This window comes from Elgaria multicarinata, chromosome 5 (assembly GCF_023053635.1).
Source record: "Elgaria multicarinata webbii isolate HBS135686 ecotype San Diego chromosome 5, rElgMul1.1.pri, whole genome shotgun sequence".
NCBI lineage: Eukaryota > Metazoa > Chordata > Lepidosauria > Squamata > Anguidae > Elgaria > Elgaria multicarinata.
In genome coordinates, this window is record NC_086175.1 from 55791717 (window position 1) to 56080074 (window position 288358).

A 288358-nucleotide genomic window follows, 5' to 3' on the forward strand; every position below is an offset into this window, starting at 1 on the left:
AAGGCATCTAATGAGCAATGTGTACAAAGATGTCAAGCAGTCAGAATACATATCATCCAATGACTTCATTACAGAGATTTTAAGCCTAATGCACATATTGGCAGGGTGCCAACATGGTGCAAATCAAGGAAGCGGATCTTTTTGCGTTTTACGTGCACAATTGTATTTGCCGAGGATTTTTAGTTTAAATCCGCCCCCCCCCCCAAAAAAAAACCAGTAAGTTAATTAGGAAAGGTAAAAGAAAACTGGTGGATCTTAAGTGACCATCTGTTTAAAGGATGAGGTAAGGAGTCTGTCTGAATGTCAGGATAGGGAGTTAGTCTCAATAGAATAGAATGGCCAGTGAGAGTCAGTGGAGCCGAGAGACAGGAATATATATTCTATGTTTAGTAATGGTATTGCAAGTGAATGAATCAAGAGAGAATATAAAAATAAGGGAATAAATGTAGAAAGGACTGAGATAATCAAGACTGCAATCTTATACATACTTACCTGGATGTAAGCCTCAATTTAACCAATTGGAGTAAACCCCATTGAAATCAACTGAGACCTTTGCTAGATCTACCTGATAATCCGGTGGTGAGGAGGGGAGAGCCCGTGATGCAACTATCGCAGGCTCTCAACGTAGTCTACACCTCAGGCACAATGAGGTCAAGAAAGGACCGTTGCGTCCGCCATTTTTTTTTTTGTAATAAAGGGGCCATGGGCACGAATGTTCGTGCACTCAGGTAAGTGGGTTTTTAAAAAATTAATGGCTTTCCCTGCTCCCCTCACCCTAGCCCTGATGGCTGCAGTGCTCCTGAGGAGTGCTGCTCCCCATCCGCTGCTTTCCCCGGCTACTTGCGAGTAATTGTAGCCGGGAAAAGCTGTGGAACGGTTTACACGCTTTCAGTCTCGGGCTCAGCCCAAGGCCACGAGAAATACCGGGCCAAATGGTGCCCATTACCCCGGGGCAAGGGAGGGTTGACCCCTGCCTGAGCCCGGGATCCCCTGTGTGTCATCCGGGCTAACCCATCATCTAGCTAAGGCCTGAGATTATATCTGAATAGATATGCATAGGATTGCACTGCAAGAGACCTAAATGTAGATCACAGCATTTGCAAAATATAAAATTACACTTGTAACACCATATGATAAGATTACCCCTGTATATTTATAATATGCAGATCAGCTTTTAATAAAGCAGTATGTCACGTCCCCATGCTGTAATTAAAACATGAACATAATTTATAAAATCTGGTGCATATTACTGATTGCAGTGTTTTGCATGTGTTTTCTTGTTGGTAACTATAATGCAGTAATATTGGTTAGCCAGGGCATCTTGATTGTAGAGTAGCAGCAGATATTCTAGGAATACTATCTCTATGACCAATGGACAAGCTGGCAGGGATGCTGGGAATTGTGGTCCAACATATTTAGATGGCATAACATTGAGGAAGGCTGTCTATAGTATCCTGTTCTGTACAGTCTTGGGGGAAAATAATGAAGTGTTATGAAATTTACATCTAGTATAAATTGCATTCAGTATAACTTCAGTTTCTGAACATGTTAGCATGTTTTCTGTGGTATTTGGATTAGTGCTGTCTCAGTGTTTTTAAAGGTTCAATTGTCACCAAGAAAGTTGCTGTGTCAAGATGCATAAACGTCTCTGACACCCCCATCACAACCATCTTCCCTTCTTCTGTACTTTTTTCATGTCCGTTAGCATTTGCTCACTAGATCTGACACTGCTTTGGCACAATAATGTTAACATACCAAGGGTTCTTCCCTGCATGGCCACAGACAATCAGGGATTACATGCTGACATCATGATTCCACACCGACACTCAGATCTGGATTCCTGAAAGCGTCACTGAGTTCAAATGAGACCATTCCATTGCCTTCATGCTGAACATGGGGAAGGAGACGGAATGCATTTCTGTTCTCCATGCAACCAAGCCAATAATTGTCCCCTACCTTGCTATGCTGCATTGTGTCCATTCCATTGCCTGTCAGCACTGTGGGGCAATTCTAGTCATGTGTGGTTGTCATGCAGGGTGAACTGGCGGAAAAAGTAGGACATCCCTTTAAAAAACAAAATAAATAGTTAAATAAGATAAACATAACAAATATGTGGAAAAGTAACACAACCATTGCCTCTAAAAAGAGGGAACAGATTCTGTTCACCAGCAGTCAATAGAGGTGAGGAAGCAACTGGCTTGTTCTCTTCTCATCTTGTTCATTATGTACTGTGGAAGCTTCCTTTGACTCACACCCACCTTCATCAGGAGCACAATGTGTGAATCAGACCTTAAATATCCAATGATTTTAGGGCTCTAGCAAATACTGCCTCTACATTTTCAATCTGCATTAGCCAAGAACTTGAGCGAAAGGCTGTATTAACAAGCACACTAAGGCCATGGCTAGACCAGGCCTATATCCTGGGATCGTCCTGGGATCATCCCTGTGCATCCAAATGTGCATCCTGGGAGCAGGCAGGGACGACCCCTCCATTTGCCTGGGATAATCCTTAGGTCTAGCTAAGGCCTAAGTATTGCTGCAGAGCTGGTCCCCCACTTGAACAATACAAATACCTCTGCGTGCAGATATATCTACCCTCAAATAGGGCTCAGCACCTTGGATAGCTCCTTTGGCCTCTGGCTGGTTCTGTCTGAAATCCAGAATGGACTCACAGTGCCACCAAAATCAGAGCCACCACTGCTCCTAGTAAAGAATCTGGCAGTCTGTGAGAAAGTTGCCATTTTAATACCACAAAGCAGCATATTATGGTGTGTAGGAGGCTTGTCAGGTCAGCACAAATTAGGTATAACACCTTGAGAATTGCTATGCAAACTTGCATCATCATCATGATTATTATTATTATTATTATTATTATTATTATTATTATTATTTATAAAAAAAACCCCACATACACCAAGAATTCCTGTTTGCAGAAGGATCTGCAAAAGAAAAGGCTAATGGGAATTCATCTACCTTAATTCACAAAGCTTTCCTCCCACCCCTACTATCTTGAATGATTTGGTAATATAAAAGTGGACAGATAATCATATTTGAGTTTCTTTCAGATGTAAAAAGCTTGTTTTCTTTTTAATCTTCCAGCAACATATTTCCTCTGGGTAATTCAGCTCCTTTATCTCATGTTGTCTTTTGAGCGTTTGCTGAATCCCCAATCTGATCCTTCAGAATTTACCTCTATTTATGACTCCTGTGCACATTTTAATTATAATAGATGAGACAATTTAGCTTGAACAAGCAAGAAAGTTCAGTGCACATGATAAAGAGTAAACAAGTAGATCAGAGAGATTGATTAGTTGACTTAAAGGGGGAAAGGAGCATCTGTGACTGGACTGAAATGTCTATAATGTAGTTGGTAAGAGATTGCTCTTGCCTCACCTTTTGAAGTGGTGGGCGGTGTTACTACTGCAATCTTCTTCGTTTGTGGCATCGCCGTTTCAAACATGCTCAGCATCAGTGCTAGCTCCAGGTTTTGGAGGGCCCTTGGGCAAAGTACCCTCAGTGGGCCCCCTCCCTCAACGACTCTACCTTCCCACCACTAGAGGATGAAGGGGTGCTATTCCTCCTCCTCCTCCTCCACCTCCTCCTCCTCCTCCTCCTCCACATTGCTAGCCTACTCCTTGCTTGCTTGACAGGCAGAGAGCCAGTAAGCAAGCAGGCAGCGGTACCTATTGCTCCTGCCTTTCACCATCTAACATGGTCCAAGCCAAAGAGGCAAGTAAATAAGCAGATTGCAATGGTAAAGAGGAAGAGCAAGTCCAGGGGTGAAATTGCTTTTGAAAAGAAATTCAAAGGGGAAGAAATTTCAGAGGACTTCTCATGGGTTTGTTTCAGGGTAGGTATGTCACTGGTGCCCGACTAAGTCTAGGATTCTGATGGACTCCCCTGCGTCTGCACCCTAGACCCAGTCAGGCACCCACCACGCATTCGGAGGCCCATTGGTCAAGCACCTGCATGGCCCAACAAGCATCCAGCTGCTGTCCACCGTTGTCCAGAGCCTCCACTGTGCATGATAGTGAAGGCTCTGGAAATTATGTAATTTCTCCCATTGTATAAATGGGGCCTTTATGGCCACCATTTATACAAAAGAGGGGAAATATGTAATTTCTGGAGCCTCCATTGTTGTGCACAATGGAGGCTCCAGATGAGGGTGGATGGGCTCACAATATTGTCTGATGCTCACTGGGCCACAAAAGAAGCTCACCCAGCACTGTGAGTGGGGGTGAACGAATTGGACTCAGCTGAGTTCGCCCATCCCTAGAACTTCAGGGTCTTGTGCTTATTGTATTTATGAGATGGCTGAGAAGTGTGTGTGTGTGTCCTGTCTTTCATTGTACAATCATCTCTCTAGCAGTCTGTAGCCTCCTTGGCTTCCTGTGCTTTCCTCTCAGGGGAGGACATCATGAATTTATTCCTCACATAGGACTTTTTCAGATCAGGAAGTGCAGGCAGCCTGGGAGACTGGAGAGCAATGGTGAGGCGTGAAATAGAAAGAAAAATACAGACAGGACTCACAGCCACCTCACAGTGATTAGGTAAGGTCAAAAACACCACCAACACATTCAAAATAAATTATAAAATGCCCTGAGAAGTAAGGCTCCATCACACCAGCATTTTATCACACTCTCGTCATTCCTGGTTTGCCGTTTTGCAGTGCGGTATTCACATGACGTTGTGCCTGTCCTGCAGTCACCCCACCTCTTCCCTGTCATTTTGTGTGTTTTCCTAGAGTGGAGAACATCTGGTTTAGTTCATCTATGCTGATTAAAGTGCCCTTCCACTCCCGTGTATTGCTGTCATCATGCTATATCCTTTGTTGGGGGCGTGTGCTTTGAAGGGAAGTCTTGCTGATGAAAGAGGAGGGTTGGGCGGTTCTCCTCCTCCAGCACACCCTGTTGAACCGTGCTTGTCCTGACTCAGTTGAATGACAAGAACAAATGAACTAGAGGGGGAAGGAGAAGGGGCGGGGTGGAGTCGGAGAGCAAACAAGTGAAAGGAGATTTCACCAGTACAGTGGAGATACCATAAACCCATGTGAAAGGGACCATTAGTTTGACCCACTAATGAAATGGAGGTGGAAATCGTAGGGGCCAACCAGGAAAAAAAAAGGAGATGTGATGGAGTTCTGAGGCAGAAAAATGGAAGCCTCTTTTATGGGGAAGAAAACTTTCAGGAAATTGGAGGACAGATTTCGGCACAGCATTAGCTCCAGCTTCATTGCTGGAGCTCGATGAAACATTGCCCCTCTCCAACTCACACCTTTCAGGGATGGAGCAGTGTTGCCAGTACTGCATTAGAGACAAGCTGTATCCACCATCACCCCTCAGAAATGCAACATTTGGAACACCCTAGGGAAGGTGCTGAACCCTGAAGAATTACAACTAGAGCTCAGCCAAAATTTCTCCAAATACTTGTTTCTCGGAAAATTCATGAGATTTTTCTTTTCTTACCCCCTAGAAATAAAAGGACATTTTCCAGAACTTTATCCAAATTTTCTTCACCAGTGTGTGTGTGTGTGTGTGTGTGTGTGTGTGTGTGTTGGCTGCATTCCCTTCCCCATCCCCTGCCATGCCCTGGAGTGATGCTAGGTATATGGTGTATTGTGGAGGTTGCAAAATGGAGGCCAGGCTGCCCACACAGTTGATGCTGTGCTCACTTGCAGTGACTGTGCAGAAAAAAACAGAACCCCATAGGAAAAATAGAAAGAAGCTGTTCTACAACACTTGCCAAAGGTGGAGAGTTTTTCTTCCTCATGAAGAAATTTGATGAAATAGCTCCCCCTCCCCAATTTCTCTGCCCACAAACAGGGTGGAGAATTTTGAGAGGCCGTTTGCACACAGCTCTAATCTTGATTGTTTTATCTTTAATCAGGCTTGCTAGCAATTTAGTTATAACCAATGTAAGGCTTGCATTTTCTTGGCTCCCTAGATTAACACTATTTGAAAATTCTGCCCGTTTCGCAAGGAGAACAGGCATACTAAATTTAGATTAGCTAAGAATTAGATAATTTAGAACTGCACAGCAAAGGAGCTTGGTGCTGAGGGAGTTGTGTAAGTTTTATCTTCTGGGTTGGGGGCTGGGATAGCTGTGATAAAATACCTTTGGGGACCTCTGTGAAACTTCTGTCCCTCACGGCCTTTTCTGCTTCTCACCTAACCCAGGAGCAAACTGATGCAGTAACGTCTAATACATAACCCAGCCAGCTCTGATCCTAACCCTACTAGGAAAGTAAATGATGCTCTTCAGGTCCAAATTCAATGGCCTTTCTGAGGGCTGGTGTACAGTCAGTAAGATGATAATAAAGGAAGAACATCTATCTCTATTAAAATACTTTTTTTTATTATTGTGACCCATTTCCAGCAAGGCCATTTATTATATTTCTTATTGACAAAATTAATAAAACCATTCAGCTTAGCGGAAACATTTTTGAGATGTAATTAGTATTCCATAATAGTGAGAATAAAAGCTGTCTAAACAGTATAAAAGCTGCCAGAATGTTAAAGACTAATTTTGATTGCCTCCTCATTGATTAATTCGCAGGCGCATAACCAAGCATTCATATACCCAGCAGAGTAAGTTATAAATAAACATTAGCTAAGAACCTGTGAGGAATATTTATTGACCTCGCTGCACAGAATGCATTTTGAATTGTTGGGAGGACGACACAGCAGCCTAGAAAGAATTGGACCTTGATAAAATTGATAAAATTGATATTTTGTGCTGTGTGAAAACATTACGTGAAAAATGGACTGAGAGGCCATAAGCTACAATCTTCAGGATCCTTGTTCTGGAACCATCTTACAGACTTTAGTGGCGCTATTCAAGAGCAAATGTGCATGAAAGGCAGCCATTATCTATAGTTACCAGAAGGTCCATTTTGCTCAATGAGCCACATTCTCCTTGATCACCTTCAAAGACACATAGAATTATAAAATTGGGAGGATCCTTTGAGATCATCTAGACCAACCCCCTGCTCCAGGCAATGTTCACAACCTACTTGTGAGCTCCCAGGGGCATCTTGTTGGTTACAGCATTAGATGGATCATGTGGTCTAACCCAGGAAGGCAGTTCTCATATTCTTCTAGTCCTCTGATGGATTACAGTGATGCCATTACAATGTTTTCAGAAAATGATAAGGGAACCAACCTTTTTCAGAAAACTATGGCCTAATCTACCCCAAGCAGGACATTGCACTACGAAAGCAGTATGAAAGAGGTATATAAAAGGCAGGAGCCACACCAAGCAGGAAAGTGGTATGAAAGCGGTATATGGTATGTGCCAATGAGCCCCAACAGTTGTCAGTGCACTTCAAGGTCCTTCTTCTCGATCATGGTTGGAGACCATTTCTCCTGATCAAGAGAGCCAGGTTGAGGGCTCAAGTAATGAAGCTGGGGGAATTTTGGCCATTATGTGTAGGCCTCTTTCCCTTCCAAGCAGCTGGTCATTATGGAAACCCCCCCCCCCCACAAAGCTCAGTAAATGAGTGGTACAACGTATGACAGTATTAGTTTGATGTGTGGCTGCATGTGTGGGAAGCAACACCAGTGTATTCTGGCTGCCATGAAGATGTATTTTCAGGACCTTTTAAAGACTGAGATCACAGTCCTATCCATGTTTACTCAGAAGTAAGTCTCATTGAGTTCAATGAAGCATACTCCCAAGTAAGTGGGTATAGGATTGCACTCTGAGAATCCCAGGGACTGAATGTTTATTTGAGGAGCCCCGTCCTTCTTTTCTTAGCAGATACTGTTGGAAGTGGCCCCTCCATGTGTGAGATCTGGAACAATTGCTCCAATTGCCCACCTCCACTCCACCACCACAAAGGATCTGGCTGTTTGCAATCCAAACCCCAATAAAATGCTCAATTTACTGTAAACATGTAACACCCAAACCTACCACAATAACCACAATACAACCTGATGCACTGATTATATATGTGACAGATATTTTTAAAACTGCGGAGTAGGAACTATTAATGTATCATAACGTCCTTAACTGCCATAGCCTATATTTTACCACGCAGGCTCCGTTAAAAGCAAACCACAGCCAAGTATTTCAATCTGAGCTGCCGGAGATGCACATTAGTCTTCAAGATACATCCGAGTGTTTTACTGAAGACTGGAATCATTTGATTAGGAGCATCATGCTCCAAAGTCTTCTGAGCAGTGCTTTCAATTGTGCTGCCAAGCAGAGAATCGAAATGTGGCTTGCATATGGCGCATTAACATTTGTATGAGCCTAGTTTCACTTTTGCATCCTATTAGAGTGGCTGCAGCAAGCTGTCAAATACAAGGGATTCCAAAATTGGTTGAAAACCTCCCCCCCCCCGCCATCAGTGAGCTTCAGTAGCCTTTTGTTTTTCCAAGACTTTCAATTTGGAGACAGAGTGGCTCTAATAGCCCTTGAGAACATAGTGGGCATTGATGGGATCTCAGCCAGAAGGCAGGGAGCCACACAATGATTTCAGCATAGCTTATTATTGGGTCTGTCTATGTTAGATAAATGTTCTTCGCCCTAGGAACGAGATCCAATATGTGCCCAAAGCCCCATTATGGCTACGAATCTGATGCAGATCCGCAGCCACCACTGGGCTTTCCTGCAAAGCTGAACCGAAAAAGGGTTGGGGACTTACCCTGACTTTTTTCGTGGGAGTGAGGTTACCCCAGCTCTTCCGCTGTCTGCTCCATGGCCGATCTGGGGGGTGGTCCTGGCTGAAGGCTACTGACGATTGGTCACCAAAAACCAGGGTGGGGGTGGTGGCTCCAGTACCCGGATGACCACCAGGAACCTTGTTCTCCTTCCTTGGCATGGGGATTACCCGACATCAACCCAGGTTAGTGAAACTGCAGGGTTTTGGGGAAGGCGGTGCCAACTCCGTGCCATGAAGATAGCTCCATTATCTGTGCTCTTAAACTCCCTTAAATCATACCACCACTGTGACTACAACGCTAAAATGGAGTTTGCTTCTGCTACCATGACGCTAAACACATTTACTTGGGAATAAGTACCATTTTGTTGTAGAAAAGGAGACTATATTTTAAAACTAGCACCTGTAAACATACAAGCACGTTTGGCCATGCTTTTCTTAAAAGCAGAAGAATAGTGATGGACGAATGTGTCCTAAGTGAATTCGTTACTTATTGGGGAAGTAACTACTTCATCTACTGGACGTTGGTGGCTCCAATGTCAGAGGGGCAGTGAATCGGGTCCATGTTTCGATCAGAACCAGTCAGAACTCTAAAGGAGCTATCTAAGGTGCGGAAGATGTACCGAAAGGTCTAGCTCAGATCCATGAGTCAAGAGCGCTCTTGATACGATGACATCCTTATGACAAATGAAGCCCCCTATCCGAAACAGTGCCCGTGCTCTTAATGGGAAAACATTTTGGCTCCTTTGATTGCAATGCAAAAACAAACTGACCGAAAAGGGGGTGCTTTTTAATGCTGCCAAAAGTGTTTGCAAAAATGCTCCCCTCATGTCTCGGTTTTACTTCCATCTTGATGTTTTCTGCTGTTAATATTAACAATATTCATAGCCAGAACACATAACAGCAGTTGCCAACTTACAGCCATCTTCACGTTTTTTAGATTAACCAAGTTATCTTTCTGCTCCCCAAGAAAAGAGCAACGTTGCTAAACATGAGATTCAGCGGCACATCTCATGTTGATGGGCTTGTCAAGGGTTGTGGGGAGGAGAAGTCTTGATCAATTGTGCCCATCACATAAACCAACATGGCTGGATTTTACAAGCTTTAACTGACTGTAACTAATTGGTACCTCCACAGGATAGAATTACTTAATTTACAAGCAACAGTAAAACACTTTGGTATGATAATGCTCTATGGATGTTTGCATACACAATTTGGATTCGCTTATGGTTTCTACTATGGGCAATCATTTTTAACAGACCTGCAGAGTGTCAGTGGGTTGGGAAAGAATCACTCATTGTATCATTGCAGGAGGGAAAAGACCAGCTATTATAGACTGAAAAAGTATTAGTGCTGTTACTTTGAAAACCTAAAGGGCTGAGTTTAAAGCATAACATCCAGATAAATGCTGTTTACTGTACTTATTGTCTTTAAATATGGTTAAATACCCCACAGTTACCTTGCTATTCTATTTCTACAATTCATTTTCTCCTGTCTTTTCTTCACCCTCTTTTCGTTTTCAGGCTGAATCCTATGCACATTTACCTCAGAGTAAGTTCTATTGATCTCAGTGGGGCTTACTTCTGAGTAGACATACTTAGGATTGTGCTGCAGCTCTGTTTTAAAGTGACACAAGATACATACATTCTTGTTTACCAATAGACCGCGTGAAAAAATGGGGTTGGACACCCTGAAATAAGCAAGGGCAGATAGGAATTGTTTCAGCAAGCATTCTGGAAAAAGGTGCTGCTGAATCTTCTTTAGCCAGGAAGGACCTGGGGAATTGCAATTCTCTCCCCCTCCCACTTTTCTTTTCTCTCCCAATCCTGTTGTAGTCCAGATTTTTGAGGGGGTGGGAGCGCACACACAGACACACAGCATCTCTCTCTCTCTCTCTCTCTCTCCAACCCCCATCCCAACAAGCCTCACAATAGCTGCCGGGCTGATTACGACAGGAGGGCAGCAGCTCAGCGGGGAGATGGCCCCAATCTGCAACTCCTGATGGAGGAAGGGAGCCTGGTGATACTTTGCAGCAGCTCAAGCAGTAGTGCTCCCCACTTAGCCTCCCAGCTGACTGCTGTTTTTGGCAGGTCCTCCACATGCTCCTTCCTCCCTGCCACACGGCTGCTGCTCCCGCCTTGTGCAGCAACTATCGTGAGAGGTCTGCCGGGGCAGCTTATAGGAAGGAGCAGCTCTGGCCGAGGGAGGGAGGGTGGGAGTGAGCGGGCGGCAGTGTCTCCAGCAGGAAAGAAGCCCCGGGCCCTCCTAGGCAGGAGACGAGTGGGCAGAGCAGCTGAATTCGCCGCTGTTTCCTGCTCTGCTGCCTCCTGTGGGCGCTTCCCCCACCCCCTACTTCTGGTGTGGACGCTGTGGGCTTGAGATAGGAGGAGAGAGCGGCTGCGTGAGTGAGAAAGTCCTTCCTGAGCAGGAGTGGTGTGGGGAGAGCAGCTGAATTTGCCGCTCTTTCCTGCTCGGTCCCTGGGTTTTAGGACCTTCTGGAGAGACCACCTCGTGCGCCCCCCTGCCGCCCCTTTGCCTGTTAGCACCCCCTGCCAGCTCCCCTTGCCATCCCTTTGCCTCTTAATGCCCCCCTATGCAAACCCACTGCCCCCAAGGGGGCAATACCACCCACTTTGGGAACCACTGGTTTACATGGTGCTCCTCCTTTTGATTTTATTCCCTCAACAACCCTGTGAAGTAGGTTAGCCCCTGGGTGACTCCCTCTTAAGTCAGTGACTGCCCAAAACTCACCCAGAGAGCTGCATGGCCAAGTGGGGACTAGAACCTGGACCTCCTGAGTCCCAGTTCACCACTACACCACACTGGTTTACAAGTGGCATCTGCAACAAAATGTTGCAGTGGCAATGCTGCCTGCCTTCTTCCTGCCTGCCTTCTTCCAGGATACACGTGAGTGTTGTCATTTTGCCTAGAAAAGTGCAGGGACTCACCCATGAACTTCAGAAATAGAAAGAACAAGTACTTCCAAATAACAATAAGCATCCCTGGTGTGAATGTGCTACCTGAGCCTGCCCAATGGCTTTGAAAAGCCAGAAGTTAGCGTAAGTGACAGGTTATAAGCTCTAGCTTGTATCTTACTTCATATGCACTAAAAAAACTTTTTGAAGATACAAAATTGCAGGCATGTCAATGGAGCATGATGACTCTTCAGCATGCAATTAAGTGCTTGGGGGGAATCCGCACGTCGTTCTCAGGGCGCTTCCATCCGCCCCCAGTGCACCCCGAAAACGATCATGTAACTTGCCTGTAAAAGAGACGAGGAAGAAGCGTCCTTGCCGCCGCCGCCACCACCCACAGACCTCCTCGCCGGCCGGCTCAGAGAGCTCGGCTGAAGAAGGCGGAGTGGAGAGCGGAAGAAGCCCCAACCTCCAACTTGCCAGAGCGGCCTAATACCTCTGGACAACACTTCAGAGTTGTTTTAAACTATTCAGAGCCTGACCTGGGGCCTGTCTACACAGAGTCTTCGGGGCGCCTGGAGTGCGTCTGCAGTGCGCCCCAAAATCGATGATGTAGACAGTACCTTAAGCATTCCAAGAAGAGGCGGCGGCGGAGGAGGAGGAGGAGGAGGCCCCGCATCGCCCCTCGCGGGGACGGGGTGAAGAGTTGCCGGGCCCGGCGGCTTTGCCGGGGAATCGGCTGCGTCCTTGGCACCGCTCACCTGCCTGCCGGCCTCCTGTTGCCAGCGAAAGAGCCACTCGGGTCATAGAGCTCGGTGGAAGAAGCCGGCGGCGGCTTCTTCTGCAGAGCTCTCCAACCCAGATGGGCCCAGGTGGCTCTTTCGCTGGCAACAGGAGGCCGGCAGGCAGGTGGGCGGTGCCAAGGACGCAGCCGATTCCCCGGCAAAGCTGCCGGGCCCGGCAACTCTTCACCCCGTCTCCGCGAGGGGCGATGCGGGGCTTCCTCCTCCTCCTCCTCTTCTTGGAACGCTTAAGGTACTGTCTACATCATCAATTTCGGGGCGCACTGCAGACGCACTCCAGGCGCCCCGAAGACTCTGTGTAGACAGGCCCCTGCAGGATTCAGTGTGAACACAACTCACTCTCACCCAACAACAGCCCCTTCTGACCTGTAATATGGGGACAATAAACTACATTTTCTTTGGAATTTACATTAGGGCACTTCGGCTATTGGGCGGTATAAAAGTGCAATAAATAAAATAAATAAAAAATAGCAACAAAACAGTGTGAACCAGGAAATGACATAGCCAAACAACATATTCCTTTCTACCGTTTTGATACCTGCATCTCTCCTGTATTCCAGAGAATCCATTTCTATACCTTCTCCCACATATTTTTGCCTCCCCTCTAAAAGTCAGTCCCCATTTCATGTCTATCGAGTATGCTCAGTCCTCATTAGAGTTGTTGTCTTTTTTTGGTGCAAACATCAGAGTCCCCATGTCTCTTTTGATATCCCCTTCTTGTGTGTAAGCATTGCCATTTTGGTTACATAAATGCAGGCACGCTCCCCTGAAAATCAGCAATAAGAGGATATAGGCTCATAGCCATGAGACCCTAACTAAGCATGCTTCCAAATGGAACGTCCACCTCACTATTCCTACCAGATTAACCTAGCACTGGAAAAATGTAAGATGCAGAAGGCAGTCCCATATTGGAAAGGTATATGTAAAGCCCACCTATACTTTTCTTGGAATTTCCCTAGAAAATCCATTGGAAATAGAGTCACTGAGCTACCAAGGCAAGATTTTAAATGCACCCAGATAGCTAGACCAGCCTTGCTCAACTTCATGCCCTTCAGATGTTTTGGACTACAACTGCCATCATCCCTGGGTTCTGGCTGGTCTGCTGGGAGTTGAAGTCCAAAACATCTGAAGAACACGAGGTTGGGAAAGGCTGAGCTAGAGCATGGTTAGATTCACACATGTTAACCCACATCCAGTGGTGGAATGTGGGTTGTTGTTGAACTGTGGATTAGCATGTTGTCTGAACCCAGGACATTTTCTGCAAGGTGGCTTGTTAACCATATGATATGGCTTATTTTTCTTGCACAAACCACCTTGAGATCCCATGGTTTGTGGTGGTGGTGTTTGGGGTTTTTAACAAGCCAAACTGCATGGTTAGCAAACTACCATGTGGGAAACAGGCTGTGTTCAGATGAATAATAATAATAATAATAATAATAATAATAATAATAATAATAATAATAATAATTTATATACCTCCCCAAAGCCAAAGCTCTCTGGGAGGTTTACAAAAGTTAAAAACAGTGAACATTAAAAAGAAATATACATTTTTTAAAACCATAAAATACATACAAAAACAGACAATATCCATTTAAAAACAATTATTCTGGGGTCAGTTAAAAAACTCAGTATATACTGTTAAATACTGGTCTGGGAGAAGAGAAAAGTCTTGACCTGGCACCGCAAAGATAACAATATTGGTGCCAGGTGAGCCTCATCGGGGAGATCATTCCATAATTGAGGGGCCACCACTGAAAAAGCCCTCTCCCTTGTTTCCATCCTCTGAGCTTCCCTCGGGGTAGGCACCCGGAGGAGGACGTTAGATGTTGAGCGCAGTGTACGGGTAGGTTCAGGCGGGAGAGGTGTTCCATCAGGTATTGTGGTCCCAAGCCATGTAAGGCTTTATAGTTTAAAACCAGCACCTTGAATTGGGCTTAGAAACATACAGGTAGCCAATGCGAGCGCGCCAGAGTTGGTCTTATATGATCAAACCTTCTGGTTCCGGTTATCAATCTGGCCGCTGCATTTTGCACAAGCTGCAGCTTGCAAACCATCTTCAAAGGCAGCCCCATGTAGAGGGTATTGCAGTAATCTAATTTGGAGGCTACCAGAGCATGGACAACTGAAGCTAGGTTATCCCTGTCCAGATAGGGGTGTAGCTAGGTCACCAACCAAAGCTGGTAGAAGGCACACGATAACCCACCATTCAACAAAAAACCATGGCCCAAGAACAACCCATACTCTACTACTGGGTATGGAGGTTAGCATGTTGTATGAACAGCTCCCCATAGCAGTAACCCAGAATGCACCCTGGAAATATGTGCTTAAAGCTGCTTCCCAAGGGAATATTCTTTGCCTTCAAACTAAGTTCCCTTCAGCCAGTCATCCAGCAGAGCAAAGGTGTGTGTGTGTGTGGGGGGGGGGAATCAGTCTCCTGTTGTGTGTATGAGTGAGTCCTACAGGCTATTCTAATCCTAAATTAGAATTAGTTAGCCTAAATTACCTTAAAGGCTAAACCAGGTCAATGACCCAGCACAGGAAAGAGAGAGAGAGAGAAAGAGAGAGATGTGTTTAATAGATTTCACTCCAGGAACAGATTTTGCTAATAACATTGTAGCAGAGCTGTCTAATGCATTGATTTATTTTACTAAAGTTTTGTATGGCAAGCTGTTCTATTTGAATTAAAAATCCGTGAAACAGCAGCAGGAGTAGGTGGGGATTGAAGGGATAATGTCCTCCTCCCATTTGAACTGTAGGTAAAACAGATGGTGGTGTACCAATTTATGGGGATTATAAAGCAGCAACTAATCCTTTCTTAGCCAATGGATCAATACGCTCTTCGTGAAGCAACAGGGTTTTTTGTTTTTTTGCTTGGTTTTTTTTAAAATATTGACAAGGAGAAAGAGCTTACTCAGATCTGAAAGGGATTTACCAGCAGGTGGCGCCATATAGCAAATATCATGGGCCTAGAATGAATTATTGCATGACTTTAGTTTTAAATGGTTGTTCCACCTACCAAGTGCCTTGTAACGTGGCTGGCACAGAACATCTCTTTCAATGGATTATGGAGCAAGTATGATAGCAGGGCGTTATCTGCATGAAAAGGCAAGTTAGCGGTTTAAAAGGGCAAGCCTTGAAAGCAGCACAAACTGAACTGAGAACCATCCACTGAAATTTGAAGGCATACAGTATTTATTTTCCCCTCCCTGCAAAACAGTAATCTATTCCACCAAAGGTGCATTGAAAGGGCTCAAGTCAAAGCAGAAAGGGCATAGATTATTCAGCAGCACAGGTATTAACCTGAGCAGTTCCACACACCTGCCATTATATATTTGGCCTTGAGGCACTGTGATGGGCCCAAAGGCAGGCTATAGCTGTAAATTGAAATACAAATGCTATAGGAGAAAACACACACAACCAATTGTATTTCATGCTGGTCTTCTACAGCGGCTTGCAAGAGCCAATTGTTACTGAAAGCTACTATACTGAGGCTAAAACAAACTTGATGGGATTAATCCACGGAGAGAATAATTGCTTTTTTGGGCTTAAATACAAATCCATAGTTCAGATCTTATTAGGCAACAGAAAAATACCATTTCTCTAGTACTGAAATTTATATCCTGCCCAGTTCTCAAGCGCCCCGCATTGGCAGCAGCCTTTAGAAAAGAGATTTTTAAAAGATCAATAAGCCAGACAGGGATGTAAATACTAAAATATACTGTTAAAAACAACAACAACACACCTTATTTATTTATTACATAAAATGCAATATAAAATGCAAATGCTTAAAACTATAATTTAAAAGTACAAACCACTATAAAACCTAGCAGCAATGCAGATATTTAAAATACAATAACAAATGTAAAACAACAGAGCTATAAATAAAACACATCCAGATTACTAAAGATAGAGGTTTTTTTATTATTATTATTAAAAAAAAAGGTTTTACGTTGTTTCTGAAAGAAAGATTCAAAGCTGGACTGGGCTAAGCCTCAAAGGAATGGAGTTCTGGATTTCGGTCAGCTGGCACCAGGATGTTTTCCTGCAAGGTCCATTGAAATAAATGGGTACTTTGTAACAACTTGGTAATGCTGTTGTGAAACTGATTCATTTAAACAAGGTTTACAAAGGAAAACTTCCCAGTGATTGTACCCTTGAGGGGGAGGGAGAGCAGGCTACTCAAAATGCTTCTTTGCATGCTCATGTGGTTCAATCCAGATTTAGCCATATTTAGAGTAGCCTTGGACTGCAAGAAGATCAAACCAGTCCATACTCCAGGAAATAAAGCCAGACTGCTCACTTGAGGGAATGGTATTAAAGGCAAAACTGAAGTACTTTGGCCACATAATGAGAAGACAGGATACCCTGGAGAAGAGGCTGATGCTAGGGAAAGTGGAAGGCAAAAGGAAGAGGGGCCGACCAAGGGCAAGATGGATGGATGATATTCTGGAGGTGACAGACTTGACCTTGGGGGAGCTGGGGGTGGCGACAGCCGACAGAAAGCTCTGGCGTGGGCTGGTCCATGAAGTCACGAAGAGTCGGAAACGACTGAACGAATAAACAACAAAGAGTAGACTCATTGAAATCAATGGGACCCAAGTTAGTTAACTTAAGTCCCATTTCAATGGGTCTACTCTAAGTATGGCTAAATCTGAGTCGAACCCCATGTTGTTTAAATCTGGCTTGTGGTGATAAATTTGAGCGTTGACCTTAGAGATCATGATGGGATGTAGGGGGAAAAACGTATGTAGGGCCCCAAATCGTCAGGGCTTCACAGGTTCAAAGCAACACATTGGCTTGTACATTGAAGCACTCCTGGCCCATGTAGGGCTTTTCAATGCACAACCAGGCCATTGCTTCCAAGCTGCAGCTAAGGTGAGTGGGGGGGGGGGGAATTCCACTTACTGTTGAGCGACAGCCAGAAGCCTGGGTTTGTGTCATGCAGACGCCATGACACTGTGCCTCCAAAAGTGGCTTCAGCGCTCCAACAACCTCATCAGCGAGCATCTACTGGCTGCAGGAGGGTTGAACATCTTTCAGTTTGGGAGCCACATTTCATTTTGGAGTAGCCCTCGGAGGCTGCATTCCAGAGCTGCGTAGGGCCAAAGGTGAAAGGGTGGGGCCAAAAATGGCAGCATATTTTAGCATAAAGTTCTTACTGCCAGGCTTTAGGAGTGGCATGAGAACATAGCATAGCCACTGGATTGCCCTGTAAGGCTGCTTTCACACAGAGATGCTTGCGACGTAACGGACCCTTTCACTAGGCCCATCACATAAACTAGGGTGACCATATGAAAAGGAGGACAGGGCTCCTGTCTCTTTAACAGTTGCATAGAAAAGGGAATTTCAGCAGGTGTCATTTGTATGCATGCAGCACCTGGTGAAATTCCCTCTTCATCACAACAGTTAAAGCTGCAGGTGCCCTGCCCTCTTTTAAATCTGGTCACTCTAGTATAGCTCCTGCAGCTTTAACTGTTGTGAGGAAGAGGGAATTTCACCAGGTTCTCCATATATACAAATGACACCTGCTGAAATTCCCTTTTCTATGCAACTCTTAAAGAGACAGGAGGCCTGTCTTCCTTTTCATATGGTCACCCTGCATAAACCCTTCTCAGGCCAAGCACCACCACTTGAAAACCTGAGGGATGGTTAAATAAAACCTTTCTCTAAGCTATGAGGGAAACAGGTTTATTACAGGATCTCTCAAAAGGATGAATGAAATCTTTATTGCTAAAAGCAATAAGCCATCACAATTCGACATAATAAAAACAAGTAAAAAGATAAGCTAAAATGAATAAGTTAAGTAGGTTAAAAATGGATAATATGAAGTAAAATTAAAATAATGAACACAAATGGAATATAAAGATAAAAATCACATTAACATACATTAATGTAATGCACCAAGAATCCCAACAAGTTTCATAATGGAGATTTCGTTCTGGAATATGTATTGATCTAGTTCCCCACTCGCAAGTTCTCTCAAAATATACTGTGGGAATACTCTGGTGTGCGTGTTTAATAACTGTAAGTCAGGTAAATAATGCGAAGCTGACACGTGGTGTTTGGTAGCTAACAAAATAATAATAAGTTTATTATTGTTTAAAAGTTTTAAATAAAAATATAATACTTTCAATCCTGCCTGATCTAAACTCTCCACCCACCCACCACCTCACTCTCTTCCCACCAATCCTAAGTCCCTAGAATCCAAACTCTCCTCACACTCAAACTCACACACCTTACAAACTCCCAACCCTCTCCTTACGTACTCCTTTCCCCCCCACCTATTACATCATAAACCACACCCACTCAGTTCTAACATCCCATACTTACCAGACATACTAACTAGACATATACAAGATACTCAATTGTGGGGTAACACCACAATGCCCTTAGACTTCCATGGCAACCTGAGTCAAGCTGGTCAGAGAAGTAACCATACAGGAAGGAGAAGGTATTGATGTCTGATTCCTCCACAGTTCATCAACTTTCCCAGCACAGCTTCAGCCTGTACAGAGGGAGCAATGCATTTAATATCCCCTCCCCCACTCCATATTAGCTCGTGGATTCAGTGCTTTTAAGGACTTTGGACAGCACTCAGAGAGAATACCCTGGTGGAGTTCAATAAGCCCAGTTGTTGACAGTACGCAGTTTTGTTCAAAGATAATTTCTACTTCACCTTTTGTGGTGTAATTTTCAGTTTTGGAAGATGAGCAAGGAATGTTATCTCTCATGTTCAATCATCCACAAGGTGTTTATTTGCTTTCAGAGCATGCTTGTTGTTAAACATAGGAGACGATTGCCCTTCAAATTCCTCATCAGCTAAAGATAGTTAAAGTTTACTGTTACTATTTTGTTTTTTGGTGGGTTTTTTTGGTAGATTCTGTTTTCTCCATGGAGCTTCAGCTAATTTATTATTTGGCTAATTTAGTTTAAAGCAGTCCATTTATTTTACAGATAATGCCAGCTAGTGGTAAAATTAACACCCTTAATAATCCTCGTTGATTTTCTCTATGTCATTTTGCCTATAGAGACACTATAAATAAACATTAACTGCAAACAAATTTTATGCAACTCTCAGCCTCAGTTGCCAGTTCTGCTAATTGGCTAGATGTAAGCAGACTAAGCAAGGCTTCTTCTTAAAGCAATTTTATTTCTTGAGGGTCTCCCAAACCCCAGACACTCTAATTTCATTATTGATCTTTTTTTAAAATACAAGAGACTACAAAGGTGAAAAACCATGAAATTTATTATTTTGTTGAAATTTATCATCTTTCTTTCGAATACATTATCAGGGTGACTTAGAATAAAATAATTAAAACACCATGTAATATCTAAAGCTACAAACCTATACCCACTTTCCTGGGCATAAGTTCCAGTGAACTCAATGGAGCAACCTTTCAAAAGACATGTATAGGATTGCATTGTACAGCTGCAATTGTATTCCCACTTAAGAACTCAATAGCTCTAAGTGGACATGTCTGGGATTGTGTTGTAATATATTAAATGACTCTAAAAACTGAAGCTCTATAAAAATAGCATCCAGATAGCACAGATCAACTGGTTGATATGTCTACTGGCCATTTCTATCAATGTTGTCAATGCCAGACAAATTTTGTAAATGTCCAAAAATTTACATCAGTGAATGCAATCGTGCACCTAAATATGATCATTGCTGGTGTATGTCCCAAAAGTGGGGATGGATACATACATACATATCTATATACAGAGAAAGAGGGAGAGGGAGAGAGATATGAAAATGATTTTTGGATGTTTTAACAATGTATATTATGTTTTAATTCAGTTTTATGTATTTTATATTTGCTGTTGTTCCCCACCTTGATCAGAATGGAGAGGCTGGTAAGAAATAAAATTATTATTATTATTATTATTATTATTATTATTATTATTATTATTATTCCTCTTTTCATTCCTTGAATGCAGGTGAACAGGCATCAACATCAAGGAGGAAGAGTAGCAGGGTCAGGAGGCTTTGGGGGGTTAACTCTGTCCCCTCTGCAGGGGTGTGGGCCTCAGCCACTGCCTGATGATGCCACACCATTATGCCGGCCCTAGTTTTTAATGCATGTCTCTTTTCCTTGAGGTTTGCCACATACCCTCGCCATGGTGTGGTTTGGATCAGCTTTAGTAGTCGTTCCCCTATACTATAGTGCCTGCAGTGTGGTGGAAAGTTTACAAGATCTGGGTGGGGTCCTCAAACCCTGAAGCTCACTACCTATCAATGCTTTAGAGACAGATCCTTGCAAATGAGATATTCAGGAAGACTTATCTGCTTACATGGAGCTTTGATTGTCTTGTGAGCTGGAGTGACATTAAGTACTACAAAATTAGACTGAGGAACTTTCCAAGAGACAAAGGTGACCAAATAAGGAAAACTGACTGTAGCACAGCCAATTAGAAAAGTTCAGCAAATGCTCACCTTTCTAGATTTGATAATGATAAATCACTTATATCCTCGTAATTGCTTAGGTGCACATTATCATGAAATATGTGATCTTGCCTAGCAGGAAAAACAACAACAAATGACACTTAATAGGAGAGCAATAACACGGTTGTCATGGTGGTGGTAGTTTTCAATTGATGCAAGTACTGACTGTTTGGTAATTTGTTATATGGAAGAACAGCAGGCTGGCAATGAATATATTAACCAATGCAAATGATTCACCTCAAAAGGTACAGAGCTCACATTCACTTGCAATATTTCCTGGCGTTGTCCTTCCTCAGTTAGCCAAATGCAGTCTTTAGGGAGCAGAGGGAAAGTTTGCAAGGGATCTCTCAAATAAGCAATGAGGTGCAAACCAAGCAACTGCATCTGGAATCCTCAGGCATCTGTCAGAGAACCAGCACCCCACAAAGGCCTACTGGTGCTGACATCTGCTCTGGGGCTCCTCCCCCTGCCCCCCAGCCTTGACTTACCAAGCAAGACAGACAGTTGGACGGCTGGGAAACTAGTATTTTAAATTGCTCCCCATGCCCCAGAGTGTCATTTAGCCAGTGTGGTGTAGTGGCTAAAGTGTTAGACTGGGAGTCAGGAGATCCAGGTTCTAGTCCCACTTGGCAATGGAAACCCACTGGGTGACTTTGGGCCAGTCACAGACTCTCAACCCAGCCTACCTCACAGGGTTGTTGTTATGAGGATAAAATGGAGAGGAGGAGGATTATGTATGCTGCCTTGGGTTCCTTGAAGGAAAGAAGGTGGGATATAAATGCAATAAATAAATAAATAAATTTCTGCTAGGGATGGACAAATCTGTCCATTTTAATTTCTCTCAGTTTATCCATTTTCCAATCTTAAATTTGGTTCATCTGGAATATTAAAAATTTGCTCAGTCCTAAGTTCAGTTTGTCCCAAATGTAAATTGGTATTGTTTTTTACAAGTTTGCATAAAAAATTGTCAGCATTTTTGTGCACATTTCTTCCAACAGATATCATGTCTCTTAACATTATATATGTTATATATATATATATATAAATTCTGAAGCATAACTGAGGATTGGTCTGCATGGTGGTTCGAACTGAGCATGGTGCTGCCACCCAATAGTAAGCCTGCTGGAGTAGATTTATTTATTTTTTAAGATTTTCTGAAATAAAGATTCGTAGCTGGACTGGGCTAAGACTCAAAGGAATGGAGTTCTGATTTGGGTCAACTGGCAGCAGGAAGTTTTCCTGGGAGGCCCATTGAAATGAATGGGTGCTTTGTAACAGCTCAGTAACACCCTTGTGCAACTCTGATTCATTTAAACAAGGTTTACAAAGGAGAACTTCCCAGTGGGTTGTGCCCTTGAGGGGCAGGGAAAGCAGCTACTCAGAACGCTTCTTTGCCACCCAATAGTAAGCCTGCTGGAGTAGGAGCACTATTGTCAGAGGGGACCCATTAGAGGACACCTTGCTAGGGTTCCCTCTCTCACCTGGAGTTGGCCTGATGACATGGGTTGGGATGTTTCTTGAAAATGTAATTATATTGGTGATTATATTGAACTGCCCCTGATTGAAAAGCAAACAATGGCACCCTGGAAGACATATGTGTCTTCTGAAGCAAGGAGACTTCAGAAGACATGGGGACATTCCTCACCATACCTTCTGTGCCCAGTTCCTGGGAGGGGTGTCGATGTAGCATTAACCACAACATAGGTTTCTCCCATGTGGCCTGGGGTTCAACTGAGGCTATATTTGTGGCACCAGAAGGAGCCACATTTCATCATTTCTGTGCTGCAAAGGGAATGCAGGAAGGGTCACCCAAGTGATCATTTCCCTTCATGATAGGTCAAGGCATGAAATCATTTTGCTGATTAGTTGAATAGCATTTGCAGAGCCAAAAACCACTTCCGGCAGTGGCAGAAACAATATAATGGAAGGCTTTAAAACATGCACCTCCAACCCTGGAAGTGGGCAGAACCTCTGTAACTTCAGGATGTAACTTTATATTTTCGATTGGAAGAAAGCCATGACGCCTGAAATCCCGTCTGCCCCTTTACATCAGATCACAGTGAAGTTTACAAGCTCCTTGACTCTTCTATTGATAGCAGAGAGCAGGTCCCTGCAGTGACAGCATTTCAATGTGTTTTGCTTTGGTGATCAGCTTGGCCCTTGCTGGAGCTGTAAATCTAGATTACAACCTTCCCCAACCTGGGCCAGATCTACACGTCATTGCGAAGGCGCCTTTTTTAAAGACGTACCTAAAAGAAGTGCCTCTTTCTTTACTGTGTGTACTGTGAGCTAGGCAGCGCCGCCTGCGGAAGAATCTCTACCCCATTCAAAGACGCTGCTCTGGCCGCTTCCCCCTCGCGTGTTCTTCCATTCGAATAATCCCCACTCCCGGCTCTTCTAGCACGTCCCACCGGCGGCGGCTCCTCCTGCAAAACACTTTTCTCCCTCGGTGTGTTTGTATTTGTGTGTGCATGCGCGTGGCGGACGAGTTCAGCTCCTGGCTCTCGCTCTCCCCCGCAGTGTCATCTCCCCGGGACTCTCTTCGGTGTGTGCTCGCACATGTGCACGCAAACACAAATACAAACACACCGAGGGACAAAAGTGTTTTGCAGGAGGAGCTGCCGCCACCGGGACGCGCCAGAAGAGCCGCCAGGTGGGAGGGGGGATTATTCAAATGGAAGAACACACGAGGGGGAAGCGGCCAGAGCAGAGCAGCATCTTTGAATGGGGTAGAGATTCTTCTGCAGGCGGCGCTGCTCACAGTACACACAGTAAAGAAAGAGGCGCTTCTTTTAGGTACGTCTTTAAAAAAGGTGCCTTCGCAACGACTTGTAGATCTGGCCCTAGTGTTTTCCAGGTGGAGTTGGACCTTGGAGCTAGACACACCTAGGGGAAGGCTAACATTTTATGATGCTGGGAATGGAGATGCTGACTATGGCAAGCACTGGGTTGTTGGTGGTTTTTTTGGGGGCAGGATGTACATAAAGGACAAAAGTTTAATGTTGGAGTTAAACTTTAAGGAGCCTTGTTTTACGGCAGGGCTGAATATATGAGTTATCCCTTTTAGAGTGCAATCCTATGCATGTTTAGACAGAAAAAGTCCTACAACTCCCAGCATTCCCCAGCCAGCCATGTGTAGGACTGTGTTCTTGATGGCTGTCCTTTATTCCTTTCATTGTATCTGTTTTGTTGTCTTCTTGTATACAAGAATTATTGCATAACCGTATTATAGACAGCTGTGTAATATTTCCAATGTCTTATCACTACATCAGGGTAATGTTTTAGCCATGTACTGTATGAAAGGCAAATTAGCGTGATCATTCCCCCAATTACAATAAAGCATAGCATTTATACAGTATTTAGGAATGCTCAAAAGACACGATATTGCAGAAATCATGAACAATCAACCTATATTGCGGGGGTGCAGACTCTCAGGCCAAAACCAGCCTAACTGGGATTCCAATCTGGCCTTATGGGTTCCCCAGATGACTACACCCCCCTACCCCTGGCCCCACTCCCTTTCTCCAACCACTGATCATTTGGTAATTTGTTACCTCCCCCAATTTTAAAAAGGCCGAAATGCCTTTCCTAAACCTTACTTCTTGGCAATAACAAATTTAAGCAAAAATACGCTTGCGTTTTTTGTGATTTGGGCCCCATCCCTTTTGACTTAGGCCTTTGCTTAGGCCAGTGCGAGGCCCGGGCTCATCCCTGTGCGTCCAGATGATGCACAGGGGATCCCGGGCTCAGTTAGGGGTGAAACCTCCCTGGCCCTGGGGTAACCGGCACCGCTTGTGACCCGGTATTTCCCGCGGTCTCGGGCTGAGCCTGAGACTGTGGCTGTGTAGACTGGTCCGCCGCTTTTCCTGGCTACCGCATTTACTCGTGAGTAGCTGGGAAAAGGTGCGGATGGCGCGCAGTACTCCCCAGAAGCGCTGTGGCCATCAGGGCAGGGTGGGGAGATGGGGAGGAATCAGAGCCGGGGTGGGGATGGGGGAAATCGGAGATCGCAGTTGGGGGGGAATCGGAGATCACAGGGGGGGGAATTGCAGCTAGGGTGGTGAAATTGGGGGCAGTGGGGGAGTGGGGAACCCTTTCTAAAAAACACACACACACAAAAACACACCACCTACCTTAGTCACTGGTGCGCTCCTGCGCACCCAGCCCCTTTAAGACATTAAACAAAATGGCCGACGCGACGGAGCTTTCCTATACCCCGTCGCGTCTGATGTGTGGAAAGGCGCGACAGCCCATGCTACTTCTAGCATGGGTTGGCACCTCCTCACCACCGGATTTTAAGGTAGGTCTAGCAAAGGCCTTAGGCCCTGCTTACCTTTGGACTGTGGGCCCCGAGAGCTTCTCCGAAAGCGAATTTGGCCCTTGAGCTGAAAGAGGTTCAACACCTCTTTCAGCCCAAATTATTATCCCCATATTGTTGCTGGGGGGAGAGGGTGTTGCGAGGAAGAGAGAGAGAGAGAGATAGAGAGAGAGGAAGAGAGACTTGTCTAAGACCCAGCAGAGATGAAATCTGACCAGGGATTTCCCTCATAGAAGCCCAGAATTCTAGAGTTGGATGGGACCTTGGAGATTGTCCTACCCCTCCCATTGGGATCTCTTCCCTGAGGTTATGGGTACGTTTGATCTGTGTAAAAGATGGGGAGTGTGTCTCTCCTTACACCTTCACCCTTCCCTTTATAGATACTCACACCTAGTTCATGGAAGACTGTTTTCCCCACTAGGCTTGACCGCTCCCTTAATACCTCTGCCACCATATAACCTTTATTTAATTCATTTGGTCTCACTGAGAGCCTACCTATAATGAAAGATGCCACACTGTATGTTGTGAACGAAAGGACTTATAATTTATTAATGACACATAAGACGGTAAAGAGGATTTATTTGTGTGTTCAATAAAAGCTCTGAAATTAACATTTCATTTATTCCTAGCCTAATCTAACTTCTCGCGCCATATTGATCCCAAAACAACAGACTGACTCACCCCTATTTAAATCCCACTCACTTAACACTCTCCACCAATCATACGCCAGCACACCAAGATTCCATTCATTCTCTCCCACCTCCCGCCTTAACTAACTTACCATATTTACTCTACACAAATCACTTAAACAACATTATCATAAATAAACATACCAACCTGCACAATAACTCACATTACATAGCCGGACATGACAGAGATAATCTAGTCCAATCCTTGCTCAGTGCGAGATCCAGCTATGCCCTTATCCGGACAGGATAAGCTTGCTTCAATTGTCTATGCTCTGGTAACCTCCAAGTTTGATTATTGCAATGAATCTATGTGGGGCTGCCCTTGAAGACAGTTCAGAAACTGCAGCTTGTGCAAAATGCAGCAGTCAGATTGATTACAGGGACTAGAAGGTCTGATCACATAAGATCGACTCTGGCCTATTTGCACTGGTTGCATATATGATGCTGAGTTTGATTCAAGGTGCTGGTTTTAACCTATAAAGCCCAACACAGCTTGGGACCATACCTGATGTAGCACCTCTCCTGACATGAATCTACCTGTACTCCATGCTCAGCATCTAAGGTCCTCCTCTGGGTGCCTCCTCCAAGGGAGGATTGGAAGGTGGCAACGAAGGAGAGGGCTTTTTCAGTGGTGGCCCTCATCTGTGGAATGATCTACCCAGCAATGCCTGCGTGGTGCAACACTGACAGTTTTCCAGTTTCAGGTTAAGACCTATCTCTTTTCTATGGGGTGGTACAAAAATGCAAATAATAATAATAATAATAATAATAATAATAATAATAATAATAATAATAATGGGATGCAAATATAGCATCCTTGCCAGATGACCACCCAGCCTCTGCTTCATCTCTTAAGAGCTACACTTGGTTCTACACTTGCTCCCAGGACTGGAAAAGATGCCTGCAGCCTGTACAGCACACATATGTATCAGAGTCACCTTATTGTATATAGTAGTTGACCTCTTTCCCTTAAAGTTATAGTACTATATTTCAACCAAATGTTATACTTTTTGGAGTAGATCTGCTAGGTTCAAAGTGGTCTGGCTTGCATGATCACAGATTAGTTTATCTCCATATTTGGGTCTGGAAATATTTCTCCAAGGCTTTGATTGGTGGGTGTCCAAGGGTAAGGTATAGCCAGGTATACCCTATAGCAGATTTGCATGACTTATAACTCATGGATCACAGGCCACCAGCCATGCACAGCAGTCTGACCGCGAAGATCGAGATCAATTGGACCAGATGACTTTCAACCTATTTCCATCCCTATTGTTTTAAGACTGTTCAATTCTACACAAGGTTTCAAGTGATGAATGCTAAAACCATCTGGATCAAAGTGATCACTGAAAATGAAAGCGAGAACTCTGACAAGGTTTTGCTGCCAATGCATGGAATCTAGTATTCATTTGGTAAATTTACGCTAATATCCTGACGACAAAGGAACTCTTTGTTAGCTGCATAATCAGCCCTACATTAAGAGTTTTTTTGTGCAGTTCCTTCCTGCTATGATTTCCCGTCATTAACTCCTTCTGATTTCCTTTTTAAATTGCAGCCCTCAGACCACCTCATAACTGTATGTTTCAAAGGAACCACTGAACAAAACTTTCTCTTTCCCCACCCAAATGTCCCCAAGTTTTCACCCCCACCATGGTCAGGAAGTAGGGTCCAATGAAGGTGGGGGAAATACTCTGGGCTGATCTAGCAAGATCCGTAACTGGCAGCGCTGCTCTCAAGGCAAGTACTGGGAGCACAAGCCCAGGTCCCCCATTCAGCAGAATGAGAAGAGCGCCCCAAGAGAACAGAGTGGGCTTACCCAATTTTGAAGGAGGTGGAATAATATACATTGGGCTGAAGCCAATGTTAGTTAGTATATCCATCGAAATGAATGGGACTTAAGTTAGTGGAAGTGGGTGGCTTTGATTTTGGTGGGGCTGAGTTGCAGTCAGAACCAGCCAGAACTCTAAAGGAGCTATCCAAGATGTGAACCTATTTTGAGGGAAGGGTTCAGCACATTGGAAGGTTCTTTAGAGTTCTGGATGGTTCTGTCTGAAACCCAGAATGGATTCAGAGCCCCACTGAAATCAGAGCCACCAGCCTCCACTGTGACTAACCTATGCCCCATTCATTTCAATGGGTCTACTCTAAATAGGACTAACTTTGGATTCAACCCATCACCACCTAAAGAGATTGGGGGTATGTAGGACCATGAGGTCCAGAGTCTAAAATTACCTAATGACACTACTGATGACTGGATGCTAAGAACTCCAGATAGAGTAAAAAAATAAAAAATAAAAAAACCTATGTTATTGTACTGTGCTAATGTTAAAAAAAAAAAAAAAAGTTTCGGTTTCCCCCAAATTTGTTCTCATTTCCAGGACCACCAAATTTTGACTCACTCATGACTATAACGTTTCCTAGACTCAAAATGGATTCCACAGCTGATGACCCTGGTTTTCCTCAAACCTCAACTTCAATTCTTCTTTGACCACTGACTCCTGCTGAGGCCAGGGCTTTTGCCCATGCCTGTGGAGTTCTCTCTCTCCCCATAACACACACAATGGGATGAGAGCTTCTGCTGTGTAAAGAGTCTGGGCAGAGGTCACTGTTCTTGTTCTCATGGCTGCCGTCATCTCCTCACTTTCAGCCAACAGATGCCCTGGCTCTCCAGCGGTGCCCCTTTCTCTAGGGCTAAGGTGGTGTGCAGAAGTGCCAGGAAATAACTTGAAAGTTTTCCAATTGCCTGCAGGTTCTGATGTTCCTCCCCCAGTTCCTCTGTTCTCCTGATATGTAGGGCTTGTTCTCTCTGCCCTACACAGATCTAGGGTCAGATGCTGCTGGAGGGATTCTGGATTGGCAGTGGTGAGGAGGAAGAGGAGCTGCAGGAGCATCGTCATCAGCTGCTCCTTCTACCACTCCCTCTGGGTCCAGTACCCACCACCCTCTTTGCTACTCACCTGCATGCTTTTGCAACAGCATCAGGCACAGGATCCCTCTGTGTGCTTGTAAGTGAGCGTATGTGTCAGGAACTGGAAGAAGCCAGAGGTAGAGGCTGCAGGCAAGGGAACTGAGGGGAAAGCTGTCAGATTACTTCATGCCTGTGCACAGCAGAGATGAAGCAGCCTGTTTAGCATGAATGGCTCCTGCCCTGCTGCTTTTGGGCCTTTGGCCCAGGCCTGGCTTTTGTAGCCTGGCTGATTGACAGTGGGTCCCCTGACACTATATGAGTCCTGGCACAGGCCCAAGAATGCCAACAACTGATGTAGATCTGCTGGGATTCACTAAAATGGCACCTTGTTTCCACTCTCAGAACTCAGTACTGATCTACAACTACAAATAACTATAGGGCGGGATTAATTTAGCCGCATGTACAAGTTTGTACTTTTTTGGTTTTGAAACGTGGTGATGGTGGTGGGGGAAAAGAAGGGTCCTGAGACACACCCCAATTTCCTAACATCCTACCTGGATTTTCTGTTGATCAAAGTTGTTTCTTTTCTATTTGCTGAGAATTGTGAACCATAGGATTATTTTAAAAAAATTAAGTGGAAATATTTAAACGATTAGCTATTTAAATAATTAGCCATTTAAATGATTAGCCATTGCCTTATTCTGAATAACAATCCAGGATTTATTACAGGATGACCTTACAAATTTAATTGTAGTTAATACTTTTGTGGAGTTTTGGGTTTTTTTCTTCTTCTAAAAGCTAGGAAGATGAATTGATAAGAATTTTAGATTCTTTTGCTCAATTACCCTGTTTATCATACAGTTCAAGAAGCAGGGAAGACTCAACGTTTTTTTATCCCTAGCTCAACTCACCATCACATTGAATTACCTTCAGTTCCACTACACTTTTTTAAAAAACTACATTTACTATTGGCTCTTTGTCTAAACGGAATATATATATATATATATATATATATATATATATATATATATATATCTTTGTCTAAGTGCTGCAATTTGTGCCACTATTATATTAAGCATTTCGTTTGGTAGTTAAAACAGGAAGAAGCATCCATTTGACATTTTGTAGTTAGATTTCATATAGGAGAAATACTTATTTAAAAAATAAATAAATCCAAAAAAACATTGTACTGAAGTCTGCCTGGAGCCTCTGCACTGAGGGAAAAAGCCAGGTCTGGGCCAAAGGGCAGAATCTAAAGGGCTCCCACATTTATGAAGCTAGTTCCCTTCAGTAAGTGTACTTCACTTAGGTTTTAGCTGGCAGGGAACTGCTAGAAGGAAAACCATTGCAAAAAATGGAGGAATATAGCTTTGCCATGCTGCTAATGCTAATTATATATAGTGTATTCCTCTGACCCCATGAAATTTATGGGAAATAATTTTGACTGGTTTAAAAGGTGGGTTATATAAACAGTAGCCCAGATCATTAAAACCTATGATAAATGCTTGCAAGGTTTCATCTAATGCAAACAACTGCCATAAATACATTGAATCTATTCCAATTAGGGGTAGATCTACACTACTGCTTTAGAGTGGCATTGAAGTACACTGATAGCTGTTGGGGTACAATCCGCATTCAATATACCGCTTTCAGAGTGTTATTTCCTGCTTTTTATTCCACATATGTAATGATTTAACACAAGTAATAGATCTGGCCTGGGTTTCAGGCCTTCAGGAGACAGAAACAGCCTTGGTTGCTCTGGCAGATGAATGGGTAGGGTGAGTACAATCCTCTCCCGAGCATCTCAGTGTCTTTCAGGACCTTCAACAATGGCTTCCTGTTCTGGAGAACAGACAACAATAAAACATCACAAACTATATGTCATGTGGCGAAATACTACCAAACGCACACTTAAAAATGGTAAGACACGTTCTAACGACGAGTGTAGATCCCCTCCAGGAGTGCTTTTCACTGGCTTAGGCTGGTATGCCAATGGTGGCCCTGTTGCCTTGGTTATCCATGCACTAGTGACATCCAGGTTGGACCAATATAATGCCATCTACATGGGGCTTCTTTTAAAGATGGTTCTGTTACTTCAGCAGGTATAGAATGGAGTACCCGAGTACTGTTAGGGGACTAGGCAGTCAGTTCATGTGACCAGCTGTACTGGTTGCCAGTGTGTTTCTGGGCCCAATTTAAAGTGCTGGTTTTAACTTTTAAAGCCTTAAATAGTTTTGTGCTGATTTACTCTAAGAACACGCTTCACTTGTACCAGCCTACCCACACTTTAAGATCAGCAATGCCCAGCTCTGAGAAAAGTCAGCTTGGTAAGTATGAGTCAGAGGGCCTTTCCTGCAATGCCCCTCCCCTGCCCATGTCTCTGGAATACATTACCAACTGGGGTCCATCAGACCCCATCATTACAAGCTTTCAGGAAAGCCCGGAAGACTCCTATATTCATGTTGGCTCAGCTAAAACTGTTTATTAGATCTTAGCATTTCTTTGATGGAAGAAACCAATATCCTATGGTTTTGGTTTTATGATACACATTTATGTTAACAAATTTATTTTATTCTAACAACCATCACTGTCTTTTCTTAAATTATTTTGTTCTTATTGTCCCACATTTTATGTTGGATGCTGCCTTGAAAACGCCTTTACCCTTAAAGCTGGTCTAAAAATATTTTAAATAAATATAGAAATGAAAAAAAAATGACACCTGGAAGTAACTTGATATTGAAGGTGCAGTCCTGATTGCCATTTGCAGAGGCCAAAACCACTTCTCACAGGTTCTAGGCTTGTCAACTTTTCTGGTTTCCCTACTCATCCCCAGGACATGGTTGAGCTTATAAACGTCACTCCAACAGCATGATGGAATCCATTTACAAGAGTAGTTCCCATGTGTCTGGAAGAACTTTCAAAGGAAACACTGGGGACAAAAGCCATCAGGAGGGATACCTGAGCAGCAGGGGACAGGTAAGACCCATGGAAATTCCAAGAACACAGGGCCAGCACTACCACTAGGCAGGGTGAGGCAGTTGCCCCAGGCAGCAGATGCTGAAAGGCAACAGCAAGGTGTTTAAGAAGAAAACTGCATGCCTTCCTTGCAGCCTACTTTGCACCTTGTAAATTAGTCTGCTACCTTCAAGTTGGGAAACATTGTCACATCATTAGTATAGAAGATTCATCTGCCAGTCCAGAATGGGAGGGGGCACCATCTTGTCCTTTCCTCAGGCAGCAAAATGTATTGGGCTGTCCATGCAAGAACAGCACACATCACTTTCAGTATTTGTGGAAGCCTGAGTGTTCATAAGTCCCATCATCTGATCTAGCATAGTTTAGTTATGTAGACCACTTATGGGACTGACCTGCTGGAAAGGATCAAGATAATGAAAGGTAATATATAAATGCTGAGAGGGGCGTGCACGCTAATAAGACACAGCTTTGAGTTTGGCAGAAGATTGCGATTTCACATAAAAGCAATAGTGCCATTGTGACAGGAAGGAAATTCTTCCCTGAGCTGAAGCCAGCCAGTAACCAGCTCAGCTTTAGTAGAAATGAAAACCTTGCATGGGCAACTCCAAGCTGGGACAACATATAATGATTTTCTAATGGGAAATATATATAGTGTCCATATCTGATCAACTGAAGGAAATAGCTAGTGCAGAAGTAATAGGAAAAAATGTCTGTGATATTTTTTCCTGAATCTAATATTGCCCATGACACAAACAGGATTTTGGAAATTCAAAATATTGGTCTTCAAATACCCAGTTTCTTTATTAATATTTTATTGGGGCAGGTGAATGTAAACTTGGGGTGGGGGGAACCGCTACAAACACCTCACTTTTGGTTTTAGCATCCTCCTATATTTTCCCCCACCCTGTGAATATGCAAGTATGATCAGTTACAATGAAGGAGTTCCTCTTTTATTTATGGAATATCGCACACTCAATAGAAAAGAAAACATTAACGAACCTGGCTGACATCTTCATCAGCCACAGGAGGGATTGGCTTGTCCAACATTACAATGCCATTTCTAAAGCAAAGCCAAAATGAAAACCTAAATCTTCCAAGTACAAATGCTCAGGCGCTCTGCCCAGTTTCAGATGTATCCAGGAAATCTAAAGTGCTGTTGTAGTAGATACAAAGAAACAAGCCATTCCACTAGCAGAGTTTCACTTTAGTATTAAAATGCCAGCCCATCCAGTTATTCCAAGGAAGCGACATCGCATGGTCATGGGTGTACAGATTTCCAGACTTCAAATAGGATTTTTATGAGGTGTTACACAATGCCTTTGGGTTGGAACCCTCCATCTAGAAGTAGTTACTGTCATTCGATTTCCAGCTGGGGGTAAAAAAGAACCATTTTATTTGTCATTGGAATGGATTTGGATGACTTCTAGTAACATTTCAAAAGTGAGAAGGTGGCCACTTTCACCATGCAAACAGGGGGCTATTCCTTCCTACTTTCTCCTTCCCCCCAGGTTTATTTTTCCTCCCCCCCCCCCCAAAGCAGGTGCTTCGAAACAAGGCTTTTATCCTGACATTGACCTGGCTCTTTCACAGAATTTTGCAGAGATCCAGATGACATTCAGTGCTAAATGTCCTATGTTTTCCCACCACTTCTTCCATCTTTTTTTCTTAGGTGGGGAGTGGGGGGTGAGGAGAGAGAATTGGGAGAGCTGCACAATGCCTTCTGAGTAGCAGTGCAAAGATCCCTCTGTCTGGAAGCACCCATGGTTCTTTCAGTTCTTGGTTTATAGGAAGTAGGAAAATCTGATTTCTCTCTGCTATCCTGCTAGTCTCTCTCTCTCTCTCTCTCTCCTCCCCCACCCACACTTTCTCTCCCCTCCTTTCTCAAGTAAACAAGGTGTGATCCAGATGCCTTGTTCCCACAAAAGGTGAGGGGAGAATGGGTGGCTTCCCTGGTCGGTGTATCTCAGTTAAGCTATGCTGTCCTCAGGGGCATCATTCGCATCCCAGGGACCCGTGCAGCATTGAAGAAAGCCAGGCAAGCCGGCAGATGGTTCCCATAGCTTTTGTCACCCCTGGGGAGCAAGGGCTTGCCTTGTGCGATGCTACTGGCATTTTAAGAGCCTTCACCCTTATGGAAGCCCTGTGAAGTGTGAATAATTGAGAGCCTGAATCAGGATCTCAAATGGGTGACTTCGCCATTGCGATCCTGGTGGGTTTTTTCACCCCCACCCCCACTTCCCCGAATGCCTTGACTCTCTCTTTCTCCCGCTCTCCAGCATCTAGTTCAGCCCACCCCATCCGGCTGTATAATGGCAGATCTGACCGTGCATATATCCTCAGCATCATCAAAACCCATTCGCGCACATGCGCCTGCTGCTGTATGGCAAGAAGACGGGTTTAAAAACAGGGAATGGGACAGGAGAGCGAAGTCCGGGTTTCTGGAGCAGGAAACGTCTCTGAACTCCAGTCACGTTTGATGGAACCGGAAGCATGCGCACAAGCTGAGCACGGAGCTCTCCAAGTGCTGAAATTTATAGTCTGTGTGTAAGATCGCGGCTCTCTCTCTTCTCATTCCGGCACAGGGAGCGTAGCTTTCCTTTCTTTTCTTTTTTCTTTCCCTCCCAAGCCCGACACCAATCATACTCTTTCGATATTTACAACTTGCTGATAAGGAAAAAGGTGGAAGGCAAACAGCCTCTTCCCCATTTTAACGACGCTACAGAAAAATACCGATTTGTAAGCCCAAGGGAAATAAAATCAGCTCCAGAAGACAGACCAGCGTGGCAGCGTTATTCCAATTTGCATGATGTTAAGGTAGAGAAGGATTTGGGTTTCCTTGCAAGGTGTGTGTGTGTGTGGGGGGGCATTCCGTATTTGGGTAGAAGCAGCCCAGAGAATTGCCAGTTCCAGATGCTTTGCATCTCTTGTAGTTGCTGCTTGGGATGAGCCTGGGTTTAACCTAACCATGATTCCAAGGACTGGCTCTTTTGATTTCTTACCATCTCCAATGCATACAAATGCAGGTCTTTTCTTTCTGATTTTAAAGAAATTTAAATTATTGCTGGATTTGGGAATTTAGACAAGACATTGTACTTTCTAACACCCCCTCCCCTTTCATTGACACTGGAATCGTTTCTGGGATATTTTTTCCACATTCAACGCAGAAAACAGGAGGAATGAACCGACAGCTAGTGAACATTTTGACAGCCTTGTTTGCCTTTTTCTTAGAAACACACCACTTCAGGTAGGTAAAATCATTAATGTTCTGTAAGCTTCTCTTAAGAGTGCAGGCTTTTAGAACTATACAGAGAGACTATCTCCATAAACCTGACATATTTTGCTGAGTCTGTAAACATTTCATTTTAAATTCGAATAGAGTAGGGACAGCTTTTCCATTTGGGAAAAAAAACTGTTGCTTGGTAACACACTTTAAAAAAAAATCCACACAAGTTTGGGCAATAGTGAAGTTATATAGTTAACATTTCCTTTAGAATAAAATGTTTATAGGCTATCAAACTGAAAATATTTCCCTGGTCAATGGAATTATCCTTTGAAATATACCAAACAGCCCCTCTCTTGCCTGTGCAGGATCATGAAATCAGTTGGCATCTCAGGACATGCACTTGAGATCACTTACGGTGTATTAGTTACCCTCTAATACATTCTAACCACCTTGTTGTACTCACAGTCAGGGAGACTAAAGGGTGGGTTTCCCTGCCCATTAATGCATGCTAACCTGTGAAATAGCAGTTCTGTTCTATGGAAGTGTCTGTGCATAAGGGATTTTAGGTTTGCCACTACTCTGGAATAATTAACATGTGGTAAAACTGATATGTATGTAGTACAAGAGAGATGGATCTTTGCTTGGGTGAGAAATCTAAAAAGAACCCATCATTCCACTTCTTATCACTTCGGGGAACATCTCTAGGTCAATTTAACATGCACAGATCAGTTGTTTCAACTAAATGTCCAGTAGAATGAAAAAAGAGGTGTGAAACTGACAAATCAGTGCTTTACCTGAGTTTTATTATATGGTTCTTTCTTTGAAAGGCCATGAGAAAATACAGAACAAGCTTGAAATAGTAAATGTACACTTGAGTGAAACTATTGGTGCTTTTGAGAGGTTATTTCAAATAACTAAAGTGTAGATGATGTATTATTATGTATTCTATCCATTCACTTGGGTGAGCCAACCCCTCCCACTATGTTTTTTTAGAAAGTGCTGCCATGTCTGTTTAGTAATATTTAACATGGAAACCAGGCATGTAATGTTAAAAAAGTTGATGAGGTTGTAAGTAACATGTTGCTGTTCCATAGTGCACAAATCAGACATACTTCTTGACTTTCAGGGTCAGATCACATATAATGCATGTGTGTGTGGTCCTATGTGCTGCAGATTCATTATATGAATACAGTATTTCTTTTTGTTTGTTTCTGCAATCTCTCCTTGCATTTAATTAATGTGTATTACTTATTCTTAAAAAAGCACAAGAACACAAACTATTGTAAAGACCCTTAACAATAAGATTGATTCTCATCCCTATTGGATGGTTTATTAAAACAGACATCAAGTAAAGGACACAGTTTCACACAGCAGGATATATTAAACTCTGTGTGACAGTGTGGTTTATGAAAGAATTCATATCCTTGTGGATCAAATTTATTCATTTCAAGTGCTTCTTTTTCTTTGTCTGTAGGGGGGAAAGCCTGACATTTTTTACACAGAAAGCTATGAAAGCATGAGACCACAATTAATACCTAATAGGATATAAATTGATATGGCTGTTGCAGGAAGGGACCATTATCCATGCTTGGTGAGAGCTGATAGAAAATTAAAATCCTCACATCTTTCTGTTTCCCAGAGGAAACAGACAGAATTAGTGAACAATCAAATCATTTAATTAATGCCTATTAAGGTTTTTACCTTTTATATTTGTTCTGGACATGAACACAGCCAATGTTTCCAACTGTTGTGTGATGGGTTTTGCCAGTCAGTCTTTCAAACTTGTTATTAACCCAGTATGTAAGGCAGACATACATTCAATGTACATTTGACACATTCCATGGGCTACTGTGATAAAAACTCTTAGGAAGTAATACAATGAAACGTCTCTTGATTTAAATTTTTTAAAAGATTTAAAAAAGATTTTAAAAGATTTTTAAAGATTTAAAAGATTTTAAAATCTTTAAAAGATTTTTTAAAATCTTTGACATTTTTCATTGATTCCTGAAGAGTTTTGATCCACTTGACGTTTATATACTTGAGAATTATATTGGTATATCTAGAATGTATTCCTCCATATGAGCAACATGTTGCTGTTTTTTTAAAAAACAAATTTACGTTAGTTTTGTCTGTAAAAATGATGTAAATAAAATGAAATAATTATTGCTAATGACGGCTAATAATTTGTTTAGGATGACTTTCTGTAAAGAACATGATTCCAGATCTGGAAAATCCCCTTCACAGTCAATGTCTCCTTCAGATTTCTTGGATAAACTGATGGGACGGACATCAGGTTATGATGCACGAATAAGACCAAATTTTAAAGGTAAGATCTTTTTAAGTTTTGTATAAATTCATTGGGAATAAGTAAAATACAAATTGTGATAACTATACAATACATTAAAATTCTCAGATGCTTTATTCTTCATGAGCCTTTCCCAACCTGATGCCCACCAGATGTTTTGGATGACAACTCCTATCATACCTAGTGATTAGCCATGTTGACTGGAGCAGGTAGAAGTAGTAGTATGGAACATCTGCGGGGGGGGGGCACCAGGCTGGGAAAGTCTGCTCTAGATTTAGGCCATTACATGGCCCTGTTCTCACAGGCATGTCCACCACTCAATAATTAAAAGGATGCCTTGCATGTCTGAAGGATCCATCACAGATTGACACCACCAACCAAACTGTCATAATACTTTGCTTCCTTTCAATAACTGTATTTTGTTGAGTCAGTTCACACATGTAGTTGTCAATCATCAAGATCTGGTTCATACATATGCTTGATTTCATATAGCTTATCCCTGTGGATTTCATGACTAGTGTGTCAACGACTCTACTTAAAATAATTGTTTTTGAGTTGGTATCAGGTGAAATGTCAGTCCTGTCTGTGGTGTTAGATCTGTGATGACCCATTCATCACCAGCTGCTGCAGTCCTCAAGTAATGATTGTGCATGTGTGAATCAGTTCCAAGTGTTCAATAATCAAGGGATGCACATGCAGCTGTAAACTAGCCCTTAGTTATGCCAAAATTTTATTACTCTGATTTTAGAGTTGTGGAGCTTTGCTGGTTTGAACAGGTGAATAATGGCACAAATCTAAAGGATTGTAGTTGAGTGACCCTATGAAAATACAGTAGAGAATTAGTACTTTGTTTTTGCTCAACTGATGCTCTAACCATAGTCATGCTAAGAGAGATTGTGTAAAATCAAACAGTTTTCCTGCTTCTGTAACTCATGACTCCATCTTAATTTCTAACCAGAAGTAGACCTAAAAGAAACATATGTGGATATACAAGTTCTTGATGTTTAACCACAACTTGTGATATTTAAATTGGTTATTTCAGATTGGTCTGCTGAAGTATCTCGGACCCTATTTAGTCCACTCTGAAGTAAGTGGGGTGGTGATTAAAGCATAGAAGGTTAATTCTGAACCAGTGCTAAAGATATATCCATAAAACACTTGAAGAGACAATGCCCTCAACTTGATACAAAGAAGTGTTTTCCTGTCAAATCCTAAAATTAGATCTTTGCTATACTTGGGCATTCTAGCTATGATGCATTGAAAATTATTCCATTCTAGCACCTGGTGCACAGGAGAGGATTCAAAATCGGAGATTTCCAGAGCAGTATGTAGACATCAGCATCTGATATTTCCCCTTCTTCTTTATGCCCAGAACAGCAGCTCAAGGACTTAGACCACATAGCAGACAGGAGGTGGTACATTTGATCATAGGAGCTACAGGAGACTGCACTTGCAGATCTATCAAACTACCAACTTCTATTAGGAACTGTGAGCTGAAAGGGTTGCTAAGCTTTGAAAAGTGGCTATAAAATATATCTTTCTGCTTCTCAAGTCTGCTCCCTTGGTGAACTCTGGATCCTTTCTTTTGGTATTCAGTGTCTTCTGTTTCCTTAGCCTTCTAGTTGCTCCCTTTTAAGCCTCTGCAGGAATCTGTTGAGAAGTTACAAAGTATGGGAACATGCATTGGTATACCAAGCTGCTGCCTCTCTGACTGAGCTACCAGAAGCTTTCTCAGATGTGATGTTGAGGACTACAAGGCTGATAAGCAATGTTAGGTGGATAGGTACTAGGACACAGTTTGGTGGTGGCTCCTCTGGAATTCACTTCCCTAGGAAATAAGTGTCCTTTTTGTCAATTTTTAAAGAAAAACCACAAAACATTTTTATTTTAATCTGCATTGTATTAATTGTTGTGATAAATTAACTGCTACTGCTCAGTTAAGGGGATGTAAAGGCATTTTAATGGATGGTTATTTAATTATCTAAGAGGTTTATAAGCCTCTTTTGATTTTGTATACTATTATAGTTTTATCAAGTATGGTACACTGCCTTGGGAGGGTGGTTATGTCCTGAAAGGCAGTGTATAAATCATGTACAGAGGAAACCTATGGCGGATGAAGGCCCTTTTTCATAGAATCATAGAATAGCAGAGTCGGAAGGGGCCTACAAGGCCATCGAGTCCAACCACCGTGAAAAGGTAAAATGGTGCCTCCCATTGGCACCAAAGGATTGAAAATTAACTACACTAGCTCCAGGACTGGTGTAGTTTCTGGGCTGTTTCAGGGGCATATTGGGGGAATGGGATTGCTTTGCATCCTGCATATTCAAGGTGTCCCTTGATTTGCCCCTGACATGGCTCCTGTTTTTCCTACCATCATGGGATACTGAAGTAGTGATGGTGGCAGGTGTTTCTGTTGCTGAAATGCAGAGGCCTCCAACAAGGGACAGCCCCACCGCCCGCTCTGTCCACAATATCTTGCAGCCCTTTGAACACTCTCCCATAAAATGGCTTCCTTAATAAATAAAATAAAAAGTCCATGGAAAATGCAATGATGTTTTAAAGGAAGAGTCACATTCTTCATGCTGCACATTGGGAATAGGGTTAAAACTAAAAGTTGATATGGAGATGACTGCTCATGCTGCTCATAATGGTTTATAGGCTCCAGTCCAGACTTATAAAACCTAGCAGGAAAGTAGAATACCCATTCTTGAGAATACTCAAGCAAAGGCTTAAATTTGTACGTGCTCCTTCAAGTAGTCACTGTGTATGTGCCTAACTTTAACTTTGTGTATTCCAACCACATTGATTTAATTGGATAAAGCATATTTGGTAAGCGTTGATGAAGATGGCGACATTTAGGAAAACCTATGGTAAAACATGGATTTTTGAATAAGTTTTCATTCTGAATCAGGGCTGGGGCCTGTATTTGTTAACTGTAAACTGTTACATTTTGTTCAGACATAGGTAATTGTTTAGGCATCAGTGAGTTTTCACAGAATGTTTTCAGAAGGTGTAAAGGAAGAAAGAAATTCTTTGATTTGTTTAGTACTGCCGTAAGTTTGAAGTAAGAATACATTAATTAATTAATTAATTAATTAATTTCTATATCACCCAATAGCCAAAACTCTCTGGGCTGCTTTTGGGGCAGATTGGGGAATAGAAGAGCTTTGGATCCTGCATATTCAAGGTCTCCCTTGTTGACCCTGATATGCCCGCTTTTTCCTCTTTAAGTTGCATTGAGTTGTTTTGCTGGTGTCAGAGTATTCAAGCTCTTGAGTTACATATAACTCTTCAAAGAACAAAATGTGGCTCTTTGTAACACCAAAGCTTGCCTGCTCCTATATCAATGGAACTTGATCGAATAAAAGTTATTGCCTTATTTCTGTTTTTATTAACTGCAGTCAATATGGCAACAGCTGCCCACACTTAAGGCTTGGAAGGCAAGTAATTGTAGAAGTGGTATTTAGAGAGTTTGGTATCATGACCATGATGCAGAGTATAATTCAACATTTCAGCTTGTGGGGCTTCTTAAAGCTTTCATGTGCCAAGGACTTTAAGTGCAATCTACACACAGACTAACAGGTGTACATTAGCATTTAAAATGTTTAATTACCAGTTAATGAGGGAATGTTACATTAAGATAAAATTGCATATTTGAATTAAATATATATTCTCAAGCATTTTAAGTGTGAATAGTGGTATTTAAAAAAGACAGGAAAATAACTCATTAGGATTTGGTTGCAGGCAGATCAATAACAACGAAAAAAGAAGAATCACCTTTGCCTAATGTTAAAATATATCCCACTGACTTTATATAACTAAAAATTAAATGGTATCCTCACTTCTCTAGAGTAAATGCACACATGAGTGGCTCTTCTATTTGGGAAACTTTACTTATGGTAGAAAGAAAGAACAATTGTGTTTTGAAGGATTTTATCTACAACCATAAAGGCCAGGAACTTCTTGCTTTAAAAATGAAATTGTAGATATTTCTAACAAATTTCCAATAATTATCTCCATCACCCACACTAGTACTTTCTCTCTGTCTTTAACCCAGCCACTCCAGCCCAATCTGGTTATAAAAGAAGTCAGCATGATGCTCTAGGAACAGGCTCTATGGTTCCTACCAAGAATCCTTATTCCTAGAGTAACCCCAGAGCATCCAAGGAACATTGCAAGAATCTTCAAGAACTGCTTCCTAGGATGTTCTAGGGAAAAACCTTCTATGGCAAGGACAATAGAGCCTGTTCCTAGAGCATCTTTTCCTTTCCTCCCCTTTTTTCAGCAGTGGCAGATGCTAGCGACCATGACATGGGGTGGGGGGCTGCCTGCAGCCTAAGGGCCATACTTTTTGCACCCCTTCTATAGATGGTGTCATCATGACATGACTGTCTTGCCACTCACTGATGTGACACATTCTCAGGCCTCTGTAGATTTTATGCCATTGGTGTAGCAGTTTCTGGTGCTTTATGGAGCTCATTACATTAGTCCTACATTATGCTGCTTAATGCCTCTTCATTGGGGTTAGTGGCCATTTTGGAATTTGCCTTAGAGCACTCAGTAGCTGTTTAAGAATACACCGAATTCTGGAAACAGAATCACATTGGTTTCCATTGAAATATCTCAAGAGCAGAAACTTAGCAGTTCTTCCCATTGCTACTGAAAGCAAAGGATTCCATTCTGACTGGTGCTGTGTGCTTGTGTATGTGGGGCCAATATTAAAGTCCCACTTGCTGCAGCAGACAGAGGTAGTGGATAAGCAGAAGAACTGCAGAAGGAACAGAATTTCATTAGGCCTTTCCTACTTACAGCTATGTACTACAGCTAAAACAAATATTAACAAAAGTTTTAAATTCACATTATAAATGAGGCAAAATATACTCACAAATCTGAATGTGTGATTTTACTCTCAACAATCAAATCTGAATGATTTTCACTGGCTGACATCTCTCAATTGTTTGGCAATCTTCAAACACACATTCTTATATGCTGTCAGCTGTGAGATATTAATGATTACTAAAAGGTCATCTATCAAATACTGTCAGTTTTTTTAAGGACATTACTACAATATGCAACTAAAGGGGAATGGCTACATTCAGGTAAATGAATGATGAGGTGATGAAGCTCAACACCCTGAACACACTCCAGAATTCTTTGCAATCCACAGGGGTTCCATGGCACCCACACTGGAGTTCCTTGGCAGACATGTCTACCTGAAGATCTCCAAACTACGGTGAGATACCATTGTGTAGCAGCTATCACACTGCCAAATATTAAGAACCATTACATATCAACTATCAATACTGCAAAATGTCAACTACTGAAATCAAATATCACAATGTGCCAAATAAAGACATTAAATATTTTTTATAATATTTAGCAAGCATTAAAAGACCATCTTGAGCAGGGCTGGGGCACATGTGACCCTCCAGATGTTGTTGCACTCCAACTCCCATCTTTCTCAGCCAACATGCTCAGTGGTCAGGGGTGATGGAATCTGGAGTCCAACAGCATCTAGAGGGTCACAAGTTCCTTACTCCTGATTTGGAGAATATTCAACAACAACATCCACAAAGGAACATTTTTGTGAGCATTCTTTATATTTATTTATTTAAAGCATTTTTATAGCGCCACCTCACCATTTCTGGTATTGTGGCGCTTTACAATCACATATAAAACAATTCCATTAAAAACCCTCAATCCACATTAAGACAATTCCATTAAAAACCCTCATCCTCGATCCATTAAAAGACCTCAACCCAATTTAAACCACCCCTCCCCAAACTCTTGTGAAAGTAAAAACGCCTTACGAAGGTGTTTGAAAGAATTGAGAGTGGGAGCCTGTCTAATCTCCAGTGGCACATTGTTCCATAACTGGGGGCCAGCCACTGAAAAAGCCCTGGCCCCCACACATTCCAATTTGTAGCGGGGGCCCATCAGGGCGCCCTGCTCCTGAGAGCGAGTCTGCCAATAGTGAGACACAGGAGAAAGGTGAGTACTCGTATCCAGGACCCAAGCAATGCAGGGCCTTATACATGATTAACAAGACCTTGTAGTGAACCCTAACAGCCACCGGCAGCCAATGGAGCTCCCGAAGCACCAAAGTGATAGAAGACCACATTCTTTAGAGCAGAGAAAGGTGCTTTTTTTTAATGTTAAAAACAATCCCTCACAATGCAACAGCCAGTCTTTCCACAGAAAAGGTCCCTTCTAGCATGGCAATCTCTTCCATTTCTTTAATTTTTAGCAACATTACTAATAGTACTCTTAATTTTCATTTTACAACACAGAACTAACCTATACTTCTGTATGAGGACACACAATCTACAAATGGGCTGAATATCTCATCTTCAGTTGTGGACATCAGAAAAAAAAATAACTTCAAGGAGTCCTGGGGTCAAAACAACAGCACACTACTTTAATGAGACATCAGATCAAAATTAGACAATGTTCCTACTGTATAAAGCTTTATCATTCCATTTTAAATCTAATGAGGGTCTCTGCTGAGCAAGTGCTCTAGGGTGAAAATTCCAGGTTTTGCCTACACAGTTCACCAGGACTGCATAATAAACAAAGCTATATAAAGATAGATCATGTTGCTCAAATGATAGAAACAGAATTTTTAGAGGATTTTCACATTTACCTTAGCTTACCTCATTTTTCTTAGGAGAAACATGATAATGGTGCAACTGTTTGACAAAGCTAGATTCAAGACCAATGGATTTCCTTTTAAGATTAAGAGATAACAAGTGGGACTTACAACAAAATATTACAGCTTATCCCCACCTCCTTATTGGAATGTACCTCTTTAGGGTTCCTGCCAGCCAGCCACGCCCTCCTTCATATAAGGTGAAAGGAGCTCAGGCAGGGTGTTCCACACAGCAGCCCAATTTTCCATTTTTGGTTTCCAATTAACAGTCAACACTCTATGGTTACTGAGCATGGTCAGTTCTCAGTAGGCTGGGATTGTTTTGGTTTTGCCTCCCTCTTTTTAAACAACATTTTTTGTACTTCTGTAAACCATGGGGTTCCCCAAGCATGCTGATATCTCCCTGTTGTTTCACAGGTGTTGTGTTTTTACGACAATCCTGTTGGAACTCACTACCTGGGTGGGAATCTACACTGATGTTATTCTAACGTTTTGAATGGGTTACTGTGACGCACAGCGTCACGTGACCCTGGGTCTCCAACGTTGCAAATGAGTTGTACTTACAGGTTCTATTTCTTAGTTCCAGCGTGGCTACAGATTCATGTGCCTCGTTCTACCGGTAATTTTCCTCTCGCAACCCAGAGCTGCTGGGTTTGCTCCGCCCACTTCCTGTTCGCCTTCCTTCGCCCGGTTTGCTATCTTATCTGCTACAGCAGATAAATCACACCAGCGTTATACTGTGCAATCACTGACAATTGCATGCAAAGGACTCAGAAGTTTTCCATCTTAGAATCTGCTTTGATTGTGAAGTAGTCCCATGAATCCAGCGTTAATTGTGCTCCTTTTGCAAAAGATTCGCCCCAGCCGCTGCTGTGGGTGCAGGAGCAGGATTTTAAACAAATGCTTACATCTGCGTAAGCTTTATAGATAAAGACACCAAAATTGGCACAGTAATTCAAATACCAAATTTGAATCAAATTGGGTCATCGGTTGATTTTTTATGACTTTTTTTTTAACATTTCCCCCCTCTTTGCAAAGGAGCTGAGGAGCACTCTAAGGATTGCTGTAGCTCCCTGCAGGAAAATTAACAAGGGTCCAAAGTCCAAAACTCATGACCAGCAGGGCTTTAATGGGGCTGTTGCTAAAACTTTTCAATTTGGTCTCCCATCCAAACTCTGACCAAACCTGGCTCTGCTAAGCTTCAGCAAAGTGGGTGGCTCCTATGCATTCAGGCAATTCCCTGGGACTTGCTTTAAGATGTTTTGGGAGGTTTGTGTGTGCTTATGACTATTGCCCTGCCCTGCTCTGCTCTGCTCTGCTGGCTAGGAATGAGGCAGGCAGTGGGCTGAGCAAACCCAGCAGCTCTCACAGAAGAGGGAGAACAACGGAAGGATTGAACCATGTGCCCTGAAGTTCCGTTGCAGCGAAACGTAAGTCACGCTAGTGTGTCCCGTGATACAGAGAAACAATACAGAGAACCACATTAGAAAGGGACACTAGCAACGATATAAGACTAGTGTAGATCCGGCTTGGGTTCACTAGTAGAAGGAGGGATGAAGCAGCCTAGATGTGATCTTGCACAAGATTCCTGTCTGTTCTTATTTGCACAAAGCTTATGCTTGCTTTATACTGAGCCAGACGATTGGCAAATCCAGGTTGATGCAACCTACTATTCTGGATAGCTGGGAAGCATATGCCTTTCTCACTGCTGGCACCTGAAATCTTTTCACTAGGGTAACAGAGAGTCCAGACAGCACCTTATACCTGTGCAACAGATGAATGCCATGTCACTGAGCTATGGATCTTAAGCTTCTTGATGTGCTGAATTTTTTCTTATTTCTACTACCTTTTCAGGGGGAGGAACATGGCTCCTAAGGCAAAACTAAATGTCATCACAAAACAATAACAATCTTCAAAACAATCTTTATTCTTCAAACCATTTCCCACCCCCCGAAATCAAGTACTGTAGGAATTCATCCACCTGAAAGTGATTTAGAGGAAGTTTGCTTGAAGTGCCCATGGATGCTAGATTCTATAGGCTGATGTCTCCTGTGGAAAGGAATGCAAAGATCTGAAGTAATTGTGCAGTAAGATCCAAAGTAAAATCTAAAACTAAGATTTTGTGCAGTAAGATCTACCGTAATTGTGCAGTGAGATACAACTGTGAAGCAAGCATCCAAAACAATTTTGCAGCAAGTATTTCCTAGTATATACATAGAAAGGCTTGGCATATGAAAGGGGGAAGAGTGTGTAATCCTCTCTTTTAACATGAGGAAAAGTATTAATGTGCAAGAGAGGACAGGACAGGAGTTCAAGATTATGACAGGAGGGCAAATCCTGTCTTAAATTTAGATGTAAATTTAGCAAATTGCCAATTTATTTCTACACAAATCGGTTGATATGCATCTATTAAAAATAGAGAAAATGGCTTATATAAAATGTATCTATAATGTGCTTAGGTTGTTGCTCAGGTTCACCTATTGCTAGCAATTGGTGGTGGGCCTCTTGCCAGTGTGTTATTATTTACTGGGGCTGGATCAACACCAAGCAGGATATAACACTTTGAGAGCAGTTTGAAACAGTATAAGGAATGTGTCCGGGGCCCCATCAGTTGTCAATGCCATTATAAACCATTATAAAGCAGTAGTGTAGATCCTGCTTCTGTCTTTGCAATAGTACTGATTAGGCTTCAGTTTCTACACACACATTCAGCAATAAAAAGTCAGTTTGTGCTCTTCAGTAGGGATGTGTGGAAATTTCATTTATTTATTTATTTATTTTATTTTATTTATTTATTACATTTTTATACCGCCCAATAGCCGAAGTTCACAACTCAAATCAAAAATGTCATGTTCACAATCCTGAATGCAAATGTGAGCAGAAGATTTTTTTATTTTTGAGAAATGTTCACAAATTTATGAAAACTGCAATCACATTTGAAAAATGTGCATTTTTACACTTTAGTCAATGGGGAGGGGGGATTGCATACTTTTTTTAAAAAAATATATGCACAGAAATACACTTTTCCTGTTCGAATGAGCCAAGAGGGGATCTACACTAGTACATGAAACATTGTTTTTACAGTCATTGAACGTTTTGTTTTTGAATGATTTAAAACGTAGCAGTTTTTAAAACATTTACTTACTTTTCTATTTCCGTGGGAATTCATTCCTTTTGGCCACACTAAGAAAACAAATCCGTTTGTTCTTTTTCCCCACCTGCCAATTTCCCCTCCCACTTCCTCTTCTCTCCACTGGCAAACAAACCAGGAAGCAGCCTCTCAAAACTGAAACTAAAAAAAGGCTGCAAAAAAGAGGCTTGGAAAAAAAAGCGGCTCCAACTTTGGGCACGGAAATTGCATAAACATGCCCCCCCCCCCCAGGAATGCGATTGGCTAATTAAGAATTACAGGAAACCCATTTAATACGATGAAATTGGCCACATCATACCAAATAGAATGACTTATTTCAGAGAACTTCAAAATAAAAAATGGAGAACAGACAACAATAAAACATCTCAAACTGAACGTCATGTGGCGAAATACTACCAAATCCACACTTTAAAATGGTAAAACACGTTCTAACTTGACTAGTGTAGATCCCTTCCAAAACAGGAGCAAGGTAAAACAAGCTTGAAACTTTATTTTGGAGAATTTTGGTGAGCTTAAAAATCCCTCTTCTTCAGTATTACTTGAATTCAAAAAATTCTCCCCATCACTACATTGGGAAAAGTCCAAAGTTCACCATACCTGTTGTGAATACAGAAGCTCCCAGCTTCAATCCCAGTCTTCACATGGGGTGTGGGAAGATACCTGTCTGAAACTCTGGAGGGCCACTGCCAGTCAGCATAAACAACACTGAACTAAATGGACCAATAATCTAACTCAGTATAAGGCAGCTTCCCCATATTCCTGTATTCTATATGCTGCTGCTGCACATGATGAATTTCTGCCACCCCTGCAGCGCTTTAATGCACAGAGCCTTAGTCCAGAATTAAGATGCCAAGAGGAATTACAGTGGTGCAATTAGCAGGAGAGGCAGCAATTACTACAGTTGTGTGCTCATTGATCAGCAATTAGATTGAGTAGGTAACATGGGCAGGAGTCTATTATGTCATTGTATTCATAGCTGGGTGATGTGAAAACACACTGATAAACATATGGACAGGCAGACTACAGCAAAGCTCATAGTACAATATGTGTGTTTCTCAAAGTGTCCTCTTACTACTGAGGTCGACCATGAAGAGCTTAGAAAGTTACACAACTTTTATCCTCTTGGATGTATTTGTGGGCCATACTTGGCCTATAGGCTGTGAGCTGCTTCTCAGTGTACTATGGTCTCATGTATATAAGAAGGACCATAGTTCAGAAGAGCATGTGCTTTACGTTCAGAAGGTCCCAGGTTCAATTCCATACTTCTCTATTTAAAAAGGATCAAGTAATGGGGAAATACCACTGACAAAGAGTAGAGAACTACAAGAGTAGTTAGAGTAGACAATCTCTACTCTAGATGGATAAATGGTCAGTCAGGCCTGGTATAAGGCAACTGCTTATGTTCTATGTTCATGCTTTAATCAAGATTGTTATGATGCCGCTAAGCTTAGATGGTTTGAGTTGCCTGAGAACTGTCTAAGCACACAACGCTATGTATATTTAAACAGAAACAAGGCCTACAGCTCTCAGCATGCCCCAGTGAGCTCTGTTGGCGTTGGGTTCTAATATTTTTGAGAGAGGGAGAAAAATGTCTCCCTATCCACGTTCACCATGCATAATTTTATACATTTTTGTTATGTTTTTAATTGTGGATTATTTTATATTGTTTTTATATTGTATTATGTACGCATTTCTGTGTGAACTCCCTATAGATTTTATTGTTATATTTAGTTGTATAGAACTATTATAAATAAATAACCAAATAAATAGCAGAACTTGGCAAAGCCACAATTTTGCCATTTTAGTATGCATGGCTTGTATCTTACAAGTAGCTTTTCTTCTTCTTCTCATATTCAGTTTGTATCTCATTCAGGATAATATCAGCAACAAGAAAGGATACAGGGATAGGTGATAAAGTGTATAGAATCCCTTCTCCTCCTTGCTTTGGCTCTCTGCTGAGAAAGAGAAGATGCTGGAGGCACCAGAGAGAGCAAGAGAGAGTATTTGACACGCCACCCACTCAGCATAATCCCTCTTACCCCGCCCCCCACAAGTATTAGTTAGCAGTAGAGAGTTTTGGAGCCCTTGTCTAACCCCATAACAGAGCACTCATGGACTGTGTAGCAGGAGTGGGAGAATCTGCCCTTCCTTCAGGGAAACCTTTTTCTTCTCCATTTCCACTATGTGGACTAAAGGGCTGCATTTTGAGCTCTCTTTTGAATGCCTTGAATCAAAGCTCCATCACACCGGGGGTCCACATGCTCTCTACCTTGCTTCTCCACCCATTTTTTCCTTCCTCAATTACTTCCTCTTTTCAAAAGAGGAAGTACCCAACGAGCGTGAGACCCAATGGCGCTGCTTTTCCTGCACACAGCAGGAGAGAGCAGCAATTCCGAGTTTAAAAAAACATTGGCCTTAATGAGGTTTTTTGTGTGTCATGCAAGGAAGGCCAGAAGGGGCAGAAGGCACGCGGAAGGCAGACGATGGCATGTGAGGGACCTGAGCAAACTCTGTGAGTGCTCAGTAACGAGCGTGCAATAAAACACTCGTCGGATGGAGCTTTCAGTTCCAAGGGGCCTGAGCAACAGCTTTCCTTGGCAGATACAAGATTCAACCATTTGACAATGATGCTGATGACAGGGATGGAGAGCTCCGGATGATTTGCACGAAGCACGTTTAATCTATTAAGACTGGTGTTTGCAAGCCTACTGTAGATAGCTAATGCTCATCTGGAAACTAGTATAGTCCCCATTATGCAAGATAACTTACTTTTTATGACTTCCCCCCCTACAGCAAAGGGCCCCAGAGGGGATTATTCAACATTCCTATCTGACTTTATTCTCACAGCAACCGTGTCAGGTAGTTATAGCTGATAGGCCCTGCCCATGCCCCCACTAGTGAACTCTAGGGCTGGGGAAAGATGTCAACCAGGGTCTTCCACTGCTACACTCAATATTATGTATTGGGGGGGGGGGGAGAAAGGCAGGACATAAATAAAATAAAATAAAATAAATAAATAAAATTCTGCCACTGACCTAAATCGAGACATAGTTGGAAACTGGCATATTAAGATGAAATTAAGCTGGGATAGTTTAGCTTGGAAAAAAGGAGGCTAAGGGAAGACATGATTGAGGTGTACAAAATCATGCATGGTGTGGAGTATGTGGATAGGGTAGGGTGACCATATGACCAGATTTGTCCGGGTTTTTGATGGCAAATCTGGGAGGGGGAGGGGAAATCCAGATTTTTTCAAAGAGCAGCTCTAATGGGAATTAACAAAAATGCTTATAACTCCGTCATTTTTTAAGACATGAAACTTGGCACAATGGTAGCTCTTAGGAAGGGCTTTAGTTATACCAAATTTGAAACAGATCCGTTCATCCATTTTTTTTTAGGAATTTTTTAAAAATTGAGGTATTAAAATTATTATTTTTAAAATCGTCATTTTTAAAGATAAAGAGCTGAAAGTTGGCACCATGATAGCTTTTAGGTAGAGCTTTAGCCATACCAAATTTGAAACAGATCTGGGGCCAGTAACAAACCCTGTTAACAACAAAAGCAGCTTGCAATGAGTGAAGATACAGTCAGAAAAGTTATTTGAGGGAAGGGGAGAATGTAACACACAGAGTATAGCAAAAGCTTCAAAGTACAGCAAAACCTACAAAAGTAGGAGTGAGTGAAATTAATTTCAAATACATTGAATCTCTCACTTGTTCTTTATTTCAGTGATTTTAACATTAAGATGTTATGTAGAACAGATTTGTCTTAAATGTGTGCTGTAAAATCAGACATGTGACCAAGGCTATGTTCGGGTGGGCACGCTCCCTTGGTACTGGACACGCCCCCTTGGAGGGCGACCATGTTGTCCTTCTTTTTGGTTTCCAAAATATGATCACCCTAGGATAGGGAGACATTTTTCTCCCTCTCTCATAATACTAGAACCCTATGGGGTCATCCCATGAAGCTGATTGGTGGGAGATTCAGGACAGATTAAAGGAAGTACTTCTTCACACAGTGCATAGTTAAACTATCATTATCACTTTATTACGATCCATAGATCCATCAAGGACAAAACTCTGACATAAAACATAAGACAAATTAAAACTGTTATTAGCTTTCACCTAATACACAAAGAGCTCTAATCCTGGCTGCCTCTATAAGAAATTTAGCAACAGCCAAAGTCACTTTTGGGGACTTGTCTTCCAGCAGGAACTTAATATAGAATTTATCTGAACTTCTGGGCAGTTTACACAGCAATGGGATAATTATAGAACAACGAGCCTGATTATAAAAGCTACAAGACAGAAAAGTATGCTCCATCATCTCCACTTCCATATTCCTACAGGGGCACCGTCTTTCCTGATATGGGGCACCAGCAAATCTGCCCCGAAGTAATTCAGTAGAGTAAATATTACATCTGGCCTTAGAGAAAACACTGCGGTATTTAGCCACCAACAGGTTCTTTAGGTAATCAGCCTGATGAAAAGGCCGGACATAATGGACATACATTGCACTAGGAGAGCAGGAAACGTATGAACGGGTGTGCAAATCGCAAAAAGCTATGTCCCACAATCTTTGTTTGACAGATTTAAGAGCAATATTCAAACCCAGATTGAGGAGGAAAGAGGAAGAGAGACCAATTGAAGCTGCCTTCCTGGCAAGAAGCTTGGACCAGCTGCTCTCATAGTTATCCTGGGACAAATATGGAAGCAAACCTGAGCCCCTCCCAAAGAGACTAACTTCCATCCAAAATTTTAAAGCATTTCAAACAGAAGTACAGAATTGGGAACACAATTTGGGAGTTGAAGAAGGGTCCTTAGGAACTTTGTCTGTTGCCTATCTCAGATGTTAACCTCCCTATCCAGATATTAGAGGCATATAAGAGCTGGGCAGCAGGCTTGGCACTGAACACTTTGATGGCAGACGGTATGTACATGCCCCCTTTAGTAAAAAAAAGAAACATGTTATTGCAGATGAGCTAACTAATGCTTTGTGAAGGGTGGCTGATCTATGGGCATTCCAAGACAGGGTATGATGGAATGACAGCCCCAGGTATGAGAAGTTTTTAATCTGTTCCAGGGTATGCCCGTCAAGCGGCCACCGGCATTGGGAAAATCTATTTTCAAAAACCATAACTTTGGATTTCCCAAAGTTAATTTTCAAATTGTTAATCGAGCAGTAGTTAGAAAATTTCATTAAAAGATGTTTCAAGCCAGGTCTAGAGCGGGAGAGAATAACGGCATCATCTGCATAGAGTAGAATGGAATTTGTTAACACAAGATGTGGTGATGGCAACCAGTTTGGATGGCTTTGAAAGGAGACTGGACAAATTTCTGGAGGAGAAGTCTATCAATGGCTACTAGTCCTGATGGCTGTGTTACCTGATGGCTATGTGCTATATACAGTAAGCCTATATATACCAGTTGCTGGGGAACATGGGTGGGAGGGTGCTGTTGCATGATGTCCTGCCTTGTTGGTCCTTGGCCAATGGCTGGTTGGCCACTGTGTGAACAGAGTGCTGGATTAGATGGATCCTTGGTCTGATCCAGCAGGGCCCTTCTTATGTTCTTATTCTCTGACAGTCCTCTGACATACTAGCTGTCTATGGGTGTCTGAGGGTTTGGATGTGGACATGTATTCAAGCATGCAGCCCTCTACCTGCAGTGTAAAGGGGTTTGGTCCCAGGAGAATTGTACCACTGGAGTTTTCAGAATGCATAAACCAGCCCTTGTGTTGCAATTATGCAGGAGTACATTCCTGTGTAAACATAGCCACCCTCTTTCCTCTCTTCAGCCATGACACCCTGCCCCCAGCCCTCAGGCCTTTTGGATAAATGAGGCTGTACTATATATAGTGTCTTCCCTGCCAGACAACTGTGTGACAGGGCTATTATTTCATGTGCCAGCATGACAATGTACCCCAAGTTGCTCCTTTTGATGCAGAAGGACATGTGAAACTTTCTGGTATCGCAGTGGCAGCGAGCTGCAATTTAGTCACATAAAGACTGCAGATATGAAAAAAGATCATTTCTGATTATACTTCAGCTCTTGGTGTAATGTCATTTTCATGCTTAGTCAATGGGTTTAAACTAAAGCTGGATAATAAACACACTGGACTAGGTCATTTATTTATAATTTACCCTGACAACAGTTACAGATAATGACTTTTGTACTTTATCTTTCTGGCACCGGGCATCAGAAAAAAATTTTTTTTGACACGTTCAAGCCTATTACTTAGTAATTTGGCAACTGCACAGAGAAAAAAATGATTACATAAAATACTCTGTGAGAGGAAGAGAAAAGAAAGCACTAAATAGCAAGTAAGCAACAAATGAAAGGCAAAGTGGTTGTTGCATGGAAACAGCATCTTAATGCGCTAAGAGAGGTGGTATGTAAAGTGCTTAGTTGGGAAACTAAGATACCCATTGCATTCGTTTTCTAAAAATACCAATATTTGTATTGAACGTGTAATATGGAAGTGGAGAGTCGGAGTTCTGATTAGGACATTCACTGGGTTGGCACACCAGTTCTAGGGGTGGGTGGATCATGGCTCTGTCTATTTCATTCCCTCCTGTGTTAGTATTTTTTTAAATCCCAAGTTTTTTCCATCCTGAATATGAAGAAATTTGTGAATTTTGGTAAATTCATGTTTTAAAAAATGAACTGCAAGAAAATTCTCATCTATCTTCCCTAGCCGAATTATTCCCAGCTATTGCCAGCCTGGAGAGGATCGTGCTGTAGTTGCCTGCCATATCGCTGTGAAAGATAAGGCCCTGTCAGAAATAAGAGGCGACAACCCCAATTTAGCACTAACATGGTTGAGTACACAGGAATTCAAGCCCAGACTTTTGAAAGCTATGCATCCAAACCTCTGGGCCTGGATGGACGAAACTCTCAGTTTCTCCCATATTCTTTAACAACAAACAAACAAGCAAGCAAGCAAGCAAACAAACAACTCCAGTTCTTTCCATTCCAAATATGAAGAAATTTACAACTTCTGGTAAATTCTTATTAAAAATAGATTGAAATAATTCTTGTACCCATTCCTAACCAATTCATATGATCTATGAACAGCATGGCTCACATTCTCCTGCTGGCACATGTAAGTGATAGGTTGATTTGAGCAAACCTTCACCCAGCCTTTTGAAAGGGGAAAGAATCACTGCAATAGACCATCACACATAGGCCACAGCTAGACCTAAGGTTTATCCTGGGATCATCCAGGGTTCACCCCTGCCTGAGCACTGGATCCCCTGTGTGTCACCTAGATGAACAGGTTTGACCCCTGGACAATCCAGGGATAAACCTTAGGTCTAGCTGTGGCCATAGACAACTACCCATTAGACCATCACTCATAGACCATCACGCATAGAACATAATGCAATGGCAGATGGGGAGGGGATGCACTGGTATCCATGCAAACATCCAGTGTTCCCATCCTTTGTTGGTCTGATGTCATGTTGCCTCAGTACCATATGGAAGATTTGATCACATGGGGAGGGTCACGCTAATAATGTTGTTCCTTCCCATACCAGCATCATTGCCCCATATCTGTCCATTAATCTGATGTGAGATGTAACCACACGATCACAGTGACGAGATCCAACCTTTCATATTCTACCAAGGCAGTCTAGTCACAGGACAGAGTTTGGGAGAAGAAAAACGTCCTAATACCCAGGTGGAAATTGAGTGTGCTTTGTCATGCTGCTTGCCACCCACCTGTCTACCTATAGTTTTTTTCCAGAGACGCTGGGTGCCTAGAGAGTTGAGCACTCTAGAGGTGACCTAGGCCTTACTGAGCAGTTTCTAGTAAATTTCTACTAGTTTCCATCAGGGTGCATCAACTTCCTGGTGCTGGGGCTTAAAGGAAATGCTGCCTTACATGGCAGGGTCACCACCAAAGGGATGATACCAAAGTCGGTCTCACCTTTGTGATCCTGGAGGATGTTATTCTGTTTGGCTCACTGCTATTTTAATTGTGTGCCTGAGTGATTTAGTTGATCTGTGGAGAGATGGAGGCGACCACATGAGAGTGGTCATGGGTAGAAGGAGATATAATAATGTGTTCTGGATAAGCCAGGAGAAGGATTATTTGACATGTTGCAACTGTTCCCTCTTCCAACCATGCTTTCAATCAAAAGGTTCCTGAGCAGGATCTACACTACTGCTTTATAACAGTTTATACTGGTTTTGACAACTGTTTGGGCCAGAACACATTACATATACCATTTTCAAAGTGTTATATCCTGCTTAGTGTAGATTTGGTTATTTTATATCAGCCTGTCCTCCAGCTTGCTGCTGTTAAAAGCCAGATCAGTCCAAAATAAAGTAATGTTACTTAATCATGGGCCAACCTGGTTTGTATCACTGAGACATGGTAGGGAACTAAGAGGAGTTAGTTTCTCCCAGCTATGCCGACCTAGATATTTAGTGTAGTATCAGCATAGGTGAGAAGATCAGGAAGGCCACATCTATAGTAGTGCCGTCTCTCTCTCCAGTTTCTGGTCCAGGGGAGTACCATTTTGGAATGTCTGTACCTTGTGCTGTGCACTTGGGACAAGTGCTGCTGGTGTGTCGGCCACCTCGCTACCCAGCAGGCTCCCTGCCTGAGATAATGGAAGTGGTTTGAGGGCTCTCAAGATGACTGGCCTGTGAGGTGTCAACATCCATGCCAGGACTGCCTTGACTTGGGTGACTCAGAGCTTAATGGCTGTCATGACAGCCATGCGGCTGTGCCAAAACATCATTAGTCCAACACATGGATCAAGGCACCTTCTAGATTTAAATAGTTATCTGAAGTTTAGGGATTTGACACCTATTCTTTTCTCATGGTTGGACCAGTTCCTGTTGAGGTTTAAGCTGTAAGTGGCTTTATCCCTCTGCAAGGACAGGGGACCTGTTGAAATGTAGTGAATGGCTTTTGATGGATTTTCTGGCTGGTATGGTTGGCACTCTTTCTGAACCTTAGATGCCCTTTGGACTGGAGAATTAACCTTAGATGCCCTCTTCCATTGAGCAGAGCCCATGTGGTGCCTTAATATACAACTGAGCTGAGGGCAATGAAGCAAGTAGGAAAATGGCTGAAACACAGGTGGAGAAAAACTCATGATGCATCCCATCAAACATGAGTGAGAGCCCATTATTTGTTGTACTCGGTGGTGGTGGTGATGGAGGTGAAAAAACATTTCCCCTACACCATTGTATCCTCTCAGTGTTGTCAGTGGAACTGTACTAGTGATATGGAGCTTTTAAAATCTGGCCTAGACAAAAATGCAGTAGAACCCTTAATTGCACACTGTGACACATTTGCAACACTCTTTAAAGGTAAATTCACTCATATCCATCATGACTTGTGAACTGCCCAGAGAGCTTCAGCTATTGGGCAGTATAAAAATGCAATCAATCAATCAATCAATCAATTGGACTTGATAATTAATGCAGTGTCCTTGGTTGCAGAACAGGCATAGCCCAGAAGATAAAACCTAGATCTTGTTGATCTGGAAAATCACTGACTTTTGTAAAACTGTTCTGTTGCAGATGATTTGTTTTTATCTTGTACAACTACAGAAAACTGTCTAATGGTTAGAATGCGTACTTTATATTTTCAGTGCTTGAAACTAGAACTCAAATTTTGGTTGTCACTGAAGACATAGCAGGAGATCTCAAGACTGGTAGGTCTCAGATATATGCATCACAGTATCATGCAGTGATGTTTGTTAGTATGAAGAGAATGTCAAACTGACACAATAAGAGCAGACTGTCTAGAAAGCAGGAGGAATGGTAAAACTGTGCAAAACAAAAAGATGATAGTGATCTATCTTATTTGAGTGTGTCAAAACTATTCAGTGTCATAAACCTTACATACACTTGAGGGGGAAAAATTGATCCAATAATCTGTATAACTATATCTGTTCTGTCTCTCTTGTGCTCTAGAGACCACTCAGCAACAAAACTAACTACTTAAAAGTACTGAATTTGAGCAATACTCAACGTGGATACATTTCCTACCTTCATGTATCCATCATGCTTTCCTTTGGCTGGATTGTGCCCCAAATCCATAGCAATTTTAAAAACATTATTATATTTCTATACCACTCAACAGCTGGAGCTCTCTGGGCAGTTCATACCCATTAAAGCCATAAAATGAAACATGATAAATACAATATAAATGTTTAATGGTTTAAAACTACAGTATAAAATAAAAACAAAAATAACAAATATGCAAAAAATTGTAAATGAAATTAACAGCTTTAAATTTATGGAAACTGAAATACTAAAATGCCTGGGAAAATGAGGAAAAGAGCACAGTGTACACACCCATGTCCGTATCAAAATAACAAAATCCAATCAAAGTTTTTAAGTCCTATTTATTTCAGTGAGAGAGATTTAAGCATGTGCTTGGCCCTCCCTTCAAATTCATGGGATCTAACTTTGGGTCCCTAACTTTGACCAGGGCCAGATCTATACCAAGCAGGATATGACACTTTGAAAACAGTTTGAAAACTGCCTATGGAGTGTGTCCTGGGCCCCGACAGTTGTCACTACTGTTAGAAACCATTTAAAACATTAGTGTAGATCCTGCCTCGGCTTCGCAGGAGCATTTATGCAAATCACCTGTTCACAGGCTTTGGAAGATGGCCTTGTGTGTTCTTCTGGTAATGGTGGTACAGCAACAGTAGTAGGTAAATGATCCATCCGTTCTATTCTGCTAAGCTCCAGTTCAGGTTTCACACTGAAAGTGTATCATGCAGTTTGCTATTTATCTAGTTATTTCATTCAAATCATTTACATCCCATGTTTCCACATACCAGAGTCACACTCAAGGTGGCTAACAATGTTCTAAGAACAATAGAAGAATTATCAATAATTAGACATTTAAAACAATTTAAAACTAACAACAAAAACCAGAAACAACAAAAACCAGCAGGTCATTAAAATATCAGGGTCAACTTAAAATACCAAGGTTAATAAAACAACAACAACACCCACCTAATGATCAAAAGTGTAGGTATTACAAGACTGTAACTGTTTTTTGTGAATATTTTCCAGATGCTACAAAACTGTGTCAAATCTGAAATTTTGTGCAGAACACATCTGGCAAGACACTATTATTATTTATTTATTTTATTTATATTCCGCTTCCCCCCTCCTTATGTCCTGATGATCGTTCTATGAGCTCAACACATACGAAATTGTACACTCCGTATAGCCCAAGCCATTTATTTTATTTTTTTCTGTGTTACATTAAGGGTTCACAAAATCAGAATTAGGATTATCAACACTACAAGAAAAAGAATTACAAAAAACCCCCCACAAATTAAATGTTGGATGGATATATATATATATATATATATATATATATATATATATATATATAAACCCATCAGTGAGGGGGACAACATAAATTCTTGGGGAAGGGAGTTCCAGAGCTGTGGAGCTGCCATTGTCATTGGTATTTACTAATCTGATCTTTTCTATGTGGTGGGCCAAAGTACAGGGCATCTGATGCCGAAGAGTTGGAAGTGACTGAACGAATAAACAACAGGTTCCTATGGGTTTAAGCAATCCCTCAAATAACCTGGTCCCAAACTATTAAAAGTATCTAAAGGGACACCTCCTTTTAGATGTACCTGCCTGGACCCTTAGGTCATCTTCAGAGACCCTTCTCTGGGTTATCCTATATGGAATGAAATTAGGCAGGTGGCTACGAGACAGAGGGCCATTTTAGTAAGCTCAGCTGGTGCCCATGGAGCTGTCTTTTCAGCACCGGGCAAAGACATTCTCTGTTTCCCAGGCCTTTTAGACAGTGCAAATATTTTAGATTTTTATTATTGTATCTGTTTTAACCTGTTTCATCATGTGAGCCACCCTCGGGACCTTCTGCATGCAAACCATGTGCTCTACCACTGAGACACACTTGTTTTGAGGCATTTAAAAAAACCTCTCTGCTCGTTCCTTCTCTTCATCCATCTCCATCTGTGGGCTTTCCCACTCTGCAGCAGATATATTATGGTTTTGTTTGCACGAGTACTGAAAATAAGGCTGTCCAGAAAGAATTTGTTATCCTCTGTAATGGGGAACAGATTTCCTGGCTGACAGGTAATTCCTTCTTTTATTTGGGTATATTAAGGAACCTCCTGTGCCTCAGCACTGATAACACACTGGATGTGCGGCAAAGAAGCCTTTCCATGTTAATACAAAATGAGTCGATGCATGCATCACAACACTTGTCTCTGTGCAGTGCTCCCACCCATTGCGCCTTCGCTGTCAGTTGTTGGAGTCTATGTGCTACTGGCTTCCCATGCCAATGAACACTCTCAATGGAAAAGAGAAAGAGAGACACACTTCTGGGCATTCACCCCCAGAGACATTCCATTTGGAGACACCCCCAAATGGAAGCAATGAGCATTTCCAATTGCTGCATCATAATTGAGTAATGAAGATAAATTTACATCGCTTAAGTTCCTGGCAGTGATGTGATGGAGGTAGACTAGAAAGAAAGGTCATGAAAGAAAATTTCACTGGGCCCATGTTAGACTTGAAACATGTATTCATCCACTCATCATAGTTCTTGAGGCATAATATGATGTCATTAAGTGATTTAGGGCACAATCGGATGCATGTTTAGACAGGAAAAGGTCATATAACTCCTAGCACTCTCCAGTCAGCCATGATGGCTGCAAAATGCTGGGGGCTGTGCCCTTAGGCTCACTTACTTGGGAGTTAGTCCTATTGACCTAAATGGGGCTTACTACTGAGTAGGCATGTATAAGATTGCACTATCGGAGTGGCTAAAGGAAACCTTCTTTCACAGTAAGATTTGGAGCAAGAGCTGGGTTTTGAGTTCAGTGACTCTGGGTCCAGATAACCTTTTCAAATAGGGAAGTGTTTGTTGGCCCATGTCCTCATCAGCTGCCTCTCTACACACACCTCATCCCAGTGCAGCTCCCACACAAACTGTTGTGCGTGTTCTTATTTCTTTATCATATTTCTAGGCCTCCTTTCAGGAGAGGAGCCCTCACAAGGTGGTTTACAATACATATAATAAAATACATATAATAAAAGCTGATATGGCAATAAAACACCCACCCAAATATTCACAAGAACAGTTGTGCAGTGGAGCCACAGCTCACAGGGACACGGCACCAGCACTTTTTGATTAACAGGGGAAGCTGATGTCAGCTGCCACCCCAGCTCTGCATTCCCTGCTCCCTCTGAGCTTAGCTGCAAACCTCACAGTAGCTGCAGGGTGGGGGTGGGGGTGGGGGTGGGGAGGAGAATGGGTTTTCCCAGCAGCAATGTAACATTCCTTGTTGTAATGCAAAGTATTTGGGGGTGGCTTGGCCTCGAATAGCATTAGTGTTACAAAACACTACAGGATGTAGTGATGGCCACCAATTTAGATGATTTTAAAAGGGGGGTTGGATAAATTACTGGAGGAGAAGGCTATCAGTGGCTACTAGCCCTGATGGTTGTGTGCTATCTCCAGTATCCAAGGCAGTAAGCCTGTGTGCACCAGTTGCTGGGGAACATGGTTTGGAGGGTGCTGTTGCGCCATGTCCTGCTTTGTGGGTCCCTGGTCAACAGCTGGTTGGCCACTGTGTGAACAGAGTGCTGGACTAGATGGACCCTGAGTCTGATCCAGCATGGGTCTTCTAATGTCAAAGACCAGCTCCTAGCAGATGAAAACTGCTAGAGTTGGTTTGCTGATATGGATCCACACAGGAACCTGCAAATCTGGACTCCCCTTGGGGAGTCATTATGATGAATGGCTGCACTTCAAAAGTTACAACTACACCAGTGCATAAGGACAACAAACACCAGCATAAGATAAAACCAATGATGCAATTGCAGTTTCAAACCAGAACAGTCATGAGCAGGACCCTGCCGCTTCCAGCAACCACTCCATTATCCCTTGGGCTGGAACATTGTCACTGCTTTCATTGCCTTCTCTGGAATGACCGAGTAAGTGGTAGTGGCTTGGAGAAGATGGTACTAAACATGGCATAGCATAAGATCTTGCAGTCGTGGTGGTGGAGGAGAATGAAAAAGAAAAACATGGCTACACGTGCCTTTCAAGCATGGGTTAGCATGATTAGGTACCTGCTTACGGCCCACAGCCCAGCAAGGTTCCACTAACAAGAGCCCCCTGGTCTGGACCTGTTTCTCTTCTCCATTGCAACCTGCTTCTGTCCAGACAACAATGATTGTGTGATGGGCAGAGCTGTAGCTTCACATCCTGCTTGATCATTGGCTCTCTGCTTGGCAAGCAAGCATGATGAGGAAGAGCAGGAGCAGAAACTGGTGACAATGCTGGTGAAAAGATAGATGCACTGAGGGAGGGGCCCATTGAAGGTGTCTTGTCTAAAGGCCCTCCAAAACCCACAGTTGGCACTGATTAGAAGATACAGCACCAAAAGCCAAATAAGCCTGAAGTTTGTATTATCAGGAGCTGATGGCAGTTGGAGACAGGCAAGAGTTGAAAGAGATCTGACAGAGCTGTCATATCCTGTGAAGTACAGTATTTTCTGCCACTGTTATCTTTGGTCATAGAGCCTTCTCAGGCTTTTGAAGCATTCAGAACCACTGCAAAACCTCTGCCCTCTTTTGTATCTGGCCACTCTAGTATAGCTCCTGCAGCTTTAACTGTTGTAGTGAAGAGGGAATTTCACCAGGTGCTGCATGCATACAAATGGCACCTGCTGAAATTCCCTTTTCTATACAACCATTAAGAGACAGGACCCCTAGCCTCCTTTCCTTATGATCACCCTATGATTGACTACTTGGTGCTATGGCAACATCCCATTCACTATGTGCTAACTAATTGGCAGGCATCACAAGGAAAACTAAATGAGAAAACATCTGGCAGGTGTCTAAGAATAATACAAAAACATGGACAGTGAATGGGGGAGGGGGAGTTGGTTGCCCAGCAATGGTACAACAGTAGCAATGTATTTTCTCTATCATCTGAAAGTAGCTCTTTCTTTAAACACTTAAAGAAAGTGGCTCTCAACTAATATCCATGTTAATGTCTTATAATTTTGTTGTGTATTTTTTAATTGTTTATGGTTTTGTTTCCCTCCCCCCACCCATGTATATTTTAAACTTTGCAAGACTGCCTTGAGGCCCAGCATTGGGCAAAAGGTGGGATACAAATAATAATAATAATAATAATAATAATAATAATAATAATAATAATAATAATAATAATAATAATAATAATAATCTCCTAGACTGCACAAGCAAAACTCTTCTGATCAGAGCCAGTTTGCTACAGCTAGAAGCACCATAGAGTAGTAATCCCATTACCTGACCACAGATGATGTCAGATGCTTTCATGGGGAATCAATACACCCAAACTAGAGAAGTGCTCCCGTGTCAGTACAAGTCTAAGTGGATCTGACTGCTGGCAATCTTAGGAGATAAAACTAGGAAAGAACTAGAGATTGAACAATATACTAAAGAACAAACTATCTGCTAACAGATAAGACATGTTGCATGGGGCATTTTGCTAGACTTTGTCCATATTTTATAGGCTTCCACTCACCTTCCTTCCCATGCATTCACCTAACACATGACAGGGGAGCACAGTCTGTACGCTGCCCTGAGATCTTAATGATATAGGGCAGGATCCAAATGTTTAAAATCAATAAATAAAATATGGGGCAATAGACACATACAACTTTGTGCACATAGGCTCTTCTAGCTGATCAGAAATGTGGTGCAATCGGAACTTATCTTTTGTTGAATGTGCAGAGGTCAGAGATGGGGGTGGGGTAATGGGAACAGAATGGGAAACAACCGTTGACCAGTGTGTCATCTGAATTCAGTCACTATGTATACAAACCTTCCAAAGCCTCAGACAGTTACAATTGTTTCTATAAAATCCATTGTTCATTAGAAGCAATCCTGCCCCCTGAAGTAAATGCAACGTGTCTGAACTAAGCCATCTTTTTGCACAGCTGTCATTAACCTAAATAAGGAACATGCAAGAACCATTCTCAGTGGATTGTGTTCAAAATAAGAGCCAAGATAAGCATTTATTGCCATTATCACGCCCCACTGGATATATTATTCTATTTATATGCCAGATAATAGAAAATCAAAAATAAATGTTTGAGCTTGATAAAGCAGAATAATAATTTTAAGAGTTATTTGGTTTTTCCAACGAATTGGGCACTCACAGAACAATAACATACATTTTGAGGCCTAGGAGGCTTGTGTGCATGTGTGTTTCTAATGTAGGGTGACCATATGACTGGATTTGTCTGGGTTTTTGGTGACAAATCTGGGAGGGGGAGGGGAAACACGGATTTTTCCAATCTTCCCTAGCCAAAGAGCAGCTCTAATGGGAATTAACAAAAATGCTTATAACTCTGCCATTTTTAAAGATAAAGTCATGAAACTTGGCACGATAGTAGCGCTTAGGTAGGGCTTTAGTCATACCAAATTTGAAACAGATCCGTTCATCCATTGATTTTTTAGGAATTTTTTAAAATTGAAGTTTTAAAATTATTATTTTTAAAATTGTCATTTTTAAAGATAAAGAGAAGAAACTTTGCACCATGATAGGTTTTAGGTAGAGCTTTATCCACACCAAATTTGAAACAGATCTGTTCATCCATTGATTTTTATTTTTTTTAAAAAAATATGAGGATTTAAAATTATTATTTTTAAAATGTTATTTTTAAAGATAAAGAGATGAAACTTGGCACCATGGTTGCTCTTAACAAGGATTTTAGCTATGCCAAGTTTGAAACAGATCTGTTTATCAATTGAGTTTTAGGATTTTTTTTAAAGTTTGAGGTTTTAAAATTATTATTTTTTAAAAATGACATTTTTAAAGATAAAGGGCTGAAAGTTGGCACCATGATAGCTCTTAAGGAGAGATTTAGCCATGCCAAGTTTGAATCAGATCTGTTCATCCATTTTTTTTAGGATTTTTTTAAAAGTTCAAAGTTTTAAAATTATTGTTTTTAAAAACTGCTGGAGCGATATCCTTCAAACTCAGGTTGTCAAACCTCCTCTTTGGGGTGTTGCACATTGAGCAGTTTCAGCCCTTGGCATTAAGGGGATCTCCAGTCTTTAGGTAAGAAGTCCTGGGCAAGCAGGGCACCTTTCCTGTTGCAGATTTGGTGTGCAGTCGGGTACCTGGAGCTCAGCAGAGGCAAGGCATCCACAAATCAAAATGTGGGAAAGGAGAGGTCAGTCAAAGCAGCCCACAGGGCAAAACAGAATGGGCCAGAGACCCTTTTCTCAAATTTCCACATTATGGGCGATGAAGGGTCATCTTTAGATAAAAACTCTCACGACCAACAGTAAGGTGCCAGTCGAGAGAGAGGCTCTCTTTTTTGCGGATGCCCTGTTGCTGTGAACGTTGGAACCTGGCATGTCATTGCTTTGCTTCGCTACCACTTCCCTTCCACTTCACTTTGTACACTTGTGAGCTAGGCTCTGACTGCACTGCTGGGATGCAATGCAGAACATTTGAAGGGCATACAAGAGAAAAATAGATAGATTTGTGGCTTTGGCTGGCTCGCATATCTCTTAGAGACAGAGTTAGACTGAAGGCACAACTCAGAGATGGCTGTAGCTGAGCCCTGAGATGCTGATGTACCACACAGAGTCTTTTTAAGAGTGTCTCAGAGTCCAGTTTTGGTGCAGGCAGAGGCGGCTGGCAGTGGAGTTTTTTAAAAAAACAAGAGTCACCGGATGCAACCAAGCTATAAGCTGTTGCCCTACCCCCAGCCACAGGGTACAAGTGCATAGCCTGGCTGGACCGTTGGGAGACTTTGACAGAGAGAGGGGGTGGGTGGGGGATTATTTGAGGCTGGAAATGTTGGCAGGCTGGCATAAGGCAGAGAGAGGCTGAAGGCAACCCAGATGCACATGTAGCTTGGCCTTGAGGCTGGCTTGCCACTCAGAGTGTTTTAAGAGTGCATCAAAGTTGTGCAGGAGGAGAGGAGGTGGAGGCGGCTGGTGGTAGAAGTTTTTAAAGTATTGGGCAAAAGGCGGGTTATAATGATGATGATGATGATGATGATGATGATGATGATGATGATATAAGAGTCACCAGACGTGACCAAGCAATAACCTGCAATAAGCAATATCCCAAGCCACAAGTGTGCAGCCTAGTTGGACCATTGGGAGACTTTGGGGGGTCAGGAGAGAGAGAGAGAGAGAGAGAGAGAGAGAGAGAGAGAGAGAGAGAGAGAGAGAGAGAGAGAGAGAAATTGAGGCTGGAGGCTTTGGTTTGTCTTATTTAAAAGATAAGTCAGATTTTCAGGGTCTTTTTTTGCGACACAAAAAAGAGTGGAAGGAATGGGAGGCATCGTTTAAAGGATGCATGAAAAACCGTGAGTGGACAGTAATGAATGTGCGATAAAACGCTCGTCTGGTAATCCCCTTTATGTCAAATCATTATGATTGTGGAATAAAAAGCAGGATATAACACTACGAAAGTGGTATATGGAATGTGGATTGTGCCCCAACAGTTATCAGTGCACTTCAATACTGCTATAAAGCAGTAATGTAGATCTAGCTACACATAGAACAAAACTGTTATCTTTTATGCTTTCAGTTATGCTTTTGGCTGTGATAGGGTATGAGAAAGGGCCACATTGCGTGTCTGTACTCCTATATGTTATAGGTTGTTATCTAGTAGGCTTTTTCTGCTTGCAGAGCACTGATTCTATGTACTTAAGGAAAAAACACTTTTTAGAGGTAAAATGAAAGATTGCAAGATTTTTATCCCAAACTACCTTTAAAGGGTCTTAGGATATCTTAGTTTTTGCTCAATCTTTTGGTGTGACTTTGGTTCTAATATGGGCTTGTCAAGTAAACAAAAATGATTTGGGTAGGGTTTTTCTTTCTTTTTATTAATTTATTATTAGAAATATTCCTGTCCCGCCTTTCACCTTTCTCATATTTTATTTATTTATTTATTTTATTACATTTCTATACTGCCCAATAGCCGGGGCTCTCTGGGCAGTTCACAAAAATTAAAACCATTCAAAGTATAAAACAACAGTATAAAACCATAATATAAAATACAATATAAAAGCTCAACCAGATAAAAACAGCAGCAATGCAAAATTACAAATTTAAAACACCAAGTTAAAATTTATTTATAAACTGTTAAAATGTTGGGAGAATAAAAAGGTCTTCACCTGGCGTCTAAAGGCATATAATGTAGGTGCCAAGCGAACCTCCTTAGGGAGTTCATTCCACAGCCGGGGTGCCACAGCAGAGAAGGGCCTCCTCCTGGTAGCCACCTGCCTCATTTCCTTTGGCAGGGGCTCGCGGAGAAGGACCCTTGAGGATGATCTTAGAGCCTGGGCAGGTACATACGGGAGGAGGTTTCCTTCAGATAGCCTGGCCCCAAGCCGTTTAGGGCTTTAAATGTTAATACCAACACTCTGAATCAGGCCCGGACCTGGACTGGCAGCCAATGAAGCTGGAAAAGGACTGGCGTGATGTGGTCTCGTTGGCCAATCCCTGTTAATAACTGTGCTGCCTTGTTTTGTACCAGTTGAAGTTTCCAGACCATTTTCAAAGGCAGCCCCACGTATAACACATTGCAGTAATCCAAACAAGAGGTTATCAGAGCATGGATAACTGTAGCTAGGCTATCTCTGTCCAGATAAGGGTGCAGTTGGTATATCAGCCTAAGCTGATAAAAGGTGCTCTTTGCCACTGAGTTCACCTGTGCCTTAAGTGACAGTTCTGGATCCAAGAGCACCCCCAAACTACGGACCCGATCCTTTAGGGAGAGTGCAACCCCATCCAGGACAGGGCAAACATCATCTCGCCGGGCAGATGAACCACCCGCTAACAGTACCCCCGGCTTGTCTGGACTGAGACTCAGTTTGTTAGCCCTCATCCAGTCCATTACTGTGCCCAGGCACTGGTTCAGAACAGCCACTGCCTCACCTGGGTTTGATGAAAATGAAAGATAGAGCTGGGTACCATCCGCATATTGATGACACCTCAGTCCACATCTCCGGATAACCTCCCCCAGCAGCTTCATGTATATGTTAAACAGCATAGGGGATAAAATAGAGCCCTGTGGAACCCCATGGCTTAGGAGCCCTGGCACAGAGCAATAATCCCCCAGAACCACCTTCTAGAATCGACCATCTAAGTAGGAGCGGAACCATTGCAACGCAGTACTTCCAACTCCCAGCTCAGACAACCTATCCAGAAGGATACCATGGTCGATGGTATCGAAAGCCGCTGAGAGGTCCAGGAGAACCAACAGGGTCGCACTCCCCCTGTCTCTCTCCCGACAGAGGTCATCCCACAGGGCGACCAAGGCAGTTTCCTTTCCAAAACCAGGCCTGAAACCCGATTGAAATGGATCTAGATAATCCGTTTCATTCAAGAGTGCCTGGAGTTGTCCTGCAACCACCCGCTCAAGCACCTTGCCCAGGAAGGGGATATTAACCACCGGCCTGTAGTTGTTAACGTCCTCCGGGTCCAGGTTAGGCTTCTTCAGGAGTGGTCTAATTACCGCCTCTTTTAAAGAGGCCGGCACCACTCCCTCTCTCAAGGAGGCATTTACAACCTCCTGGACCCAGCCGGCGATCCCCTCCTTATTTGATGTACTGAGCCATGAGGGGCAGCGGTCAAGCACACAGGTGGTCGACCGGACTTGGCCAAGGACCTTGTCCACATCCTCTGGCCTCAATAACTGAAACTCATCCAATAAAGCTGAACCGGACGGCGCTCTGAACACCTCTACTAGTGGAGCTGCATTAAGTGTGGTGTCCAATTCATGATTAATCTGAGCGACTTTATCTTCAAAGTGCCGTGCAAATTTGTCACAGCGTGCTACCGAGGGTTCCACCATCTCTCGCCCTGGCCCAGAATGTAACAGGCCATGAATCACACAGAAAAACTCTGCCAGATGACACTGAGAAGACACAATGCTGGTGGAAAAGAACTGCCTCTTTGCCCCCCTCACCGCCACAGAATAGGCTCGATAGTGAGCTCTAACCTGTGTTCGATCAGACTCAGCATGAGTTTTCCTCCACCTACGTTCTAGCTGTCTCCCCTCTTGCTTCAGTGCCCTCAGTTCAGGTGTATACCAAGGAGCTGGCCGGGCTCTGCTCAGAGGGAGAGGGCGCTTGGGCATGATCGTGTCAACTGCCCAAGCCATCTCTACATTCCACAGAGCAACCTGGGCTTCAACAGGAGCACCAGCCATACCAGCGGGAAAATCCCCCAGAGCCCTCTGGAATCCATTGGAGTCCATTAGCCTCCGGGGCGGACCATTTTAATAGGCCCCCCACCCTTGCAGAGGGGAAAGGCTGCTGAAAGTCTAAACCTCAATAGAAAGTGATCTGACCATGACAAGGGGGTAGATGTTAATTCCCCCACTTTCAGATCACCCTCCTCCTGCCCAGTCGAGAAAACCAAGTCAAGTGTGTGTCACTTTGCATGCATTGCGCTGATGACATGTTGAGACAGTCCCATGGTTGTCATGGCGGCCATGAAGTCCTGAGCTGCCCTGGATACAGGAGCCTCAGCATGGAAGTTGAAATCCCCCAGAACCACCATCCTGGGGGTCCTCAACACCAGATCCGAGACAACCTCCGTCAGCTCAGGCAGGGAGACTGTTGGGCAGCAGGGTGGACGGTACATCAGCAGAATTCCTAATCTGTCTCGAGTACCCAACGCAAAGTACAAACACGCCAGACCAGCACTCAACTGAACAGGAAGCCTATCCAACTGTGTCCCAGTGCTGGTGCAAATGACATCTCGCTAGCATAAACTCAAGCTTCTGCAGTGTAACTAGTGCTTGCTAGGGCAATGGAGGCAGGATCTACACTACAGATTTAAAATGGTTTGTAACAGTTTTGACAACTGTTGGGGCCCAGGGCACACTCCATACAGTTTTCAAAATGTTTTCAAAGTGTTTTATCCTGCTTGATGTAGATCTGGCTGGAGAAAAGAGGTGATTTGCTGCTGAATTTCAGCCCAATGGCATTAGCACCAGAACTGGGCACAATTGAATACTACCCTCTGTGTTAACCTGAAGCACTGTGCATTACCATGGTTTCTGATCACACAGAAGCCCTAAGCAGGTGCTCACCTGCTCATGCATAGGGCTAAAGCATGGAGGGTAATGTGAGCACACACATAAGCCCTATTTCCAATGTCCCCCATGTGTTCAGAGGGACCCTTCATGCTTTGAGAGTGTCAGCTTCTCCACCCTCACTCGTGTCCCACAATACTTCCTATTTGTGCCTGGAGAAGAAAGAGGAAGTAAACAAAGACAACGTGGCTCATTCAGGGGCCATTTTTATCACACTGCTTTTCCTGCACACAGCAGGAAATGGTGGCACATTCTGATTCATCAAAAAAAGTCAGATTAAAAGGAGTCCATTTTATGACGGAAAAAAGGCAAGAAGGAGTGGGAGGTAGACAGTATCATCTAAAGGACACGTAAATATGTGTAAGTGAACAGTAGCGAGCATGTAATAAAATGCTCATCTGATGAACCCATGAGTGTGAAGGTCTGAAGAGGGCTCAGTATGCATGTTCACCTGAACACATTTACAGAATTCCTCTGATTGCAAACCGTGCCTTGTCATTACTGGCAAGATTTGAAGTGGCGGGGGGCAGGGGAGTGTGCCCAGAGATGTAGAGGGTGAAGCCAGAATGCATGGCCCCATTCCAGTGCCCACTTAGAAGCTTCAGATACAATACTAAGGCAGCAATCCATTGATTAGGCAAAATAGGACACTCCAATTCTGTTTTCCAATCCTGTCTTAAACTATGGGTGTTATATCTAATCCAGGTCTTTACCACATCTGGAATTAATGGATCAGTTGAATTGATCCATTGAATTTGCCAGTGGCTTCTGCCTGGAGATACATGCTTTGAGAAAACTGTACACTTGGCAGCTGTACTTGCATTTGTGAATATTGTAAAATATTAAAAATAGTAATAATGGGCATGACAAAATGGTGAGCATGTGACTTATATAAGGTAGGCCAACTATCCCAGAAACCAGTTGTATTCTGATAGCCTACTGCTGCTGTGGCAGTAAATGATTAAAGATTTAATCGGTTATTTGGTTATTATTGCATACTGCTAGTGTAAGATAGTGGCTAAGAAACTGCTGTGAATCAGAAAATCCCCCCTTCAAATGGCATCTTGGCCTTGAATTTCCTAGGTATCCTTACTAAAATCATTCCGTTTCTTCTCTCCTCTGCCTTCCATATGGGCATAATTGATTCACACAAGATTAGATTTTGCCCAGTATCGTGCAATACTTGAGTCTGAAAGAGCTTATTAGCTAGAAGATTAAAATACCTTGATTAACATTGTATATTTGTGTGGGAAAAGGCCACATTCATACCTTAATTTGGAATAGCCTTATTACAGTCAACTTAGGATCTGTACTTAACAGAATATCATGCAGTCTGCAGTGTACAGGATAGTCACATTGACACCACCAAATTGGCAATAAAAGAGGACACATCTGCATCAATGGGTCCATGGGCATTTATAGGTATAGATGCAACTTTAGAAACAATGACTATAATTTAAGCAAAAATGCAATGCATCTTGCCGTGATGGCGGCCAAGTGACCTGGATGCCTGCTTGGCCTGCTGTGCAAGTGCTAACTGCTGATGGGTAACCTGCTGCTCTCCCTTCTTATTGTTCTTCTCTTTAAACCGGACCTGGGCTGACCAGCCCTCCAGACAGAGGATACTTTCAAACAGAGGACTGTCCTCTGTAAAGTAAGACTCATGGCCATCTTATAGGAAACAGTCCTGTTTTAATTTTGTTTTAAACAACAGGATGCCAGAACCTAATGTGTCATCTTTAAATATAATGAATCTGAGGTTTTAGGGAAAATGACCAATGGACAATGGTGAGTGGGTGTCCATGTTCACACAAGCAAGATTAGAAGTCAGCTTACCACCACCAGCACCATCTCACCCTGTGTGGTTTCCTCTAGGAGCCCAAGTCTTTTGCTGTCGTTGTTGATCTAGGGCAGACACTTGGGAGTGTGTGAGAAAAGCAGCCAAAGAATCTATTCTATGTGCCTTCTGTACCTAGATATGAGTCACAATGGGAACTTTAGACTGCAGTTCTTGGGCAGGAAGTCCTCATAAACACAGGCACATTTTAGACTGCAAATATTAGTTTTGTCTTACAGGAGCTCAGCAGGATCAAATGTTCTTCATCAACCCATAAACTGAAAAGCTATAGATCATTTAGGTCTGGAAATTAAAGCTCTCGTTGTTATTATTTGTTCAATGTAAATATTGTTCGTTGTTGAGTCTCACCTTTTGCTTAGTTGCAGCAACAACTGTTCCAGTTGGTGGAGAAGAACATTGCTATGATATATATTGCAACATTTTTATTGCATTCCACAGGTCCGCCAGTAAACGTTACTTGCAATATTTTTATCAACAGTTTTGGATCAGTCACAGAAACCACAATGGTAAGTGTGCCAATGCCATCGGCACAGAAACAATGATCCTTAATATATGTCATAAACACAACCTGTCAATTTGTTTTTTCTATTTATTGTTCAACTTGCAGGTCCTCCTGTAAATGTTACCTGCAACATATTTATCAACAGCTTTGGTTCAATAGCAGAAACTACAATGGTGAGTGGGAATGACCATTGAAGCCATCTTGTGAAGGAGGGTGATGTCCTATGCTCTGAGACATTCTAGATGCAGCAGAGACTTGAAATGTACACTGTCAGCTGTAAGACAGCAATAGGAATAACCTATGTAGCAATCTAGCTTTTTAAGCAAGGCTAGACTCAGGCCTTAGCTAGACCTAAGGTTTATCCAAGGATCATCCCGGGGTCATCCCTGCCTGCTCCCGGGATATCCTGTATGTCATTTACATGAACAGGGATGACCCTGGGATGATCCTGGGATAAACCTTAGGTCTAGCTAAGGCCTAAGACATGTTGCTGCCTAGGGTAAAGCAGCAACCACCCCACCCCACCCCAGCCTCCAAGTCAAGGTGCATAGTACCCAAGGCCAGCCAAGTTATTTTGGCAGCTGAGGTAGAAAATCCCATGAGCACCTGTTCGTCTTCCTGGTATTAAACATGCAACATGAATAAATTAACTAACTATCTAACTAGTCTGCTGCCATATCATGATGCCGTGAATCAGCTGCCACCGGTAGCTGCCTCCTTCTGTTAATGGTAGGGCCAGTCCCATGGCTTTAACTCTAAACATGAAGAAATAACAGCTATTACTTTGATCAGCAATGGCCAAACGTTTTTTGGCAAATGTGCTACTAGTCAAGTCCAGAGCATAAAAAAGCACTGTGTTATCATACACTAGTACACATGCTTCCCCGTAAGTCTTTTTTTTTTTACTTCTCATCTCATGAGATGGACAGTAAGCGCATGGGAGAAACCGCTGAGAACGCAGGGCTGACTCTGCTCTATGCCCAGGCATAAGGGCCCTCCTGCTCTTGCCCAGGTGTGCCACAAACTCCCACTGCTGTTGCCACTTGTGGCACCCATTCTTCAGGTGAGCCACCTGAAGGTATGACTTGAACATATTTTTACAGAAATCAGGTTTATTTTTTGGGGAGGGAAAGTCATCTCAAAATCTAGACCCTGAAGCAAAATGCACCATACATTAAAGCGCCTCTGTAGAATGAGTGCTGACAACGAATGGCCCCACCCTGAATTTGCCACTCAATTAACAGGATGATATGGAGGCATTATTATTATTATTATTTGGTGGGTGAGATTTTATGGTGCAATCCTATGCATGTTTAGACAGAAAAAAGGCTTACAACTCCTAGCATGCCCCAGCCAGTTATGGGCCTTTTTTTGTCTAAACATGCATAGGATTGCGCCCTAAGGTTTTTAAACCTAAACAGATGTGACAATCTGAGTTAAAGAATTTGTGGCAAAGGAGGGGGGCTTAACATTGCTGGTTTGTGGGGGTAGGGAAGGCTTGCCTTTGCTGTGCCTGGCAGTTAGCATTCAACCCACCCTGAAGGCTTCCAAATGACACTGTATGATGCATTTTGGAGAGGGAATTGCAGCCTCCACCCACTAGGCACTGAAAGGAGACCTTCCTCATTGCTGTTAACATTTTTAAAAATCAGGGGGAACAAACGCTGCTACCCCACCACCATGCCACTGGCAAAAGCAATCCTGCCCCCCAAAACCTTTAGTACTCCCCCAGCCATCCCCAGTTTCAGGGACCCGTTTTCACCCTGCTCCCCTCCATATGTTGAATGTTTTCTGGTGAACCTTTAGCTCAGCACTAGTTCAAAATACATGTAGGGGAAAAAACCCATTGCATTTATGTTAGTTTAATCCTCATTGGAATGAATCAGACTAGAGCTACTTAAATCCCAACACTTCAGCCCTTTCTACACCTAAGGACTATCCCAGGCAAATGGAGGGATCATCCCTGCCTGCTCCTGGGATCCCCTGTGTGTCATTTGGATGCACAGGGATGATCCCGGGGGGAAAGGCAGGTGTAGAAATGGCCTTTGTCTTAAACTGGACTGGGGATTGATTTTGTATTCATTGATTCATGTAGGTAAGACAGTCATTGCACATCAGGATGTCCTTTGAATAGGGGGTGGGTTTGCATATTACCATGAAAAGGCAAGACAGCTTGTCTGATTTAAATGCCAGATTAATTTATGCTTAGTTGCCAGCTTTATGTAAGATCAACAGAACTGTTAATAGGCAAGCTCCTTTATTACATCAATATTGAAATTCAGAGGTCCCAGATGTAAGAGATAAAGAAATAGAGCAGTGTCAGGTAAGCGTTGATCAAAGGTGCATTTGTAATTTTGCTGTGCCTGCAGTCTGATGCCACAGAGTAAGCAAAGATAGTCCCTGAAGCCATTAGAAGGCGACTGAAAGCCTATAACCAGTGGTCACTAGAGATGTGAAAGCCCGGAAAAACCCCAGAAAAATTGAGGGGAAAAATGTTTTTTTCCAAAGCCTTTTTTGGGTTTCCCAAGAAGAAGGGGCAACTGCCAGAACAGCCCTCCCGACTCGAGCAAAATTGCAGGCAGTTAAAAGGGTGGCACTTTGGGTTGAGCCTACAGAGGGTTGTTCTTGGAGGGCTTCAGATTGGGTCCTCTGCCCTTTATTGATTTATTGATTTATTTATTTATTTATTACATTTTTATACCGACTTTCCACTTAGGACCCCTCCGCAACGCTGAGGTGGTAGGTGTCCCTACTGAGAAGTCTGAGTTGTCCCTTCTGGATTCAGGGTGGCTTAATTCACCTTCTTCTTCGGAGAGGTCATTGGGGAGTTCCACAGAATTGAAGTCCACTGGATATGGCAGCTGTGGGGCCCTCTGGGGAGTGGTGAAGTTTGGTAGTTTTAGATTCTGGACTTAGTGGTCTTTCGATGGTGATAGGTATTATTTTAGTTACTTCAAAATGTGGTAAGCCAGCCCTACTGTATTTGGGGACCCTCCTTCTCTTTCTCCTGAGTGGGTCTGTCAACATCTTCTCCAAAGTGCTGCCCAGGTGGCACCACTGCTCCTGGACAGACAGCCTTCCACAGCCTTGCATTTGAGGATCTGCTCATAGGGTGTGCCTGTGTCACATACCTGACAGTCACTTATGGACAGTTTAACATAAGACACTGCAGGACATGTTTTCAAAATGCTGACAGCAATTGTGAAATAGTAAGTTGAAATCTTTGCCCCACCCCTAGAATGGCCACTTGTGCAGTGTCAAAAAAGAGGAAACCCATCACCAAAACCATACAAAGTTTGCATAAAATTTGCATATGGTGACTGATAAGTACAGCTTCAAATTTAGAGTTAAGCACTATAATTTAAATAGAAATGCAATACGTCTCACCATAGAGTGGAAGACTATGACTTGTGTGCCTTGCTCAGTCTGTTGATGGGCAAATTCAAGGCCCAACACTTCCTTCTGATGGTCATTTATCTTTAAACCAGACTTGGACTGGATAGTCTTTCAAATAGAGAACTGCCCTGTGTAAAATGGGACATGGCCACACTCTCTCCTCCTGTGAAGGTATGAGGAAGTTCATACTTATCCAGAAGTATACATAACTGGAATTATGTTGGCACCCATAAAATTTTTGCCACATATCCTTCTAAGAGAGCTAAGACTGTGAAGCAGGCTCTGTAAACATAGCCATAGGGTGTATTTGGTTTTGTTTGGTTTTGTTTGGTTTTTGGTAGCTTTATTCTAAAACCTTTTGATGACCTTACTGCAAAGAGAGAATGACAAGATATAAAGTACTGAAAATCCTGCATGTCACTGACTTTACAAGATGGCATTCAATGACAATATTTGCACGACCTAGTGCTGATTGCATTAATCAGACTCCTCCATTGCTTTGATTAAATCCCCTCATTGCATTTTACTGTCTACAAGATATGTTAATGTGCGTCTTTTCAGTGTCCATTACCGCATTACTGCTAAAAACAAAAAAAGGCTAAATATTGAAGTAGATTCAAGCAAAGACTGTTGCCTGCCTTGTTTGCTTTAATCATAATACCCGAAGACAGCATCGAAGGAATAGTGTTTGGTTCAGTGCTGTTCAGGTGTCAGATATTGACTTTTTCTAACGCTGTCACCTCCTTAATGAGCAGCTTCGAAATGTGTTTATAAAATGCTTCTAAAGGCAGACATCAACCTACCGCTCATCTGCTTTTGCTTTATAAAGTAAACGTTAATGATGTGATGAACAGTATTGCATTCTTGTGGCAATAGAAAACATAAATTTCATGGGGCTTCCAGAAGTTATGTGTCCTCACAAAATGCTGTGGTTGGCAGGTTGGACATAAAATGGGAAGATTCAGTTTCACAATGGTCTGGAGATATCACACACACACACACATGCACACACACCTGTAGAAAAGTGCCCATGGCTCAGAGGAGCAAAATCACTAGTATTTTAAAATAAACTCAGCCATTTCTTGAATATTAGCAGGAGGAAGTGTCCTCAGATCTCTCAGAACAAACTTTGACTCAGTGATGATTTCATAGGCTTCAAGTCCACCTAAAGACAGGACTGTGAGTCCAGCCTGTGACGCTTAGACAAAATTTTAATTGGGAATTTTTAGTCTCTCATAACTTGATCTAACAGACAAAGAAAGGAGACTGACAAACCTACAGGAGGAGTACTGCATAGTCTGAGTAATAGCTCTTTAGCCATCTTAGGCTGGTTGGCTGCAAAAGGCTGAGAGACTCTGGATAGACAAAGGTCTCAGATCAGAATCTGATACTACTACCAGTTCTGAGTGTTATAGGAAGAAGCTGTGAGTTCACATCAACGTTTTGCAATCATTTTCAATGTTTGTGATAACATGGATGTACTGATAATGGAAAATGTGTGGAAAACTAAACGTTGCTGATTTTATTTTGGGCGTTTTAGAGGTATAAATCCCAACCTCTTAATATGACATTCTGTTTCTGGCAAGAAAAAGGTCCTTTCCAGAATTTCCCTTTTCTGATGTCATTTTTATTTGAAATGGGCTTTGTAAGTAGACAGACAGTGTGGATTTTTAAAACAAAAAATCTCCCTGCCATCAAATCTACTGCAATGAAGTTTCTGAAATTTGGGCTTGATAGACACTGTATCACATTTTCAATTAATGTTTGTTTTTTTAATGTTTGCATTGTTGTTACATTTGCATCCTTGCCTTGTTTCCATCCACTCCCGCAGCAAGGCAAGAGGCCAATGTGTTCTCAAAATTTTGTGTTACCATTTTTAAGGACTTTTTTCCAAGTAAAGAAGCCAAAACAAATTAGATCAACAGCCCTTAAAATGACATGACAAAATGGCATCCTAATACATACAGTGCCAAGAGAGAGCATTTCCAAAGGTATCAAAATGATTAATATGTATTTTATACTTATTGAAAAGGGTTGTGTTTACATCCAATTTGAGCATAATATATATCATTACATATATCCTTGTTTTCCCACTGCTAAAGAGTTCAGTTTATCCTCTTTAAATTAAACTCATTCTTTAGGAGGTGTGATCATTTGTCAGACAGCTATTCCAGGAGAATTAAGCAATTCTGCCATATTTTGGCAATGCGCCCGTAAAATGTCCTTGCGATGTGGTTAATGCTGCATAGGTATATATTATGATAGAGAAATTACATGGTTTGCTTGCAGACAAATATACTAGCATTGTTTTCTTAGGCACTCTTGGAAGCTAAATCTTCCATTACATTCTCAGCATGGCGGGATACCTCTTCCAGTTTTAAAGCTGAAACTGTCCCAAAATTTAACTGTAAGCCAGCATCCTCAAGCCATTTTTGGCAGGTGGTCCTTTTGATTTCAGGAGGATTACAGTCTGGTTCAGATGTTCCCCTTCTCGTGTTGCCCATGGTTTGAGTGGGAGAATGGAGACACACTTGCTGGCCTGCCCTCTCTGTCACATTCCTGCCCCCTACACCTTGGGACTAGGTGTCTGCAGTGGGGAGCCAGATTTACTCATGGAGGATCCAACCCTGTTTTAGAACTTTGATTATGCAGGGTTCTAAATCATGTGATGCACCTCCATGAGTAGAGCTGTCTCTCTGAGTGCCAGTGGGCTGACCATCAGGAATGTGAGAAGGGCGGGGGGGGGGGCAGTGAGCACATCCTCACTCTCTCCTTTTATGTGATGGGGAATACCTGAATGGTGCTAATTCCAAAATAGACTCTTGGAGAAAAGGGCAATGAGGTACTATGGAAGTTGATGTTCTTGTACATGGAAGAGGGTGCCTTTTCTGGTATAGATTCCCCTCTCCTTAAAGCTCTATGACATCATAAACTGTCCCTGCAGAAAATCCTTCTACCACACATCTATGCCATGTTCCATCAGCTCTGACCTTTCAGCAAGGGGGTGTGGCTCAGTGGTAGAGCATATGCTTTGTATGCAGAAGATCACAAATTCAATCCCCGGCTTCCCCAGACAGGGAAAGCATCCTGCCATAAACCTTATTTATTTATTTATTTATTTATTTATTTCATTTCATTTCTATACCGCCCAATAGCCAGAGCTCTCTTGTTAGAGTTTCTGCCAGTCAGTACTGGGATAGATGGAACAATGGTCTGACTCAATAGAATTCAGTAGAATTCAACTTCCTATGTTCTTATCAAGCTGCCTTCTCTATATTTAGGAAAAGGGAAGAGATTCCTTTGTAAGGTAACTTTTCATTCGTACACTGCACACTTTTTTCTTTGTTTTAAATGCTTTTAAATGGCTTTAAATGGAGGTTTAGGCTGCAATCCCATATCCACTTTCAATGGAGCCTATGCCCCATTGAAATCAATGAGACTTTTTTTTTATGAGACATGTATAGGATTGTGCTGTTAGATTTTATGCCTGTGCTTTTTCACTGGTTTCAGTGGATTGTTATTTTAATTGGAGGCCTTTATGATTGTGTATTTATGATAGTATTTCAGGAGCCATGTTTTTTTCTGAGAAAACAAAATAGAAATAAATAATTAAGGGCTCAGGATTGCATCTGGTCACCCTGTTTGAAAGCTGTTGCCATGTCGACGACCAAATATAAATGTCAGACAACAACAAAAATGAGAAATCGAGAGCATAATCCAGAGACAGTTCATTGGGCTGGAGAAGTTCTAATGAAACCAGTCACCTTAGGGGCAAGCTACATGTCGCACACACGTGCATTTGATGGAGCTCCAAGTTATGAACCACCCAGAGAACTTTGGCTATTGGGCAGTACAGAAATGAAATAAATGGAAAGTGTTGGTTGTTGTTTCTCTGAGGATGGTTTCCATTTTTAAAAAGCAGTCAGAGCTTCATGACATGCATTTGAGTCTAATGTGTAGTTTACCCTGAATCATTATGCCATGACCTAAAGTTCCACCAGTTTCAAAAGGGCTAACAAGTATTTAACATTCTCTGGGTTATGTCCTTGTACATACCGAATTACATTTTAGTTGTGCTTTCAAGTTTAAAAAGAGTTACATAATCACAAGTAGTAACAGCATAGTCTGTATTTTTTTTCAAAAAATAAATAAAAAAAATGGCACTGCCTTTAAGAACTCCCATACCTCAGAGAATGCACATTTTGCTTTGTTCCTCATTGTTACTTCAGTTAACCTTCAAAGTGAATTTGACTCCAAGCAGGCAATTAAAAACAGCAACAACCAATAACAATGCAGTGTCCCAACTTGAACTTGAACAAATGAAGCCGCCTGATGTTGAGTCAGGTCACTGATCCATCGACCAGTGGTGGCTCTGATTTCGATGGAGCTGTGAATCCATTCTGGGTTTCAGTCAGAACCAGCCAGAATTCCAGAGGAGCTATCTAAGGTGCTAGACCTAGTTTGGATATAAGTTTCAACACCTTGGATAGCTCTGTAGAGTTCTGGCTAGTTGTGATCCACCATCTTCAACTGGCCAGTATAAGCCAGTCTGACTGGCAGCAGCTCTTCTCAGTCAGGGACCGAGGAGGAGGAGGAGGAGGAGGAGGAGCTTACTGAGCAGAGTTTGCATGTTTTGCAACTAGCTCACTGTTCCTTGCAATGTAGAATACCCTCCTCCAGTCAGGCGGGGTGACCACTACTCTTTACATAGCAGAATTGACACAGAATTAGTCCTCCCACAGTATAGTCCTCCCACGACATTTTTGGGTGCTGTCACCTGCACCACGTCTCCAAATTTTAGGCTCTTACTACTTACAGTTTTCTTTCTGGAAACAAATACAAATCTGGGGCATAAAATATCGCAGAGATCTATTGAAGTTATTGGGGTCTCTTTATGCCCCAAACACAAGCAACATACTGGGATGTTAAAATGTGCCCAGGCTTTTTCCGAAGAAAACTGGTCTAGGGAAGTGAGCTTTACTCTGTGTGTAAATTGGCATAAAACCATGGGATTAAATTGGGAGAACATTTACCTTATCAGAGACAATTTTCTTCTGTGGTTATAAAAACATGTCAGTAACCAAAAATGTTAGTTTTTGATGCTATCTTTTGCCTGAAGTTTTACCATGCCAGTTTGTGGTAGTTTTGTAATATTTCCAATATTTCAGGTTTAGAACACACTTCTTATGACACCACAGACACATTTGACATTTAAGGCATTTTACCACACCAGAATACATTGGAAAATGGCTTGGAGTAGTAAAATGATCCCAAAACACATTTGTGAATATTTTTAGGATTGTTGAATGAGGCTTTAAACTTACATTTAGCACTGGTAAATTCTCCCAGCTAACTAGCTCTTGTACATTTTCCATATCAAATGACTATTGCTGCCATTTGCATTTACATTCTACCCACTATGAGCAAAATTTGTCAGAAACATAGGCCATTTCTACACCTGCCTTTCCCCCCAGGATCATCCCTGTGCATCCAAATGACACACAGGGGATCCCTGGAGCAGGCAGGGACGAGCCCTCCATTTCCCTGGGATAATCCTTAGGTGTAGAAAGGGCCATAGGCTAGTTCAAAGCAGGAGCAATGGTTTTGTTCATTAACAAAAAAATTTCTTCCACTACTCCTATGTTGAGATGAATACAATGCACAATTAAAGAGGGTTTGACTAACTGGCCAGGATTTTTAAGCCTTGTTTACCTCCATGAGGTTGTAGTTTGTATGTCTAAACTATCTCATAAATTAATAGTACCATTCTATACATGTCTACCCAGAAGTAAGTCACTCTGAGTTCAACAAGATACCCTCCCAGTAAATGTATAGGATTACAGCCTAAATTACATATTCAGTTTTGGGGTATTAACTATTTGTCCCTCTTTTGCTCAGAAAGGGAGCAATCTTATTTAGAATTCAGCTGAATGTAACAATAGTCAAATTTCTACTATTAATATTACCACCTTTGTGGAAAATTGTGTGTGGTCATTCCTCACTATTGGTTATGCTGGCTAAGACTGAAGGGAGTTGTAGTCCAAAACATCAAGGATTATGCATTGAACATCAAAATGTCAAGATGCCATATAGACAAATTGCTTTGGCTGCATGGCAACTTCATTGAGCCCTCTCATTGTCCTCTCTGTATTGGGGGAGGGGAGAGGGGAGGGGAGGGAATATGTCCCTGTTGCCCAGGCGACCATGCTGATTATATCTATCTTGTTACATCACATGGTGGTTTTGTCGCCCGTCTGTGCTGCACTGCAATTTTTTTCCTCAACCCATCTCCAGTCACACGTAGTTGCAGCTATCTGGATGGGGCAATGGCTAGTAGATGAGGTCGCACATCCGTTGAAAGAATGTGGTATCATCTATCCACATACTGCTTTACATTCATTGGAATGTGCCTTTAATTGTGCATTCCCGTCCACATAATGGTCAGCTAGTCAGTTTTTTGTGACTGGATCAGAATGAGGGAATACTGGCTTTGTTGCCTTGGTAATATGTACTTGTTCCCCTACCCTTATGAACAGTTCCAAAGCCTTTTGCTAAAAAGGAGAGGAACATTTGGGGGGGTGGGGTGGCAGGGAATGTTCATGAAATGAGAATCCCTGTTTCAGCACAGGACTAGTAACCCCCTCCTTCCACTCACACATACTGCTTTACAAAGTATAATATGAGAGTATTGGCTAATTAAATGTTTTCTAAGCTCCTTTATATGCTTTGGGGTTGAGGAAAGCTGCCATTTGGCATTCACCTCTGTGGGAAGGCTCCAGTGACCCAACTTACACTCTAGAAGGCAAGCCAAAAAACCAGGAAACCTAGCCAAACCAAGGTTTAAACAAGCAGTGACCCCATAGTAGCAAAATATATAAACTGCCATCAATAAGAACTTCTTTCTTGTCACCGATAAGGCCATATTACAGTCTAATTAATCAATTACGCTGTGCGCAATGAGCAAAAACTGGGAATGACTACCTCAGCTGTCTAGTTTTAGGCAAACAAAAGCTTAGCACACTAAATGAGAGAAGTTAGCCAGAACTGGTCAAAACATAGATTCTTATAAAGGTTAATGCTGTGGTTGCAGTTAATATATATAAAAAAGAGTCTATCATTTTGGTTTGGGAATTGTAGCTCCTGCCTCTTGGTGCTGTGTTGTTTTGAAAGGAAGAGCCAATTTCAGAGATTATTTCATGGATTTGATTGCCTCAGTTTCATCAGAGAAGCCTTTGGGATATAACAGAAACCACATGAAGAAACAACAACAACACTTTAACTATGGTTCGAACCCAACAAATAATCCTGATCTATGCTCATCAGGGCACAAATAAATAAATACTGACACGACTCCAACCCAGCATGGCTGGAGCTGATGGTGCCCAGAAAGTACAATTTTCTCTGAGTGTCATTGTCTTGTAGGCTGACTATAAGTGGCCTAGCAACCCTTGGTGGGGCAGAGGACCGGCCAAGGCAGTATTCACAAGGAGAGAATGAGGCAGGGTGAGAAGGAAACATGGCAGACAGCATGTTGGAAGAAGCTGCTGGCTTATTCCTGACTCCAAAAGGGGTGGCTGGAAGGTAGGGCTCCCAACCCAGCTGGCAAGGAGAGACTAAGGCCTCATCTACACCAAGCAGGATATTCCACTATGAAAGCGGAATACAAAGCAGGAGCCACACCAAGCAGGATATAGCAGTATGAAAGTAGTATATGGTATGCGTCAATGGGCCTCAACAGTTGTCAGTGCACTTCAATACCGCTATAAAGCAATAGTGTGGCTCTTGCCTTTTATATACTGCTTTCATAGTGGACTATCCTGCTTGGTGTAGATGTGCCCCCAGAAAGATTCCTACATAAGGTGGAAATGCCCTGTTTTAAACACAGTTGTGCTAGTTCTTGTCCTTCCTTCACTCATTCCCAGCTTGATCCATGCTGCAGGCACAACTAGTCTTTGTTCTGACATGAAATTGATGCACGTGTTAACTCTAAGTCACATTGGGCTAAAAGATGACTCATACATTTATAAATAAAAGTAATAATTAATACAAAACTTTTCATCACCCCCCACCACATATGCACACACATGACAGCACAAATGGCTCCCCAGAGGAAACTAAGGTAAAATCACCATGCCAGGGCTTTACTACCTCAGAAATTTTTAAAACAATGTCTGAATCAGCTCCATGCTTTTCCATGGTCAAAGCAAAACATAATGCTTCTACCACTAATTGTATCATAGATATTCATGTCAGAGTCTGAAAGCACCATGACATCTAATGTGGGCAGGAGATATAATAACCTGTGTGCCTGACATTTCTGTAGGACTACAGAGTGAACATTTTTTTGAGGCAGCAGTGGAACGACTCCCGTCTTGCCTACAGCGAATATCCTGATGATTCCTTGGATTTGGATCCATCTATGTTGGACTCTATATGGAAACCTGATTTATTCTTTGCCAACGAGAAGGGGGCAAATTTCCATGATGTTACCACAGACAACAAACTTCTGAGGATTTCCAAAAATGGGAAAGTGTTATATAGTATCAGGTAAACTTGTGTGTGTGTGTGTGTGTGTGTGTGTGTGTGTGTGTGTGTGCGTTGGGCATATGCTTGATTTTTTTAAAAAATGTCTTTTAGATAATAGAACATAATTCACATATTCTATTTTTGTCATTTCTCTTTTATACTTTAATGAGGCTTAAACACAGCAGGGGGGAGAGTAGAGCTCTCTGCTTCATCTTGCTGAGTTTGTTCTCTTCTCAAATTAGAAAATCAAGTAATACAACAGAACCAAGTCATCTTGATGAAAACATAAAAGATTCCAGTAACTCCACACTGATCGGCAAAAGTAATTCCTATCAATATCAATTGGAACAACTCTTTTAATAGTACAAACACACTAACTAACTAACACAGAGAGAGAGAGAGACAGAGAGAGAGAGAGAGAGAGAGAGAGAGGGAGAAGTGCCCAGATAGATCTACTCTGTGAAGGTTTCCTTGCTTGCACAACCTATTTCTTTATGCATTTTAGAATGCAACGCATAGTGGCATGTTCTGCACCAGGGTGGTTCTGGTTAAGTTTGTATGTTCTATCACAAGCACACTTTGAGGAGATCTGATTAAGCAGGACACATGGAGAGAATCAGAATGATAAAGAGCCTTAAAATAGCATTGGCAGCAGCAGATGTATAAATGATTGTGGCAACATCCATTTCATATGCTACTTAGCATGCTTCATTGGGTTATTAATAGCTTAATATTTGCAATGAGCCTTGAAGATGGAAAGTCCACTTACTGTTAACAGAGAAAATTAATCATTGTTTCTAAATTCCTCCCTGACTTGCTACAGTTGGCTCTATCCTTTCCACAAGCTGCTTAATTGTTTGGGAAACTGTTAGCAGCTATTATCTGAGATTGCACAACATTCTTTTTAGGCTCAATATGGGTTTGAGGGCTTTTAACTGCCCCTGGTTCAGCAGTGGCCCTTACATCACCAACAAAAAACAATGTGTGAAGTGCCTTTTCCAGCGTTCCTCCCCTGTAATTGTAGAACTGCTTTTGAGCAAATGTTCACCAGAATGGTACTGCTCAGGGCCTGCCTGAGATATTTTGCTGCCTGAAGCAGAGGTGAAAATGGCACCCTATTATGGGCCATTAAAACCAAGGCCGATCAAGTGTTTTTGCACCTGAGGAAAAAAATCCCATTAGCACCTCTCTCTTCCTGGCAGTAAAAATACAACTAACTGCTCCTAATAATTAGGATTGCACTGTGTTTTTAATGTCTTTAACATTTTAATATTTTATTGGGCTGACATTTTCATTTGTTGTACTTATTTTCTCTGTATTATTTTGTTGTGTTTTTTCTTTCTTTCTTATTGTAAACCACCCTGGGGACATTTGCCAGTTGGGCAGTATATAAATTCAATAAATAAAGCTTTTAAGTAAATACCATTGAACTCAGTATCACTTCTATCCAAGCAAGCCTGCATAAGATCAGGCTGTATGAAAGCTATGTACAGTATTACTAATATTTATTCCTGTGGATGGGTTTTAAAAGCATATGTTGCCTTCACTTATAGTGTTGGGCCTTCTTTCTATATAATGTTTTTAGGATTTGGAATCATGGCATTTTATTACATTATTGCCATCTGGCTAATGAGCAATTACTTTTACACAAAAAATAAATATAATCATACTGTTAGGCTTACTTTCTGAATGGGCAAAGCAATAAAAAATATAATCGTATTTACTGGGTGTAATGTTCTTTAACTGGCACACCTCAACAGCACAAGAGAACTAAGAGTGTAGAAAGAGGAAACCTGAATGATCAAAATACCACTGAACACAACAAATGTTACTTAACCAGCAGTGTTATCACCTGTTTAACCGCAAGAAAAACAGAATGCTTCTGTTTGCTTGAGTGACATCAGACATATCTTACTGGAGGCAACAATGCAGCTGAATGCTATTTGGATCACAGATGGGTAATTTTCCTGACATTTGTCCATGCTGCAAAAACACTATTTCAGGCTGTCATATCAGATTTGTAAAATGCAGAAGCTTGAATGAAAGTTAATCTGAAATAGAGTAAGCATAAATCATATTTTGGTGTTGAATCAAAAGCATATCATCTCCCAGTTGTGTTCTGTTGAGCATCAATGCTTCTTTCATGGATAATCAGCATGAAGCATGAGCACTGGCACCTAATGGCGATCAAATGTGTACTTTAAGAGTTCTTCAGCTCAATCCAGGGCTTGGAGTGGGACGGGATGCTGCCCCACGTCTTTTCATGCTGACCTAAAACCATCCCATTTCTTGTCAGTGGATGTAAAACCATCCTGGGATACATCATAGAGCAGGGTTACACCAGTATGGCAAAAGGTCATTTTGTCCCGGTCAGAGCTCCTGCCTCTTCTTCTGTTACTCTTTCCCTCTCTGTCCCCACCCCCACATCCCTGGGACTTGCAACTTTGGAAAAATATATTTTTCTCCCACAAGGACCCTGGGTGAAAAAAGTAATTAACATGCTATAGAGTGGGTGGGAAAATCTTTTTGTTGGTTTTGCCCTGAGGGCCACAATGGCACCCCAGAAGCATGTTAGGGGCTGCATACCAGCAGGGGCTGCGGCCACAGGCCCAAATGGATGGGGTCACTCAGTCACACCCACTCGTTCTGATGCACACTCCCCACTCATATGCACACAAACACACATGTTTGACATTGATTGTCAATAGATTCAAGGCATGCAAAATAAAATACTTCTTCACACAGTAGCTTCACTCGAAGCATTCTTAAAAGACACTCTTTTTTTCTGGAATATGGAAGACAATTTTAACTGGCTGTAAGTTTCCTCTGTTTATTACAGTTTGGGACAGAAGCTTTTTTACAACTTTGTTGCTCCTGAAATATCATGGAATTATGTGAAAACGTGCATGCTGTTAGTCAGCAGTTGATAGTACTACCTGAAGCTTTTTGTTTGCTTATTTTTAACTGAAAAAAAGGATCAGACAAATTCATAATTATTTCATCATCCTCTATTAATTTGTAAGCCACTTTCCCAAAAGGTTTTGTCCAACGTCTCTCACAATATATCAAATGAACAGAAATAAATATAAATTCATAAAACATAATAGGAGTGATTACAAATAAAGAGAGTGTCAATAATAAATGCATAATCAAATTTAACTTTGTGTATATAAACTGACCTAACAATTTAAAACTAAACAGGTGAAAGAATACAGTAAGGTAGCATTTCTCAACCAGGTTCCTTCCAGATATTTTAGATTACAGCTCACAGCATTCCTGACTATTGGCCATGTTGGCTGGGGCTGATGGGAATTGAAATCCAAAACATCTGGAAGACACAGGTTGGGGGAGCTGGACTAGACAGACATTTGATTTGATTCAGCAGAACTCTTCTTATATTCTTATTTAAAAACCTAGTTGGAAGTAACGATTATCGATCCAAGTAAATAATGGAGGAAAGAGAGTTTGTGTTCTTGGTGGTATATAAATGTAATAAATAAATAAATAAATAAATAAATAAATAAATAAATAAATAAATAAATCTGCATTTATAGCAGGGGTAGGAAAGTTGTCAACTTCCAGATGCTGTTGGACTGAAACTCCCATTATCCCTGACTATTTACCATGCTGGTTGGTAATGCTGGGAATTGGGATCTAAGAACATCTGGAGGGCCATAGGTTCTCCATCCTTCAACTGGAAGAAACTAGACGTTAGGATCTCATGTGAAACCAGCATCGGTTTATTTCTGAAAAAACATGGTGTGAAATCTTTAGTTAGTGCAAACTGAGATTGTTGCAATGAGCACAATCCACCAGGTTCTTCCCCTCTGTAAATCCCATTGAAATTAGTGTGCTTGTACAGTTCCTTTTCATGCCAGTGGGTTTGCCTAGGAAAGTCTTTGTCAAAACTCAGCGATTTTGGCCCTTTGCCTTAATCATTGATGCCTACAAGACATGCAGTGTTCAGAACTCCAGAGAATAGTCCTCAGATCTGCATACAGTACGTGGATCTGTTCTTTTGTGTGTGTGTGTGTTTCACGTTGATGACTTTAATATTATTCTATAATCTAATGTTAGGATTTAAGAGGATTTTGACTTCCTTAGTAACATTGCCTTATCATGGGAGAGATTAGAAAAGTGAGAGGGCAGAGGTCATTGTCATGACTAAAAGTCATTCTTTGCTTTGCAAACAGCCAAGTATTTTGCAGGAATTTCTCCCTCCCATCATACAGCAATATTGGCTATGTCCTGACATTGACAGGTTGCCTTCTGTTTTAAAAGCCGGCCACAGATCTTGCCTTCCTAGGGGAACTTCTTTCCTTCTTTTTTTTTAAGCCCTGCACAAGAAAAATGATTCAATTATCCTCAGGCAAAATTGTATGAAATACCTTGTTCTTTGAAATGACTTTTTAAAAATGTAAAGCTTTCTACTGAGGCTTGAAATAGCCTCCTAGAATAATGAAAGCTGTATCAAAAAAATAAGAAAATATAGAAAATGCTCATTGTTGGGCAATGCCTCAACGGTGTTAAATAGGGGTGTGCAGAGCAGCTCCCTGAAATTCAGATCAGTGCTCCAATGAGGCAATTCTCTGCCCTGATTTTCAGGGTGGCGCTGTCTCCCTCCATTGTCGGGGTACCCAGCGGAAAACTGCTCCATTTTTTGAGATCCACTCTATTAGCGTCAATGGGAATTAACAAAAATGCATGCATCTCTGTCATTTTTAAAGATAAAGAGATGAAACTTGGCACCCCGGTAGCTATTAAGTTGGGCTTTAGTCATGCCAAGTTTAAAGCAGATCCCTTCATCCCTTGATTTTTTTAAAAAATCCCCCTCAAACCCCCCCTTCACGAAACTGTGCAGGACCTTTTATCCTTTACTTTGCTGATGCACACTTGTGCATCTTCAGTTTATAAAAATAAAGATCTGCTTCAATTTATAAAAATAGAGATCTGTTCCCTCACCATTTGCTCTAATGGGGTGAAATGGGGGGTGCTCTCCCTATGAGAGGTCATACAAGAACAACCTTCTTTTTCAAAGCATATAAACTTGAGTCCTGTCTTCAAAACAGCAGAAATACTTATACTAGCAATAGCAAACCTTTCTCTCACCTCCTTCTCTTGACTTTACGCCCGGCTGAGTTGCGTCCATACTTGCAGTACACAGATCAGCCTTCGGCACAAGATTCTTTTCCGTATCCTAATATTGGCTTGTGAGACTGTATGGATCTACACTGCCTGCCAGTCATCATGGCTTCCTGGGACAACTCATTTACATAGAATGGTTTTCATTGTTTTCATAATGTGAGCCATTTTTCCTAATTCCTTCCTTTCAGCCAACAGCAATAGTGCATATGGGGACTGGAACTTGGACTCTTTCTTGCTCTGCGAACTAGCAAATGAAAGAGTTCCAGGGCGGGGGGAAATGGGTTATATCATTTGCGATCCCTCTCCACAAGCATTGTGTTTGGAGGGGAGAACAGGGAGGAGACTGTAGCTATTGGTTAGCCACAGATATCAATCTCAAAACTTTCCCCCTTCCCCCCTTAGCATCTTCCTAATATGGAAGTGTGTTCAGTTAGCCATCCATCAACATGAAATGACGAGCCCTCACATCACCTAAAAAATGTTTGGATAACTATGGATCCATTCAGGGCTCTGAATGATCTTCTAACTGCACTGCAGGTTTCTGACAGTTTTAAAACCACCCCCTAACTGCACCACAATTTTGGAGGTTTGTCGGAGGTCTAGTGGACCCCTGAATTTTTGATGTGAAGTGCACACCCCTAGTGTTAAAGCACTTTTGCTAGATATCATCAAAAGGGTTCACACGTGCACATACGTTGCTTCCTTTCCATACACTTGATTACTGTATACTTGGGGCTGATTCACACATACTTGTTTATCACTTGATAAACAACTCCTTGTGGTAATTTGCATGTGTGAATGGGCCATCACAGATCAAACATCATAGCTAAAAGTTTCACCACCTTCCAGATACGTTGCTTTTCAGTGGAAGCAGTTTACACATTCATCAAGGCTGGGTTCACACATGTATTATGAGAGAGGAACCCAAATGTCTCCCTATCCATTTTCTCCACACCATGCATAGTTTTGTACACCTCTATCACGTCTGAATTGTTGTAAGATGCTTTAGATTTATTATTATAAAGAAAAGTAGGTTAGTATTTAGCTTAGAAAAAAGGAGGATAAGGAGAGATATGACAGAGGTGTGCAAAATTCAGAATACCTCTGCTTTAAATCCATCCTAGTTCTGTGGCATCATTTCGTCTATCAAAAATGAGCATGCCACATTTAATTAAAAATGGGAGAAATGTTGGCACATCCTGCTTATAATTTTGAATGTGGGAAGCACTATTCTTGGCTGGAAGGATTTTTAAAAAATTGGCAGACAGTTTCTTATGGAAATAAGTGCTAATAGGATTTTTGAGAATGCTTACTGGATATAGTCCAAAGTGCACATCTGTGTACATAAGAGTCTGTCAGGCAATGGCTACATCTGGCATGAACTGGTAGTGCATTATGGTGATCCATGAACTATGCGAAGCATTCCTTTTGGCAGTACAACATACCACGTTTGGCATAGCTAAAAATAAATGTTCCCATGAGTCCGATTTGTAAATGGGTGCTGTTACTCTAAACAAAAAGAATCAATTTATTTCCAGCGGGGATGTGGGGAGAGTAATAATATCTATCCTGCACTTGAAAGATTTCAACTGTTTTGAATGGGGGGGGGAACTGTGGAAAACTAGGAAACCAACAAATGATTGGTGGTTGGAGAAAAGTGGGTGGGGCCAAAGGAAGGGGAATGGAGTGTGGCCTTCTGCGGAAGCCCAGAGGATGAAATATGGGCCCTAAACAGGCTTGATTTGGCCCATGGGCCTGAGGTTCAACACCCCTGCAATACAGAGAGGGGAAAAAAAGATTAATGTAGCACCCTGTGTCAAATCATTACAGTCCCATCATGGTAATGTTATATCCCTCTTGTGCATTTATACCCTGTAGGGTACACCATAACATTTGTTACTGTATTTTGGATAATGTGGAATAAAAAGCAGGACATAAGATGACAAAAGAGGTATATGGAATGTGTAATGTACCCCAACAGTTATCAATGCACTTCAATACCACTATAAACCAGCCATGTAGATCTAGAGCATCATCATGAGACAAGCATTTTATCACAGCTCATTACTGGCCACTCATTTTTTGTGTGGCTCCTTTTGATAATGATGACGACTGCCTCCTGTACGTCACCTGCTCCTTCTGGTCTTTTTCATTGTCATAAAATAAAACAGGAAAAATCTGATTTTGGGGGGCTATAGTGAAACTTGCCTCTATTTCCTACTGTATGCAGGAGAAGCAGCGTGGTAAAAACACCCACTGAATGGGCCATGCTTGCTTCCTCTTTCTTCCCCTTGTGCAATAGCAGCAGGAGGCAAAGCAACAGTAGGGGAACATGATTTCCCCCCTCCATCCAGATACATTCACCAGTTAAAGGCAGGGCGAAGACAAAATGTGCCCAATTCACTTTGCATTCTCGTTCTCAGGCTGCAAAGTTGAACACACACACACACACACCATTTTGTCAATGGTTTAGTAGAAGGGGTTGATAAAAAGAAAGCTTTGCGCTGGATTCTCTGATTTATAACTGAATTTCCCAGATATTTATAGAGTTTAGATCTCCCAATATGCTACTATGAAAAGATGATGATTCGTTACCGTCTCAAAACATTTGCTACCTGAGGCAAAGGACAAAATGGCACCCCTGCCCTCGTTGCACCTACAGAGGCAAATTAGACTGGCAGCTGAATTTTGCTTCAGCACTGGGACAACGTGTTCCACCACTTCACTTAAGTGCAGCAGGCTAGTGTAGAGTGTGCCGGACGGGAAGTGTGGCACATACTTCTCTGTCCTCCAACAGGAGAGGATGGCAGGGGTGGCTCAGAAGAATGGCCAGAAGGTTGCCCCTGCCATGTAGAATCTACCTAACTCTGCCATGTAGAATCTACCTAACTCTGTCTAACAGTGGGACTAACCCTGTTCATCACAAAGCTGTGGTTGCCAATATTTGGCTTGAAGGATGCTGCTATGGCCTTATATTTTATATAGGGGTTCTCATCACTATATTGTTATATACAGTAAGCTATTTGCTGCTGGCATAACACCAGGTAGGAACTGCATGGAACTGGTGGGAGAAGTCAAAGGGTAAAGTCTTGCCCCAGTCCATAATAATAAGAGGCTCTAAATTTAACTCTGGACTCCTCTCAATACTTTTGGGGAGATCATGTAGAGACATGCTGCACGATTCAATGTTCTGTGGAGCCGTCTTTCCACTCACATACATAGTCATTCCATCATTATGTCTATGATAGTTATTTTATAGTTATAAGGTTTGTCTGGGAGAAATTAAAGCTCGTTGTATGTAGCAATACTTGGGGCTGAAAGGAACCATGTGGCTAAGCTTAGAGTTCTTGAAGTGATGGTGGGATTAGTGGGGTGGAGTTTTGACCACTGGTAGTTTTGAAAGACTTTGGCCAACTTCTGTTGTGCACTCTTAATGGATGGGGCTTGGGGGGATGGTGAATGTCAACATTACACCATTACAGTGGACTTCCTGGAGTTCTAATGCACACATGGATCTCCAGGAATGGCAAAGAACTTCCCAGGCATTTCTGTCCTGGAAAAGGCTCCATGCATACAGTACAAAGAGCAGGTGGAATTTCAGTGAATGTGGATGCATTGCTTGCACAGTGTAAAAAATAGGGGTGTGCACGGACCGCCTGCTCTGCTCTGCGCCGCTCCGCCCATAGTCCGCTCCTCTTCGCCGCGGAGCTCCGGCTCCGAATCGGAGCTCCGCAGTGGAGGGGAGTGGCGCCAGGTAAGGCCCCCCTACCTCCTCTCCCTTACCTGCAGAGCCCGGTAAGGGACCAAGGGGGAGGGGGGCCTTACCTGCGTCCGTTCACGGTCCCTCGGCTTCTTCAATTGAGCCGTGGGCTCAATTGAAGAAGCCGAGGTACCATGGACGGACGCAGGTAAGGGAGAGGAGGGAGGGGGGTTTACCAGGCCCTGCCGCTGTCGCCGCATGGGCGACAGCGGCAGGGCCCGGTAAACCCCACTTACCTTTCTTGCAGAGCTCCGGATCGAGGCGAAGGATCCGCCTTCACCTTGATCCTCTTCGCAACCCTCCGCCAGCCCCCCAATCCTCTTCGCCTCCGCTTTAAGGGGAGGCGAAGCACCCCGCTCCGCTTCTAATTCCCCGGTCCGATTAGAAGCGGAGCACATCCCTAGTAAAAAAGGTTACAATGTGGCTAGCATAAAAGAGAAGACAAATGTCCATTAGAACGGGTATGTCCTGAGGCAAGCCAAGGCAATAAATCATCATCAGCAACAACAAGGATGTGAATGGCTTACATTTCAGTTACAAGAAACAGGTAGTTAATTTTTGAATTTAATGGCTTGGATTTTCTGGATAACCGAAATAAGCATTACATTCCTTGGCATAACACATCAACATGCAGTGACTCATTACAGGATATCACATGACACTTTTCGAAAGAGTACCACCAGATTTCTGTTTTTGTCACTGTTCTGTGATGTGCTATGCAAAATGAAGTGAAGCTGTGTGAGCATTGTGCTGTATGCGAGGGAACATCCTGAGAAACATTATTTATTAGGCATGAAACACCATTTCATTTAAATTAGTTTCAGTGTAATAGCAGGGTAATTGTTGAATATATTTAAGTATTTTGTATTCCATTACAGTGGGGATAAAAGATATCTGACCAATATAAGTTAAATAAAAAAAAAGAAGAATTCTCTATACGTTAAGAAATTAAATGTGTGAACTAAAAGATATTGTGATAAGCTATTAAAGATAATGCCTACCAGAATTGCTTTAGTCTCTCTAGGCTTGTTGAGAAAGCTGAACATTTTCCAGCTTGGCCCTAAACAAGAGAGAGCTAGCTCATTGTAGAGGCTGAGGTTTTTCTCCTTGATAGTCCCAGGAACAATTAGTCTGATTTGAATTCTTAACTGCTCCTGCAGTCTTTCAAAACAAAAAATAAATGAAAAATAAATTATGAAACACCCTGAGAATTTGGTGGGGAATTGGAAGCCTTTTTCACGGGGAAAGGAAACTTCCAGGAAATTGGAAGAAAGTTTTTAATATAACACGAGCTCTACCTCTTCCCTGCAGCTGGACACAACATTCCTTGGAGCTGGACACAAGAGCTTCTCCAAAATTCAATTTGACCCTCGAGCTTAAAGAGGTTCCCCATCCCTGCTGTAACAGATGCAAAACTGAGAACAGTTCCAAGGGGATAGAGAGAAAACCTAGAGACATGTGGAGGGGGAGGGAGTTGGCGGTGCTCTCCCAGCAGCCCACTAGCTTGGCCTCTGTCTCTACTAACTTGCTAAGAAAATATCTGAATTCTCAAGGTGCCACCGTTTCTCTTTTAATAGTTGGCTGTTTAGCGCTTGACAACGTGTTAATTTCCTTTGGGCCACCATAAACAAGTTTTGAGACGATTTATTAATTTGTTTAATTTCATTTAGACTTTGTAGATTTATTTTTATTTTTTTATTTTTTTGCTTCTTCTTGATGAGAGGCATGGTTATCAACCTTCTGTCTATACTATGAAATACTTGCAAATCGAATGCTTCTGTTTTTCACATAGAAGAGACTTTACTTGTCCAAATGCATGTGATATATATCCTTAGAAAAGAAAGCCCTTCTCCTGTGCCCTGTGCACATGGCCACAGGGAGGCAGTTGCGGGTGGGCGGGGGAACAAGAGACATGCCCTGTCCCATTGGTGGGTTACATGGTGGCATCACTTGTGAAGGGTGGGGTGGAAAAGCCTTTATTAGGCAGCTGCACCCACCCCAACACACCTTCCCATTTGTGGCTCCTTCTCTCCCTCCCTGTATGCAGTGTGGGTTTATCTGGTCGCCCTTTTGGGGGGCAAATTTTGGACCCATAGTCTGATTGGCCGGGGCTATGGGTTTTTCGCCTAATTCACACTGTAAGTTGGGAGAGAGTGTCCTAAGGAGATTTTTATTTGGCAATAGGATAATTCGGTCACAACTATTTAGGCTGTTAGGAGTGGGCACAATTAGAGGGAAAGGTATGGTGAGCATTCTGTGGCACCATTCTAGTGACAGGTGATGCCTGAGGCCTTCCACTAAGGGCTGTGCAGCTCCAGTGGGGGGATAGGGCTTACCTGTGAGGCCAACTCAACTCACTCCACCCCGTGTTGTACAACCGGGGGGAGGGAGTGATGTGGGAAGGCCTACCATCCCCAAAAGGGGTATGGCCTGGGGGTGGCAATTGTCTGATGCCACCCATCAGACATAGAATGTTTTCGCCCGATATAACACCCAGCATAGATGATGGGGTAGTATAAGGCCCGCCCAGTCTCCCTTTGCAGATTTCAATAAATTGTGGCCCATAATTTGAACCATATACATGTTGATGGTCTCTTTATTTCCCCCTTTCCCCCCGCAACTCAGCTGCTCAGTTCCGTGATGCCCCTTCAACCTTGTGTCTAGAAAATCAATGGCTTAAGGCATCTAAGGACACAATGCTATGGTTTGCCCACTTGGTACTCACTCGGGGACTTATGAGTATCCTATGTAGAGATGGAGGTGCCTCCTGGCTCCTTTTTTCCATTTTACCTAGACAAGTGATTTTGCCTGTCTAGCAGAGTCTTTGGGGAGGGGGGAGGAAGGAGGCTGGGGCAGTGCTAGGAAAAGGTGTAAGCCAGCCATTCCAGCCTCCACCCCACCCTGCCCAGGAATGCCCCCTTGCCCCCATCTCCATGCTCCATTTTGTGAGGGGGAGTGCTTCCTGGAGCTGTTTCTTCAACCTCGCATCCAGGAAACCTAAAAATCCTATGATCTCCAGATGCTGTCTAGGGTACATAGGATTGCTCCCTAACTGAACTCATAGGCTGATTTCACTTTATTGTACTCTGTTCTTTATAGCTTCCCCTACTCATGGTGGCATTTGTTTGGATGGGGGACTATTAAATAGGGGTTGGGAGAGGTTATTGAATTACAAAGTGTGCAAAAGCAGCCTCTTTGACCATAGTGGGCTTTTTTAATGTTAGGATTCTGCAAATGTTAGGATTCTATGAACTGCTCAGAGAGCTATTTTGTGAACCACCCAGAGAGCTTCGGCTATTGGGCAGTATAGAAATGCAACAAATAAATAAAGCTGTTGAAGGAGGAAAATCTACAAGTGATTTGAAAATGATTCTGAATTCATTGTTTATTCATTTAATTAATGCTGGAAGGCTTTCATTCAAAGGGATTAGTGTGTTGTCGGAATTTCCCCCAGACATAAAGAAGTCTCACAACCGGTACCCAGTCTGCACACATTTTAAATGCCTAGAATGTACAACAAATGTATTGCCTACAAAGAATGTGTTTTATTAAGAAAAATGGTAAATTCACTGGATGCAAGTAGCTAGAAATATTTTAATCCCATCACTTAGCATTAGGAAAACCTAAACGGTTCACGGTTTTTGTGAACCGCCCAGAGAGCTCCGGCTATTGGGCGGTATAAAAATGTAATAAATAAATAAATAAATAAACAAACAAAACTAATTTGTCCTTTTCCATGGACAAAGTAGATCATAGTCATGCAAACAGAGAAACTTGGCATGCAGTTTTTGCCACCAGTGAGGTGAAATATGATTGCCTTACAAGAAACTATAAATCCCCCAGCATTCACTGAAGGTGCAGTGTGCATATGTACTCAGAACTTAAGTCCCTGTGGGGATGGATCCAGACTTAAGTTAGTGAAGCTTCATTGCCATTGAAATCAAAGAGTCAAGTCATGACTATCCAACCCACTGTGTTCAGCAGGGCTTATTCTCAGGCCGTTGCTAGATGAGGCTCCCTGCTGTGCATGCAGATGACACACAGGGGATCCTGGGGTCAGGCCGGGCTAAACCCTCCCTTGACCTGGGATAATCGGATCCACTTTTGGCCCAGTGTAGCTGGTGTAACTGGTGTAGCTGGTTCCAGCTACCAAGGTGTATGCAGCTGGTTCCGCAGTTTTTCCCAGCTGCTCGCTTACTCGTGAGTAGCTGGGAGAAGCTGCGCTGTGCCCATTGGGCCCGTGTGTGTGTGTAAAATCACAGGGGGGGGGCAGATGGGGGCTGGGGGGGAAAGAGCGGACCCATCTGGAGAGATGGGGGGAAGAGCAGAGCCAGGGTGGGGAGATCACGGATGAGGGACAAAGGGTGCATCGGACATGGCGAGCGGGTGATCAGATGGGCGGGTGATCAGGCGGGCATGGCGATTGGGCGGGCGTTCGGGCAGGGGGGCATCAGACATGGCAGATGGGGGGGAGAAGAACGGGGCTAGGGCAAGCAGATCAGGGACAGGGGGAGAAGAATGGGGCCAGGGTGGGGAAATCATGGCTGGGGTGGGTGGGTGGAGGGGGCATTGGACATGGTGAGTGGGGAGTGGACAGGCAAGCGAGCGGGGGGCGGACGGGCGAGCGAGCGGGGGGGACAAGTGTACAAGCGAGCGAGTGGGGAGGGGCGAGCGGGGAGGGGTGAGCAGGGAGGGGCAAGCGTGGGGGGCGAGAGGGCGAGCGAGTGAGGGGGTGAGCAAGCGGGCAAGCGGGGGGTGAGCAGATGGGCAATCGAGCGGGGGGAGCGGACTGGTGAGCGGGAGGCATCAGACATTGAGGGAAATCAGGGGCAGGGAGAAGTGGGGAACCCTTTATTTTTTTTAAAAAAAGTGCCTTACCTGCTTGTTGGTGCGCTCCTGCACACATGGCCCTTTAATAATAAAAAATGGCTGACGCAATGGGGCTTTCCCTTACCCTGTCGCGTGTTACGTCTAGCTAGGGGCGACGGCGCCCCTACTCCCCACCAGATTACCAGGTAGGTCTAGCAAAGCCCTCAGTCTCAGGTAAGTGTGAATCCTATGCACACTTACCTGGGAATAATCCTTATTTATTTATTTATTACACTTATATACTGCTCCCATAGCCAGGGCTCTCATTGAAAAGAGTGAGATTTAGGTCCAAGTTAACAATGACCAGATTAGTCAGGTTTGATTTGCTTTATTTTAAAAACTGGCACGTTCTGATTTGGAGGGCTTTCCTTTTCTAATCACTAATCAACACATTTATTTTTCAAGTGAAATACTATTCCAGTTTGTTACTGTGAATGGTTTGAAGGTCCCATTCTGGTTTGGGGTGGAAATAAATAAAGACACGGTCCAGATTTTGAATCAAATTCAGATTTGGTTTGGCTCCCCCATCCACTCAATTTAATATTAAAAATTCAGCATGTATTGGGTATGATCTATATATGTATGCCTAGCAAGAGATGCATCTTAACTATTTTAGTGTGTGTGTGTGTGTGTGTGTGTCCGTGTCCAGATCTACACCAAGCAGGATATAGCAGTATGAAAGCAGTATATAAGAGCAGGAGCCACACTACTGCTTTATAGCGGTATCGAAGTACACTGACAATTGTTGGGGCCCACGACACATACTCTTTTCATACCGCTTTCCTAGTGCAATATCCTGCTTGGTGCAGATCTGGCCATACTGTGGTAAGAAAGGGCGGGCAGGGTGTTTGTTCAACACACTGAAGCCAGTCAGGGAGTGGAATGTCATATAAATGTACAGTAGCATAACCACTTGCAAAACACACACATCATTTTGCAGTAGAAAAAGCAGCCTTTCATTTAAGTTGCCAGATTAATTGAATTAAATGAATGAAACAAATAAGTGGTACTTTGGGAGTGGGCAACTGGAATTGGAATCTGAATTGTCAATAAAAGACTGAGAGGGATGGGCAACTTTGGGGGATTTTGATGCTACTTTCAACCCTCCCCCCTACAAGTTCACACCAGTCATCACTACACCACTAAACACGGCAGTGGTGGTGTGTGTGTGTGTGTGTGTGTGTGTGTGTAATGGCAGTTAGCCAACAAATATCAATGACAAACCAACTATAGCAGGGTAAAATTTTACCCTTTTTACTGCTCCATAGAAGTTTGATGCTAGAATTCAGCAGCAAGCTGCCAATCGATTTGCTGCTGAGAATTGCAGCAACACAATGCATTGAGCGGTGGTGGTGGTGGTGGTGGTGGTGGTGGGGACACATGCTTCCAGTGGCCCGTAAGATGCCCACTCCTGCCTTGAGATAAGCCATTTCATTAGGCATCCTGCCCTTGTTTCACTCTCAGAACTAATAGATGCATACAGGCTTTGATCTTTTTCATTTAACAATAGCTTTGGGGGGGAAATCAACATTGCCTATAATTCCATGCTTACTAAACACTGTTAAATCTCTTTGCACTCCTTTAGGCTAACATTAACCTTATCCTGTCCCATGGACCTGAAGAATTTTCCCATGGATGTACAAACATGTACAATGCAACTAGAGAGCTGTAAGTAATCTCATCTTCTTTCCTTTCTTTTTAAATAAACCAACCCTGAACGTTTTTACTGCTTGAGATGCCAGCGTTTAATATCACTTTTATGCTGCTGTAACCTTGTGTTTTGCCACAATGTGCTGCTGGCAGGAGGTATCTGTGTCTTCTTTGCTGATGCAGCAACTGTACTATAACTTCTGCTATTTCCAATTTAAAAACAAATAAAACACGGCCTAATATAACAGAGTTGAAATTGTCCCCCTCACATTTTAATGGAGCCTAATAGGCTCAACACCAGAGGCATTTTCACACTATAGAACCAGATGTTCTAGTTCTTGACCTTTTGGGAGTCTTTTCCCAGGAAGTGGGAAATATTTCAAATTCTGCTGAGCCATTTTGTTGGGAGCTAGTTATATTTTTGCTTGCTTGCTTCATTTAGCTACATTTTCAATGTTGGGATACATGCTCTGCCTGCACTAGTCCTGGGTGCAATCCTCTTTTGGTGTTTATAATCGGAGTTGGTGCGTGTAAAGAACATCCAGTGCCTATAAGAGGATGCAACACATACATGTTATAAATAAATAAAGTAATTCTCTGACATTCCCAGTTAAAAGCATTTCAGGGCCAATCTAGATGTGACATCTGTTTTTGCTTTTAACATGCAGATCCCCCCACCAAATGCAAATAGCATCAGCTGGAGGGAGCAGGGGATAATTATCAGGATGATAGCAGGCATAGAAGGAGAACATACTTTGGCTCTCCTTTCCCTCAGGAAAATTCCTCCAGTGAAGCTGCTGTTTGTATCAGGAGGGAATCCTCCATTAGCACTAGTGAAAATTGCTGCCAAAAGGGTCTATTTGACCCAAGAGGTAAATTGTCATTGGCATCTATGGGGAAAAAATAGATGTGTTCAATGGAAGCAGGCACTTAACATACAACTACTGCTATAGCAGTATTGAAGTGCACTGACAGCTGTTGGGGCATTTTCCACATACCACTTTCATAGTGTTATTTCCTGCTTTTAATTGCACATTATCCAAAATACCACAACAAATGTCATTACGCACATCATCAGACAAGCATTTTATCACACTCTCATTACTGGGCACTCATGATTTTTCGCAGGTACTTTGGACAGCTGCAGGAGCGCTGCCTTCTTTTGTATCTGGTCCTGCGGCTTTAACTGTTGTGATGAAGAAGGAATTTCACCAGGTGCTGCATGCATACAGATGACACCTGCTGAAATCCCCTGATAAAGATACAGGAGCCCTGTCCTCCTTTCCATATGGGCACACTTAATAATCTTTGAACAGAAGAATGCTATAAGTAAAACCTACTATGTTCAATGGTCTTACTTCTAGCTAAGTGCGTGTAGGATTGCAGCCTAAGTAGCATAAAACAGATCTCCTTAAATAAATAAAAAAATCCTACCCTCATGCTATTATCATAGTTATCCATATAGCTACTGCCAAGAGTTTCTCATATTTATACTGGAACTGTACATTCATTGGTATCATGTCATTCTTTGCGACAAGAGTGATTATTGTGGGAGTTAATTTAATTTATTTCCCATTGATATTTTCCCACTCAAAACTAAAAAAGCTTTTACTGCCTTGATTGGTCTCTCTTGACTTCCAAGTCTGCCACTCCATTATTATCTCATCAAACATGACTTGTTTATTCTAGTTGGCTACACTATGAATGACCTGATATTTGAGTGGATGAGTGACGCTCCAGTGCAAGTAGCAGAAGGCTTAACTCTGCCGCAGTTTATCCTGAAAGAAGAAAAGGAACTTGGTTATTGCACAAAACATTACAACACTGGTGAGCATTTGCTTTCTCTTTACATTCACTATCATCTCTACAAATGATAGGAAATAGGAGAAATTGTAAGCTGGGTGAGGAGAGATGAGTAATGTTATCTAATATATGAGGGAGTTGTTGCAACATGTTTCAGGATGTGATACAACATATCTTGGGAATATCAGGTTGGAGAAGGCTGGTGAAGACCTTGATTGGTGGCTCAAATGAAACTTGGTGATAGACTATTCTGTGACCCAGGCTGCACTGCACTCCAAGGGCTCAGGACTGAAAGACATCAAACATTGTTATTCTGAAATCCACAGATTGCTTGTAGAAGCTCAGTTTTTGAACAGTCAAGAGGTGATTGCTTTCCTCTAAAGTGTTAATGTTCTATATGTAGGTAGGAATGTTTTTTTCATGGGGGAATATTCCATCATATAGTGTCCCCAACTGCAGTCATGAGGTGGTACAATTTGTGACAGGCCCAGGATGGCACAATTTGTGCCTGGCCCAGCACCATGGCAAAAGCCACTGATGCCCCCCCCCCAGCCCCTCCACACTGGGTGGTTTGAAGCTGTTTCCCATAGTGCCCTGGAGCTTAAATAAATAAATAAATATACCACATCAGGGCAGTGGTAAGAAATTTTAAATCGCTGGTCCAAGAGAGCTGAAGGCAATATTTATTTATTTATTTATTTATTACATTTTTATACCACCCAATAGCCGAAGCTCTCTGGGCGGTTCACAAAAATTAAAACCATAATAAAACAACCAACAGTTTAAAAACACAAATACAAAATACAGCATAAAAAGCACAACCAGGATAAAACCACGCAGCAAAAATTGATATAAGATTAAAATACAGAGTTAGAACAGTAAAATTTAAATTTAATTTAAAATTAATTGTTAAAATACTGAGAGAATAAAAAGGTCTTCAGCTGGCGATGAAAGGAATACAGTGTAGGCACCAGGCGGACCTCTCTGGGGAGCTTCTTTTTGCCACTGCTAGCTAAACCCAGGGCCGCTGGTGTAAGAGGACCCCCACCAGAAGTAGGGTGACCAACTGTCTGGATTTGTCCGGATTTGTCCAGGGATTTGTTCTAGCCTGGGTGTCAGGGGGAATTTTCTATAATTTTCTATAATGTCAAGAAATGACATGCATTCTCCTTTAAGGCCACCATTAGCATAGTGGAGGGAATTATGTACTTTCCAGAGGCGCGCCATTCCCTCCCATTGCTCCAATCATTCCCAGACATTATAGAAAAGGCCTCGATTGGAGCAGGGGACAGGGGGGTGGGAATGACATGCTTTCCTCTTCTCCACTCCAATCAGAGCCTTTAAGGCCCCAAATGGAGCAGAGGAGAGGAAAGTGTGCTTTCTGGGGCCTCCAGAAAGTGTGACTTTCCCCAACCACATTAATAGGTGTCATTCCCCCCCACCAACTGGGTGTCCTGTTTTGGGGTTTCCCAAATATGGTCACCCTAACCAGAGGACACTTTGCTGAGGGCTTCCTCAAACCTGGAGCTGACATAAGCAATGGAGGCTGGTAGCTCCAATGTCAGTGAGACGGTGGATCCACTCTGGGTTTCATTTAGAACTCTAGCTCATTTAGAGGTCTGACTGAAACCTGGAGTAGATTCACAACCCATTGACATTGTAGCCACCAGCCTCCACTGGACATAGGCTATCTCCCCCCCCTTTTTTTTTTTATAAACCCCTTTTGTCTCTAGAAGTGTGATATCTGCAATTTTGATCACTACATAGGCTGTGCAGTAACATGCCTACCCCTCTGGAAATTGTGGAATCACAGATTCTTTGAGCAGAGTAGAAGACTCAGGGGCATGTCTACACCAGGGGAGAATCTCATAATATGCCGATTGCAAGATCCTCCCCTTTGTCCACATGTGGTGCACGACATCCAGGGAGGAAGGAGAACGTTTGTGCCTGCCATTTTCTTTCCCCCCTTTTTTTACTGAAGATAAGCACATGTGTGCTCCAACGAAATGGTCAGTAAAAACACACACAACCCTACTCCTGCTTCCCCCAACCCCTGATGGGCATGGAGCACCTGAAGAGCTCCGTGCCCAGTTCCCAGCTCCTTGCGTTTACTTGCGAGGAGCCGGGCTGAAACCGGGATGGCTGCCCTCCCCTCCCACGGTCTCGGGACAATCCCGAGACTGCGGGAAAAATTGGGCTAAAAGCTGTGCTGGTTATCCCGGGGAAATGGAGGGATCTTCCCTCTCTGTCCCCGGGATCCCCAGTGCATCATGTGGATGCACTGGGATGATCCAGGGACGATCTCCGGGATAAGGCATGGTCTGGACATGCCCAAAGTATGTGTGGGGGTGTTAGTAAAGGAATGGTTGTGTCAGGACTGAGCTGACATAATCCTTTCCTCCCAGCTGCTTGCCTCAAAACTCCCCCTATGTACAGAGATTAAATGCGGGAAATCCCTCCATTGTTACTATTGGGAAAGGTGATGGCAATGCGGTGATCTCACAGAAAGCTCCCTAATAGACTTCCTTTCCTCTTTGCACATCTCTCTCTCTCTCTCTCATTCTCTCTCTCTGGTGCCTTAAGTATTGCAGCAGCAGTATCTAAGATATCAGGTACAGTGGGAAATGTAGCTTTCCAGGTAACCTATGTTCTTAGTTTACCTGAGTAATACGTGTTCCAGGGCAATTTTGTCCCTGGGATGCTTCTGAGCACAAGGAACCCTGGGACAGGTAGTTTTCATGGCACCTGGCATCCCTACTAAGAACTCAGGCATCAAACTACATCATCCAAGTTCCCAGATACGCTGGTACCTGGGACACTGCCATTGTAGCTCTTTCCTGCCAAGCAGGAAAGGAGATATTTGGTTTACATTTTGAGTCACAGAATAATTTTGGGGGAAATGCCACTCAGTTTCTAATGTAGCCAAGGCAGATCACGTAGCTAATTATGCACTTTGGCATTGGGAGCTAGTGAAGTCGCCAAAGACACAAGCCAGTTTTTAAAAGGACTTTATTTGTTTATTTATTTGATACTGAAATCATCGCACCAAATGTCTTGATCTCACTCTTCAAAATTCCAAGTATTTAAAGTCTGAATCTTCAGGAATACAAATGTGTTTATCTTGATAAAACAACAAGAACAACAAATAAAGCTACATTTTAAAGCCCACATTCCTTCCAATATTAAACTCTAACCATCAAGACAAATGGAACAGTTGTGGTGAAGTCAATTTTGTTTCAAGTGATATCTAAAGTGGCAAGTGACTATCTAATAGTCAGCTCCATTTATTTATTTATTTATTTATTACATTTCTATACCGCCCAATAGCCGGAGCTCTCTGGGCGGTTCACAAAAATTGTGAACCGCCCAGAGAGCGCCCCTCCATCACTGTAGGACATCAGCCTAGATAAGGATTTGTGCAGCATGGTGAAAGAATGAATCCAGAATGAATGAATAATATCAGACATTTCAAAATCCATGAGCCTAAGGCAGTTAATTTATGCTCGTAATAAAATAAGATTAAAATGTTCAAAAATGATTTATAAAAGCAATTTCATGTTCTAGGAAAATTTACATGCATTGAAGTAAAGTTTCATTTGGAGCGTCAGATGGGATATTATTTAATCCAGATGTACATTCCTAGCCTGCTGATCGTCATTTTGTCCTGGGTTTCTTTCTGGATCAACATGGATGCTGCTCCAGCCAGAGTTGCCTTGGGCATCACCACCGTCTTGACAATGACCACTCAGAGTTCAGGCTCCAGAGCATCTCTTCCAAAAGTAAGGATTTCCCACTTAACTCACCCTATAATGGATCAGAGTGAACAGCATGCGCTGTCATCTTTTGTGCTGTGTTCCTTAATCTTTCCATGCACTTTGGTTCAATTTTCCAAGAGCTTTGCTTTGGTGAGATCTATGGACTTGTGTTCAATGGTGTCATTCTGCTATCATAAAGCTCCTGCTGCTTGTGGAAACCCGGGCTAGTATCCAATGTTAGTCCTACTTAGAGTAGACCCATTGAAATGAATGAGACTGAAGTTAATTGTGACTAACATTAGTCCCATTTATTTCAATGGATTTACACTAAGCAGGACTAAATTGCATGTTACCCCCTGTATTCATTCTTGCACACGTGTCAGATCCAATACTTTGATTCTGTTTGGACAAGCCATCTTGCCAGCTGTCCAACAAGCTGTTGCACAACTCCATTAGGCGAGATGTTGCTCATACTTGTCATGCAAATTGTTCAGCTGGGATATAAATAAAATAAATAATAAATAAATAGCGCTTGCATGGCTGCCAGCAGAATGCCACCACCTGTGCTTTTTCTGCTAGCCTAAAAGCAGAGAAAGTCCTTTGAACTTGGACTGTGGTTTCTGGGGTGCTTCTGTGCATGCAAGAGGAAAAGAGTTAAAATATGTAATGGCACATACAGAAGGAGAAGGGTAGAGTTGTGCGATGCATATCTTTAAAAAACAAAGTCATGGCTTGTTTATGTGATTGAGCTATTGGCAGTATCTGTGCAGTGTTTACTACCTGACTGAAGATATTCTTATGATGGTGCATTATGGTGTAGGATAGATAGTGGGAGATATTCTGCTTATCTCTGTGGCTATGGAGCTCATAAATAGAAAAGCTGTATATGCCCAGCAATATTGCAAGAATCTAGAGCTTTCCCCTCTGCCCCATTTCTGAATTTTGGCCAGTCAAGCAGGTCGCTAGGGCACCACATTGATTTGGGGTGGGGTGGGGGGGCACCACGTTGTCCATTGTCTCTGGCAGCCAAATGCCTTGGGCTGGCCCTGGGATCACCTGTGCATGCATGGGCCAATAGACATATGTGATTGTTGCATCCACCAGGGCGAAAACACGAGTTACCTGATCTTGCCCTCCGTTAACTGCTTCACATCTCCTGAAATCTTGCCCTCTCTGTTAACTGGCATCTTGCCATCTGATTCACATTTCCTGAAATCTGCTTTAAGAGACTATGTATTACGCTGATTATACTTTCTGAGAAATGCCAAGCTATCCTGCAATGCTTGCTTGGAAGGAAGCTTAATGAAATCATGTGATTTCCTTTTGATATGAATGGATTTAGGATCAGGGTGCTTATATTTAGGAGAATTGTTCCTTTGAGTGTGGAAGATTTGCTGCTTCTCCTTCATCTTCCCAACAATGAAATAAAATATAGACAGGATTCTCACTGGCACACAGAAAGCCAGTTCATATGCAGCATGCATGCTTACAGGCTCTGTTCAGACCTTCAGCTGAACACATGGAGGTCCACACACACACTGAACAAATGCACTGGGCTTGGTCATGTTTCAACGCCGTGATCTGCAGTGACTCACATTTAATTACATTTGAATCTGCTTAAATTCAATATTTCAGTGAAACTTTGAAAATTGCGCAGACTTTGTTGATGCTGCTCTTCTGGTGATAAAATGAAACAGTGCTGAAAATCTGGTGATTTGTCACTGTTGATTCAACTTACTGAGTTGCGTTGCAAAAGCCATGGTTTTTCATGCAAACTGTGCAGGAAAGGAAATCTTTCATGGAGAATTAAGGGCTTCTAGATAGATATTTTCATCACAAACATTTTGTACATTTTATTTACAGAAAGCCGTTTAGAAACCAGGAAGGTACCTTTCGTCAGATTATTCACTCTTCTAATCCAGTATTATCTATTCTGAAAAGCAGCAAGTCTTTCCTATCACCTGCTACATAATCGTTTTTAACTGGAGATGCAGAACCTTAATAATAATAATAATAATAATAATAATAATAATAATAATAATAATAATAATAATAGTTACCTGCCTCTCCCTCTGGATTGAGGCAGGATACAACACAAATGCAAATGCCATAATCTCCCAATGCATGCAAAAGACCTGCTTTCTCGCTCATACACCAAGCAGGATATTGCGGTATGAAAGCAGTATATGGAATGTGTCAATGGCCCCAACAGCTGTCAGTGCACTTCAATACCACTATAAAGCAGTAGTGTAGATCCTGCCTTTTATATACCGCTTTCATACCACTTTCATAGTGCAATATCCTGCTTGGTGTAGATTAGGCCACAATCCCTCCCCAGTTTAGTATTGACAGAGGACTAAAGTGCCTATGAGGCCTGGTTCCAGACGGACCAAAGATTTCATCAGAGTTTTCCTTTGGTTTAATCACAATGCTTCACCTACAATTCATAATGGATTGTTTTTTTTTGTGTGTGTATATATCCTATCTTCTGAGAAGGAATGGAAGATTCCGGGCTGAATTCTAGAGCAGTGTCTTGTTTATGTGGTGTGATGGCAGCGGGCAGCTGAAGAGGGATCCATAAGAAAGGATGGAACTGCTTTGGGGTTAGAATTAACCTGGGGTTAGTTCTAGGGATGGCAAATTGTTGATTTCTCTTTCTCCCGCATTCAGATTTTTTAAAGTCTCAAGTTGTTTCATCCCATATCTGAAGAAATTTCTGAATTTTACTAATTTCCTATCAAAAACAAACTGAAATGAAATTCTCAGCCATCTGCACCAGCCAAACTGAAAAGGCACAGCTATTATCAGCATGGTATTTATTTATTTATTGCATTTCTATACCGCCCAATAGCCGGAGCTCTCTGGGCAGTTCACAAAATTTAAAACTATTCAAAGTATAAAACAACAGTATAAAACCATAATATAAAATACAATATAAAAGCTCAACCAGATAAAAACAGCAGCAATGCAAAATTACAAATTTAAAACACCACGTTAAAATTTATTTATAGACTGTTAAAATGCTGGGAGAATAAAAAGGTCTTTACCTGCCATCTAAAGGCATATAATGTAGGTGCCAAGCGAACCTCCTTAGGGAGCTCATTCCACAGCCAGGGTGCCACAGCAGAGAAGGCCCTCCTCCTGGTAGCCACCTGCCTCACTTCCTTCGGCAGGGGCTCGCGGAGAAGGACCCCTGAGGATGACCTTAGGGTCTGGGCAGGTACATATGGGAGGAGGTGTTCCTTCAGATAGCCTGGCCCCAAGTCGTTTAGGGCTTTAAATGTTAATACTAGCACTTTGAATCAGGCCCGGACCTGGACTGGCAGCCAATGAAGCTGGAAAAGGACTGGCGTGGTGTGGTCTCGTCGGTAATACCTAGTACCTGCCTACCACATCAGAAAAAAAGATGTGGTCCTAGTAATTCAGCATCACAGAAGAATTCAGATCTGGACCTTTAAGGGCTAAGCACTCAAAGCTCTGGGTGTGCATGGATAAATGGAGTTTTCCTTCACATTCATTTAAACAACAATACTTACCTCAAGTTCTTTCCATCCCACTTATGAAGAAATTTGCAAATTTTGGTAAGTTCTCATCAAAAACCAACCCAATAAAATTTTCACTGTTCCCTAGTTAGTTCTAACTTGATGCCAGCATAGTTCAGACTCACAATCATCAACCAGAGTCAAAGCAGCAATACCTAGGTTATGCTCCATTCAACTCAGCAGCAGCCACATTTCCTGAAGCAAGAGGATTGAACATTGTGGTTGTTTAAGACTGGATCTCAAACTAGACATCTTCCCTTAGAAAGTGAGCATCCCAGAGACTACAGAATTGTTTGGATTCTCCTTCCGAGGATGGAAACAACACTCCAACCTCTGAAGGGGGAGTCAGAGATCCGACACTCTTCCCCAGCCCCCTCGCAGCCAGCACAGAAAGAACCACACTGGCTTCCCTGTGAGGTCAGAAAAGTCACATTGGAGGAGGAGGAGGAGGAAAGGGGTGTTCCGATGGGTAGGGAGAGGAGGAGACCGGAGAGGCCAGGATACGAGTTATCCTAAGCCTCTTCTAGCATCCTTCCCTCCCCCTCCGAAGCACCCTTGCTTGATGAGCTAAAAAGCCCATCTAGTGAGATCTGCAGGGTCACTCAGCCACTCTTCCTGCCATGCACTGGATGATTGGACAAAGGGAATGTAACCCTTGCGTGGGGGTGGGGATTTCCTACCAACAGTATTAATGTACGCTTAGGCCTAAAAATAATTTATGCCAAAACTCTTTGCACATTATTTCTCTTGTAATGCCTTTTATACAACTGCTTTCCTTTATAGAACAGCAGGCTTAATTTTTAAATGTTATAAATTTATACAGAGATGTGGAGACTTTGCATGTGTACATGTATATTTGTGCATATGTGTGTGTGTGTTGTATAATTAGACAAGAGATGCTAAGATTTTGTGGCTGGTTTCCATGGAAATGCTGGCTGGCATTAATAGCAACAGGTATGCTGCATAATTATAAACACTGGTGCTTACTTCGACTGAGAAAATATTAATTCACTAACTGCCACCAAAAAATCACTATAGTACATGCCACGAACTCTCTGTTTCTGTGTCCAAGTCATTTGAGAGAGTGTTGAGAAACAGTCAGTATTTGAGGTTTTTTTTTAAAGCCCACATCATTTCTTGTAAAGAAAGCCAGATGTTAAAGAGCAACTATATAATTAGTTTTTGGGGTTTTTTCGTGTGTGTGTGTTTTAAAAATAGTGTAACTACTTCTCCCACTCAAATTTCTATGCCTTCTGCTATTTCTTTACTTTTCCTGGGCCTAGAACAGCCTTTTTCTCTCACACTGTCTGACTGCCTTCAAGTCAGTTCTTAAGAAATTTGTTTAACAGAAAACCTTTTCTAAACCATGATTGCTTCAGTTTACCTACTCCTTTCTCACCATTGCTAATTTCTCCAATCCAGTTCTACTGTTAGTTTTCCAAATATAAACAGGATGTTTCAAATTTTGTTTTTTTAAAAAACCAAATAATAATCTGAAATAACTTATTAAAGCTTGTCTTCTATGTACAATGATTGAAACAAGTAGTTAAGAGTACAATCGCTTGCTAATTGTCTCATATCTGGTAGGCTAGTAGAGACTGGAGATATGTTCTTTCTAATAAAAGTGTTGTAAGAATGATCGATTAAATGTGTGAAGGTTCTGTCAAATCAGCTTCATTTTTAGTTAAATAAGGGTGCAATCCTATGCTTCTTTAGACAGAAAAAAGTCTTACAAATCCCAGCATTAGGAGTATAGGAATAGGAATATAGGAAAGCCGCCTTATACTGAGTCAGACCATTGGTCCATCTAGCACAGTATTGTCAACACTGGGCATGTCTACACCTAAGGGGTAGAGGGAGGGAGGGGGATTGCAGACATACCTGCTTCCATGATCCTCCCCCAGCATCTTGACAGCTGCGTGACATATGTCGAGGTCACCATTTTTTTTTTATTTATTTTTTTTTGGTGTTAACTGGTGACAGGTAATGGTTCAGATGGTTCTTTATCTTTAAACTGGAATTGGACAGGAACCCCTTCAAATAGAGGACTGTTTTCTGTTTTAAAAATCAAAAACAAAAAGGACACGTGGCAATCCTATAGCACCCTGAGCAAGGCATGGGGTGGTCTTGGGTCACATTCACAAATACATGGGGTGGGGGGGGAATGCATATTGGGACTATCACTAGGTTTCTGTATTTGTTGGGCACAGCTGTCCAGACACAGGATTTATTTGTCCAGACACAGCTGCCTGGACAAATAAATGTATATTAAGGACTGTGAAACTCCTCAATGTATATCAAAGCATGAGCCACTATTCTTAACGCACAGTGTGATAATGACAAAAAAGCCTTTCCCACATGTTGTTCTTGTTCCATTTCATTAAGGCTTTGAGGCTCCTGAAATATTTGGATTTCACAAAAGATCAGCAACTGTACTGTTATAAATACTTATGGATTTTTCAATCTCCTTTTTGAAAGTTCAAATTCTATAGTGTAATTGCACTCACTTATGGGGGCTGCTGTGAGCGGACTACCAATGGCTACGCCCATTCATGAAGCTTCTACATTCATGCTATTCTTTAGCAGTGCTATTGTGTCTTCCTTCATTGTCACTCCCTTCTCTCCATTCTTATCATTTTGATAAGTGGGACCATTTAGGAATGTTTAGTCATATCAATACCATTGTTCACTTTGAGGGATCGGCACTCCTGCATAATACAAAGCAAACTCTTGTCTTGGTGTGTGTGTGATTTACAAAGTGTTCTTTGGCAGCCATTGTTACCTGAAGTGCTTTGGATTAAGGGGCTTTTGAATAAGACAATGGAATCTATGCTGACTAAAATTGCCTTATTTTACAGCAGCATTCCAAAATAAAAACAGATTTACTGGTACCCTAGGATGCATTCTGTGTAAAGCAACATACAGAAATAGCTCTGTTCCATTATATTCACACTAAAAATAAATGTATTGTGCTAAACATGGTATAACCCCCTTTTTAGACTTGCTAAGAATCTTTGCTTGTCTGTTTCGAATAAGCCAGTGGTGAGGTTCTTGAGAGATAGGTAAGAAATTAGTTGGGGTTTGCATTTTTATTTATTTATTGCATTTATATCCCACCTTTTCCCCTCAAAGTAACCCAAGGTGGCATACATAATCCTCCTCCTCTCCATTTTATCCTCACAACAACAACCCTGTGAGGTAGGTTGGGCTGAGAGTCTGTGACTGGCCCAAAGTCACCCAGTGGGTTTCCATGGCTGAGTGGGGACTATAACTTGGATCTCCCAACTCCCAGTCCAACACCTTAGCCACTACACCACACTGGCATTTTAATATGAGGGGCAGGATCCAACAGTCCATTTTGGACTACAACTCTCATAATCCCCAGCCAGTAAGCTCAATAGTTTGGGGTTGTGGGAGTTGTAATCTAAAACATCTGGAAGATTCAGAGGGTGGTCAAGGAGCTGACTGGAGATGTCTCCCTTTTACCTTCAAAAGTTGCTGCTCAAAAAAGAAACAAGGCATCTGCATCTTATTCCCCGCCCCCTCTCTCTCTCCACCTCTCTAAGCAGCAGAAAAAAATCTCCAGGCATCCCTTGTTGTTTTAGATGTTGTGTTCAGTATTTATTGTACTACTAATAAAAGGTTGTATATTACGCAGTTTGTGAAACAACAGCAGGAAAAGTCATGACGATATTATTACAACTTACAAGTCACTAATACAATCAACTATAAATATTGACCCCAAAGTTTATTGAAACTGTGGGTGCAATCCCCAATTATTCAAAAAACAATGAAGACACAAATAAAAAACAATTCCGTGCAGTGCAAAGTCATGTGTGACAAATTCCCATAGAGCTCTAGGTTATGTAGGAATGAAAAAGGTCAATATATAATCCATATGATGGGAAAAGGTCAATATATAGTCAATATGTATAGTCCAAATGATAGAATAGTAGTTCAAATCACTCCTTGCTGGATGCTGATGGAATTAAGGCAGAGAGAGAAATGTGCGATGATCTCAAAATGAAGTTGTAATAATTATTGTCATACCTTTGACTTTTCCTGGGGTTGTACATTGTGTGTCAAGGTATATATACATTCCTCTTCCTTGATTTGTTATGCAGTATGCCAGTGCGAAAAATGTGGAAGGGTACTGCTGGGATGTCATCAGAATTCCCCTGATCCTTTCTCCAAAACTGTTCTAGTGCTGACATTTGAAGCATCAGAAACTATCATCTAATGAATAATCCATTAGGTTTGGGGTTGTTGTTATTGCCATTGGAACGAGGCCTCACTCCCTTCATTTGTTTCATAATACTCATGGGGTCCCTTACACGCCTTGGTATATCCTGCATGCCCTTCCTAGTGGCACTCGTATAGCTTTTAGCAATTCTCAACAGGCTGAGCTGCACCACTGTTTCACCGAAAGTGCCACAAATGTGCTCTGAGAACAGCTACACACAGCGCGTGTCATTCTTTAACATTAATTTCTCATCTTCACCACATCAGTGGTTCCAGTATCACTTACAGAAAATTTGATAATGAAAATTTTATTCAAGGGAATGTTCTATAACACATAAAGCACACACCCAAAACATGAGTTAGTTTTTTGAAAGTTATTTTCATGTTGGGATCTTGAGGTCATAAATAACTACCTTCCAGCTAGGTTGTTATGGTAAACAAAGTGCTGCTGGTTTGGAAAATAATCCAGAAAATTGTTCTCTGGCAGAGAACAATCACCCATCCATGTTGGGATAGCCTATCTAAATGGGGTCTACCCCTCATAGATGAAAATGGCATAGTTTATTCCCCAGATAAAATCTAGCAAGAGTTCATGCAGTTTTGTCCAACGCATGTAGGATTTTACACAGGTGGGATCCATTCAAATAGGCTATCCAGATTGTGGCCTTGGAGTATGGTCTAAACTGGTCTGACAGCTATTGCTATGTCTGGGAGAGGATGACTCATTGGATCAATTTACAGAGTAATACGTTAATATATACAGCATACCATTCTTCCACGTTATTTATTTATTTACAATATTTACATACTGCTCCCTATCCAAAAGATTTCATAAACATTTGTGTACATAGAATTTAAAAGTAGGGTTGCCACCTTTTCAAGCAGCTGTTCCAGCAGTGCCTTTAACAACTGCTTGTTCTGCATGAAATGGCAGTTGATGCTGATGCTGTAAAAAGCTTCAACAGCTCACTATTGCATGTCAAGTCACTGTTATAGGCACAACTATAGAGAAAGTGATGTGCTCAGGTATAGACTTTCTCCATCTCCAGTGCTGCCTGCCTCTGTCTATCTATCTATTAGCAGCATTTATATGCTGAATAATAACAAATGTTCTCTGATCAGCTTGCAAACAATAAAAACAGTAAAAAAAATTACTAAACAAACCAACAACAATAACAATTATGAAACAGAAAAAAAGCATTAAAATTTATTTTAAAATCAGATTAAAAATATTGAGGGATAAAATAGAATAAAAGTGCATTGCATCACTCAAAATATAGCAATAGAAGCTCAATGGATTCCAAGGGCCACACTTTAAAAACTTGGGAAAATAAAAAGATCTTCACCTAGCAACAAAGTCGTGCCAGGTGAGCCTTTATGGGAAGAGTATCCCATAGCCAGAGTATCACCACTGAAAAGGGCCTTTCCCTGGAAGCATCCTTTGCACCTCAGTTGCTGAGCGCACATGGATAAGAGGCTTTGAGTGAAGGCACATGGAGAAAATGATCTCAGGGTCTGGGCAGGTACCTATGAAAGAAGGCTTAATTTCTAGAAAACACCATCCTCTGAACTGTGATCTCCTGTCTTGTAATTCCTGGACTCTGTTGGACTCTCTGGAGTTACTTGTGGTAAAGAAAATGCTGCCTGTATCTGTTCTTACTTTATGCGATTCAGAGTTGAGTTATAGTAATGGCAACTAGTGTTGTGGCTTCTCCTGGGTTGCATCCAGACTGTAGTTGTGCTTTAAGTAGCCCCATTGAAATGAATGGGGCCCAGGGTTTCTAAATACATTAAAAGACAATGGCTTTCTGACTGGAGTGAAATTTTGGATCAGGCAACTGTATATTATCTAGTTACATATATTTTGTACAACAGTTAGGTATAAAAGCAAGAAATATTTCCTTATCCTTATCAAAGAATGGCTGAAATATTGTTCCAGAATATCTGCTAGTTCTCACTTTATGTCAGCTACTTGCTTCCCCATTCCTCCTATCTCACAAAAGTCGAGAGCAATATGTTATTGTTATGTTGCTATTTGTAGCCGATGTCATTAGTTTGGTGGCATATCTTTGGGGAGAACGTTATTCATGGTTTCCTAGGATGAGTGGGGCAAAGGCAGATGTTTTATCATCCTGACAAAACATGTAGACTCTCTGTGTGAAAAGCCTTCTCTAACAGTACCTGCAGTGGAGCAAATTGGTTAATGTAAAATTCCCCGAACGAACACTGCTCTAAGAGTTGATTAGCTTCACAGCTTCCATACATTAATGAGGTTTTCGTAAAAGCTGTTCACAGTTTACAAAAATTGCTCTGAGCGCTTATCTAATTTAAAGGCATTCGGAGTGTGTGTGTATGAGTGTAATGAACTATATTGCAGGTTCATTCAGTCAATTTTGTTCAAGATTTGGATGATTAGACTGCCTTTCTCTAGACATGTTAGCCTCTCAGTTAAGGAATGACAGGCCTAATAACAAAGGTTAATCCTAATAAAGTGAAAAAACAACATGATCTTCTCCAGACAACTCAGTGGAGCAGACTTCTTAAATAGACTTTAAATCCCATCAGTCCCAGCCAGAATGGCCGGTGGTCAGGAATTCTGGGAGTTGTAGCTCCAAACATCTGGAGGGTACTGAATTGGGGAAGGCTGCTATAGACAGTCAGTTTGCATCATGGACCCTAATGGGCATCTTATGCATGTGTAAAAGACAGTATCTTCTTATGGCAGGACTACACTACTGCTTTAAAATGGTTTATGACAGTACTGACAATTGTTGGGGCCCAAGACACAATCCATAGGAAGTTTTCAAAGTGTCACATGCTGCTTGGTGTCGATCTGGCCTATATGCTGTAGGTTAACTCATCAAAGCATCACTACTCAAGGCACCTGCTGTGGCTCTTCAGAAGGATCTAACAATTTCCAAGCAGATTTGGGCTAAGAACAGATGTACTTGGTACTCCATAGCAGTTTTGGGATGTCATTTTGTTTGAGATGTGTTGTTGTTTTTTAAAACGGGGGTACCCCTGAGTTTTGGGGGTGGCAGGGGCTGCACAGGGGGGCACATGTTGCCACCCCCCGGCATAAAGCATTCAGAGAACTGTCAAAAATGAGGGTGGATGATTTGCACTGACAACTGTTGGATGCATTCAAACAACACATCTCTGTCAACCCTTTTCTTTAACATGAAACTATGTTCCAACTCAATATTTTTACAATTTTGTTTGGATTCATACATCTCTTAGCAGGACTGTCAGCATTTCTAAGTCATGACCTGGAGAACATGCCTACACCTTTAACTTCCAATAAACAAGAGAAGCACCTGTGGCTTCCCCCATCATTCTTTTCCCCATCTGCTTAAAAATAACTACCATCTGGAAATTACAGCTGGCTCATTTCCCACTTCACTGGGGGGTGTATAAGCATATCCACATTATCCAGGTTGCAACCTGGCCACCGTATCACCACCGGAATGAAACCGCAGGACTGCAGGACACCACATAGAAAGATGCTATTTGCATGGAACGGCTTCTGACATAGTTGTCACGTTTCTCCATGCTGACACAAAGAGACATTTTTCAGGTGGTTGCAATTTAGGTAAAATTTGAGGGAGGGACAAACCCCCTCAATGAATGAGTAGTATTGCATCAAACAAAATGCTCCATCCCACGAACGTTTTATTGCACGCTCGTTACTGGGCACTCACAGAGTTTGCTCAGGTCCCTCACATGATATTGTCTGCCTCCCGCGCGCCTTCCGCCCCTTCTGGACTTCCTTGAGCGACAAAAAAAAAACCCTCATTAAGTCCGATGTATTTTTAAACATGGAATTGCTGCTCTCTCCTGCTGTGTGCAGGTGAAGCAGCGCCATTAGAACAGGGGCGCTGCTTCACCTGCCTTGTGCTTCCTCTTTCATAAGAGGAAGGAAAACACGGGCGGAGAAGCAAGGTAGGGAGCGTGTGATGGAGCTTAAAGTCTGCTTCATTTACATGTGCATCTTCTGAGATTTGTCATCTATAGCTCTTAAAAGCTCAGACTGCAAATCAGGTAGCATTGAAGTGATGATGAAATGACTTTATCACACAGTTCTTTCCGGCTGAACCTGTCCAACTACTTTATCCTCTGCAGTGCAACTGAGCTCATAGCGATCCAGTTCTACAGCCATAAAGCCACCATACAGTTCTGCTCTATTTGCCATGACAAATGTCATGCTATTGAACAAAATAGCTTGGTACATGCTAGGTGTAATGATTTAACTTGCAGGAGGCATAAATAGCTCTCTTAGGGATGGCCTGTGTAAGTTTGCCACTGGGCCCTATTATGCCAGTGCCTAAGTCTGGCACTCATGTAGCACTGACAGGTACATCAATAGTTCTAATCAAGTGCTCATCCAGTTTAGCTCATGGCACTCAGGTCTGGCTGGATAAGTCCTAATTTCTGAGCAAACTGCTTCTGAACAAGGCATTATTGTGACCAAATTGGAAACTGTAAGCTTTCACGTGATCTCAACCAGAAGCAGAATTTTAGATCATCAAATCAGGCTGTTAGAAGATCTGGAGAAAAACGTAAAATGAACTAATGCTGTGCTGCCAAAGCTGCCATTTTGGAAAACACAAAAATGTTGACCCTTCCTTTATTGTCATTGTTCTCCAGAGTTGCAGTATTTCTTCTGCACAGTATTATTTTTAACGGGATGTGCATTTGGACATCCTCAAGACTCCAAAGCCAAAAGTTACTAAAACAAGCTTAGAGTTGAGATCCAGACTACCATGAGCAGAGCTCTGCTGGAGGAAAGAGGGGTGATTTTTCACCAATTCCTCCTTTCCCCTGCAAGCCCTGGTATCATCCAAAAAGCTGTTTTACAGGGTGAGGAGACTGCAACAGCAGAGGGGGTGATGGGGATCTGAAGAAGGAACTGGCAAAAAAACATCTTCCTTCTTCTTTCCTTCCTTCCTTCAGCAAGAGCCTCAAATAGATCTTGGTCCCTTTTGCAATTGGACAGAGCCCTTCCATTTCCAGGAGGGCAAGTCTGGATTCAACCCCATGAGACTGGAACGTAGGATACTTGATTTCAAACACCTGTGGTTAGCAATTTGTGAGTAATTTGTGCTTACCCTTTTTAGTTATGCCTAAGGTTGCCTGTGTGTATGTGTGTTAAATTATCTAATTCATCTACCTTGTAGAAAATCTGTGACCTGCAGAAATTTAGTTAAATGAAGTTTTCCCAGCATTTTACCTCCATGCTAGGAAGAAAAGAAAAAACACTCGCATTTGAACTGCTGATAAACTGCCAGTAGCAACTTAGAAGAACAAAAACAATTGATAGAAACGTTGAGACACTTATAGCCGATAATGTTGACACATTCAATCAAAACAAAGTCTTAGAGTATTCTTTTGCTAAAGTAAAAGAAAGGGCAAATTGAAACCTAAGGCCTAATCTACACCTGCCATTTATCCCAGGGTGATCATGAGGTCATCCCTGCATGTTCAAATGACGCAGAGCTGATACCAGGGTGAACTGGGGATGAGCACTCAGGGACTGCTTTTTCCACATTTTTAATGCCGTCTCGGGACCATCCCAAGCTCCGCAGGTGGTTTAGCTGTCCCTCTTCCCTGTGAGTAGCAGGTCTCAGGAAACGGGCACGGAGCTGTGCGGGGGGAGTCTGTGGGCATCGTGGGTGAGCGGGAGAGCATTTTCACCATCTTTGGGATGGCACTCAGCGTCTTCCAGCACCAAGTTTGTTGGGGGTTTCTTATTTAAAAAACAACAACAACCTCATCTTTGTGCAGGATTGTGCCTGCGCAATTGTGCAAGTGTCTCCTTTTTTAAAAAAATATGTATCTTGCCTTGGACTGTCCCTCTTTACTTCCAGGACAACTCGCTGGCATGTGGCCCCTGAGGGACAATCCCAGATGTGGAAAACTCCATGCTCATCCCTCCCTACTCTCCAAAGGGCTGCAGGTATAGATGAGCCCATAGTGAAAATGTCCTCTTTGATAGATCATTGACTCTTTCCCTACACAAGAAAAAGAAAAACCATAACTTGGTGTGGGTGGGGGTGGATCACATTGAAGCGTAGATGATAGAAGGAAGTGTAAAGAGCCATTAAATTATAATAATTGAAATCAATCAATTATCTCACTGGTTAAATACATTCCTATTTATTGTTCCATACGGTCTCTCACATAGGAGGAAAAACCATTATTTGCTATGGTTTTGTGGGAGCAGGGGTCTACAATTGTGGCAGGCAAGTCTCTTACCTTTGATTATTTCTTTTCTTTACTTTCTCTTTTGTTTATAGATTTTAAAGCCAGCACCTTTATTTGCAATGCTGGCAAATAAGTTATGAGGCAAGCACTCAAGGTACCTATTTGTATTCTGTTCTAAAAAACACCAAGGTCAAAACGGTATGCAATTTTGATAAGAGCTTTCCCTTTCTTTTGTCACTGGATGCTCTAGGATTCAAAGACAAGTATATAGCTGAGATCAGCTTTGTGAAACTGGGACAAGAAGAACTCCCCTAACATAAAATAATGGCCCATTTTATTCTCACATATTTTTAGTGAGATTGGTAAGGAATTAAAAAATATTGAGGAAATGGCTACAGTGCTGTTTTCACTTGGGTAATTTATCAAGGCTTTTTATTGGTATTTCCACAGGGGTCTCAGGCATGTTCTAATGCAAATGCTATTCATTTATTATAAATAAAATCCAATCATAAGGCAAATGTTACAGGGCATATCTGCAGCGAAGCTTCCCTGGCTTGGTGTGTTAGAGGAAAACACTCAAAAAGAAGGTATGAGGTCATGTGGAGTCTTGTATGGCCATGTGAGGTGTTCTTCTGCCCTGGACTTACTGACTCCCTCATGGCATAATTGTCTTAGCCAGAAGTCAGCATGGCCCAGCCAGATATGCTACAGCAGTGGTGGCATCGATGCCTGGCAGTCTTGGTGCATTTAAATCCGAGGTGAGGAACCTCCTTCAGCTATTTTGGAGAGGTTCTTGGGGACCACATTTCAGTGGTGGTGGTGGGGACCTGAAGGCAAAGGAGCAGAGCCAAAGGGAAAGGATATATATATATATATATATATATATATATATATATATATATATATAAAGCAATATGTTTTAGCGTACAGTTCTTGCTGCTAGTAAAGTCATCTCCACCTTTTAGGATAGGAAAAGAACTGTGCAAAGCTGGAAAATCACTAAACAATTGGTGGTCAGGAAAAAGGGGGGTGATGCCAGGGGAAGGGAGTGTAGAAATCTGGGGAAACGCGGAAGGCCAGATTAGCCCACCAGAAGGACTGGCCTTGCCCCCTGCACCTGGGATTCCCAATATTGATGTAAGTGCATGCACACATATGCATGTACATCAACACACACACACACACACACACACACACACACACACACACACGGGAAACAAGGAAAGCCATCAAGCCAGAACCTTTTGTCATCTAGAGGGGCTGACAACTATGACTAGAGTTGATGAGCCATCTCCGTCTGGTCTTCTCCTGGGCCTCTAAAGCCAAGGCAACTAGACGATGGATAGTGGAACATATTTTCTTGGTATTTAACATCTCTACTGGCTTCCTGTTCATCTCCAGCTACAATTGGCTTTACCTTTTAAAAGCCTTTACAGCTTTTAAACTATTTTTGAGCTATGTTGTCCATGGCATCTTGTGATTCTGCACATTTATAGGAAGGGAGAGGTTGGGATTCTTCAGCTGAACAAGCACACCCAAGACTTCCCTCACCCCCCCCCCCCCCAAATGTGACCAAGAACATCTTTTAATATTGGTTTTCACACATTCAAAGTAATTGGTTCTACTGAATGCTAAACAAGAATACCCCAACATTGGCAAGAGGCAGCTTTTCAAACATCTCTGAATTTCCAAATATGAACTACATTCAATATGAAACATTTAGCACCGACTCCTATAAACTCTTTTGCTACAACAATCTTATCCCAACCATCCCATCTGCATGTGAACTATCATATAGCACAGTCTTCCCCAATCTGGTGCCCTCCAGTTGTTTTGGACTACAGGTCCTATCAGCCCCAGCTAGCAAGGCCAATGGTTAACGCTGATAAGTGTTGCAATCCAAAGCCTCTGGAGGGCAGTAGTTTGGAGAAGGTCGATATAGCATAATGCATTGTAAGTCCATATAGGAAAACACATTGCGGCATCTTAATGGTGCAAGCGCCTCATTTAAGAGTAAAAGTTGGGATTCTATTCCTTTTAGACTGGATTCATACAATTTTCTGAAACAACCCATGATGGGTTAGTGTTTTGTCTGTGGGATATCCCCCCCCCCGCAATGGTGGTTTATTTCCCCAAATAAGCGACCCTGAGAACCAATAGTCTATAGTAAGTGTTATTTTACTGATGGTGGGTTAGCATGATTTCTGTTGCACAGTGTGGGTTACGGAGATCACCAAGAGTGGCCAAAAACACTGCCACCACTCTGCTCCTGTTAAGTGATCACTATCCCATTGCAAAGGAAGCTGGGAAACCTGTCCAGCTGGGTGGGAGGACTACAGGAGGAGGAGGGACAAGGGGGCAGTGAAATATATTACTCTGTGCAGCTTGTTTGCCTGATTATCTGTTGGGAGCACAGTAGGGTGTTTGCATAAGCATAGCATAGCATAGCTTGCCACCCACCATGGGTTAGCATGATGTGTGAACCGTCTTAGAGTCTGTAACTGAAGTAATAAAAAAATCCCATTTCTTAAGAAATGCATTCTCTCCAATCCACCATGATTCACGACAGGGTATCGATTTTTTATTTTTTATTTTGTCCTGAATTTTTTCAGGTCAATATTATTGCACCATCTTCAAGTCTAAAGCCATAAATCATAAGGAGCTTTGGTGCTGCCATAGCTCGTTTGTCTGCCTTAGATTTATTTCACAATTTAGAAGAGCATAAGGAAAATACTATATTTGTTTTCTATAGTAGTGGTGAGCCTCAAAAGGTGGAAAATTCAATAACTGGGATAAAACAAAAGTAGATGTTAACGCTCATATGATAAATAAACATGCAGTGAGCTGTTTCAAACAATAGTCTCACTTTCTGGGAAGTTTGCCAGGAGAAGCTCGCATTTGGTCACTGAAATATCTCAGTTTCATGGAGCAATCCAATACATGTCTTCTCTGAAGTAAATCCCAATGGGGCTTACTTCCAGGTAAGTTTGTATAGCAGGGGTGGGCAACTTGTGGCTCTCCAGAATTTTTGACTTTCAACTCCCATCAGCCCTAGACAACATAGCCAATGGTGAGGGCTAGTGGGAGTCATAGATCAAAACATCTGGAGGGCCAACCCACCACCCCGATATATAGGATTGCATCCTCTGTTAAGTAGGTTTAAAGAGACTCCTAAATACTCAGTTTTGTATGGTATTAACACATAAGAATATGAGCTTGCCTATACTGACTCCTTAAATGCCCAGCTAAAATGGACATTTTTGTATGAAGAAGCAGCTGACAGTGGCTAATTACATTCACTCTGCTATATCTTAAAAAGGAAATACTGAAAGCAAGTGATGTGACTAAAATTTCTGCGTCAGGCCTTTTGTAGGCAACAGTTAACAGATTGCAGATTGCCAGAAGTAAGAAGTTACTCCCATCTACATTTTTTTTTATCAATTTGGTGATCTGACTTGGATCTAAAAATAGCACATGTAACATACAAGGTTCTTGTTTGTTCTGGCTCCCTCTGTGTGTATCTGTCTCCGATTTTACATGTTTTCTTTTCTGAGAGAGTGGAGTTGCCAAGATACCATAAAAGGTGCACCTTTCCTCAGGCTTTCCAGCTGTGACCCCAGGGGTGGGATGGGGAAAGTGCCGGAAAAATCTTTTGTCAGCTCCTGTTCTCCAGAAATGCTGAAGACAGTCCTTGTAACTCTAAGAGTTGTGGACAGTTTCAATAACTTTCCAAAAACTGGAAGGTTGCTCTCATCTGTCACAATGAGAGGCACTAATACATCAGAATAATACGGAATGGCACTCTTTAGAATTGTGCTATTGAGTGATTTCATGTTTGCATGCAAGTACACCATGCAACGGCCTACCTGTGGTAACCCAGTTCTGATTTTTACCTTATTTTATCTCAGTTTCTGTTGATGACCAGGAGCACGTCAGCACATTTCTCTGTAATTTAAACACATGGCTACCAGAGAAATGTCACACAGCAGTTCTTTTGTGAACCGTCTTTCCCCAACCAAGGTTCATACACCAACTACAGCCTTTCCTGTCCTAGTAACACCCTAGTTGGATTACTGCAGTGGGTTCGTTTATTTGTTTAAAACTTTTATATCGCTCCTTTCCTGAGCAGAGCTCATGGCCGGTAACAACAACATCCCCAAAACAATAGAATCTTTAATAATAAAACAGGATGTGTGTCTGTTCATCTGTCAGTGCTATAGTGCCAAGACTGTGAGACTTATACCTTGCATACTAAGGAGACCCAAGGGGCGTGTAACCTGGCATGATTTTGTTTTTAAAAAACATTCATTAATTTAAATGTATTGATATGAAGCCTAGAGAAACACCTTCAACCCTAGATGCACACTTTCCCAAGCAGCACAAAGCTTTGTAGTCCATACAGTTTGAACACAGGGGAAATTAGTAGGCCTATGGCTGGGGCTGATAGGGCCTGTAGTCCAAAACAATTGGAGGGCACCAGATTGGGGAAGACTGTGCTATATGATAGCCTCCTCCCCTCAGGGAATTGGAGCAGACAGAGAGCTTCAGCTGTGGGGCGGTATATAAATGTAAAATAATGATGATGATGATGATGATGATGATGATGATGATGATGATGATGATGTTCAGATCCAGCACTTGAGCAGGACAGGTGGATACAGAAGGGATTAAGGAAGGAAGGTTGTGCCTTGAGTCCCAATATTGGGGGAAAGACAGGATATAAATAAATTATTATTATTATTATTATTATTATTATTATTATTATTTAAATAAATAAATAAATAAATAAGCAGGAGGCAAGGTAATGACAGGAGCCTGAGAAGGTAGCATGGCAAGAGAAGCAGAAAGGATGAGAGCAGAGGTCAGAAAGTGGAGTTGGAAGGGGAAGCGGTCTAGAAGAATAAGGGGAAGTAGAAAGGCCAGAAGTAGGAATCCAAAAGAGAAGGCAACTTCAGACACAGAATGGGCAAAGAGAAGAGTTGCTTATAGAAAGGAGCTGCAAAGGTGAGGATCAGTGAAATAACCAATGAAATCATGACTGAAGGCCTCTAGTTACAGAAAAACATCCATGCGCTATTATTTTAGTGTGCTGATTTGTGACACACATGGCAGCTATACTCATCCAAGCCCATGCATTGAGGCCTTCTACAGATAGTTGGTTGGATCCAAACTTAGTCATACTTGGAGTAGATCCATTGAAACCAAGGAAGTGTAAGTTAGTTCCCTTGTGGACCTCCCTTGTGGACTGTGGGAACACTGTGGACATCATTTATCTTGACTTCAGCAAAGCTTTTGACAAAGTGCACCATGATATTCTGATTAACAAACTAGCTAAAAGTGGGCTAGATGGAACAACTATTAGGTGGATTCACAGTTGGCTACAGAATCGGACTCAAAGAGTACTTATCAATGGGACCTTCTCAAACTGGGGAGAGGCAACGAGTGGGGTACCGCAGGGCTCAGTCCTGGGCCCAGTGCTCTTCAACATTTTTATGAATGATTTGGACGAGGAGGTGCAGGGAACGCTGATCAAATTTGCAGATGACACAAAATTGGGTGGGATAGCTAATACCCTGGAAGACAGAAACAAACTTCAAAGTGATCTTGATAGGCTGGAGTGCTGGGCTGAAAACAACAGGATGAAATTTAATAGGGATAAATGCCAAGTTCTACATTTAGGAAATAGAAACCAAAGGCACAGTTACAAGATGGGGGATACTTGGCTCAGGAATACTACAAACGAGAAGGATCTTGGAATTGTTGTAGATCACAAGCTGAATATGAGCCAACAGTGCGATATGGCTGCAAGAAAGGCAAATGCTATTTTGGGCTGCATTAATAGAAGTATAGCTTCCAAATCACGTGAGGTACTGTTTCCTCTCTATTCGGCCCTGGTTAGGCCTCATCTAGAGTATTGCGTCCAGTTCTGGGCTCCACAATTCAAGAAGGACGCAGACAAGCTGGAGCGGGTTCAGAGGAGGGCAACCAGGATGATCAGGGGTCTGGAAACAAAACCCTATGAAGAGAGACTGAAAGAACCAGGCATGTTTAGCCTGGAGAAGAGGAGATTGAGGGGAGACATGAGAGCACTCTTCAAATACTTAAAAGGTTGTCACACAGAGGAGGGCCAGGATCTCTTCTCCATCCTCCCAGAGTGCAGGATATGGAATAACAGGCTCAAGTTAAAGGAAGCCAGATTCCAGCTGGACATCAGGAAAAACTTCCTGACTGTTAGAGCAGTACAACAACGGAATCAGTTACCTAGGGAGGTTGTGGGCTCTCCCACACTAGAGGCCTTCAAGAGGCAGCTGGACAACCATCTATCAGGGATGCTTTAGGGTGTATTCCTGCATTGAGCAGGGGGTTGGACTCGATGACCTTGTAGGCCCCTTCCAACTCTGCTTTTCTATGATTCTAGTTACAACTAACTAAAGTCCCATTGATTTCAATGGATCGACTCTAAGTACAGTTATGTTGAATCCAACCCATTATAATGAATGCATGCAAGGCTGGGGGAGGAATCCACTGCTGTGATGATAGTCCACCCTCCCTGCACATTCATGTAACCCCAATACATAAAAAGAGCTTCAGGGTTAGGCTATTAAAGGAATATTTTGGTATTGGCCTGTGATTAAATATAACAGATACAAGACCTAGTTACCATCCGTAATAAACGATCAGATTTCTCACACATTGATTGATATTTTTTAAAGGAGAAAGCACAAAAGTTTGTGAAATCTCCAGCTCTTCCTTCCCCCACCCTGTTCTGTATGAGCAGGAACTAAGTGTGTGAAATGCTACCTTGACAGCAGTTTAAAGAGAACTATTAGGTTTGCTTTACCTGACCTTAAATTTCCTGGTGAACGGCTTCCTGCAGCTCACTTGTCATCATCATCACTGTCATTAACAGGGCTCGTCTTCATTCATGTGTAACAGCAAAATCTCCCATCTCCATTTCTCCCCTTAGGTAAATGTCACTGTCCTTATGATTTGTGGTTAGTGATTGCTACCTACAATATCGCATTTGTCTTAACTCAGGAGTGCAAGTAATGTGAACATTTTGGGTCCCGCTAGAACAAGTGAAATGGCATTACGCTCCCTTGGCATCTGGCAGAACGAGGTGCAGTGGCAATATGTCTCATTTAACTGGACCACTCAACAAACCCTCTCTGTCAGCAGTCCGAAGAATCCTCTGGCACCTTAAAGACTAACTTAAGTTTATTGTTGCATTTGTTTTTGAGGGAATGCACCCTACAGATGCAAAAAAACAAAATAAAATGCCATGATCCCAACAGATTCACAGTTGTCTTGGCAGATGTGAGGCATGCCATTTATGCGCTTCAGCGGTCTGGCCATCTTAGCAAGAGCTGTAAGCAGGGCTCACCCTGGTCCTTTTGTCGTCCCTTGAGATATACTGTATCCCAAGAGCGAAACTACACATTGTCCATAATGTGTGTAGTGTGTAGCTATGTCTTTTGTTTCTCCTCAATTAGAGGTATGGGCTGTCAATTGTTATCTAGCATGTAGCACATAGGGAGGGGAGATTTATCTAGGATGACCATGTGAAAAGGAGGACAGGGCTCCTGTATCTTTAACAGTTACATAGAAAAGGGAATTTCGGCCGGGCCAGCGTCAAGGCTAGGCATGGTTGGGCACTGGCCAAGGACCCATACCCCAACAGGGCCCACTAACATGGGTCCCCTGGAGTTGCACCTCCTCTTCACCAGTGCAACCTGCTTGTTAGGTTGCTATGACAAACATGTTGATTGACAGATTAATTTCTCTTCCTGCTTGAAGCCAGGGCCTCAATTGAAGCCCACGACGGACACAGGGAAGCCCCCCTGCCCCCTTACCTGGCTCTGCCGCTGTTGCCGCACGGACTGCAGCGGTGGCAGAGCCAGGTAAGTGAAAATCCCCCCACCCCCTTACCTGGCTCCACTGCCGTCACCGCATGGACAGTGGTGGCGGAGCCAGGTAAGTCAAACTCCCCCCCGCCCTCTTACCTGTGTCCATCGCGGGCTTCAATTGAGGCCCCGGCTTCAAGCCAGAAGAGAAGCCCACAACGGACACAGGTAAGCCCCCCTCCCCCCTGCCCCCTTACCTGGCTCCATCGCCATCGCTGCACGGACTGCGCTGCCGCCAGGTGAGTCCCTCTCCCCCCACTTACCTGCGTCCAGAGCTCCGGATCGAGGCAAACCACTTCACCTCGATCCGCAGCCCCCCCCCGACCTGATTCATCTCCGCCTTTGTCGGAGGCGAATCAGGCCGCTCCACTATCGCTTCTACGAACCGAAGTGAAGCGGAATACAGCCCTAGTTTTGAATGCCTAGTTACTAAAAGTCTGGGTTTGAATCCCTGTTTATTCAGCTATTTTTGTGGTACTGAATTAGGGCTGCCACCTCTTCTTTCTGACATGTTTAACAGCTGCATGACAGGCAAGTACATGAGGATTCAGAGCAACAGGTAGTTTAATTTGGGTGGTACAGATGGGTCAGAACTTCATCCAGTTTGTTGTCTAAGAACTTATCAAAATCCTCAAATTTCTTCACAAACAGGATAGAAAGACCTTGACATTTTGTTTCTTTTTAAATTGAATGTGGAAGAAAGAAGCTAGGAGAGTCATCCACCCCTAATCCTGTGTATGTATACTTAGAAATGGATTCCACTGAATTCAATGGGGCTTACACTGAAGTAAGTGTGCAAAGGGTTGCAGCCTTCAGTGGCAACCCTATGTACCCTTACCTGGGAGTAATCCCCATTCAACTGAGTGGAACTTACTTCTAAGTAAACATGCCTAGGATATAGTAATTTGTCAAAGGAAACCTAGTGAGTTTGTCTCAGTAGATAGTTAAACAAGACCTGAGCTTTGTCTATATGTCCTTTTTAGCCTGTTCTGGCTGCACATTGGTGCTGTGTTGTTGACGTGATGCAAGCCATCCACTCACAACCACATTGGGCTTCTCCCCACCAAATCTGCACCTTTTCACTATGTAAATTTACCACAATTTTTAAAGTTGCTCCAAGGTCACTGCATTCTTTCCTTCATCTGTCAATGGTGACCTTGCTTCAGGTTGACGTAGTGGGCATTCCTGGGGGCAGATCAAAGCCCAGGGGAGGTCCAGGTAAGCGTGGGAAGGCAGGGCAGACAGCAGAGGATGGGCTCCACAGGACAAATGGCTGCCGGCATTGCGGCTTTTCTGGTTGGATAGCCCACACTCCCTCCTGCTATCAGGATTTATCTGCGATGCTGCAAGGTTTTGTGGGAACCATGCAGCAAAGCATTACAGACAGATACACACATACACACCACGGGCCTTCCACATCCACTCTATTACAGTTCAACTTGCTACTTGCAACCATAGGTTAAAACAATGATGCAAAAAATGCCATTTCCCATTAATGAGACCAATATTTTTTTAAAAAAGAAAATGCTTAAGCAAAATCACAACATTGCAAGAGCTAATTCCCCAGAACACTTATGAACACACACATTGTTAGATTAGGGTGCACTGGTTATTTGTTTTGTGTTGAGACAGCTTCACTAATCATACATCAGCTATGAAAAGGCTGATCAACAATAAAGCTTAACAAATGTTCATTACTGCAGTGAAACCTATTATTAAATAATATTCTTTATTTAAGAAAATATGTCAGCTCTGAAAGCCTCATGAAAACCAGTTTTAACTGTGTTAATCTTCTTTAAGTTCTGAAGTTAATTAAATAGGTATCCTTGCTTAAAGCAATTTCAATTGTCTTCCAAACAAGGATTCTTTGCTATAGTAAGGTTTTGAGTGTCCAGTGCAATAACCAGAGCCAATGTTTGAGTGAGCTTTGCCCCCTTGTGAACAAATGTGTGGCTCAGAAGCAGATTAGATGTTCTTCTCTATGCTATTTAATATGTACATGAAAGGCTAGGAGAGATTGCCACCCAACTCTATCTCTCCTTTCCAGGTGAAACCAAGTAAGGTCTTCAAGTTCTAAATCAATGTTTGATGGACTACATGAGGATGAACAAACTGAAGTTTAATCCAGACAAGACAGAGGTGCTCATGGTTAGTGGAAAGGCAGATCAGGAAATATAGATTCAGCCTACTGAATGGGGTTTGGGTAGGGTTACAGTCTCCCTGAGACTCATGTTCACTGTTTGGGTGTTCGCCTGGATTCAGCCCTAACCCTCCATGCCCAGGTTTTGGCAGTGACCAGTAGTGCATTTACACAGCGGAGACTCATGCTCCAACTGTGAGAAATGTCTGATCTGGCCATGGTCAGATGCCTTAGTTACATGCCACTGGGACAAAGGCAGCGCATGCTCTACATGGGCTGCCCTTGAAAAGTGTTTGGAAATTTCAGCTGGTCCAGAATGCTGTGGCCAGACTATTGACCAGGGCCAGTTACAGGGATCATACAACTCCCTTACTGCAACACCTTCACTGGCTACTGTCCTGTTTCCAGGCAAAATTCAAAATGCTGGCTATGATGTATAAAGCTCTCTATGGCTTGAGACCAAGCTATCTGAAATACTGCATTCTCCCATACAAACCAGCCCAAGTTTTAAGGTCTTCAGGGGAGGCACTTATCTCAGTCCTGCTACCATCAGGGGCGCATTTGATAGGGATGCAAGAGAGGGCTCGTGGCCACTCATAGCCGCTGGAATTCTCTGCTTAGAGGGGCTACATTGCCCCCCTCTCTGTGGTCCTTCTGCCAGGCAGACTTTTAGTGAGTAAAGTGGTATGTTGCTGAAGGGTTTTTTTAAAAACTGGTTGGGTCTATTTTTTTTATTGCTGTGTTTTTTAAAAAAATATTTTTAAGGATCTGTTTCCTTTTCCTCATGTTTTAATTAATATCTTGTTTTTAACCTGTATTTTATTATTGTTAGCTACCTTAAGCACCAGTTTAGGTGGAGAGGTGTGGGTGTAAATTAAATAGATGAATAAAATTTGGGGTGATTCATAAGTAGCCATCCTAATGGAAACTCTTCAAAGAAAAGAGGAACCAAAAGAAGCTATTCTCCTAGCAAAGCTGATGGATTGGATTGTGTTTCCCATTTTCCCCTCAGCTGCTGTCAGGTAGAATTTACACTGTCATATCGAATAATTAAAAGGATGAAGAAGGATAGAACATCCATGCTTTGGGGAGAAGATATGAGGATGGATGGTACTGAGAAAAGGGACAAAAATTATCGTCTTTTATGAACTGAAAGGAAGAACAGCTGGAGGAGGACACAGAGGTAGATGAATTAAACGTTTCACAAATAATCTTCTCATGAGTAATCATGAGTAATTAAGCTGGGCTTTGAGTAACGAGTTTCTAGTTAAGTAGTTCAGGACAATGAAAGTTCTCTTGTGTTTCATTAATCAGCCAAATCGCTGATTACAAACTTCACCTCATGTGAAAATCATTATCCTAAAGTAGTAAACAAAAATAGTAGGTGACCTTTGACTACTCAGCAAATCTTACTTTAAAAAGGCACAAGCAGCTCTGAGAACTTTTTCAGAACTGTATAAGTACTTGTAAAGGGAAGATAGATCATTCCTTGAAACCTGAATGGATTCAGCCATTGATAAATTCAAGAGAAGTAGCTATTTTAGTCCATAGAAGCAAAATGGAGAAAGAAAGCTATGAGAGCATAGAAACCAGCTTGTGATTTGTAGCCTATGTTTCTATACCCCCCTTTTGTCTGATTCCATCATGAATGTGATGAATTATATTGTTGCCTGTGAAAGCTCTCTTAACACAATAAACCAGTTAAGTTACATACACAATACTATACATCTTTGGGACATCTAGTGTTTCCCCATCTAGAATAACTAGTTCCATGCTCATAGCAATGAACATTGAGTTGGATTCTCAATTCACCCATAAGCATGAATTAAAAACTTACAGGGAACACTCACCTTTTGGACACATAAGATAACAGCAGAGAAGTTAAAGAAGCTTTCTGGAACCTGGATCCCATCAGATGTTTTGGAGTTCAGCTCCAATAACCCCTGGTCACTGGCTTTACTGGCTAAGGCTGATGGGAGTTGAAGTCCAAAACATCTGAAGTGACCCACATTGGAGAAGGCTGAGTTAAAGGCTGCTGAGTCCAACTAATGCACATGAGGCTTCACTCAAAATGGTCAAAAGCAATGATGCCTTAACATGTTTAGAATTTATCTCCTTTCGTCCTCTTTACTATCTTCATAATAGGCCCACTTTCCACACGCTTATGCAACACATGTCTATCCAGTATTTCTACTGCTGGGGTTAAAGTTTGTTGGGTTGCATTTTCTCCAAAGTCACTGTAGACCAGTCTTCTCTGCCTGATACCCTCCATATGCTTTGGACTACAACTCCCAGCATTCTTGACCATTTGCTATGCTGGCTAGGGCTGAAGTGCAAAACATCTGGAGGGCCCCACATTAGGGAAGCCTACTGCAGAGTGATGATAAACAAATGTCAGGTGATGTGGAAACAGTGGAGGCTGGTGGCTCCAATTTCAGTGGGGCTGTGAATCCATCCTGGGTTTCAGTCAGAACCAGCAATAACACTAAAGCAGCTATCCACAGTGCTGAATCTATTTGGGGGATAGGATTCTACACCTTGGATAGCTCCTTTAGAGTTCTAGCTAGTTCTGATTGAAACCTGGAATGGATTCACAGCCCCACTGAAATCAGAACCATCAACCTCCACTGCATGGAAACAATAAATTCAAACAAGTAATATGATAAACAGAGTTCACAAGTGAGACAAACACTTTACTATAACACTAATTAGTAATGACAGACTGCATCTACCTCTCCCTTCCTAGTGAAATTCATTTCCCCCTCTTCTTGTTTTCATTCTGTCACTGTATTAAGACCTTCCTATCTTCCTTATAAAGTTCAAGACAGCTTGCTGAAATAATAACAGCGATACGTAAAAAATGAATAATAAAGATAAGATAAAACAATTTAAAAGAACAGCAGGAAAAGACATCATTAAAAAAAAAAAAACCAAGGAAAACCCCAAATAAAAACAACAGAAGGATTGCATAGGATTAAGGCAAGCAAGGAATAGCATCCATCTTCTAAAGCCGCTTTCTGCAACCTGGATCAATCCAGATGTTTTGGACTACAACTCCCATTATTCCTGACTACTGCCTGTGCTGGCTAGGGATGATGGGAATTGCAGGTCAAAACATCTGGACTGAAGACTGGTCTAAAAGCTTGGGAAAGTGCAAGTAATTCTCTAACCGCCAGCTGCATTGAGCTACTCTGTACCTGGATCCTTCAAAACACTCTCCTCTGCACAGATCTTTTAATCTGCCTAGATCTTCCCCTGGGTTTGGGGGTCTGATATGTTTGTTGGCTTGTGTTTTCACCACAGACACAGTCGATTCAGGATGACAGGTAAGTAAATGTCAGCTTACGTGGAAAGAATAAATTCAGCAGGTTATGTGTGAAACAGAGTTCACTGGCGAGACGAGCACTTGAGTGTAGCTCTAATTAGTAATGACAGATGGGATTATACTGACATTTCTGGCATCTTTTAAAGAATCATGAGACCCAAAGGTAATTTTTTAGAAAGCTTTGGAAACCCTCCTATCTCCACCACCTCTAGCTAGCAACTTGTAAATCATTCGTTAGCAGCATCTGTGCTGGTCTGCTGGTTACCCAGTTTGGCAGTGAAAGGTAACCGGCCATAAATAAAGCAGTAGTTTCTGCATACTCAGGGAACTGCCCAGGTACGCAAAAGTATATTAGTTTGAAAATTAAAGGAAATGATTTAGTTATTTTTTAAAAAGAGCTCAGCAAGGACACTTGCTCTTTGGTTCCCAATCCTACAGGATGCCGATGGTGACAGTGCAAGAAATTAGAAGATGGTTGGAGAGAGTCTTGGCCTGCTCAAATCAATGTAATGTCTAATCAGCAGGGGCAGAGGATGAATGACATGATAAAACAACTCTCCCTATGCTAAATACCTTTTTCCTTACCCCATTCTCCAGACAACCCCACCACTGCTATATAGCAACTATCAGCCAGCCCAGAAAATGAAACTTTTTGCACTAGGGGTGTACAAGAATTTTGTTTCCATTTATTAAGTGGCAGAACTTGTCCCATTCACAACCTTGAATGCGAGAGCATAGGGCGGGGAGGGGGGGATCCTACATATTCCCAAACTTGTGATTATCTACGCAAAGGGCACTCGATAGAAAAATGTGAGTATGAAAAAAATATGTGTCTTCTATACTTTCCTCAGTTGGGGTGCATGCTTTTTAAAAAAAGTGAACCCAAATGCACTTTCCCCATTAAAAACCAACAACTTCAAACTACTCACATTCATGAACTGGAACAAGGCAAACTGAGCTTTGACGTGGAAATCAGTGAACCCCATCAAACCCAAGCCTAGCTGATTCTCCCATCCCTATTTAGTACTATACAGCACAGAAGATTTCAGGAGATTGGAAAGGTAAACAGGTATTCATTTTCCTCCCTGCTCCCCAAACCTTTGGCTGCATCCCCCTTGAGTCCCAAACAGGGCTACAAGGCTGGCTGGAGCCCTGAACATGTGCACACAAACATTTTGGCGTGTGTGTCCACTGGTCCATATTGTATGTCTGAACAAAGTCACTGCATAGACGTGTTTTGGGTCAAGCAATCTGAAACTTCAGTTGGCCAGCAGCAAAAAGCACCCTCTGGAGTTTTTTCAAGTGCCTTCAAAACAGGGTGAAAGTGATGGTGGAGTTGCCCCAGTACATCAAGACTGGGAGCACTGACATGGTGGCCTTAGCAACAGGAAATGTTCCCCCTTTTATTCTGTGGAGTCCTTGCCTGGTGGCCCTGGTTGAGGATGTACTCCTCCCTCCCCAATGTATATTCAAAGTGATGCCATTATGCAGCCAGAGTTGATTTGCTATGTTGTATTATGATATCATCACATTCTTTGTGTGATCCCTGATTGGATGTGATCATAAAAACAATAAATGTCCTTAAAATTATGCCAGAACAACAATAACTAACAAAAACAATGACTGTGCTCAATATGGGAGGGGGGAAGATAAAAATAAAGGTTTGGGGAGGACAGATAATAAACAGTAGCAGATAATAAACATCCTGACCACAAGTTTGCCCAGGAGGACATAGTTGAGAAAGCAGTACATAATTCATGCTACTCAAGAATGCAGTAAGTAGACACTTTTGGAAGGTTTTATGCCCTTGAACAGGGCACATCTTGAAAATATGTGACATCTTTGGCAACCTTAATGTCAGAATTATCTGAGAGAATCAGTTTCTCTTTGATGGCTTATTAAAGTGCCAGAAATGAGGAATAAGTGACAGTCATTAACATCTTGTCAGCTTTTGTCCAAATATTGATGTAAATAAATAAAAAGCTATTGGGAATATATTACAATCTTCTGATTTCTCTTGAGTCCTGAAATAGATGGCTTTTACTATATCATATCCTTGTATTTTAATGCATATTTTATTCAGGGTTTTTCACACACACACACACCAGGAATGGTTCAGGAAGGAAGCATACAAAATAAGACATAAAAATATTCATGAATATACTGAATGATGGTGTCAGTAACTGCAGGACTCATATGCATACCTTAAGGTTCATGAAGTGTTTTGAAAATGGTTGGATATTGAAAGAAAACAGATGCATTCATTATAGCGTGAATATCTAAGGAGGCCACATAAGATCAAAGAACTTAGATCTAAGAAAACAAATCCAAGAAAAGAATATAATTATTATGGGGAGATGCAAAATTAGAAATAATAACAATCATTTAAATAGAAATGTAATACATCTCACAATAGTGGGGAAGTGTGACCAGGCGCCTTGTGGGCCTTGCTCAGTCTGCTATCTAGGTGCTGAATGTTGATGAGCAATTTCCTGACCTCTCTGCTCTCCCTCCTGATGTTTCTTTGACTTGAAACTGAACTTGGACTAGACAGCCCTTCAAATAGAGAATGGCTTCAAACAGAGCACTGTCCTCTGTAAAGTAGGACACCTGGCAACCCAACCTGAAGGCCAGTGAGCTTCCAGAATGACATTCCCTGCTGCAGTTAGAAGAAGAAATAGGCAGCCCCTCTCCTTATGCTCAGAAGCATCTTATGCTACCCAGGATATTCTTTATATCATGAAGTGGGGAAAGTATTTTAACCTCAGGACCACATTGGCTCCAAGGATGGACATCAGGGGCCACATGCCAAAGTGGGTAGGATCACCCCCACCCACGCACCCACCCATCTCTCTCCCCCACAAACACCCAATCTCCATTCATGCACAAGTGCACAAACATTGTCAGAGCAGCTCCCCTTTTGCTGTTGATACAACTGTGAAGAGAAAGCTCACACTTCAGGGCACTGCAGGCACCTTGCCTATTGGGAAACATGAGGAAAAGCAAAGCAAACTGAGCCAGCTCCTCTCTGCCTCTTTTGAGGGGTGGGGGCCTGTGTGGAAAGGCACAGCAGGGACCTCAGTGAGCCACATGGGGAGGTGTGGCTTGCTGAATTCTACTAATGGATTGGGAGTTCCCCATCCTTGCTTTAGATCCTGGCAAATATAGCCAGATATCTTTAACATTCATGAGAAAATATATGTAAGGATATGAATTTTGATATGCTCCTCAGTGAGCTAGGCTTTTCTATATGTAAGTGGCATTATTTATTTATTTATTGCATTTCTACTCCACCCAATACCCAAAGCACTCTCTTTCACCTCATAATTTCTTGATGAAACATGGTTGCATTATGCTGCATGGATACTGTATAAACTGAACTGCCTTTTCAAAATTCAGGATATTTAAACGTAGCTTCTTTCAAGTACAACCTCTTTTGGATAACTCACATTTCCAAAAGAAGTGCTTTTCTAAGTTTGCTGAAAATGCCTTATGTATGCAGTGCATAAAGCAGTAGTAGAGTGGATCCTACTGATTGTTGCCCAGAAGCTTCTAGTCATAATTGGTACTCAATCTGAGACAAGAGGTTCTTTGTTGGGACTCCTTTTTCTCCTACCTTAAGGGGTTAGCAGCCACTTCCAAGTCATCCCTTCTATGTTTGAGCCCCTTCCCCGCTTTCTTTCCCTCTGGAACAGCATGAGCTGTCATGCAATTCCAACTTGGCTTGCCCTGCCCAAGTTCTTCCCCTCCTGTTTCTTGCTCCTGCCTTTGTGGTCCTTCTTCTCATTGCTGCCACTGCAGGCCCATGTCATGGTTGTCAAAACTATTCTAAGCCATTATAAAGTGGTGAAGATCCTGCCTTGGTGGAAATAGTGGAAGTGTTTCTCAGTTTATGCAGAGCACTTTCCCTTCGTAACTTTAATCAGCCCCGAGACATCTGAGAGTTCGGGACTTCTGAAGCCTCTTCCTTGGACCATCTTGAAAAAGCAGCATCCTATTGGCATTTCAATTACAGATGTCCTTTTTAAAAGAAAGGAAAAGAAAGAAAGAAGGAAAGAAAGGGGGGAAAACAAAGAAAAGGGAAAAGAACCAGTTTAAATAAAATAAAGAAAGGTTAAAAAGTAAGAAAAAGGAAAAGCCGCTGATTGCTATTTCCTGCTAAAAATGCAAGTGTGTCCCCCACACACATGGGAAGATTTCCTTCAGTATTCCAATCAGAAACACACCCACCCACCCTGCTTTTTGGAGCCCAGGAATGGGGATGAGAAAGTGGGGAGGACCTAGTTGAAACTCCCAGATTGTGCATTCAGTTTTCTATGGGAGTGTAGGAAAGGCCATAGCAGAAGCAGGATACAGTATTTGCTCTGCTTTAGCATTTCACAAAGGAGCTGGGAACCCAGCATGGTCATCTTTCAAAGCTGAACAATAAATAAAGCGTGATGCAGGCACTGTGAGTAACAAGTTTTCTTGACAGCGTACAATGGAGAGACATCCATCTTGATGTGATCATGTGCAGAGACTCAATTTACACAAGGTACAATACAAAAGGGAATCTAACACGACTGGGCTGGTTAAGAACAAGTCTCTATATGCCTGTCTTCACAAACCCAGTCTGAAAAAGTCAAAAAGCAGTAGCTCAAGAAAGGGTCGGGGACAGGGATGGGCACCCTTTTTTGCAATATCTTTTGTACGCTTTTCACAAAGGCAGCATTCAACAGTAGAGAAAGGGACTGTGTCAGCCTTTGTGCTGCCTCGATACCTGTGCACAAAACACCATATTCAAATATTTTCCACAGCAAGGCCGGGAATATGTCGCCTGCCCTGCAAATGTTGAGGTGCTTTCAAAAACAGCATGTGGGATCTACTGAGGACAGGGAAGGCAACAATATGACATCACTTTTCAAGCCATGGCATGTATCTCTCAACTGATGGTCAGATGAGAGTTAATTCACAAGTGAAAAGGCTTGCCCTTTTGAATTCAAATCCAGCTCAAAATGGGAATTGTTGCATTCTTCACCTCTAACCAGTGTTCCCTGCCAATCCCCCCACATACCCTGAGCTTCTCTACATGAACAATTTATTGTACGCTTGTGATTGGTCACACACAGACATTTGCGGTCCTTTACATGACTCCGTAAACCTCCAGGACATCTCAACACATACACACACACTTTATCCTGCTTTCAAAAAGATCGGAAATATACTGTAATAACAGTTAATGGTGCAATATCGGCAGTTTGAAATGCTGGTATTGCTCTATAATTCAGCCACTAGATGGAGGTGTTTCATTGAACATGTACAGCATTACTGAGAAGGGAAAATTTCAATTTCAAATCATGTGTTTGCCATCTAAAGGTGCCCATTGTAAATCTGGAAAGACTCTGGAAGAAGAAAGCCCAGTAAGAATGTGAGATTGTTGCATAATATAGAGTAGCTCCCCATTTCCCTGCCAATCTCCCTTCCCAGCCAATGCTCTACTCTGATTCCAAACCAAAAAAAAAATAACAACAAAGCTCCCCACCAGGTTTTGGAGGGCCCTTGGGCAAGCTACCCCCCAATGGGCTCCCCCCTTAGTCTACCTTCTTATTGCCGTTTTCACCAGCTGCTATCGCTCTGCCTCTTCTTTCTCATCATTCTTGCCACTTGGTTGCTTGACAGGCAGAGAGCCAGGGAGCTGATCTTCCTTCTCACCACCAACACTGTCTGGGCCAGAGCAACAGCCAGGTGAACAAGCTGGTTGCAAATATGAAGGGGGGGCACTACTTCAAGGGGTTCTTGTCAGTGTGGGTCCTGGGCAGATTCCCAACCTTGCCTACCCTTGATGTGATCGCTATCTCCTTGGAGGGGTAGTTGGCAGCAGAGAGGTTTTCCATAGACAGGAGAGACATTTCCATTACATCTTAGCTGGAAACAATGTCCCAGAGTAGCTTTCCCCAACCTGATGCCCTCCAGATGTTTTGGACTTCAGGTCCCATCAGCCCCAGTCTCCATGACCAATGATCAGGAATGCCAGGAGTTGTCATTGAAAACATCTGGAGGGCATCAGGGCAAGGCAGGCTGCCCCAGAGCACATGCAGGAGCATCAGTCCTGCCAGGGAGCACTAAACATGTGGCTTTGTCTGCCACCAAATTGAACTGGGAGGCAGAAAAACCTGCATGCCCAGGAATGTTATTTACAGGTTAGAAGAAGCCAGAAATGCCACTCTTGTCTCTATGAGCTGCTGCCGCTGCCTCCTCCTCCATAGGTTAACTCTCACCCTTCTCAAAGACATGGGAAAGAGATGGACGTTGCAGTGGAGGTGGGGGGCTTCCTCAGAAAGTCAGGGTGGGAGACCTCAAGGCTTTTTCTTAAGCATTTTTCCAGGAATGCAGAAGAAAGAGAGAAAAAGGCAGGGAGGCAGGCAGGTGGATGGATGGACAGAAAGAAAGAAAGAAAATATTTCTCGACTTACCCTATTTCTTCGATTCTAAGATGCACTTTTTTCCCCATATAAACATCTCTAAAAATGGGGTGCGTCTTAGAATCGCGGGTGTGTCTTAGGTTTTTTTTTTTCTGTTGGTGGTACTGAAATTAGTGTGCGTCTTACAATCGATGGCGTCTTACAATCAAAGAAATATGGTATCAGCACTGTATTTTCTGTCTACATCTCTAACCACAGTTATTGGCAGAAGGATTACACTTTGGGAGACATAATCTAAAATAAGGAGGTGGGGCTATGCAGATGAGGTAGACAGGAAATTCACCTGAAATAGACAGGAAATACCATTCTTCTTGCTTTCCACTATGTGGAAAAGTCTAAAAGAATTCCAGCAGGGTTGATGGTGGCCTGTATGCAAAAACCTTATAGTGGTAAAAAGCATGAAGTACATTATTCATTTGCAGTTTTGCACCTCACTTTTTTTTTTTTTTTTACTTTAGTATCTCTCCAATAGAAAGCTTCTTTGATTTAATTGTATTTGTTCAGATATTCTTTTTAAAATGGTTCTGAAGCTGGTTTTATTTTTACAATGGATTTTTCTTTAGCTTTTTAGATTGTATTTTTGTTTAGCTTTTTAGATTGTATTTTTGTTTAGCTTTTTAGATTGTATTTTAAATTATCTCTTTTATCCCATTTACATCTGCTCATCTTTTTTACTTGTATTTTTTAAACTATGTTAAATTGTGACGGCGTATCGCTTTTAGCAATAAAGATTTCATTCATTCATTCATTCATTCATTCATTCAATGGAAGTAAAACTATATTTTCATTGTATTCAACAGAGCAAAAAATGAATAAGAGCATCCAGTATTAGCACCTGGAAATTAGAACTGTGCATGGACACCCTCCCAATCTGGTCTGAATTGCCATGCTTTGGTTTAGGATTTGGATTCAGAACTGGAAATGTCACTGTTTTGAATTGTCCCGTTAAGTATTGGTGTTGTTTGTGCATGTGCATGGATGCACACAGCACATGGATGCACAGATGTCTATCTTGCTTTTGCCATTCAGAACACTGGTAAAGTTCAGAACTACTGTTACTATGCAGGTGACTGCAGTACATTAAGAAAATATATTTTCCACACTGTAGCTTCTATAGTAGTCGCAACTAACTAAACCATTAAAAGTGATCCAGTTCACTGAACCAAATAAGAGGAACCTAAAATTAGAAAATGGATGCCAGTAGCTATTGTATATATATATATATATATATATATATATATATATATATATATATGGATGGTGTGTGTGTGAAAGAGAGAGAAAAATGCTCAGTCTTTGCTGTGTGTTATTAGACCAAAAAAGATTTCCTCCTATATTTCTTTTTATCATTTGAAGACTTTAGCCACAGATTTTTATGACTTCCTCCAAGGCCTGATTATGAAGGGAAGGGCATTTGTTTATTTCTTATGACTGATAGTCTCTCCATATTAGCAAGGAATAAATTAAGTCCATTGGTTAGTGACAATTGCCTTGGCGACACTAAAAACAACATCATATTAAATGATGGAATGTGAGCAAATGAGGTATCTCATTATATTATGATCACCTCTGACCAAGCATCTTTTCATCCTGCTTGGCTTTTTGAAAAGGTCCCCAGTTTATAGGTTTGGATAGTTTGAGCATCCTCATTCCAAGGAGAGAGAGAGAGAGAGAGAGAGAGAGAGAGAGATGGTGTTCCTTTCTTGAGCCATGATCAGGGCTAGAAGTATTCTTTGCAAGCTTCTTCCCAAATTCTGCTTCCTCCATTTAAGTGAATGAGAAAACTCTTCAACGTATGAGTTTCAAGTACATGGATTAGGGCATGTTTTAAATAGCAGTAAAGATGATGAGCCAAGTTGTGATTATTATTTGGGATTGCCACCATTTCCCAGATTTTCTACATGTGTAGAACATGGAAGACCTCCTCCAGGTAACTCGTACATACACACACATACACACAACTTCCCTCTTTAAGCAAGGTGAACATATCTGGATCGTGCCCATTTTTCAATGTTGATCATCCTGATCAAGCTTTAGGCAAGGTTTCAAAAGGCGTATTTACTAGTAGTAGAATACAGTGAAGTGGATTACAACACACATCTCGTTAAAAGTTATGCAATACAGACAAGACAGACAATGCAATGCAGACAGACTTACTTGTAATGCACTGTGAACCTGCAGCTATTTACCTCAGTCCATGAGTTTGCCACACTCCACTCAAATCCTAATCCTACAGATACTTATTCATATTGCCCTGAGAGCATCCATCATAGTCCTGCAACTACTTAGAATCATAGAATTATAGAATAGCAGAGTTGGAAGGGGCCTACAAGGCCATCGAGTCCAACCCCCTGCTCAATGCAGGAATCCACCCTAAAGCATCCCTGACAGATGGTAGTCCAGCTGCCTCTTGAATGCCTCTAGTGTGGGAGAGCCCACAACCTCCCGAGGTAACTGATTTCATTGTCGTACTGCTCTAACAGTCAGGAAGTTTTTCCTGATGTCCAGCCGGAATCTGGCTTCCTTTAACTTGAGCCTGTTATTCCGTGTCCTGCACTCTGGGAGGATCGAGAAGAGATCCTGGCTCTCCTCTGTGTGACAACCTTTTAAGTATTTGAAGAGTGCTATCATGTCTCCCCTCAATCTTCTCTTCTCCAGGCTAAACATGCCTGGTTCTTTCAGTCTCTCTTCATAGGGCTTTGTTTCCAGACCCCTGATCATCCTGGTTGCCCTCCTCTGAACACGCTCCAGCTTGTCTGCGTCCTTCTTGAATTGTGGAGCCCAGAACTGGACGCAATACTCTAGATGAGGCCTAACCAGGGCTGAATAGAGAGGAACCAGTACCTCACGTGATTTGGAAGCTATACTTCTATTAATGCAGTCCAAAGTAGCATTGGCCTTTCTTGCAGCCATATCACACTGTTGGCTCATATTCAGCTTGTGATCTACAACAATTCCAAGATCCTTCCCGTTTCTAGTATTACTGAGCCAAGTATTCCCCATCTTGTAACTGTGCATTTGGTTTCTATTTCCTAAATGTAGAACTTGGCATTTATCCCTATTAAATTTCATCCTGTTGTTTTCAACCCAGCACTCCAGCCTATCAAGATCACTTTGAAGTTTGTTTCTGTCTTCCAGGGTATTAGCTATCCCACCCAATTTTGTGTCATCTGCAAATTTGATAAGCCTTCCCTGCACCTCTTCATCCAAATCATTCATAAAAACGTTGAAGAGCACTGGGCCCAGGACTGAGCCCTGCAGTACCCCACTTGTTGCCTCTTCCCAGTTTGAGAAGGTTCCATTGATAAGTACTCTTTGAGTCCGATTCTGTAGCCAACTGTGAATCCACCTCATAGTTCTTCCATCTAGCCCACTTTTAGCTAGTTTGTTAATCAGAATATCATGGGGCACTTTGTCAAAAGCTTTGCTGAAGTCAAGGTATATGATGTCCACAGCATTCCCACAGTCCACAAGGGAGGTTACCTTATCAAAAAATGAGATCAAATTAGACTGACAGGATTTGTCCCTGACAAATCCATGTTGGCTTCTAGTAATCACTGCATTGATTTCAAGGTGTTTACAGATTGACTTCTTTATAATCTGCTCCAGAATTTTCCCAGGGATGGATGTCAGACTGACTGGTCTGTAGTTCCCAGGTTCCTCCTTTTTGCCCTTTTTGAAGATAGGGACAACGTTAGCCCTCCTCCAGTCGTCCGGCACCTCACCCATTCTCCATGATTTTGCAAAGATAATAGACAAAGGTTCTGAGAGTTCTTCCGCTAGCTCCTTCATTACTCTAGGATGCAGTTCATCGGGCCCTGGAGATTTGAACTCATTCAAGGAAATTAGGTGTTCTTTGACCATTTGTTTATCAATCTCAAATTGCAATCCTACCCCCTCAACTTCTGCTTCACTTTTTCTATGGGGGGTCATAGACCTGCTTTTAGGAGAAGACTGAGGCAAAGTAGGAATTGAGCACTGCAGCCTTTTCTTTGTCATCTGTTATCAATTTGCCATTATTATTATTATTATTTATTTATATAGCGCCATCATTAAGCAGTTGAACCACCATTTCTTTCCCCTGTCTTTTACTACTCACGTATCTGAAGAAAGCCTTTTTATTGCTTTTAGCATCCCTCGCTAATCTCAGCTCATTCATAGCTTTAGCCTTCCTGACGCCATTTCAGCACTTCTGTGCTACCTGTCTGTACTCTTCTTTTGTAGCCTGGCCTTCCTTCCACTTCCTGTATGTATTCTTTTTTGTTTTCAGGTCATCTCTAAGCTTTTTGTGGAGCCACATTGGTTTCCTCTGTTGTCTTCTATCTTTTCTACTTGTTGGAATTGTTTGTAACTGTGCCTTTAAAATTTCCTTTTTTAAATACTCCCACCCATCCTGCACTCCTATTCTAATTAGGTCACTTGCCATGGGACCTTACTTATCATAGTTCTGAGTTTATTAAAATCAGCTTTGCTAAAACCCAGAGTACGTGTATGGCTACACTCTACTTTTGTCTCCTTCATAATCAAGAATTCAAGTATGATGTGGTCACTTTCCCCCAGAGTTCCCGTAACTGCCACTTTATCCACTAAGTCATCCCTATTGGTCAATATCAAGTCAAGGATTGCTGATCCTCTAGTTCCTTTCTCCACTTTCTGTAGGAGAAAGTTATCACCCTTACATGTAAGGAATTTCTTTGAAGGGTAGTATTTGTCTCCCAACAGATATCAGGGTAATTGAAGTCCCCCATCACTACTACATCACACTTCCTTGAAACACTGGCAATTTGTTTCTCAAAAGTTTCGTCCTCGTCTTCTCCTTGATTGGGTGGTCAGTAGTACACTCCGATTATCATGTTCATTTTATTCCTTGCCCCATTTATTTTCATCCAGATGCTCTCGATGGGGCTCCCAGTCTGATCCGCCTGTATTTCTGTACAGGGATAGGTATTTTTAACATATAGTGCAACTCCACCTCCCTTTCTATTTCTTCTGTACTTTTTGAACAAGTTATATCCTTCAATTGCTATATTCCGGTCATGGGAGTCATCCCATCAAGTTTCAGTTATACCTATCAAATCGTATTTGCCTTCATGTAATAAGAGTTCAAGTTCATTCTGTTTGTTTCCCAGGCTCTCAGCATTGGTATATAGACATCGAAGACCGTGTGTTTTATAGTCTGCCTTTGTTCCTATATTGTTGCAGACACTATTTTTGGGCACTATTGGAGCTGTTCTCTGTACTATGGTGCATTGGCCTTCATCCATTGTTGCCTCGAAGTTTACATCTCCCGCCCTGTAAGATTCAGTTTAAAGCCCTCCTGATCAAGTTCTTCATGCTGTGGCTGAACACATTCTTTCCAGCCCTTGTGAGGTGCAACCCATCCCTTGCCAGCAGTCCATGTTCCGAGTAGCATAGCCCATGGTCCCAGAATACAAAACTCTCACGTCGGCACCACCTTCGTAGCCAGTCGTTCATCCAGAGTATTTTTCTTTCCCTTTCTAATCCTCTTCCAAGAACCGGGAGGATGGATGAGAAAACTACCTGGGCCCCAAAGTTCTTCAGTTTCCTTCCCAGAGCTTCAATGTCTGAAATGATTTCTTCGTAGCTCTGCTTGGTGACATCATTTGTTCCCACATGGATGAGAAGAAAGGGGTATGTGTCCGTGGACTTTATGAGCTTCGGTAGCCCTTCAGTCACATCTCTAATCTGTGCTCCAGGAAGACAACACACCTGGCAAGTCCATGGGTCTTCACGACATACTTGGGTTTCAATCCCACACAGCAGGGAGTCTCCCACAATGACTACTCTTCTCTTCTTCTTGGTTGACCTACCTTCTGCCTCTTGTTCACTGTTGCATGGTGTCTCCTGTACTTCTTCCTCTGCAAACTGTCCTTCAGTCTCATCCTCCAGTAGCTGAAAGTAGTTGCTTAACTCTAATGGTTCCACCAGTGCAGAATGCCGTCTAGTTCTTCTGCTCCTAACTGTCACTCTTTTCCAGAGAGTTTCCTCTTCATTGGCTTTCCTCCCCTCAGCATACTCCACTTCTGCTTCAGCTGGCTGTTGCTCTTCAATCTCATGTGCTTCTTGTTGCTGTTGCAGTTCCACTGTTCGGTCTAAGAACTCGTCTTCTTTTATTCCTTGGAGGGTGGACACTCAAGTCCTCTCACTTTTTCTTCCAAAAGTGCCACCAGCTTGCACTTGTTGCAGGTGTACGCCATGTTGAGCTCAGGCAGAAACACGAACATTGCACACCCTTTGCAGGTCACCACCTATAGGGACTCCTTTCCATCCATATTGTCCATTTCTGCTTTGTTTTTTCCTTTCTGATTATAGTGGGATTGCCTTTAACTCACTCCAGGAGTGAGTTTGTCTCACTCCAGGAGTGAGTTTGTCTTGATCCTGCAGCCACTTACCAATATTCCTCGGGGATCTTTTTGCCTTATCCTGCAGCTACTTACTAAAAACTTCAAGAAGTATCTGATCCTGCAACTATTGACTTAAAGGAACCTGTGCCATGATGAGGATTAATAAAGTCTATGGTTGCAGTATTTATGTGGTCACATTGTTCATTGGGGACATGTCCCCCAGCAGAAAGGACACTCTTTGTGACAACTGAACATAGAGAGAATGTAGACATAATAATGTACCTGAGCCCATCTTCTTTCACATCTCCATCCCATTGTCTATACTGAGGCAACAAATGTGCAAGGTCTATGCATATATTATGAGGAACATGTGTAGAGATAGAATTGGGATCACACTCTTTTGTTTCATTGCCTCTGCTTGCATTCAGCATAACTTTCTAAAGAGCATATGTGTGATCAAATTGTATGATCATTGTCCAGATGAAGTGCTAAAGCATAGGAATATTATGTGCACACAACCCTGTTTCCCTCCCTTCTCTTCTTCTGGAATGGTCATGAGAAGATTAGAAACATCCACTTTAAAACCGTGACAGAACTAATCGCACGTGTGTGTGTGTGTTAAAAAAACTGTGGTTATTTTTAACTACAGCTTATCTAACAAGCCAGAATCAGAAACCATGGTTTGATCTTCACTTGTTCAGGAGGGAGAGCAGGGGAGGGGGAGCAAGCTTGTGCAGATAGAGCTGTACTATGGCTTAGCATTTCATTTCAACCAATGTTGACGATGGGACTGAGTTATGAAAGAGGATGGGGCAGTGTATACACGCAGTGATTTTAAGGTGTTATGTCTAGGCCTGTTCCCCTTAGGTTGGGGGAAGGAGTTTCTGGTGATCAATCGGAATCAGATTCTGAAGCAGAAGAGACAGTGCCAAAAACATACCCGCCTATATGGGGAGTGGGGGAAGTGACTCTCACGGGCTCTCCACCAGCTGGGAATGAACTTCCACCAGACCATCTCTGAAAATCTTAACAATACACAGTCTGTGGGAAATCAGTATTCTTCCGAGGCGGAGGGCACTGCAAGGCTAGCTGATCCTAGAGTACGCAGCAGACTAAAATGGGTGGAACAAAAGGAAGGTGAGAGAAGGTTGGCCCAGCTAGCCTCTTGCCAAAGGCTTCTTCAGAACCAGTCTCCCTGAAGTTAAAGTGTTCTGGGAAAAGGCTTTCTGTTCTTCTTCTTGAAACCACAATTGTCTCGCTTAGTTTGCATAGTTTTGCCTAGAGGAAAGTTCCTAGAGGTTGGACTCTCTTCAGGTGGGAAGAGATGTTTATTGCCTGAATAAAGTTTTGTGGATTACGTGGCAGACCTCTTAATTGTCTCCCAATAAGGCAGGAGATTTTGGGAAACACAACATAAGGCAGCCTTACCCAACCTGGTGCCCTCCAGTTTTTTGGACTACAACTCCCAGCATTCCTGAGCATTGGCCTGATAACAGGGGCTGATGGGAGTTGAAGTCCAGAACATCTGGAGACGCCAGGTTGGAGAAGGCTGCTTTAAGCAATCAGTGTGTACTAAGTGGAAAGCTCTGGCGTGGGATGCAGGAGGTTAAAGCATGCACACTTACTGCTTTCATGGTGATGTATAGCAATAGAGAAGAGAGCAGGACTAGTGTCCTTCCCTGGCTTCTTGGTAAGTTGGCTGCCCCTCACAGGGGGTGAGAGTCTACACAGTGGAGACCAGTGATAATTTATTGGTAATATTATATAGGGTGACCATATGAAAAGGAGGACAGGGCTCCTGTATCTTTTACAGGTGTATTGAAAAGGAAATTTCAGCAGGTGTCATTTGTATATATGGGGAATCTGGTGAAATCCCCTCTTCATCACAACAGTTAAAGCTGCAGGTGCCCTGCCCTCTTTTAAATCTGGTCACTCTAGTATAGCTCCTGCAGCTTTAACTGCTGTGATGAAGAGGGATTTTCACCAGGTTCTCCATATATACAAATGACACCTGCTGAAATTCCCTTTTCTATGCAACTGTTAGATACAGGAGCCCTGTCCTTTTCATATGGTCACCCTGTAATTATTATATCTAAACTAGAACTTCAAAATTGCGCATGGAAGAGCATGATTGTGAAAAGCAGTACAGATGAGTGACCCTCTTCACTTCTGCACTGCAAATTCCTTAGAACGTGAGTGTCTTCCTGTGCAAATTATACCTGATATAATCAAGGTGCATTAACTCCCAAAATTAATAGCAATCACAGCAATAAGTCACCATACATTCTGTTTATGTCATTATCTTAGAACTATGTTAGCCTATGCGGCAGGGTCTTGCTATTTACTGTTTTACTCTGTACAGCACCATGTACATTGATGGTGCTATATAAATAAATAATAATAATAATAATAATAATAATAATAATAATAATAATGTTTGGTCAGCATGCAGTACACACCACTCTAGTACTCAGAAGACCATCTCTGTGAATGGTTTGAAACAGATGGGCTTTCTCTCCCCACCCCCCATCTCCCAGAAAGTTTTTAAAAAGCCCAAGTTGCAGTTTTCTTCACTAATCACATTTGAGCAAATAAAAGCACTTTTCAGTCCTTCAGCACCAGCAGATTCAAGGTTACAAGTCTGAACTCTTTGCAAGCTAGGAGAGGCCTGGAATGGATGCCATTGCAGATGTGATACATTCCAGATAGAATTCCCCATGGAATTCTATTTCTTCCCCCCCCCCCGCAAAAAAGGGAAGCAGTTAATCTATTATTGGGGTTGTCAATATCTTTGAGTGATGTAATATTTTGCTGATGACAATGCACATACAGCTGCTCCAGATATTTTTGTTCGAAAGCTGCTGCAAGTGCATTTCTTGACACATACCCTTCACAGTCATTAAGAAGAGAAAAGATTCAGCACCCACACAGGTTCGTTGGTTCATCCAGTGAAGGCTGGTGGATCCAATGTCAGTGAGATGATGACTCCACCCCGGGTTTCACTAAGAACTCTAAAGGAGCTATCCATAAAAACATAAGTGTCTTGTTGGATCAGACTATGGTCCAACATTCTTATTTATTTATTATGTTTATATCCAGACTTTTTTCCTCTTACAGAGAACCCAAGGCAGCTTACACAGTAGGCCTCTTCTCCATATTATCCCACAACAACCCTGTAAGGTAGGTTAGGCTGAGAACCAGTGATTGACCCAAAGTCACCCAGTGAGCTGCACGGCTGAGTGGAGATGAGAATCTGGATCTTCTGAGTCATAGAATCATAGAATAGTAGAGTCAGAAGGGGCCTATAAGGCCATCGAGTCCAACCCCCTGCTCATTGCAGGAATCTACCTTAAAGCATACCTGACAGCTGGCTGTCCAGCTGCCCCTTGAATACCTCTAGTGTGGGAGAACCCACTACCTCCCTAGGCAATTGGTTACATTGTCATACTGCTCTAAGAGTCAGGAAGTTTTTCCTGATGTCCAGACGGAATCTGGCTTCCTGAAACTTGAGCCCATTATTCCATGTTCTGCACTCTGGGAGGATCGAGATGAGATCATGGCCCTCCTCTGTATGACAACCTTCCAAGTTTTTGAAGAGTGCTATCATGTCTCCCCTCAATCTCTTTTCCAGACTAAACATGCCCAGTTCTTTCAGTCTCTCTTCATAGGGCTTTGTTTCCAACCTCTGGTCATTTTCATTGCCCTCCTCTGAACATCCTGCAGCTTGTCTGCGTCCTTCTTGAATTGTGGAGCCCAGAACTGGACGCAGTACTCTAGATGAGGCCTAACCAGGGCCGAATAGAGAGGAACCAGTACCTCACGTGAATTGGAAGCTATACTTTTGTTAATGCAGCTCAAAATAGCATTTCCTCTTTTTTTGCAGCTACATCACACTGTTGGCTCATATTCAGCTTGTGATCTACAACAATTCCAAGATCCTTCTCTTCTGTAGTATTGCTGAGCAAAGGATCCCCCATCTTGTAACTGTGCATTTTGGTTTCTTTTTCTTAGGTGTAGAACTTGGCATATATCCCTATTAAATTTCATTCTGTTTGTTTTTAGCCCAGCACTCCAGCCTACCAAGATCACTTTGAAGTTTGTTCCTGTCTTCCAGGGTATTAGCTATCCCAACCAATTTTGTGTCATCTGCAAATTTGATAAGCATTCCCTGCACCTCCTCATCCAACTCATTCATAAAATGTTGAAGAGCACTGGGCCCAGGACTGAGCCCTGCAGTACCCCGCTCATTACCTCCCTCCAGTTTGAGAAGGTTCCATTGATAAGTACTCTTTGAGTCCGATTCTGTAGCCAACTGTGAATCCACCTGATAGTTCTTCCATCTAGCCCACTTTTAGCTAGTTTGTTAATCAGAATGCCATGGGGCACTTTGTCAAAAGCTTTGGTGAAGACAAGATATATTCAGTCCACACCATTCCCACAGTCCACAAGGGAGGTTACCCGATCAAAAAATGAGATCAGATTAGTTTGACAGGATTTGTTCTTGACAAATCCCTGCTGGCTTCTAATAATCACTGCATTATTTTCAAGGTGCTTACAGATTGACTTCTTTATAATCTGCTCCAAATTTTTCCCAGGGATGGATGTCAGACGGACTGGTCTGTAGTTCCCAGGTTCCTCCTTTTTGCCCTTTTTGAAGATAGGGACAACGTTAGCCCTCCTCCAGTCGTCCGGCACCTCACCCGTCTTCCATGATTTTGCAAAGATAATAGTCAAAGGTTCTGAGAGTTCTTCCGCTAGCTCCTTTATTACTCTAGGATGCAGCTCATAAGGCCCTGGAGATTTGAACTCATTCAAAGAAATTAGGGGTCCCTTGACCATTTGTTTATCAATCTCAAACTGCAATCCCACCCCTTCAGCTTCTCTTTTTCCAGGGGGTGGTCATAGACCTGCATTTGTGACAAGACTAAGAATTGAGCACTTCAGCCTTTTCTTTGTCATCTGTTATCAATTTACCATCTGCATTAAGCAGCTGAACCACCATTTCTTTCCTCTGTCTTTTACTATTAACGTAACTGAAGAAAGCCTTCTTATTGCTTTCAGCATCCCTCACTAGTCTCAGCTCATTCTCAGCTTTAACATTCCTGACACCATTTCAGCACTTCTGTGCTACCTGTCTGTACTCTTCTTTTGTGGCCTGGCCTTCCTTCCACTTCCTTTTTTGTTTTCTGGTCATTTCTATGCTTTTTGTGGAGCCACATTGGTTTCTTCTGTTGTCTTCTATCTTTTTTCCTTGTTGGAATTGTTTGTAATTGTGTCTTTAAAATTTCCTTTCTTTAAAAACTCCCATCCATCTTGGACTCCTTTTCTCCTTAGGGTCACTTGCCATGGGACCTTACTTATCATAGTTCTGAGCTTATTAAAATCAGCTTTTCTAAAATCTGGTGTACGTGTAAGGCTGTACTCAGCTTTTGCTTCCTTTAACATCAAGAATTCAGGTATGGCATAGCCACTTTTCTCCTACATCACATTATGGCTAGATCTACACTATTGCTTTATAGTGGTATTGAAGTGCATTAATAACTGTTGGGGCACAATCCACATTCCATATGCTGCTTTCATAGTGTTATATCCTGCTTTTTATCCCACATTCATAATTATTTTACACGAGGTTGAGATCTGGCCCTGGTCTCTTTGCAAGAGTCCCCCCAAGCCACTGGAACACAGTGGTCCACTAGAAATTGGCCAAAGTCCCCCTGATGGATCATGGTCTGCATTCTACCCTCAAATATGAAGCTGTGCTGAGAAGAGAAAGGAATTGCATATTTTGATCATGCTTCTCATGTATGGTTCTTGATGAACGTAGGCATCAGTCTGAAAAATGTCCCTCATTATCTGGTGCTAAAACATTTACAAAGCCGTTCAATAATTCACACAGCTTAAAATGCAATTGGTCAGGAGCCACTAACTCTCTAAAAATGCTGCAAGGGTCGTTCTGCAACGTAGCAGTAAAATAAATGGAGATTTAGTTAGGAAAATATATTAAGGAGCTGTTGTGGTTTCTGACAGTGGTGATTGTTGCCCATACAACAGCTTTCAAAAACATACTCATATGGTGCGGGAGAACATGTGCTGTGTCTAGAGATGTAAAGTTTCTGGAAATTTTGAAGCCATGGGGGAAAAAATCGGGTTTCTTTTTTCTGGGGTGGGGTCCAAAAAAACCTGGAAATTTTCAGAAAAAATGAAATAATGCAATATTAGCACTTTTTACAAATTGAAAGTCACTTTGTTACTTTAGGAGCATAAAATATAATTATGTCCAAGTTAGTTTGGCATAAAATTATTACATTTGGTTTATTAAAAGTACAGTGTATTCAAACAATTATTACAAACTGAATATATATAACCTTTTTGGTAACAAATGGAGCTACAAGCTCCTGAACTGTTAGGAACACCTGGACTGTAAGGATCCTCTCTGGTTTTGCCAGTTTATGAGAAGCAGGCAAAAAATAATTTAAAACTACAATAGAGGAAACCATCGACATTAGTAACAAAGAAAATTGTTTATGTCTCCGCTAGTCCTCTGCAGTGTCAAGCAGACATAAAGCACCAATTCCAATAAAAAGAACTGAGAAAAAGGGGGAACCAAGATTCAATGAATATGCATAACTTTAATCAGACTCATTTTCTGAGCTATAGCTGTCGCTATCAGTTTCAGTCTCTGCTTCAGTGGCAGTGCCCCCTAGAGGCAGAAATGCACCTTGTTCTTGCATTTGAGAGTTGTAGTCTCAATTTGCAACCTATTTATTTATTTATTTATTTATTACATTTCTATACCGCCCAATAGCCGGAGCTCTCTGGGCAGTTCACAAAAATTAAAACCATTCAAAGTATAAAACAACAGTATAAAACCATAATATAAAATACAATATAAAAGCTCAACCAGATAAAAACAGCAGCAATGCAAAATTACAAATTTAAAACACCATGTTAAAATGTATTTATAGGTTGTTAAAATGTTGGGAGAATAAAAAGGTCTTCACCTGGCGTCTAAAAGCATATAATGTAGGTGCCAAGCATATAATGTAGGTGCCAAGCTCCTTAGGGAGCTCATTCCACAGCCGGGGTGCCACAGCAGAGAAGGCCCTCCTCCTGATAGCCACCTGCCTCACTTCCTTTGGCAGGGGCTCACGGAGAAGGACCCCTGAGGATGACCTTAGGGTCTGGGCAGGTACCTCTGTGTACTTCTTGCTTGTCCTCTGTGCACAGAAATTGTACTAATCTAATACTGTACATAGTTTATAGAAATCATTTGGAGAAATAAATATCTGAACACCTTGTCTTAAACATTTTATTCATCATGCTAAAATAAAACATCCCATAATCCATTTTTTCATGTTTTCCAATTTTTCAGAAACGCCCCCTCCAAAAAAAAAGGCTTCAGAAAAAACCAGGGGGGGGGGAAATCATTTTTTCTGAATTGTTCCGGGTTTTTTTTCCATGCCTTCATATCTATAGCTAGGTCTGAATGTATTTTTTCATGGTTGGCAAGAATCTTTAACAATAGTCTCTTAAAATAATGATTTCTAATTTTTTATTTTTTTAAAAAGGTGGTATTAACTATGTTGGGACATCTGGGTGTGCAGCAAAAATTGTGGACATCTTACAGCATTATTGAGTTTTAATTTTAATTTTAATTTAATTTTAATTTTAATTTTTGTGAACCGCCCAGAGAGCTTCGGCTATTGGGCGGTATAAAAATGTAATAAATAAATAAATAAATAAATAAATAAATTGAGTGAGAACGCAGACATGGAGTGTATTGGTAGTAGTGTGCTGCAAATACTGTATGTGCAACACAGGTAAGGAACAATAATAGTTGAAGCAGGATAATGGGACATAAATGATTGTCTTATATGTTTGAGAACCCCTGATAACAAGAGATTGCATGGGTCTTATCCTTTCAAACTTCCTGTCATTGGGCTCCTCCCAGTTAACTTGCAAGCTGAACTCCATTCACTTTAAACCTATGGATTGCATAGTTCATGTCTACAGGAGGTTATTCAGTATAAGTGATCCTTACAAGGCCTGCATACCAGAGCTGGCCCTACCATGAGGCTGGGTGAAGCAGCCACCTCAGGCAACAGATGCTGGGGGGTATAGAGGAGTGGTGAGGTAGTGGAGGACAGACATCCTGCCCTTTACCTTCTAAGCTATCCTGCTGCCCTTGGATACAGTAGACAACACCATCCCATCACTAGTGTTGAAGGAAAATTCAACTGCCAGCCCAGTCAGCTTTTGTATATGGAATGCGAGGGAGGGCACCATCATGTCCTTCACTTCAGGCAATGAAATATCTTGGAATGGCCTTAGCTGCCCTCAGCTCAATCTGCACTCATCTCCTGCAAGGAAATAAAGGAAGAGACAAATAGATTGCAGCTAGGGTGGCCATGGCTTCTCTTTTATAGTCCTCTATTAGAAAGGCTACTAGAGAACCACCCTCTCTTTGAAGGGCTGTCCTGTCCAAATCTGGTTTAAAGATAAAGAACCATGAGAACTGTTGCCCACCAACACTTAGCACCTGAACAGCAGACCAAATACCTCACCTGGTCACAGTCTTCTGCACTATGATGAGATTTCCTGTATTTGTATTCAGATTATAATTTTTTCCCCTAAATTTACATCTACATATATAAGTTAGCATGTGCCAATTTTATGCAAATTTGCATCTTCTTTTTTTTGACCTGTTCTTTTGGAAATGTGTTTCCTCTTTTTGGGTGGTTCATAAGTGGTCACCCAAATTGCCGAGTCAACATTAGCTAGTTGTGGGTGACTGGTCTGTTCATGGGCAGGAAAAAAAAAAAAGGAGGAGATCAGGCAGGGGGAAATGGAGAACAGTGGGAGGGAGGGAGGGAGTGTCATGCACCAATACAGCTCCTCATCTACTACTACTTCAAATATGGGGATGCCATATAATGGGGTTAAAGGGGCTGTAGCTCAGTGGTAGAGCACCTGTGTTGCATGCCAAAGGTCCCAAATTCAATCCTTGGAATCTTCAGGTAGGTCTGGTAAAGAATAGTGGCTGAAACCTTGCAGAGCCGCTGCCAGTCAGTGTCAACAATACTGGGCTAGATGAACCAATTTCCCAGGTTCCTTATTTATTTATTTATTTATTTATTTATTGCATTTCTATATCGCTCAATAGCCGAAGCTGTCTGGGAGGTTCACATCTTCATTGCCTCTGTGTGTAATGATTACAAAATTAAACTTTAATGTAAATACCTGTTGATATTTAATCCCACAGTGACTGGGGTGCAATTGTATACCCAATTGCCTGGGGGAATAAGCTCCATTGAATTCAATGGGACACCTCTGAGTAGACATGTATAGTATTACCCTGAACAAGTGCTGGAATGAATTGGATTGGGAGGCCTGTTTGCAAAGGGATAAATATCTGCATATGTAGTTAACATGCCCACAGAGGCAGTGTTTTCAGCCTAGGACATGGAAAAGATAGTGGGTCATAAAATAGAAATGAACCCTACAAGAGTCTCATTTAAATATTAAGACAAACAGGATTGGCATGGAAAGGGATGCTTCTTCAATTTTCGAAAGACCAACTTCAGTGAAATTTGTGATACCTAAGAGCTAGGAGGAGAGAAATATCCATCTCAGACATTCAATGATTGTATAAATCTATGAAGGATTAATAAAGGAAAACCTTTGTACCGAGTCAAAGCAGCCCAAGGCAAGAAAAAAAGACCAGGACCTTTCATTTTGTGGATTTACATTATTAATAACAGTGAAAAATAGGCATATTCTACCTAGAAACTTCTGAAATGCCATAGGATTCCCCTTACAGGATCTAGTCAAATTTAACCCAGCCTATTATGTCTCCATTTATCAATGTGGCAGCAGATAAGTAAGGCTGGTTTGGGTTTTAAACTTCAACTATAAACATCTGTATAAGTAGGAAATACCTGGTTGAGTTAAGCCCTCTAGTTTGTCTACAGACCTTCTGAGTCAGCATGAGGGCAGGGGGGGATGGGAGTGCCTTGTGTCCCCTCCACACTCTTGATTTTGTCATGCCTGGTGGGGGGGTGGGGCTCTGGAATGGTTTTGGGGCTGTTGTTGTTTTTTGTTATGTTTTTGTTTTGTTTTTTCCATTCTCTCTTTGTTTTATTTTAGTATTTATTTCCAGTTTGTTCACATCTATAAGAAAAGTATTACTCCTTAAAGAACAACAACGTGGAGATGCCCTGGAGGGTGGATGCAGCAACTGCTGCATGGAGATGCTCTGTACTTATGCTTTGCATGCCAGAGGACCCAGGTTCAGACTTTGGCATCTCTAGGGAGGGCTGGGAAGGAGCCCCGTCTGAAACCCTGGGGAGCCGCAGTCCATCAGTGTAGAGAAGTCCATCAGTGTAGAGAATCTTTTGGCTGGAAGATTCTGAGAGTTGTAGGCCAACACATCTAGAGGGCACCAGATTGGGGAAGGCTGGTGTAGCCAATACTGAACTATATGGACCAATGGTCTGACATAGTATAGGGCACCTCCTTGTGCTCTTTACTATACAGAGTCCAACTCTTCCATTAAGTTTAGGTTGGTATGTAGGGGATGGAATGCAGTGGAGCACATTTCCTTTTTCCTTTTCAGTCCAGGGAGCTTCAAGGTGGCTCCATAAAGACTCACACATCTTGTGGCTTTATTACTGCAGCACTGTTTCTGTCCCTGATGCCATTCTTGGTATCCAGAGACTACTTACACTATTGCACTGACCCTTTCTTATCCAGGGCCTAGCATGCTCAGGTAATATTGCAACACTTTATGGCTAATGAGAATTTTCCTCTCAATGGGAATAGCAGCTGCATGAAGTGAGGAGGGGGATTTGACCTGGATCAGGACCACAGCAGGGAGTAAAGAGCTATGGCCACCTTGCCCCTCCTCCCACCTGCCATGTTCCCAATCTGGATCAGAATCCCTGTGCTTGCTATTTACAAAATAATAATCAAAGCATCACTAATTGCATGGTTGGAGTCACGCCTAGTTCGGTCCATGAAGTGCTGTGGGGCAGGGCAGCGAGCCAGCTGAATTCTCTGGCCATGAGATCTAACTTTGCTTCCTTAGAAGCTAAAGGTCAATATCAGAATTGCCTTCTGTAAGAGATGAAATCTCCAATATTTATCTTGTTGACACCAGTGGGAGTTCTGCTGATGGTTGCTATGGATGCAGGATTTCATACCCAGGATATCATGTTTTATTTATTATATGGCACTGAGAATAAGGCTATATTTTCTATCGGCATCAAATCTGTATGTGGTTCTGCTGTGGGGGAGAATATCTGTACAGCTCTGGGAAGCCAATGAGTTAGACGATATGGCATGTGTGGGTCATTTTCTGAAACAGGTATTCACAAAGAGCATGGTAGCTATGCATAGTCCAGATTTGTCTTCTGTCCATTTGTCCTGAAGGTAGAAGAAACCACAGGCTGGTTAAAACAAGTACAGCAGGATTGCACATGCACTTACAACTCTGGATATCTTATTTATTTATTTAGATTTGTACCATGCCTTTCTGCCCCCACCCCCAAGCATTCAAGGAGGCTATTGTCATAGGTTTTGGATGTGTAATACTCTCTGTCCACCAAATTCCCCCCCCCCCCCAAAAAAGCACACATGAAGCACCTATTTCCAGGGCAATCCTACAATATTGTAGAATTGCAGCTTTAGAATCGCAAACCACTGCAGAACAGGACTGTGTGTCTTTGCAGCCAGTTATGATGATCAGGTTTCACCATTCTTCAAGGCCATATGATAGATTTAAAATAACCCAGCTAACACAGCAAGTGGGACTTTAAATGTCAAGAAGGCTAAGTCAGGGGTTCCTTTATTATTTTGCCCTCGGTGCCTTTATTCACACTAGGGAGAGGATTTGCTCAGTCAAAAATGCTGATCCTTCTGACTTCACTTCCAACAATAAGATGACTCAGAGCACCTTCCAGGTGTTTGTGCTTTCCTAATAAGGTAGATGAGTTTATGGGATGGAGAAGGAGAACAGGAAGTAACACTACAGAAGCGATGAAGGCACTGAAAAAAATATTTAGCAGGACTCACAAAGAATGCCAAGTAGTCCAGCTGTATTACAATCACCACAGTGCACCTCATCTTTAAAATGGAAGATGCTCTGTAATATTTTGTTCACTTGTGGAGGGTGGGACAGTAATGGTCTTTCCATCTACATATAAACACAAACAAACAAACAGCACTGCCCATGGAGAGCACCTGCAAGGACTAAGTTTCTATCAGGACTAAGCTAATAATATTTAACTTGTTACCTGTTTTTTTCCCAAGAGAGTTGAAAGCATCTTGTATTTTCAGTGAGTTTTCTTTCAGATGCATTTGCGTTGTTCCCTCACTGTTCTTCTCGGCATCATTTCCCTTCATTGTTTTTTTCCGTCATAGACCTCAACTAGTTTTTGCCCACACTACCATATAATCCTAGTAGCTGTGTTAACCTGGGTGATTGTATCGATGATGTCACAAGGCTACATCAGAAATGGTGAAGTAATAAACACTCCGAAATTCAACCCCATGGGTTGCCACAGCCAATCAGATTTGATGGGGCTCAGATGGACAAATGAAGTCAAGGACTGCAAGTTTGAAGAAGAATGAGAGGAATGGAACAAAAAAGGCACCTAACAGTAGCCAAACAATGTAGATGTCCAGGGTTCATATGTTTTCCAGGCATCTGTTTGGCTAAATCAAATGGACTCCTTCAAACTGAATGCCAATGTTAGAGAACATTCAGTGCAGTACTGGCTTATGTTACAGTGTTTGTTGCTTAGTAAACATACAGGCTAAAGGTCCTCTCTGCAAGTTCATATCTCAGTACATGTTATTTGTCTTCGTCTCATGCAGATCAGACATTCTTCATTACACGAAGCCATGATGTTAATTTCCTGCTTTCTTTGTTTTGCAGGTCTCTTATGTAAAGGCTATTGACATCTGGATGGCTGTGTGTCTTCTCTTTGTGTTTGCTGCGCTGCTTGAATATGCAGCTGTGAATTTTGTGTCAAGGCAACACAAGGAATTTCTAAGGCTTCGGAGAAGGCAGAGGAGGCAAAACAAGGTACAATCCCCTATCCTCAGCATGACATTTTTTCAAAATAATTGGCTGCACACTTCTGATTTCTGCTGAGATTAAAAACCCACGTTTTCATTTCTTGAGTTTTGGGTCAATGGAAGGAGTCAAAAACTTAAAACAAAAGTTCTTTTGCTACTCGTGGTCTTTGTATTTGAACTTGTGTGAAATCGAGAGGCTTTTTCCCATTTGCAAATGAAGTCTAAATATTCCTCTCTGTGGACAAATATTCCCATTTTGAAGAGGCTTCATGCAAATCCATGTCATTTTTTCCAAATTTCAGGCTTGCTGTGAATATTCATTTCACCTTTAAGTTAAATGTCTTCTAGGCACCAATCCTCCTCATTTCATTCTTTTTAGCACTGTTCTCTTCCACTGGCTTAGATTCTGTTCCAGCTGCCAAGGCAGCAACCAACAATTTGTATTGCAGCAGTTAAAGTGCTCTGGACTTTAGTGCATTGGATGGGAACTTTGGACATAATTTCTTGCCTGGAGTCATACCAACACATTCGGAGTTGTTTCTCTCTTGGCTTTCCCATATGATATTTACCAAGCCATCCAAACCATATTATTTCAGCTGTTCTTTGCTTTAGTTTGAATTTCATAGTGAATTCCAATTGATTTCCGTCTGAATTGCTTCACATGGCTCATCCTGATGTTCTTCCTAACTGTGCCATTCTTAATTTTTGTTTTTGTTTTTTTGCTTTGTTTTGTTCGATATATCATTGCACCATTTCCATTCTTGCTGCTGCCATCTGTTCTGACAATTCTGGGAACAGGCACAGACTGTGACTGTTGGGAATGAAAGCGTCGAGTCGGTACGGCGTGTGAATGGCTTGCGGACAAAAGAGTCATCAGCGTACGGGACAATGAATCAGACCAGCAATCCAAGTTTGAGGGTAAAATGAGAGAGAGGTTGTATGAAAATGTCATAAATTGGCAATGACCAGTATTCATGGCATCACATATAGTTGAACTCTTCTATCAGACAAAACAACTGTTCTCAGCATGTGAACCTCCCGGTATATGTTTCTGCTCCTCGTACCCTGTGCTTCTACTTGTTTTCCATCACCACTTTCATGGCGATAGCAAAGGCACTGCCTTTCACCATGGGCCAGAGCATGTATATCGAAAGCTTAATTTAGTTCATTTTTTAAATGTACATATGCTGCTAAATTTGGAGGTGGTGTCAAACTACATGTGACACTAATTGCATGAATTCAATTAGCATGTCTAGGTTTTCCCCCAGGTTAAGTAGCCATTATAGGGAGAGAGATGAACAGGATTGGGACCATGGTGTGTGGGGAGGGAGGATTTAGCCCTTTCCTGTCAGGGATCCCAATGAAAATCCCCCTCCTCAGGCCTGGCGTCAGTGGTCGGCGTGCAGGGGCAGGTGCTGAGGGCACAGAGGTTCAGAAGGGCTCCTTCCTGCCCCTGTTGTGGCTGCCACCATCCCCCGTCTCACCCTCCCACTGGCCCCACTGATGAAAGGAAGTGCCAGTCTGAGCCTATGGACCCTGCGGTGTGCCATTTAAATATATATATATATATATATATATATATATATATATATATATATATATATTACCTTTTGAATGGCAGCAATCTGAACCAATTAGACTTTGGCTTTGTGGGGTGGGGGACACAGTCAATGAGGGCATAAGGCGATCTTTCATCATTCCTGTGCCCTCATTGGCTGAACCCCCCCAAGGCAGCATCTGACGGGTTCAGACTGCTACCATTCAAAGGGAAGTTTTAAAAACAACAACTTTAAAGAACATGAAAGATTGAGACAGTCACATGCCACCGACCTGCCACAGCATTTTGTTAGCAGGTGCATCTGGGCCAGATGAGGATGAAGAACAGCTGGCGCAATTGGTGCTGCTGGAGCCTCCACCTCAGGTAAAAAAGAAAACAGAGTAGAGGGAGAGAGGTTTGGCTGTTAAGGGGTGCATTTGGCCATCTGGGCCAGGTGGCTGGCCTTTATCAAGTGAGAGACAGGGGAGCAGTGGGTGGAGGGCTTCAGGGGCGTGGCACTGGGCATTCTGCTAATGGCCCAGTGGATTCTGGCCCTGCCCCTCCCAGCAGCTCTGAGCTCTGGGAGTGTAGCCTCCATTTGTGCCAATGGAGGCTTTCCTCCCAGGGCTAATACTAGCTTCAGCCATGGTGGAGCATGATACTCATCACATGTGGGGGGAAGGTTCACACACACACACACACACACACACACACACACACACACACACACACACACCTACCTTATCCTTCTCGCTCCTGGTAGCTGCTAATTTCTCTGGGAAAACTAGACATTCTCATTACATTCACACTAGTGCTGCATGTAGTTTGGCCCTCAGAAATCACAAGGAAATGGATTTACCTGATTAGAATGCTGTCACTACTAGCTACCGCTATCTGTGGTCCAAGGGGATCAACCAGTCCCTTTCCAGATACCCATTCATAATCTTCCCTGCCTGCGCATCTAAAACACCATGGGTTGGAGGACACCACATTTCCTGGTTGTGGTGGCGATGGGGCGATGGTGGTGGTGATGCAGCAGCGGCCTGATGGCAGCAGGTGAGCAGATAAGTCCTGGTGGCAGCAGCTCTGGTTTTGGGGGTGGGGGTGGGGGTGAGGGAGTGGTGAGGGAGGGAGCAGGGAGTCAGGAGTTCAATGGACTTCTGCCCAGCTTTGCTTCTGGCTTTCCTGGGTGCCAGCTGTGTGGCCAGCTTCAGCCATGAAGCTGAAGGCCGAGTCACCTCAGGGGCCCAAATCTCATCTGGGATCTGGCCCTGAGGCAAGGCAGGCAATCCCTGAAGCACCCTGAGTCAAATTGGGGCCATTTCAGGGGCTCCAAAACAGCCTCTGAGGCAAATTGGGAGAACCTACATTCTTTCATGCCCCTTTCTAGTCACTTTTGTTCTAAATTTAAAAGCTCCAAACTCTTTAGCTTTTCCATGCAGGGGAGGTGCCTCAAACCCCTTGGACATTTTGGTTGCCCTTTTCTCTGCATCTTTTCTAGCTCTGTGTTATCCTGTATGAGATGAAGCGACCAAAGCTGCACACAGCATCAAGTTGCATTTATGATAAGCCTCCAATTTTGTGCTTATTGTTGTTGCTTTCCTGGGCTGAGAAGATGGTGGAGGGAAATGTCATGCACTTGGTAGGCTCCAACATATGTCTGGTAAACTTTGCTTGGCTCAGTGGATCACAAGTTGTGTGGGTCTGCTTTAAGTGGATCTAAGAATGTGTACTGTGATTGAAAAATAAGTTCCAAAGCTGAATCCAGGTGAGCCCTCTGCAGCTCTTCCGGGAAGTCCCGTGAATCAATAAACAACCAAATACATTCCTGTGTAAAGAAAATGGATTCCAAGACATCTACTTTGGTGTACAGACAGGCCCAGAATGTGAGTAAGCAGCACATACTGACCATATGTGGGAAGTATCAATCATTCTTTACTGCAGGGTTGGGAACCCATGGACCTCCAGATGTTGTTGGACTACAACCCCCATCATCCTGATTCATGCTGGCTAGGGCTGATAGGAGTTATAGTTCAGCAGAATCTGGAGGGCCACAAGTTCCCTGCCCAGGCCTTACCGGATAAAGAGTCACCTGATTCAGGTGTTCAGTACCTGAATAGGGCAAACATGAAATGAGAGTGAGTGCTCCAGCCTCACCCCTCTCCTCGATTGCATCTGTTGCCCTCTACTTGTAGAGGGTGACTGTCTGAAGAGAAGAGCCTCCTCTATCCTGGGAGGTTCTCCACATGAGCCAGAATGCTGAAACACATTTGAATATGACCAGAGTTGATGTGAAATGCACTGCTTATTAAAACAGTGTTGGCAACAAACTTTCAAAATCCTGTAGCACAGGATTAAACTGAATCAAATTCTGAACTCCAAGGATACTAATATTCTTACAGGGTGCTTCCAGACAGACAGCTTTTAATGCTACCTATCTAAATACAATGTGTAGCTACTCCATCTTTCTGTCCTTAATGGATTTTTTATTCTGTTAAGAAAAAAAGATGAAAAGGAAGTGCAACAATATAGGAAGATTACAAATGGAAGATGACAATGTCTGGACCCCATGTGATGTTCTATGAATGAGGCATGGCAATTGCCTCGTCTGGAAGCACCCAATATTAAATAAAAACAAAAAATCTTGAGCTTCTCCTCCATGTTTTATTGGGAGCTGATTTCCCCCCCCCCCCCCTTTATGCCTCTGACAAGGTCAGTATATATATAAAAAAGGCTGATTTTTGAGACCAGGGAGTTTTTGCATTATAAAGTAAGTATAAGCTTTGTGATCAAAGCAAGAAACACAGTGCGGGCTGTAAAGTCTTCTTTATTCTGTTTTTTCTGAATAATGCAGTAAGCTATTGTCACATGCGGCAAGTCAAGCAGGAGGCTGCCTATTTCCCAAAAGGCTGAGCATCAACACAACAGTTGAGAGCCGACCTTTTATATTAGAGTTGACAATGCTTATACTGATGTTAGCATTTGTGTTACATTAATGCTCCAAGCTGGTAACATCAAGAGAACAAGGGCACACTGGGAAGAAGATAGAATTAATTGATTTGTACATTGATGCCACAATATCCTGCACAAGCACTCCTGTACACAGAACAACTGCTCCAGTCGATACACACCCTATAACAGAAGACCAGTTAACTCCTCTCTACTGTCATGATGACCCTGGGTTTCACTTTCTTCCCCCCAGCAGACTCCGCTGCACCCACTAGAAACACCGATTTAATATTTGAATGATCCTGTGTACTTTCATATTATTAGTCACCTTGCATCCCCATATACGGGAACCTGGATGTCCCTTTGGGGCCATGGTTCGTGCTATAACGGAAAATGGTGCTAAAGCTAAGAACAAGAGAAAATTAAAGGTTGAAAAGAGGTGTTGCTAGGCACTTGAATGATCCACAGGACACAAATCTGTACAACATTTGCATATGTTGATTTATATCGCTATATGCAAATATAGAAATAATTACTAGGATTTATTTAAATTTCACAGGAAGCAAAGCTGAACAATTAATTTATCATCCAAATAATTTGAAGTAAAATAAAATTTTCAATTAGTTTGCACTCTGCCCTAGATCATTCCTAACCAATGGAAAAGGGTATTTTTCTGAGCTTAATTGTCATTTATTTATTTATTTTATTTATTTCTCTTATATACCGCCCCCATAGCTAGAGCTCTCTGGGCGGTTTACAGAAATTCTAAAATTGAGATAAAAACAAGTATACAAAATTTAAAATTCTAAAGCACAGAACATACATACATAAAGCATTAAAAACCATTAAAAATAAACATGTGGGTGATTAAGATTGCCATGCAAGGAGAGGTGTTTTTTTATTATTTGGAGGAAGGGTGTTGCAGCACATGGGGAGGGGAGTGTTAACCCTTCTCTCCCCCTCTCCAATCCACCTTGAAAATCACCCCCTACATTTCAATTACGCTAAGCAAAAGAATAAAAAGAAAACTTCCGTTGGCACCAATAGACACTCAGGGCTCTGAGGAATAGATCTCAGGCCCCAGGGAGGGACATACAGCTTTTATACAATCTGTTCCATCTGCATTTCATGGATTGTCAGATGCCTTTCAATCCATTGTCCCTTTACTGACGGAATCGGGTGTGTGTGTGTGTGTGTTTCCCCCCAATTTCCCAAATTTGCGCAAATTCACATCTGTGCAAATTCATGCTTGTGAAAATATTGTGAACTGCTGAGAGATTTTTTTATTATATTCAGCAGTATACAAATGGCACAAATAAATGATAAATAAGATGTTTCAAATCCCCCCCCAACCCCCAAATGTGCAACATCCCCTTAAAAGGTGCATTTTCATGATTTAGCCTATAAGGGAAATGCAAATTTCTGGCCAATGGGTTTTGGGATTTTTTAAAAAAACATATTTTTGTTTGACTAAATTTGCATAAAATTACACAAAGTTAAAGCAAAACGAACAAACAACCTGATCTAGAAGTTCATGGAATCTGTGTGACTTAGGAAAAACTGATCCACTGCAGAATCCTGAGGTCAGATTCATAGAAATCAAAAGCTGTTTGATTCCGTTGCAGATTTCTCAACATCCCTGGTCCTAGGAAATAGTAACTTTTAAGAAGCACAGTTGACAGAAACCTTTGACCCCTGTGACAGCACTCCTTTCAGGAAGCCCGAATTAGCCTGGGGGTCAGCTATTGCCTACCCTTAACTTAGGAAATGCCATAGCAAGGGCTTAGGTACCCAGTCATAAGCGCAGCGTACCCGCCAATCTGGCTGTTCTATCTTTATGGCTGTTTCTCCGGTTGCTCCATGCTGGGTTGCTGCCAGCAAAAGGTTAACCTGCCAACGTACCATCAGAGCACTGAGATTTCAGGGTAGTCGTACTATAAACAGATGACAATTCCTTGTCATTTCCTCTTGCCTCCAGTCTCCCAAATTCAACCTGAGCACATGCTGCCATATATCTCTTCTCTGGACAGGAGAAAACACAAAAAGCTGGGGCCAGCTGTGCAAAGGAATGGCTCTATGACTTAATTGTGATGGAAATGAAACACCGGTTTGATACGTTTTCTCTGCAAATATTCTCATCTCCCCAAGCCTGGATTTGCCTTGAAAATATTCCGTGCCTCTGCCCCCAGTGGAAATGTTTGATACTCCACAAATCCTTGCAAATAGCACTTTGTGGCAAAACGTGCACTGTTTGTTTTATGTAACGTGCCGCATCATGTGAATAATGGAAGCGCTCGAGGAAAACCCGTTTTACTGGGCTATTTTTAGCATTCACAATGCAAGCTCAAGCACATGCATTCCATTGTGAAAAAGGAGAACCCAGATCTGAAGGGCTTCACAATTTCTCCTCTCATTAACACCTTGTTTGCTTAACAGAAGAAATCAAAGTTGCCTCTGTTGGAGATAAATACTCCAGTGGTGTGCTGGTAATTTTTCTTCAGGCATTATAGCACTTAAGCTACCAGAATGTGAATGTAGTGTATGTGTGTGCATGTGCATGTGCGTATCCTGTATACACACACACACAATTTGAACACACACTGAGCAATCCAGAGGTTGCCTGTGCACAAGGAAATTCCAATCCACACGGAGCTCCATGCTTAAATGGAAGGGAACAGCTTCCCTTGCACATCCCTCAATACACACATGGAAGAGATTGGGGAAGTTTGTGCACATTATTGTAGTTAGGTTGTCTATAGTGCTGAAACAAGAGCTCTTCACTGAGAACGTTTGGCTCAGATTTTAGATTACAAGGAAGTGGTGGAAGGGGGCCCATTGGCCCAAAACGCTCAAGCAAATTTCAGGGGTGGAGAGGACATTCATGGGCATTCACACCACAGAGTCCCTTTCCCAGTAGTCATCATCGATGCTACATCATCATGAAGTGTTGCTCCCAGCAGGGTTAAGGTAAAAAGGAAAGTTAGCCAACAGCCAGTGCATGCAGGGATCACAAGGGTGGGGTGTTACCTAGCAATCAGGTGGCGCCAAATAAGTTTGTTTTAACTTTGGCTTCTGATGCATAAAAAGACTAGCATGTTCAGTATGTTTTCTAGTAATGGTGATGACGGTGGTGGTAGTGGTGGTTTCATTCTGCTAGATCCCTGACCTGATTTGCTCTGCTGTTGTATATTTCTGGCTGCCTTGCCAGGGGACTTTCTCTTTATGCCTCAGTAAAGTTTGTCAAGCCCTTTGCTTTCTGGATTCAGTCTGCTTTATTTAGCCACTTCTGCTAACACCCCGCTTCTTCACTGCCCAAAGGGATGTACAAATCGGCACAAGTTGAGCTTGACAAACTTCTCCAAATTCCATCTTGAAGCTTGTTCTGAGCTTTGTTTTTTTCCCCTCTTTGCATGAAAATCTGTGTGTATATTTTCATGTGTATTTCCCCCACAAAATGTACACATCTATTGTGTGCATCTTTGAAATGTAGCATTCTTCCCCCATGGATTAATGCACATTTGTGTCATTTTTCAAAAGTAAGATTTTTTTCATGAACATTTTTCAAATGTATGCATCCTGTTGAATGCTTTTGTGTGTGTGTGTGTGGGGGGGGGGAGATTCACAAAGCCCATTGCAAGCTCACAAATCTGTGGACTTTGACCCCAGACCTGCATCCATGTTCAGTCTAGAAAGTGCAAATTGGGTAAAGCTTCATCAAAAATGAACTGAACCAAATTTCTCATACATTCCTATAAATGATGAGTACAATTGTGTGTGGGAAGGAGATTTCAGTTGCATCCTAATGGTTCAATAGTCTCAGTCAATGTACATGACACTTTATAGACTAGCAAAAAAACCACTTCCTGCCCCAAGAGCTACAAGATCAATTTCAATGATAGTGCATGGGGACAGGAAGGCAAGGATCCTGAAGGATAAATGTGACCAAATGCAATACACAATGTGTACAAGAGACATAAATGTGACCCCCAGGCACATGAATGAGCAATGGCATAAGTGTCCTGGGATTTTCTTTTTCTTTCCTCTTTAAGGGAAAGATTACTGAGAAAGACCATGGAAATCATGATGAATAGGGCATGAAAACCTATAGCTAGTTCCCACTGAGGATCTGTATCTGGGCTGTACCACTTCAGAGCGCAGGTGGGGATTCACATGACTGAGTTATCATCCATACCGAAAAACAAAAAAGCCCACCTGACATCCTAATCCATTTACCAAGGAGTAAACCCCTATGAACTCCATAGGACATATTTCTGAGCAGAGATATATTGGATTGTACTATAAATGTCAAAAGAAGGATTCTAGCTTAGGCTTCTCCCTGATATCTAGTTTGTTTTATGTATAGAGATTTATTGATTGATTTTTGGTATGGAGTATTATTCTATCATGGGGATCCACATAGTCATCATGAAGTGGTAAACGTTGCCGGCTAGAGGTTTTTGAGAGCCCTTGGGCAAGACACCTTCAATGGGGGCCCTTCCCACCACCATTGTCACTGGCTGCTATTGCTGCTCCTCATCCTCTTTCTCATCGTTGCAACTTCTTGCTCACTTTGCAGGTAGAGCCAGTGAGCAAGAAGCCCGCGGCATCTACTGCTCCTCCTCCTCCCCACCATAGTTGTCTTGGCCAGAGGGAAAGGCAGGAGAACAAACAGGTGGTGAGGAGGAGGAAGAGGAGCAACTCTATGGGGCTCTTGTCAGTGGATATTTGTTGGGGTGAGGACCCTTGTCAGATGCCCAACCAAATCTACCCTTGTTACCAGCCCTGGTGGTGAAGCCCAGGTACAATTGTACCACCCCATTGAGAATCAGGCATTCAAAAAGTAATCTCTGGAAACATAACGTTTTTACTGTTACATGAGCAAGCCAAGATTTATTTAAAAGAACAAGTGCCAGATAATTAGTATTAGTTTAAAAATAAATAATCTTGTAAAGACCTGCAGTCAAACATGAGGACAGACCATTCAGTCTGCTCCAGATAGAGCTTTCTGGTTTATTTGCAGTTTAACCTCATGTATCCATTTGGGATCTAATCTGTATTTCTTACCTCAGTAGGCTGTTGCAGAGCCCGAGAGGGTGGCTTATCTTTAAACTTAGAACTTTGTACAAGTGCCCAAGTGATACTCATCAGGCGAGGAAAGGGTTCTACTTCAGTTCACTGGGTTTGACGTACAATTTGCTCATGAACAGCAGGGAACACACCTCAACTGTACTTTGCCATTTTCCAAATGATGAAAAGAGACCACCTGCTGGGTGCAAATACACCCATTCTTTTCTGTGCCTGGAAAAAGAGTGCAAATTGAAAATAGGGCATGAAGCGCTGGAAAAGAACCAGAAAACAAAGCACACTTTTATTTTTAAGGTGAATAGAAGCACAATTTAAAAGCTCCTTCCTAAATTAAGGTTGCATGCACATGGAGGGTTTTCCTTTCTTTTTCTTTGCTTTGAATTGGAAATGTTTACCTAAAAGGATTTTTTCTTTTTTTAAAAAAATAAAACAAAACAGTTTGTAATGTTTTACACCACAACACCTCCTTTATTATTCCCTTTCCTGGCTTCCATTATTTTATATTTATTTAGATAATATAAAGTTTTAAGAATTTTCTTCTCATCTGTAAATCTCTCGATGAACCCGTGCCACCTTATCTCACTGCTAGAACCGAAATTCAGAATTCCTTTTCTTACTTCTAGCTTTGTCATCACATCTTTCTACTCCCTTTATTTCTCAATTCCTTTTGTCTTCATCTTATTAAATTAATACTAGGAACATTTGGGAATTTTAAGTATTGTAAACCACTTAGTACACTATAGAAATAACAAGCCATCTAGAAATAATAAGTGCTTATGCATTTTATATCCACCTTAACTTCAAGCAACCAAAGAGTACCAAGTCTCACTCTTTTCATTCAGATATGTAAAAGCTGCATTCAGCCTGATAGCCTAGTATTTCCCACTGGGAAGTGGAGGGCTGAATAGTTATTTATTTATTTATTTCATTTTTAGACTGCCCAATAGCTGAAGCTCTCTGGGCGGTTCACAAAAATTAAAACCATGAAAAGCACAATAAAACAACCAACAGTCTAAAAACACAAACACAAAATGCAATATAAAAAGCACAAGCAGGATAAAACCACACAGCAGAAATTGATATAGATTAAAATACGGAATTAAAACAGCAAAGTTTAAATTTAAGTTAAATTAGGTGTTCAAATACTGAGAAAATAAAAAGGTCTTCAGCTGGCGGCGGAAGGAATACAGTGTAGACGCCAGGCAAACCTCTCTGGGGAACTCATTCCACAGCCGGGGTGCCACAGCAGAGAAAGCCCTCCTCCTAGTAGCCACATGCCTCACTTCCTTTGGCAGGGGCTCACGAAGAAGGACCCCTGAGGATGATTTTAAGGTCCAGGCAGGTACATATGGGAGGAGGCATTCCTTCAAATAACCTGGCCCCAAGCCGTTTAGGGCTTTGTATCAGCACTTTGAATCAGGCCTGGACCTTGAATAAACATTCAAGTCATCATTTGGTAGGTTCTGTGTGCAGTTTCCCAATATACTGTTGCTCCACTGTCTTTATGGAGTGGGCCCATTTATTAGAATGAGTCATTTGTGTATTTTAATGCTCTGCCTTCCTGCGTTGGCAACAGAGCTGCTTCCTGCTGCTCTATAATCTTCCTCTGCCAAAGGTATTGCTAATTACAAATGCAAAGTGCAGTCAATTAGGGTGACCAACTGTCAGGATTTCCCCGGATTTGTCCTGGTTTTTGTTCTTTCCATGGTGTCAGGGGGGATTTTCTATAATTTTCAATAATGTCCTGGAATGACACACCTTCCCCTTTAAGGCTGCCATTAGTATGGCAGGAGGGAATGACATGCTTTCTTGAGGCACATCATTCCCCCACCCAGAGCTCCAATTAAGGTCTTAAAGGGGAAAGTGGGTCATTCGTGGACATTATAGAAAAGGCCCCAATTGGAGTGGATGGTGGTGGTGCAGAATGAAATCATTTCCCCTCCTCCACTCCAATCGGGTTCTTTAAGGTGGAGGGGGAATAACGTACTTTCTGCAGGACTCAGAAAGCTGCTTCCCTACACACACACTAGGTGTCCTCTTTTTCGGTTTCCCAAATATGGTCACCCTAAGTCAGTGTGTACTAGAGATATACCAAACTGCAAGGATCTTGCAGTTCCTAAGCCTGTCCTTAAAATGATGATGACGATGACAATGACAATAAAAGAATTTTTTCCTGGGATCTACCATATGCTCATTTTGTTTTAAACTAAAGTTTGAGCAGTGTAGATGTGCAGAAAATAGTGAAAGTTCAAAAAATGTCAAAGCTTGAGCTTTAATAGAAATTAATTTCCTCCATGCCAAACAGGAAGGGCAGCCTTTCTACCAGTGGGCTGACAGATAGCCCTGCTTGGCTAAACAGTGTGGCATGAAGCTGGGCCCCGGCCACAGCCATGCGGTTAGGATGTCACCACTAGTGGGGAGGGCGAAGGGGATGAGGCGGGCAATCGGGATGTGCAAGGGAGCTGTGGGGCTACGCTGCATGCGATTTTGGAGGGGGATTCACTATGTGTGAGCCACATTTGCATTATTCATGAGCCCCTCTTTGGTGAGGGGACTGAGGGGCAAAAAAGCACCCGTGGCCACATGGGCTTTACATTAGTAATAATAATGGAGAAGAAGAAAGACTTGGGTCTGTTAATTTATTACAGATTTTGTTTCTTTTTGGTTCTGTTTTGATTTCCGCAGGTTAAGAGTTGTTTCACTTGTAATATGGCACAATCCTATGGGGATCCTACTTGGAGGCTTAAGCTATCCAATAGAGAGCGGGAGGACTGGCGGAGGCAATCTTCACCTCCACGTTCCTCCTGCTCTGCATTTCAGCTAGAACAGGTATTCATGTGTCAGTTGTGACATGGATCTCTATTGGGAGACTGCGATTATTGCCATCTTGTGAATGGATTTAATCTGTTGTCACATCCCTCCATCTGCAAATGCTAGGCCAGGGTGGGGGAACTCTTTCAACCCCTCTCCTCTTTTGTGTCAACAAAAATGTATTACAGATTTTGTTTGTTTTTTTGGTCTGTTCGTAACACACATGACTGGACCTCCATCTTGGTAAGCTGTTTGTGTGAATGGCTCCCCTACACGGGTGGGTTTTAGTCGTCCTTGTGCATACCCCATATACCAGGAAGAGCATGAATGCAATTTACCTTTGTATTATTCGTTATTAATCATTGTCATGAGTATCCTATTTGACAGTGCTTGATAAAATACATCTGCTGAAAAAGCAGAACTGTTACATATTAACGTGGGCCCTTTGTGCTCAGACTGCACAGCAAGGTTAAAAAGAATCTGTGTATCTACCTGAGTGAGACAGACTAGTCCTACATTATTATTCATTGCAAGACTGAAAGTAGGTTTATCTCTTCAGAGTACTTGGTAGGGATGTCACCTCTTAGTTATGTCCTGCTTTTACAAATGAGTTAGACAATGCAGCTTTGAAACTGGCGATGTGATTACACAGCATCTGCTGTGTCCCTTCAGTGTGGCAAAACTGATCCAGACTGGTGCTACGTTTACATGTCAACTCGACACCGGGATTAATGAATTATTTAGCACCTTTCTTAAACTGGCTAGGGCATAATTAATTTTACTATTTTAAGTGCGATGTCCAGAAGGGAAGCTAGAGATGTGCAGTAGAAGAAAAGAGAGGGGGGGGGAGAGAGAGAGAGAGAGAGAGAGAGAGAGAGAGATCACAACATTGCATGGCAGGCTGAGAAGCAAGAGCAATTGAGGAACACAGATAAATTGAGATAACGTCATTGTAGACATATTCTAAGACTAACTTCAGATGGGAAAGAATGAAAAAAAAAAGCCATTTAATACTGTCAACCTAATTCTTTCCCCCTCTACACATACACCCCAGCTGGGTCCTATATTACACCCTGTTTACTCTGACCCATGGAACTCAATGAGTACCATTTTGCCTGAGCTCATCTATACAGTCATGCCTCCTTCATCTGCATAGTGAGCGTCTGGATCCCTTCTAGGTCACATTAGCTTGTCAGAGAAGCTTGGAAACTAGCTTTCACAGCCACTTTGGATTACGACCAGGGAGATCCAGGTTCAGTTTCCCATTCGGCTGTGAAGCTCACCATAGACCAGTCGCTGTCTCTCAGTCTAACCTGCCCTCAGGACTGCTGTGCAGATAAAGGGGGGAGAATTGTATTTTAGCATATTGTTTTAATCAATTTAATTTAATTTAATCAATTATTCTGTAAGCCACATAGAGTGCCATTTTTTTGGTTCAAATGAATGAATAAATAAATAAATAAATAAATAAAATGAATTATGTACAATACTCTGAGCAAATTAGGATGCAAATATAACAAATAAATAAATGTAACTTCACAAGTCATCCGCTTCATATGGAATACTTAAACTTCATTCAAATTAACTTCCCACTAACAATACCACTTCCAACTGTGACCAGGATGACTGCAAAGATTTCCCCCTGAGTCTGGAGATATCAAAGAAATGATCTTTGAAGCCTGTTCAGATAGTTCTTATTCTCTCTCCCCCCCGCCCCACACACACATTGTGTTCTTTGTGCTATACCTTTACTATATTTATGTGCTGAGAATCAATAATGTAGCTCTATGGAGAGCAGGGTGGAGAAACACTGCCCCTTTTATGTGCTTGAGGCAGGGCCATCTTTATTAGCCCAGAAAAATGCTGTCTAGGTTACTTGTTGCAAATAAAAGATGTACACGCTGATACAAAGAAGGACTGTTTTATTGTTGCAAGATGCAGGTAATTCATACCTGTGTTGCCTGTCTCTCTTGTTTGTTTTTTGATTGGCACTTTCTCTCCTGGCTCTTGTTGTATACAGTGTGTGTGTGTGTGTGTGTGTCTGCTTATTTTGTTTCATTGTTTTTACTGTTTTATGACAGTGGCATTCATCTTTTCTTCCCATATGATGTTTGCTGTTTGTTTCATGTGTTATCTTGTGGGAGTTTGAAAACGATGGGTCCACACTAGACTTACCATGTGACAGGATCATTATCTAAGTCCTTCCAAAGTTTAATTTCTACATGCATGCATACTTTTTCACAGGGGAGACTGGCAGCTTCGATGACAGTGGAGTGGTGAATCGGCTCTGATTCCAGCCAGAACTCTTAGAGGAGCTATCCAAGATGCTGAACCTAGCGTTCAGCGTTCATTTAGAGTTCTGACTGACCGCCCCTATGTCATTGGAACCATCAGCAGGCACTGCTTTTTCATACATTGTTACAGCTGGGACCCTATTCAATATGATTGCCCAGTGTCATGCCCTAATTTAACAAGGGGCTTGCATGCATATATCCATGAAATTAAAAATCTGCATTCATGATTCCTTCCTGATCCAGCTGTTGGGGCTAACTCTACGAGGCAACAAGCCAGAGGGCCAGTTCACCTGTGTATGTTATTATAAAAGGATATGGGTAGGGGTGGACAGATTCACCCATGTTTGGCTTGGGGGGTGGTCACCAACCCACTGTAGTCAACCGCCCCCGCTTGTGGAATTGACCAAGCTTCTTTGAAACTCGGTGAACGTCTGATGAGGTTGCAAGCCCATCTGCCAAATAGGAAATATGCAATTTGCAAGCCTGTCCACAAGGCTCCAGAAATTGTGTATTTCCTACATTGTGAAAATGGTCCCATTTATTGAATAGCCCCATTTACACATAATTAAAGGTGTGGGTGCATTGTTCACACTTTTAATCTCACGCAAATGAGGCCTTTATGGCCATAATTTATGCAAAGTAGGAGATATGTAATTTCTGGAGCTTCCATTGTGTGCAGTAATGGAGGCTCTGGACAAGGGCGCCCTAGGTGGGGGTGAGCATGGGTGATTTTATGATTGATCTATTTTTCACTGAGACATGCTAAAGCAGTCATGGGATTTATTTATTTTTAGAACATATCCAAATCTTTATTCCCCCCCCCCATGCACACACACTGCATTTGTATTTTTACTACAGCATCACTCAAGTCATTTAATGAAGCTTTTTAGGATTAGCTCACACATTACCTTCTTAATGAAGCACTTTATACTGCCCTCTCACCCCCAATGCTGTAGTGGTCTTTCTAGTACTAACAACCGCTACAGGTGACAGCAGCTGAAATGCTTCTTCTGGCCCTCACCTTGTCCTGTGCTCTTGACATGGAAGGAGCTGCCATTGCTACCCACTCATTCTTGCAGCAGCTCCTTGATAAACAATTAAGCACTTTTTAATGAGCTGGCTTTGAATCCTTGTGAACTATGTGAGTGTTTAATTAGGGTTGCCAACTTTTTTTTCTGACAGGCTTCCCATCTTTAACAGTTATATGGCAGGCAAGTACAGCGTGGTCCTCTCCATGCTGGGAACAGCTTTACCAATAGAATTTGACTGGTGCATATGGGTGAGAATTTTGTTTCAGTTTGTTTACCACAATTTGCAAAGTGCTTCCTAGGCCTCATCTTCATGAGCACAGGAGGAGCATGCATTGTTGTTATTTTCTACAGTATGCTGAAATTGGCCCTGCTCCATCATTGTTACGTGGCAGAGCCAGCTGTCCCTAAAACCTGGCTTTTCAATGCCAGAAAAGACATACTTCAGAGTAGGTGGGTGGAGTAGCACCCACGTCATCTGGAGAGAGGCTTGCTACCCACCCCTCTCCAGGTTCCCCCTGCCACTATAGTTTAATGAATGTGAATCAGGAGTTACTAACTCATAATACTGGCTCCTAATGAAAGCACCCCACTGGCACAAATAAACCCCACCTCAAAAAGTATCACACCAGCCCTGACTCTACGTCAGAGAACTCAATTACTGCAGCTCCAGAACGAACACCACATCACAGAAGCAAAGTCCCTTTGCAACTCTGGAGCTGCACAGCTCTGGAGCTAGCAACCCATCAGAGAAGTGAATTAACAAAGTTCCGGTGTTAATTAATGCAAGAAGCACATAGACGTCTCTCAATGGGAACGCTAAAGAACTGAATGGGGGAAGGGCTGGTCCACATCACAGCCAGGTCACAAGCACACCCCGTTTCTAATGTGGAGGCACAGGGGCACATTGCAGATCAAGCACCTGAGAACCGCTTTAACTAAAAAGAATGGAGTAAAAAGGCTCTCCAGTACTGTGGCTTTTCCAAGCAGAAGTGGCTGGTTGGGAGTGTGCTGGCCACAATATCATGTGCCACAAAGGACCTTACAATGCAGCCAAGCCACAGGAAAAAACCCCATGAGGACAGCCCCATAGTTGAGAAAGAACTTGAAATATAAACAATTTGAATGCAGACAAAAGTGAAATTGACAGATTTGCTCACCCTTAATTAAAAATTCAACTACTGAAATAAGTTAAATTGATACACTTCACATGGAAGTGTTGCCTATTAAATGTTTTTCTTATACTTATTTCAATATACTTTTGCCCACTTGAAGAAAAAAAAGACACTGTGCTTGCCAGATGCAGATATTAATTTAGCAACAGAAAGAACACCCACACAGCCCTTTCTTCCAGTGTGCTCCAAATACATTCATTTCAACGTGTAAGGTGATTTGAAGATTGCAGCAGCAGCAATCAATGTTATTGATGAGCTTCTTTCTTCAAGATGTGACAGTAATTGGGGTAAAATCACATGTTGGGAGTTTGCTGAAGGTAAGTCTCAATGCTTCAAACAGGTCCCTCTTATTGGTTGAACATGCGTTTCACAGCTGGTGTGTATGCTCATTGAAAACTGGCATATTACTTCCAATTTAGGACAGGCAATGAAAAGGTAGATGGAAGTGCAGTTTCTGTTAGCACTGGACCTTTTTGCTCCATACTCACTATGCCATGATTTACTAATTCCCTCATGTATTGCATAATTAGAACAAGATATACCATGTTTCAGGCTTACAGGGATTCCTTGGCCTATCAAACAATTGCCTTTTCCCAAGAATCTGGTTATATAGTATATGGTGTTCTTAGGGGACATACTCACACACAGAAAGAGACATCCTGGGTTAGAGTCTAAAATTACCTAATTGCACTACTGATTGTGCAATTATTTATTTTATTTATTTATTTATTACATTTTTATACCGCCCAATAGCTGAAGCTCTCTGGGCGGTTCACAAACATTAAAACCATGAAGAGCCAATTACAACAGAAATAGTGAAATCTGGTCTTTCTATAAAGCATCTGGGTATTGTAGGTTGTTTCCTATAGAAGTTCATGCTGAAGTAAACCAACTATTCTCTAAAAGTCATGGAAAATTTCACCTTGTTACACAGGTAAGCAGACTGACGTAATTATTTTGTTTCATTGGGACATCCTCTCACTGGCTATTCAGTGAGTCAGATGAAATATACCAGCAGGTTTCTTATTGTAAAAATGTCCTTAGGTAAATGATTTATTATTATAAATTGAGGGCTCAATCCACCTAGGATATAGCCTCATTTAAATGCACAGAAACTGCATAGGAACATTGGGATGGAACTTGTGAAGGAGAATATTGTGCCCTTAGCTCAGTATAAAGAATATAAAAGTATGTTGCTAGTGAGTATTTTGCTATGTTTTAATTAAATTTCAAGGACAAAAAAAAATCTGAATGCTAGATTTTTGCTAAAGGACTTCAAGGAGGATTCCCCTTTATGTTTCAGACTCTTGTGGTATATGTATACTTTGGGCCTACTGTATACATATGCTGCAAAAGATTCTGAAACATATGGGGGAAGCCTCCTTGAAGTCCTTTAGCAAAAAACTAGCATTCAGATTTTTTTTTGTCCTTGAAATTTAATTAAACCATATACTCTTTTAAGATGTTTGCTCACTGCAGCAGTTCAGATTTAAAGAAACTAGGTGTAAGGCATAAGACCACATTGTATGCACTCCATTCAAAATGATCATCCTTATCAAAACTGAGTCAATATTGAGAGTGAGTCATTTAATTTTGGACAGTAGATAGTAGAGCATACTGTAGTGAAGGATGCTGCACAATGCCAGAGGAATTAGCTTGATAACCTAGTAGAGCTTTTCCCAACCTGGGGTCCCCAGAAGTTGTTCAACTACAACCCCCATCATTCCTGACCATAAGCCATGCTGGATCAGGAGGATGAAAATTGTAGTCCAGTAACAGATGGGGACCCCAGGTTAGACAGTCTGATCAGATAGCATAGACTGAAACAGTGGGGTGTTCAGGGAGCTGCATTTGCTATGATTTATACATTGAAGCCCATCAGTGTGGTCACCCTGAGGTTAGACATGTGCCTTTTTATTTTTGACAACCTATCTGTTTATGCAACCCTTGCCTGTGTAATGTAGCATAGCCTATCACCTTATATTCTGGGTATTAGTTTGTATTTTTATGTGTCTATTCATGTACACCACTTTGAAATCTTTAGAAGTAAGCAGTTTATACAAACTTGTCAATAAACGATGTCAAAAATGAGGAAAGGAAATAAAAGAAATAAGGTGTGTGTTATTAATTGCAATGGTAATGAGCAATACGAATGGCTTTTGAATGGAATTTTTCTTCACAATGAAATGGGGTATTGTTGTGGGTTAAGGAGGCATGGACCACCTACTGAACTGCTGAGATATATTTTGCAAAACGTTGAGGCTGCCCAGTTTCCTAGGATGAAGTAGTTCTGCAAAACATTCAAAGCTAAGACTGGTGGGTGTATTCTTGGTACGGTCTCTTGTTGACACTTTGGATGGCTACTGCTGGTAAACAGTGACTATTCAATGAAAGCAAGACTAGAAATGGAGATGGATCAAAAAGCAAATTCAAGATTTCTTCTGGATTCCAGTACTAACTGGTTAGGGCAGCTATCCCACTTTCCTTTTCCATCAAAACTTACGAAGGAGCAGTTGTGGTAGTGACCTGGAGATCTAGTGGCAAGGCCCTATACCATCCTTCCCCAAGCTGGTGCCTTCCAGATGTTTTGGACTACCACTCCTAACATTCCTGACCATTGGGCACATTGAACATTCCTGACCATTGGCTCGGGCTGATGCGAGTTAAAGACCAAAACATCAGGAGGGCACCAGTTTAGGAAAGCTGCTGAACCAACTTCCCATGTATGGTAAAACATGTGTGTTTGTGCATGTAATTCATGCCTTGTCTGAATAATGCTCCACGTTGGGGATTTTACACACACACACCATTTGAACAGCATTAAGCAGGTCCTAATCTTTCCACACTCTGTAGTGCTATGAAAGATTGCTTATAGAAACATTTCAGAGCACCTCTTTCCCTGATCATCTCCCAACCCACGCTTCTCTACCTTTATCAAAATTCTTTGTCCCTTTTACATTTTTCACCAATTGTGCGCTCATCCACACATTCACTAGTCTTGCTGTGTCATTTCCAGATGTTCCCCCTCATCTGCCGCAGCCAATTTGGTAAAACATCAAAACTAAGACCTGTTTTCAGGCCTTTTAAATATCCAAAAAAGAAAAATTAGTGATTGCTAGAGGAAGGGGAGTGATGCACAGCCACAGGCCATTATCCAGAGAACTGCACAGCAAACCTTCCATGAGCTATATGGTTTTTCAGTCTTCCCCCAACCCCCGCCCTTCAATAGCTCATTTAACTCTTTGATGAGCCACTTTTGAAATTCAGAACTTTCCTCCCACATTCCCCTTATAGCAACTCCTCAGGGCATATCTCCATATACAGAATGAGGTCGTGGGTAGATTGATATGGTAGGATCCTGGACTGTACCATTTCAGATTGCAGGGATGTGTGGGGTGTGTGTCATGTTTTTGAATGCTCTGCCATATAAAAACACTGCCTACACGTAGTAGGCTAATCATATCAGGGAGAAAAGTTAACATAGAGAGAGAGAGAGAAGACACAAGTATTCAAAAGACACCATATACTAAGGTAGCAGAGCCTAGAATGCTACCATGTTACTCTAAAACCTCATCCCATGTAATGGATTAAAAAAAACACCAACTGAATTTCATTTCTGCTCCTCAGGGAACCCTGGGAACTGTAATTCTATGAGGGGGCTAGGGATCTGTGATAAAGAATTCTCAGCGTCCTTACCAAACTACAATTCCAAGGTTGTTTTGGGGAACTCCAAGTGTTAAATCAGCATAAAAAAGATGTGTTTGAAGTGTAGAATAGTTTGCGACAAGAGGGAAGGATTCAAAATTCAGGGTGATAAGTTGCTGCAAGGGTGTGTGAGGGGAAGGAGCTCCCCCCCACCCTGGATTGCCATAGTCGAATCCATCAGGAGCTTCAGAAAGCAGGAGTTCATTATATTTGGGAAAAGCTAGACAAGCCAGATGAGTACCTCATATAATAAGCTATAACCCTATTTGAAAGCTCCCGAATACATTCAAGACACAAAACACTGGCTGCCAATAATCTGTTCTCCTTCAATTAACCTTCTGAACTGGATTTACATTCCTTCTGCATACAATGCTAAGTAAAATAGAAAGCGTCCCGGGCACAGCTGCTCTAGATTCTTATGAAAGTGTCATTAAGGGTTTACAAAGGAACTCAGGTTGTTCCAGATGTACCAAGGCATTTTTCACTTATCTATAACCCGAACAGCTACCTTTTTGGAAGGAAAACACCCCCAAAACAATTATTTTTCTTTGGGATGCCACAGATTAATGGGGAACTGCTCAGGTTGTTCACGCAGTGGTTGTTCAAGTACTAAATTAATCAAACCATATGTGTAAAAGAGTTGTGTTTGGATTGTTCTGTTTTTTTTTTTAAAAAAAATCAATTTTTAATTATGAGTATTAACAAAATAAAACAATAAAACAAATGTCTCTTTAGCAAAGGTTTGACTAAGTCGGCTAATTGCTGGAGTTGTCATACAGTTAATGCTTTTTGTTCATATGTTCTGGAAAAGCTCAATAGTTGCCTTTTGGGAGGAAGTCATCAGGCACCTAAACGTTGCATTGGAAAGCTCTATAATATTTTCTAATGTACATGTTGAGCTCCATCAGACAAGCGTTTTATTGCACGCTCATTACTGGGCACTCATGGATTTTCGCGGGTCCCTCTCACAATGTCACATACCTCCCTCCCCTTCTAGCCTTCTTTGCACTACAAAAGTTGCTGCTATCTCCTGTTGTGAGCTGGAGAAGCAGCGTAATCAAAATGGCCCACTGAATGGGCCATGTGTATGTTGTTTACTTCCTCTTTCAAAAAAGGAAGTAATGAGGGACAAAGGCGCGGGCAGAGAAGTGACGGTAAGTAAACACGATTTTCCCCAGTGTGATGACATTCGTTATAGTTATGTACCTGCTTCTTAGAATGTAACAAATGGATTTTTCATGCCCCCTTGACTGCTAAAAGACAGATACTACAACACTAGAAAGATAAAAGCTCACCATCTATAATGCAATGGATAAAAGATCTAACAACACTAGCTACATTTGAAAGAGTGGTATATAGGCACCAATTACGAATGGACTTGTATTTGGATATTTGGTCTGCCTTTACTGTAATTTATGTGTAATTTACTTTTTTCCTTTTTCCATTTAGAACATTGTCATATTTTAAACTGAGGCCTTTGAAGTATGAAGTTAAACTTGCATTTTTAAATTGTTTATTGCGTTAGGTTATTCTAAATCATCTGGGCAGGTCTACAACACATATTTATACTGGTTTAATATCCCTTCCCCATATGAAATCCAGGCAAATATGGTTTGAGGTGGGTTTAGGCTTTCTAACACATACTTCTCAGCACCCTTACTAAACCACAATTCCTAGGAATTTTTAGAGGAAGCCATTGTTGTTGTTGTGAATCATCATTGCTATCATCCATTCTTTCTCAAGAAGCTCAAGATGCATACATGGAGTAACCCCACTTCATTTTTACAATAATCCTGTGTGGCAGGTTGGACTGAGAGATAATAGTCTGGTTTGCATGATCATCTCAATCCACCATGTGCTGGAAGCCATTTTGAATGTTCAACCCCAGACATGGGATTGTTTTGTTTGGTCAAGTCATCCACATCCAAGTGAGAGGGGTTGTTTGTGGGTTAAACAACCCTTAAATAACCTTACAGCAGAGCATGGATTATTTGTGGGTTGTTTAACCCCCAAACAACCCCTGCTGCCTGGGTTTGGATGACATGGCAAACCATGGCAATTCCCCGCTGGGGGCTGAATATTCAGAATGGCTGCTGGCACATGCCACAACCCACCATATTTTAAATAAGCCATGGTGGGCTGCAGTGATCATGTAAACCCAGTCAGTATCTGGCCCAAAGTCACCCCATGCTCCTCATGGCCAAGCAGGAATTTGAACTAAAGTTCAACATTCTGTCCATTATACCACACTCCCTGTCACTGTGAAAAAGGTAGAATGTATCTGTATGCTCTTTCCCCCAAAATGTATTGGTATTATCAAGGCCAATGGCATGTCGTAAAACAGTGTTATGACACAGATTATAAAACACTTTGCTCAACAGTTTATGGTAGGGTGACCATATGGAAAGGAGGACAGGGCTCCTGTATCGTAACAGTTCTATTGAAAAGGGAATTTCTCTTGATCAGATACAAAAGGGAGCAGAGCTCCTGCAGCTTTAATTGTTGTGATGAGGGAATTTCACTGGGTGCTGCATGCATACAAATGACACCTGCTGAAATTCCCTTTTCTATACAACTGTTAAAGATACAGAAAGTACAGGATATGTCCTCCTTTCCATATGGTCACCCTAGCTTATGGGCACAAATGTAGTTGGGATTCATACAGCCAATTGATTGTCTCTTACTTCTGTTGCTCATCCTATAGGAAGAAGATCCTGGTCGTGATAGTCGGTTTAATTTCGGTGGCTATGGAATGGGCCACTGCCTACAGGTGAAAGATGGTGCTGCTGTCAAAGCCCCACCCCCCAACCCTCCCCCACCCCCACCCCCAAAGGATTCGGATTCCATCAAAAAGAAGTTTGTTGACCGTGCCAAAAGGATTGATACAATATCCCGAGCTGCTTTCCCACTGGCCTTTCTCATCTTCAACATATTTTACTGGATTACATACAAAATTATACGCCACGAAGACATTCACAAAAAATAAACAATTCTTTGTGAGCTGGGACCTTCTAGCCAAAGTGACTCACTTGTAAATAAAGAGTGAAATGTCTTTTCTGTCTTTGGGACTGAGGGTTTGTTGTCTTGTGATACTAAAGAAAGGGGGGAATAGGGGGAAAAAACACAGAAAGAAAAGTTTCAAGTAACAATTGCACAAAACAAGAAGCCGTGGGAACACAAAATGAGGATTTCTTTATGTACTCTCAACATGATTCTTCCAGACTCTTGCCAAGATCAAACAAACCTAAACAGGGCCATTTTTTCCTCCAAAAATAAATCACTTTCTCTAAGCTGTATTTAAGAAAAACTTAAAAGCATCTACCATGGGACTATCTGTAATGGCTGCACTGCAGTGAGTTTTAAGAGGACCAAACTTTTTTCAGGGTTATGCTGCCTTTATATATGAAACAAGTCTACCAAGCTACATTCCATTAATGTCTGTAGTTAGTGGTTTGTCCAGAAGTCCCTTCGTGGATTGTAATTATTTCTACTAACAGGGCATGGGGCGGGGTGGGTGAGATTTATACTTTAATATCCTTGTGGGTGTGCATTTTAATATTCTTGCTTTCCTAGAACTGTAACTTTTGAGGTCCAACATGTGTAGGGCGTGATTAATTTGATTGCTTCCACTTGTAGAAACGACCTGTGAAATGGTTCGTTTTATCTTGGTTCTAAATAGGGTGGCTGGATGCCAAAGAGTTCCTGTCCCTTTAATATTGGTGTAGAAAGAGAGACTTTTCAGCTTGCATGACAAGCAACACCTGCTGAAATTCCCTCTTTTAGACTACTATTAAAAGTCCAGAATCTCCATCCACACTGGCATTTAGCCATCCTAGTTCTAAGACAGTGCACTTATTTCATTTCATTTTTGCCTGGATATTATTATTTTTTAATTAATTACATGCAGCATAAGGTGCCAAACTGTAATTTACCTATCGTATTACCCTGTATCGCACTATTGATTAAAATCTTCTTTCCTGACATAGCTCAGTTTAGCACTGACTTTCTATTACTGCTGTCATTGTAGCTGCAAGTTGATAGCTCTGTAGGTAAACATGACTTGTTTACAGACCTCTAATTTATATCTTTACTTAAAAAAAAGTGGCTATCATTTTAAATATCATTGACTAACTGAGAAGTTTTAAAACTGTACTGTGATTTTCATAACCTGTTAACCTTTTGGTGCCAGAGCAATGTGGTCCAAATCCTTGCTGTGTTTTAAAGTAGAAATAAAAAATAAAAAACCAAACAAAAAATTCAAGTATTTTTGCTTACATGGAAAAAAAAGACAACCTGTAATATTAAAGACAAAATGAACCATTACAATTTTACACTTGCTGTAAAAGGGTTTATTACCAAAAAAAGATAAATGTTCAGTTTCAATAAAGCTAAGCATACAACTATTTTTGCACATCTTCCTTTCATTGCTGCTAGTTCTTAAAAACACACACACACAAAAACACAACAACCTACAAACTGAACCACCAGAAAAGTATGAAAGAATATTGACCAGAGAGTATAAGAAATCTTCACCTCACCAGCATATAAATGAATTCATATACTTTATATTACAAATTTAAATTGGTTTTATAATGGTTTGATTGGCCTAGAAGTTCCTCAAATATTCCTGGGAATTCCAGTTGCACAAAATCGTTTTATTTCCTGAAAAGTATAGAAAGGATAGTAATGGCGCTCTCGCTCTCCTTTTTTTTACTTGTTATTGTTGCTGCTGCTGCTGCTGTTGTTAAATAGTCCTTAATACTTTGTTTAGATTCTCTTATATTATCAAAAATGTTATCTGTTACAAATGCCATTTATTATCAGCTAAATCACAGCAATGTATTCATTTCAAATTAGATGCATTCATTAAATGCCCCCTTTTCATATTCCACTAATAACTATTTGATAATTAACTATTAATCCATCCATCTATTTATCTTATTGTTTAAGTAGAATTGTGTTAGCACCAAGATCCTTTGCTAGCTAGGCAATGTGCATCCAAAGGGAAAAAACACACACACCTGAGAATGGAGCTCTAAGAATGTGTGCAGTAGTTGTGATGTGTTAAACAAGTAGTTGTGATGTGTTACAGGATGATAAAAATGGGATTCTATTTTTTTGTTTTTCTCTAAAAGGTGGGAGAGTGGCCAGGGTTGGTGTGAGGTTGGCAAGATTGGCCATCTCAAGGCCCATATCCAGGAGGAGGGGCTACAATTCAGAACCCATTGCTTCTACTGCTCCTTGTCTGCAGTGTTGCTGCCTGATTACTCACCCACACTCAGGGCTCCCCTAAACAAGCCATTTATTGCACAATCCTGATTGGCCATTCATGGAGGTTTTCTGATCAATTTCATGACATCGTTAACAACCAGGATGTCTTCTGCTGAATCCTCTGGAAATCCCAGGATAAAAAGAACCACTTTTAAAGTGGTAATAGCTGGGAAATGGCAGAATCTTCCTTCACTAGACGGCACTGCCTCAATAGAACTCAATGGAACTGAACAGAAGGGAAGTATTCAATTCAAAGCCCTTGTCATCCTTCTCCTCCCATGTAATTCAGCCCATAACAATCGCACCAATGAACCCGGAAGCACAAAAGCCCCAGGTAAACAACGCAATTTCCCTTAATGAAGAGATGCTCTTTGGCTCAGAGTTGATGAGCAGTGAGCAGCAATGGCATTGAGGACAAGGAGCAGCACCTGCCGCCTTGTACCTTCTCACCAGCTCTTCTCCTGGCAAGCCACCAACTAGCAGCAGTAGCAGAGAGGAGGAAGAGAGCACACTGAGGGCAGGAGGCCCACACTGAGGGCATCATGCCCCAGGGTCCCTAAATGTGGAGCCGGTACGAAGAGTGACTATTGTTGAATCATTTCTGGCTGGCTGGCTAAACGATTGTAGGTATGATAGGAAAATAAGAAATTGAGAAGGTTGTCCCTGCAAAATGCCAGCTGTGCTTTGAATTTGCCAGGAGCTGAGCTATCAGCAGCAAAGGGAAATGAAAAGGAAAAGTGAACTCCTTTGAGACAACAAAACAGAACACGGGCCCTTGAGCGAGCTGACCTTCACAAGAGGGCAAAAGAAACAATGGCAATTCAGTCAGCATCACGCACACTCTCCGAAAACTGGAGTACTCCAAGAAGTGCTCACAGCAAAGTTAGTGCACTCCTATCTGGGGATATTATTGCCCTCTCAAAGAAAGCTTCTGAAGTGAATGCCTAACTGGATTAGCAGAAAACTGAAACCCAATTCAAGCCGATATCAAGGCAGCTGTCCTAAATGCTGAGGTGACCTTTTTTGAGGGATACACAGAAAATCAAAGAGAGATGAATTGATGTTTATGATCAGTCTCAATACGAAGTTATCTCCTTCAGTTCTAACGTCTGGCAGAATGAAATGAGCCCGTTTCCTCTCTCCAAAGTGCTACAGAGTGATGTAAAAGGGGGCAAGGCTCCTGTCCCGTTATGAGTCATGCAGAAGAGGGAATTTCAGCAGGGGAAGCTTCTTTACATCTATTAATTAAAGGGGCAGGGCCCCTTCCACTTTGGAATCAGGCCACTCTGCACAGAAGGGAGAGCATGGGTGGTCACCCATATATTTTCTTTAGTTAATTTTTCTTTGATGGTGGGGTGACTTTTGAAAATTATTTATGACCCACTGTGCTAGGACCCAATCCAGGCTGCAAAATCACAGGTGCACTTGATACTTCATTTGTTGAATTGAGGGATGTGAAAGAGAAAAAGAGAGAGGGAGAGAAAAGAGAGAGAGCGAGAGAGATCCAAGCAGATTTTAAAAAACAATTATAGGCATTTTTATGAATGATTCATTGCCTGTGATTTCATTCACTTAGGTCCAAATGGCGTGGAAAGGAGCGGTGGGTCTTGTTTTGTTTTTTAAACTTGTTTTCCTCCCACTCATAGGGAAACATGAGCTGGTAGCTTTTGCAGTTTGATTCCATTTCAATGAGATTGTTCCTACCCTTCATCATGAAAGCAGGTCAAGTTTGTGAAGACAAGCCTTGAAGGCAGATCACGCCCACAACGTATTTCACGTCAAGCATCAGGCACAGCTGTCAAGCAATCCATCTGTAACCTCATTCCCTTATGCCGACAGGGCTGCTTGGCTGTGTATTTGATGGCAGCAGCTCAGCAAAACTGGATTTCTTCTCTCCCATCACTTATAAAGTTGGGCAGGGATTCTGAGTTCCTTATCCTATTAGTTGTAATGGATGGTCTCATGTCAGAGACCGGAAGACACAAATACAAACAGATTGTCTTGAAGATAAGCTATTAAGTGAAGGTCACCGAAATCAGTTTGCGTGCGCTAAATATGAGAGGGACTATAACTTAGTGCTGGAGAACACCTGCTTTGCATATAGAAGGTCCCAGGTTCAATCCCCAGCATCTCCACGTAGCACTGGGGGGAAAACTTGTCCGGAATGCTGAGGAACCACTGCCATTCACTGTATTGCAGACAATGACCCTGTTCAGACAATACACTAAGCCACAGTGGTTAAGCGTTTTGAGCTGAACATTATGGCTTAGCATAGGAGGCCTGTTCAGAAGACACCTTAAACCCTGCTTGTTAAGGCTTTTGGTTAAGCAGCAGGATTTAAGGTGCCTTGTGCGATGCGTTTTGCTAAGCCCTGCTCACTCACTAACCACAGTCAGACTGTCTGCAGCAGGGATAGGGGCTCTAACCGTGGCTTAAAGTGCTGTGTATGACAGCAGGGCTTGTGGCTAGTGCTAACTCCAGAGAACCACAGTTTGCTAACCACAGAGCCTGAATGTTGTCTGAACAGGCCCATTGTGTAAACCGTTCCTAACCATGGTGGCTACGTAACCATGGTTTAAACATGCTCACTAACCATTTGTAACAAAAGGGTTAGCAGTCCAACCATGGCTTAGCATGCTTTCTGAACAGACCCAATACTGAACAAAGAAAGACCAATGGTCTGGTGCAGTATGAGGCAGCTTCCTATATTCCTGTATTACACTCTTGAAATTACAAGGTTCTTTTCTTTAAAGAAAACATACAGATGGCCTTATGGCTAGGAGGGCACATGAAATTGTAAGAGTGGTGTTTTCCCCCCAAGTTTCATAATCATTTATTTATTTAATTTGTGGTATTTATATACCGCTGAATATATTAAAATCCCTCAGAGGCTCACAACATTAAAATACATTTAGGTATAATATTAAAAACACAACATTAATATCATGACATTAAAAGAACTGCAGTAAAAACTGTTTAAGGGCAGCAAAATGGAGTGGCATGATTTGTTTACTTACAGCCCAGGGGAAGGCTAGGTGAAAAGGTGTGCTTTTATGAGGTGTTTGAAAGATGCCACATTTCCTACCTCCCAAACAGCACAAGGGCGAGTTTTCCAGAAGGTGGCTACCACTACAGAGAAGGTCTGCTGTTGGGGTTCTTCATGGCGGCATTCCTTTCATTTTGGAATCACCACCAAGGCCTCCTCTGATGAGGGAAGTATTAAAACAGGGTACATGGTCATAGACCCTTTCAGCCAATATAAATCCCTGTGGGACCCCACTATTTGCTTCCCTCCGTCGGGATAATTTACAATTTATTCCTGCCCTCTGCTTTCTGTTCTTTAACTAATTACTGATCCATAAGAGGACCTCGCCTGTTATTCTATGACTGCTAAGTTTGCTCAGGAGTCTTTGGTGAGGGTGAGGAGTCTCTGCAATTCCTTTGCCCTCCTTCAGTACTCCTTTAACTCCATTATCATCCAATGGTCCAACTTCCTCCATAGCTGGTTTTCTGCTTCTGATATATTTAAAGAATTCTTTATTGTTGGCCTTTATATTGTTAGCGCTATTCTCTTCAAAATGTTTTTTTGCATCTCTTATTGTCTGCTTGCATCTCCTTTTTGCAAGCTTTTGCTCCCTTTTGTTTTCCTCATTTGAGCAATTGCATTTCCCCTTTGCCCCTACCCTCCCATCCTGTCCATCTTTTATTTTGATATCAAAGATAAAGAAACGAAATGACTATAGTTCAAACAGAATGAAATGTAAACGAGCCACAAGCAGCAGATTAAACAGAATAGTCAGGAGTGAAATCCATATCTTCTCTCTCTCTCTCTCTCTCCCCTACACACACTCTGCCCTGAGACATTTTAGAATAATGGTTGTCTCTATGTAAATATCATTCCAGTAAAAGACTATTAAGCAACCGATCTTTATATAGCAATGGTAAGCATTACTGAGATTTCCTAGCATTCAATCAAATGGATGAAACTCTTTTTTTATTATTTTATTTATTACTACATAAAATACAAACCAACATAACAACTAACATACCAATACCTAACAAATTACTTGAATATATAGTTATTAACATATAATACTTTATCATAACATAATCTAACATAAATCAACATAATAACAAGTGCTCCCCCTTCCCTTCGGGATCATTCCTGTTTCCAAAATCTTAACACCTCTTCTGCTGGTGGTTTCCCACTTCCCTTAGAAAACACAAATATTAGGAACTGTTTCCAAATTTCCTCAAAATCGTTCGTTTTTGCTATACCTCTTCTCACTTTAACGTTACATGTTAATTTATCATTAATAGCAATATCCCATACTTCTTTATACCATTCTTCAATACAATAATCACCTTGAAGCTTCCAGTTCCTAGCTACAATCAACCTTGCTGCAGTCAGCAAATTCGTTATCAATTCTTTAATTTCTTTATTATATTTTAAATCTTCATATAGTGAGAGTAATGCAACTCTTGGTGTTTCTTCTATTTTCATTCCAACAATTTCTTCAATCTCAGAAAACACCATCTTCCACAACTTTTGCACATATTTACATTCCCACCACATATGTAAGTACGTTCCTTTTCCCCCACAACCTCTCCAACAATTTGCTGAATGCTGTTATTTATCTTGTTTAGCCTAACTGGGGTTAGGTACCACCTTTTTTTTCTTTTTAAGCCTACAGTACCCGGTATTCCCAGGCAGTCTCCCATCCAGGTACTAACCAGGCCTGACCCTGCTTAGCTTCCGAGATCAGACGAGATCGGGCGTGTTCAAGGTAGTATGGCCGTAGGCATGGATGAAACTCTTGGCTAATGTAATATAGGTGAGAGAATCTGATTATCAAATAGCCACAAAGATGAAAGACGTCTCAAAGAAAAAGAGAATATAATGCTCAATTGATCATCAAAAAGAGTGTTAAACAATGACTTTAAACACCAAACTTTTTTTTTAAGGATGTTATGGCACAGTTTCTTCTAAGATCCGCTAAACAGAGATGTTATATCAAGCACAGGAATCTGTAATGGAGAAGTCTGCCACTGTGTGGTTAAAAATGCAGACAGTGAAATTGCTGTGACTAACATTCACAAGACTTGCACATAATATCTTTCTCATGGGAGAAAAATAAGAAAAGATGGTTCTTGCATCATCAAATTCCTTGGCTAATCAAATTAACCCTTACGTAAACAGAATTTAATACATCTTTCCCAAGAGGATCAGATAAGCTCACTTGGTTATTCAAGGCTGCTGAAAAGAGTGGAATGAAATCCCACACAGAATAACAAAGAGCATAGGTTGTGATCCCATGCTCAGTTATGTGCACATAACATACATTGAAACTAAAGGGATTTACATCAATGGAACATAGAATAACTTCTCTGCCAAAGGATTTGCTTCCCCTTGGTAGGAACAGACTGGAGAATTGTGCCACTGTTCATATATTGAACTCAAGAGATTCTGAAATACTTTGTGCCATGTTCCCTCCTGATTACGGATGGAAGTGACATCCATATTTAAATAAAAAACTCTGCATCATTTTGTGCTGAAATGACTAATCCTTCAACAATTTCAATCTTGATAATTTGCAAAACCTTTGAAAATAATTCAAACGTGTAGTCGGTTCATGTAATCACAAAACCTGAATATATTTTGTCACAGTTCATTTTGTGTCCGATTATGCATTAAATCACATGGCTTGTCCATGTTATAGCAGTGAATTGGAAATTTTGTTCGTCTTTGCCCTCCTTCAGCTTGGCTTTTAGTTCACATTTTCTCGATCAGCCTTCCCCAAGCTGGTGCCTTCCAGATGTTTTGGATTACAGCTCCCATAGTCCCCAGCCGACATGGCCAATGGTCAGAGATGATGGGAGATGTAGCCCAAAATGTCTGGAGGACACCACCTTGGGGAAGGCTGGTCTAAATTATTTTGGGTCGCTTTACGTTCTAATCATCAAAAGGATGGTGTTTACCAATGAGCCTGTAAAATGAAAAGGAACTCCGTATCCATCAAATTCAATAGATAGGCTTTAACTTCCATTTCTCTTTTCTGTTATGTTTATATCCCATGCTTGCCTTCAAGGATGACAAAAATCTGAGGGAGGTTAGGCTGATGGATAGCGACTTGCCCAACCTGCCTCTGTCCCCACCCCCAGTGGGCTTCAGAGCTGAGCAAGACTTTGAAGCTGCATTTCCCATTCCCAAACCCAATGTTCAGCCGATCATATCACACCACCTCTGTGCTTTCACCCCTTGCTGATAGGAAAAGTAGCTGCTGTTTCCTGTGCCCTTATATTGAGTGAACACATATGGAGGATAGTACCTTTGGAAGGGGGGCACTCCAGTCAACTAGTATTGCTCAGGAACAAATAACTAGTTATTCTAACATTCCTCTACTGCCATTTCTTATGCGTCCCAGAGAAAACAGCAGAAACATATTGATGGATTTTCACATAACAGACAAACAATTTTCCAAACAACCTCCCACTACCAACAGTGAAGGTTGTAGCAACCTGTAACCACATCCTACACTAGTTCCAGCTGTGTTAAGCTGCCAGTGTACACACACAACATTCTGTTATTTCTAGTCTTAACATTACCTAGGCCTGGTACTTTGCACGTCATGTCAGGGGGCTTACGTCTTCTACCTGTAAACAAAGAGCCGAAAAATACTTAATGATAAAGACCCTGTTCAGACGACATGCTAAGCTATAGGTAGGCTGCTAATCCTTTTGCAGCAAATGGTTAGTGCGCGTGTTTAAACTCTGCTTATGTAGCCACCACGGTTAGGAATGGTTCACACGACATGCTATATCACGGTTCACATGACATAAAGTTTACCTCAAAATGCTTAACAACTGTGACTTAATGTGTCGACTGAAAAGGGTCAAAGAAAACATCCAGTATGGCTGCCCCAAAAGAAAAATAATATCCAACAAAAAGAAGTTTCTGGGAAATAATTAACCCCACCTCCTTTGCTCTCTTTTCCCTAATGTTTCTGGAAATGGCATCTCTTCTCCTAGGTTTGGATAGTGTGCACTAAATAATAATCCACTTTATTTATCTTTGACCTGCTTATGGAACAGGCCCAAATGCTCCCTTGGGAACCATTATGCTAAATCAAATCAGCTAATATGCTGTAATGGATTAGAAAAACAAGTGAGGGGGAGCTTTGATGTAATGCAATTTACTAAATACCCCCCAAATTCTGATGTATTTTGCTAAATAGGTGGTAACCTTCCTTGGCTCCCTTTCTATTTTATACACAAATATGGTCATCCTCGAACCATTTGTATGCAATTGCTCACATTCTCCTCCTTCCAGATTGCCAAAACCCTGATCTTCATTCAGCGCTCAAGACGTTGCTATTGCTTGTATTTTATTCCCCACTTCCTCTAAGGAGCTCAAGGGCTCCACTGCACCATCAGTTTATCGCACTCTCGTCATGCCTGGTTTGCGGGTTTTGCAGCAAGGCACTCAGATGACGTCATGAGGCAGCATACATGTTCCCTCCTTTTTATCCTCAAAACAACTCTGTGAGGCAGGTTAGGCTGAGAAATTGTACTTGGCCTGAGGTCCCCCAGTAAGTTGAATTGCTGAAAGGAGATTTGAACCTGGGTCTTCCTCAGTTTATTACACTCTAGCTATGTCACTGGTTCCTATTTATAGCAGGGCAAGTACAAGGCTAGTGTTTATATATGTTTCTATGTCTCCAGGGCACAAGCTTTAGCAGTGTGGGAGGGGGAAGACTGCTTTCATGTTTTATTTGGTGCTACTGCATTTCCTGGTGGTTGCTTGACATCCCTTACTACTATTCCTGCTGATATTTCCACATCACATACCGGTATATCAAATAAACTTCCAAGTGCATAAACAGAAACACGGGTTTCAAATAATACGACTCCATTGGTGATCCAGGAGCCAGTCTCTTGGAACAGTATCCCTACAAAGTATTATTATGGAAACCATAGCAACCATACTGGGAAGTAGCTAGTATTAATGATAAATAAATGCTCTGATCCAGAAATAGAATATGCGTGTGGGGTCTGTAGCAAGGTATGGGGTTCCTGTTCAGTGCACCAGCCATGCGTACCATTCCTCCTCCATTTTCCACTCCTTCCTCCCCCACAACAGACAGTCAGCATTCCGTGCCCTCTGAGCATGTGCAGTCCTCATTAAGCTGTTTTTGGGTACCCCCCCCCACACACACCTTAGGGGGTTTTCTCTTAAAGCAGAGGCAGCAACAAACGGGCAATAGATCACATGCAGATCCCACCATACCCTGAATTCACTCAAAAAGGACGGCATCCTTAGCGGCTACAGAGCACCCAAAGGATCGAAATTAGCTTGCTTGGTAAGTGACCTTTTTGGCACTCTGTAGTTGCTACAGAGACCATTTGTATAATGTATTTGTATAATTTCTTTATTGTGTCCCTGCAGGGCCCAGGGGGATTATTTGTATAGTTTATTGTGTGTGTGTGTAAATGCCCCCTCGTCCTCCTGCAGTTGCTCATCCCTGCCCCAAAATTACTTTTTGGGGTACTTCCAGTGGCGGCTGCAATGTCAGTGGAGGGATGAATCTACTCCAGGTTTTGGTCAGAACTCATCAGAACTCTAAAGGAGCTACCCAATGTGCCCATCCCCCACTCCCTGGGTTCAGACATCATGACAACCCACACCCAGCAAAGGTAATTGGGAAAGGAGCCGACATGCGCAGGAGTGGTTAATACCCCACCATGGCTTATTAACCACTCTCATGTCCTGAGAACCTGTTGATTGTCCGTGCTGAAGTTGCTGAACATGAAGAGCTCAGGCATCTACAATCATGCTGTTGTAGGCAGCAACATCAAATTCCTCAGAAAATGCTGGGCAGTATTGCTTACCATTTATCTTCGTGTCTGCAGCACCTTTTCTGATATGGCCTGATAATTTCATCAGGGGGCGGATGGGATGATCATATAGCAGTTTTCACTGGCAGTGCCTCACCTGGAAACAGAGCAGGTCACAAAATACAGAACTGCTGAAAAGCTACAATAAAATGGCTCCCAGCAACTGGATTTTACAGCATTCAGTTGAAGGCTAATTGTCCCTGATTACTGCAATGCCTTCAAAACAAATGTAATCAAAATGAAACTGCTGTTTCATTATTTGGGTGTTGTTGCCGAGATAATCAGAATATTATCTTTTAAGCTTGATTATTCACTGTCAGCCACTGCACCTCAAAGATTCAGGATTTGTTTTGCAGGCACCCTTGAAGAGCCTCTGAAAATAGAATCTGTTCCTGAGTTAGCAAATCCGTTGGCAGTATGTAACATCCTTGCAAAAATAGGAGCACTATTAGTTCTTCTGTGGCACAAATGAGAGAAATGCAAAGATCAGAATGTCACTACAGATTAGGAGCATAATTCACTGATTCTTCCTCCTGTGTAAACCCAATGGGATTAAATGGGATGTGGGCAAGAGCAGTAAGAGACATTCACAGTAGTTGGTGCCCACAGGAAATAATGTTCAAATGAACATGTGGCCTGCTTTGACATGGCAACAATGCAGTATAATGGTTCAGATGCAGCTGTTTTCCACGCTATGTTTTTGACTTTTATATTACTGTCCCAAATAAATAAGTCAATAAATAAATTAAAAAGAACAAGTGTGGTTTGGAGGACTTACAAGAACTGACTGCAGTTGCCTTACAGAAATAGAACAAGGGAACAGAGTTGGGTGCAATTACATCCAGGTAGAGTGAGAGAGGGTATGGGCAATAATGGATTAGTTCAAGAAACACCAAGTCAAACAAGGCCTACAAAGCAAGCATAGAAATGACGAGAAGAAGCCTTCCTCCAGGACCTGCGTTTGCCAACCATAACTAATAAGTTATTGGTGACATTGCTATAACTATTTTTATTTGTGCTTTCTTTGAGCTATTTAATCATCTCATCCTCTAAACGGAGATCTGTAATTTAATTAATTTTCATATAACTAGGGCTGCAACATTTACGCAGTGATTGTACACACATTTACTCAAGAGCACATCCTATTGTGTCCCGTAGGGTTTACTCCCTAGTGAGTGTGTTTAGGATTGGAAACTTATACTACAGTCCTCTGTGTGTCTACTCAGACATACGTCTAGTTGGATTCAATGAGACTTATTTCCAGGTAAACGTGTATAGGATTTCAGCCTTGGTCAATTAATTTGTTAGACTAAAAATTGTCCACGGTCAGATTAAAAAAATAAATCAACTGTGAAGTACTTCTAAAAATCACAGATGTCAAGCAGCACTTTAAAAAACCTGTTCTGTCCAATGTTGGAGAGAAGGAATGACTCTTATGATGATACTGACTCCAAGTGTCACCTAAAGACAAAGGATTTTTTTTTGTTTTGCTTTAGAACTTCTGTTTTTATCCAAAGGTGTACAGATTTAATTGTTTAATCAATCAATCAAAACCCATACAGTTAATCAACTAAGGGTGCAATCTTATGTATGTTATTCTGTATATTCATCCAAAGGATTTGGGCCCTTAAGATATCTTTAACTGTACAGCAGCCTTAGAATTTTATTTTATTTTTTAGGAACAGATGTGGTTTAACATCAAGATGCTTATAAATATGTTATTATTTGTGTTGCTTGGCATGCTTTTTCTGTGCATTCAGTTGTGCATAACACAATGGCCTAGGGCTGAATTTTCCTAATAAACCTTCAACCATGGCTTCTTCTGTCAAAATAGAGTTGAACAGATGCCCACATCACTGGCAGGGTAATCCTATTAACTCAGAAGTCACTTCCACTGTCTTAAATGCAACTTACATATGTGTAAAAATTTATAGCACTGTGCTGTGAGGCTCACTCTGTAAGACATACATAGTGGGTTGGTTGCTACCATTGATGGATGCCATCATTCCACTCCACTCCCAGCAACTTTGACTGCATAGATAGAGCAAATTACATGATTATTTATCACACTAGTGATAACCATCCCATAAAGGATCATGTTGCTGTTTTGGTGCATACTCATACAATCCACCTCACCATGTGGATATAAGATCTATAAGTTACTACAAGAGGTACAGGAATAGCCGCAGGGTGGCAGTAACCACAGCACTGCAAGTAACATAAACAGGGCCTGACTGTGTGTATTATTCAAGTCAGCTAGATGCTCAGCGCATACCAGCTTTACAGATAGCATGGATATTTATCAGCATTCAAAGCAAATGTCATGATAAAATGGCTCGGAACTGAAAAGCTGTATCTGACTACATTTCAGAACATAATAGGCTCTTTGAATGTAAAGAAAGAGATGAGGAGACGGTTTGTGCTGCGCTTGGCTGTGCCACAGAAATAGGCACTGGCCGAATAAAGAACATTTGGAAAACAAACAAGGCTCAAGGGTAAAAGAAGAAAGTGTACAAGAAAGCAAACAGACATGGGAAGCAGTGTTCTCAAGGGCACAGCAGACATGTAATTATAAAAATGATACAGTAAAATGCATTTATCCTGGCCTTGTGTTTTTTCAGGGCAGCTTTTAGACATTGCCAAGAGTCCAGGGAAGTGGATGGGGTATGATGTCATCTCCATGGCAAAACGTCTGCCATAGTTGATCAACTTAATCATGATATTTAGAGAATATTGCTATTATCGCCAATACTAAAGCATTGCTTCTTCTTTTTTACATTTGGTAACTGCTACAAGCTAATTCCTGGCCTATCTCTCTCACTGGTTAGGTAAACCACTGAGGTGAAATTGTTAGAATGTTGGACTGGGATTGGGGAGACTTGAGTTCAAGTCTTCACTCAGCCATGATGCTCACGGGGTGACTTTGGGCCAGTCTCCCAGGGTTAGGGATGTTGTGAGGATAAAATAAAGAGGAGGTGGATTGTGCATGCAGCTTTGGGCTCCTTGGAGGAAAAGGCAGGATATAAATGTAATAAATAAACTTTAGCACCACCTCTCTCGTACCCCAGCATCATGCTCCCACCACTGCTATTCTGTTGTGTGCCTGTGTAAACCATCACTAATTCAATTTTGACCTTACAATGCTGCATAGACAGGTTATAGGATGGTGCTGATACAGATGGTGTTTCATTGTTTGAATGTCTTTAGGATAGCGTTTATAACAATTTCTCCTCCCCTCCACAACCAATACAAACCACACTTCCCCTCTTAACATTTCAGTGCTAGAGTTAAGTGGCACCACTTTCACTATCAAAATGTTCCTGGTTACTAGACTAATGATACAGACCAATGTGGGCAGACTTCAAGCTTGTGGGGTTTATTTTGTTCTTTATCTGAATGCTGAGATCTACCAACCATCATTGCCACAGACAAAATGGTGACCCAGGGTGCAGAGTCTATTATCTACTGCACCCTATGAACCACTCAAGGGGATGTTCTCACAACACTCTAACCCACACTCAGTGGTTGAATGTAGGTTGTTGTTGAACTGTGTGTTATTTGAACTGTGGGTTAGTGTGTTGTCTGAACCCAGGACATTTTCCACAGAGTGACCTGTTAACCATGTAGTGTGGCTGGTTAACTACCATTAACAACCCACCAACAAACCATGGGTTCTCAAGTTGGCTTGTTTGAGAAAAATAAGCCACACAGCATGGTTAACCATCCACCCTGCAGAAAATGTCCTGGGTTCAGACAACATGCTAACCCATGGTTCAACAACAACCCACACTCAACCACTAGGGGTTAGTGTGTTTGAGAACCTAGTCATTGGCATAAAGCTACATGTGAATTATGATAGATTAGGGATTCTAACACATCTAAAACTGGCCTGAACTACATGAATGTTGCAATCCTATTCACACTTATCTGGGTGAAGGTCTCATGTAACTGAGGTGGGGGAGGGTTTACCTCTGTGTAGATACATATCTGATTGGGGGGATGGAACGGACACTAACGGACACCAAGAGCTGGGTAAATCAGGCCACAACTTCTTACATTACTGAAATTGGCATGGCATGGGCAAGATACTAAACTAAATCATGGCAGCACCAGTGGTACTCCCTGGTCAACCACTGAGAGAAGTACTGAGAGGAGGAGGATCAGTTTGAGGCAGCAGAAGGCTTAGGCCACTCATAGGAAGTGACTAACCAGTTTGTGTGGAGGCTCTCTTATCCTGAATGAACAGCTATGCAGAGCTATTGTACTTCCCCAGTGCCAGACAATCTAGTTGTGACTGAGGTAGCACGATGTGAAAGTGAAAAGCAAAACAAAACAGTTTGCTAGGAAGAAGGTAAAAACCCTGGGATCAAATGGGCAAGCAGGTATGCAAAGGACAATCTACATGAACAATTTGGCGTGAAGGGAGAGCAGTGTGAGGTCCTTTGCGACACCAATCCACAGCCAACCAGCCACTTCCCTCCTGAAAATCTGCATTTTCTGAAAGTACTTTTCAGAGGGCCTTTTCAGTGGGGGCCTCCCAATTATGGAATGACCTCCCTGATGAGGCTCGCCTGGCGCCAACATTGTTATCTTTTTGGCGCCAAGTCAAGACCTTTCTCTTCTCCCAGGCATTTAACAGCATTTAACAACATATGCTAAGTTTGTTTTTTAACGGACCCCAGGACTGTTGTTGTTTAAAATGAATACTGTATACTGTTTTTATATTTTTTGATGGTTTTAAATTTTGTATACTTTTTAATGTCCACTGTTTTTTAGCTTTTGTAAATCGCCCAGAGAGCTTCAGCTATGGGGAGGTATATAAATTTAATAAATAAATAAATAATAAATAAATTTACTCCCTCTTCTTTTTTACTTAAAGCAGCTCCCAGGAGGTTCCTCTGCAGTATGCCCTTTCCCTCTGCATTAAATCCTGGGCCTGCCTCTGTGACATGGCTGTGACCTGGCAGTGAAGAGGTGCTCCCCCTCTTCTGCAGTTGCCTCTGTTCCAGCCTCAAAACCTTGTACCTTTACTCAAAAAAGAGCAAAAATCCTGGGTGTACCCAAAAGGGGGTGGCAGCTAAAAAACTCTGAAGATTTGCAGCATTGGGACCAAACTTCGTATACAGCCTACCTTGTATATCACACAGTACTCACGCGTGGTTGCTCCTAAAGCAAAACCAAAAAGTTTCAACAATACAGATAATGGAGGACAAGCATGAGCCCAAACCATTGTTCTTGTAAGGCTAAACCATGGTGTAGCATTAAATCTGAACCAGCCTATCTGTGGTGAGCCTGAGAACACCAATGGGCATTTGGTGAGGTGATTATTACTTTTAACCATGTTTAGCAGAATCATCTATGATGGAAAATAGGCAGCCTAGAGAGATAGCAGCTGCCCCTTCTGAACATGCCTGCTCTCTGGTGAACAAAATCTTGGATGAGTGTATGAGATTAGAGAAAATGATAACTTCAGGGTCCCTTTTAGCCCTAGATTTTTATACATTTTATGGTAGCGTCCAAAAATTGTGAGCAGGTCCAAAAATTGCGAATCAGCAGCCAAACTGCTTTTCAAGGGCTATGTATGCACATAATTGCGTTCCTATTCGTAAGGTCAGTACATACCATTCTCTTAAGGTGTCTATCTGGCCTTCTCTTTTCCCAGATATGCACATTCGAGCAGGAGCAAGAAGACAGTTTCTGCTTACAGGAACTATGAATGTAAACTTGTCTTATAGAGACAGCACGGAATGAGACTTCCATCTCAGGAAATTTCTAGTCTACACCTCCTCATGCTCAGTCAGTTCCAAAGTGCTCCTGGGTCCATCATGAGCAGGGAATTGCAAAAGCAGAGGCAATCAACGCTGCCAACCCTCACCGTGATGGGTCACTGGACCCTCATCAATGTTAATGCAATATTTATGGCTCAGACTTTGGTGCCACATGGACTGTGAGCTGTTTTGTGATAGCTGCAAGCTCTGTGGGGATGTCACATAGAGCTGCTTGGGAAATCAGGACAGTCCCTTGGTATGTTACAGCTTTTGCCCTGTCGTACTGTCGGCCTTCCATTACTTTCCCTGTAAAAGTGCAAACCTTCTGGATGCAATCCTGTGGAGCTGAGCCACTAGTAAATCAGTAGGTGAGTTTGCATGACACAACAATCCACCCTGGCGAACAAGCTTCACACTGTGGGTTTTTCATGGAACCCACAGGGAGCCAAACAGACGATCGGCCTTACTGTGGGTTGTTTCCGCTGTCGTTCCCCTGTGATGCTCCACCTGGCTCTGGCAGTACCCCAGGGGACTTTGCGACAGAACCCATCTTGTCTGCCCATTCCATCCCCCTCTTTCCTGTGACTGCAGCCCATTTTCATTTCCAGGCCTTTTTTTAAAAAAACCCTATATTTTATTTATTTATTTATTTATTTATTTATTACATTTCTATACCGCCCAATAGCCGGAGCTCTCTGGGCGGTTCACATATATTTTGACCCTGATCAGGTGGCATGCTAAGCCATGGTGGTTAAGCATTTTGAGCCAAACGTTATGGCTTAGCGTGTCACGTGAACCATGACTTAGCACGCTGTGTAAACTATTCAAAACCACGGTGGCTACATAAACATAGTTTAAACATGCTCACTAACCATTTACTGCAAGAGTTAAGCAGCCTAACCATGGCTTAGCATGTTGTCTGAACAGGCCCTTTGTCAGTCTTTTGCAATTGCGCAAGTATGCACATTCACTTGTGTAATATCTGTGGCCGCCCTGTACTTTTCTAACATGCTGCATACTTTCCTAGTATATTAATAGAGGCAGGAAAAGATTGGGAGAAATAAGTGCACCAAAAGGGGGTGGGGACAATATCTCCCACTTGTGTGAAGGTGATCCTGGGGGTTTTAACTGTTGAACTGACACTTGCCAGTGTCCTGCTTTTATTCAACAGCTCCCTGAGTGTCCAACAAGTCTTTGATGACTGATCTAGGGCCCGCCCCCATCTTGTCACTCTTATTCGGAGCAGTTACTGCTGTAACTGCAACAGCAAGTGCTCTGTTCACCAATTTTTCCTTTAAAAAAAATCTTCATGTTGCTTTTGCGCAATTCCGCAAGTAAACATGCCGTGGATTGCAACCATGCAGCCTAATCCTATGCACGTTGACTCAGAAGTAAGACCCACAGAACTCAAAGAGATTATTTCCAAGTAAGTGTGCCTAAGTCTGCTAGACAGCGTCGGATCTCGGAGGCTTATGAGAATGCCAACACCCTCCTGGGCTGTTGCAGAGGCTTCTTTAGTCTCTCCATCCTCCTATGTAGCCATTTTTGCTAGTCAGTAAGGGGGTGAAATAGAGTGTGGGCTGCTGCAGAGATAAATAAAATACCACAACCCCATAAAACTACCAAAGCATCCGTGACAACCATAAACAATTCAACTGACATATTAAGAGCTCATCATATGCCATCAAGTGCCTGGGAATAGAGACTGGTTTCTGGATTGTGTATACAGTTTCTAAAATAGAAATTACGTGGTATAAGCTAAATGTTCTAAAAGATGACTCTCTGCTTTTTTCTTCTCTATTTTATAAAATGAAAGCTAAGAGATTGGAAAAAGAAGCAACAACCCCCCAGAGCATGTATAAGGATTTGCACAAATTAGCAGCAATTCATATGCATGAGTCTAAACTTATTCTTGAAAAATCGCCTTTCAATCCCATACATTATCATTCAAATCCACCTACAAAACTCCTATTAAAAGCTATGACTGTGTCTCAGACTAATAAAATGGTTTAAAGAGGCTAAGTGGTTTATGTGGCTCTGCGGCTGATGCACTGCTGAGAAAACTACTAGGTTACTGGTATAGATACAGTCACCCACTTCTCGGAGCAGTGAGAAAATCCAGGGGAGCAACACTTACAAAGGTTTGGCTCCTTTTGGAATGCATTCACTGGAGGCATTTAAAAAAATAATTGCATTTATTTACATATATACAGGCTGAACATGGGTTCAGTTTAAACACCCCACAGACAGCCGAAGTCCACTGCTCCCCCATCAGATTTCTAGGGACAGACAAATGCTATTAGCTTACAGAGCCCAAAACTTAGTCTATCTCTCTGTGCTTTTGTTTTGGGTGCTTCCAGATGAGGTTTTCATCATGCTATCAACCTGCCTCAACCACAGAATTTTATAGGGGTCCAAATGTCATCGTCTTCCACTCATAGAACCTCCCGGGTTTTCCCATCGCTGTTTCCATACCACAGAAAATTGATTCAGGAAGAAAAGATGGCGTTGTTGTACAATGCCTTCTGACTGGTAACACTAGGAGTCCTCCATCTGGAAGTACCCACTGACCTGGTTCACATATAACAAGAAGCCACCATGAGTGAATTTGCCCTTTTCACACTGGTTTGATATTTCCATTGAGCTGCCTACCACAACCCCAAGGTCTTTCTTGGACAGTCACAGCTAACTCAGGTTCCATAAGCATACATATCAAATTGGAATTTTTTGCCCCAACGAGAATCACTTTTCACTTGCTTACGTGGGAACCCACTGTTTCCATCCATCTATTGGGAGAATTTGCCATTTCATAGAATCACAGAATCGTAAAGTTGGAAGGGGCCTATAAGGCGATCGAGTCCAACCCCCTGCTCAATGCAGGAATCCACCCTAAAGCATCCTTGACAGATGGTTGTCCAGCTGCCTCTTGAAGGCCTCTAGTATGGGAGAGCCCACAACCTCCCTAGGTCATTGGTTCCATTATCGTACTGCTCTAACAGTCAGGAAGTTTTTCCTGATGTCCTGCTGGAATCTGGCTTCCTGTAACTTGAGCCCATTATTCTATGTCCTATACTCTGGGATGATCGAGAAGAGATCCTGGCCCTCCTGTGTGTGACAACCTTTCAAGTATTTGAAGAGTGCTATCATGTTTCTCCTCAGCCTTCTCTTCTCCAGGCTAAACATGCCCAGTTCTTTCCATCTTTCCTCATAGGGCTTTGTTTCCAGACCCCTGATCATCATGGTTGCCCTCCTCTGAACCCCTCCAGCTTATCAGCATCCTTCTTGAAGTGTGGTGCCCAGAACTGGAAGCAATACTCAGGATGAAGCCTAACCAGTGCCAAATATTCTTACTCTCTGCTTTCTGTTCTTTAACCAGTTACTGATCCATAAGAGAACCTCTCCTCTTATTCCATGACTGCGAAGTTTGATTTTGATAGCATCAACCATGATATCCTTCTAGATTGCCTATAAGAGATTAAAGCATTGGACTTAAAATTTATAGCCCACTGTCTTTCCTCCACAGAAACCAAGGGGGTGTACTACATAATCCTCCTCCTTCTCTCCATTTTATTCCCACAACAACCCTTGAGGTGGGTTAGGCTGAGAGTCATTGACTGGCCCAAAGTTATCCTGTGAGCTTCATGGCCGACTGGGTACTCCAGCCACTACTCTACACTGGTCCAACACTCTAACCAATATGCCACACGTAAGGATCTGCCCCTGCGAATTCAGGGATGGACTTACCAAAGCAATTGCAATTTAGTACACAGCTGCTTCTTTCTAAAACATGGATAAGGAAGTCCACATATAATTTTGTCATTTTAACGAAATAGCACAGAATCACCATCTCCTTAAATTTAATTCCTCACACAAATTATCTCAAACATTAGCTCTGTATGTGCAAACTGGCTTATACTTAATATTTTCAACCAGCCCTTGTATTTATTCAACAAAATGACATTTTCTTCCCCACTTCAAAGATCTATGTTCCCATTGTAGTGATGAAATGAATTTGCTGCCAATAAACTACCAGGCCAAGTTTAAGGTTTTGTAGTTAACGTATAAAGCCCTTAAACAACTTGGGACCAGGTTACCTTTTTTGCAGGCTTTCCCTGAGTTGTGACCCAGCCAGCATAGTTACAGTTTTATTATTAAGTTCTGATTATTTTATTGCATTTTATTTTTATATTATTAGGTTTGGGAATACTGAGTGAGTCAGAAGCTCTTTCAGAAAGAATATGCCTTTTGACTTTAAGGTAGTTTTGAAAAAGAACTGATTCACTCAGTTTAGTGTCTAGCAGGATGGAACACAATGTGCATCAGTATGTAGCTTCTGAAAAATGAATATTCTAAGACGGATATCAATTTAAGAACTTTAGGAGCCTTGAAATTTGTGTGTGTGTGTGGTGCTATTTTGGCTATTTACAGAGAATAGTCCTCTATTTTGGAGAGTGGGCAAAGGACAGCCCTCTATTTGAAGATGTCCTTTATTTGATGGACTGTCCAATTCAAGCCTGATTTAATGTCAAAGAATCATAAGGACGGAGAGCAAGGCTCGTAAATTTGCTAACCAACATTTGAGTGCCTGGACAGCAGACTGAGCAGGTCACCTGAACATGAGAAGATAGAACATAAGAAGAGCCATAGTGGATCAGGCCAAAGGTCCATCTAGTCCAGCATTCTGTTCAGTACTTGACCACAAGCAGGACATGAGTGCAACAGTACTCTCCAGCCCATGATGCCCAGCAACTGGTATACATAGGCATACGTCATTGTGTCTGATAGTCAGGGTAGCGTAGAGGCATCAGAACTAGTAGCCTTCTCCTTCAGGAATTTGCCTACCTTTAAAGCCATCCATCTTGGTAGCCATCATTATGTCCTATAGTAGTAAATATAGTAGCAAAGTCTGGGCAGTCTATCAAATAGATGACACCTTCAAATAGAAAACTGTCCTTTGCCAAGTGTCTAAAATAGAGGACAGTAAGGTAGGACACCCGGTCACAGTCTTCTCCACTATGGTGAGATGTATTATATTTCTATTTAAATTATAGTTATTATTTCTAAAATTTGCACCTACAGATGTATATTTGCAAAAGCAAATGTTAGGCAAATTGGTGTCCTTTTGGGGGGAGAGGGTGATGCAGTTGCTCTTTTTTGGCAATGTGTAAATAGTCACCTTAGCTGAAGCTGGCAAAATCTGATGTTCCTAGGAACAAAGCAACATTTCCTTATGCCTTGTTCTTCCACCTCTACCCTTCCACATTTAGTAAAATTTCAGGTGCATAGCAATCCAAAACGTCTGTCTGGCTGTTTAGGTTAGAAGACTCTCACATAGCCTTGTGAATTGTGGCTGTTGGTTGTAGTACAAGGCTGCCGTAGCGAATATCATTTGCAGCCTCGCTTGGGAGACTAGGACACTTGTGGACTTTTTAGCAAGGGTAGGCTAAAGAGCCTTGCACTGTACAAATTGCAACAATCAGTGTCTAGCTGTATGTATTCCACACACAGTGCCATGGGGAAGAGCCCTATTAAAGAGGCTGCGTGACCCCATTTTATCCTACTTAAGTAGCTTTTCTCCATCATTTCCTCTTTCACCACAGTAATGCTGTTCAATAATGCATGTGTAATTCTGTGGCTTGATGTCATGTTTTTGCTTTTAGACATAGGAAAGATGCAGAATGCTTTGCCTCCTTTGCCCCCCCCCTCTTAATTTGGAGCATGGCATTCTCATCTGTTGTTCTTCCAGCGCTCCAGGAAATAGAAGACTTTATTTAGAGCAGACATCTCTCATCTGTCATGACTGTCAGATTCTGGGCTAAATCATGCTGTCCTCATTTGTTATATTTTCATGCTTCTGGTGCCAACGCTTGGCTCTGTTTGCATATGCACACATGCATATATAATACATAGTCAAATACATAGGCCCTAGTCCAGGTTAGGGTGAACTCAGCAGATGGCTGTATGGTTGGTCTTAAAACTGGATTGTCACAGAACCCCTTCCATATAAGTAAACTAGTGGTCTCACCTTTCTGCCTAATCCAGAGGTCCCCAACATGGCAGTAATAGCAGAAATAGGTGATGGGGAATCACTGAACAACCAGTAAACATTTTGTCCTCTTAATTTCTTTAAACAACTCAGTTCATTGTGGTACTGCGTGAGGAGTGGATATGAGGAAATCTTTCTCTCTCTTTCTCCTCTCTCTCTCACACACTTGAGGCCTTCAGAAAATCCTTGGGAATAATGCATTATTTAAGTATTTGGTTTTGGCTTTGGTTTCCTTTGTTTGCAGGAACGATTCTGATTGTTTTCTCTTTATAAAGTATTGGTTGGTTAAGACAGCGTATAATGGGTATAAAGTTGGATTTGTTCTCTGTACCCTGCTGCCTTCAAGGAAGGCTACTGTACTGTGTATTTTTGGGCCATCTATCTGAAACGATGGTATTATCTAAAGCTCTACGTGCAAGGCATTACTGGGAGCGCAGGGATCTGGCAAGAATTATCCAAATGCTAATATTATTATTGGCAGTAATAGGGTTTATTTATCATTGGTTCCTCTAATGTTTTTAGAAAGATGAGAATCTTTAGGTAGTGATTCTGTTGAAGCAGAGCTATTTCTCTTTAATAACATTTATAATAAATTATTACCTATGTCCAATGTGGCAGACTCATTTTTTCAAGGTGTAAGACATTTCTTACATGAGGCATTAGCTGTGCGCTCATCATTTTCTACTCATGGTTGTTTACAGGTTCTTTAGATGACTCTCCAGTGTCATGTGTTTTTAAAGAGTACTTTCAGTGAGCTTTTTTAGAACAGAGAAAATTGAGTATTATTTCTAAAAGCAAAAGAAAACAGTTTTCACTTGTGTATTTGTGCTATTCTGCCATATCAGAATGCCATCTAGAGGTTATGTAGTGGAAAAGCAGGAAGGAAAATGCTTGTGTAGTGTTTTCTGCAATGAAACTGAAAGTAGATGCAGCAGATTAACAACCTTGTGCAGAAAAGCCCTAAGTGTCAAGGGCACCATTAAGACCATAAGCTCATATGTCATAGATTCTTTTCATTAACTTTTTCTTTAGATGCTAATTATAGATTTCCTATGTCACATCTAGTCTGACCCTAAGAGAGAAAAAATAGTTGATTTGAGCATTGCACCTGAAGCCTAGAGATGCAGTCTATAGATATATAGTCATGTGGAGAGTGGCTAAGATGTGCTAATCTAACTATGGATTCTAGAATACTGCGCAATGCAAGGCCCCAAATGATAACTTTGGAAAAGCCATGGGAAGGTCTTCCAGTGAATATAGTCCTGCCTTTTACCTGTGAGAAGTTGCAGCAGCATGGTAGAATATGCCATATGCATGCTCAGAATAGCAGAAAAAAGACCTTTGATGGATACTGGAAAATTGCTGCCAAACTTTTATTTTTAAGAGTGGCGGCCATTTTGAATTTCTCCAAACTCAAAAAGCACAAGAGAAGGCTTTCTAGGAAAAACACAACACCACCTGATATAATTCTCTCCCCCCTAAAATAATGTTGTCAGTGAACTAGGTGGACTATTGGTTTTGCTTAGTACAAGACAGTAAAACTAGTTATGCAGGCTTTTCTAACCAGTTTCTTGTTTTTAAGCAACTGTTTATGTTCAAATTCAAGCAATTTGGTCAAAATCTGAACTTTTAGTCAAATTAAATTAGACTATTATTAATATTATTTCCTTACATGCCAGTTAAATATTCTTGGAATGTGAAGACCTGCTGTCTGTCAGCTAATGTGGAGAGAGATTCACAGTTTGCAGACTTGGGTTCAAATCCCTGTTTCAGATCTACATCAATCCACTAGGCCATCTCCAACAAAACACTTTTATCTTCCTATGTGATAGAGCTGCAATCTCAATATAAAATACTTTGCACATCATTCATCTAATATTTTAAAAACTAAGAATAAATTATAAACTGTGACAGTCCTGTAAGTAAGAACAAAGGAGGTCAGACTCTCTCTTCCTAAACGTATCCGCAATTGATGGATGGCACCATAGATCTGTAGAAAACAACCTTAGCCTATTGTATACTGGAGGGAATTATTTTCACAGTTCAACTACTCGGTAGAAAAGCATTTTTTCCAGACATGTCTGTATTATTATTATTATTATTATTATTATTAGTAGTAGTAGTAGTAGTAGTAGTAGTAGTATCCCACCTTTTGCCCAATACTGGGCCTCAAAGCAGTCTTACAAAGTTTAAAACATACATTGTAAAACCTAGGAAAAGAAACGTTAAAAAAAACCACGTTTAAAATACACAAAAAATTAAAAGTCATTAACATAGATGAAGGACCAAATTACTGTCCAAAGGCCTGCTTGAACAAACAAGTTTTTGCCTGCTTCCGAAAACCCATCAAAGAGGGAGGCAGCCTAGCTTCCCCGGGAAGAGAGTTCCAGAGCACCGGAGCAGCCACCAAGAAGGCCCTCTCCCATGTTCCCACCAAGCGCGCCTGTGAAGATGGTGGGACTGAAAGAAGGGCTTCTCCAGAACATCTTAAAGCACGGACAGGCTCATAAGAGAGAATACGGTCTTTAAAATAATCTGGACCCCAGCCATATAGGACTTTATAGGTTGTAAACCGCCCAGGGAGCTTCGGCTATGGGGCGGTATATAAATGTAATAAAATAAAATAAAATAAATAACCAGCACTTTGATTTGTGCCCGGAAACAGACTGGAAGCCAGTGGGGCTGTTTTAACAGGGGAGTTGTGTGCTCCCTGTAACCAGCCCCGGTCAACAATCTGGCTGCTGCTCTTTGAACCAGCTGGAGTTTCTGAACACTCTTTAAAGGCAGCCCCACGTAGAGCGCATTGCAGTAATCCAATCCGGATGTAACTAAGGCATGTGTCACTGTGGCCAGGTCCAACATCTCTAGGAACGGGCGCAGCTGGCGCACTAGCTTTAACTGTGCAAATGTACTCCTGGCCACCACCAAAACCTGGGCATCCAGGCTCAGGGCTGAATCCAGAAGTACAACCAAGCTGCGGACCTGTGTCTTCAGGGGGAGTGTAACCCCATCCAGCACAAGCTGAATCCCTATTCCCTGATCTGCCTTTCGACTGACCAGGAGCACCTCTGCCTTATCTGGATTAAGCTTCAATTTGTTCACCCTCATCCAATCCATTACTACCAACAGACACCGGTTTAGCACAGAAACCACTTCCTTGGAATTGGGTGGAAAGGAGTACCATTAGCTACTGCATCCTATAACAGTTATAGATTTTAAAGCATCAATTGTGTTCTAGATTTGAGTATTGTCTAGGTTAGTGCTGTGGTCAAACAAAACAGCTGGTTTTTTGGTGGATGAAATGGCTCGGAAATGGTTCTATTCAGTTCAGCCCTAGTATTGACCTCTCTTTCGCTCAGCTGAGTTATTTATTTTTATGAACTGTTACTAGGTTCATAAAAGGGCAAGAAAGCTGCACAGCAAATTGAACTGAACTCCTGACTGGAAGCTGCCTTTCTCCAGAGTCTTGTTCAAAGTGTCCCATTAAAAAAACTACTGCTGGCACCCCTTCTTGTGCATGAACTCACCACGTAGGGAGCAACCCTAAGTCCACTAGACAGCGCACCAAAGCCAAAAGGAAACTACGCTTTGAGAGGTGATGCTTTCATATTGGTTAATGGAAGACAAACTTCAACTAAAAACGATCTTGCTTTTAAGATAGATAACAAAATCTAGAAAAGAACAAATATATAGTTTCTCCTGCTCAGAGCTCCAGCCATGACAGAACAAGAGCCTTGTAGCATTATTTAAGGCTTAGAGAGCACACCGTTTTTCCTTCCTGCTGCTCCCTGTCCACACACCATCCATTTATCCTGGGGTCAGCTTAAGGTCATCCCTGTGCGTCCAAGTAATGCACAGGGGATCCCGGGGTCACTCACTTTCCCCAGGATAACTGCAACAGTGGGTTTCCCATTTTTTCCTGCGGTCCTGAGGACCGCGGGCAGTGTGGCATGGGGTCCCAGGTCTCCCTCCTCTTCACGAGTATTTATTTATTTAAAACATTTATATCCCGCCCTATATCAAGAAGATCTCTGTGGCCTCAGCAAGCGGCCATGGAGCTGTGTTGGGGGCAGGGGGAAGCAGCAGTTTCACCAACCCCGAGATGGCTGCCAGTGCCTTTCGGCATAGAGTTTTTCTTTTACGCACATTTTTCGCAGGATTGAGGCTGCACAATTGCATGACTGGCTCCAGCTTCAAAACACACAGATAACACACTGGAACATCCCTCCTGACTTCTGGGACGTTGCGCTGGGACGTGCACGCTGGGGGACAATCCTAGAAGTGAGACGGTCCTGAAGCTGGTAGAAGGCATTCTGTGGCACTGAAACCACCTAAGCCTGAAGTGACAATGATAGTTCCAGGAGAATCCCCAAGCACAACACCATCCAGAAATGGGCAGCTTTGGTATCGCTCACCATCCCCATGTTGAGAATGCGTACCTTTCCTTTTACTAGACACAAAAGATGTGTGTTTCCTTTACAAGGCGCTGCCTTCTGAAGATCAGTCATAGTGAACTGAAGGCCAGGAGTGAAGACGCGATCAATACATGTGACAAGAATGAGGTGGAACAATGGACTGCACCATTTCAGCCTGCCGATGAGGGAATCACATTTTTTATGCTAAAAAAACAACCCCCAACCTCTTCACTTAGAAAACCAGCACAGTTAACCTGCCCTCCAGGCATTTTGGACTACAACTCCCAGGATTTCTGACCATTTGCCATGCTCCCTGGGGGTAATGGGAGCTGAAGTCCAGCAAAATCTGTAATATAATGGCTCCAGGTGAAATTTAGAAAAAACACTGAAGACATGTGTAACCCTTAAGGGTTATTGATGAGGCAACAGCTGATTCAACAGCTTCTGGAAAAGTCTTAATCTTGCACATATGCATGAAGTAAAGAACAATTCTGTAGTCAGATTTGGAATAAATAATGTTCATTGAGAAGCTTAAAAGATATATAATGCTGGCATATTCAGGAGCTTTAAAAAAGTGATTTAGGCTAGAATTCATATGTGTACAAGTAAGGCAAATATTAACATAGCCCATTTATGTACATGCCAAGGTTTAATGCATTTATTAGAGATCCATTTTCACTAGATGGGAAGCTGTCAGTTGCTCAGCAACTCCAGTAGCTGAGTCCCAAAGGTATAAATGCAACCATTATATATACACTGCAAGAGTAGGCAATGTGGTGCCCTCCAGATGTTTTGGACAATTCTCATAATCCCAAACCACTGCTGGTACTAGCAGGAATTGTCACCTAAAATATCTGGAGGACACCAGATTGCTAACCCCTGTTACATCGTATCCTACACTGCCCAAAAGCAGTCAGTAGAATCAAAGGGTCTTTTGTGATTATTGGGCAAATCAGTTTTCAGCCCACCCCACTCATGTAAAACTTGCTTATGGGGAAAGTACTAAGAGAGCTGGGAGAAATACTAAAAGGAAAACATTGGTTTGCATTTTAGAAACACAAGGAAGCATGAAACAGAGGCTGTGCTTGGGGTGTACTAACAGGTTGAATAACGGTGATTTAAGATTCATGGCCTTCTTTTCACAAAGAATACAATGCTTAAATAGTGTTGTAGAAATAACTACATAGCAGAATGATCTTCTGGGCACTTTTAGGCATAAAACAAAAGTGTACCCATATGACAGGGGTGGTCAACTTGTGGCCCTCCAAATGCTTTGGCCTACAACTCCTATGAGCCCTAGCCAGCACAGTCATGGTGAGGGATGATGAGAATTGCAGGCTAAAGCAGTTACAAGTTGCCCTGCCATAAGAAGACAAAACAAAAAGCGAGAAACCTATTGAGGTAGTTCTGAAAAAGGTAGAAATACAGTGACTGTCCTACCCAAGTCCTGAAACTAGGTCACCTAAACTCACTGCATTTTCAGCACACTGACCTTTTCACAAGAATTTCAAAAGTATGAGAAACATGTTTTAAATTGCAGACCAAGCTGCACAACGGGCAGTATTTTCTTATTCATATTTGTACTACTTTGCCATGTATGATGCTTTAACAAATTGTATTTATTTGCACATCAACCCTACAAGGTAGGTTTGTCGAAGGGATAATGACTTGGCCAAGGCAAGCCAGTAATGCATATTATAAAAATTATATTTCACAATATTCATGTGAAAATTATGAGGCTTATAATACAATTTTCATACAACATTTTGACAGCTGAAATATATAGAGAGATTAAATTTCTGAAGAACTAATATTGATGTAAAGATAGGAATTGTGTGGATGGACTAAAGTACTACATTTTTAAAGACAAGATGATTATTGTTTTAGGCAAACTATGACTGTGATGTGAAAATACAATTTTTGATATACTATAAATTAATTTCCAATAATCATTTTAAAATAAAAAATGATCATGAAATGAAAGCCAGTAGCAGCTGTTGCTCAGTTATTTTTAAATACAAAAAAAGACATCTCCATGTCACATGACAGTAAAAAGTATTTTTATTCAACCATACAGCATTGTTTTAACTATGGTTGACTTCCGAGTATCCACGCATAAAGCCAGCAACTACCTACAGCACCCAATATATGAAACTACCTCCATAGTGAATACTAAATGAAAAGATTAACCAGGACATTGAGGCTCCATTTGCTTAAGGCAATGGCTTATTCCTGTTGTGACAGATTAATATAACAAGTTACATCATGCAGCCATTTTGTTCAGACAAAAAATTAAATACACAAGTGGTTGCTTCTGTAAGTTTAAGTGTATGCTGCAGGAGTTTTTCCACAGGTTCTGTGAAAAAAAGTCTTTAAAAAATCTGTTAGCTACAGTAACAGCAGCATGTGTCACTGCAACTCAAAAGCCATCATATGCTTGGAATTGGCATAGAGTCAAGCATAGGGACGAACTGGCTAGGAGGAGCTTCAGACCAATAGAGGGCTTAAAACTCAGTCATGTGAGTCCCTGCTTTTCCTGGGCGATAGGGGGAGTTAACCGACTGTGGGATGCCTTCCTCACACCAACCTGGAGAATCAAGCATTTCTGGGTGCCACCTAAGGTTTTCCTGGTCCTATCACTCCCCCTTCCCCTACCGAAGACTCCTTATCTGCTGTTCGAGGAAGAGATGCACCAGCATGGGTGTGAATACAGAATCCTTGCAAACTGGTAAGCATACTTCTACTCGAGTAGTCGGCCAAAATATAATCTTCCCTATGGCCATTTGAAAGTTTGCAAAAGAACTTTCTTGTAAGCACTTGCATTAACAGAATGACAGCACTAACAGAAACTTTATGTAATCATACACAGGAATTAGACATTAGCCCTATTCAGCCATTCATGTTAAAACATATGAGAAGTGGGAGCGCAGTACTCCAGCCCACCCCTTCACGCATTCTCACCACCTTCTACGAATGGAGGGCTACTTTCTAAACGGAAGAGTCTGTGGAGGCTCTCCGCACAATCTGGAAAACTAGAAAACCTGCACTGAAAATCGTGGAGAGCTCTACACATACAGGTCAGAAAATATTAAGTTACTTTCCACACGTAGAGGGTGGAGGGTGATGGAAATTATGACGGAGGGGGGCAGGGCTAGCATGCTCCCCCTTGTTATGCATTTACTGTACATAATTCCCAAATGCCTGAATAGGGCTAGAGAGTACATCACATTATAGTTTTACTTTACAAATAATTAAAATAAAATTAAAAGAGTGAAGAACATTGCCATGAAATCAAATCAGAATTCAGCTGTGGTTCAAATACATTTAAAAGAAGTCCTCTGTATAAGGCACCACTCACTGTTTGGTTCATACCCAGAATGCTTTGCTTTTGTGCCCTTTGAAATGCCTCTCTGAAGTGTTGCACTGCAGAGATGCTGCTTGTTTCCATGTTTTCTTCATAACTGAGAGAAAAGTTGCTTTCAGTTTGGCTTAGAGCTGAAGCAAAAGAGTGCCGGAGGGTGACCATTTCCTTTACTAAAGCAAGTGCGAGCTGTTCAGCAAGTACCTTCTTGCTTCCTAATTTTAGAGGTTTTATCTTGCAAGTTGGTGATAGCGATCCAATGAGATTATGAAGACACTGGAACAAGATGGTTTGATGTCTGTAACGCAAATTTGTAATAAAGTCAGTTTTCACTGTGTATTAAAACTTATCAGCAGAAAGTTGTTAATGGCGAAGCAACATATTTTTGTTTTAACTGAAAGCTGAAAAAATTGACAATTATTACTGGAGCAAATGCAAGGTATGAGGAAGGGCAAAGAAAGCAATGCTGAAAAGACCTCAGCAGCACCTGTTGCACTGGCTGTGTTCAGGTATAATTCCAATGAATCCTAGCCTATTGTTCATAAGCAAACATGCTGGTTTATCTGCTCAATCACTCCCATTTGGCTTCTGTTGTTAGCAGAAACTGCTTCAGTAACCAAGAATTCACTAGGAGGAAAAAGCTCAGTGGGACTCTGAACAAGAATCCTGGCTTGTCACTCCTAAATAAGCCAGGAATCCTAAGCGAATTTCAAAACTTGGCTTCAGTCTCTGGCTTGTTAGAGGAGCAAAAAACTGGAAGTCCTAGAATGTACGTAATGCTAAGCCTTTTCCTCCTGGCAAGTTCCTTTCTTATGAAATTGCACCTGCTGACAGGAGAACACAATTGGAAATGATCAGGCAGCATACATTCATGAGCATACATTTGCTCATGAATTTGCTGGAATTCTAGCTTAGTGTTTTGTGCAAGCATGGCCACCATCTATAAGCTTGCCTAGGAATAAGGTAATAGGCTCCAGTTAAGGTTTAGTGTTATACTCTAGAGCAAGGTTCCACAAGCTTTTTGGACCTGTGAGCCCATTTGGGAAATTGAGAAACCACAACATGCTTAATCAGTGGATTGGCACCTACTTGCCAAATTTATGGATCTTAGACTGCATCTTATTCAGCAAAATCTTTCGTTCTGTGTCTCTTTGGACCCCGAAAGGATAAACACTCACCTCCTGTAATGCAATAGATGGAGGACCTTGCAATGCTTTCAACAGTTGAACAAATGGCAGAGGGGTGCTACCTTAAAATGGATACTTATTTGGATATTTGGCCTACTTTTGTTGAAGTCTATGTATAATTGCTAGAAAGTTGTATTTACCACTCTAGGTATATGCACATCCTTGTACATATTTTTTAAAAATGGGGGCGGGGAATTGCGGTTGCCCACAGAAATGCATTGGTGACACCTGCCCTAAAGCAGCCTTCTCCAACCTGGCGCCCTCCCATTATCCTCAGCATGCCCATGCTATCTGAGGATGATGGTAATCTGAACACATCTGGAGGATAGCTGTCAGGAAGGCTACACTAACAATTCAAGTTTAAAAATATTATACTCAAAATCAACAGAAATATGTAGTGTAGGAGGCTGATGTGTTCTATAGTAATAATCTTTCCAAAATGGGTATTTTGAAGACAGTCAGTGAGTTTAATTCACCAATCAATGCAATCCTTTTGTCTGTTTGCTTAAATGAATTAGGATACAACAATGATGTGCTTCATGAGTTGACATTTTCTTGCTTTTAAAAGCTCCCACTGGATAGGATGTTTGAATATTCACCAATCATGTTTACAGTGAACATCTGTCCTGTACAAAATGATTCATCGAGACCTGTCCAAAATATTCTTTAAGTGAATTGTGCAAAATTCAGAGGAAGTTAGGAGTATTGTGTCAACTGCTTAGCTTGTGCCAACTACTTTTTGCCTGGTTTACTTGATATTTGCAATGAGCCACTTCCTTACCTTTTAGGATGTTTTTAGTAAGTTTTAACAATATATACAATATTTTTAATCAGTATTTTATGCATTTTATACTTACTGTTGTTCCCCACCTCGATCCAAATGGAGAGGCGGGTAAGAAATATTATTATTATTGTTATTATTATTATTCCCATTTGTTTCTTCCTTTTTTTAATTTATAACCTGACTTTCGAGCCAACAACAAAATATAGATTAAAAACAGAACATAAAATCAGATCCATTAAAATACAATTAAAGAAATTAACACCAAACCAATTAAATCTTCAGTGACATGCCAAAAGCCTCCCTGAATAAAAATGCCATTGCCTGCTAGTGGAAGGACAACAGAGAGGGGCACAACTTAAGCCTCTCTCAGCAGAGTTCCAGAGCCTGGGAGTGGCCACAGAGAAGGCCTCCAATAGCACGAGAGAAGATCTTAAAACCTATCAGATTTGTATGTGGCCTTTCGGTTAGCCTGGTCCCAAGCTATATAGCGCTTTATAAGTCATAACGAGCATTTTGAATTCCATATGGAAAAAGACCAGTAGCTGGTTCCAGCTTCACAAGAGCTGTGAAGCTTTGTATCAAGGGAGTCACATTCTCCCTGTAACCACTCTAGGTCAACAATCTGGCTGTAGCATTCTGGACCAGCTGAAGTTTTCAAAGACTTTTCAAAGGCAGCCCCACGCAGAGCACATTACACTAGCCATGCACAACTGTGGCCGGATCAGACATCTCTAGGAACAGGAGGAGTTGGTGGACTAGCCTGAGCTGTGCCAACGCACTCCTGGTCACCACCAAAACAGGGCTAAATCCAGAAGCACACCCAAACTGCGATAGATACGTAAAATAAATATATAAAGGTGGCACCGAACCCTAAAAGTCTGGACCAACCTCTCATAACAGTTTCATGTGAGTGGGAATGTAATAGGCCTTTGATCATCCAAAACCCCTGGTTTGCAGATGCAACAGTGGTGAAGAAAACAATTTCTTCACTGTCTTCGATGCCACACAGTAGCTTTCAAACGAGTCTATGTTTGGTTGGACCTGTTCCGAGTTTTTCACCACAGTTGCTCTAGTCACAGCACCACTCATTTCTTAGTATCACAGGAAAGAGGACGAAACATTACTTCCTACAAAGCATAATGCAGAAGGTTTTAAATGATAGCTAGCAAAGTCAGTTCTGAAAAATCCTCCAATGCGAGCAGTTGCATTAAAGCCACTCTAACAACAGTTGCAGTCTTTCATACGCTCATCTATGCAGATAATTTTAATGCCTACACAAGGGAAGGCAATTAGTTCTTCATCTGAGCTGGTATAGTAGAGCTCAGGGATCCCAATCCTTTTGAATCCATGAACACATGGGTTTTTTTGAGAGGGCAGGGAGTGGAAAGCTTTGCAGGCACTGCTGGAGGTCCCCATTGGGGACCCTGGTATAGCTATGCCAAAATAGTTTTTGACTGATGTCCTATCAATGAGTATCAATGTTATATCTAACTACTTTAAGATTTGATAAGAGCCAAAGTATTCCCAGTCTTTCAAGTGCTATTACCTGCAAAATACTGTCAAAATTCCTTCAAATGGTGTTTTTAGATTCCACTTGAAGAGAGTGCCATTCAGATTCCCAGACTTACAACAGATCATATAATCAGGATATTCCTTGATTGGTGTACACTCCATTTGTTCCAGTAGCCATGTGCTTATGGGTATCAGTGTGCAGTCAGGGGAGGTTATTCGAAATGATACCTTGTGTGATACTGCACAAAGTGCAACAAGATCTTTCACTGAGCCTACAGCGGGGACAGAAAATCATTCATGAAATTAAAGAGGCATTCAGAAGTATTTAAAGCATCCATATCTGTATCTCTTCATTTTATACACTATAATTAAGGAATCTGAGGTAACAGAAATTTTATTCCCTTAAACTAGTGTATTTCCTGATAGGAAAACATTTGGCATTACTTTTCTAAACTCTTACAGGCACTGAGCAAGTCGATCCATATTGCAGCACTGCTTGTTCAGAGACAACGTCCCCTCCCACAGCCAGCATGCCATTCCTAATATCAACCAAGAACAACCCCTTGGTTGTTCTGGTAGCTGTTTCAGAATTATGAATTCATCTTCCCATAGATACACATCAGGTTCTAAACATTCATTGAGAAACCCCATAAGAACTTTGGGTCAGTAAATATTGTTTAATACAGTGACAAGGAGAATTGTTAAGTGTTTAGTTTGTGTTTTTTTTTAATCGTGTCTTTTTCTAAAGAATATTATTGTTACTCAATCTGGCCTTTGGTACAAAGTAGGCTAAAAATCTAGAAGGGCAGCAGTTCAGTGATAGAGAACACGCTTGGCATGCAAAGTCCCAGATTCAATCCTCGGCATCTCCAGGGAGGGCTGAAAAAACTCCTGCCTGAATCCCTGGAGCCACTGCCAGTCAGTGTTGACAGTACTGGGCTAGATAGATTATAGGTCTCCCTCAGTATAAGGAAACTTTCTATGTTCCCGAATAAATCTATTTTAGGCTCACTTCCTGATCAGGACTGCAAAGAATACTCAACATTTCACATACAACAGCCTATAAGATAGAATGATGGTTTTAGATTTTAATAAGTACTTTGAAAGACACAATATGGAGCAATGTACTAATCCCTGTTAAAAAATAAAGGTACATGAAGACACCACTTCTTCTATCAAGTTTCAATTTACCTGTATATTTATAATCTTTCAGATTTATTGAATATTTTCCAGTAGAAATCTCCGCCATACTTAATAAAATATTCCCACACAATAAAGTCAGTTTTTCACTTTTCTGCAGATTTTCATCTTTGCAACTTTTCTTCTTTGCATGCAGCTGTACCATACAATGTACTCGATGCAACGCCAAGAAAGGGGGCAGGTGTGTAACTGCAGTAACAAATGTTGTCCTATCTGCCTTCACTCGAGAAAGACTTCCGTTGCCATCGTGTAAAACAGCACAATCTAACTTGATCCTTTTAGGCACCGGTTCCAGTTGCCAATGTGAGTCAAGCTCTGCCAGCGTAGCTTTCCTCAACGTAACTACATTACACCGGCACTTAGTTGGAGAAACTGAAGGGCATTTCTGGCCTATTATCAGAGATAAACTGACATCACTGAGCAGCCTGTTTAAAAAACAAAAACAATGCACACACACACAGCATTTTATAAAATCTAGAATTGGCAGTATAGCATGATCTTGCATTTTTCATATTTTTCTAATTTACCATTGCTTATTAACTTCATACCAAAAATAAATTAAAACGTACCTTGCACTTTTTCATACAAGACACTTGAACTATATGATCACTACCAGTGATAGTGCTCAATAATGTATTACCGAATAGTAGTTAAACTACTTACAAGTCAAATGTTTCCATTAGTTTTACTCCAACTACTAAGTTGTTCTCCACCACACGGTACCAAACCTCTTCTACAAGTTGTTCTTGGTCTTTAGATGGGGTTGCTTTGCCATTATCAAAGGTTTTCTCCGTTTCATCCCAGAGAGAAACAAGACCTTCCTTTTATGAAAAATAGATACCCAAAGCATTTGTTGAAGAATTTGAGATGGCCACAGATCAAGCAATCCCAGAAACATGAATATGTATTCTGGCTAAGAGATTAACTCTAGGATGAACTATAGTTACTACAGTATGCTTCACATCATATTTATAAGAAAAATATGTAAGAGATTTTTGTCTTCCACAGATACTTTAACCTGTTGTTGAATGGGAACTATATAACCCTTTTGAATTTTCCCTTTGTTCCAATTTGAGAGAAAATTGATCAAAACTGATAGTGAGGTGGTATATTATTACATATAAACTACAGAAGAGCAATGGTGACTATGATGTTTGTGTTGAAAATATAGACATATCTTTCTCTAGTGGTCATAACTTATAACAAGAACATTTTGGGCCTGTATTTTGGTAAAAACGGACTATTACTGGTCTGACTGGACCATTGTTATTTTTGCTTCTGTTAGTGAAAACCACTGAGCCAAAACATAGGAAAATTAATTACTTATAAGGCCAAGGTATTTTGGATTCAACTCCCATAATTCCTTACCACAGGCTATGCTGGCTGGGGCTGATGGGAGGCCAAAACATGTAGGTTGCACCAGGTTGTCATCCCTTGCTATATGGTCATGGCAGCCCAGAATCTTAGAACTGTGGTTGGTACCTACTATAAAACAATGGGAACAGAAGCTGCACATCTAGGTTTAAAAAAAAATACCTTTTTCAAAGTACTTTCATGAAATTTACCTTTACTGCATTTGGAAGACTATATTTTCGATCTTGAACAATGTCTATCAAAGCACCACAACTTTGCATCAGAACCTTTTCTTTAAGCCATAAATGTTGCTGTAGTTCTCGAACAGAAGCAAAGCCAGCCTACGCAATATAAAAGAGAATGGAGGGTTCATGACGACCACATTGTAAAATTATAGAAGGTACTGTTCTTATGAAAGATGTTGAAGATCTAGTATGAAGTCACCCTTATAGATTTTGTTCTCATTGTTAGAAAATTACTGATTCCTCAACTTAGAAATGAGAATTTCTCTGGTTGCCATAATTACTTGACTAAAGTGACTGTGCACTGAAAAAATCTCAACCAGTTTACTGCAGATTGTGACAGCCCTTCAAAGTGACAGGTGACCCTTGTCAAAAATTATGCAGTTACCTGAATCTTAGATATTAGTTTCTTGCAGGAACTACCTTTCATATTTTCCATCATCAGCTATGTTGAAGTAATTATCCTTTTGCTATTTGTACATACTTCTTAGAAACCTAAGTGCTTAGGAAGTTGCCTTATATCAAGACAGACCAATTGGTCCACCTAGGCCAGTATTGTCAACACTGACTGGCAGCGGCTCCCCAGGATTTCAGACAGGAGTTTCCCCAGCCCTACCTGGAGAGGCCAAGGACTGAACCTGGGACCTTCCTCATATAAACCATGTGCTCTGTTCCAAGCTACAGATGCGGTGGGAAGGACAACTGTAGACAGTAAGAGAACATTTATTGCAGAAGCTAAACCAAGAAAGAAAGAATGTGTATTGGGCATTCATACTGAGCGCCTTGAGAGTTGCATTCCCCGTGACCGCAGAGGAGATAATCGTACATGTGGCACTCAGTGCAATACATTGGGAAGCCCACACACGCCTGCTGGATTTTTACCTTCATAATTGGGTTTTTTATTGTTATTATTGCTGTTCTAGGGTTTGTTTACTAGGAATTTGGTACTGGGAGAGGGTAGGGAGTTTAGAGCTTAGTGTTTTGTTTTTTAATTTAAAGTTACTTACTTTGAGTAGGGAAGCAAAGTATTTACTGCCCTGGCTTCCTTGTCCTGCTGCTAAACTTGCCCACTTACCTGGTAATAATCCCCTTTGAACATAGTGGGACTTATTTCCAAGCAAATATGCAAACTTATACACTGCAAACCCTCAAGCAACAGATCCAACAAAGAATTAATAAATACCTGCAAACATTTTCTCATCTTCTCTGTGCTTAATATTTAAAAAGCGTCTTTAAGGATTTTGGACAACAAACATCATAATGATAGTTAAGACCCACCGTAGTGATAGTTAAGTCGGCCGTAACCAAAAGATATTCACTTATACTCAATCATGCTTACAACAAGTGAAGAGTCAATACTATTTTCTGCACTAAACATCCTGAAAACTGAGTACATAAAGCATGAAAATTAATTAAATACAAAACATATCCTGTTGTCAAGACATATCAAGAGTTATATGCTGGATATAAACCTGCAATCTTGCTTCAAGCGCTTTGATAGTAAGAAAACGATTCTCTTGTAGCTCTTCTGCAGAAAATGAGTCGTCTTCATATTTTATATTACCCTAAAAAAAGGCAACACACATTAACTCTATGTCTAAGAGTAAGTGACATACAATTACAGAAGCTCTGTGAGATGTTAAAAAGTCACAAGGACTTCAACATGTAATTAAAAGCCTTCTATGTGGAATTGGAAGATACTGAAAATCAGCACAAAGGCGTAAGAGGTTAATTAGGAAATACAAATATTTTCAACATGTAATTATGTAAAATATAGACTTATGGTTAAATATATAATTAAATGGTATACAGTGTTGGATTAAGAAGTTTTGGTTGAGCAAAACACAGACAGTTATAAATGTGGCTACAGCATGAAGCATTAATGTGGTTGCTCTAATTCAACAAAGGAGATCTGTATGCGAAAGCTTCTGTAAAGGTTCCCTTATTTGGGAAGCATGTATAGCTTAGATGTAGATGTCTATTTGCATTATGGTGCACATCTGGATACAAACCATCGAATATGACCCTGATTTGAACTACCCAATGTGGACAGGCAGGGATGGATATTCCTGTCAGCCTTGGAATATGAATGTGCTTCCTCAGGTTGTCACACATAAAACGATTGTGCAATATTACCTCAGGATTGAAACCAGTGTTCAATTACATGGCTTGAATTTATTCTGTACCTTCAGATGTTGTCAATAGATTTTTTTCAACATAAGCTTCCCAAATATGAATTTGCATACAAATTTGCAAGAATTTAGTGTTAACTTGCTTTTTCCATATTTCCAATAGTTTAAAACGTTTTTTTTTTTATTGTTGTTATAACCCACTGTCCCAAGGTGTGGTCTCAAGGCAACCTTATTGTAACTAAGAAGGCCTGGGAATTGTCACTGTCCTGATGGGAGACTGCCAGGGAACCTATGAGCATGCTATGCATTCCATAGAAGTGGAATATACATGAATAAACATTATGACAGATACATCTAATTTTAAAGCCTACACTATTTTGATAAAAAAGATTAAACACTGAAAAAATTGTAATCATCTTTTTTTATGCAATGCTGACTTTTCTTATAGTAGAACTTCTTCTAAAATGTACTAGATTACACCAACAAGGCAAGTACAAATACTGGAAAAATGAGATATGTAGAACAGAATTTTCCAGTTCAGATGCAAAATAAACTATACTTTAGTGTTATGAGAATAAATGACAGTGAGCATTGTGCTCGAAAGCTCCCCCATGCCCAACCCAAGGAGGAGATTGGAAGCTAGTTTCAATTTTAAATTCACCATAGTTTAGCATGTTGTCTGAATCCTACATTGTGGGTAATTTTAACTACTGTCAGTTGAAACAAGGCTGCTTCATAAACTATGGTTTGAGGTTGGCTCATTTCAACAAGTCATAGGATTATCCATGGTTTAATATGACAAGCTTCAGCAAACCTAAAATGGAAGCTTCCAAACCCGTCCTGCAGCTGTGTTGGCTGAGAACGAGTGTGCAAGCCCAGGACTTGTTGCAGTTCATTCTCATAATGCTAAACCATGGTTCAGTGTTATAGCCGAACAAGGCTGCTTCCTGACTACCAAATGAACGAGTCTACTGCAGAAGGGATTTGATTTTGCAGGAGCTTGACATGTTTACCCCTACCAAGTCTGCCAATCTGAACCAAAGTCTGCACTGAAGGACCTAGCTAACAGAAGCCATGCACCATATTGGAACTGTGAACAAAGGACCGCCCTAAAGATGAAATGGCTTCTTGGCCAAAACTCTCTCTTTTTAAACATCTCCAAACAATTTATGCACAGAATCTTACCACATAGTTAACATTTCCGAAGTCTGTTAGTTGGAATGTATTCAAACTTTCTGAAATTGAATCAGTCTTTAAAAGAATTAGTATTTGTTCAGTTCCAGTGCCAGCAAAATCATCTACCAGAACAGATCTCACATTTTTCCAGCAAGAAGCCACCTGTAACATAATGTATCATTAGAGGTGTTTTAATTTCTAATATCTACTTATACACTTGAATGTTAAACATGAGGGATTCACATGTGGCGATTTCTACACTGACTGGCATTGCTTGCATCTAACGAAAGGACTATCTGCAGTAACTTGGTAAAATAAAGTGGTACAGCAGCAACAGTGAAGGAGTTTTATGTGCAGTAGTTGCTATATTGAAAAATTCAAAGAAGTGTTAAACGTTATAATATACCCTTAGATTGGGCATAAGCATTTTATAATCTGCTATGCACTGATACAGGGCCTTCAATCTAGTTGTATTTAATTATTTATACTTTGCTTTAAAAAAATCATTTTTTCTGAAGTATAGTTTTTCAAAGTATTCTTTTTTCCCAAAGTTTGCCTCCATGGCAAACATAGGGCTGGTTCGAACAGACCACATGGTTTATGGCACGGTGGGCTGCAATGCATAAAGCCAGCCTTTTCAAACATTCAACGCCTGACTATGGCTTTTCATGTCACGCAACAGACTATGGGTTATGCAAGGGTTGTTTATTACAAATGAAGAAACAGAATTTTCACAATTCTAGGAACAAAAATAGTTTTAGAATGAGAGTCAAATACCTGCAAATTATGTTTCCATATTGCACACACTTCTCCTGAAGCAAATGCCACAACCACTAACTGGCTGTTTCCTTCCACCGCAGCTACTTGTACTGAACAAGGCTCCTCATAAGGAAGCTGCTGAACATCTTTAGGGAGACCATCTTGGAAGAAGATCAACTGGCTTTTGCATGTGACTGCAACAACAGACGTTCTAAACTTGCTTCTCGTTGCCTCAGCTTTACAAATGTCCACACAAGATACTACGCTACCATAAGCATGAGGCAGAAAATTAGCACTAGTTAGCACTTTTTGTTTCTGTACTACATAGGCAAAACACTCACTACCCCAGATGAAGATATCCGATTTGGCAACACTGGGTCCATTTCTTCCCTCTGGCAAACAAGCACCTCTGATTCCCAAAACAACACCCCCCTCACCCTCAATCTCACCCACCCATTTGATAGAAGAAAACTGAATAGGGGCACATAAAACAGTGCCAGCTTGGGGAGAAATATGGAACAGTTGTTTTGCGTAGATCCATAAAACTGTTGGGCCAGCAAGCAATTTTATAGGTTCCTTGAGCTCATAATCAAGTTTAAACTGAAGGACCTGCTCAAATTTGTTAAAATTATGGAGCAGCAGTAAAATATATTTAATGCTCTTCTTCTTTTTGTTTTTCAGCAGAATACAGGGGTGAATAATCCCTGTCCTGAAGTCAGATGTACAGTTGCAATGAATCATTTCAACACCTTCCCCACACAGGCTAAATGACCCAGTGGATGTTTCAATAAAAGACTTAGTAATACTGTCAAACGTCATTTGTCTAACATGCACTTTGGTCGTTCTGGTGCAATCACCCTGTGAGGAGTGTCCTTTTGAGAGATGGAAAATAAGGAGTTCCCCATTATACGACAACAGCTTGACTTGTTGATCTGTTGACATTATTCTTTATAAAATGTCCATGGTATGAAGACTGGCAATTCCCCAAGTTTCCATTAAAATGATTCTTCTGTTCAATTTAGTATTTGATCTGAGCAGCATTTTTCCAATCTGAAAAATAAAAAAAGTGTTTCGTAACAGTGCAGTACAGTACAGATAATTTTAACTTCAATAAATAAGGATCAATCTGGACACCTCAAGGAGTCATAATCACATTAACTGATAATTCAGTTTAACAAATGCACTGTAAATCCTGAAAACGCTTTCAGCCCACTCCTAGGCATAGTTGCCCAGAAGTATTTCTTTGATTGTAAGACACACTTTTTTCCCCATATAAACATCTCTAAAAATGGGGTGCGTCTTAGAATCGCGGGTGTGTCTTAGGGTTGTTTTTTTCTGTTGGTGGTACTGAAATTAGTGTGCGTCTTACAATCGAAGAAATACAGTTGGACACTTTTTGGTAACTGTTCTTAAAACTGCAGGCTTCAACCCATGTAATATTCCCTAAAAAGAAGGGTTGAAATGAAAGTGGATTCTCTTTCGGAACCAAATTCTAAGCAGCTCTACTGAGTTCAGTTGGGCTTACTTCCAGGTAAGCATGCATGGGATTGCAACCTAAACCCATTGTGATAAAAAATAAGTAATAATTTTGGCCAATCAAAAATGTTTTGCCAGGGATATTCTGTGAGCGCATGCAGAACATTATATCCAATATTTCTATAGCACTTATTCAAAAGTATAGTGAGCACATGAAGTCCCTCCACCACCACAGAGGGCACTTGCTGCCCTCCAGACGTTTCCTATGCTGGCTAGGAATCATGAGATCTGCAGACCAAAACATCCAAAGGGCCAACAAGTTGCTCACTCCTGAGATAAGACAACAGATGCCTGTACTAGGGATAAGAATGGTAGCCTAGATGGGTGGAGAATGGTAACTGAGAAAGGGGGGAAATGACAACCTGAAGCAACATGCCTAAAGAAATCTTCTTCGGACTGGAAGAATAAGGGTACTTATTGTCTCTAATTTTAAACTCCAAAGAAAAGCAACTTGTGGGGCAATCCTATGCATGTCTAATTAAGTTGCACTGAGTTCAATGATGCTTATTCCCATGAAAACAAATATAGGATTGCAGCTTCAATTGAATGCCACAGAATATACACTACCACTGTGCACCACAGGAGCCAGGATCTGGAGTTTTTAGATGCACAGGAATACAGGGTTCCTGTAACTTTGAAGAGGATATTTTGTCAGGTATGATTTGCCATGTTATGCTGGAGAGAAGAGTTGCACCTGCTACACTTCCTTCCAAGTAATTTAAAAAAAGTGCAAGAGCCCTATCATTTATATTTTGCCAATCTAGTATTCCTGAATTAGAACCAGTGCCTTAGATTGTGTGTATTATTAAAATGCAGTAGTTTAAACCATATAGCCCTTGTCTCCAAATGTGTATACATGCATGATCACATTTATCCAGTGTGGCAAAGGATTTTTAAAAATTACATCCTTTAGGGCTAAGCCCTAACTTGGAAACCTGTTCCAAAAATGAGATCTACCTGAAACATGGGATTTGATTGCGATTCCTACTTATAATATAGTGCAATCTTATTCATGTCAAATCAACAGTAGTTTCTACTGAGTTCAGTGGGGCATATTCCTAGGAAATGGGGTAGAGGACTTAAGCAGTTGCCTCTTATGGTACCAGATACTCAGACATGTATTCCTTGGGATGGTTTTTAGCATCGCTATGTCTAAACAACCTAAAAAAAAACGGTTAGGAAGTTAAAATGAGATTAATTGTAACCAACCCCTAACTTATTGGAACATGAAAGAAATGAAATCGCAGTTCCAGTTGCATAAACGTGAAAAGAACCATAACTTTTTGGCTGCTACTTTAAGCATAAACTATGAAGAGTCGTGTGACACCTTAAAGACTAACAAACTTCTTCTGGCATAAACTTTTGTGGCACTTTGCCAGTTGTATGAAGTAATATGGAGAGCTCCTGGTTTTTAATATAGTACATATGTTTAGGGTGGGAAAACAGTTGTAAACTGTGAAGTCAGAACAAAATTAGATACAGAAAGTCCTGACAGTGACAAAGTGCTGAATTCTTTTCTGATGTGTTTAGTTCTCTCACCTCTATCCCAGTATCCGCTGCACAGAAACCTAAAACTCTCCATAATACCCCACACATCTGATGAAATGCGCTAGAGGCCACAAAAAACTTATGCCAGAAGAAATTTGTTAGCTTCTAAGGAGCTTTCTGTGGTGTTTTCTGCAATAACCTAACACGGCTGCCCTCTGGAAATTAAGCATACTTACCTGGAAGTCAGCCTCATTGAACTCAGTGGCACTTATGTATGAATTAACATGGCAGGAGAAAGCGGATTACTCTCAAGGCGGCGTGAGAAGGCGCCTTCCGCGGACTCCTGCCCCCCTGTCCCCCCCTCCAGCCCGCCAAAGGGGTTTCGTGAACGCGGCTAACGCGGCCGCTCGTCCCGAACTCCGAACGTCCCGCCACGCAAGGCATGGTGGGAACAGAGTGAGGCAGGCGGGTTACATTACGTAACGAGCCGCGCGTCATTGGAAGTTGAAAGTCTACGGGTGGCGCCGCATAAGGAAGCGCGAAGAGGTCGGAATGGCGCCATCAAAGGCATGGGCGGGGCTTCGAGCGACAAGGAAGTGGAGGTCTGTGATTTGAAGAGTACGCGCGTGCGCATTCCTGTAACCGGCTTGACCTGTTTTTATTTATTTATTTTGAGAGGCCGGCAGCCGCTGAGAGGAAGGGCGGGGATTGGTCCGCGGGAACGATTGTTGTTGTGGAGAGGCCGGCTGCGCGCGGGCGCGGCGTCGGCTGATGCCTGCGCTTCTTACCTCAGCCTATGTCACGCGCTCCCTTCTTCCTCCTCCTCCTCCTCCTCCTCTCGCCTCCCCCCTCCTCCCCCTTGCCCACGCGCTCGTTCGCCTGGGTTTTTCTCGCGCGCTGCTGCTGCTGCGTCTGCTTCTGCTTCTCAGTGCGGTGTGGGCACAACCATGGCGGATGTGAGTAGCCGCGCGCCAGCCAGGCCGGTTGGTCAGGAAAAGACAGACAAGGCAGAACTCTTGAGTCGCTGCTCTAGAATTTCTCCCTCATAGAGGGCGGTGCGGGTGGGTCGGGGGGTGGGTGGGAAAGAGGACCCCAGTTCTTGGATGGGGTGTTTGGAGGAGCAGAACCTGAAGGCGGGTCGGGATGAGGCAACCTGGGGGATGGGGGGAATTTTGTCAAAATAGGTATCTGCTCTTAGCCGGTGCCAGTTCGAGGGAGAAGTGGGTTGAGGCGCTTTAAAAGTGCGATCAGGTCGACTCTACGAGGCGAGAAAATGGCACGGAGGTCATCTAGTCCAGGCATAGGGGAAACCTGTCATCTTCCAGATGTTGTCAGACTCCTGTCTCCCATCAGCAACAGCCAACATGACCAGTGGGATGAGCTGGTGGGAGTTGGAGTCCAGTGATGACTAGAAGACCCCAGGTTCCCCACTCCTGGTCTAGTGCAACCCCTTGATCCTTTCCCCGCAGTTTTGAAAAGTTGTGCTACCAGTTTTATCAAATGTGATGGGCCACAGGTGTCCCTGCTTGGGGAAAACCAAAGCCTCAAGGTTAACAGAGGCCCATGACTTTTAAGTAGTGGCACATAAGTGTTTTCCATAGGGAAAAGTTGACATTCTGCAGAACATTCCTTACAAATGAAAATTCCCTGTCACTTCCCACCCTAGCCCTGATTTGGCAAACTAGTAGTCTACTTGTAAGTGTTGCCTGATAAGGTCATTTCAAGAAGTCAAGTTTAAAAGTTTTTGTTTTACAAGAAACCTGTTTTTGTGTTTGAACGCCACTATTGCATTATAGCGAAATTACAACCATTCTACAAAGTTCCTGGCACCTAGTTCTGGTTTGTGGATTTGAGGCTTCTAGTAAACTAAATAGAGCTGAGGAGCCTAAAGTCTGCCCACTTTTTGGGTAGGGGAAGTATTTGACACAGTTTCTTGTGGTGGTGATGGTCTTCTGTAATTTCTTCCCTTTCTGCAGGAAAATAGGACTGCCTTAATAAGTGAAACCAGAAAGCGTTTTGAAGCAGAATATATACTAGGTGGGTTATATATACAAAGACATATGTACTATATTTGTACTTAAGAGTTTTAAGCCGATTTGGATACCTCTGTGAAAGGACTCTCCTCCTCTGTAGGAGTCATGCTTTTTTTAAAAAAAATGTTTAACACTTTTTATCAATGGAATTCAAAGCAGCATATATGGGATTCTCAGAGTTCTCCCATCCAACTGCTGACCAGACCCAGGCCTATTTAACTTTGGCGATGGTTTTTTGTCTGATACCTTCAGATCTTACCTTGTTGCTGATTATCCTTAATTCACTGTTTGATATATGGCATTTTTAGCAGGGGGCAAACTTGAAATAGTGTCACAGCTTAATATCAATTAAGAATGCAATCATTTGGAATTGCATCCACCTAATATTGCTCCATGCTTCCTTGTAGCATATGTAGTGAATAGTTTTTTCTTTGGATATTGTTCATTTATTGTTTTAAGAGCAGTAATTTTGACACTATTCCAAATGACAGTAGCCGAGTAAAAAGATAGGTCAATTGCTTCAGGATGTCTGAGAAGGAAAAGTGTTGTTGTTATTTAAAAAATAGAAATCAAACATTGGCAAGAAAAAGGCACATGTATTTCTATACCGCTTCTTATTTTGAATCCCAAAATGGCTTACAATGATACTGTAAAATAATAGAATAATACAATAAATACACAATAGTCCAACAATAGGGATTGTTCAAGACCGCTTACGGCTGGGTGAAAAGCTAAATTTAAGAAGATAGGTTTTCAATAAACTAAAATATGCTAGCATTGAGATCAGATGTATTGTAGAGGGGAGATCATCCCACAGCAACAGTTCCTCTTATTTGTCCTTTACATACCCTGACATTCACTTCCATTACTTAAACTGCTGATCTAAGAAATTAGTGAATAAGTGGAGGCTGGTAACCAGTTCTTTGTTACAGCTTTTAGCTGTCATCTTCTTCCACACACCCAATTAAATATATGCACTGTGGTGATCCTCCCATCACATACTTGTTCCTGCCTTGACTACCCTCACATACTGAAGTTAGTAATTTGTGGCCTAAATAAAAAAGCAGTTTCAGAGTAAACATTGATAGTATCAGCCTGTTACAAAGTAGGTCCCATTGACTTTGCAGGGTGCGAACGATTGCGATTAAAGCTGCCATCCTTAATTAGTGAAGATGACTCTTGTTGCAAGCAGTGACGCAAGTGGATATGTACAAAGTTGCATGAACTTCTGATATCATGTGCACAGCTCAGTGTGTTAATAAGTGAATGAAACCAAAAGATTTAGTCCAGTTTGAGAACATTTTTCTTCACTTCCCTCAATTTCTTCCTTTTTCTGATCATGAACCATTACTTTGAAAAAAAAATGCTACCATACTTGAACCACATGATTCTACAAAGACTTCAAGGATCTATTCCACTTGTAAGTTTTTTTGCTGGGCCAGCTGCAGAAATGCACATCGTTACTTTTCTTTTGGCATGGTCAGTTCCTCCCATCAGAACCATATGCCATACCAAGCTCCAATAGATGCCTGAGTATCCCCTGCTGTCATCTCTTCGCTGGTAGTCCTAATTACCAACATTTCCATTACTTGGCTGATGCCTTCCCAGTTTATAGTCACCTTGACAGCCATGTCAAAAGGGCAGGATATATAGTTAAATACATTTTACTAAGGGGGGCATGCTGTGAAGAAATCAGCAATTTTTCATTTGCAGCATAATGAAGCTCAGTATTATGCACTGCAAATACATATGCTGACATAAGAGAGAAAAGTGAATTGAATAGACAATTGATCACTCTTTCATATCGGGGGGGGGGGGGGAAACACCCTTAAGGTCATACAGGTTTCTGAACCAAGAAATCCTAACAACTATGTTCCAGGTAGGATTCTTGTTTCTTGGTAAGCTGAAGCAAGAAAATTAGCCATAAATTTCAGTAGTAAGGACAATTGTAAAGCTAATATGTTGTCATGACAGCCTGGCTTGTTGCCTAGAAAGCCTCAGTGCTTTAGTAACACAATTGACTTTTATGCAGCATACACTGGCATAAGCTATGATAGAAGATATGCAAGCTTTATCAAATATGAAATATACAAGGCGTTGTAATGAACACAAGGCAAATATTAAAGTATTTGTTATTCAAATTATTGCTAACTTCAATTAATTTCTATAGAATCACCATTCTGAAGAATTAATTCAGTAGATTAATTACAGTGGGATGTAACCCGTAATTAATTACCAGATATTGTACTTAATGCTTGCTATTTTTCCAGTGAAATTTTGATACAGTTGCTGCTTGCTACCATAAGCAATCTTGAATCACTGTTGTAAATATTTAGTTCAATTCATGGATATGGTGGACAGAAGTTGAAAAATCAATTTGCTAGACTTGCAATCCTGTGGGTTTCTGTAAACCCCATTGAGTTCAATGGGACTTACTCCTAGGTGAATGTATATAGGATTGCAGCCTTAATGGAAATATTTGTCAGAAATGTTCAGTTCAATTTAATCAGGAATTCCCACAGTATTAAAGTACTGTCTTCTGGAGATGTCACCCACTTGAAAAGAGTTCCCCAATTAATTTATAATTAAATAGAATAAAGCGTTTTTGTTTCTCAGTGCATTATTTCTGGAAGCTTCCTTGGCTGATGTTATTCAGGAAGGTAGCCATGTTAAGTCTGTAATAGTAATACCAAACAAGTGTTCTGTGTGATAAACCTATGTCATAGTAACAGTGTAATCCTGATCATGCTCACTCGAAGGTAGATTCTCTTGAGCTCAATGGCTATTATTCCCTTGTAATCATACTTAGAATTACACTGCAAATTTGTTAGTATTTGAGGTGCAACATGATTGTTTTGGCTATGAAAACAATTGTAGAATTCTTGCTTAGGCTGTTAGAAAACTTGCTTTATGTACCAGTTTTGAAATCTGGACATGTTTTATAATAAGATTTTTATTTTATTGTTTAGCAAAAACAGATAAATATGATTCTAGAGACGTGGAGAAACTACAACAAGATGATACCTATGTTGATAATTTCCTAATATGGCGACATGATGTTGTGGATGATACACTGAAGATGATTGATGAGAGCTTTCAGTGGAGGAAAGAGTATGCAGTTCATGGTAAGCTGTTTGATATGTAATTGTAATACTAAGTTCTCTTTTAAATTGGATTGCTATTTATTCCACATGCACCTCTACTTGGTAGTTATCACTTTCTGGGTTAAGATATAATAAAATTGTTCAAAACCATCTTTTATATGAAGAAATTGCATTCTAAACTGAGAAAATGCATCAAAGGAGAGCCCTAAGATGATTAATAAGTATACAGATATATTCATGTGTTCAAATTCAAGCATATAGAAATAGTAGTGCCATGAATAAGAACATATGAGAACCTTGCTGTGTCAGGCAAAAAGCTTATTTATTCCAGTATTCTGTTCCCACAGTGGCAAATTGGATGCCTGTGGGAAGCCCACACACAGGACATGAGCGCAATAGCATCCTTCCGCTCACCTTTAGCAGCAACAGGTATATAAGGATCATACTGCCTCTGATAGTGATGAATGATTTGTGTCTGTCTTAATCACAGAAGATGTAGGACAGATACCTGCACCTGAACTGATACTTTCAGGAAGGGAAACTAAAGAGCTGAGGCAAATATTGGTGACAAGAGGTTGCTAGACCTTTTTGACAAATTGAAAACAAGCAATATGTTTTATATCTCTCTCTGACTAATTCAATTCATTTAGTGTCCAGGGCAGTTTTTATCATACAGTGTCTAAGGTTGATGCTGATTATTGTATTATATTTGGAGTCAGTGCTGCTCCTGTTCCCTCACTGTCACAGCTGCATCCGTCCCTCACTTTTATCTGAGAAGAGTTCCATAATGCCCTTAACACTAATGTTTTTACTCCATTCCAAGTTCAGTCCATACCCTGTAGTTTGCTTTTACGGGGTAATCAATACAGTTCTGTATCAAAATTCTATGTTGCAGTTTAAAAACAATGACTTTTTGCCCCACTTGTAGTTTGGAATGTTGGAGTTTTATTATAGTATGATGTGTGTTTATAACAGCAATTTTGCTATTCTTCAGACTTGACTGAGTCTTCACTTCCAACGAGGTTATTTGATGCTGGTGCCCTTTTCCTACATGGTTATGATAAGGAAGGCTATAAAATATGTAAGTCAGATCTGCCATTTCATATACTTACTCATTCATCAAAAATTCAAAAATAGTCATACTTTCAGAATAAAGAGAACTAGACCATAAGAGATTACTCAATTATTGGGTTGGAACCAGACTCAGGCCATAGCTAGACCTAAGGTTTATCCCTGGATCATCCAGGGGTCAAACCTGTTCATCTAGGTGACACACAGGGGATCCAGAGCTCAGGCAGGGGCGAACCCTGGATGATCCCAGGATAAACCTTAGGTCTAGCTCACACATAGAACAGATCCATTGAAATCAATTGGACTTAAGTAAATCACAAATACCCTAAATTCTATTCATTTCAGTAGATCTCTTCTAAGTATGATTAAGTCTAGATCCAACCCAATGTTTGTGAAAACTAATTTTAAAAAATCCACTGAGATGCATAGGAATATGTAAGAGGAGATTATTGAAAAATCCTTTTTTTATTTTATGGAAGTGCAAGTTATAAACAGTGCTTTAATTAATCCTTTATTTTACAAGAGATGCATGTTCAGTATAGTATGAAACTTGATACATTTTCAATCATATTAAGTATGAAAGTGCTTGTGGTCCTGAAAGGTGAAACTTGGTCATGGAGAAGATCTCTTTATAGCTCAGCAGTATATAAACCTTGTACTTGCACATTTCAGAATATTAAGAAAAATTGTAAATTTGTGTCTAGTTTCACATTTTTCTACATTGGAATATTTTTCATTTGTAATGTTTTATCCTAAGGGTTTAGAATATAGTGGCGTGAAAAAGGATGTTAGATGACATTGAGAGTTATTATTCTTGACCTTTCTGACATTTATATGTATTTTTGTTTTTCTCCATTAGTTTGGTTTAAGGTGAAACTTCACACAAAAGATCCTAAAACCCAATTTCTAAAAAAGAAGCTAGTAGCCTTTTGGTTAGAGCGCTATGCAAAAAGGGAACACGGGAAACCTTTGACAGTGGTTTTTGACATGTCTGAAACTGGAATAAGTAACATAGTAAGCATGTTTTTTTCATTTTGATGGTGTACCTTGAATGTTGTGTTTTAGTTCAAAATGTCATAAATAGCCTTCTGTAAAAGCTGCTTAATTTAGATGATTTAAATTAATTCGTTGCCCTGTGGCATACACCTAAATATTCTGGATTGACTGGTTTATGAATCACAGCCTACATCAGCTGTTTAATAAAAACTACTACAGACATACTAGTTGCATAAAACTAGAAAGTGATGCAATTATGCATTCTGCTTTGCAGCTTTCTCATTGAAATTCATAGGATTTAGGGCTGTTTTCATAACCCAGCTCAGCATTTTATAGCCATTAACAAACCAATTAAAAAAAGTCCTTGATTACTTCTCTCCTTGTTCACCTTGTGAAACGACAGTCCAAGTGTCTTCTGACAGCACTTACAGGCTTTAGCATGGATTGCCTTTTGGTACTGCACTGCAAATTATACAGTCTCTGAGATATCTTAATCTAACGTGTATAGACAAAATAACTATATGAAGTCACTTGGATGAGTTGTTCAATCTAATGTTCATATATTTCATAGGGTTGCTTAATCACCTTTGGGCTTGTACATTTTCAAATAAGAATATATGTTTTTAAAGTAATGACACTCCCTTGATGCAAATATGAAAAACCTTGAAGCAGTTCTTGTTTTCCTGTTCAACAGATCCCTCATCCAAATACCCTCATCCAGACACTTCTTAAACTCTCTAACTTTTAAAGATTATTTGGGGAAGTTCAGCATGGGAGTTGTTGAGCATAATTTTGTGGTTTTTCAAAAGCTCTTTATTGGTAAGGTTTAACTTTTTGGTTGTTAATTGGTAATATGCCTTTATTTTAGGATATGGACTTTGTTCGATACATCATCGGCTGTTTTAAAGTCTATTACCCTAATTACCTCTGTAAGTATAATGGCAGTATTATATTTAAAGATTATGCCACAATTGGTGGTGGTGGGCTTCATCACTCACAATTTAGTCATCTTCCTAAAGTTCTCCATAAACCATAGAAACTAGTGGTGGTGAAGCACTGGAGAAAACAGCTGGGAGTTAGTGTCAATATTCAGTCTAATTAACAAGGTAATGGACAGAACAGCTATTCAGTTTAGTGGGGTTATATTTTCTCAAATAGTTCTGCAGTCCCACTTCTGCTGTGATTCTCTACCAAACTTTAGCTAAATTATATATAGTCTCTAGGATTCAAAAAACAACACTGTGATCTGTGTGAGCACAAGGGCTTTTCCAGCTGCCCCGTCCCACCAGAGCAGGGGTGGGCAACTTAAGATCTTTCAGTTGTTTTGCTCTACAACATACCTGATCCATAAATTATGCTGGCTAGTTATAGGCAAAAACATCTGGAGAGCCGCAAATTGCCCACAAGAGCCTCTTGGACCCTCCTGAAGAACCACTCCTGAGGCTGTGATGGCTCACAGGGAGATTCATCTTGAGGGAAGGGAAATCAGTGGGGAATGCATACCTGTGTGCATATCAGAGTATTTTCTACTTGTGTACAAGATTGTTTGGATACTAGCCAATTTACTGTTAGAGTAGTGTTTTTTTTAAAAAAAATATTTGACTGTTCCTCTTAGTTTGAACGTTTTACTAGCTTTGAGTTATTCTCTTCCTTGAATATGTTGGTATGAGGAAAACATTGTCTGCGTTCAGACAACATGATAAGCAACGGTGGTTTAAATAGTCGACAGTTTATTGCGTTGTGAGGAGCAAGTTTTTTAACCAGCAGTTGGTTATTTGGCCAACAGGACACAACTAACCAGCGCTGTGTAGAGTCAGCTATTTGAACCATTGTTGGTTAACATGCTGTGTGGAGGGCACCATTGGTTATTTCCTCAGCCACAGAGTCGCAAGACAAGAGTGGTCAAAGTGGCAGCTACCACTCTAGTCCAGCCAGCAAGATAGATTTTTGGCAATAATGGCTGATGGGATACTAACAGGAGGGCTGAGGAGGGAGAGCGAGCGAGCAGGGGGATGAATGAGTCAACTCAGTGTGGATTGATAATCAACTCAACACTGATCCTAATCCACATCAGTGTTGGGGAGTACCCCCTACATGTGTGGGGAGTACCCCCTAGATAAACAACTGTCAAATTGATTATTACCCCACTGTTGACTATTGTGTTGTTCAAACGCAGCCACTATGTTCATACCATAAGAATTTCCATATACCTTTCCTTATACCATAAAGCAAGGATGGGGAACCTCTGGTCCGTGGGCCAGATATGCTCCAAGGGAGTTCACCATCTGGCCTGCTAGTTTCAGGAGCTCATTGGAGAAAAGAGTTTTCCCTATTGTGCAGTGAGAAAGGGAGCCTGTCACTAGGCAGTTAGGAAATAGTCTTATGTTTGATCAGCTGCTGATCAGAGATGAGCTTTTCGTTACAGGGGCGAGGGGGCAGAGCACAGGGGGAAAGCTACTGATGATTCAGTCCTGCTTACCTCTGAGGCTTGTCCTGCACAGTGCTGCCTCTGACTTCCAATCCAGAAATCAGAAGTATCCTGTCTAGGGGGTGTAGGATTGCTCTCATAGAATCTTTGTTTAAATACATTATACACAATTCCTAATATGCCCACAGTCATACTTAAACTGTGCAATCAATATCTATGTTGTTTTATTGAATAATCTAAGTCAAAAGATTCCTCTCTTTGTGGAGCTTACAATCTGCAATTCTGTAGTGGGGAAAACAAGCAGAAACAAGGGTAACGGGACAAATGTCAGAAAATACAGTATCTAAGTTTCTGTGAAAGCCAAGCAGCAACTTAAATACTAAGTGACTTTTGGTAGAAGAACATGGGGGATTGGTTTGAATTGTGTGTGCCAGTGATTACATTTCAGTGGCTCACTTCAGGCAATCATATCTCAGCTTAATGAACAATTATTTTGCCGACATGCACACCAGTTTGCACAACACATAATTAAAACAGGACATCTGTAATCATACATTCCTTTTTGATGCTATTGTTACTACCTTTGGAACAAGCCAATATCTTCAAATTTAGATTCTGGCTTGATGCCATAGTTTTCTAGCTCATGAGGATACACTTCAGTAGAATAGCAATTCTGTACATTCAGTTTAAAAATCTCTCACTCTTTTCAAATGAGATTCACCTTGTGTGTGTATCTATGATATATATGCAGTGTCTGGACATGCAATGTGTTACTTGATTGGGGCAAGCGTATGGTCAAAATGGATCTGCTCAATAGTTACATGCCTCTGAATGTCATCAGACTTAAAAGCTTATTCACCTCTCAAGTGTGTGGCTTTCTTTGCTTGCACGCAGTATGTGCATTTAGTCTTTCATGTCAGTTTCTACTGTCTATCACTCTTCCTTCTAATTAGTACAAGCATGAATATGCAGCATTAGCACATGAAAATAAAGAAAATGCTTTCTTAAAACAAGGTTATTGCCATAAATGAGTTTTCAGTTCAGTAGTCATCAAATACTACTTATTGAGAAGGTTAGCATGTAACAAAAGGATAACATGTAATTACAAAAACTTCTTTCCATTCTTGCAGCAAAAATTGTGATCTTTGAACTGCCCTGGATAATGAATGGTAAGTTACTATTTTAAGTTGTCTTCACATAACATGTAAAAAGATTGTTATTGGAAATAATACTTCTTCAAATACCATGGATTATTGTTAGCAGCAATATTGTTATATGATCCTAATGTATTCGGATATTGTACTTTAAATTTATTTTTTCCTATCCCAACCATAAAAATGTTTGATCCTGGCCACTAATCAGCTCTAATTTTGAAAGTCTTATCTATATCTGTTCATTCCGTTCAGGACATGATTTTATGTCCAATATTTGATAAATTTATGAACATGAGTCTCAGCCATGCTATTCTAAAGCAGTCCCACTGTATTTAATTTGACTAATCTAAAGAAAATTGTGCATCATTCTCTGTGTAAATAAAAAATAGTAAACATTTCCCAATCCATCTTGTTTTTTTGTTTTGTTTTCTCCCAGCTGCTTATAAACTTGTGAAAAGTTGGCTGGGTGCAGATGCAGTAGATTTCTTGAAGTTGACCAGTAAGAATGACATCCAGGAGTATATCAGTGCTGAATACCTACCACCTCATATGGGTGGGACTGTAAGTATTATCGGTGCTTCAGAACTGTGTTAGTGCAATTGGTGATTCTGTTATCTTTTTTCATTTTAACTTTGTTACTATTGTCTGGTTTTAGCTATTTTTGTTTGTCTGCTGATGCTTTTTATTTTTTATGATTGTATTATGGTTTTAGAGTTTGATGAATTGATGTAGTTATGAACCGCTTTCAGGAGTTAATTTGAAAAGCATCATATAAATATTATTGTTAGCACTGCAATCCTCAAACCACCTCTTCCAGAGTAGTAAAAAAACAAACAAAAAACCCCACTTGGCTGTGGTCCCTACATGGATTCCTTTCAAAGAAATTCAGTAGGTGGTTATTTCAGTATTGCTGTTGCGCTATGAGAAAAGAATAAAGACCAAGTGATTATCTGGACTTGTTCAACCACCTGAATATTTTTCATTGTGGACAATTTCTTTTATATGCACTTCAGTACCATACCCATCTCATGCTCAAATGTTCTTCTATGCAGCATATTCTTCCTCAAGATAGGATAGTTGATGATTGCACACAATAGTATGCCGAACCATCTCCCTGTACTTTATGTGGGAGGATGTCACCCTTTGGAAAGCTTTTACAATGCTTTATTATTATTGGTACATTAATTTAGCAAAGAAAAATGTAAAGCAGAGAAAAAAGAAAATGAAAAATAAATCAGACAAAACAAACATTGGGTTCTGGATCCTGAGAACAAAGAGCAGGACTAAGCTATTGGAAGAAGGCTTTCATGTTGTTCCCCCCTCCAAAGCCTTTGCAGAGATTCAGCGCTCTCTCCTGAGCCGCATGGGATGGGGTGTGAGAGGCTACTGTGGTAAGGAGAAATTGCCTAAAATGGTGCAATTTCCCTCTGCCTGGTTTTGGATTATTCCCCCTACCCACAGCAGCTCTCCCTATGCTGCCACAATGTTAGTGGGGGGAGGAGGGACAAGAACATCCTTTCCACTATCTCCCTTCTACTTGCAGCTCTCTGGATCCAACCCATTATACATAGTGGTATTGAAAACCATTATCTTTAAGCAAAGTAAAACATTGAATATAAATAATTGACTTCAGAAAAGTTGATAAATGATACCCAGTTTTTAATAAAGTCATCCAATTTCTCCCCATTTTCTTTAACCTAGATAAAACTTGTTTGTTTGTCCACAGTTGCAAACTTCTACATCTTTGCATGCAATTTTTTTCTATTTATCCCCCCCCCAACAAACAGAGTTGTATCCCATATCACCTAATCATCATTTTAAAATGATGTGGTCTAATATCCATAAGTTTTCAAGTTTGCATTTGAATATTATTTCGCCAAATAGATTTCAAACCTGAAAAGATAAATGTACACACTGGAGATAAACCTGCATGTAGCCAGAATTTAGCTTTTGTGTTTTTTAAGTAGTAGATTCTGCTTCTGCAGAGAAGCCTCTCTTTAAATTGAACAGTGGATTATCTCTTCAGCAGTGGAAACTATCAAGCAGTGTTCTGATTGCATGTACCATTTACTCCCATCACATGTTTCTGTTTTGGATAGCAGCTTGAATTTTAAGTATTTGAGGTCCATTATATGGCTACAGTGATTTGTTAGAAAGCATGCTATGTAGAATTTGCTGAAAAGCCAATCTAAACATAGTTCAAAGATCACAAATGTTACTTAACATTTGTGTAATAGAGAACAGCCAAATCAATAAAGATCAAGTGTGTATTCTGTACCTGATTGTATAGTCAATGATAGGCTATTACATTAGGCTATGATAGTATGAGTATTTGGGAATGAAGTCTAGCAATACTATCCTTGGTGTTTTTCCTTTGCTTAAAATGTAAATTCTAAACTGTGTTTAGGACGAAAAAGGTGGAAAGACTAGCTCTTGTTTCTGCATTGTTTGGTAGTCCCTAATCCTGTGTGTCTTCTTCCTCCACCCACCCATAATACACTATCTTCCTTATATTATAGGATACCTTTAAGTACAGTTACCCTCCATTGGTTGATGATGATTTTCAAACTCCATTATGTGAAAATGGGCCCATTACTAGTGAAGATGAAATTGAAAGCAAAGAAGGAATAGACATGGACAACAAGGAGAATCCAGATTCTAATGAAGAGCAAACACCCAGTTCCAAAAAGGTATCCCTGGACTGAAGCATACATAGAAAAGAATGATATAAACAACTATTTCATTGCAGTTATCCAAGCATTTACTGTTAATGTAAAAAATGATAATCAATCTAGAAAACCAAATAAAGCCTGAGGAATAATTGGGTCAGTTGTCATATGCTGCTATCAAAACCTAGGCCTAGAAATTTATCTATCTTGGTACCCTAGTTTCTATGTCTGTGAAACTGTTACTTAGCTGCTGGCAGCCATATTTTCATTTTCTATTAACTAGTGCAGAATTCTGTCTGAGAAGCCATCTTGCTGGGATACCAAAAGGAGACATCCGATTAGATGTAGCATTTCACTCTTTCCTTCTCTGATTGCTTCATTCTACATGGCTGTTTCATTTCTTTTGCCTCTTATGAAAGCTAGGGTCCTTTTGTGAGTATACAAGCAAACCTTAAGATGTTTTGGCATCTTGAGAGGTGAGCTTTAGAGGTCTTCCAGAAATGGTATAGTGATAGAAGCAATTTATATATATTTTTTCACCCTGAACCTTGTTTGAATCAGAGTTCATGTCCATACTAGAAAGTAGGTATCATATTGAAAGCTTCAACCAAGAACTTATCTTTGTTGGAGTTGCCCTGACCTAGTTAGTTTTAGTCCTAATCCTTCCAAAATTCTCAAAAACAAGTTGCTTACATATGTCACATTTAAACACCCAAAGTGGTGTGTTTGTGACATTGCAACTGAATTCACACCTTTATCCCAACAACTTGCCATTCTTACTCACATGACAGTATATATTGAAAGTATTTTTCACACATTTGTATGCATTGTATTCCAATTACTTGTAGCATTTTGTGCTTTCGTTCTCTCTCTCACTCACTCACTCTGTCTCTCTCTGTCTTTACCATGTTGTTCATGGGTTCCCATGGAGAGTGGAACAGTCCTACTTTGGAGTTGTCTCTGTGGCAGATGTTCCTTCCCACCCAACACATTTATACTTTATGCACTATTGTTTCTTGCATGTTGTTGCTGCTGTTTAGAAACATATACTGTATTCCATCACACACTAAACATGTATCAGACCCATGCACATAGGAGCTGTTTCAATTCTTGATGGTTTTTAATAAGTTGCATGGACCAAAGTAAACTGGCTGTAATCTGTAACACAGTAGAAATCTGCTTCAGACCCCTGGATCACCAGGATCAGCCCCCCCCCATAGTGCAATACTTTTATTTTCTTATAATAATGGAATTTGCTCATATTAATAATATAGTAATAGGTTAGAAGGGAAACACTGGATTTGGGAACAAAATTGCATCAGGGAGAAAATCTGCCTGTTAATTTCTCTTAGCTTATGTTTTCTAAAGCATTACACTGCCTGTCTGCCTCTAATGTGAGGCAAAGACTGGAAGATTCACAGCGCAAAAATATCATGTCAGTTGTAGTGTTGTGTCTGTAGAGGTACTGAGCAGCAGCAGTTCTGTAAGCTCCATCCGACGAGCGTTTTATTGCACGCTCGTTACTGGGCACTCACGGAGTTTGCTCAAGTCCCTCACATGACATCATCTGCCTCCTGCACGCCTTCTGGCCTTCCTTGCGTGATAAAAAAACCCTCATTAAGTCCAATGTTTTTTAAAACTCGGACTTGCTGCTCTCGCCTGCTTTGTGCAGGAGAAGCAGCGGCATTAGAACAGCGGACTCAATGGGCCTCGTGCTCATTCTGTACTTCCTCTTTTGAAAAGAGGAAGTAACTGAGGAAGGAAAACACCGGGGGAGAAGCGAAGGTAGAGAGTGTGTAGACCCCAGGTGTGATGGAGATCTGTGTCTCTCGACATCTAAGCATATATGAAGAGCCCTGCTGGATCAGACCAAAGATGTATCTTGTTTCCCATAGTGGCCAACCAGATGCCTATGGGAAGTCCTCTCCCACTGTTATTTCACAGTGACTCTTATTCAGAGGCAAAGCACCTCTCCTACAGGTACCATATAACCATAATTACAGAGGTGCTCCTGGTCAGTCGAAAGGCAGATCAGGGAACAGGGATTCAGCTTGTGCTGGATGGGGTTACACTTCCCCTGAAGACACAGGTCCGCAGCTTGGGTGTACTTCTGGATTCAGCCCTGAGCCTGGATGCCCAGGTTTCGGCAGTGGCCAGGAGCTCATTTGCACAGTTAAAGCGAGTGTGCCAGCTGCGCCTGTTCCTAGAGATGTCAGACCTGGCCACGGTGACACATGCCTTAGTTACATCCCGATTGGATTACTGTAACGCGCTCTACGTGGGGCTGCCTTTGAAGAGTGTTCAGAAACTCCAGCTGGTTCAAAGAGCTGCAGCCAGATTGTTGACCGGGGCTGGTTACAGGGAGCACACAACTCCCCTGTTAAAACAGCTCCACTGGCTTCCAGTCTGTTTCCGGGCACAATTCAAAATGCTGGTTATGACCTATAAAGCTCTATATGGTTCGGGTCCAGGTTATTTGAAAGAACGTATTCTCCCTTATGAGCCTGCCCGTGCTTTGAGATCTTCTGGAGAAGCCCTTCTTTCAGTCCCACCTTCTTCACCGGCACGCTTGGTGGGAACATGGGAGAGGGCCTTCTTGGTGGCTGCTCCGGTGCTCTGGAACTCTCTTCCCGGGGAAGCTAGGCTAGCTCCCTCCTTGATGGGCTTTCGGAAGCAGGCTAAAACTTTTTTGTTCAAGCAGGCCTTTGGAGAATAATCCAGCCCTCTATCTATGTTAATGTCTTATAATTTTGTTGTGTATTTTTTAATTGTTTATGGTTTTGTTTCCCTCCCCCCCATGTATATTTTAAACTTTGTAAGGCCGCCTTGAGGCCCAGCATTGGGCAAAAGGAGTGATACAAATTAATAATAATAATAATACTAGTAGCCATTCATCCTCAATGAATTGATTTAATCCCCATTAAATTTGTGGCTATCACCACATCTTTTGGTAGCAAATTCTATAGTTTCTATCGTGTAGAAAAGGACAACCAAAATGATGAGGGCACTGGAGCACTTCTATAGTTTTTATTGTGAAGTGACATGTTAATTCATTCAATGAAACAAAGTCCATAATATGTAACTGTGTCATTCTACTTGATAGTGAAATATCTTTAACTTTTGGATGTATGTAGATGGTATTTCTTGTTTGTGTTTGACTAGGCAAATTTTGCAGAACAAACTCCAAAATCAGAAGAGTATGACAAATTAGATTCCAAAACAAAAAATGCAAAGAAAGCACTTACCACCTTTAAAGGATCTTTATTGCATATCAGGTAAATACCACAATAATAATTGCATTCATATTGTATATCTCTGCATATTTCAATAGCACTGCTCCATTACTTGAAAATCATCAGAACTGAAGAAACAACACATTTTACAAAATATTCAACTTGATCTGATTCTGAGGTCTTCTGAAACTTGCAATGTTTCTTTCTCAAGGACATGGTGCATTTGATGAAACAATAGGATGTTTTTGGCAAAGGATTTCTGAAAGCTAGATTATAAATAACTTTTTTATTGCTGAGGCTTCCTTTCCCTTTCACACATTTGATTTAGACTATCCCCACCTGACCCTACCCCACCCCAAGTAGTATTTAAAATGTCCCCCTCTGCTCTGAAATTGCCCAGCACCTGCAAAAGACCAGATCCTACAAATATTATCTCTCCTATTTCGTCACTTCCATTTGTCCTGGGTAGCGGGAAGACGCAGCTTATTCTACTTTTCCTGCCAGTTAAAACAAGTTTATTGACCCCCCCAGCTGCCACTAGAGCAAATGTTGTTTACATAAGGAAGTTAGTTATTAGTTGGGGGAAATCCCTCAAATTGGATAGCTGTAGGCAAATCACTATATCTCTGCCTCTCTGTAATATGGGTAAAACTTTAGCCTACTTTACAATGTTGCTATAAAGATTACTGATCCCTAAATAAAAACTCACTGTTTGCCTTGGTTGCTAGGAGGCAAATACTAATCTTTGCTACCTCTCATACTTGATGTTGGACAAAGAGTCTTTTGAGTTCCTCTTTGAACAGTGCAAGTATATCATGAAAGCCTTTCTCTAGCAGCCAGGTAAAGAGGAAGTGCTTGTTTCTAGTCCTCCATTCTTTATAGGAGAAAAGTCTTGCAATATCAACTGCCACATCCATTTGTTGAAGCGTAGAAATGACAAGGAAAATAGGTAGATGTTCTTGCGACCAACAAAGGTACTTCTGTTTTTTTGTGTTCATGTGAAATAAATGAGAGTGCTTGCAAGTATTCTCACTATCATTTGCTGCCTTGCATTTTTCCTGGCCAGTCATATGCATATAACGCATGCATATGAATCCTATTTTTTGTAGGATATTTTGGAGGAGGAGAGATTTCAATTAACAGCAGATGCCGTGGAATTTTTCTCCCAAATTTGGAATTCCTAAATAGTTTTTTTAAAAAAATATATATCGCCATGTTTAAATTCATTTTGTGCTCTGTGCTGCCTTAAAGAGAAGTTTGTATGCATAATTATAATACCTATTGGTTACACTCCAAAGAACCTCTTTATTAGTCTGTGCACCGAGCCTCGGGGTTATGTTTCTTGCATAGCGATTCTCTATACTGCATAGCAAGCTTCTTCTAAAAATGAGTTTGGAAAGCAATTTGCTATGGCACCAGGATCTAAACTTAAAGGACAGGAGAGTCAACATTTTTAGCATTCCCAAGCCTTTGAATGCATTTAAGTAGCTCTTTGGATATCTGCCCTTGAGATTAGCATGTGAAGTATGAATGCTGTTTCTGTTATAGAATAAAAGAAAGAGCCTAGATTCATGCAAACCCCTCTTACTTTGTCTTAAATGTTGAAGTAAATTGGTTGAAAGCATTATTAAAGACAAAATTAGTAAGCATATAGAAGGGCAGGTCCTACTGAAAAAGAATCAACACTGCTTCCGCAAAGGCAAGTCCTGGCTCACTAATCTACTAGAATTCTTTGAGAATGTCAACAAACATGTAGACAAGGGTGATCAGGAGAACATTGTTGGATTTCCAAAAGGCTTTTGATAAAGTCCCCCTTCAAAGACTCCTGAATAAACTTATTAGACATGGAATAAGAGGAGAGGTCCTCTTGTGGATGAGTAACAGGTTAAAGAACAGAAAGCAGAGAGTAGGAATAAATGGTCAATTCTCCCGATGGAGGGAAGTATTGGGACCAATTCTTTTCAACTTGTTCATAAATGATCTGGAATTAGGAGTGAGCAGTGAAGTGGCCAAGTTTGCTGACAACACCAAATTATTTAGTGTTGTTAAAACACAAAGGGATTGTGGAGAGCGCCAAAGGGATCTCTCCAAGCTGTAGTTGCCCATTATATTTGCTGCTTACTCAAAAATGTTCCAAGGAAACATTTGCTTTGCCCTTGTCTAGTTGGTGTTCCACAGTATTTTCCAAATATCCATCAGGTAAAATAAATCTAAAATCCTAGAATAGAAATGAAAGTTTCATATAGTTATGAAGTGCTCGTAAAGTGAATATATCCTTGTAGATTGTTAAAGCTCTCTGCTAAGATATTACTTGAAATTTAGGCTTTTGAATGTTTGAATTAGAGCCTGGTAACTGATAGACAGTTGTTCTAAATAAGTACAGATACTGTTTTTTTAAAGAAAATACTGTAAGTTTGCAAACTTGATACACAAATACTTACTGTAAAATATTTGCTATTTTTTTTTAGTCCAGCAGAAGAACTACATTTTGGTTCCAAAGAAACCGGAGAGAAGAAATGCTTGATAGTTCTAACAAATGTGACTAAAAATACAGTGGCATTTAAGGTAAATAATACTTTTATGTAGTAATTAATCTGTTTGAGTAATAATACCTGCTTTTTTTCTCAAAAAGTATGCATTCTTGTTCATGCCAAATTGTGGAGTCCTATAATTTAAGAAATTTACAGTGCAGTTCTATGTATGTTCACAGAGCAAAAAAGTCCTTTGAATCCCAGCATCCTCCAGCCAGCATGACTGGCTGGGTAATGGTAGGTGTTGTAGGATTTTTCTTTTTAAATATGCATAGGAAATATGCATAGGATTTATTTATTTATTTATTTATTTATTACATTTTTATACCGCCCAATAGCCGAAGCTCTCTGGGTGGTTCACAAAATTGTCAAATCTTATTGTCAAATCCAGGAGTTGTATCAAATGTTACTCCCATTCTATTTATGCATCTACTTTAAGTAGGACTAACATTGGACACAACCCCAGGGCAGATAAGTGATCTTAAAGACCAAACGACTGGATTTCATTACATGTTTTTCACTTCAACGTTTAATAGCAGTAAAATATCAGGGGAAAATACCATTAAGGAGGAACATGACAGGAGGTTTATAAATCTAATAGCTTTATGGGAAGAGTTAGTGGAGAGAGATCTTTCTCTCTCTTATAGTACTAGAACTTTGGGTAACCTAATGAAGCTAACTGGCAGTATAATGGGTTCAGAGCAGGAAAGGAAGAACTACTTTCTTTGCATAATGTAACTTGCATAATTCATTACCACAACTATATGGTAGCCTCTAGCTTAGATGACCTTTAAGAAGGATTAAGACTGCAATGACTACTACCTATTGTCAAGAAGTGAAGGCTGCAACAAAAAGTTGCAGTGTTCTTGTTCAGGGCTGCAGTAAAGCAGGGGCTTGTTTAGGAACTTGCTGCTGAATAATCAGGCTTAGGATTCCCAGGACTTCATTACCCTCCTGCCCTGGTTTTCCTCCCGACCCCCAATATACAACAAGTATTTCATGTTCATCAAACATGGGGTCACTGAGGATGATCAGACTACATTGAGCTTTTATTAAGGTGTTCTCTCCTTAGAATTGTTTCTCTTAAAAATGTACTTCTGCAAACTTTGGGGTTCCCCAAGCATGCTGTATCTTCCTATTATGTACGGATGGTGCTATTTTGACTATTCACCTCAGAGAATTGATTTCATTATTTGTAGATGTGACATAGCTAAATCAAATTGATGTTCAGAGGCAATATACCTTTGATGATTAGATTCTGCACACAAATGGGGAATACTCATCATTGTTTGTCATACTTATAAGTTTCAAGAAGCATGTTGGCTAGCTGTTTTGGAAACAGAATGCAGGATTTACTTGTGCTGATGTCTGATTAAGCCTTGCAACCCCTGTATTCTTATGACTGTTAACATTTACTATAGCCAGAATATTCATATTTAAACTGATTGGTGTACCAGTTGCAAAATACATTTACTTGGAAATAAGGCTCTTTATTTCCAAGTGTTCTTAAAATCTCTGAGCTAGTTCATGCATTACAAAGACATAGCCAAATAGGAAGCAAGACTGAACACTTTTCTCTGCTGCTTTTATAACAGTAGAAAGTGGGACTACTAAGTTAGTATTAAAGAAGAATAAAAGGTTAAATGGCAGAAGTGGTACCTTTTAATATAATTATGCTATGTTTAGGTGAGAACAACTGCTCCTGACAAGTACAGAGTGAAGCCAAGTAACAGCAGCTGTGAACCAGGCACATCACTAGATATAATAGTATCTCTTCATGGTGGTAAGTATAAGGTTGCACAGTAGTTTACTAATGAAATAATGTGCCCTTCCTTCAGTAAGTATGTTGTGGGAAGTAAGTGCTGTTGAAACCAAATACCTGTTCAGCTTTTATATGACTTCCTCTGAGGGCCTGTTGAGTCAGAAGAACCCTATTTTTGTCCTTTACATCATCCTGTGTGGGGGGCGGGCGTGTGTGTGGGGGAGGTAGGAGAGAAAGAGCATGGTACCTGTTTCCAGTCTCCCTCAGGTGGAATTCAAGAAGCCAAAAATGGTTTAAGCAGTCCCCAGGAAGTTGATTTTCTTCATCTCCTTACAAAGTATATTAGTATATTCCATTACTGGCCTGTGTTTAAAATGTTTAAGATCCTTCCTGTAAATATGTAAAAGATTAACTTCAGATTTTCAAGGAAAAAAATATTGTTGGATATTTATAGGCTTGGATTTCTAGTAATGTGCTATTTAGATGGCCAGCTATGGCCTGTTTCTGCTTGAAACTGTGGAGTCAAGGTGAAGATTACAAATAAGCAGCATGTACACTGTAAAGAGATTTAATTTGAATTATTTTCTTGAATCAGCAGGAATGTGCTTTGGTTGACTTTAATATATATAAAAGTGGCCAAAGTGCTTAATTTGAACCCATTTTTAAACCTTAGAAAAATGAAAGATATGTTGTTCTAGAGAATTTAAGAAATTAAGATGCAAAAATATAATCAAGATCCAATGTAATATAATAAAAACAATAACATATCAAAATATTGCACTTATTGTTAACATATAATCATTGTCACTTTTAATTTACTCTGAAATTGGGCTGCATATTTAATGTTGGATGGATAAGTAAAAGGTAGTGTAAAATTACTTTTTATATATGTAAATATGTGGAAGTACATTGTAATTTCAAAATAGCTCTTGTAGTTAAATATTGTTTAATGTTCTTCCAAAAGTATGAATATGAATGTGCACTTGCCTGCTTCTAAAATGTTATGGCAACTAGATTTTAGAAAAGGATATTCTAGATCAACTGTGTCATAAGAATTTTATAAAATAATTTTATACCAAGTTATTGAGGTTATCCTATGAATCTGCTGTAATTCATTCTGGGATTTTTATTAACATAAATTGATCTTTATAAATTAGGGAATGGCAGCTTATGCCCATCAGGGTTATTTATTACGGCACATAAAGTCCTATTAGATTAATGTGAAGTATGTTTTTAATTAAAAAAAGACCTTAGACTTCATAAATGCAGAGATTTAAATATGTAGTGGCAATACTTTTCCATGTTTTCAATGTTAAGAAGTTGCCTGCCCCTGCTTTAGATAGATTCCTCTTTTAGAAATTAACTTCTGTCATTTAATGCATGCAGATGGTTCACATGATCAAAACAAACCATGGCACAATTTTCATAATCAACACCTGGTTACACCTTGTCATGTCTTCTCAAACTGGGCGGCATGGCTGTTGTAAGGTTTTTTCCTCCTCCAAGCAAGCCATGCTGCCAGTATTTGGACATTGTGACAAGCCATGGGCAGTGATGGTAGAAATCGTGCCCAGCAAGTACCACGATGGCTTATTTTGATGGTGTGAACCAGGTCACTGGCTCAAAATAAGGAGTTGCATTACTGTCCAGCACTTCCTACGACTTAGTACTGTCTATTCTGAGTGATGGGGAATTCAAACTCCACTAGTCAAAGTCATCAATAGGAGTCAGTATCCAGAATTCTACCTGAGATCTGTTAACTGGGTTAATATACAATCAAACATAGGATGCATTCGATCTCCTGATTTTTCTTCTCATGCCCTTTTGCAATTCTTTCATGAGTTTGCAAGACTTGCTCTGTGCTTTTTGTTTCTGTGCATCTACTGTAGCAAAGTAGCTGTTTTTGTAATCTGTTGAATTTTTCATGCTTTCCCCCTTGAGTGTATTAACTATCTATGCTGATTAAATCTAAAGAAAGGTAGAAAACAAACCACTTTCTATTGGTTGAGCAGGTTGTATAGCTTCCTTGCAAGACCGTTTTCTGATTATGGCAGCAGAAATGGATCAGTGCAATGGAGTAGGAACACAAGAATTGGCTCAGTTTTGGAAGGAAGTTCCCAGAAACAAAGTGATGGAACATAGGTAAGCATTTCATGTTGATTTGGGGATTTCTTGAGTTGGATGTGCAATCTAAAATAAATATGAATGGTCACATCTGGCCATGTTCAGTGTCATTCATATCTTAGCAGACATTGGTGAAATTTGACCTAGATGCACTCAGAAGGCATGGTAATACCTTATTTATAGCACAATGAATTGTTCCTTCACTTTTTACAATCACAATGGATAAAGTATATATGTGTAAGGCACAGTTCCTGAGATTGTCTCCCAGCACACAAATGGTTGTCATCCTTTGCTGTATATGTGCATTGGATGGAAAGGGAAAGGTAAGTAGATAGGATCATCTATCTACCCTTGTCTTATTCCACACCCAAGGCGCTCTCTCTCTCTCTCTCTCTCTCTCTCTGTGTGTGTGTGTAGGGGGCATTCTCCAGGCATGCTCCACATTTGGCTGCACTTTCTGCAGTACCCTTCTGCCTATATCTTTTGTATTAATTTATTTGATTACATACTCAGCACTGCAGAATGGGGAAATCTGCATAGGGTTAGATATCGGCAGCTCCCCTTTGCTTACTCCTATCCACCCACATGACTCCTCTTTCATATACCTTCATCACAACCCCCATCCTGTTTAACACACAGAATTCTCCCCAAACTTCCTCAGCCAGTACCACTCACTTATTGTGCAGTTAATCTTGATCTTATGCTAGATGATTCCTCAACATCTTGTTGTACAAGCCTAGTTGGATATTTGATTCCAAAACTGCTATAATGGATGCTCTTCTTTTCTTTGGTGTTCATTATGCTGTGGACAGGGCAAAATAAGGGTATCATTGAACATATGAAATAAATGCCTGCAGGGAATGAAAACCATTAAACATGAGAGAACATAAAAGCCATGTTGGATCATACCAAAGGACCATCTAGCCCAGCATTCTGTTCACAGAGTGGCCAACCAGCTGTTGACCAGGGACCCACAAGCAGGACATGGGTGCAGCAACACCCTCCCACCCATGTTCCTGTATATAAACTTACTGCCTCTGATACTGGAGGTAGCACATGGCCATCAGGACTAGTAGTCAGGAATGTATCCATCACCATATCTTGTAGAAGTGAATTCCATAGTTTAACTGTACACTATGAAGAAATACTTCCTTTTATCTGTTCTGAATCTCTTAGAATCATAGAATAGTAGAATTGGAAGGGGCTATAAGGCCATTGAGTCCAACCCCCTGCTGAATGGGAATCCACCTTAAAGCATACCTGACAGATGGCTGTCCAGTTGCTTCTTGAAGCCCATTATTCTGTGTCCTGCACTCTGGGAGGATCGAGAAGAGATCCTGGCCCTCCTCTGTGTGACAACCTTTAAAGCATTTGACGAGTGCTATCATATCTCCTCAGTCTTCTCCAGGCTAAACATGCCCAGTTCTTTCAGTCTTTCCTCAGAGGGCTTTGTTTCCAGACTCCTGATCATGCTCATTGCCCTCATCTGAACTCCCTCCAGCTTGTCTGCATCCTTCTCAAAGTCTGGTGCCCAGAACTGGAAGCAATACTCAAGATGAGGCCCTACCAGTACTGAATAGAGGGGAACCAGTACCTCACGCAATTTGGAAGCTATACTTCTATTAATGCAGCCCAACATAGCATTTGCTTCTTTTGCAGCTACATCACACTGTTGGCTCATATTCAGCTTGTGATCTTCAACAATTCCAAGTTCCTTCTCACTTGTATTGCTGAGCCAAGTATCCCCCATCTTGTATCTGTGCCTTTGGTTTCTTTTTCCTAGGTGTAGAACTTAGCATTTATCTCTATTAAATGTCATTCTGTTGTTTACAGCCCAGTGCTCCAGCCTATCAAGATCACTTTGAAGTTTGTTTCTGTCTTCCACCTAATTTATCCCACCCAATTTTGCATCATCTGCAAATTTGATAAGCATTCCCTGCACCTCCTTGTCCAAATCATTCATAAAAATGTTGAAGAGCACTGGGCCCAAGACTTAGCCCTGCAGTACCCTGTTCATTACCTCCCCCCAGTTTGAGACGGTACCATTGATAAGCACTCTTTGAGTCCAGTTCTGTAGCCAACTGTGGATCCACCTAATAGCTGTTTCATCTAACCCACTTTTAACCAGTTTGCTAATCAGAATCTCATGGGGTACTTTGTCAAAAGCTTTGGTGAAGTCAAGATATATGATGTCCACAGCATTCCCACAGTCCACAAGGGAGGTTACCAAATCAAAATATTAGATCAAATTAGTCTGGCAGGATTTGTTCTTGACAAATCCATGCAGGCTTCTAGTAATCATTGCATTGTTTTCAAGGTGCTTACAGACTGACTTCTTTATAATCTGCTCCAAATTTTTCCCAGGGATGGATGTCAGACTTACTGGTCTGTAGTTCCCACCTTCTTCCTTTTTGAAGATAGGGACAACATTAGTCCTCCTCCAGTCATCCCACACTTCACCTGTCTTCATGATTTCGCAAAGATAATAGACAATGGTTCTGAGAGTTCTTCTGCCAGCTCCTTTATTACTCTAGGATGCAGTTCTTTGGGTCCTGGAGATTTGAACTCGTTCAAAGAAATTAGGTGTTCCTTGATCATTTGTTTATCAATCTCTAGCTTCAATCCTGCCCCTTCAGCTTGTACTTTATTTTTGCCGGGGATTGTGGGGGTCATAGACACTGAGCACTTCAGGCTTTTCTTTGTCATCTGTTATCAATTTGCCATCCTCTTTGAGTAGTTGAACCACCATTTCTTTCCTGTCTTTTACAGTGCACGTACCTGAAGAAAGCTTTTTTGTTGCTTTCAGCATCTCTTGCTAGTCTCAGCTCTTTCTCAGCTTTAGCCTTCCTGATGTCATTCCTGCATTTCTGTGCTACCTGACTGTTCTTTTATGGCCTGGCCTTCCTTCTACTACCTACAGTATATGTGTCTTTTTTTGTTTTTAGGTCATCTCTAAGCTTATTGTGGAGCCACATTGGTTTCTTCTGTTGTCTTCTATCTTTTCTCCTTGTTGGAATTGTTTGTAATTGTGCCTTTACCATTTCCTTTTTTAAGAATCTCCCATCCATCTTGGACTTCCTTTTTCATTAGGGTCACTTGCCATGGGACCTTACTTATCATAGTTATGAGTTTATTAAAATCAGCTTTCCTAAAATCCAGAGTACGTGTATGGCTACACTCAGCTTTTGCTTCCTTTAAAATCAAGAACTCTAGTATGATGTGGTCGCTTTCCCCCAGAGTTCTTGTAATTGCCACTTTATCCACTAAGTCACCCGTATTAATCAGTATCAAGTCCTCTAGTTCCTTCCTCCACTTTCTGTAAGAGAAAGTTATTTACCTGGACTCTGACAGCGGAGAGATTGGTGAGCCACAAGGGCTGGTTTTCTGTCCTCGTTGTTCTCAGAAAGCATAGACCATTCAAAGCGTATAAAGGGGGCGGGGTAAGGAGGAGTGGGTGGTGGTAGTGAACTATTTAGCCTCTTTGAGGAAAAAACAAAAATGGTCTTAAAATCTACATCATAATGCAGTAAGAAGATCAGTGGCAGCAAGGAAGTGATTGGCTGACATGCTTTGAAGTCACAGAAGAGTCTCTCACTGCTATTGGCTGAGCTGCTCTGATCGTAGAGAGATGCAGTGCAGGTGAATGGGGCAAAGAAAGGAAGTGGGTAGAAGAAGCCGAGCCCAGGAAGCATTAGGTGGGAAGAAGGCTGCCGATGAAGGCATGGTGAAGAACTAGGAAATGTAGGGTTGAGAGAAGGAGGAATGAAGAGAGACCAGAGGGTAAAGGACCAAGGAGAAGTGAGAAAGAGAAAGAGGGAGAATAGGCAAAGAGAAGAGCTGCGGATGGCCAGAAGCGGCAGAGGTGATGAGTAACTGCACTGTCAAATCTTTGCCTGTAGGCCTTGAGTTCCCTTTAAAAAAGAGCAGAGAGAATATAACCATTAGCTTTATATAATTATATTAAATATAATTAATGCACCATTTCTGTATTTGCTCCAGGTTACGATGTCATGTTGTAGAAAGCAGCAAGCCTTCTACTTTAACAATAAATGAAAACACTTTTAATATTCCTGCAAAAACCAATGAAGATTTACACGTACAGGTAACACGTATAGATATTAATATGTAGCTTTCCCCTGGATCTAAAGGACTATACAATGCATTAAGACCTGTCAGGTTTCCCCTTCTTCCTGCGGTATCTTGTGCCCCTGAAAAGCCAGACCTCAAGTGGCATTTGCTGTGATGCAAGCAGAAGAAAAAACCAGTTGCTTCTCCATGTGTACAAAGGCATAGTTTGTGTACTCATGTGAGCATCTTTGGATTTTGGTCTTCTGCCTTAAGTAGTTCACGTAACTGAAATCCCTATTGAAAATAACTAAGAATCTTGTGGCAAATTAAAGACTAACAAATTAAAGTACCGCAAGAAGTTGTTTTTACTGCAGCAGACTAACACTGCTACCACTCAGGGGTGCTGAAAATGGATTTAAATATATATATAGTTTTAAATGGATAGGCAATCCTTCCCCTGCTCATCTTGGATTAACTTGGAAATGATCTGAGTTCTTCCCCCAAAATAGTGAACTGGAATAATTTTTTGAGCCAGTTTAAGCCCCACCCCCCGTGATGGACCCTTAGAGAAAGAGGGCTCTTGCTTCCAATATCAATTTTCCTGAGAGCAGCCCCTCAAACAGGACTTTTAATCTGAGCTGGAGTCCAATTGAGGGCTTCTGATATTTGCCTCTCCCTTTAAGCAAGCATTTTGGAGTTCCCCAATCTCCTTCCAGGAGGCCTGAGCCCAGTGAACTTTGCCCTTGTTTTTTGCTTTGTTCTTCCAATTACTCAGAGCAGTAAGTTGTAACATTATGGCTCTCCTTAAAATGCAGTGTATGTGGTACACTCCAGTAAAATTAATGGTTAATTCATCACTTATTGCAACTGCCCTGCGTGCTTTTAAAGTGCCTAATATATTGGCTTCTCTGTTGTTTTTAAACTTCCTTCTCATTAAAAAACAACAACACAGAACAAATGTGAGAGATGATACAGCGATTATAATAATGAGAAAGAAGTTACTATTGGCTTTTCATACTTAGTACATGTTGTTGTTTTTATTACAATTTATAGTATTTTTATTCTGGTCCTCGGCCAAGGCCGGCTCATGAAGCAGTTTACAATCAATCATCATAAAGGACAGTCTTTACCCTTAGGCTTTCAATCTAAAAAAGACAGGGCACACCAGGAAAAGGCCATGGGGAGGGAAAAGGCGGGCGGGGGTATAGAATGTCAGCAGGGCTGTGATGATGCTCTTCCCTCTCATCTCCCGAAAGAGGGGGTGTCCAACTGGAGCAGGCCTTGACATTCACTTTGGCTGCTCTTGTCTCCCTTACTTCTCCTTACCCACAGGGTCATTGATGTCCGTTAGCCCTCCAGGGCCGGGGGATCTTACTAGAGCAGACCCTGGTGTTTGTTTTGCCTGCTCCTGTCTCCCTGACACCTTCTTCTATGTTGACTATGTTACGATGTCTAGCACATTGTATACTATTTTTAAATAGTTATGTCTTAATTATATAGTAGAAATTAGGAAATTGCAGCTAACTGTAGATAAAATACATGTAAGGAAAAAAAAGCCCATATGATTTTATTAATGCCATCTACCCTTCTCTCCCCACTTTTCCAGCTAACACAATTATTGCAAGCTAATAAAAGACTTCGAGAACAGATTGATCGCTGTGTCTGGTTCCAGCAAATGACTCTTTTGTTAGTGTTGCTATTAGTTGCCTGTACTACCTTTTGTTTCTACCAACTGTATGTTCCAAGGAGCTAAAGAGCAATACTGTATACAACATGCTGTGTCTATGAAATCGAGACAAAGAAGTAGTTCTAACCTATGGAACTGCCAAAAATTAGATCTGTTTCAGGCTCCCCGAAAACTAAAAATCACAAGACTGTGATCTATGCCTTTAATCAGCGTATAGAGTGACCGTTAGTATTTATTACAATGTACGAAGAAAACAGGATATTAAAGGAGTCATTTTCTCTGAACAACCTATTAAGTGTTAAAGAGCGAAAGATATTTATGATTTAACATATTTTCCCTTCCATTTCTGTCATGCAAGATGTATCAAAATAATTAATTTTGTACATAAATTGTAACATTTCCTTTGAAATGTAATGGCAGAATAGGTAATAGACTTTCCTATATTGTTTGTACATAAAGTATGAGTGTACATAGTAGATAATGATAGAAATGATTGTGTAGTTTGAAATTGAGGAACTGGTGGTGGTCTTTATTGTCGTTCACACTTTCCAGAGTTATTAAAGCTATTTTATGCCAAACTATATGCATCCAATATTTATCTTGTAACCATATTTCCCAGAAAGGCCTGCCATAGTTCCAAAGAGAGCTTGATTTACAAAACTGTCAAAGTTCATTACATATTAGGCATCACACACCGTGAGCTCTCTCTATATAAAAAGAAGTAGTATAATTGTGCAGGAACACAATTCCCTATTCTTCAGTGGGCTTAGTTTTCCAGCCACAGTATTTCATTAGGGTTTGCCATTGAGTTTCTTCTGATGTGTTGGTATGTAAAACATTTTCTAGGGCAACAACTGTAAACCAGGATTCATAGTCAGATTTGGAATAACTGATGTAAGTGTATTTTTCTGAAATGTGTGCTGAAATCATGTGTGATGTAGAAGAAATAGATTAGGTAGGAAGCCACAAATATACTAGAAGAATTGTGAAAAGGATGATAACTATTACTTGGAAGCATTTTAGTAATGGTCTAAGAGGTGAACAAAAACTTGTCCTGGTTAAACATTCCTTGCACTTAACCCTACTCAGTATTGTATAAAAATTTAAAACAGGAGATTGGTAAGACCTTTGTCAACACTGAAGCTTTTTTAAATCTGTTGCGATTATATATGGTGCAATAAGACATGTTTGGAGGTCCTGTCCTAAGATCGGTTCTGACTGCTTCTTTTCACTGCAGTCATCACTACTATAAACCATAACTCTCTCTAATTTAACAATTATGCATCTGGATATGCTATCCAGAGCATAGCATATCCAGGGACATTTCATTTGCTTTTCTGTATATGAGAGTGGTTGGTTCTATGTACACAGGCATTTTTCATTGCACTGTCCCTATATTCTTATTTTCTATAAGAGAGAAAGTCCTTGAATACCCAAAGTTAATAAATACATGCAGTGAAGTTCTTGGACTCTTAGCCTTGACTTGAGTGAGGCTAAGCATTCATAACTGAACACAGAACTTCCATTCCAAACTTATATTCTCACCACAGACTGTCTTGCCTTAATTGTGTTGTTTACTCTTCTAGGTTTTTAAAAAATGGATTTGTAATTGTAAAATTAGGTGACATTCCCAACATTAAGCAAGCGTAAAACCATTGATTCCAATAGCCTTATAGCCTTAATGTGTAGAATTTTGGTTTGTTTGTTTTGCTCAGGCTCAAATGAGGCATGACAGCAGCAGACCAATTTGGAAGACCCAGTTTTAATCATATGCGTCTGCCACCATCCTATGTAGTTACATGTTTTTCTAGTCTCAAAGCCTACAGAGATGTGATAGGAGGGAGTCCTTCAACCTGCCCTTTATGGCTGTGCCCTTTTTATTGTAGCACTGGCCAAGATTTTTTTATCATTGTGAATGGATTCCGTAAAATTGAATATCCTTTCTAGATTATAATAATGCAGGGCAATTGAAAAATCTTTACAGAATTAGCTTTTGTGCTCATGGATTTATTCTCTATCAGCTTGTAATTCATTACAGTTGATCACAAGGTTCATTCAGCTTATCTTCTCTTTTAAACAAATAAGCTACTTCACACTTTCACAAACAAACCAAAACTGTTTGAATAATTTGCTTGTCACATCAGATTTGAATGTCTTGGTTTCAATAAAGTTCTATCTAAAAAGTTCTAGTTCCTTAGCAAGTCATCTGTAGTACAAAATAATATAGAATAATTCTTGACTCCAATTTCTTAAATATTAGAAAATGCTTAACCGCTAAGTTGGGCTGGATTTAATTGCACTTTAGTGAACATTTTCAAAATATATTAATAAAATCTATGCCAATAAATGTTAATGTTCTGGTGCTTAAATGTTTTCAGTATTTTATTACTGTATTCATATTTTGTATGTAAAATGGATCAGATAATGTTTTCTATTTTAATATGTTACAGACGAATAACTGAATTTGTAAAATAAATAAGAAAATCCTGTTGCATTCATTGCAGTTCTTAAAATGCAGCAACAAGTTGGATATGTGCCTTTCAATGTTGATATACTTGTCTTGCTCTTTGGTATAGCGTATGTTTAAAATGAACTATTAAACTATCCTTCCATTCTATCTAGTTGTTGGTTGTTGTTGTTTTTACTGAAGCACTGTTTTCATGCTAAGTTGCATTGCAGCTTGAGGGCAGTCCTACCATGGGTTATTTGTAAGTCCCATTGACTTCAGTGAAATTTGAATAATCAGGGTTTAGCCCCAGCACGCACATCCTGGTGAGTTGTGTGCATGCTGCTGTGCTTGATTCTCCCACTGAACTCCTGGTTAATCCTTTCTGGTTTGTCAGCATCAAGCAGCTTTTAAAAATGGGGTAAAGGCCATGCATGGATTCAGTAAGCTGACTCCAATCAAGCAATTAGCTGGAGTGATATGGCATCTACTCTATCATGGCTGCTTCTACACCGTTCCTAGAGATGCGCAGCACACCATTGCCCACGTGGTGGTTATAGACAACAGTTCCAACCCAATGTTTCTCTGCAGAGATTGCCCTTTATCAATCATATTTTCCTTAAGTGTCTTTGACAACTTTCAGTGCGTATGTACCCTTACATAATCCTGTGTTCTGAACTCCTTTAAAGGAGAATTTCTTTACTAGTATCCGCAAGTAGCTTATCTTTAAAGAACCATCTGATGTAAAGACTATTCACTGTCAGTTGATTAGCAATCAATTTTGATTGCAAAGTACGATATCACAACCTTTCTGCTTAGCAGATAAAAACATATTGTAAAAAATAATGTATTTTCTTTTTAGCGTGGCCCATGGGAATACCATGAAGCTACAGCATGCAATCAACAAGTATTCCGGTTCTCAAACTTTCCCTGTGGATCTTTTAAAGATGCTGCAAATCTATGTTCATGTGTTCAGTTTGTATCTTGGCCTACACCACGAAGGAGATAACTGCATCAATCTCCCTGGCAGCAGGGAGGAAAGCATCCAAAGGTGTTGTAAAGAGCTGGACTTATTTTTAGAAAACGCCCAATGTGTTTTGGGTTTGCTGACCTTCTTGAAGGGTATTTTGCTTTGCAACTCCTTTCATGGGTTCTCTTAATTTGAAAGAAAGCTTAAGATGAATTATATTCTGAAAACTAAAACCAGTATGCTATAGCAGCTTTTGGGACCCTTCCTCTTTCTATTGTGTATATATCCTTGTGTATGACCTTCACTTCTCCAATTCTACCGTTTACGATGCCAGCCTTTCTCCCTGGTTGCCCCTTATGTCTGGAACTCTCTTACAGAACACCTAAGTGGCTGCCATCCGCCTTTCTTCCTTCAAATAACGCCACAAAATTAAATGCCATTGAAGCATTTGCTTAATCCTCCAGCCATTATCTCAAACCCTGGGGAAATCAACGTATGGGTAATTGCACTTGCTTATGCTCCTCTGGTATTACCTTTGCCTCATCTCTCCTCTCTTGGTATTTTCTCCATTGTCACACTGCAAATAGTGTTTCTTTTAACATATCGTATTTTCTATTACTGTACACTGCCCTGGAATTCATTTAGATGAAGGTTGCTTTAGACATTTTTAAAATATGCAAATTGTATGTTTCTTGGAAGTGGAGACCTATATCTTTTGTTTATACTGCAAATTTGAATAGGCGCGAATAGGGTTCACTTGTAACAGTTATTTAAAAATACGTTAAAAGAGAAAGTTTCTCATTTTCTTGACTCAGCTCAACAAATTCAAGTTCATTGAATTCCTTTTTGGCAAATCTCCAGGGGGGGAATTTCCATTGCTGTAGAAGAGCCACCAGGGCAGGAACATTTCCTACAAGCTCTCCTATTAGTACAAGATGTTCTTGGGCCATCTTTGAAATAAAGCATTGACAGAGTTACAGCAGTGTTTTTTGGTACATAAAACCCAAGTCTTTAAAGAGTTCGTAGGGCAAAACCAGCATCTTCAGCCGACCTGTCAGAATCAGGACAAGCATGCTGCTTTCCCTGTGTTTGTTAATAAAGCATAAGTAGCCAGAAATTAGCAGCATCTGAATTAAAGAACTAGGGTTATGTGAATTTGGAAAAGATGTAACTTTCTGTCTGTTTTTTGTTTCTCTGTTGAGAATTATCTAGTGCTGCGTTGCAGCCTCAAATGGTTGAAGTCATGAGTTCTTAAGTAGCAGCAAGGCCAAGTTACAGCTTTTTAGATTGCAGTTCTGATCTAAAGATGTGGATCAGTGTTCTAATCACTGTCAAATGCTTGAGAAAGGGAAACCAAAGGCATTTCCTTAAGAAAAATTGCTAAAACTGATGATTGTGAGTAGCCAGAGCTGTGAATATTCAACAACTGCAGAAACCAAGTGCAGTAGTTAACATGGATACTCAATTTGGCATCCTGAAAATCTCGGAGTTAAAAAGGATGTTTCTCTAGTCTGTAACTGCAAAGATGAGCTTGGAAGTGTGGCAAGATTGCAGAAGCAGGGTTGGGATCAGGACTTTAATGCCCTGCATCGTCTGAGGGATTATTCATAGTTTTACTTTGGAAGCGGCCTCTTCCAAGTCAACATTAGTAATGCCTGCAGAGTTGAAGATGAGCAATGAACACGCACACACACACACACGGAAATGTAAAGCCTACCATAAGCTGGACACAGGAAGAACATGATAGGGGAAAGATGTACATTGTAATTTCCCTGGCTAAAATTATATTTATATCTATAAATAAAGGCCTTAATGATTATGAGGAAGGCTAATGAGAAATATTTAAGATAGAAATAATTTTCTAGTGGCTCCATAACAGCATTTCCCCATTTTAAAAAAACAAAAAGCACTTCCAAGTGGTGACAGCTTGAAGTGAGTTGAACACCTGTTCTACAAGCTGGGATAGGGATGGGGAGTAAGAAATTGGGAGTGTAATTTCAAGAAACGCAGCTAGCAGGGCCACAAAGAATGAGCACAAACAGAATGCCAGTGTTTTCATGCATGTTGCTAGCATGACACAGATACTCAAAATAAAAGCAAATCCACCCCCAAATGGCATCAGTTTTGTAAAACTTACCAGAAGACGCTGAAGGCTGCTGTGTAGCCTATGAAACAAAGAAGTAAAAGGTGAGACAGGAGGATCTTCCTCTTCTCTACGCAGTGCATTGTCTTTCTGAAAGGAAATGGAAAAAGTTTAGCCTGATTCACTAAGAGACTACTGCAGAGTGAGGGAGTGGCTGATACCAATTAATGGAGTTCACACACACGTCCCCTCCTTTGCTTCTGTGTCTTGTGTACAAGTTATGTGGCAGGTACTTCCTCTAACTGATGTCATGGTCAACACTTTGCTCAAAGAGGAAATACCAGATCCTCAACCTAAGGACCAGCCAGTAAAATGTTTCTATCAACCCCAGTCCACTGTCCCTGGTATGCATAGTGCTGGAAGGGTTGAACTATGATGCTCTTCTGATTGGTAGGAAACTTCTGAATTCTAGCTACCAATCCTGTCCTCAAAAGTATTGTATGCTATAACAGCTGTAACAGAAACCATCTGCCAAGCTTTGAATAACAAAAGAAATGGGAGATAGCAACCAGTTGTTTTCAAAGCTTTTGGCAGAGAACTTCCTTCTCTAAGCTTCATCATGAGCTTCTCTAGATTTTTTTAAAAAATGCACTGCCTTACCAGGGCTTTCGCTTTATTTCTGCGCAGCCATGTGGTTCAAAATTTAATACTTCCTCTCTCTGCGTGCTCCATTCACTTCCATGAGACAGAGCCATCTAGTGGCGTAATTATAGCGCAACACACACTGGAAGATTGCACAATTTCCCAGATATTCCCACATTATCTGTTTTTTTTAAATCCACAATTTCCAAGGGATAACACGGGAGGGGTCTTGGATGCTGATGACGTTGTGTAATGGACCCACAAACTTCCATGAGTGGCCAATCATGAGTGTGCTATAAATTGTTCATTTAGAGAACCTCCATGTCTTCTTGCTCTACCAGATATGGCATCTCCTTGGGAAGCTTAAGCTTAAATATGCCTATGTTTTGTCAAAGCTTGACACGTCTTGTTAATGCATTTTTAAAAGCTGGAAAACTACTTACGTCTTGTCATTGTCTGAATTTTATAATTCTTTGTACACTTTAGACTAGTGCATTACCTTTGGTATTGTAGTCACATAATCACTGGTGTGCTTTGATTCACTTGAACCTAAGAGATGGGAGAGTGATAAACAACCACCTATTGGTCCCAGCTCTTTCCCATTCTGCTCATGCAGGAAGCTCCATAGTCAGTACTCCAAACAAATTACTTATTTTCCAGATAAAAGCATGTTGTAGAAGTGTACAGATTGTTCCTTAAGCAAAGCATCCTTAATGCAGTAAATGAATGTCCACTCTTTGGTGCCAATCTAGCTCATTTTCAGTGTTCAGAAAGGAAAGCTGCTGGTTGCTAACAATGGTGTCAGAGGCACTGCGACGTTCCCCTTTGGCCCTAGGACCCTTTTTAATCTACCTGCTGCCACGGGAGAGACGTCTACCCTCCACTGGGTATCCTCCTGGATCACTTCAGTACTTTTGTGACTCTAAAAGACCCAGCTCAGGTGCACAAGTTAGGGCTATAGATGCCAAGTCTGTCTCTGTGGAGCACCTGCTTCAGCTTAGGCCCCACAGCAGCCCAGATCAAAACCTTTACCTAAACCTTCTCCCTTCCGCTGCCACCATAGATTTCACCCGTACCCCTTCCCAGGTACCTCACTGTCTACACCAAGGATTAATTAAATGATATTTATTTAACAAGAAGATTGTTCATGTGCAAAACATATTGGTTTCCTTCAGTTACAAGCATATGGTTACAAGCACAGAGTGTAATGGTTTCTTTGGTTCATTCACTTAAACGTTTCACAATATAACTTTCAGTAGTCCTCCTGCTTACTCTACTCACTCTAACTACACTATCCTCTTCCCACACTCTGATCTCCCAAAAACAACAAAACACGCAGACCCTTCTGAACTCTAACTCAAAGCTTTCCCCCTCCACACTTTACCGCAGAAGCAGTTCTCTTTTATTCAGCTCAGTCTTCCGACTCCTCCCCCTCTCACACACAGCCAATCCAGGCACTTCCCACCAACATCCAATCAACACACACCTTCATCCAGCACTCATTAACCCTTTCATGACTCATGCTTACTAGCCTGCAACATACACACTGTAAGTACTACCTTTAAACTCTGCTAACTTTAGTAAATTCCTATAATACATTTAACAACTTATCTCTAGGAAGTAAAACACCACATGTGATGCATGCTGGGACTGGTATGGGAGCAACACCAAGCTAGGCGTATGCTTAAAGATGGGGAGGGGTGCAATTTCGCTGGCGTGTGATAATATTATTTGCCGCCTCAGTCCAGACATCACTCATTTTGCCAGGCAATGGATACTTCCAGATGGGTCTTTTATGGCATGGTTACCCTGCCTCATTCATGAAATTTTAGAAGGGGGTCCAGACAAGTCTTCCATTTGTAGCCCTCCCGTGTTTTCCCACCGTTGCTTCCGTCTTTTCAGGTACTGCAGGAAATTAATTAAGGGCACAATCCCATGCATGTTCAGACAGAAAAAAGTCCTACAAAAAGTCCTAAGAAAGAAAAGACAATGCCTTTTAATTAGCAGCACTAAAAGCCCTGGGTCTGGACGTGCCCAGTCTTGCAATGCTGATGAGTATCTGTGATGTATCACTGCATGCTACAAACAGCTGGTTGCCCCCTCCCACCCCCAAAATACATTAAGTAGTATGTCTGTCATCACTTTCACTGCATTCGGTCATTTACCTCTCTAGCCTCCTGGTCAAGATCAAGTTGCGTGTGTATCAGTCAGGGGATTATGGGAGTTGTTGTCCAGCAGTTCTGCATGGTTCCAAGTTGGGAAAGGCTGATTTGTAGGTATTTGGAATCATAATGTTTGCTATTGTACAGAAGTTGATGTCTGATTTTACTTTTCTCCCGCTCTCCCCACCCTAAAGCTGGATCCTGTGTTTCCTGATTTACGTCTATCAGTCTAGCCGGCTTTTATCAAGCAGGATTATGTTTTCAAGTATTTCTGCTTTTGCTGATATCAAGTAAAGCCTTTTGAAATAGCCTTTCCTGTGAATGTTTAAGGGATTGTACACTTTGGCAGATAGAGCATACGGAAAAAAAGTTGTTATCTTAGGAAAGGCCGGGGCCGTATCCCATGTTATTTTTATTTCAGAAGAAAGTGCCAGGAGCGGATCAAGTGTGAAGTTTGCTCAAAGCGTTTGGGGGAAAGGTTGACTCCACAGCAGAGCCCCACTTTGGGAATTTGTCCTTGCCTGAAAAGAGTGAAGGCTAAACTTAAGAGACCTTTGCACAAAGCTGTAAATTGCTTTTTTTGTGGCTTTAAATTAAATGCAGGAGCTAGAGATGTCTGATGTTCAGAGGCCTGACACTTGGGTTTGCTGTCTGTGGGTATTCAGGAGAAGGTAGCTTCATAATGTGACCTTTCACAACACAATCTCCAACTCGTCAGCAATTTTCTGAGCTGATTTTCTTAGCAGCTCCGGAAGAGGTCTTGCCATGTGAAAGGAAGACAGAGGAACTAGAGGCAGGGTTCCAATGAGTCTCTCAGGCTCATGCCGGTGGAAATTCTCACTTTTCCCTTTGATCAGGTAACTATAAGAGCAGCAACTGGAACAGGTGCTGGTCAGCCAGGAGTTCATAGGAAGCCCACAAAGAGAGCATGAAGGTGATCACTTTCTCCCTGTTGCTAGTTCCCAGGTTCTAATATTAGAAGGTATATTGCAACTGTGCAAGGAGGGTCCATTTAGCTGTCATTGCTAATAGCCACTAATATACCTGTCCTCCATGAACTTATCAAAAACCCTTATTTATTTTTATTTATTTATTACGTTTTTATACCGCCCAATAGCCAAAGCTCTCTGGGTGGTTCACAAAAAATAAAACCACAATAAAACAACCAACAGGTTAAAAGCACAATTACAAAATACAGTATAAAAAGCACAACCAGGATAAAACCACACAGCAAAATTGATATAAGATTAAAATAAAGAGTTTAAAACAGTAAGAAAGCATCTAAACTAGTGCCCATCTCCAAATCCATTCCAAACATTAATTCAGGAGTCCCCAAACTTTGGCTCAATAGGCACATTTGTTGGCGCTCTCACAAAATGACTCCTATGGGTAGTTTCACCCATTCATAAATGGCCATCATGGTGTACATGGCCACCTAGGAAATAAGTATCACAAACACTCATTTCCTAGAAGGCAAACTGGTGAGATTAAAAGAAAAGTAACTTGCCTAAGAACCTAAGTACAAAACATGGGTGGGAGCTGAGCTCCAAAACAAAAAAGCACTCCTTTGAACCCAAATAAAGATAGTGCAGGAGGCTGTCTTCACGTCTAACTGTCGGGGCGCAGATCCCCCGCACGTCTCAGTTTAAGATGTAATTCATTAAAACAAATCTGAACAAACAAAATAAAAAACAGAAGGGGCAGAGAGTCAGGCAAACACCAAGAGAGGCCCTGTGCTGGAGACTCCAGGATGAATTACACGCTGTGTGAATAATTACAGGGGGGGGTTTCTGTCCCGAATCTATTGCCAATCAGTTTTACAAGTGATTCCAAGTTCTAGCATCACAGGAGGGGGAGAATTAATTCTATTCACTTTCTACACACCAATTGTGTTTTTAAAAAGCTCTACCATGTCCTCCCTAGTTAACATCTTATTAAAAGAAAAGGAGCCTTATATTTCCTCCCAGAGAATGTACTCCAGTCCCTTGAATCATTTCAGTTGCTCTTTTCTGCAGTAATATTGTTTTTTTTAAGATGGGACGTACTCTACACGCCATAATCAGTACTTTTGAAACATCCCTCAATTTCAAAAGCATCTTGTCATGTCACATGGCGGCAAGGAAGGACAGTCATAGTGTTTAAGGAAAACAAGTCCTTTGGCTCACTGAATGCTGCAATGGTGTTTGGATCTCAGTCTGGTAAGGGCGCATTTTGACGAGGGTGGCTCAGCAAGGTATTCCCCTTACAAAAGATGATGTAAACTACACCTCCAGGTAAAAATCCATTCCAAGTTTCAGTCAGAACTAGCTAGAACTCTAATGGAGCTATGCAAGGTATGGAACCTGAAGCAGATTCACAGTCCCACTGACATTGGAACACCAGCCTCCACTGGATCCAAGGTCATTGGATATTGCTGGGAAGAGGAAGAAATTAAGAGTTCTTGCTTAGGTAAAAGGGTGGGATGAGTAAGAGTTGCTTTGGGTCAAATTCAGCCCTAGCATGTAAACACTTCTGTTTGTCCTACTGAATTCAATGAGAGAGCATACCAATGTTCCTATTGAAATCAATCAGTCATATCCTAAGCTAAGTCACTGCACCTGGCTTCTAACAAATGCCACAACCTATTTCAGCATCTCCCTGCCACCCACCCTCCCCAAACCCCTGCTCCTGTGGATTGCAGGACCCTCCAGAACAGAATGGATTTTGTATTTGGAGTTGTAATTTTTGTGAACTGCCCAGTTCTATATTGGGTGGTACAGAAATGAAATAAATGACATGAAACAAATGGGATAGGGCACAGCAGGGAGGGCTGCAGTAGGGAAATGGAGGTGTGTGGGTGTGTGTGTGTGTGAGGGAACTTGCCCAACCTTGCATGAGCAGAAGTGTGTTCCGCTATGGCAAAGCACCTTTTGGATACAGCTCCATAAGATTTAAAATTAACCAATTTGGGCTGGATGGGTCATCATATCCCTTTGCAGGGTCAAGCCTTCCATGTGCTTTTAGGCAGCAATGGGGGAAAACAAGCAGAAGAGGTGGATAGTTTGTCTTTAATTCGGCCAATACAGCAGTATTTTGTCACTTGCCTGCAGAATCCGTCAGGGCAAATCATTCCCATGATGCTCAGAAATTATGGAATGTGGTGTGACAGGGTTCAATTCTCCAATGATATTTGAGTGCCCGGCTGCTGGTTGCTAGGCTTTCATTTTTGATGGAAAGGGAGCATTTGCGTTGCATAGAGAAGCCTTCCAAGTGTCTGCAGAGAGAAAGCGAGAGAGAAAGAGATGGCTGTTTATAATGCCTAAAGGACTGAATCTGCAAGAAATGACACACAATTAAACAAACCCTGTTTTAATGTTTCATGACATATTTTACTTATGAATGAACCTAGCAAAAGTTTTCGACTTGAATTACATTCAAGTTCCCAAGCAATGCAACAGACAGAAACAGTACATTCTGGGACCTGTGATTTCTAAAGAGAATTCCAAGGCCTAATCTACACCTAGCACTATGAAAGTGATATGAAAGCGGTATATAAAAGGCAGGATCTACACTACTGCTTTATAGCGGTATTGAAGTGCACTGACAGCTGTTGGGGCCCATTGACACATACCATATACCGCTTTCATACTGCTTTTGTAGTGTAATATCCTGCTTGGTATAGATTAGGCCCAAATCAGACAGGAAAGGGGGGCCGTCTGGCCTTTTGTGATGACCCCCTGTTAGCTACTGGTTTTGGAATGCTACCAGCATGGTGGGTGTGGGTGTGATTTAATTAAAGTATGGAAACACTGGGTTGAACCTTGTGGACTTCATTAAAGTCCACCTAATCTTTCCCCCCAAAATTCAAGGGAAATGGGGGGGGGCAGCTTATGACTTTTGAAAACAGTATATGAACAGCTTTACATCAAGGTGAAATTGTGTTGTTTACCCGGGGTGTTTGTGCTTCCCGCTTTTTGACATAATTGTTATGGTCTGCATTACACGGGTGGAAAGGGGTGACCACATGGTTTGAATTGAATATTTCCACTCTAAGTGTACTCCATTCACTTCCATAGAGAAAAGGAGGACAGGGCTCCTGTATCTTTAACAGTTGCATAGAAAAGGGAATTTCAGCAGGTGTCATTTGTATATATGGAGAACCTGGTGAAATTCCCTCTTCATCACAACAGTTAAAGGTGCAGGAGCTATACTAGAGTGACCAGATTTAAAAGTGGGCAGGGCACCTGCAGCTTTAACTGTTGTGATGAAGAGAGAATTTCACCAGGTGCTGCATAAATGACACCTGCTGAAATCCCCTTTTCTATGCAACTATTAAAGATACAGGAGCACTGTCCTCCTTTTCATATGGTCACCCTAATTGAGATAGTGCCATTTAGTGGTGTAAAATCCCACTCTTTTCAAGATGTTACCACTTTAAAAGTGGTTCTTTTCATGGCGGAATTTCTAAGGGATACAGTGGGAGACGTTCTGGTCATTCAAGATGTTGTCTAAAAGACCCACACACTTTCGTGAGTGGCCAATCACGAAAGTGCAATAAATTGCTTGTTTAGAGAGCCCTATTTCTTTTAAAGGTACAACTTCATGCTAAGACACAAAGGGCAATGTTTCCTGGGCTTATGTTGTGTAAATCTTCCTGGTGAAATTAGGGTGCATTAAACATAGTGTGACCATATGAAAAGGAAGGCAGGGCTCCTGTATCTTTAACAGTTGTATTGAATAGGGAATTTCAGCAGATGTGATATATATGGAGAACCTGGTGAAATTTCCTCTTCATCACAACAGTTAAAGCTGCAGGTGCCCTGCCCTCTTTTAAATCTGGTCACAGTATAGCTCCTGCAGCTTTAACTGTTGTGATGGAGGAAATTTCATCAGGTGCTGCATATATACAAATGACACCTGCTGAAATTCCCTTTTCAATACAACTGTTAAAGATACAGGAGCGCTGTCCTCCTTTTCATATTAAACAACAACAATGACATATAATTAGAAGGCAAACATTTTGAACTGGTAACTACAAGAATGCTTTGAAGTTTAACAGGTTAGATGAGGTAGCAATTTTCTCAAGGCCCTTAACATACTTCCCCAGCTGGTTTGGCAGAGAAGCACAGCCTAAGCTCCGAGGAAATAATGAAAATAGTTTCATAAGAAGCTAATATTTCAAAGGAATTTGGTGGAGACAAACATTTCTGGGTTTTCAGCAACTCAGACAGGATCAGTGGAGAAAAATTATCCAGTGTTCAGCTGTGTAGGTCAAGGGGGGACTTGCTCTTGGAAGCATTCCTTACAAACAGAAAAAGGAAATATTCTCAATGCCCAGGCCCTCCCCAAAAGCCTTAGGTCAAAGAGCTATTTCAGGCTCAAGTTCAATAAATACTTAAACTACAATGAATGGGGCAGGACATTCAAAGGGGTGAGGGGTTGTTCAATGTTGCAGCATTGGGGGTGTGTGTGTGTGTGTGTGTGTGTGTGTGTGTGTGTGTGTGTGTATATATATATATATATATATATATATATATATATATATAGCACAAAACAAAATTTCAAGGCAGCTCATAAGAGTGCGGGTGGGGGAGGGGTATAGGAATGGTGTTCCAGGGATTGCATTTACTCAACATTTCAACAAAGTAGACTTTGCATGACTTCACAGTTGTAACTCTAGTTTCACTAAACTAGGGTCACCAACCGATTAGTTGAACATGTTTTCTCCAGCTTCCAGCTATGCCACCCACTAACCCTGTTGAACGTGATCTTGTCCCTATTCCCAGCTTTCATTATTTAAAATACAAATAATAAATTTAAAGTCGCTCTTGTGGAGGCGGATATATAAGGCAAAATGGGCAGGCAGCATTCTGCCCAACTACTTTGTGAAAAATGAGTTCACGGCTGTCTTCCACTGCGTTTATTAGATGAGGAAAGTCACATCTATGACTGACAAGTAAGGAAGCAAATGATGGACTGGCTGGAATTACAGCATCCATGGGGACAAAAATGAATGAAACACAGCCATGGTCTGGAGAAGGAATTTCCTAGACTTAGGGTGCTATCCTATGCCTAGTTAGAAAACAAAAACTCCTGCAACTCTCAGCATTCCTCAGTCATGCTGGTTGGGGAATGCTGGGAGTTATAGGACTTTTTCTGTCTAACCATGGATAGGATTGGGCCCCTAGTTAGTTTTGAAATATTTTTTTCCTGCAGAACTGACAGAAAACAACTTTAGTGTAATTGTGGTGGGGTATAGCATATCCATTCAGAAACAAAAAGCAGCAGTAAAAACAGGACTCTGTACTCTCTTAGACTTCACCTCATGTAGGGTGACCATATGAAAAGGAGGACAGGGCTCCTGTATCTTTAACAGTTGCATAGAAAAGGGAATTTCAGCAGGTGTCATTTGTATATATGGAGAACCTGGTGAAATTTCCTCTTCATCACCACAGTTAAAGGTGCAGGAGCTATACTAGAGTGACCAGATTTAAAAGAGGGCAGGGCACCTGCAGTTTTAACTGTTGTGATGAAGAAGGGATTTCACCAGGTTCTCCATATATACAAATGACACCTGCTGAAATTCCCTTTTCAATACAACTGTTAAAGATACAGGAGCCCTGTCCTCCTTTTCATATGGTCACCCTACCTCATGCAGAATTGGTTTGTTTCAGTGTGCAAACATTTTTAAAATTACCCCTGTCAATGAAAAGGAAGTCTATTCTTACGCCTTCCACAATGCAGGGCAGTGGCTTACGTCAAACACAATATTTTGCAAAATGCTGCAAAATATTATTATTATTATTATTATTATTATTATTATTATTATTATTATTAATTTATATAGCACCATCAGTGTACATGGTGCTGTACAGAGTAAAACAGTAAATAGCAAGACCCTGCCGCAGTCCAGGCCTTGTCTTGACACAGTGTTGCTTTGTCACTCGTTCATTGAAAATCCCGCGGTATCGCAGCTGGAGGTGGGAGTGGCAAATCTCCACTGAAAGAGGGAGCATGGTTTTCTAGGCAGGGTTGGTGGCCATTAAGGTCATGGGGCCCACCCTCTGCCCTCTGCCCGGCCTTGCCACACGTCCCCCTGACCTACCATGGGCCTTGATTCACCCCTGGAATAACCCCTCCTCCAGCCTCGGTGCAAAGCAAAGTCCCCACTGATAGACGGCAGGAAGAAGGCGGTGACCTCACAGCAAAAGAAAAAGCTGTGGTAAGCCAGCTACTTTTTAACCACGCAATTTTGACTGAAACCTCTGTGGTGGCTGCCAGTTGGTGGTATGTACTATAAATGCCACTGTGCAGCCACAGGGTTTACAGGGTGCATAGACTCATATGTTACATTGAAGAGCAGGAGCTGAGTGAAAGTGGCATATGACAACTATCCTGCTATGGAGTCCAATATTGTCGTCCAGTCGCTAGCATTTTTATTTCATTTTATTAGAGAAATGTAGTCAGACCTCGGGCTGAGACATTGATTGCAAAAGCAATGCTGGAGAGAAAGGAATGATTGAAAAAGCTGCCCAAATGGAAAGTATTAATCACCGCTGCAATAAATTTTGTGTTTTGTCCACCCATCCACACCTGTACTGCCTTTTCATTAAAAAACCACCCAGCCACGGCATGCATAATTTGAGGTTCAGGTTTGTTAAACAAATGTTGATGGGCAACAGTTCTAATCCTTCTTTCAGTCCGGACTTGGACTGAACAATCCTTCAAATAGAAGATGCCTTCAAAGAGAGGACAGTCCTCTGTAAAAGAGGACATACGTCTGATGAGCTATGTGTGATCAAATGTTCAAAGCAAAAATGCTGTCACACAGTTTCATTGCTAGTGAAACTAGCAACTCTATGGATGCTCTTGTGTGCAGAGATCTAATTTTGAGAGGGAAGTGGACTTTTCCTACACAGAAGTGATATTAGTGCAAGAAATCACCACACTGAAGCAGGCTTCAGATGCCCAAAAGTTTAACAAACCTGTTCATTCTGGTGTAGGGAACATTTACATTTTTTCCATGGAGCCTTTGGGCTTTCTTGCTCCTGGCAAACAAGCAGTCCCTATTTTTCTCTTGGAAATTAAACTTTAAAGTACAAGTTTTTCTTCAGTGGAAAAATTCATATTCATACTATCTCCTTAAATTAAAATCACACTTGGTGTACCTCAGATTGTTCCTCTGCTCATAGGAATATTATTTAGACAAGTATGACTGGTTTGTTGGCATTCGTTCAGGGTACAGATAAGACAGTGTTGATTGCAGAAAGCTACAACCCTGTTATAGGTACAATGGGAGTAGGTCTCATTGAACTCAGTGGGATATATTTCTGAGTAAGCATGCACAGGAATGTGCTGCTTAGTGTCCTGAAATCATGGAAGTTTGTCACCTACATTTTTGTGATTCACTGCTGCCAGCTTTAAAATACATTGCTAATAAATGCAATGTAACTGTAACTAGGCACGTACAATTAGAAACTCAAGGGATGCATTTCATGAGACAGCAGAGACACTTAAAACTAATCTGCTATTAATGAGAAATTGATTTAATGTTTTTTAAATATCCACACGGTCCCACTGCAGGTGTTTAATTTGAATCCTGTGTCTAATCCTAGGTAGTGCAAATGGTATTTTAAACCTTCCATTCACAGAGGCTGCAAACTGAAATAAAGCTTGGAGGGGGAGAAGTTTTTAAGCCATTTGGAGGTGGACTTGTTTGCCACACTGGAGAAAAGACTGTGTAGCTGTGCTGTTTCCCCCATATATATTATTTACTTAGATTGCAATCCTATGCACGCATACCTGGGAAAAAACCTCATTGAACACCATGGGAATCACCCCCGAGTAAACATGCACAGGGTTTCTCATTTATTTATTTTAAATGTTTATGAGTCACCCTTCCACCCAGAAACTGGGTGTTTAAGGTTACGTATAACAAGATTAAAACAACAAACAAACAGTGCAATGATACAACAGAAAAAAATATGACTGCTGTTTTTGCTGCTATTGCCATTGCTGTTGCTGCTGGCTTTATTGTTGGCTTTTATTGTTGTTTTATTGCCATTTATGCTTTCACTGTGTCATGGAATTCTTTACATGGTCAAGAGACTGGACACGACTCAGGTAGCGCTTGCCCGCCAATGGCTTTATTCAACAACACAGAAAACATTACATTGCAACAGAGTCTCTTAGCATGCCAGCCAAGAGAACTAGCCACCGCCCTGAGGTCTAACACTTTTATAGATTTCTACAGCCTCCATATGTAATTAGAGCATGCCTTATTGCAGAGGTCAATTGTCCAATCACAAAGCTTACAGTGCTTTAAGCATGACATAACCTGTTGCCTGGTTACATGGGAAGCAGCTGGCATATATTCTGTAGCTCCCTTTGGCTCCCATCCTCCACATGTCTCAGCCTTAAGAAATAATAGCTGACCATACATTTCCCTTTGCACCACCATATTCTTGGCCATGAAAGACAGCTGGCACATGCACATTCTCCATTTCCCTTTTGCCTTATCACACATGGTAAGCTTTTTAGCAGGGCAAACGACTTTTAGTAAATCAAGCTTTTTATTGATAAAGACGAATTTCCACTGCAACTGCTTTTAACATGTTAATTGTTTTTATATCTTTTATTGCTGTAAGCTGCCTTGGGAGGGCTTCTGTCCTGAGAGGCAGCCAGGAAATGATTTAAATAAATACATAACTAAATAAATATACCATGATTTTGCAGTGACCGAGCCCCCACCCCAACACTCACACACACCCATCCTAAAACAGGCATAAACCACCAGTACTTGAACACGCCTTTTGGCCAAGGAAGTTTTCAGCAGACAACAAACCATATAAAGAAGGCACCAAGGGAGTCTCTAGAGAAAGGGTTCCTATAGCAAGCCCCTTTCCCACTGTACACTGAACAAGTGAAGGTCAGGGGCAGTGCCAGTGATCACAACCCTATCACCCCCTCAGTATATGTGTGGCTGACTATTGAAGGTATAGAAAGGGCTCTAGAAGCAGGGACAGAGAAAGTGCAAGCCATTTGTGCGTCTTCTCGCCACACTTGTCCATCGAGAGTGCCCCAGGACATACAAGAATGATATAGAACAAGGAATGTTATCGACCGCAGCAGTGCACATCTTAATAATAGAAGAAGCCTTAATGCTAGAAGTGTCCACTGTATATCTCAACATTTTGAAGAATATTGTTCCCGTTTCCAATGGCACATTGCCGTGCCATCATTTTGAGATATCACTAATGTTTTCTTAACAAAAAACCAAGGCTGGCATCAAGGGTTGGCGTAGTTGGGCACTTGCTATGGGGCCATACTCTAGCAAGGGTCCCACTGAGGTAGAACAGATGCCCTTTCAGATGCACATCCTTCACACCCACAGGTTCCAATGTAACAAACAATAGGCAGGCGACACCTATTTATGCATGTAGATCTCCTTCACTGGATCAGGGTGAAAATGTCAAAGCCACCGAGATGAGCCTTTTCCTTCCCACACCCATTTCCTTTTGCAAAATGCACCTTCAAATGGTTCTTCTGTCATTTACTCACATTCTGTTTTATTTATTTTATAAACGGGCCGCTGAGTCACAATTGCTATAGCAGTGTGTGGGTTGATATATAAATGCAATTATTTATTCTTCACAATCATACTTGAATTAAGAGAGTATATCTGTATGCAACATCTGTGCTGATTGCTTTGTACTTAAAATTTCTTTTCCAGGTGAACTTACATAAGAGTGGGTTAAATTCCTTGCTACCTAAATATGTGTGGTTTGTATCAAGTCTATTAACAATAAGCCCTGATTAGGCTGACCCTAATCTTCTTATATTCAGAGAAATGTATCTGCAACACTGCTTGACTGTGTTAGTATCTGAGGTGAGAATATAAACACATAGTTCTGTAGTGATCTTTCTAATCTAGAACTAGCTCACCTAATCAGAAAACGATTTCTCAGCTTCTTTTTGGGGTGGGTACAATTTTAAAAATTGGAGTAAAAGGTTGCTATTAGAGCCAGTTTGCACATCATGATGGCAATTCCTGGTTCATTTAACCCAGAAATTGAAGGGACTTTTAATTAACCCAGAGATTGCATATGGTTTATTTTTAGGTGAAGTCTGAGTTAACCCATAAACAACCTAGAGCTTCTGGGTTCACATGTCACAAAACAACCCAGGAATGCCCATGGTCTGGAAGTACCCTGTGTTCATGATGGAGAAGATGTAAATAGGATTAAAAGTCAGGCGTAGTTGAAATGGCCCATTTAGGATGGATTTTTTTGCTTCCACCATGGCAGGAAAGATAAATGACAGGCCCAAGTATCCACTTTTTAATGCTTCCTTTTTCTTTTCTTTTTTAGCACTTTCCCCCAAAGCAGACTTTCTCTCAGTAATGCTCCCAACCCCTTCTCAGAAGCGGTAGATCTAACGATTTTAGAGACTTTAATTAAGTTTGTTCCAGAGTTTATATATTTCATGAGATTACTTTGAGATAGCTAAACCTCCAGTTCAAGACTTCCTAAATACATTGGGTTAATCTTCCACCCAAAGTATTCATTGTTCGCCTGAAATTCCAGGAGCTTTGGGGGAAGTAAGCCAGCGCCTTCACCTTAAAACTGTTCATTAATCATTTCCTGTGGAAAAAATGCCTCCCCTGATTTCCTAGAAGCAACACATTAATGAGAACTTTGCATTCATTTTTCTTCCATACATATGAACAACAGTCTGATTTTTATGCACATTTACTCAAGGTGCAATTAAACTGTGAAGAAACTTAAGAATCCATTATTTTCTCCTATTTTTGTTGTTGTTGCTGCAGCTGCTGCACCTGACACTATGTAACAACTACACTGACATTCTGAGAATAGGAAGGGAGCTCACAGAGTGCCTAATAGGCCATGCAGCAGCATCTTCCCCTGCCTCCCGCCACCCCTTCCAGAAATCCGTGTGAATTCGTTTTTATCAAAAGCATCCAAAGCACTTTACAGACTTGGCAGTAGGCATTTATAGAATAACCTCGCCACAAGGGATGGGTTCCCCTCCACCGCCCCCTCCCCCCACCGCCACTTTCGTTAGTGGTTAGTTTATATGCCCTAAGGAATGAGGCTTCCTGCTAACTCCAAGGTTTTAAGACACACTTACATAACTATAGCACTTCTTAACTATTTAAAAATCCCACTGCGTAGCACAGCTGCATTTAAAAACCATACACTGACATACAGAGGTTAGGGAAGAAAATAACTTCCTGCTCCCTTGTCTCAGAACGCTCTAAAAACCTAAGCTGTTCTTATACAGAATATATAAATATATATTTGTCCTATAAAGACTATGCAGTGTCCATTTTCGATACTAGAATACAATATCTCCTTTGTTGTTGTTAATAATAATAATAATAATAATAATAATAATAATAATAAGAAGAAGAAGAAGAAGAAGAAGAAGAAGAAGAAGAAGAAGAAGAAGAAATGCAGCATTCTTGAATGGATGCCCTGAGCTGATCCCAGGTGGAACTGTTCTAGCTAAATCGCAGAGGGATTTCATTGTTTACCCTGCCATGGGCTGGCCCAAAACATGAGAAAGAGCAGCAAAGGGCTCCCGTCTCCCAAATCAAGGTGTGTGGTACCCAAGGCCAGTCAGGTTAAGTAAACAGCAAAGACAGACAATCTCATAAGTGCCTCTCCCCTCCTTGGCAGTATCAAACAATCAAAATAAATTATAGCTGAGAATTTCCTGCCCTTTCATTTATTATTTATTCATTTATTTATTTATTACATTTTTATACCGCCCAATAGCCGAAGCTCTCTGGGCGGTTCACAAAAATTAAAACCACAGTAACATGACACCGAAACCCAGCTGTCTGAGGTGGCTGCCTCACTCTGCCTTATGGCCCTGCCCTACTGATTTTCTCCACTTCAACATGGATAATTTCACAAAGCCTTTAATCCTGGACCATAAAACCACCCCACACCCAGACCTCTGCCAGGATAAGTATTATTTATGCCTTTTTACCATGTGTAGATCTAGACAATGATTGTATGCATTCCTGCGTTGTCATGTTTTGACCTCTTGGATAACACAAGTGAGGTATTTGGTATGAAGAAACCAAGCTAATTTAACTCTGATTGGTTTGAGGGTGTTTCTGGTATATTAATGTTTGGGGATGAGTTCTTGGAAGCCAGGTGAACCACACAAGGCAACCACACAAGGTTTCACAATGTCATGACTCACCACTAGAGGTTTCTTGGTTGCAAAACAGGATAGCTTTAGCATAGCTCCTAAAGAACTTCTTGTTTTTGCTGCCTCGGATGAACGCAACTACCTCTCTGGGAGGTTGGCTTTAGTTTCACGTCTTGTGTGATAGGATGCTGATGAAGCTTAGCTTAGTGGCAGAGCATGCGCTTCGCATGCAGAAGGTTCCAGGTTCAAATCAAAGCTGAGAAAGGCCTTAGCTAGACCTAAGGTTTATCCTGGGATCGTCCCAGAGTCATCCCTGTTCATGTAAATGACACACAGGATATCCTGGGAGCAGGCAGGGACAACCCCGGGACGATCCCGGGATAAACCTTAGGTCTAGCTAAGGCCAAAGACTCCTCTCTAAAACCTTGGAGAACCACTGCCAGCTGGTATGGAGACAATGCAGAACTGGATGACCAATGGTCTAACTCAGTATAAGGCAGCTTCCAATGTTCCCAGAAGCTTCTGCCTACAATCTGAAGTAAGGCAAGTAAAGGTGATGATCAACAGATGTTGTAAAGTGTGGTATGAATGGTTTATGCACACACACTGCATCATTTTTTTCTTTTTTTAAAAAAGGATTCACTGCAATCTGAATAATAATAATAATAATAATAATAATAATAATAATAATAATGTGTTCAAACCCATGTCCACTACACTAAGAATATATAACTATCTTCAGGACCAGGAGAGCCTCTCAGGTTGCCAAATGCCACCTGTATGCTTGACTTCCCCCAGCAAACCTGAATCATGAGCAAGCACATTGTGGCTCAGGGCCAAGAATTAAAAGCACACACACACACATACACACTGATTCTTGAAATAAAAACAACATTCCATATCCTAAGCACTCGGTTTTGTCTATTCTACTTCTGTTGACTTGCTGTCCAACTTTCACTTATGGCCTAGAAAAGGGGTCCAGCACTTCTCCTACTAGATTTCACAGCAACCTTTATGCAAGATGACTTGATCTCAGTATTGGTGATTGCTGTCCTATAGTATCAGATGCTATTCAGTTGTTTCTTTCTACCTCCCTTTTTCCTAAGAGACATCCCCTTTTCCTCCCTTCATACCAACAAATGTCTGGCAGTCAGTTCTGACATTGTCACATTGATTTATCTTAACCGGACCAGAAGATTTTTCTGTGATTGCTCCCTGTGGGATATCTCACTCTGTTCCATAACAACAACTTTTAACATCCTCTTTAGGAGCAACTTTTCAGTTGGACTGCATCTGGACTGGCAAACGAGAATGGCTCCCTAGCCCATTGTTTGTGTTCCTAATGCAACATTCCATTACTGAGATTCTGGCTACACATTACTCTCATGGGCTCATTGCATGAAGAAGTGGCCGCATGAAGGCCGGGCTTTGACTGCTGAGAATTCTAAAGGTTCCTCCAGAGACAGGCAGAGGGGACTGTAAAACCACTGGTCACCTTCCTCCATTGCTTATTGAGGGTTTCGTAGGAGTTGGGGTGGGAAGAAGCAGGGTAATTTGCTGCTAAGAAGATAAGCAACATATAGAAGATGGTAGCCAACAGCTGTGGGTTTCTTCACAAGGTGCTTTTATCCTGCAATTGAGATTGGTTATTCATGGAAGTTTGTGAGTCCTTTACATGATGTCATCAATCTCCAGCATCTCTCTCGTGCTTTTCTACCATTTCCACACCTCTATTTGAAACATAAGTAATGAGGTAATAAAAACATTCCATTTCAATTTGTGCACGTAAAGGGAAGTTACACTATAACAGCCGGGTCATCTAGTGGCTGAATAAAAAAACATATAGAACTTACAAATAAAGCCAATCATACATACTCCAAAACGCAGGAAGTATGTATGAGGAAATCAATCTTTATCCCACAAAGAGCCTCAAAGCAGAAACCCTGGTAAAGTCACAGGATAAAAAACAACTGATGTAGAATAGTCCTGTTATCATTCCCTCTAGCTTTCTCTGCCTGTCTTGGGGGGAGCCTTCAAAATTCTCAGTAGTCAGGCCTGGCCTAGACATGCAGCAGAAGGCCCTGTTGTGTGTTACTCACCTACGGGGGTCAATGTATTGAAATGGGCAGTGGGGCTGCACCACTACCACTGCCCTGATGTTGTGCCATTGGCCCTGCTTCCAGGGTCCTGCAGTTTCCCTTGTGTGTTAGGTGTGAACATCTAATCCAGGGACGCCTATGCCTATAGACCTCTTTGCCTCTAGGCTTCTTGTGTTGTGGAACCGCAGTTGCAAAGGCTTCAAGAATGCACGGAAGCCTTTGCGGTTTTGGCTTTCCCAGCTCAGTTACCCAAACCAAACACATATATCAGGAGTGCAGCGCCTCAGGGCCACGGCCCAAATCCAGCCCACCAATCCAGCTCTCCAGGTTTTCCCAGATGGTGCCACCCTTTCCCCCTGATGGCTAATCATTTGGTGGTTCCTCAGCTTTTGCACAGCTTCCTCCCCCACCCCTATTCTAAAAGGTTGAAATGCCTCTCCTAAGGCTTAATTGCTGTCCATAAAAGCTTTAAAGTAAAATATGCCAGTATGTTAGCTTCACTTCTCTTGCCTTAGGCTCCACCCACAATTGGAATGCTGCCCTGAGAGCTTTTCCGAAATGGAATTCAGCCAGCTCAATATCCCTGACGTAGATACTGGAGGAAAGCAGTGTAGTGTCATGGGCTGGGACAGCAGCACAGCCCTACACTCCTTTTCAACATGTGGACTTTCAGCAGAGAGACAAATCGCCATCCGAATGACCAGAGGAAAGATACCACTGTAGGGTCCCTACTCGGTATATGCCGCATTCTTGCTTTTGTAGGACTTCTTGCCCTGTTTATAGTTTCATGCTGAAGCACTGAAATGGAAACACGAAAATTTCTCAAGTAGGCTCTCCCATTTATTGTCTTTGACATAGGTAACTTTGAGACTGCCTCCTTGTTTGCATTCACTGCACCAGTTTTGTTTTGAACTGCTAGCTTGGTAGCCAGAGGCAATCAAGAATTCCATGCAGACAGGTGTGTGGGCCACTGGAAAAGGGATGGGATTTCTCCATTCCTCCTTCGCCAGTCTGCTTGGTTTCTGTGCTGGGAAGACCATCCCTCAGCTTTGCCTTCCTTTGACAACGTATTTGGTAGAAGTCTTTTTTTAAAAAAAACTAAAAAAAAAAAAACTAGCCTGCTGAGAAGCTAGTAGTAGTTTCTCCTCCTCAGCAGCAAGGCTACTAGCCTTTTAGCAAGCTAGTGGGTGGGTGGGTTGGGGGATATTTGTAGGCTAGTAATGCCTATGGGCTTATTTACAAGGCTGCATCACACCCATTTCTACCAAGATTGTCCTTGGTAGAATAACACACTTTCCATTTTGTACAGATACTGACATTCAAGAAGGAATGTCATTATTGTATGCAGCACTGTCAGTATGGAAACTATTTGTTGTTGTTTATTAGTTCAGTCGCTTCCGACTCTTCGTGACTTCATGGACCAGGCTTTTGTCTACTTATAGCACCTGTTGAGACCACATGCGAAGCCATGGTTAAGCCGTTAACCCTTTTGCAGCAAATGGTTAGTGAGTGTGTTTAAAACGTGACTGTGTAACCACCATGGTTACGAATGGTTCACATGACATGCTAAGCTGTAATGTTTAGCTCAAAATGCTTAACCAACATTGGCTTAGCATATCATCTGAAGAGGGTCATAAATTAACAATTTACAGAGACAGTTATAAAAATTCAGGGAACCAGGGTTAATTACTGGAAGGCCGGATTTATTTATTTATTTATTTATTACATTTTTATACTGCCCAATAGCCGAAGCTCTCTGGGCGGTTCTGGGACACTAGAAATCTTCCATCAGTACAATGCTGCCATGAAAAGGGCAGGGGATTGGTTGCTTTCTTATAAATTCCCATTTTCAGTGGTATTTTTGAGACATTGCCTTGTCTTTGTCAGTTGCAGACATAGTAGCAAAGTGATTTTCTGGAGATTGTTCCACACACAAAAGCCTCATCTACACCAAGCAGGATATTACAGTATGAAAGCAGTATATAAAAGGCAGGAGCCACACCAAGCAGTTTATAGTGGTATGAAAGCAGTATATGGTATGTGCCAATGCCCCCCAACAATTGTCAGTGCGCTTCAATACCACTCTAAAGCAGTAGTGTGGCTTCTGCCTTTTATATACTATTTCCTACTGCTTTCATAGTGCAATATTCTGCTTGATGTGGATGAGGCCAAAATCTGAGATGGTTACATGTTGATCCAAAAGCTCTTCTCTTTTTAAAAAATATAGATATCTAGGCTGCTTTTTGCAACACGTAAGTGATGCTGAGTTTAGTAATTAAAACAGGGTGGAATAATTAAACAACACAAAAATCAAAGAATCAGCAAGGAACACAATATCATGAGGAGCCATACGCCAATGCTCACTCTGTAACAGAGTACAGCTCAACAGACAGGCACAAGATCCCAGGTTCATTAATCTCAACAAGGCTTCCACGCCGCCACAGCAGTGCTTACTGTTAGCTGCACTCTGTCAAATTGCAATTTAAGGTTTCCTGACTGCCAAATATGAATTTACTCATGCACGTAACAGACATTATAATGCCACCTGTGTCTACCTTACTCTTGCCAAAATAATAATTCCAAACATATGATATGAACTACAATGCTTCCATCCGTAGTTCTTTCCCCCATTTTACTGTGCTTCTCTTTATCAGGGAATAATGGTTCTGTAGGGTTCTACAGCTTTATCTGGACACCTTCCCTCTTTCCCTTTGAACTTGACAACTCCTCAAGTAACTTATAACCGAGCCTGAAAAAAGAAAAGGAAGGAAAAGAAGTGAGGTCTTGGAGAAGGCCCCAGTCTGAAACAACAACTGACCATCTACTGAGCATCTCCAGAGGTGCCATTTAAGGAGGCTGTGAGGTGAGGGAGGCACTTTCCAACCCCCCCTGCTTTTCAGACTACATATGATTACTTCACATGAGCAACTATTTAAAGTTATTATAAGGTGTAAAAACTAACTGCAGCAGATATTCTTCAAATGTTCTGGGTTTGGATATGTGCACATGTGTTTTCAGCACAATCCTTTGCAAGTTTATCCTGAGGCAAGTCCCACTGTGTACAGTGGGCTTATTCATGAATCTTTACGATATCGCAGAACAGGCATTTGACTGTCAGGGGCAGCAGCAGCCAGAGAACCATTCTCGCTGCGTCTAGATCCCCCTCTGGAACCTTACTCAATGCCCCACTTAATTTGGCTCTTATTGCTTGAGACATTAGGGTGTGCCTGGGCACACCTGGCACACCCCTTGCTATGCCCACCCCTGACTGAAATCCAAAATACACCCCTGACCACCATCAGCTGCCTAAGCAACAGACAAAAAGAACAATTCCCAATTCTAGATCTGTCCCTCTATCTCACACAATACGGAAGGTCTGATGTGAAATTGTCAATGCATTCCATCTGAATGTAGTCATAGTTCTATGCACGATCAAGAAACCTGATTGCATAGGTTGGGTGGGACATTTTTTAAGACATATTGAGTTTCTAGGCTGCTAGTTGCCTACCCATGCAATATATTCATGTTTTGTTTGTTGGCATTTGTCTGCCATTTATAACTTTGCAAAATCCATTTTGAGCTCTACTAAAGCAGTTCTACCACTATCTTAGCTAAAGTCATACTGAAAATCTGTTTTCCAAATGTGGCTGGACTTATTTTAGACTATCTAAAAATATAATTGATGTGGCGTGTTATTGTTGTTATCATTATTTTTGCCATGGTTTTAGCACATTACTTTTGGGAGAGAGAAAACACTTTATTAAGAAGAAACAGTCTACTTTACCAGCAGTGCAGTAAAGACACATGCCAGCTGGATGGAGAGACTGAATAGCAGCTGTTTTAATAATTTTGAAAGATAATTAATTGGATCCAATACTATTGAAATTCACAGGATTTGTACTAAGCTACATTCCATCCCTTTTAAACACAGTGGCCTCAATCCGGCAAAACCCCTAACATGAGGGAAAGAAGTTATATGTATACATCTGGAGGAGTTTCTGTCCGTTCTCTATAATTTTCATGATAAAAATACATATGTATGTCTTCCCAATGTGGCTTAGGAACATAGGCGGCAATCCTATACTACCTTACATGGGAGAAACCCCACTGAATTAAATTGGTCTTACTTCTGGGTATTATTTTGTATGAATTACATATGGTGCTCAATGAATAGTAGTGAGCAAGCTAAATGAGTAAGATGCCACCCCAAACACACATTGTGTTTGGGTGGCATCCCCCACAAAAAGTGTTTTGAAAGATTACATTTAAAAGAAAAAGTTCAAGGAATTCAGAAGACGCAATTCAATATTTAGATGTCATACATTTGGATATGTACCCTCAAAATATTACATTTTTAACAGGAAATCTATCACCCAGATCCGCCTCATTCTGGGTACAATTTAAGTACGTGTCAGAAACCTATATACCCAGCAAGAATATAGCAATTGCCTATCATAGAGGTAGAATTGGAAGGTTGAAAATGATAAAACTGTACTGTAGCACTAAATCTGAATGTGAAGAATAATGGGAAATTAGACTTTAAGGCAACAGCAGGGGGTCCAGTTGTTCAGTTCTGGGTATATTATTCATCACACTAAAGTAGGTCGTTTTTTAATCATTCATTTTCATTCTTTCAGCTCACAAGAATATATATCATGTCTTTGTTTGCCAAGGGGGAAAAAAACCAATAAAAGCTAAGCAACATTTAAATCATGAAGTTACAGTTTGACAAAAAAAGAAAAAGAAAAAAGAACTGAGGTCTAAAAAGCGAGGTATTTTCTGTCAAAAACATTCCTAATAGGGCTGCACAGGCAGCTGGGCATGTGCAACCTAAGCAGGACAAATTAGGTCTTCCTGGACCCACTGTGTGCCCCTCTCACCCTTTGCCTCTTACTGCTATCATGTTTGAATTGCTGTCTCAATGGGCCCAATCCAGACTCAATCAAGCATTTAATTCTCTCCCCCCTGATATCGGTGAGTCTTAAATGCTTAACTTTGGTTGGAATGTACCATGAAATGCAATGTGGAACGTGGTATCCCTCAACACTCTTGAACTCTAATAGAGACATAAACCCCTTGATCCCTCCCTCCAATATACCCCAGGTTCTGACAGATTTTAACACAAAGGTTAACGCTAAAATATTTTGCACATGACTGTGTTCATTGAAAGCCAAGAATCAGAAGAGGAGATAAAATTACCAACTATCCAGCTCTAAGGCACAACTCCTCCTCCAGATTGTAGCATGGCATTTATAATTCTGCTAGTAGAAAGTAAGCTCAGATATTTACATACAATTGTAGCCATAGGGGAGTTTCTTGTATAAATGATATCTCCTTCATGTTTATAGTCCTTAAAATAATTGATGTTTCATCCCATATATACCAATACAAAACACCATTCTTCATAAGGGAGCCCTAATTATATTCTACTTTGACAACACAATCCTATGTGTTTTTATATGGACATCACACTGTTTTCATTCATTTATTCATTGGCAAGAGTGCTTAATATTGCAGCTCTAAACTTCCAATGACTTGTTTCTCAATAGGTAGCTTGTGGCCTTAGTCTAGACAACAACCAACCTGCCCAGGTGCCCAGGTTTCAGCAGTGGCTAAGGCTAGTGCACCAACTGTCGCATTCTTAGAGATGTCTTATCTGGCCATGCATTCTTTAGTTACATCTCATTTGGACTACTGTAAGATGCTCCAGTTTAGCTTCTGTTTTTAAAGAGCACTTTCAATGAGTTTGTTGAGAGCAGAGAAAATGTGGTATTATTTGTGAAATCAAAAGAAAATACTGTTCTCACTTGTGTATTTGCAATAGTCCACTATACCACAGTGCCACTTTGACGTAATATAGCAGAAAAGGAAATGCTCTTTGTGTAGTGCTCGGATCTCAAGTCTGCAAGGAAACCGAAAATAGATACAGAAGATTAATAGCCTTGCACAGAAAAGCCCACAGTGCAATCCTATGCATGTATACTCAGAAATAAGACTGTTCAATGAGACTTAGACTGGGTTCAGACAGCACAATAAACTATGGTGGTTTAAATAGTCGATGATTGGTTAATTAACCTACCATATGTTATTGTGTTGTGTGAAGGTGTTTTTTTTAACCAATGGTTGGTTATTTGGCCAAAATAACCAACACAAATAATCAACCTTGTGCAGCATTGGCTATTTGAGCCACCATTAATTATCATGTTGTGTGGAGGGCACTGTTGGTTATTTCCTCGGCCACCATTGGTTAGTTCTTCAGCCACAGAGTCGCATGGCAAGAGCAGTCAAAGCAGTGGCTTCCGCTCTAGTCCAGCTGGCAGGATAGATTTTCAGTAGCAATGGCTGATGGGATAGTAGATGGAAGACAGAGGGGGGGAGAGGGCAGGGGATGAGTGAGTCAACTCAGCATAGACTAATAGTCAACTCAACGCTGATCCTAATCCACACCATGGTAGATTATTATCATACTGTACAGGGAGAACCCCCGAGATAAACAACTGTCAAGTTGATTATTACCCCACCATTGAACGCAGTGTTACTCTCATGTAGGTATGCATAGGATTACTGTCTGAATGATACTTTTTAAGTACTATAAATAATGAATCATGGAATTCAGTAGCCGTCAGGAGAGCAGGTGGAGAGAGGACACAGACATTGAGGTGGTTAGTTAGGGGCCCATCAAACAAGATGATTGAAGGGCACTGATCTTTGATTGCATTTTGTATATGTAGAATTTTACAAGTAAAGGAGCTTTGCAACAGACCCATTTTCAGTCCTCACCAAACCAAGAAATCTGACAAGTTGGGGAAAAATTGTATCTCCTAGACCAGCCTTCAGCTCTGAAACTAGCTGACAGAAAATGCATGGAACACACAATGGGCAGTATCCAATGCTGCCCGCATGCTAGCAGAATCTATGGTTAGCACAATGGGAAACTAGTGGTTCTTGAAGCAATCAGAAATGAGCAGAAACGTTCATTTCTGGAATAGGGCAGGTCAGCTGAGCTTACAGAATGGAGATACACCGACCAATCTTGTTCTGTAAGCAAGTGTTTCCAGGGTTGCTTTAGGAAGCACTAGTTCTGGTTCATGCCGTGGGTGCAACGGAATAAGCAAAGGTGCAACAGCACTACTGGATACTACCCAATGACAACAGAAATGCAGAGAATCAAAGAAGCATGTAGCTGTGTAGAGGCAGTGCATTGGAGGTTAAAGTAATGGTTTTCCATCTGCTGCATGAAAAAGGGCTTACGACACAGATGAATGTCTAAAGAAGACTTTGCCAGATAAAATTCTGAATATTTTGATTTAAACCATATATTGCATTCTATAATACAATATTAGAGTTTCTGCATGACCATAATAAAAATATTTGTTGTACAGTCTCAGTTTATCCATGTTAACTCAGGAATAAATCCTGCTCAGTTAAATGAGACTTACTCCCAAGTAAGCATGCTTACAATTGCAGCCTTTGTTTCAAAGACAAGAAAGATAATAATTTGCCAAAAGGACATGTAGCCTTTTCAAAATACCCTATTTCTTCAATTCTAAGACACACTTTCCCCCCCATATAAACATTTCTAAAAATGGGGTGCATCTTAAAATCGCGGGTGTGTCTTAGGGTTTTTTTTTTTCTGTTGGTGGTACTGAAATTAGTGTGTGTCTTACAATCGAAGAAATACGGTAACAGCATGCGATTTTTCTTATTAAATGTCAGACCACTTCACCTATGGTTTTAGCGCAGAGATATATTGATCATCTAAAACAGAATGGTCAAATATAGAACATTAAATCATAACATAATGAGCTCTACACAGTGAGGATTCCTAATTTCTCTTCTGCCAAGCCATTTTCAGAGTTTCATATCCCTAACTCCTTATGCAGCATTGCACTCTGCCTACTAACATGGATCTGCAGGGACTTCCCACTTGCCTTTGACTTGTGTTGCCACTAGTTTCAAGACTCAACTTTCAACCTTTGTTAAACCAAACATGATAGCACTCTTCAAATACTTGAAAGGTTGTCACACAGAGGAGGACTAGGATCTCTTCTCGATCATCCCAGAGTGCAGGACATGGAATCATGGCCTCAAGTTATAGGAAGCCAGATTCCGGCTGAACATCAGGAAAAACTTCCTGACTGTTAGAGCAGCACGACGATGGAACCAGTTACCTAGGAAGGTTGTGGGCTCTCCCACACTAGAGGCCTTCAAGAGGCAGCTGGACAACCATCTGCCAGGTATGCTTTAGGGTGGATTTCTGCATTGAGCAGGGGGTTGGACACGATGGCCTTATAGGCCACTTCTATCTCTACTATTCTATGATTCTATGATCCTGTGATTTTTCTGCCTACCCTGCTTCTCATGATTCCAGTTGGCTGGTCTCTGATATCACTGTGCATTTTGACACACATATATATATCATGGGTGTTGTGACTGCCATTGGTAGATGGAGATGGCTGATTAGCCTGTGGCTGGACAGCTGAATGCTAAGCAGATCTTGGGAGACATTTTTAATTCCAAATTCTAGAGATATTTTTTGTCAAACTAAAATGAGGTTACAACCCAATTTAAAAAAAACAAAAACAAAATCCTTGTGGATGCCCCTAATCAAGAACAAGGGCTTTTTAAACAAGATATTATTTGATGAGGTATTATCTTTCTTTGAAGGTGAGGTAATCTGTGGAGGAGATTTCAGTGGCATTAGAAACCCCACAGATAGAAAGCAAATGAATAAAAATGTTGTTAATACTTTACCAAGAAGCTTGCGTAATGGAATTCAAACTCCATTTATTCAATTTTGAGCATTTTATGATTAGATAGAATGTAGCTATTTGTGTTGCCTATTTGAAAAATTAGGAGGAGTACCATTTTAAAATTATATACATGATGTAATGTTTTCTTTAACAAATCATATGACATCTCTGCTGGAATCTTGAAAGAGCAATATAACTTTTGGGCAAATCTCAGGATATAGGGTAGATCCCTTAAAAGCTGAAATTACTGGATTAAACATCTCACAGACTGTTAGAGAATACATGGCATCTAATTGTGTGATTAAATAGACCGATAAACCAGTGAAATATCAAAGGGTCTGGTTATCTTCAAACTTAGATAAAAACAAAAACAATATACAAATCCAATAAAATACAGTACAGCATTAAACAACAGCAGATAAGATCAACACCACATCAAAGAAAACAGATAGCAGTGAGTTTTTAAAAAATAATCAAATGTATTTTGTATAAGGACTTCTATCAGACTTCCAACAGCACCCACAAGGCTCTCCACTTCCTGCCTCCTGCCAAACATTATTTTTTTTTATAAAAACCTTGAAAAAGGTTAGGGTGCTAGGTTATCCTTCCTGTTCCGGAACCTGCCACTGATCTGCTGCAGGAAGAGAAGGACATCATTGCTTCTTGCCTTGGCCCAACACAGTCTTCCCTCCTTCTCCGCACCCTTTGCTCTTTTCTCACTTCCCGCTTCCAGCCTCTGGCCTCGCACTTTCTCCCCTGCATCACTTTACCTCACTGTTTCTCCTGCCTCTCAGCTTCAAGCCTTCCTCTTTCTCTCTCTTCTACCCCCTTGCCTTGCTGTTTCCCTTGTCCTGCTATTTCTGCTCCAAGCCTCTAGCCCAGCTATTTCTCACACTCCACCTCCTTAATAGGGAAAATGTTTTAAGAACACAAGAAGAGCCCTGATGCTGGATCAGACCAAGGGTCCATCTAGTCCAGCACTCTGTTCACAGAGACCAACAAGGCAGGACATGGTGCAACAGCACCCTCACACCCATGTTCACCAGTAACTGGTGCACATCGGCTTTTCTTTCCCTTTGGGGCTGGGGGCATCTTCCTTTCCTTTGGCGTGGGGAAAGGGGTGTGTGTGTGTGTGTATGGTGAACAGAGCAATCCTACTCAGAAATAAGTCCCACTAAGTTCTATGTAAGCATGCACAGGATTGTAGCTTTAAACGGGTATTTTATTGTGATTCTTTGAGGTCAAATATGTGGATTAGCTTTAGAGCTCAGACCTTTCCTCTGCTTGTATTCAATTACTTTGGTGAATTTCTTGTCTTTTGACTAGCCGGCCCCCCTCCCCCCGGCAGCCATTATGTTACTAACCACATCCTTCATGGGAGCCATTTTGTGCTGGTGCCCACAGCAGTTTCTCAAATTCCCAAATGGGCCCATGGGTCCGAAAAGGTTGGGGAACCCAGACTTCTAGTGTATCAGTACTTGTAGGTGTTTATATATTATAAGTATATAATTCATATATTATAAGTATATAATTCATATATTATAAGTATATTGTATATAAATTTATATATTATATGTATCACTACCCAATTAATCTGCAGGACACATGCGCACACACACACTCACTTTTAGTCAATTGAAACACAATCTGAAGGGATTGTCACTCGACAGACAAAGGGCTCCTATTTTGGAGCCTACTGCCTATTCAGAGCTGTGCTGGCAAGAGCCTGGCAGAGTGGGAGGTGAATAGAGGCTTTATAGCCTCTTTGTCCTCCATTTAATTAAAAGAAATATCCAGGAAGCA

General features: G+C 41.5%; 3 protein-coding genes and 1 non-coding gene across 5 annotated transcripts; 2 read left to right on the forward strand and 2 right to left on the reverse strand.

The window, feature by feature from the left end:
* The first annotated feature begins 34238 nt into the window (after positions 1–34238).
* GLRA2 (glycine receptor alpha 2) lies at positions 34239–181334 on the forward strand. Of its 2 annotated transcripts, XM_063127526.1 has the most exons (11): positions 34239–34528; positions 34879–34958; positions 37130–37263; positions 71606–71673; positions 83220–83443; positions 98782–98864; positions 100536–100673; positions 104214–104428; positions 157525–157674; positions 158466–158585; positions 180956–181334. In XM_063127526.1, the coding sequence occupies exons 2-11, from the start codon at positions 34891–34893 to the stop codon at positions 181235–181237; spliced, it is 1482 nt and encodes a 493-aa protein (XP_062983596.1). In that variant the 5' UTR covers positions 34239–34528; positions 34879–34890; the 3' UTR covers positions 181238–181334. The 2 variants fall into 2 exon arrangements, with proteins under 2 accessions (XP_062983596.1, XP_062983597.1); XM_063127527.1 differs by lacking the exon at positions 158466–158585.
* Positions 181335–188207: 6873 nt separating this feature from the next.
* On the reverse strand, positions 188208–188326 carry LOC134399839 (5S ribosomal RNA). Its single transcript, XR_010025535.1, has one exon. It is a non-coding gene; the product is annotated as a 5S ribosomal RNA (ribosomal RNA).
* Positions 188327–211488: 23162 nt separating this feature from the next.
* On the reverse strand, positions 211489–223391 carry FANCB (FA complementation group B). The gene is made up of 8 exons (XM_063127528.1): positions 222371–223391; positions 221603–221755; positions 219758–219850; positions 218256–218384; positions 217354–217511; positions 216682–217115; positions 215525–215762; positions 211489–212305 (listed from the first exon to the last, which is right to left on the reverse strand). The coding sequence occupies exons 1-8, from the start codon at positions 223292–223294 to the stop codon at positions 211909–211911; spliced, it is 2526 nt and encodes an 841-aa protein (XP_062983598.1). The 5' UTR covers positions 223295–223391; the 3' UTR covers positions 211489–211908.
* Positions 223392–226137: 2746 nt separating this feature from the next.
* Positions 226138–256853, forward strand: MOSPD2 (motile sperm domain containing 2). The gene is made up of 15 exons (XM_063126397.1): positions 226138–226332; positions 227353–227413; positions 230379–230534; positions 231508–231594; positions 232444–232598; positions 233449–233509; positions 236139–236177; positions 236599–236723; positions 238682–238852; positions 241994–242106; positions 244533–244629; positions 246282–246378; positions 248370–248499; positions 252481–252583; positions 254156–256853. The coding sequence occupies exons 1-15, from the start codon at positions 226324–226326 to the stop codon at positions 254300–254302; spliced, it is 1551 nt and encodes a 516-aa protein (XP_062982467.1). The 5' UTR covers positions 226138–226323; the 3' UTR covers positions 254303–256853.
* The last annotated feature ends 31505 nt before the right edge of the window (positions 256854–288358 follow it).

Coding starts and splice junctions, on each gene's coding strand:
- MOSPD2 (XM_063126397.1), top strand. Junction 231,595..232,443: donor TAAGGAAGGCTATAAAATAT/GTAAGTCAGATC, acceptor TTTCTCCATTAG/TTTGGTTTAAGGTGAAACTT. Junction 238,853..241,993: donor AAACACCCAGTTCCAAAAAG/GTATCCCTGGAC, acceptor GTGTTTGACTAG/GCAAATTTTGCAGAACAAAC.
- GLRA2 (XM_063127526.1), top strand. CDS start 34,891: ATGAACCGACAGCTAGTGAACATTTTGACAGCCTTGTTTGCCTTTTTC. Junction 71,674..83,219: donor CAATAGCAGAAACTACAATG/GTGAGTGGGAAT, acceptor ACATTTCTGTAG/GACTACAGAGTGAACATTTT. Junction 158,586..180,955: donor CCAGCAATCCAAGTTTGAGG/GTAAAATGAGAG, acceptor CTCATCCTATAG/GAAGAAGATCCTGGTCGTGA.
- FANCB (XM_063127528.1), bottom strand. CDS start 223,294: ATGTCAACAGATCAACAAGTCAAGCTGTTGTCGTATAATGGGGAACTC. Junction 219,851..221,602: donor TCGGAAATGTTAACTATGTG/GTAAGATTCTGT, acceptor GCCTTTTTTTAG/GGTAATATAAAATATGAAGA. Junction 215,763..216,681: donor GAAAGATTATAAATATACAG/GTAAATTGAAAC, acceptor TCCCCGCTGTAG/GCTCAGTGAAAGATCTTGTT.